The sequence below is a fragment of the Balaenoptera acutorostrata genome, chromosome 4 (assembly GCF_949987535.1).
Source record: "Balaenoptera acutorostrata chromosome 4, mBalAcu1.1, whole genome shotgun sequence".
Taxonomy (NCBI): Eukaryota; Metazoa; Chordata; class Mammalia; order Artiodactyla; family Balaenopteridae; genus Balaenoptera; species Balaenoptera acutorostrata.
The window spans coordinates 362199-650556 of NC_080067.1; positions in this window are offsets into that span (position 1 = coordinate 362199).

The window sequence follows — 288358 nt, forward strand, 5'->3', positions numbered from 1 at the left end:
GCACTGCAATTCACAAACCTGCAGAGTTATAAATCATAACTCTCGTCCACAAATATATTGAGGGAAGGCAACGAAGAGGATTTGAAAGCAAGGCAGAATTGCAGGAAACAGATTTCAGGAGGTAGATTCGAATCGCCTTGAAAGCAGATGAAAAGCGGCAAAACGTGGACAATGATGCCCTTGGCCAAAAAGGGCGTATGCGTTTTTTCCTGAATATATTCAGGAAAAAACGCATACGCCCTTTTTGGCCAACCAAGCAACCTGGAAAGGCAAATCAGCGCTACAAAGAAGTCTCGCTTCCCAACGGGCAAAAGGGCCATTCAGAAAAAAGTGTCAAAACCAGAAATGCAGGACCGGCCATGGAGAAATGGGAGCCTTGCTACACTGATGGGCGGGATGTAAATTGCCAACAGCCACTCTGGAGAAGTGTACGGTGTGTCCTGAAACATCTAAAAAACACAGCTTAGAGAGCATACGGCACTTCCACGCATGGGCGTATAAATTCGGAAAACAAAAAATCAGCAAGACACAGGCACCCCAAAGTATAGGGCTGCTCTGTTGACAAGAACCCCCACTTCATTACACCTTAAATATCCTAGGAAAGAGAAAAATGGATAAAGAAGTTGTGGTTCTCATGTACAATGGAATATCACTCAGCCATGAAATCAACGTCATAAGGCTAGTAGCAGCACGATGAGTGGATTTAGGTAAGACGATTCTAAGTGAAATAAGTCACACAGAAAAAGACACTTATCATAAGATATCACTTATAGAGGGAATGTAAAAACCGCTACACTTGACCTGAATGACAAAACAGAAGAGAGTCACACGTTTAGAAAACACACTATGGCTGCTGAACGGGAAAGCTGAGGTGGGGTGATGCATAAAACAAGGGTTTCAAATTAGCTCAGATACCGTTCCATAAACCCAATATGTAATAGACAAGTTCTATTCCTTGCTTAGTGAACTGGACTCAACACCCCCTATTCAAAGCACAAGAATATATCTGACTAGTAAGAATCTTCAAACCTATGTATTGATATCTCTCTGTAAGTGAGTCAAGGGGGTGTAAAGCGGCATAAACACAGCCGTGAAAAGCAGCTAAACCCCATTATAAAAATAAATGACTTTTCAAAACCCGTGAAACAAAGACAGTGAAAGAGAGAGAAATTCTTACACAATTCGTTCAGGGGCTGTGATGCAACCTGGATTGACCATATCTGGACCCACAGCTGATTGAGACATAAGGGTGGACACTCTTGGGGCTGAGAGGTTTGGTGAAGTTGGGTGAGCCAACGCAGACCCTTTAAAGTAATACTGCATGGTACCCATCCCATGGTCCCAAATCTCCAGGTTCAAGGGCATCTTCCTACGTCGAAAACATGCATGAGAAACCCAGAAGATGGTACACCGTGTGATCGGGAAAGGTTTCTAAAACGCACCTCATTTCTCATCTCCTTGTGCTCGGGTTCGCCATTCCAGCCGCTTTACTAGCCATCTCCCTCCTTGGAGAATCAGCACCTTTAACTAAACTCCTGTTCCGTACAGGTTGCAATTAGTCCTGAGGATGAACGGGAAGAGGGGGAACCAATGAGAGACTAGCTCTAGGTGTTGGGACAGGCACAGGTCACTCTATTTTCCCATCAAGAAGAAGAATTAACCACAGGCTTAGCCTGCCCTCTGGAACCAGAATAGGGCCTGAAGCAATCCTGCGCTTTTGCGGCCAGCTCCCAAAAAGGCGACTTGAAAAATGGAGCTCAGGGGCACTGCAATTCACAAACCTGCCGAATTATAAATGATAACTCTCGTCCACAAATATATTGAGGGAAGGCAACGAAGAGGATTTGAAAGCAAGGCAGAATTGCAGGAAACAGATTTCAGGAGGTAGATTCGAATCGCCTTGAAAGCACATGAAAAGCGGCAAAACGTGGACAATGATGCCCTTGGCCAAAAAGGGCGTATGCGTTTTTTCCTGAATATATTCAGGAAAAAACGCATACGCCCTTTTTGGCCAACCAAGCAACCTAGAAATGCAAATCAGCGCTACAAAGAAGTCTCGCTTCCCAACGGGCAAAAGGGCCATGCAGAAAAAAGTGTCCAAACCAGAAATGCAGGACCGGCCATGGAGAAATGGGAGCCTTGCTACACTGATGGGCAGGATGTAAATTGCCAACAGCCACTCTGGAGAAGTGTACGGTGTGTCCTGAAACATATAAAAAACACAGCTTAGAGAGCATACGGCACTTCCACGCATGGGCGTATAAATTGGAAAAACTAAAAATCAGCAAGACACAGGCACCCCAAAGTTTAGGGCTGCTCTGTTGACAAGAACCCCCACTTCATTACACCTTAAATATCCTAGGAAAGAGAAAAATGGATAAAGAAGTTGTGGTCCTCATGTACAATGGAATATCACTCAGCCATGAAATCAACGTCATAAGGCTAGTAGCAGCACGATGAGTGGATTTAGGTACGACGATTCTAAGTGAAATAAGTCACACAGAAAAAGACACTTATCATAAGATATCACTTATAGAGGGAATGTAAAAACCGCTACACTTGACCTGAATGACAAAACAGAAGAGAGTCACACGTTTAGAAAACACACTATGGCTGCTGAACGGGAAAGCTGAGGTGGGGTGATGCATAAAACAAGGGTTTCAAATTAGCTCAGATACCGTTCCATAAACCCAATATGTAATAGACAAGACCTACTCCTTGCTCAGTGAACTGGACTCAACACCCCCTATTCACCGCACAAGAATATATCTGACTAGTAAGAATCTTCAAACCTATGTATTGATATCTTTCTGTAAGTGAGTCAAGGGGGTGTAAAGCGGCATAAACACAGCCGTGAAAAGCAGCTAAACCCCATTATAAAAATAAATGACTTTTCAAAACCCGTGAAACAAAGACAGTGAAAGAGAGAGAAATTCTTACACAATTCGTTCAGGGGCTGTGATGCAACCTGGATTGACCATATCTGGACCCACAGCTGATTGAGACATAAGGGTGGACACTCTTGGGGCTGAGAGGTTTGGTGAGGTTGGGTGAGCCAAAGCACACCCTTTAAAGTAATACTGCATGGTACCCATCCCATGGGTCCCAAATCTCCAGGTTCAAGGGCATCTTCCTACGTCGAAAACATGCATGAGAAACCCAGAAGATGGTACACCGTGTGATCGGGAAAGGTTTCTAAAACGCACCTCATTTCTCATCTCCTTGTGCTCGGGTTCGCCATTCCAGCCGCTTTACTAGCCATCTCCCTCCTTGGAGAATCAGCACCTTTAACTAAACTCCTGTTCTGTACAGGTTGCAAATTGTCCTGAGGATGAACGGGAAGAGGGGGAACCAATGAGAGACTAGCTCTAGGTGTTGGGACAGGCACAGGTCACTCTATTTTCCCATCAGGAAGAAGAATTAACCACGAGCTCAGCCTGCTCCCCTGAACCAGAAGACGGCGTGAAGCAATCCTGCACTTTTGCGGCCAGCTCCCAAAAAGGCGAGTTGAAAAATGGAGCTCAGGGGCACTGCAATTCCCAAACCTGCAGAGTTATAAATGATAACTCTCGTCCACAAATATATTGAGGGAAGGCAACGAAGAGGATTTGAAAGCAAGGCAGAATTGCAGGAAACAGATTTCAGGAGGTAGATTCGAATCGCCTTGAAAGCAGATGAAAAGCGGCAAAACGTGGACAATGATGCCCTTGGCCAAAAAGGGCGTATGCGTTTTTTCCTGAATATATTCAGGAAAAAACGCATACGCCCTTTTTGGCCAACCAAGCAACCTGGAAAGGCAAATCAGCGCTACAAAGAAGTCTCGCTTCCCAACGGGCAAAAGGGCCATTCAGAAAAAAGTGTCAAAACCAGAAATGCAGGACCGGCCATGGAGAAATGGGAGCCTTGCTACACTGATGGGCGGGATGTAAATTGCCAACAGCCACTCTGGAGAAGTGTACGGTGTGTCCTGAAACATCTAAAAAACACAGCTTAGAGAGCATACGGCACTTCCACGCATGGGCGTATAAATTGGGAAAACAAAAAATCAGCAAGACACAGGCACCCCAAAGTATAGGGCTGCTCTGTTGACAAGAACCCCCACTTCATTACACCTTAAATATCCTGGGAAAGAGAAAAATGGATAAAGAAGTGGTGGTCCTCATGTACAATGGAATATCACTCAGCCATGAAATCAAAGTCATAAGGCTTGTAGCAGCACGATGAGTGGATTTAGGTACGACGATTCTAAGTGAAAGAAGTCACACAGAAAAAGACACTTATCATAAGATATCACTTATAGAGGGAATGTAAAAACCACTACACTTGAACTGAAAGACAAAACAGAAGAGAGTCACACGTTTAGAAAACACACTATGGCTGTTGAACGGGAAAGGTGAGGTTGGGTGATGCATAAAAGAAGGGTTTCAAATTAGCTCAGATACCGTTCCATAAACCCAATATGTAATAGACAAGACCTACTCCTTGCTCAGTGAACTGGACTCAACACCCCCTATTCACCACACAAGAATATATCTGACTAGTAAGAATCTTCAAACCTATGTATTGATATCTCTCTGTAAGTGAGTCAAGGGGGTGTAAAGCGGCATAAACACAGCCGTGAAAAGCAGCTAAACCCCATTATAAAAATAAATGACTTTTCAAAACCCGTGAAACAAAGACAGTGAAAGAGAGAGAAATTCTTACACAATTCGTTCAGGGGCTGTGATGCAACCTAGATTGACCATATCTGGACCCACAGCTGATTGAGACATAAGGGTGGACACTCTTGGGGCTGAGAGGTTTGGTGAGGTTGGGTGAGCCAACGCACACCCTTTAAAGTAATACTGCATGGTACTCATCCCATGGGTCCCAAATCTCCAGGTTCAAGGGCATCTTCCTACGTCGAAAACATGCATGAGAAACCCAGAAGATGGTACACCGTGTGATCGGGAAAGGTTTCTAAAACGCACCTCATTTCTCATCTCCTTGTGCTCGGGTTCGCCATTCCAGCCGCTTTACTAGCCATCTCCCTCCTTGGAGAATCAGCACCTTTAACGAAACTCCTGTTCCGTACAGGTTGCAATTAGTCCTGAGGATGAACGGGAAGAGGGGGAACCAATGAGAGACTAGCTCTAGGGGTTGGGACAGGCACAGGTCACTCTATTTTCCCATCAGGAAGAAGAATTAACCACGAGCTCAGCCTGCTCCCCAGAACCAGAAGAGGGCGTGAAGCAATCCTGCACTTTTGCGGCCAGCTCCCAAAAAGGCGACTTGAAAAATGGAGCTCAGGGGCACTGCAATTCCCAAACCTGCAGAGTTATAAATGATAACTCTCGTCCACAAATATATTGAGGGAAGGCAACGAAGAGGATTTGAAAGCAAGGCAGAATTGCAGGAAACAGATTTCAGGAGGTAGATTCGAATCGCCTTGAAAGAACATGAAAAGCGGCAAAACGTGGACAATGATGCCCTTGGCCAAAAAGGGCGTATGCATTTTTTCCTGAATATATTCAGGAATAAACGCATACGCACTTTTGGGCCAACCAAGCAACCTGGAAAGGCAAATCATCGCTCCAAAGAAGTCTCGCTTCCCAGCGGGCAAAAGGGCCATGCGGAAAAAAGTGTCCAAACCAGAAATGCAGGACCGGCCATGGAGAAATGGGAGCCTTGCTACGCTGATGGGCGGGATGTAAATTGCCAACAGCCACTCTGGAGAAGTGTACGGTGTGTCCTGAAACGTCTAAAAAGCACAGCTTAGAGACCATACGGCACTTCCACGCATGGGCGTATAAATTGGGAAAACTAAAAATCAGCAAGACACAGGCACCCCAAAGTTTAGGGCTGCTTTGTTGACAAGAACCCCCACTTCATTACACCTTAAATATCCTGGGAAAGAGAAAAATGGATAAAGAAGTGGTGGTCCTCATGTACAATGGAATATCACTCAGCCATGAAATCAAAGTCATAAGGCTTGTAGCAGCACGATGAGTGGATTTAGGTACGACGATTCTAAGTGAAAGAAGTCACACAGAAAAAGACACTTATCATAAGATATCACTTATAGAGGGAATGTAAAAACCACTACACTTGAACTGAAAGACAAAACAGAAGAGAGTCACACGTTTAGAAAACACACTATGGCTGTTGAACGGGAAAGGTGAGGTTGGGTGATGCATAAAAGAAGGGTTTCAAATTAGCTCAGATACCGTTCCATAAACCCAATATGTAATAGACAAGACCTACTCCTTGCTCAGTGAACTGGACTCAACACCCCCTATTCACCACACAAGAATATATCTGACTAGTAAGAATCTTCAAACCTATGTATTGATATCTCTCTGTAAGTGAGTCAAGGGGGTGTAAAGCGGCATAAACACAGCCGTGAAAAGCAGCTAAACCCCATTATAAAAATAAATGACTTTTCAAAACCCGTGAAACAAAGACAGTGAAAGAGAGAGAAATTCTTACACAATTCGTTCAGGGGCTGTGATGCAACCTGGATTGACCATATCTGGACCCACAGCTGATTGAGACATAAGGGTGGACACTCTTGGGGCTGAGAGGTTTGGTGAGGTTGGGTGAGCCAACGCACACCCTTTAAAGTAATACTGCATGGTACTCATCCCATGGGTCCCAAATCTCCAGGTTCAAGGGCATCTTCCTACGTCGAAAACATGCATGAGAAACCCAGAAGATGGTACACCGTGTGATCGGGAAAGGTTTCTAAAACGCACCTCATTTCTCATCTCCTTGTGCTCGGGTTCGCCATTCCAGCCGCTTTACTAGCCATCTCCCTCCTTGGAGAATCAGCACCTTTAACTAAACTCCTGTTCCGTACAGGTTGCAATTTGTCCTGAGGATGAACGGGAAGAGGGGGAACCAATGAGAGACTAGCTCTAGGTGTTGGGACAGGCACAGGTCACTCTATTTTCCCATCAGGAAGAAGAATTAACCACGAGCTCAGCCTGCTCCCCAGAACCAGAAGAGGGCGTGAAGCAATCCTGCACTTTTGCGGCCAGCTCCCAAAAAGGCGACTTGAAAAATGGAGCTCAGGGGCACTGCAATTCCCAAACCTGCAGAGTTATAAATGATAACTCTCGTCCACAAATATATTGAGGGAAGGCAACGAAGAGGCTTTGAAAGCAAGGCAGAATTGCAGGAAACAGATTTCAGGAGGTAGATTCGAATCGCCTTGAAAGCACATGAAAAGCGGCAAAACGTGGACAATGATGCCCTTGGCCAAAAAGGGCGTATGCGTTTTTTCCTGAATATATTCAGGAATAAACGCATACGCACTTTTGGGCCAACCAAGCAACCTGGAAAGGCAAATCATCGCTCCAAAGAAGTCTCGCTTCCCAGCGGGCAAAAGGGCCATGCGGAAAAAAGTGTCCAAACCAGAAATGCAGGACCGGCCATGGAGAAATGGGAGCCTTGCTACGCTGATGGGCGGGATGTAAATTGCCAACAGCCACTCTGGAGAAGTGTACGGTGTGTCCTGAAACGTCTAAAAAGCACAGCTTAGAGACCATACGGCACTTCCACGCATGGGCGTATAAATTGGGAAAACTAAAAATCAGCAAGACACAGGCACCCCAAAGTTTAGGGCTGCTCTGTTGACAAGAACCCCGACTTCATTACACCTTAAATATCCTGGGAAAGAGAAAAATGGATAAAGAAGTGGTGGTCCTCATGTACAATGGAATATCACTCAGCCATGAAATCAAAGTCATAAGGCTTGTAGCAGCACGATGAGTGGATTTAGGTACGACGATTCTAAGTGAAAGAAGTCACACAGAAAAAGACACTTATCATAAGATATCACTTATAGAGGGAATGTAAAAACCACTACACTTGAACTGAAAGACAAAACAGAAGAGAGTCACACGTTTAGAAAACACACTATGGCTGTTGAACGGGAAAGGTGAGGTTGGGTGATGCATAAAAGAAGGGTTTCAAATTAGCTCAGATACCGTTCCATAAACGCAATATGTAATAGACAAGACCTACTCCTTGCTCAGTGAACTGGACTCAACACCCCCTATTCACCACACAAGAATATATCTGACTAGTAAGAATCTTCAAACCTATGTATTGATATCTCTCTGTAAGTGAGTCAAGGGGGTGTAAAGCGGCATAAACACAGCCGTGAAAAGCAGCTAAACCCCATTATAAAAATAAATGACTTTTCAAAACCCGTGAAACAAAGACAGTGAAAGAGAGAGAAATTCTTACACAATTCGTTCAGGGGCTGTGATGCAACCTAGATTGACCATATCTGGACCCACAGCTGATTGAGACATAAGGGTGGACACTCTTGGGGCTGAGAGGTTTGGTGAGGTTGGGTGAGCCAACGCACACCCTTTAAAGTAATACTGCATGGTACTCATCCCATGGGTCCCAAATCTCCAGGTTCAAGGGCATCTTCCCACGTCGAAAACATGCATGAGAAACCCAGAAGATGGTACACCGTGTGATCGGGAAAGGTTTCTAAAACGCACCTCATTTCTCATCTCCTTGTGCTCGGGTTCGCCATTCCAGCCGCTTTACTAGCCATCTCCCTCCTTGGAGAATCAGCACCTTTAACTAAACTCCTGTTCCGTACAGGTTGCAATTTGTCCTGAGGATGAACGGGAAGAGGGGGAACCAATGAGAGACTAGCTCTAGGTGTTGAGACAGGCACAGGTCACTCTATTTTCCCATCAGGAAGAAGAATTAACCACGAGCTCAGCCTGCTCCCCAGAACCAGAAGAGGGCGTGAAGCAATCCTGCACTTTTGCGGCCAGCTCCCAAAAAGGCGACTTGAAAAATGGAGCTCAGGGGCACTGCAATTCCCAAACCTGCAGAGTTATAAATGATAACTCTCGTCCACAAATATATTGAGGGAAGGCAACGAAGAGGATTTGAAAGCAAGGCAGAATTGCAGGAAACAGATTTCAGGAGGTAGATTCGAATCTCCTTGAAAGAACATGAAAAGCGGCAAAACGTGGACAATGATGCCCTTGGCCAAAAAGGGCGTATGCGTTTTTTCCTGAATATATTCAGGAAAAAACGCATACGCCCTTTTTGGCCAACCAAGCAACCTGGAAAGGCAAATCAGCGCTACAAAGAAGTCTCGCTTCCCAACGGGCAAAAGGGCCATTCAGAAAAAAGTGTCAAAACCAGAAATGCAGGACCGGCCATGGAGAAATGGGAGCCTTGCTACACTGATGGGCGGGATGTAAATTGCCAACAGCCACTCTGGAGAAGTGTACGGTGTGTCCTGAAACATCTAAAAAACACAGCTTAGAGAGCATACGGCACTTCCACGCATGGGCGTATAAATTGGGAAAACAAAAAATCAGCAAGACACAGGCACCCCAAAGTATAGGGCTGCTCTGTTGACAAGAACCCCCACTTCATTACACCTTAAATATCCTGGGAAAGAGAAAAATGGATAAAGAAGTGGTGGTCCTCATGTACAATGGAATATCACTCAGCCATGAAATCAAAGTCATAAGGCTTGTAGCAGCACGATGAGTGGATTTAGGTACGACGATTCTAAGTGAAAGAAGTCACACAGAAAAAGACACTTATCATAAGATATCACTTATAGAGGGAATGTAAAAACCACTACACTTGAACTGAAAGACAAAACAGAAGAGAGTCACACGTTTAGAAAACACACTATGGCTGTTGAACGGGAAAGGTGAGGTTGGGTGATGCATAAAAGAAGGGTTTCAAATTAGCTCAGATACCGTTCCATAAACCCAATATGTAATAGACAAGACCTACTCCTTGCTCAGTGAACTGGACTCAACACCCCCTATTCACCACACAAGAATATATCTGACTAGTAAGAATCTTCAAACCTATGTATTGATATCTCTCTGTAAGTGAGTCAAGGGGGTGTAAAGCGGCATAAACACAGCCGTGAAAAGCAGCTAAACCCCATTATAAAAATAAATGACTTTTCAAAACCCGTGAAACAAAGACAGTGAAAGAGAGAGAAATTCTTACACAATTCGTTCAGGGGCTGTGATGCAACCTAGATTGACCATATCTGGACCCACAGCTGATTGAGACATAAGGGTGGACACTCTTGGGGCTGAGAGGTTTGGTGAGGTTGGGTGAGCCAACGCACACCCTTTAAAGTAATACTGCATGGTACTCATCCCATGGGTCCCAAATCTCCAGGTTCAAGGGCATCTTCCTACGTCGAAAACATGCATGAGAAACCCAGAAGATGGTACACCGTGTGATCGGGAAAGGTTTCTAAAACGCACCTCATTTCTCATCTCCTTGTGCTCGGGTTCGCCATTCCAGCCGCTTTACTAGCCATCTCCCTCCTTGGAGAATCAGCACCTTTAACGAAACTCCTGTTCCGTACAGGTTGCAATTAGTCCTGAGGATGAACGGGAAGAGGGGGAACCAATGAGAGACTAGCTCTAGGGGTTGGGACAGGCACAGGTCACTCTATTTTCCCATCAGGAAGAAGAATTAACCACGAGCTCAGCCTGCTCCCCAGAACCAGAAGAGGGCGTGAAGCAATCCTGCACTTTTGCGGCCAGCTCCCAAAAAGGCGACTTGAAAAATGGAGCTCAGGGGCACTGCAATTCCCAAACCTGCAGAGTTATAAATGATAACTCTCGTCCACAAATATATTGAGGGAAGGCAACGAAGAGGATTTGAAAGCAAGGCAGAATTGCAGGAAACAGATTTCAGGAGGTAGATTCGAATCGCCTTGAAAGAACATGAAAAGCGGCAAAACGTGGACAATGATGCCCTTGGCCAAAAAGGGCGTATGCATTTTTTCCTGAATATATTCAGGAATAAACGCATACGCACTTTTGGGCCAACCAAGCAACCTGGAAAGGCAAATCATCGCTCCAAAGAAGTCTCGCTTCCCAGCGGGCAAAAGGGCCATGCGGAAAAAAGTGTCCAAACCAGAAATGCAGGACCGGCCATGGAGAAATGGGAGCCTTGCTACGCTGATGGGCGGGATGTAAATTGCCAACAGCCACTCTGGAGAAGTGTACGGTGTGTCCTGAAACGTCTAAAAAGCACAGCTTAGAGACCATACGGCACTTCCACGCATGGGCGTATAAATTGGGAAAACTAAAAATCAGCAAGACACAGGCACCCCAAAGTTTAGGGCTGCTTTGTTGACAAGAACCCCCACTTCATTACACCTTAAATATCCTGGGAAAGAGAAAAATGGATAAAGAAGTGGTGGTCCTCATGTACAATGGAATATCACTCAGCCATGAAATCAAAGTCATAAGGCTTGTAGCAGCACGATGAGTGGATTTAGGTACGACGATTCTAAGTGAAAGAAGTCACACAGAAAAAGACACTTATCATAAGATATCACTTATAGAGGGAATGTAAAAACCACTACACTTGAACTGAAAGACAAAACAGAAGAGAGTCACACGTTTAGAAAACACACTATGGCTGTTGAACGGGAAAGGTGAGGTTGGGTGATGCATAAAAGAAGGGTTTCAAATTAGCTCAGATACCGTTCCATAAACCCAATATGTAATAGACAAGACCTACTCCTTGCTCAGTGAACTGGACTCAACACCCCCTATTCACCACACAAGAATATATCTGACTAGTAAGAATCTTCAAACCTATGTATTGATATCTCTCTGTAAGTGAGTCAAGGGGGTGTAAAGCGGCATAAACACAGCCGTGAAAAGCAGCTAAACCCCATTATAAAAATAAATGACTTTTCAAAACCCGTGAAACAAAGACAGTGAAAGAGAGAGAAATTCTTACACAATTCGTTCAGGGGCTGTGATGCAACCTGGATTGACCATATCTGGACCCACAGCTGATTGAGACATAAGGGTGGACACTCTTGGGGCTGAGAGGTTTGGTGAGGTTGGGTGAGCCAACGCACACCCTTTAAAGTAATACTGCATGGTACTCATCCCATGGGTCCCAAATCTCCAGGTTCAAGGGCATCTTCCTACGTCGAAAACATGCATGAGAAACCCAGAAGATGGTACACCGTGTGATCGGGAAAGGTTTCTAAAACGCACCTCATTTCTCATCTCCTTGTGCTCGGGTTCGCCATTCCAGCCGCTTTACTAGCCATCTCCCTCCTTGGAGAATCAGCACCTTTAACTAAACTCCTGTTCCGTACAGGTTGCAATTTGTCCTGAGGATGAACGGGAAGAGGGGGAACCAATGAGAGACTAGCTCTAGGTGTTGGGACAGGCACAGGTCACTCTATTTTCCCATCAGGAAGAAGAATTAACCACGAGCTCAGCCTGCTCCCCAGAACCAGAAGAGGGCGTGAAGCAATCCTGCACTTTTGCGGCCAGCTCCCAAAAAGGCGACTTGAAAAATGGAGCTCAGGGGCACTGCAATTCCCAAACCTGCAGAGTTATAAATGATAACTCTCGTCCACAAATATATTGAGGGAAGGCAACGAAGAGGCTTTGAAAGCAAGGCAGAATTGCAGGAAACAGATTTCAGGAGGTAGATTCGAATCGCCTTGAAAGCACATGAAAAGCGGCAAAACGTGGACAATGATGCCCTTGGCCAAAAAGGGCGTATGCGTTTTTTCCTGAATATATTCAGGAATAAACGCATACGCACTTTTGGGCCAACCAAGCAACCTGGAAAGGCAAATCATCGCTCCAAAGAAGTCTCGCTTCCCAGCGGGCAAAAGGGCCATGCGGAAAAAAGTGTCCAAACCAGAAATGCAGGACCGGCCATGGAGAAATGGGAGCCTTGCTACGCTGATGGGCGGGATGTAAATTGCCAACAGCCACTCTGGAGAAGTGTACGGTGTGTCCTGAAACGTCTAAAAAGCACAGCTTAGAGACCATACGGCACTTCCACGCATGGGCGTATAAATTGGGAAAACTAAAAATCAGCAAGACACAGGCACCCCAAAGTTTAGGGCTGCTCTGTTGACAAGAACCCCGACTTCATTACACCTTAAATATCCTGGGAAAGAGAAAAATGGATAAAGAAGTGGTGGTCCTCATGTACAATGGAATATCACTCAGCCATGAAATCAAAGTCATAAGGCTTGTAGCAGCACGATGAGTGGATTTAGGTACGACGATTCTAAGTGAAAGAAGTCACACAGAAAAAGACACTTATCATAAGATATCACTTATAGAGGGAATGTAAAAACCACTACACTTGAACTGAAAGACAAAACAGAAGAGAGTCACACGTTTAGAAAACACACTATGGCTGTTGAACGGGAAAGGTGAGGTTGGGTGATGCATAAAAGAAGGGTTTCAAATTAGCTCAGATACCGTTCCATAAACCCAATATGTAATAGACAAGACCTACTCCTTGCTCAGTGAACTGGACTCAACACCCCCTATTCACCACACAAGAATATATCTGACTAGTAAGAATCTTCAAACCTATGTATTGATATCTCTCTGTAAGTGAGTCAAGGGGGTGTAAAGCGGCATAAACACAGCCGTGAAAAGCAGCTAAACCCCATTATAAAAATAAATGACTTTTCAAAACCCGTGAAACAAAGACAGTGAAAGAGAGAGAAATTCTTACACAATTCGTTCAGGGGCTGTGATGCAACCTAGATTGACCATATCTGGACCCACAGCTGATTGAGACATAAGGGTGGACACTCTTGGGGCTGAGAGGTTTGGTGAGGTTGGGTGAGCCAACGCACACCCTTTAAAGTAATACTGCATGGTACTCATCCCATGGGTCCCAAATCTCCAGGTTCAAGGGCATCTTCCCACGTCGAAAACATGCATGAGAAACCCAGAAGATGGTACACCGTGTGATCGGGAAAGGTTTCTAAAACGCACCTCATTTCTCATCTCCTTGTGCTCGGGTTCGCCATTCCAGCCGCTTTACTAGCCATCTCCCTCCTTGGAGAATCAGCACCTTTAACTAAACTCCTGTTCCGTACAGGTTGCAATTTGTCCTGAGGATGAACGGGAAGAGGGGGAACCAATGAGAGACTAGCTCTAGGTGTTGAGACAGGCACAGGTCACTCTATTTTCCCATCAGGAAGAAGAATTAACCACGAGCTCAGCCTGCTCCCCAGAACCAGAAGAGGGCGTGAAGCAATCCTGCACTTTTGCGGCCAGCTCCCAAAAAGGCGACTTGAAAAATGGAGCTCAGGGGCACTGCAATTCCCAAACCTGCAGAGTTATAAATGATAACTCTCGTCCACAAATATATTGAGGGAAGGCAACGAAGAGGATTTGAAAGCAAGGCAGAATTGCAGGAAACAGATTTCAGGAGGTAGATTCGAATCTCCTTGAAAGAACATGAAAAGCGGCAAAACGTGGACAATGATGCCCTTGGCCAAAAAGGGCGTATGCATTTTTTCCTGAATATATTCAGGAATAAACGCATACGCACTTTTGGGCCAACCAAGCAACCTGGAAAGGCAAATCATCGCTCCAAAGAAGTCTCGCTTCCCAGCGGGCAAAAGGGCCATGCGGAAAAAAGTGTCCAAACCAGAAATGCAGGACCGGCCATGGAGAAATGGGAGCCTTGCTACGCTGATGGGCGGGATGTAAATTGCCAACAGCCACTCTGGAGAAGTGTACGGTGTGTCCTGAAACGTCTAAAAAGCACAGCTTAGAGACCATACGGCACTTCCACGCATGGGCGTATAAATTGGGAAAACAAAAAATCAGCAAGACACAGGCACCCCAAAGTTTAGGGCTGCTCTGTTGAGAAGAACCCCCACTTCATTACACCTTAAATATCCTGGGAAAGAGAAAAATGGATAAAGAAGTTGTGCTCCTCATGTACAATGGAATATCACTCAGCCATGAAATCAACGTCATAAGGCTAGTAGCAGCACGATGAGTGGATTTAGGTACGACGATTCTAAGTGAAATAAGTCACACAGAAAAAGACACTTATCATAAGATATCACTTATAGAGGGAATGTAAAAACCGCTACACATGACCTGAATGACAAAACAGAAGAGAGTCACACGTTTAGAAAACACACTATGGCTGCTGAACGGGAAAGGTGAGGTGGGGTGATGCATTAAACAAGGGTTTCAAATTAGCTCAGATACCGTTCCATAAACCCAATATGTAATAGACAAGACCTACTCCTTGCTCAGTGAACTGGACTCAACATCCCCTATTCACCGCACAAGCATATATCTGACTAGAAAGAAGCTGCAAACCTATGTATTGATATCTCTCTGTAAGTGAGTCAAGGGGGTATAAAGTGACATAAACACAGCCGTGAAAAGCAGCTAAACCCCATTATAAAAATAAATTCCTTTTCAAAACCCGTGAAGCAAAGACAGTGAAAGAGAGAGAAATTCTTACAAAATTCGTTCATGGGCTGTGATGCAACCTCGATTGACCATATCTAGACCCACAGCTGATTGAGACATAAGGGTGGACACTCTTGGGGCTGAGAGGTTTGGTGAGGTTGGGTGAGCCAACGCAGACCCTTTAAAGTAATACTGAATGGTACCCATCCCATGGGTCCCAAATCTCCAGGTTCAAGGGCATCTTCCTACATCGAAAACATGCATGAGAAACCCAGAAGATGGTACACCGTGTGATCGGAAAAGGTTTCTAAAACGCACCTCATTTCTCACATCCTTGAGCTCGGGTTTACCATTCCATCCACTTTACTAGCCATCTCACTCCTTGGAGAATCAGCACCTTTAACCTCCTCTTCCGTACAGGTTGCAATTTGTCCTGAGGATGAACGGGAAGAGGGGGAACCAATGAGAGACTAGCTCTAGGTGTTGGGACAGGCACAGACCACTGTATTTTCCCATCAGGAAGAAGAATTAACCACAAGCTCAGCCTGCCCCCCAGAACCAGAAGAGTCCCTGAAGCAATCCTGCGCTTTTGCGGCCCGCTCCAAAAAAGCGAGTTGAAAAATGAAGCTCAGGGGCACTGCAATTCACAAACCTGCAGAGTTATAAATGATAACTCTCGTCCACAAATATATTGAGGGAAGGCAACGAAGAGGATTTGAAAGCAAGGCAGAATTGCAGGAAACAGATTTCAGGAGGTAGATTCGAATCTCCTTGAAAGCACATGAAAAGCGGCAAAACGTGGAAAATTATGCCCTTGGCCAAAAAGGGCGTATGCGTTGTTTCCTGAATATATTCAGGAAACAATGCATACGCCCTTTTTTGCCAACCAAGCAACCTGGGAAGGCAAATCAGCGCTCCAAAGAAGTCTCGCTTCCCAGCGGGCAAAAGGGCCATGCGGAAAAAAGTGTACAAACCAGAAATGCAGGACCGGCCATGGGGAAATGGGAGCCTTGCTACGCTGATGGGCGTGATGTAAATTGCCAACAGCCACTCTGGAGAAGTGTACGTTGTGTCCTGAAACATCTAAAAAAACACAGCTTATAGAGCATAGGGCACTTCCACTCATGGGCGTATAAATTGGGAAAACTAAAAATCAGCAAGACACAGGCACCCCAAAATTTAGGGCTGCTCTGTTGACAAGAACCCCCACTTCATTACACCTTAAATATCCTAGGAAAGAGATAAATGGATAAAGAAGTTGTGGTCCTCATGTACAATGGAATATCACTCAGCCATGTAATCAACGTCATAAGGCTAGTAGCAGCACGATGAGTGGATTTACGTACGACGATTCTAAGTGAAATAAGTCACACAGAAAAAGACACTTATCATAAGATATCACTTATAGAGGGAATGTAAAAACCGCTACACTTGAACTGAATTACAAAACAGAACAGAGTGACACATTTAGAAAACACACTATGGCTGCTGAACGGGAAAGGTGAGGTGGGGTGATGCATAAAACAAGGGTTTCAAATTAGCTCAGATACCGTTCCATAAACCCAATATGTAATAGACAAGACCTACTCCTTGCTGAATGAACTGGACTCAACATCCCCTATTCACCGCACAAGCATATATCTGACTAGAAAGAAGCTGCAAACCTATGTATTGATATCTCTCTGTAAGTGAGTCAAGGGTGTGTAAAACGGCATAAACACAGCCGTGAAAAGCAGCTAAACCCCATTATAAAAATAAATTACTTTTCAAAACCCGTGAAACAAAGACAGTGAAAGAGAGAGAAATTCTTACAAAATTCGTTCAGGGGCTGTGATGCAACCTGGATTGACCATATCTAGACCCACAGCTGATTGAGACATAAGGGTGGACACTCTTGGGGCTGAGAGGTTTGGTGAGGTTGGGTGAGCCAACGCAGACCCTTTAAAGTAGTACTGCATGGTACCCATCCCATGCGTCCCAAATCTCCAGGTTCAAGGGCATCTTCCTACATCGAAAACATGCATGAGAAACCCAGAAGATGGTACACCGTGTGATCGGGAAAGGTTTCTAAAACGCACCTCATTTCTCATCTCCTTGAGCTCGGGTTCACCATTCCAGCCGCTTTACTAGCCATCTCCCTCCTTGGAGAATCAGCACCTTTAACTAAACTCCTGTTCCGTACAGGTTGCAATTAGTCCTGAGGATGAACGGGAAGAGGGGGAACCAATGAGAGACTAGCTCTAGGTGTTGGGACAGGCACAGGTCACTCTATTTTCCCATCAAGAAGAAGAATTAACCACAGGCTTAGCCTGCCCTCTGGAACCAGAATAGGGCCTGAAGCAATCCTGCGCTTTTGCGGCCAGCTCCCAAAAAAGCGACTTAAAAATGGAGCTCAGGGGCACTGCAATTCCCAACGCTGCAGAGTTATAAATGATAACTCTCGTCCACAAATATATTGAGGGAAGGCAACGAAGAGGATTTGAAAGCAAGGCAGAATTGCAGGAAACAGATTTCAGGAGGTAGATTCGAATGTCCTTGAAAGCACATGAAAAGCGGCAAAACGTGGACAATGATGCCCTTGGCCAAAAAGGGCGTATGCGTTTTTTCCTGAATATATTGAGGAAAAAACGCATACGCCCTTTTGGCCAACCAAGCAACCTGGAAAGGCAAATCAGCGCTCCAAAGAAGTCTCGCTTCCCAGCGGGCAAAAGTGCCATGCGGAAAAAAGTGTCCAAACCAGAAATGCAGGACTGGCCATGGAGAAATGGGAGCCTTGCTACGCTGATGGGCAGGATGTAAATTGCCAACAGCCACTCTGGAAAAGTGTACAGTGTGTCCTGAAACATCTAAAAAACACAGCTTAGAGAGCATACGGCACTTCCACGCATACGCGTATAAATTGGGAAAACTAAAAATCAGCAAGACACAGGCACCCCAAAGTTTAGGGCTGCTCTGTTGACAAGAACCCCCACTTCATTACACCTTAAATATCCTAGGAAAGAGAAAAATGGATAAAGAAGTTGTGGTCCTCATGTACAATGGAATATCACTCAGCCATGAAATCAACGTCATAAGGCTAGTAGCAGCACGATGAGTGGATTTAGGTACGACGATTCTAAGTGAAATAAGTCACACAGAAAAAGACACTTATCATAAGATATCACTTATAGAGGGAATGTAAAAACCGCTACACTTGACCTGAATGACAAAACAGAAGAGAGTCACACGTTTAGAAAACACACTATGGCTGCTGAACGGGAAAGCTGAGGTGGGGTGATGCATAAAACAAGGGTTTCAAATTAGCTCAGATACCGTTCCATAAACCCAATATGTAATAGACAAGACCTACTCCTTGCTCAGTGAACTGGACTCAACACCCCCTATTCACCGCACAAGAATATATCTGACTAGTAAGAATCTTCAAACCTATGTATTGATATCTCTCTGTAAGTGAGTCAAGGGGGTGTAAAGCGGCATAAACACAGCCGTGAAAAGCAGCTAAACCCCATTATAAAAATAAATGACTTTTCAAAACCCGTGAAACAAAGACAGTGAAAGAGAGAGAAATTCTTACACAATTTGTTCAGGGGCTGTGATGCAACCTGGATTGACCATATCTGGACCCACAGCTGATTGAGACATAAGGGTGGACACTCTTGGGGCTGAGAGGTTTGGTGAAGTTGGGTGAGCCAACGCAGACCCTTTAAAGTAATACTGCATGGTACCCATCCCATGGGTCCGAAATCTCCAGGTTCAAGGGCATCTTCCTACGTCGAAAACATGCATGAGAAACCCAGAAGATGGTACACCGTGTGATCGGGAAAGGTTTCTAAAACGCACCTCATTTCTCATCTCCTTGTGCTCGGGTTCGCCATTCCAGCCGCTTTACTAGCCATCTCCCTCCTTGGAGAATCAGCACCTTTAACTAAACTCCTGTTCCGTACAGGTTGCAATTAGTCCTGAGGATGAACGGGAAGAGGGGGAACCAATGAGAGACTAGCTCTAGGTGTTGGGACAGGCACAGGTCACTCTATTTTCCCATCAAGAAGAAGAATTAACCACAGGCTTAGCCTGCCCTCTGGAACCAGAATAGGGCCTGAAGCAATCCTGCGCTTTTGCGGCCAGCTCCCAAAAAAGCGACTTGAAAATGGAGCTCAGGGGCACTGCAATTCACAAAGCTGCAGAGTTATAAATGATAACTCTCGTCCACAAATATATTGAGGGAAGGCAACGAAGAGGATTTGAAAGAGATGCAGAATTGCAGGAAACAGATTTCAGGAGGTAGATTCGAATCTCCTTGAAAGCACATGAAAAGCGGCAAAACGTGGACAATGATGCCCTTGGCCAAAAAGGGCGTATGCGTTTTTTCCTGAATATATTGAGGAAAAAACGCATACGCCCTTTTGGCCAACCAAGCAACCTGGAAAGGCAAATCAGCGCTCCAAAGAAGTCTCGCTTCCCAGCGGGCAAAAGGGCCATGCGGAAAAAAGTGTCCAAACCAGAAATGCAGGACCGGCCATGGAGAAATGGGAGCCTTGCTACGCTGATGGGCGGGATGTAAATTGCCAACAGCCACTCTGGAAAAGTGTACGGTGTGTCCTGAAACATCTAAAAAACACAGCTTAGAGAGCATACGGCACTTTCACGCATGGGCGTATAAATTGGGAAAAGTAAAAATCAGCAAGACACAGGCACCCCAAAGTTTAGGGCTGCTCTGTTGACAAGAACCCCCACTTCATTACACCTTAAATATCCTGGGAAAGAGAAAAATGGATAAAGAAGTGGTGGTCCTCATGTATAATGGAATATCACTCAGCCATGAAATCAAAGTCATAAGGCTTGTAGCAGCACGATGAGTGGATTTAGGTACGACGATTCTAAGTGAAAGAAGTCACACAGAAAAAGACACTTATCATAAGATATCACTTATAGAGGGAATGTAAAAACCACTACACTTGAACTGAAAGACAAAACAGAAGAGAGTCAAACGTTTAGAAAACACACTATGGCTGTTGAACGGGAAAGGTGAGGTTGGGTGATGCATAAAAGAAGGGTTTCAAATTAGCTCAGATACCGTTCCATAAACCCAATATGTAATAGACAAGACCTACTCCTTGCTCAGTGAACTGGACTCAACACCCCCTATTCACCGCACAAGAATATATCTGACTAGTAAGAATCTTCAAACCTATGTATTGATATCTCTCTGTAAGTGAGTCAAGGGGGTGTAAAGCGACATAAACACAGCCGTGAAAAGCAGCTAAACCCCATTATAAAACTAAATGACTTTTCAAAACCCGTGAAACAAAGACAGTGAAAGAGAGAGAAATTCTTACACAATTCGTTCAGGGGCTGTGATGCAACCTGGATTGACCATATCTGGACCCACAGCTGATTGAGACATAAGGGTGGACACTCTTGGGGCTGAGAGGTTTGGTGAGGTTGGGTGAGCCAAAGCACACCCTTTAAAGTAATACTGCATGGTACCCATCCCATGGGTCCCAAATCTCCAGGTTCAAGGGCATCTTCCTACGTCGAAAACATGCATGAGAAACCCAGAAGATGGTACACCGTGTGATCGGGAAAGGTTTCTAAAACGCACCTCATTTCTCATCTCCTTGTGCTCGGGTTCGCCATTCCAGCTGCTTTACTAGCCATCTCCCTCCTTGGAGAATCAGCACCTTTAACTAAACTCCTGTTCCGTACAGGTTGCAATTTGTCCTGAGGATGAACGGGAAGAGGGGGATCCAATGAGAGACTAGCTCTAGGTGTTGGGACAGGCACAGGTCACTCTATTTTCCCATCAGGAAGAAGAATTAACCACGAGCTCAGCCTGCTCCCCAGAACCAGAAGAGGGCGTGAAGCAATCCTGCACTTTTGCGGCCAGCTCCCAAAAAGGCGACTTGAAAAATGGAGCTCAGGGGCACTGCAATTCCCAAACCTGCAGAGTTATAAATGATAACTCTCGTCCACAAATATATTGAGGGAAGGCAACGAAGAGGATTTGAAAGCAAGGCAGAATTGCAGGAAACAGATTTCAGGAGGTAGATTCGAATCGCCTTGAAAGCACATGAAAAGCGGCAAAACGTGGACAATGGTGCCCTTGGCCAAAAAGGGCGTATGCGTTTTTTCCTGAATATATTCAGGAAAAAACGCATACGCCCTTTTGGGCCAACCAATCAACCTGGAAAGGCAAATCAGCGCTCCAAAGAAGTCTCGCTTCCCAGCGGGCAAAAGGGCCATGCGGAAAAAAGTGTCCAAACCAGAAATGCAGGACCGGCCATGGAGAAATGGGAGCCTTGCTACGCTGATGGGCGGGATGTAAATTGCCAACAGCCACTCTGGAAAAGTGTACGGTGTGTCCTGAAACATCTAAAAAACACAGCTTAGAGAGCATACGGCACTTCCACGCATGGGCGTATAAATTGGGAAAAGTAAAAATCAGCAAGACACAGGCACCCCAAAGTTTAGGGCTGCTCTGTTGACAAGAACCCCCACTTCATTACACCTTAAATATCCTGGGAAAGAGAAAAATGGATAAAGAAGTGGTGGTCCTCATGTATAATGGAATATCACTCAGCCATGAAATCAAAGTCATAAGGCTTGTAGCAGCACGATGAGTGGATTTAGGTACGACGATTCTAAGTGAAAGAAGTCACACAGAAAAAGACACTTATCATAAGATATCACTTATAGAGGGAATGTAAAAACCACTACACTTGAACTGAAAGACAAAACAGAAGAGAGTCACACGTTTAGAAAACACACTATGGCTGTTGAACGGGAAAGGTGAGGTTGGGTGATGCATAAAAGAAGGGTTTCAAATTAGCTCAGATACCGTTCCATAAACCCAATATGTAATAGACAAGACCTACTCCTTGCTCAGTGAACTGGACTCAACACCCCCTATTCACCACACAAGAATATATCTGACTAGTAAGAATCTTCAAACCTATGTATTGATATCTCTCTGTAAGTGAGTCAAGGGGGTGTAAAGCGGCATAAACACAGCCGTGAAAAACAGCTAAACCCCATTATACAAATAAATGACTTTTCAAAACCCGTGAAACAAAGACAGTGAAAGAGAGAGAAATTCTTACACAATTCGTTCAGGGGCTGTGATGCAACCTAGATTGACCATATCTGGACCCACAGCTGATTGAGACATAAGGGTGGACACTCTTGGGGCTGAGAGGTTTGGTGAGGTTGGGTGATCCAACGCACACCCTTTAAAGTAATACTGCATGGTACTCATCCCATGGGTCCCAAATCTCCAGGTTCAAGGGCATCTTCCTACGTCGAAAACATGCATGAGAAACCCAGAAGATGGTACACCGTGTGATCGGGAAAGGTTTCTAAAACGCACCTCATTTCTCATCTCCTTGTGCTCGGGTTCGCCATTCCAGCCGCTTTACTAGCCATCTCCCTCCTTGGAGAATCAGCACCTTTAACTAAACTCCTGTTCCGTACAGGTTGCAATTTGTCCTGAGGATGAACGGGAAGAGGGGGAACCAATGAGAGACTAGCTCTAGGTGTTGGGACAGGCACAGGTCACTCTATTTTCCCATCAGGAAGAAGAATTAACCACAGGCTTAGCCTGCCCTCTGGAACCAGAATAGGGCCTGAAGCAATCCTGCGCTTCGGCAGCCAGCTCCCAAAAAAGCGACTTGAAAAATGGAGCTCAGGCGCACTGCAATTCACAAACCTGCAGAGTTATAAATGATAACTCTCGTCCACAAATATATTGAGGGAAGGCAACGAAGAGGATTTGAAAGCAAGGCAGAATTGCAGGAAACAGATTTCAGGAGGTAGATTCGAATCGCCTTGAAAGCACATGAAAAGCGGCAAAACGTGGACAATGATGCCCTTGGCCAAAAAGGGCGTATGCATTGTTTCCTGAATATATTCAGGAAAAAACGCATACGCCCTTTTTGGCCAACCAAGCAACCTGGGAAGGCAAATCAGCGCTCCAAAGACGTCTGGTTTCCCAGCGGGCAAAAGGGCCATGCGGAAAAAAGTGTCCAAAGCAGAAATGCAGGACCGGCCATGGAGAAATGGGAGACTTGCTACGCTGATGGGCGGGTTGTAAATTGCCAACAGCCACTCTGGAGAAGTGTACGTTGTGTCCTGAAACATCTAAAAAAACACAGCTTATAGAGCATAGGGCACTTCCACTCATGGGCGTATAAATTGGGAAAACTAAAAATCAGCAAGACACAGGCACCCCAAAGTTTAGGGCTGCTCTGTTGACAAGAACCCCCACTGCATTACACCTTAAATATCCTAGGAAAGAGAAAAACGGATAAAGAAGTTGTGGTCCTCATGTACAATGGAATATCACTCAGCCATGTAATCAACGTCATAAGGCTAGTAGCAGCACGATGAGTGGATTTAGGTACGACGATTCTAAGTGAAATAAGTCACACAGAAAAAGACACTTATCATAAGATATCACTTATAGAGGGAATGTAAAAACCGCTACACTTGAACTGAATTACAAAACAGAACAGAGTGACACATTTAGAAAACACACTATGGCTGCTGAACGGGAAAGGTGAGGTGGGGTGATGCATAAAACAAGGGTTTCAAATTAGCTCAGATACCGTTCCATAAACCCAATATGTAATAGACAAGACCTACTCCTTGCTGATGGAACTGGACTCAACATCCCCTATTCACCGCACAAGCATATATCTGACTAGAAAGAAGCTGCAAACCTATGTATTGATATCTCTCTGTAAGTGAGTCAAGGGGGTATAAAGTGACATAAACACAGCCGTGAAAAGCAGCTAAACCCCATTATAAAAATAAATTCCTTTTCAAAACCCGTGAAGCAAAGACAGTGAAAGAGAGAGAAATTCTTACAAAATTCGTTCATGGGCTGTGATGCAACCTGGATTGACCATATCTAGACCCACAGCTGATTGAGACATAAGGGTGGACACTCTTGGGGCTGAGAGGTTTGGTGAGGTTGGGTGAGCCAACGCAGACCCTTTAAAGTAATACTGAATGGTACCCATCCCATGGGTCCCAAATCTCCAGGTTCAAGGGCATCTTCCTACATCGAAAACATGCATGAGAAACCCAGAAGATGGTACACCGTGTGATCGGAAAAGGTTTCTAAAACGCACCTCATTTCTCACATCCTTGAGCTCGGGTTTACCATTCCATCCACTTTACTAGCCATCTCACTCCTTGGAGAATCAGCACCTTTAACCTCCTCTTCCGTACAGGTTGCAATTTGTCCTGAGGATGAACGAGAAGAGGGGGAACCAATGAGAGACTAGCTCTAGGTGTTGGGACAGGCACAGGCCACTGTATTTTCCCATCAGGAAGAAGAATTAACCACAAGCTCAGCCTGCCCCCCAGAACCAGAAGAGGGCCTGAAGCAATCCTGCGCTTTTGCGGCCCGCTCCAAAAAAGCGAGTTGAAAAATGGAGCTCAGGGGCACTGCAATTCACAAACCTGCAGAGTTATAAATGATAACTCTCGTCCACAAATATATTGAGGGAAGGCAACGAAGAGGATTTGAAAGCAAGGCAGAATTGCAGGAAACAGATTTCAGGAGGTAGATTCGAATCGCCTTGAAAGCACATGAAAAGCGGCAAAACGTGGAAAATGATGCCCTTGGCCAAAAAGGGCGTATGCGTTGTTTCCTGAATATATTCAGGAAAAAATGCATACACCCTTTTGGCCAACCAAGCAACCTGGGAAGGCAAATCAGCGCTCCAAAGAAGTCTCGCTTCGCAGCGGGCAAAAGGGCCATGCGGAAAAAAGTGTACAAACCAGAAATGCAGGACCGGCCATGGAGAAATGGGAGCCTTGCTACGCTGATGGGCGTGATGTAAATTGCCAACAGCCACTCTGGAGAAGTGTACGTTGTGTCCTGAAACATCTAAGAAAACACAGCTTGGAGAGCATAGGGCACTTCCACTCATGGGCGTATAAATTGGGAAAACTAAAAATCAGCAAGACACAGGCACCCGAAAGTTTAGGGCTGCTCTGTTGACAAGAACCCCCACTTCATTACACCTTAAATATCCTAGGAAAGAGATAAATGGATAAAGAAGTTGTGGTCCTCATGTACAATGGAATATCACTCAGCCATGTAATCAACGTCATAAGGCTAGTAGCAGCACGATGAGTAGATTTAGGTACGACGATTCTAAGTGAAATAAGTCACACAGAAAAAGACACTTGTTATAAGATATCACTTATAGAGGGAATGTAAAAACCGCTACACTTGAACTGAATTACAAAACAGAACAGAGTGACACATTTAGAAAACACACTATGGCTGCTGAACGGGAAAGGTGAGGTGGGGTGATGCATAAAACAAGGGTTTCAAATTAGCTCCAATACAGTTCCATAAACCCAATATGTAATAGACAAGACGTACTCCTTGCTGAGTGAACTGGACTCAACACCCCCTATTCACCGCACAAGCATATATCTGACTAGTAAGAAGCTGCAAACCTATGTATTGATATCTCTCTGTAAGTGAGTCAAGGGGGTATAAAGTGACATAAACACAGCCGTGAAAAGCAGCTAAACCCCATTATAAAAATAAATTCCTTTTCAAAACCCGTGAAGCAAACACAGTGAAAGAGAGAGAAATTCTTACAAAATTCGTTCATGGGCTGTGATGCAACCTGGATTGACCATATCTAGACCCACAGCTGATTGAGACATAAGGGTGGACACTCTTGGGGCTGAGAGGTTTGGTGAGGTTGGGTGAGCCAACGCAGACCCTTTAAAGTAATACTGAATGGTACCCATCCCATGGGTCCCAAATCTCCAGGTTCAAGGGCATCTTCCTACATCGAAAACATGCATGAGAAACCCAGAAGATGGTACACCGTGTGATCGGAAAAGGTTTCTAAAACGCACCTCATTTCTCACATCCTTGAGCTCGGGTTTACCATTCCATCCACTTTACTAGCCATCTCACTCCTTGGAGAATCAGCACCTTTAACCTCCTGTTCCGTACAGGTTGCAATTTGTCCTGAGGATGAACGAGAAGAGGGGGAACCAATGAGAGACTAGCTCTAGGTGTTGGGACAGGCACAGGCCACTGTATTTTCCCATCAGGAAGAAGAATTAACCACAAGCTCAGCCTGCCCCCCAGAACCAGAAGAGGGCCTGAAGCAATCCTGCGCTTTTGCGGCCCGCTCCAAAAAAGCGAGTTGAAAAATGGAGCTCAGGGGCACTGCAATTCACAAACCTGCAGAGTTATAAATGATAACTCTCGTCCACAAATATATTGAGGGAAGGCAACGAAGAGGATTTGAAAGCAAGGCAGAATTGCAGGAAACAGATTTCAGGAGGTAGATTCGAATCTCCTTGAAAGCACATGAAAAGCGGCAAAACGTGGAAAATGATGCCCTTGGCCAAAAAGGGCGTATGCGTTGTTTCCTGAATATATTCAGGAAACAATGCATACGCCCTTTTTGGCCAACCAAGCAACCTGGGAAGGCAAATCAGCGCTCCAAAGAAGTCTCGCTTCCCAGCGGGCAAAAGGGCCATGCGGAAAAAAGTGTACAAACCAGAAATGCAGGACCGGCCATGGGGAAATGGGAGCCTTGCTACGCTGATGGGTGTGATGTAAATTGCCAACAGCCACTCTGGAGAAGTGTACTTTGTGTCCTGAAACATCTAAAAAAACACAGCTTATAGAGCATAGGGCACTTCCACTCATGGGCGTATAAATTGGGAAAACTAAAAATCAGCAAGACACAGGCACCCCAAAATTTAGGGCTGCTCTGTTGACAAGAACCCCCACTTCATTACACCTTAAATATCCTAGGAAAGAGATAAATGGATAAAGAAGTTGTGGTCCTCATGTACAATGGAATATCACTCAGCCATGTAATCAACGTCATAAGGCTAGTAGCAGCACGATGAGTGTATTTAGGTACGACGATTCTAAGTGAAATAAGTCACACAGAAAAAGACACTTATCATAAGATATCACTTATAGAGGGAATGTAAAAACCGCTACACTTGAACTGAATTACAAAACAGAACAGAGTGACACATTTAGAAAACACACTATGGCTGCTGAACGGGAAAGGTGAGGTGGGGTGATGCATAAAACAAGGGTTTCAAATTAGCTCAGATACCGTTCCATAAACCCAATATGTAATAGACAAGACCTACTCCTTGCTGATTGAACTGGACTCAACATCCCCTATTCACCGCACAAGCATATATCTGACTAGAAAGAAGCTGCAAACCTATGTATTGATATCTCTCTGTAAGTGAGTCAAGGGGGTATAAAGTGACATAAACACAGCCGTGAAAAGCAGCTAAACCCCATTATAAAAATAAATTCCTTTTCAAAACCCGTGAAGCAAAGACAGTGAAAGAGAGAGAAATTCTTACAAAATTCGTTCATGGGCTGTGATGCAACCTGGATTGACCATATCTAGACCCACAGCTGATTGAGACATAAGGGTGGACACTCTTGGGGCTGAGAGGTTTGGTGAGGTTGGGTGAGCCAACGCAGACCCTTTAAAGTAATACTGAATGGTACCCATCCCATGGGTCCCAAATCTCCAGGTTCAAGGGCATCTTCCTACATCGAAAACATGCATGAGAAACCCAGAAGATGGTACACCGTGTGATCGGAAAAGGTTTCTAAAACGCACCTCATTTCTCACATCCTTGAGCTCGGGTTTACCATTCCATCCACTTTACTAGCCATCTCACTCCTTGGAGAATCAGCACCTTTAACCTCCTGTTCCGTACAGGTTGCAATTTGTCCTGAGGATGAACGAGAAGAGGGGGAACCAATGAGAGACTAGCTCTAGGTGTTGGGACAGGCACAGACCACTGTATTTTCCCATCAGGAAGAAGAATTAACCACAAGCTCAGCCTGCCCCCCAGAACCAGAAGAGGGCCTGAAGCAATCCTGCGCTTTTGCGGCCCGCTCCAAAAAAGCGAGTTGAAAAATGGAGCTCAGGGGCACTGCAATTCACAAACCTGCAGAGTTATAAATGATAACTCTCGTCCACAAATATATTGAGGGAAGGCAACGAAGAGGATTTGAAAGCAAGGCAGAATTGCAGGAAACAGATTTCAGGAGGTAGATTCGAATCGCCTTGAAAGCACATGAAAAGCGGCAAAACGTGGAAAATGATGCCCTTGGCCAAAAAGGGCGTATGCGTTGTTTCCTGAATATATTCAGGAAAAAATGCATACACCCTTTTGGCCAACCAAGCAACCTGGGAAGGCAAATCAGCGCTCCAAAGAAGTCTCGCTTCGCAGCGGGCAAAAGGGCCATGCGGAAAAAAGTGTACAAACCAGAAATGCAGGACCGGCCATGGAGAAATGGGAGCCTTGCTACGCTGATGCGCGTGATGTAAATTGCCAACAGCCACTCTGGAGAAGTGTACGTTGTGTCCTGAAACATCTAAGAAAACACAGCTTATAGAGCATAGGGCACTTCCACTCATGGGCGTATAAATTGGGAAAACTAAAAATCAGCAAGACACAGGCACCCGAAAGTTTAGGGCTGCTCTGTTGACAAGAACCCCCACTTCATTACACCTTAAATATCCTAGGAAAGAGATAAATGGATAAAGAAGTTGTGGTCCTCATGTAAAATGGAATATCACTCAGCCATGTAATCAACGTCATAAGGCTAGTAGCAGCACGATGAGTGGATTTAGGTACGACGATTCTAAGTGAAATAAGTCACACAGAAAAAGACACTTGTTATAAGATATCACTTATAGAGGGAATGTAAAAACCGCTACACTTGAACTGAATTACAAAACAGAACAGAGTGACACATTTAGAAAACACACTATGGCTGCTGAACGGGAAAGGTGAGGTGGGGTGATGCATAAAACAAGGGTTTCAAATTAGCTCCGATACAGTTCCATAAACCCAATATGTAATAGACAAGACGTACTCCTTGCTGAGTGAACTGGACTCAACACCCCCTATTCACCGCACAAGCATATATCTGACTAGTAAGAAGCTGCAAACCTATGTATTGATATCTCTCTGTAAGTGAGTCAAGGGGGTGTAAAACGGCATAAACACAGCCGTGAAAAGCAGCTAAACCCCATTATAAAAATAAATTACTTTTCAAAACCCGTGAAACAAAGACAGTGAAAGAGAGAGAAATTCTTACAAAATTCGTTCAGGGGCTGTGATGCAACCTGGATTGACCATATCTAGACCCACAGCTGATTGAGACATAAGGGTGGACACTCTTGGGGCTGAGAGGTTTGGTGAGGTTGGGTGAGCCAACGCAGACCCTTTAAAGTAGTACTGCATGGTACCCATCCCATGGGTCCCAAATCTCCAGGTTCAAGGGCATCTTCCTACATCGAAAACATGCATGAGGAACCCAGAAGATGGTACACCGTGTGATCGGGAAAGGTTTCTAAAACGCACCTCATTTCTCATCTCCTTGAGCTCGGGTTCACCATTCCAGCCGCTTTACTAGCCATCTCCCTCCTTGGAGAATCAGCACCTTTAACTAAACTCCTGTTCCGTACAGGTTGCAATTAGTCCTGAGGATGAACGGGAAGAGGGGGAACCAATGAGAGACTAGCTCTAGGTGTTGGGACAGGCACAGGTCACTCTATTTTCCCATCAAGAAGAAGAATTAACCACAGGCTTAGCCTGCCCTCTGGAACCAGAATAGGGCCTGAAGCAATCCTGCGCTTTTGCGGCCAGCTCCCAAAAAAGCGACTTGAAAATGGAGCTCAGGGGCACTGCAATTCACAAAGCTGCAGAGTTATAAATGATAACTCTCGTCCACAAATATATTGAGGGAAGGCAACGAAGAGGATTTGAAAGAGATGCAGAATTGCAGGAAACAGATTTCAGGAGGTAGATTCGAATCTCCTTGAAAGCACATGAAAAGCGGCAAAACGTGGACAATGATGCCCTTGGCCAAAAAGGGCGTATGCGTTTTTTCCTGAATATATTGAGGAAAAAACGCATACGCCCTTTTGGCCAACCAAGCAACCTGGAAAGGCAAATCAGCGCTCCAAAGAAGTCTCGCTTCCCAGCGGGCAAAAGGGCCATGCGGAAAAAAGTGTCCAAACCAGAAATGCAGGACCGGCCATGGAGAAATGGGAGCCTTGCTACGCTGATGGGCGGGATGTAAATTGCCAACAGCCACTCTGGAAAAGTGTACGGTGTGTCCTGAAACATCTAAAAAACACAGCTTAGAGAGCATACGGCACTTTCACGCATGGGCGTATAAATTGGGAAAAGTAAAAATCAGCAAGACACAGGCACCCCAAAGTTTAGGGCTGCTCTGTTGACAAGAACCCCCACTTCATTACACCTTAAATATCCTGGGAAAGAGAAAAATGGATAAAGAAGTGGTGGTCCTCATGTATAATGGAATATCACTCAGCCATGAAATCAAAGTCATAAGGCTTGTAGCAGCACGATGAGTGGATTTAGGTACGACGATTCTAAGTGAAAGAAGTCACACAGAAAAAGACACTTATCATAAGATATCACTTATAGAGGGAATGTAAAAACCACTACACTTGAACTGAAAGACAAAACAGAAGAGAGTCAAACGTTTAGAAAACACACTATGGCTGTTGAACGGGAAAGGTGAGGTTGGGTGATGCATAAAAGAAGGGTTTCAAATTAGCTCAGATACCGTTCCATAAACCCAATATGTAATAGACAAGACCTACTCCTTGCTCAGTGAACTGGACTCAACACCCCCTATTCACCGCACAAGAATATATCTGACTAGTAAGAATCTTCAAACCTATGTATTGATATCTCTCTGTAAGTGAGTCAAGGGGGTGTAAAGCGACATAAACACAGCCGTGAAAAGCAGCTAAACCCCATTATAAAACTAAATGACTTTTCAAAACCCGTGAAACAAAGACAGTGAAAGAGAGAGAAATTCTTACACAATTCGTTCAGGGGCTGTGATGCAACCTGGATTGACCATATCTGGACCCACAGCTGATTGAGACATAAGGGTGGACACTCTTGGGGCTGAGAGGTTTGGTGAGGTTGGGTGAGCCAAAGCACACCCTTTAAAGTAATACTGCATGGTACCCATCCCATGGGTCCCAAATCTCCAGGTTCAAGGGCATCTTCCTACGTCGAAAACATGCATGAGAAACCCAGAAGATGGTACACCGTGTGATCGGGAAAGGTTTCTAAAACGCACCTCATTTCTCATCTCCTTGTGCTCGGGTTCGCCATTCCAGCTGCTTTACTAGCCATCTCCCTCCTTGGAGAATCAGCACCTTTAACTAAACTCCTGTTCCGTACAGGTTGCAATTTGTCCTGAGGATGAACGGGAAGAGGGGGATCCAATGAGAGACTAGCTCTAGGTGTTGGGACAGGCACAGGTCACTCTATTTTCCCATCAGGAAGAAGAATTAACCACGAGCTCAGCCTGCTCCCCAGAACCAGAAGAGGGCGTGAAGCAATCCTGCACTTTTGCGGCCAGCTCCCAAAAAGGCGACTTGAAAAATGGAGCTCAGGGGCACTGCAATTCCCAAACCTGCAGAGTTATAAATGATAACTCTCGTCCACAAATATATTGAGGGAAGGCAACGAAGAGGATTTGAAAGCAAGGCAGAATTGCAGGAAACAGATTTCAGGAGGTAGATTCGAATCGCCTTGAAAGCACATGAAAAGCGGCAAAACGTGGACAATGGTGCCCTTGGCCAAAAAGGGCGTATGCGTTTTTTCCTGAATATATTCAGGAAAAAACGCATACGCCCTTTTGGGCCAACCAATCAACCTGGAAAGGCAAATCAGCGCTCCAAAGAAGTCTCGCTTCCCAGCGGGCAAAAGGGCCATGCGGAAAAAAGTGTCCAAACCAGAAATGCAGGACCGGCCATGGAGAAATGGGAGCCTTGCTACGCTGATGGGCGGGATGTAAATTGCCAACAGCCACTCTGGAAAAGTGTACGGTGTGTCCTGAAACATCTAAAAAACACAGCTTAGAGAGCATACGGCACTTCCACGCATGGGCGTATAAATTGGGAAAAGTAAAAATCAGCAAGACACAGGCACCCCAAAGTTTAGGGCTGCTCTGTTGACAAGAACCCCCACTTCATTACACCTTAAATATCCTGGGAAAGAGAAAAATGGATAAAGAAGTGGTGGTCCTCATGTATAATGGAATATCACTCAGCCATGAAATCAAAGTCATAAGGCTTGTAGCAGCACGATGAGTGGATTTAGGTACGACGATTCTAAGTGAAAGAAGTCACACAGAAAAAGACACTTATCATAAGATATCACTTATAGAGGGAATGTAAAAACCACTACACTTGAACTGAAAGACAAAACAGAAGAGAGTCACACGTTTAGAAAACACACTATGGCTGTTGAACGGGAAAGGTGAGGTTGGGTGATGCATAAAAGAAGGGTTTCAAATTAGCTCAGATACCGTTCCATAAACCCAATATGTAATAGACAAGACCTACTCCTTGCTCAGTGAACTGGACTCAACACCCCCTATTCACCACACAAGAATATATCTGACTAGTAAGAATCTTCAAACCTATGTATTGATATCTCTCTGTAAGTGAGTCAAGGGGGTGTAAAGCGGCATAAACACAGCCGTGAAAAACAGCTAAACCCCATTATACAAATAAATGACTTTTCAAAACCCGTGAAACAAAGACAGTGAAAGAGAGAGAAATTCTTACACAATTCGTTCAGGGGCTGTGATGCAACCTAGATTGACCATATCTGGACCCACAGCTGATTGAGACATAAGGGTGGACACTCTTGGGGCTGAGAGGTTTGGTGAGGTTGGGTGATCCAACGCACACCCTTTAAAGTAATACTGCATGGTACTCATCCCATGGGTCCCAAATCTCCAGGTTCAAGGGCATCTTCCTACGTCGAAAACATGCATGAGAAACCCAGAAGATGGTACACCGTGTGATCGGGAAAGGTTTCTAAAACGCACCTCATTTCTCATCTCCTTGTGCTCGGGTTCGCCATTCCAGCCGCTTTACTAGCCATCTCCCTCCTTGGAGAATCAGCACCTTTAACTAAACTCCTGTTCCGTACAGGTTGCAATTTGTCCTGAGGATGAACGGGAAGAGGGGGAACCAATGAGAGACTAGCTCTAGGTGTTGGGACAGGCACAGGTCACTCTATTTTCCCATCAGGAAGAAGAATTAACCACAGGCTTAGCCTGCCCTCTGGAACCAGAATAGGGCCTGAAGCAATCCTGCGCTTCGGCAGCCAGCTCCCAAAAAAGCGACTTGAAAAATGGAGCTCAGGCGCACTGCAATTCACAAACCTGCAGAGTTATAAATGATAACTCTCGTCCACAAATATATTGAGGGAAGGCAACGAAGAGGATTTGAAAGCAAGGCAGAATTGCAGGAAACAGATTTCAGGAGGTAGATTCGAATCGCCTTGAAAGCACATGAAAAGCGGCAAAACGAGGAAAATGATGCCCTTGGCCAAAAAGGGCGTATGCATTGTTTCCTGAATATATTCAGGAAAAAACGCATACGCCCTTTTTGGCCAACCAAGCAACCTGGGAAGGCAAATCAGCGCTCCAAAGACGTCTGGTTTCCCAGCGGGCAAAAGGGCCATGCGGAAAAAAGTGTCCAAAGCAGAAATGCAGGACCGGCCATGGAGAAATGGGAGACTTGCTACGCTGATGGGCGGGTTGTAAATTGCCAACAGCCACTCTGGAGAAGTGTACGTTGTGTCCTGAAACATCTAAAAAAACACAGCTTATAGAGCATAGGGCACTTCCACTCATGGGCGTATAAATTGGGAAAACTAAAAATCAGCAAGACACAGGCACCCCAAAGTTTAGGGCTGCTCTGTTGACAAGAACCCCCACTGCATTACACCTTAAATATCCTAGGAAAGAGAAAAACGGATAAAGAAGTTGTGGTCCTCATGTACAATGGAATATCACTCAGCCATGTAATCAACGTCATAAGGCTAGTAGCAGCACGATGAGTGGATTTAGGTACGACGATTCTAAGTGAAATAAGTCACACAGAAAAAGACACTTATCATAAGATATCACTTATAGAGGGAATGTAAAAACCGCTACACTTGAACTGAATTACAAAACAGAACAGAGTGACACATTTAGAAAACACACTATGGCTGCTGAACGGGAAAGGTGAGGTGGGGTGATGCATAAAACAAGGGTTTCAAATTAGCTCAGATACCGTTCCATAAACCCAATATGTAATAGACAAGACCTACTCCTTGCTGATGGAACTGGACTCAACATCCCCTATTCACCGCACAAGCATATATCTGACTAGAAAGAAGCTGCAAACCTATGTATTGATATCTCTCTGTAAGTGAGTCAAGGGGGTATAAAGTGACATAAACACAGCCGTGAAAAGCAGCTAAACCCCATTATAAAAATAAATTCCTTTTCAAAACCCGTGAAGCAAAGACAGTGAAAGAGAGAGAAATTCTTACAAAATTCGTTCATGGGCTGTGATGCAACCTGGATTGACCATATCTAGACCCACAGCTGATTGAGACATAAGGGTGGACACTCTTGGGGCTGAGAGGTTTGGTGAGGTTGGGTGAGCCAACGCAGACCCTTTAAAGTAATACTGAATGGTACCCATCCCATGGGTCCCAAATCTCCAGGTTCAAGGGCATCTTCCTACATCGAAAACATGCATGAGAAACCCAGAAGATGGTACACCGTGTGATCGGAAAAGGTTTCTAAAACGCACCTCATTTCTCACATCCTTGAGCTCGGGTTTACCATTCCATCCACTTTACTAGCCATCTCACTCCTTGGAGAATCAGCACCTTTAACCTCCTCTTCCGTACAGGTTGCAATTTGTCCTGAGGATGAACGAGAAGAGGGGGAACCAATGAGAGACTAGCTCTAGGTGTTGGGACAGGCACAGGCCACTGTATTTTCCCATCAGGAAGAAGAATTAACCACAAGCTCAGCCTGCCCCCCAGAACCAGAAGAGGGCCTGAAGCAATCCTGCGCTTTTGCGGCCCGCTCCAAAAAAGCGAGTTGAAAAATGGAGCTCAGGGGCACTGCAATTCACAAACCTGCAGAGTTATAAATGATAACTCTCGTCCACAAATATATTGAGGGAAGGCAACGAAGAGGATTTGAAAGCAAGGCAGAATTGCAGGAAACAGATTTCAGGAGGTAGATTCGAATCGCCTTGAAAGCACATGAAAAGCGGCAAAACGTGGAAAATGATGCCCTTGGCCAAAAAGGGCGTATGCGTTGTTTCCTGAATATATTCAGGAAAAAATGCATACACCCTTTTGGCCAACCAAGCAACCTGGGAAGGCAAATCAGCGCTCCAAAGAAGTCTCGCTTCCCAGCGGGCAAAAGGGCCATGCGGAAAAAAGTGTACAAACCAGAAATGCAGGACCGGCCATGGAGAAATGGGAGCCTTGCTACGCTGATGGGCGTGATGTAAATTGCCAACAGCCACTCTGGAGAAGTGTACGTTGTGTCCTGAAACATCTAAGAAAACACAGCTTGGAGAGCATAGGGCACTTCCACTCATGGGCGTATAAATTGGGAAAACTAAAAATCAGCAAGACACAGGCACCCGAAAGTTTAGGGCTGCTCTGTTGACAAGAACCCCCACTTCATTACACCTTAAATATCCTAGGAAAGAGATAAATGGATAAAGAAGTTGTGGTCCTCATGTACAATGGAATATCACTCAGCCATGTAATCAACGTCATAAGGCTAGTAGCAGCACGATGAGTAGATTTAGGTACGACGATTCTAAGTGAAATAAGTCACACAGAAAAAGACACTTGTTATAAGATATCACTTATAGAGGGAATGTAAAAACCGCTACACTTGAACTGAATTACAAAACAGAACAGAGTGACACATTTAGAAAACACACTATGGCTGCTGAACGGGAAAGGTGAGGTGGGGTGATGCATAAAACAAGGGTTTCAAATTAGCTCCAATACAGTTCCATAAACCCAATATGTAATAGACAAGACGTACTCCTTGCTGAGTGAACTGGACTCAACACCCCCTATTCACCGCACAAGCATATATCTGACTAGTAAGAAGCTGCAAACCTATGTATTGATATCTCTCTGTAAGTGAGTCAAGGGGGTATAAAGTGACATAAACACAGCCGTGAAAAGCAGCTAAACCCCATTATAAAAATAAATTCCTTTTCAAAACCCGTGAAGCAAACACAGTGAAAGAGAGAGAAATTCTTACAAAATTCGTTCATGGGCTGTGATGCAACCTGGATTGACCATATCTAGACCCACAGCTGATTGAGACATAAGGGTGGACACTCTTGGGGCTGAGAGGTTTGGTGAGGTTGGGTGAGCCAACGCAGACCCTTTAAAGTAATACTGAATGGTACCCATCCCATGGGTCCCAAATCTCCAGGTTCAAGGGCATCTTCCTACATCGAAAACATGCATGAGAAACCCAGAAGATGGTACACCGTGTGATCGGAAAAGGTTTCTAAAACGCACCTCATTTCTCACATCCTTGAGCTCGGGTTTACCATTCCATCCACTTTACTAGCCATCTCACTCCTTGGAGAATCAGCACCTTTAACCTCCTGTTCCGTACAGGTTGCAATTTGTCCTGAGGATGAACGAGAAGAGGGGGAACCAATGAGAGACTAGCTCTAGGTGTTGGGACAGGCACAGGCCACTGTATTTTCCCATCAGGAAGAAGAATTAACCACAAGCTCAGCCTGCCCCCCAGAACCAGAAGAGGGCCTGAAGCAATCCTGCGCTTTTGCGGCCCGCTCCAAAAAAGCGAGTTGAAAAATGGAGCTCAGGGGCACTGCAATTCACAAACCTGCAGAGTTATAAATGATAACTCTCGTCCACAAATATATTGAGGGAAGGCAACGAAGAGGATTTGAAAGCAAGGCAGAATTGCAGGAAACAGATTTCAGGAGGTAGATTCGAATCTCCTTGAAAGCACATGAAAAGCGGCAAAACGTGGAAAATGATGCCCTTGGCCAAAAAGGGCGTATGCGTTGTTTCCTGAATATATTCAGGAAACAATGCATACGCCCTTTTTGGCCAACCAAGCAACCTGGGAAGGCAAATCAGCGCTCCAAAGAAGTCTCGCTTCCCAGCGGGCAAAAGGGCCATGCGGAAAAAAGTGTACAAACCAGAAATGCAGGACCGGCCATGGGGAAATGGGAGCCTTGCTACGCTGATGGGTGTGATGTAAATTGCCAACAGCCACTCTGGAGAAGTGTACTTTGTGTCCTGAAACATCTAAAAAAACACAGCTTATAGAGCATAGGGCACTTCCACTCATGGGCGTATAAATTGGGAAAACTAAAAATCAGCAAGACACAGGCACCCCAAAATTTAGGGCTGCTCTGTTGACAAGAACCCCCACTTCATTACACCTTAAATATCCTAGGAAAGAGATAAATGGATAAAGAAGTTGTGGTCCTCATGTACAATGGAATATCACTCAGCCATGTAATCAACGTCATAAGGCTAGTAGCAGCACGATGAGTGTATTTAGGTACGACGATTCTAAGTGAAATAAGTCACACAGAAAAAGACACTTATCATAAGATATCACTTATAGAGGGAATGTAAAAACCGCTACACTTGAACTGAATTACAAAACAGAACAGAGTGACACATTTAGAAAACACACTATGGCTGCTGAACGGGAAAGGTGAGGTGGGGTGATGCATAAAACAAGGGTTTCAAATTAGCTCAGATACCGTTCCATAAACCCAATATGTAATAGACAAGACCTACTCCTTGCTGATTGAACTGGACTCAACATCCCCTATTCACCGCACAAGCATATATCTGACTAGAAAGAAGCTGCAAACCTATGTATTGATATCTCTCTGTAAGTGAGTCAAGGGGGTATAAAGTGACATAAACACAGCCGTGAAAAGCAGCTAAACCCCATTATAAAAATAAATTCCTTTTCAAAACCCGTGAAGCAAAGACAGTGAAAGAGAGAGAAATTCTTACAAAATTCGTTCATGGGCTGTGATGCAACCTGGATTGACCATATCTAGACCCACAGCTGATTGAGACATAAGGGTGGACACTCTTGGGGCTGAGAGGTTTGGTGAGGTTGGGTGAGCCAACGCAGACCCTTTAAAGTAATACTGAATGGTACCCATCCCATGGGTCCCAAATCTCCAGGTTCAAGGGCATCTTCCTACATCGAAAACATGCATGAGAAACCCAGAAGATGGTACACCGTGTGATCGGAAAAGGTTTCTAAAACGCACCTCATTTCTCACATCCTTGAGCTCGGGTTTACCATTCCATCCACTTTACTAGCCATCTCACTCCTTGGAGAATCAGCACCTTTAACCTCCTGTTCCGTACAGGTTGCAATTTGTCCTGAGGATGAACGAGAAGAGGGGGAACCAATGAGAGACTAGCTCTAGGTGTTGGGACAGGCACAGACCACTGTATTTTCCCATCAGGAAGAAGAATTAACCACAAGCTCAGCCTGCCCCCCAGAACCAGAAGAGGGCCTGAAGCAATCCTGCGCTTTTGCGGCCCGCTCCAAAAAAGCGAGTTGAAAAATGGAGCTCAGGGGCACTGCAATTCACAAACCTGCAGAGTTATAAATGATAACTCTCGTCCACAAATATATTGAGGGAAGGCAACGAAGAGGATTTGAAAGCAAGGCAGAATTGCAGGAAACAGATTTCAGGAGGTAGATTCGAATCGCCTTGAAAGCACATGAAAAGCGGCAAAACGTGGAAAATGATGCCCTTGGCCAAAAAGGGCGTATGCGTTGTTTCCTGAATATATTCAGGAAAAAATGCATACACCCTTTTGGCCAACCAAGCAACCTGGGAAGGCAAATCAGCGCTCCAAAGAAGTCTCGCTTCGCAGCGGGCAAAAGGGCCATGCGGAAAAAAGTGTACAAACCAGAAATGCAGGACCGGCCATGGAGAAATGGGAGCCTTGCTACGCTGATGCGCGTGATGTAAATTGCCAACAGCCACTCTGGAGAAGTGTACGTTGTGTCCTGAAACATCTAAGAAAACACAGCTTATAGAGCATAGGGCACTTCCACTCATGGGCGTATAAATTGGGAAAACTAAAAATCAGCAAGACACAGGCACCCGAAAGTTTAGGGCTGCTCTGTTGACAAGAACCCCCACTTCATTACACCTTAAATATCCTAGGAAAGAGATAAATGGATAAAGAAGTTGTGGTCCTCATGTAAAATGGAATATCACTCAGCCATGTAATCAACGTCATAAGGCTAGTAGCAGCACGATGAGTGGATTTAGGTACGACGATTCTAAGTGAAATAAGTCACACAGAAAAAGACACTTGTTATAAGATATCACTTATAGAGGGAATGTAAAAACCGCTACACTTGAACTGAATTACAAAACAGAACAGAGTGACACATTTAGAAAACACACTATGGCTGCTGAACGGGAAAGGTGAGGTGGGGTGATGCATAAAACAAGGGTTTCAAATTAGCTCCGATACAGTTCCATAAACCCAATATGTAATAGACAAGACGTACTCCTTGCTGAGTGAACTGGACTCAACACCCCCTATTCACCGCACAAGCATATATCTGACTAGTAAGAAGCTGCAAACCTATGTATTGATATCTCTCTGTAAGTGAGTCAAGGGGGTGTAAAACGGCATAAACACAGCCGTGAAAAGCAGCTAAACCCCATTATAAAAATAAATTACTTTTCAAAACCCGTGAAACAAAGACAGTGAAAGAGAGAGAAATTCTTACAAAATTCGTTCAGGGGCTGTGATGCAACCTGGATTGACCATATCTAGACCCACAGCTGATTGAGACATAAGGGTGGACACTCTTGGGGCTGAGAGGTTTGGTGAGGTTGGGTGAGCCAACGCAGACCCTTTAAAGTAGTACTGCATGGTACCCATCCCATGGGTCCCAAATCTCCAGGTTCAAGGGCATCTTCCTACATCGAAAACATGCATGAGGAACCCAGAAGATGGTACACCGTGTGATCGGGAAAGGTTTCTAAAACGCACCTCATTTCTCATCTCCTTGAGCTCGGGTTCACCATTCCAGCCGCTTTACTAGCCATCTCCCTCCTTGGAGAATCAGCACCTTTAACTAAACTCCTGTTCCGTACAGGTTGCAATTAGTCCTGAGGATGAACGGGAAGAGGGGGAACCAATGAGAGACTAGCTCTAGGTGTTGGGACAGGCACAGGTCACTCTATTTTCCCATCAAGAAGAAGAATTAACCACAGGCTTAGCCTGCCCTCTGGAACCAGAATAGGGCCTGAAGCAATCCTGCGCTTTTGCGGCCAGCTCCCAAAAAAGCGACTTGAAAATGGAGCTCAGGGGCACTGCAATTCCCAAAGCTGCAGAGTTATAAATGATAACTCTCGTCCACAAATATATTGAGGGAAGGCAACGAAGAGGATTTGAAAGCAAGGCAGAATTGCAGGAAACAGATTTCAGGAGGTAGATTCGAATGTCCTTGAAAGCACATGAAAAGCGGCAAAACGTGGACAATGATGCCCTTGGCCAAAAAGGGCGTATGCGTTTTTTCCTAAATATATTCAGGAAAAAACGCATACGCCCTTTTGGCCAACCAAGCAACCTGGAAAGGCAAATCAGCGCTCCAAAGAAGTCTCGCTTCCCAGCGGGCAAAAGTGCCATGCGGAAAAAAGTGTCCAAACCAGAAATGCAGGACCGGCCATGGAGAAATGGGAGCCTTGCTACGCTGATGGGTGTGATGTAAATTGCCAACAGCCACTCTGGAGAAGTGTACTTTGTGTCCTGAAACATCTAAAAAAACACAGCTTATAGAGCATAGGGCACTTCCACTCATGGGCGTATAAATTGGGAAAACTAAAAATCAGCAAGACACAGGCACCCCAAAATTTAGGGCTGCTCTGTTGACAAGAACCCCCACTTCATTACACCTTAAATATCCTAGGAAAGAGATAAATGGATAAAGAAGTTGTGGTCCTCATGTACAATGGAATATCACTCAGCCATGTAATCAACGTCATAAGGCTAGTAGCAGCACGATGAGTGTATTTAGGTACGACGATTCTAAGTGAAATAAGTCACACAGAAAAAGACACTTATCATAAGATATCACTTATAGAGGGAATGTAAAAACCGCTACACTTGAACTGAATTACAAAACAGAACAGAGTGACACATTTAGAAAACACACTATGGCTGCTGAACGGGAAAGGTGAGGTGGGGTGATGCATAAAACAAGGGTTTCAAATTAGCTCAGATACCGTTCCATAAACCCAATATGTAATAGACAAGACCTACTCCTTGCTGATTGAACTGGACTCAACATCCCCTATTCACCGCACAAGCATATATCTGACTAGAAAGAAGCTGCAAACCTATGTATTGATATCTCTCTGTAAGTGAGTCAAGGGGGTATAAAGTGACATAAACACAGCCGTGAAAAGCAGCTAAACCCCATTATAAAAATAAATTCCTTTTCAAAACCCGTGAAGCAAAGACAGTGAAAGAGAGAGAAATTCTTACAAAATTCGTTCATGGGCTGTGATGCAACCTGGATTGACCATATCTAGACCCACAGCTGATTGAGACATAAGGGTGGACACTCTTGGGGCTGAGAGGTTTGGTGAGGTTGGGTGAGCCAACGCAGACCCTTTAAAGTAATACTGAATGGTACCCATCCCATGGGTCCCAAATCTCCAGGTTCAAGGGCATCTTCCTACATCGAAAACATGCATGAGAAACCCAGAAGATGGTACACCGTGTGATCGGAAAAGGTTTCTAAAACGCACCTCATTTCTCACATCCTTGAGCTCGGGTTTACCATTCCATCCACTTTACTAGCCATCTCACTCCTTGGAGAATCAGCACCTTTAACCTCCTGTTCCGTACAGGTTGCAATTTGTCCTGAGGATGAACGAGAAGAGGGGGAACCAATGAGAGACTAGCTCTAGGTGTTGGGACAGGCACAGACCACTGTATTTTCCCATCAGGAAGAAGAATTAACCACAAGCTCAGCCTGCCCCCCAGAACCAGAAGAGGGCCTGAAGCAATCCTGCGCTTTTGCGGCCCGCTCCAAAAAAGCGAGTTGAAAAATGGAGCTCAGGGGCACTGCAATTCACAAACCTGCAGAGTTATAAATGATAACTCTCGTCCACAAATATATTGAGGGAAGGCAACGAAGAGGATTTGAAAGCAAGGCAGAATTGCAGGAAACAGATTTCAGGAGGTAGATTCGAATCGCCTTGAAAGCACATGAAAAGCGGCAAAACGTGGAAAATGATGCCCTTGGCCAAAAAGGGCGTATGCGTTGTTTCCTGAATATATTCAGGAAAAAATGCATACACCCTTTTGGCCAACCAAGCAACCTGGGAAGGCAAATCAGCGCTCCAAAGAAGTCTCGCTTCGCAGCGGGCAAAAGGGCCATGCGGAAAAAAGTGTACAAACCAGAAATGCAGGACCGGCCATGGAGAAATGGGAGCCTTGCTACGCTGATGCGCGTGATGTAAATTGCCAACAGCCACTCTGGAGAAGTGTACGTTGTGTCCTGAAACATCTAAGAAAACACAGCTTATAGAGCATAGGGCACTTCCACTCATGGGCGTATAAATTGGGAAAACTAAAAATCAGCAAGACACAGGCACCCGAAAGTTTAGGGCTGCTCTGTTGACAAGAACCCCCACTTCATTACACCTTAAATATCCTAGGAAAGAGATAAATGGATAAAGAAGTTGTGGTCCTCATGTAAAATGGAATATCACTCAGCCATGTAATCAACGTCATAAGGCTAGTAGCAGCACGATGAGTGGATTTAGGTACGACGATTCTAAGTGAAATAAGTCACACAGAAAAAGACACTTGTTATAAGATATCACTTATAGAGGGAATGTAAAAACCGCTACACTTGAACTGAATTACAAAACAGAACAGAGTGACACATTTAGAAAACACACTATGGCTGCTGAACGGGAAAGGTGAGGTGGGGTGATGCATAAAACAAGGGTTTCAAATTAGCTCCGATACAGTTCCATAAACCCAATATGTAATAGACAAGACGTACTCCTTGCTGAGTGAACTGGACTCAACACCCCCTATTCACCGCACAAGCATATATCTGACTAGTAAGAAGCTGCAAACCTATGTATTGATATCTCTCTGTAAGTGAGTCAAGGGGGTGTAAAACGGCATAAACACAGCCGTGAAAAGCAGCTAAACCCCATTATAAAAATAAATTACTTTTCAAAACCCGTGAAACAAAGACAGTGAAAGAGAGAGAAATTCTTACAAAATTCGTTCAGGGGCTGTGATGCAACCTGGATTGACCATATCTAGACCCACAGCTGATTGAGACATAAGGGTGGACACTCTTGGGGCTGAGAGGTTTGGTGAGGTTGGGTGAGCCAACGCAGACCCTTTAAAGTAGTACTGCATGGTACCCATCCCATGGGTCCCAAATCTCCAGGTTCAAGGGCATCTTCCTACATCGAAAACATGCATGAGGAACCCAGAAGATGGTACACCGTGTGATCGGGAAAGGTTTCTAAAACGCACCTCATTTCTCATCTCCTTGAGCTCGGGTTCACCATTCCAGCCGCTTTACTAGCCATCTCCCTCCTTGGAGAATCAGCACCTTTAACTAAACTCCTGTTCCGTACAGGTTGCAATTAGTCCTGAGGATGAACGGGAAGAGGGGGAACCAATGAGAGACTAGCTCTAGGTGTTGGGACAGGCACAGGTCACTCTATTTTCCCATCAAGAAGAAGAATTAACCACAGGCTTAGCCTGCCCTCTGGAACCAGAATAGGGCCTGAAGCAATCCTGCGCTTTTGCGGCCAGCTCCCAAAAAAGCGACTTGAAAATGGAGCTCAGGGGCACTGCAATTCCCAAAGCTGCAGAGTTATAAATGATAACTCTCGTCCACAAATATATTGAGGGAAGGCAACGAAGAGGATTTGAAAGCAAGGCAGAATTGCAGGAAACAGATTTCAGGAGGTAGATTCGAATGTCCTTGAAAGCACATGAAAAGCGGCAAAACGTGGACAATGATGCCCTTGGCCAAAAAGGGCGTATGCGTTTTTTCCTAAATATATTCAGGAAAAAACGCATACGCCCTTTTGGCCAACCAAGCAACCTGGAAAGGCAAATCAGCGCTCCAAAGAAGTCTCGCTTCCCAGCGGGCAAAAGTGCCATGCGGAAAAAAGTGTCCAAACCAGAAATGCAGGACTGGCCATGGAGAAATGGGAGCCTTGCTACGCTGATGGGCGTGATGTAAATTGCCAACAGCCACTCTGGAAAAGTGTACAGTGTGTCCTGAAACATCTAAAAAACACAGCTTAGAGAGCATACGGCACTTCCACGCATACGCGTATAAATTGGGAAAACTAAAAATCAGCAAGACACAGGCACCCCAAAGTTTAGGGCTGCTCTGTTGACAAGAACCCCCACTTCATTACACCTTAAATATCCTAGGAAAGAGAAAAATGGATAAAGAAGTTGTGGTCCTCATGTACAATGGAATATCACTCAGCCATGAAATCAACGTCATAAGGCTAGTAGCAGCACGATGAGTGGATTTAGGTACGACGATTCTAAGTGAAATAAGTCACACAGAAAAAGACAATTATGATAACATATCACTTATAGAGGGAATGTAAAAACCGCTACACTTGACCTGAATGACAAAACAGAAGAGAGTCACACGTTTAGAAAACACACTATGGCTGCTGAACGGGAAAGCTGAGGTGGGGTGATGCATAAAACAAGGGTTTCAAATTAGCTCAGATACCGTTCCATAAACCCAATATGTAATAGACAAGACCTACTCCTTGCTCAGGGAACTGGACTCAACACCCCCTATTCACCGCACAAGAATATATCTGACTAGTAAGAATCTTCAAACCTATGTATTGATATCTCTCTGTAAGTGAGCCAAGGGGGAGTAAAGCGGCATAAACACAGCCGTGAATAGCAGCTAAACCCCATTATAAAAATAAATGACTTTTCAAAACCCGTGAAACAAAGACAGTGAAAGAGAGAGAAATTCTTACACAATTCGTTCAGGGGCTGTGATGCAACCTGGATTGACCATATCTGGACCCACAGCTGATTGAGACATAAGGGTGGACACTCTTGGGGCTGAGAGGTTTGGTGAGGTTGGGTGAGCCAAAGCACACCCTTTAAAGTAATACTGCATGGTACCCATCCCATGGGTCCCAAATCTCCAGATTCAAGGGCATCTTCCTACGTCGAAAACATGCATGAGAAACCCAGAAGATGGTACACCGTGTGATCGGGAAAGGTTTCTAAAACGCACCTCATTTCTCATCTCCTTGTGCTCGGGTTCGCCATTCCAGCCGCTTTACTAGCCATCTCCCTCCTTGGAGAATCAGCACCTTTAACTAAACTCCTGTTCTGTACAGGTTGCAATTTGTCCTGAGGATGAACGGGAAGAGGGGGAACCAATGAGAGACTAGCTCTAGGTGTTGGGACAGGCACAGGTCACTCTATTTTCCCATCTGGAAGAAGAATTAACCACGAGCTCAGCCTGCTCCCCAGAACCAGAAGACGGCGTGAAGCAATCCTGCACTTTTGCGGCCAGCTCCCAAAAAGGCGACTTGAAAAATGGAGCTCAGGGGCACTGCAATTCCCAAACCTGCAGAGTTATAAATGATAACTCTCGTCCACAAATATATTGAGGGAAGGCAACGAAGAGGATTTGAAAGCAAGGCAGAATTGCAGGAAACAAATTTCAGGAGGTAGATTCGAATCGCCTTGAAAGCACATGAAAAGCGGCAAAACGTGGACAATGATGCCCTTGGCCAAAAAGGGCGTATGCGTTTTTTCCTGAATATATTCAGGAAAAAACGCATACGCCCTTTTTGGCCAACCAAGCAACCTGGAAAGGCAAATCAGCGCTACAAAGAAGTCTCGCTTCCCAACGGGCAAAAGGGCCATTCAGAAAAAAGTGTCAAAACCAGAAATGCAGGACCGGCCATGGAGAAATGGGAGCCTTGCTACACTGATGGGCGGGATGTAAATTGCCAACAGCCACTCTGGAGAAGTGTACGGTGTGTCCTGAAACATCTAAAAAACACAGCTTAGAGAGCATACGGCACTTCCACGCATGGGCGTATAAACTGGGAAAACTAAAAATCAGCAAGACACAGGCACCCCAAAGTTTAGGGCTGCTCTGTTGACAAGAACCCCCACTTCATTACACCTTAAATATCCTAGGAAAGAGAAAAATGGATAAAGAAGTTGTGGTCCTCATGTACAATGGAATATCACTCAGCCATGAAATCAACGTCATAAGGCTAGTAGCAGCACGATGAGTGGATTTAGGTACGACGATTCTAAGTGAAATAAGTCACACAGAAAAAGACACTTATCATAAGATATCACTTATAGAGGGAATGTAAAAACCGCTACACTTGACCTGAATGACAAAACAGAAGAGAGTCACACGTTTAGAAAACACACTATGGCTGCTGAACGGGAAAGCTGAGGTGGGGTGATGCATAAAACAAGGGTTTCAAATTAGCTCAGATACCGTTCCATAAACCCAATATGTAATAGACAAGACCTACTCCTTGCTCAGTGAACTGGACTCAACACCCCCTATTCACCGCACAAGAATATATCTGACTAGTAAGAATCTTCAAACCTATGTATTGATATCTCTCTGTAAGTGAGTCAAGGGGGTGTAAAGCGGCATAAACACAGCCGTGAAAAGCAGCTAAACCCCATTATAAAAATAAATGACTTTTCAAAACCCGTGAAACAAAGACAGTGAAAGAGAGAGAAATTCTTACACAATTCGTTCAGGGGCTGTGATGCAACCTGGATTGACCATATCTGGACCCACAGCTGATTGAGACATAAGGGTGGACACTCTTGGGGGCTGAGAGGTTTGGTGAGGTTGGGTGAGCCAAAGCACACCCTTTAAAGTAATACTGCATGGTACCCATCCCATGGGTCCCAAATCTCCAGGTTCAAGGGCATCTTCCTACGTCGAAAACATGCATGAGAAACCCAGAAGATGGTACACCGTGTGATCGGGAAAGGTTTCTAAAACGCACCTCATTTCTCATCTCCTTGTGCTCGGGTTCGCCATTCCAGCTGCTTTACTAGCCATCTCCCTCCTTGGAGAATCAGCACCTTTAACTAAACTCCTGTTCCGTACAGGTTGCAATTTGTCCTGAGGATGAACGGGAAGAGGGGGATCCAATGAGAGACTAGCTCTAGGTGTTGGGACAGGCACAGGTCACTCTATTTTCCCATCAGGAAGAAGAATTAACCACGAGCTCAGCCTGCTCCCCAGAACCAGAAGAGGGCGTGAAGCAATCCTGCACTTTTGCGGCCAGCTCCCAAAAAGGCGACTTGAAAAATGGAGCTCAGGGGCACTGCAATTCCCAAACCTGCAGAGTTATAAATGATAACTCTCGTCCACAAATATATTGAGGGAAGGCAACGAAGAGGATTTGAAAGCAAGGCAGAATTGCAGGAAACAGATTTCAGGAGGTAGATTCGAATCGCCTTGAAAGCACATGAAAAGCGGCAAAACGTGGACAATGCTGCCCTTGGCCAAAAAGGGCGTATGCGTTTTTTCCTGAATATATTCAGGAAAAAACGCATACGCCCTTTTGGGCCAACCAATCAACCTGGAAAGGCAAATCAGCGCTCCAAAGAAGTCTCGCGTCCCAGCGGGCAAAAGGGCCATGCGGAAAAAAGTGTCCAAACCAGAAATGCAGGACCGGCCATGGAGAAATGGGAGCCTTGCTACGCTGATGGGCGGGATGTAAATTGCCAACAGCCACTCTGGAAAAGTGTACGGTGTGTCCTGAAACCTCTAAAAAACACAGCTTAGAGAGGATACGGCACTTCCACGCATGGGCGTATAAATTGGGAAAACTAAAAATCAGCAAGACACAGGCACCCCAAAGTTTAGGGCTGCTCTGTTGAGAAGAACCCCCACTTCATTACACCTTAAATATCCTGGGAAAGAGAAAAATGGATAAAGAAGTTGTGCTCCTCATGTACAATGGAATATCACTCAGCCATGAAATCAACGTCATAAGGCTAGTAGCAGCACGATGAGTGGATTTAGGTACGACGATTCTAAGTGAAATAAGTCACACAGAAAAAGACACTTATCATAAGATATCACTTATAGAGGGAATGTAAAAACCGCTACACTTGACCTGAATGACAAAACAGAAGAGAGTCACACGTTTAGAAAACACACTATGGCTGCTGAACGGGAAAGGTGAGGTGGGGTGATGCATAAAACAAGGGTTTCAAATTAGCTCAGATACCGTTCCATAAACCCAATATGTAATAGACAAGACCTACTCCTTGCTCAGTGAACTGGACTCAACACCCCCTATTCAACGCACAAGAATATATCTGACTAGTAAGAATCTTCAAACCTATGTATTGATATCTCTCTGTAAGTGAGTCAAGGGGGTGTAAAGCGGCATAAACACAGCCGTGAAAAGCAGCTAAACCCCATTATAAAAATAAATGACTTTTCAAAACCCGTGAAACAAAGACAGTGAAAGAGAGAGAAATTCTTACACAATTCGTTCAGGGGCTGTGATGCAACCTGGATTGACCATATCTAGACCCACAGCTGATTGAGACATAAGGGTGGACACTCTTGGGGCTGAGAGGTTTGGTGAGGTTGGGTGAGCCAACGCAGACCCTTTAAAGTAATACTGCATGGTACTCATCCCATGAGTCCCAAATCTCCAGGCTCAAGGGCATCTTCCTACGTCGAAAACATGCATGAGAAACCCAGAAGATGGTACACCGTGTGATCGGGAAAGGTTTCTAAAACGCACCTCATTTCTCATCTCCTGGTGCTCGGGTTCGCCATTCCAGCCGCTTTACTAGCCATCTCCCTCCTTGGAGAATCAGCACCTTTAACCTCCTGTTCCGTACAGGTTGCAATTTGTCATGAGGATGAACGGGAAGAGGGGGAACCAATGAGAGACTAGCTCTAGGTGTTGGGACAGGCACAGGTCACTCTAATTTCCCATCAGGAAGAAGAATTAACCACAGGCTTAGCCTGCCCTCTGGAACCAGAATAGGGCCTGAAGCAATCCTGCGCTTTTGCGGCCAGCTCCCAAAAAAGCGACTTGAAAAATGGAGCTCAGGGGCACTGCAATTCACAAATCTGCAGAGTTATAAATGATAACTCTCGTCCACAAATATATTGAGGGAAGGCAACGAAGAGGATTTAAAAGCAAGGCTGAATTGCAGGAAACAGATTTCAGGAGGTAGATTCGAATCGCCTTGAAAGCACATGAAAAGCGGCAAAACGTGGACAATGATGCCCTTGGCCAAAAAGGGCGTATGCGTTTTTTCCTGAATATATTCAGGAAAAAACGCATACGCCCTTTTTGGCCAACCAAGCAACCTGGAAAGGCAAATCAGCGCTCCAAAGAAGTCTCGCTTCCCAGCAGGCAAAAGGGCCATGCGGAAAAAAGTGTCCAAACCAGAAATGCAGGACCGGCCATGGAGCAATGGGAGCCTTGCTACGCTGATGGGCGGGATGTAAATTGCCAACAGCCACTCTGGAGAAGTGTACGGTGTATCCTGAAACCTCTAAAAAACACAGCTTAGAGAGCATACGGCACTTCCACGCATGGGCGTATAAATTGGGAAAACTAAAAATCAGCAAGACACAGGCACCCCAAAGTTTAGGGCTGCTCTGTTGACAACAACCCCCACTTCATTACACCTTAAATATCCTAGGAAAGAGATAAATGGATAAAGAAGTTGTGGTCCTCATGTACAATGGAATATCACTCAGCCATGTAATCAACGTCATAAGGCTAGTAGCAGCACGATGAGTGGATTTAGGTACGACGATTCTAAGTGAAATAAGTCACACAGAAAAAGACACTTGTTATAAGATATCACTTATAGAGTGAATGTAAAAACCGCTACACTTGAACTGAATTACAAAACAGAACAGAGTGACACATTTAGAAAACACACTATGGCTGCTGAACGGGAAAGGTGAGGTGGGGTGATGCATAAAACAAGGGTTTCAAATTAGCTCCGATACAGTTCCATAAACCCAATATGTAATAGACAAGACGTACTCCTTGCTGAGTGAACTGGACTCAACACCCCCTATTCACCGCACAAGCATATATCTGACTAGTAAGAAGCTGCAAACCTATGTATTGATATCTCTCTGTAAGTGAGTCAAGGGGGTATAAACTGACATAAACACAGCCGTGAAAAGCAGCTAAACCCCATTATAAAAATAAATTCCTTTTCAAAACCCGTGAAGCAAAGACAGTGAAAGAGAGAGAAATTCTTACAAAATTCGTTCATGGGCTGTGATGCAACCTGGATTGACCATATCTAGACCCACAGCTGATTGAGACATAAGGGTGGACACTCTTGGGGCTGAGAGGTTTGGTGAGGTTGGGTGAGCCAACGCAGACCCTTTAAAGTAATACTGAATGGTACCCATCCCATGGGTCCCAAATCTCCAGGTTCAAGGGCATCTTCCTACATCGAAAACATGCATGAGAAACCCAGAAGATGGTACACCGTGTGATCGGAAAAGGTTTCTAAAACGCACCTCATTTCTCACATCCTTGAGCTCGGGTTTACCATTCCATCCACTTTACTAGCAATCTCACTCCTTGGAGAATCAGCACCTTTAACCTCCTGTTCCGTACAGGTTGCAATTTGTCCTGAGGATGAACGAGAAGAGGGGGAACCAATGAGAGACTAGCTCTAGGTGTTGGGACAGGCACAGACCACTGTATTTTCCCATCAGGAAGAAGAATTAACCACAAGCTCAGCCTGCCCCCCAGAACCAGAAGAGGGCCTGAAGCAATCCTGCGCTTTTGCGGCCCGCTCCAAAAAAGCGAGTTGAAAAATGGAGCTCAGGGGCACTGCAATTCACAAACCTGCAGAGTTATAAATGATAACTCTCGTCCAAAAATATATTGAGGGAAGGCAACGAAGAGGATTTGAAAGCAAGGCAGAATTGCAGGAAACAGATTTCAGGAGGTAGATTCGAATCGCCTTGAAAGCACATGAAAAGCGGCAAAACGTGGAAAATGATGCCCTTGGCCAAAAAGGGCGTATGCGTTGTTTCCTGAATATATTCAGGAAAAAATGCATACACCCTTTTGGCCAACCAAGCAACCTGGGAAGGCAAATCAGCGCTCCAAAGAAGTCTCGCTTCGCAGCGGGCAAAAGGGCCATGCGGAAAAAAGTGTACAAACCAGAAATGCAGGACCGGCCATGGAGAAATGGGAGCCTTGCTACGCTGATGGGCGTGATGTAAATTGCCAACAGCCACTCTGGAGAAGTGTACGTTGTGTCCTGAAACATCTAAGAAAACACAGCTTTTAGAGCATAGGGCACTTCCACTCATGGGCGTATAAATTGGGAAAACTAAAAATCAGCAGCAAGACACAGGCACCCCAAAATTTAGGGCTGCTCTGTTGACAAGAACCCCCACTTCATTACACCTTAAATATCCTAGGAAAGAGATAAATGGATAAAGAAGTTGTGGTCCTCATGTACAATGGAATATCACTCAGCCATGTAATCAACGTCATAAGGCTAGTAGCAGCACGATGAGTGGATTTAGGTACGACGATTCTAAGTGAAATAAGTCACACAGAAAAAGACACTTATCATAAGATATCACTTATAGAGGGAATGTAAAAACCGCTACACTTGAACTGAATTACAAAACAGAACAGAGTGACACATTTAGAAAACACACTATGGCTGCTGAACGGGAAAGGTGAGGTGGGGTGATGCATAAAACAAGGGTTTCAAATTAGCTCAGATACCGTTCCATAAACCCAATATGTAATAGACAAGACCTACTCCTTGCTGATTGAACTGGACTCAACATCCCCTATTCACCGCACAAGCATATATCTGACTAGAAAGAAGCTGCAAACCTATGTATTGATATCTCTCTGTAAGTGAGTCAAGGGGGTATAAAGTGACATAAACACAGCCGTGAAAAGCATCTAAACCCCATTATAAAAATAAATTCCTTTTCAAAACCCGTGAAGCAAAGACAGTGAAAGAGAGAGAAATTCTTACAAAATTCGTTCATGGGCTGTGATGCAACCTCGATTGACCATATCTAGACCCACAGCTGATTGAGACATAAGGGTGGACACTCTTGGGGCTGAGAGGTTTGGTGAGGTTGGGTGAGCCAACGCAGACCCTTTAAAGTAATACTGAATGGTACCCATCCCATGTGTCCCAAATCTCCAGGTTCAAGGGCATCTTCCTACATCGAAAACATGCATGAGAAACCCAGAAGATGGTACACCGTGTGATCGGAAAAGGTTTCTAAAACGCACCTCATTTCTCACATCCTTGAGCTCGGGTTTACCATTCCATCCACTTTACTAGCCATCTCACTCCTTGGAGAATCAGCACCTTTAACCTCCTGTTCCGTACAGTTTGCAATTTGTCCTGAGGATGAACGAGAAGAGGGGGAACCAATGAGAGACTAGCTCTAGGTGTTGGGACAGGCACAGACCACTGTATTTTCCCATCAGGAAGAAGAATTAACCACAAGCTCAGCCTGCCCCCCAGAACCAGAAGAGGGCCTGAAGCAATCCTGCGCTTTTGCGGCCCGCTCCAAAAAAGCGAGTTGAAAAATGGAGCTCAGGGGCACTGCAATTCACAAACCTGCAGAGTTATAAATGATAACTCTCGTCCACAAATATATTGAGGGAAGGCAACGAAGAGGATTTGAAAGCAAGGCAGAATTGCAGGAAACAGATTTCAGGAGGTAGATTCGAATCGCCTTGAAAGCACATGAAAAGCGGCAAAACGTGGAAAATGATGCCCTTGGCCAAAAAGGGCGTATGCGTTGTTTCCTGAATATATTCAGGAAAAAATGCATACACCCTTTTGGCCAACCAAGCAACCTGGGAAGGCAAATCAGCGCTCCAAAGAAGTCTCGCTTCGCAGCGGGCAAAAGGGCCATGCGGAAAAAAGTGTACAAACCAGAAATGCAGGACCGGCCATGGAGAAATGGGAGCCTTGCTACGCTGATGGGCGTGATGTAAATTGCCAACAGCCACTCTGGAGAAGTGTACTTTGTGTCCTGAAACATCTAAGAAAACACAGCTTATAGAGCATAGGGCACTTCCACTCATGGGCGTATAAATTGGGAAAACTAAAAATCAGCAAGACACAGGCACCCGAAAGTTTAGGGCTGCTCTGTTGACAAGAACCCCCACTTCATTACACCTTAAATATCCTAGGAAAGAGATAAATGGATAAAGAAGTTGTGGTCCTCATGTACAATGGAATATCACTCAGCCATGTAATCAACGTCATAAGGCTAGTAGCAGCACGATGAGTGGATTTAGGTACGACGATTCTAAGTGAAATAAGTCACACAGAAAAAGACACTTGTTATAAGATATCACTTATAGAGGGAATGTAAAAACCGCTACACTTGAACTGAATTACAAAACAGAACAGAGTGACACATTTAGAAAACACACTATGGCTGCTGAACGGGAAAGGTGAGGTGGGGTGATGCATAAAACAAGGGTTTCAAATTAGCTCCGATACGTTCCATAAACCCAATATGTAATAGACAAGACGTACTCCTTGCTGAGTGAACTGGACTCAACACCCCCTATTCACCGCACAAGCATATATCTGACTAGTAAGAAGCTGCAAACCTATGTACTGATATCTCTCTGTAAGTGAGTCAAGGGGGTATAAAGTGACATAAACACAGCCGTGAAAAGCAGCTAAACCCCATTATAAAAATAAATTCCTTTTCAAAACCCGTGAAGCAAAGACAGTGAAAGAGAGAGAAATTCTTACAAAATTCGTTCATGGGCTGTGATGCAACCTCGATTGACCATATCTAGACCCACAGCTGATTGAGACATAAGGGTGGACACTCTTGGGGCTGAGAGGTTTGGTGAGGTTGGGTGAGCCAACGCAGACCCTTTAAAGTAATACTGAATGGTACCCATCCCATGGGTCCCAAATCTCCAGGTTCAAGGGCATCTTCCTACATCGAAAACATGCATGAGAAACCCAGAAGATGGTACACCGTGTGATCGGAAAAGGTTTCTAAAACGCACCTCATTTCTCACATCCTTGAGCTCGGGTTTACCATTCCATCCACTTTACTAGCCATCTCACTCCTTGGAGAATCAGCACCTTTAACCTCCTCTTCCGTACAGGTTGCAATTTGTCCTGAGGATGAACGGGAAGAGGGGGAACCAATGAGAGACTAGCTCTAGGTGTTGGGACAGGCACAGACCACTGTATTTTCCCATCAGGAAGAAGAATTAACCACAAGCTCAGCCTGCCCCCCAGAACCAGAAGAGTCCCTGAAGCAATCCTGCGCTTTTGCGGCCCGCTCCAAAAAAGCGAGTTGAAAAATGAAGCTCAGGGGCACTGCAATTCACAAACCTGCAGAGTTATAAATGATAACTCTCGTCCACAAATATATTGAGGGAAGGCAACGAAGAGGATTTGAAAGCAAGGCAGAATTGCAGGAAACAGATTTCAGGAGGTAGATTCGAATCGCCTTGAAAGCACATGAAAAGCGGCAAAACGTGGAAAATGATGCCCTTGGCCAAAAAGGGCGTATGCGTTGTTTCCTGAATATATTCAGGAAAAAATGCATACACCCTTTTGGCCAACCAAGCAACCTGGGAAGGCAAATCAGCGCTCCAAAGAAGTCTCGCTTCGCAGCGGGCAAAAGGGCCATGCGGAAAAAAGTGTACAAACCAGAAATGCAGGACCGGCCATGGAGAAATGGGAGCCTTGCTACGCTGATGGGCGTGATGTAAATTGCCAACAGCCACTCTGGAGAAGTGTACTTTGTGTCCTGAAACATCTAAGAAAACACAGCTTATAGAGCATAGGGCACTTCCACTCATGGGCGTATAAATTGGGAAAACTAAAAATCAGCAAGACACAGGCACCCGAAAGTTTAGGGCTGCTCTGTTGACAAGAACCCCCACTTCATTACACCTTAAATATCCTAGGAAAGAGATAAATGGATAAAGAAGTTGTGGTCCTCATGTACAATGGAATATCACTCAGCCATGTAATCAACGTCATAAGGCAAGTAGCAGCACGATGAGTGGATTTAGGTACGACAATTCTAAGTGAAATAAGTCACACAGAAAAAGACACTTGTTATAAGATATCACTTATAGAGGGAATGTAAAAACCGCTACACTTGAACTGAATTACAAAACAGAACAGAGTGACACATTTAGAAAACACACTATGGCTGCTGAACGGGAAAGGTGAGGTGGGGTGATGCATAAAACAAGGGTTTCAAATTAGCTCAGATACCGTTCCATAAACCCAATATGTAATAGACAAGACCTACTCCTTGCTGATTGAACTGGACTCAACATCCCCTATTCACCGCACAAGCATATATCTGACTAGAAAGAAGCTGCAAACCTATGTATTGATATCTCTCTGTAAGTGAGTCAAGGGGGTGTAAAGTGACATAAACACAGCCGTGAAAAGCAGCTAAACCCCATTATAAAAATAAATAACTTTTCAAAACCCGTGAAACAAAGACAGTGAAAGAGAGAGAAATTCTTACAAAATACGTTCAGGGGCTGTGATGCAACATGGATTGACCATATCTAGACCCACAGCTGATTGAGACATAAGGGTGGACACTCTTGGGGCTGAGAGGTTTGGTGAGGTTGGGTGAGCCAACGCAGACCCTTTAAAGTAATACTGCATGGTACCCATCCCATGCGTCCCAAATCTCCAGGTTCAAGGGCATCTTCCTACATCGAAAACATGCATGAGAAACCCAGAACATGGTACACCGTGTGATCGGGAAAGGTTTCTAAAACGCACCTCATTTCTCACATCCTTGAGCTCCCGTTTACCATTCCATCCACTTTACTAGCCATCTCACTCCTCAGAGAATCAGCACCTTTAACCACCTTTCCCGTACAGGTTGCAATTTGTCCTGAGGATGAACGGGAAGAGGGGGAACCAATGAGAGACTAGCTCTAGGTGTTGGGACAGGCACAGACTACTGTATTTTCCCATCAGGAAGAAGAATTAACCACAAGTTCAGCCTGTCCCCCAGAACCAGAAGAGGGCCTGAATCAATCCTGCGCTTTTGCGGCCCGCTCCAAAAAAGCGAGTTGAAAAATGGAGCTCAGGTGCACTGCAATTCACAAACCTGCAGAGTTATAAATGATAACTCTCGTCCACAAATATATTGAGGGAAGGCAACGAAGAGGATTTGAAAGCAAGGCAGAATTGCAGGAAACAGATTTCAGGAGGTAGATTCGAATCGCCTTGGAAGCAGATGAAAAGCGGCAAAACGTGGAAAATGATGCCCTTTTTGGCCAACCAAGCAACCTGGAAAGGCAAATCAGCGCTCCAAAGAAGTCTCGCTTCCCAGCGGGCAAAACGGCCATGCGGAAAAAAGTGTACAAACCAGAAATGCAGGACCGGCCATGGAGAAATGGGAGCCTTGCTACGCTGATGGGCGGGATGTAAATTGCCAACAGCCACTCTGGAGAAGTGTACGGTGTGTCCTAAAACATCTAAAAAACACAGCTTAGAGAACATAGGGCACTTCCACTCATGGGCGTATAAATTGGGAAAACTAAAAATCAGCAAGACACAGGCACCCCAAAGTTTAGGGCTGCTCTGTTGACAAGAACCCCCACTTCATTACACCTTAAATATCCTAGGAAAGAGAAAAATGGATAAAGAAGTTGTGGTCCTCATGTACAATGGAATATCACTCAGCCATGTAATCAACGTCATAAGGCTAGTAGAAGCACGATGAGTGGATTTAGGTACGACGATTCTAAGTGAAATAAGTCACACAGAAAAAGACACTTATCATAAGATATCACTTATAGAGTGAATGTAAAAACCGCTACACTTGAACTGAATTACAAAACAGAACAGAGTCACACGTTTAGAAAACACACTATGGCTGCTGAACGGGAAAGGTGAGGTGGGGTGATGCATAAACAAGTGTTTCAAATTAGCTCAGATACCGTTCCATAAACCCAATATGTAATAGACAAGACCTACTCCTTGCTCAGTGAACTGGACTCAACACCCCCTATTCACCCACAAGAATATATCTGACTAGTAAGATTCTGCAAACCTATGTATCGATATCTCTCTGTAAGTGAGTCAAGGGGGTGTAAAGCAGCATAAACACATCCGTGAAAAGCAGCTAAACCCTATTATAAAAATAAATTACTTTTCAAAACCCGTGAAACAAAGACAGTGAAAGAGAGAGAAATTCTTCCAAAATTCCTTCAGGGGCTGTGATGCAACCTGGATCGACCATATCTAGACCCACAGGTGATTGAGACATAAGGGTGGACACGCTTGGGGCTGAGAGGTTTGGTGAGGTTGGGTGAGCCAACACAGACCCTTTAAAGTAATACTGCATGGTACCCATCCCATGGGTCCCAAATCTCCAGGTTCAAGGGCATCTTTCTACATCGAAAACATGCATGAGAAACCCAGAAGATGGTACATCGTGTGATTGGGAAAAGTTTCTAAAACGCACATCATTTCTCATCTCCTTGCGCTCGGGTTCGCCATTCCAGCCGCTTTACTAGCCATCTCCCTCCTTGGAGAATCAGCACCTTTAACCTCCTGTTCCGTACAGGTTGCAATTTGTCCTGAGGATGAACGGGAAGAGGGGGAACCAATGAGAGACTAGCTCTAGGTGTTGGGACAGGCACAGGTCACTCTATTTTCCCATCAGGAAGAAGAATTAACAACAAGCTCAGCCTGCCCCCAGAACCAGAAGAGGGCCTGCAGCAATCCTGCACTTTTGCGGCCCGTTCCCAAAAAAGCGAGTTGAAAAATGGAACTCAAGGGCACTGCAATTCACAAACCTGCAGAGTTATAAATGATAACTCTCGTCCATAAATATATTGAGGGAAGGCAACGAAAAGGCATTGAAAGCAAGGCAGAACTACAGGAAACAGACTTCAGGGGGTAGATTCGAATCGCCTTGAAAGCACATGAAAAGCGGCAAAACATGGACAATGATGCCCTTGGCCAAAAAGGGCGTATGCGTTTTTTCCTGAATATATTCAGGAAAAAACGCATACGCCCTTTTTGGCCAACCAAGACACCTGGAAAGGCAAATCAGCGCTCCAAAGAAGTCTCGCTTCCCAGCGGGCAAAAGGGCCATGCGGAAAAAAGTGTCCAAACCAGAAATGCAGGACCGGCCATGGAGAAATGGGAACCTTGCTACGCTGATGGGCGGGATGTAAATTGCCAACAGCCACTGTGGAGAAGTCTACGGTGTGTCTTGAAACATCTAAAAAACACAGCTTAGAGAGCATAGGGCACTTCCACTCATGGGCGTATAAATTGGGAAAACTAAAAATCAGCAAGACACAGGCACCCCAAAGTTCAGGGCTGCTCTCTTGACAAGAACCCCCACTTCATTACACGTTAAATATCCTAGGAAAGAGAAAAATGGATAAAGAATTTGTGGTTCTCATGTACAATGGAATATCACTCAGCCATGAAATCAACATCATAAGGCTAGTAGCAGCACGATAAGTGAATTTAGGTCCGACGATTCTAAGTGAAATAAGTCACACAGAAAAAGACACTTATCATAAGATATCACTTATAGAGGGAATGTAAAAACCGCTACACTTGAACTGAATTACAAAACAAAACAGAGTCACACGTTTAGAAAACACACTATGGCTGCTGAACGGGAAAGGTGAGGTGGGGTGATGCATAAAACAAGGGTTTCAAATTAGCTCAGATACCGTTCCATAAACCCAATATGTAATAGACAAGACCTACTCCTTGCTCAGTGAACTGGACTCAACACCCCCTATTCACCGCACAAGAATATATCTGACTAGTAAGAATCTTCAAACCTATGTATTGATATCTCTCTGTAAGTGAGTCAAGGGGCTGTAAAGCGGCCTAAACACAGCCGTGAAAAGCAGCTAAACCCCATTATAAAAATAAATTACTTTTCAAAACCCGTGAAACAAAGACAGTGAAAGAGAGAGAAATTTTTACAAAATTCGTTCAGGGGCTGTGATGCAACCTGGATTGACCATATCTAGACCCACAGCTGATTGAGACATAAGGGTGGACACTCTTGGGGCTGAGAGGTTTGGGCAGGTTGGGTGAGCCAACGCAGACCCTTTAAAGTAATACTGCATGGTGCCCATTCCATGGGTCCCAAATCTCCAGGTTCAAGGGCATCTTCCTACATTGAAAACATGCATGAGAAACCCAGAAGATGGTACACCGTGTGATCGGGAAAGGTTTCTAAAACGCACCTCATTTCTCATCTCCTTGTGCTCGGGTTCGCCATTCCAGCCGCTTTACTAGCCATCTCCCTCCTTGGAGAATCAGCACCTTTAACCTCCTGTTCCGTACAGGTTGCAATTTGTACTGAGGATGAACGGGAAGAGGGGGAACCAATGAGAGACTAGCTCTAGGTTTTGGGACAGGCACAGGTCACTCTATTTTCCCATCAGGAAGAAGAATTAACCACAAGCTCAGCCTGCCCCCCAAGAAACAGAAGAGGGCATGCAGCAATCCTGCACTTTTGCGGCCCGCTCCCAAAAAAGCGAGTTGAAAAATGGAGCTAAGGGGCACTGCAATTCAAAAACCTGCAGAGTTATAAATGATAACTCTCGTCCATAAATATATTCAGGGAAGGCAACGAAGAGGCTTTGAAAGCAAGGCAGAATTGCTGGAAACAGATTTCAGGAGGTAGATTCGAATCGCCTTGAAAGCACATGAAAAGCGGCAAAACGTGGACAATGATGCCATTGGCCAAAAAGGGCGTATGCGTTTTTTCCTGAATATATTCAGGAAAAAACGCATACGCCCTTTTTGGCCAAACAAGCAAGCTGGAAAGGCAAATCAGCGCTCCAAAGAAGTCTCGCTTCCCAGCGGGCAAAAGGGCCATGCGGAAAAAAGTGTCCAAACCAGAAATGCAGGACCGGCCATGGAGAAATGGGAGCCTTGCTACGCTGATGGGCGGGATGTAAATTGCCAACAGCCACTCTGGAGAAGTGTACGGTGTGTCCTGAAACATCTAAAAAACACAGCTAAGAGAGCATAGGGCACTTCCACTCATGGGCGTATAAATTGGAAAACTAAAAATCAGCAAGACACAGGCACCACAAAGTTTAGGGCTGCTCTGTCGACAAGAACCCCCAATTCATTACACCTTAAATATCCTAGGAAAGAGAAAAATGGATAAAGAAGTTGTGGTCCTCCTGTACAATGGAATATCACTCAGCCATGAAATCAACTTCATAAGGTAGTAGCAGCACAATGAGTGGATTTAGGTACGACGATTCTAAGGGAAATAAGTCACACAGAAAAAGACAATTATCATAAGATATCACTTATAGAGGGAATGTAAAAACCGCTACACTTGAACTGAATTACAAAACAGAACAGAGTCACACGTTTAGAAAACACACTATGGCTGCTGAACGGGATAGGTGAGGTGGGGTGATGCATAAAACAAGGGTTTCAAATTAGCTCAGATACCGTTCCATAAACCCAATATGTAATAGACAAGCCCTACTCCTTGCTCAGTGAACTGGACTCAACACCCCCTATTCACCGCACAAGAATATATCTGACTAGTAAGAATCTTCAAACCTGTGTATTGATATATCTCTGTAAGTGAGTCAAGGGGGTGTAAAGCGGCCTAAACACAGCCGTGAAAAGCAGCTAAACCCCATTATAAAAATAAATTACTTTTCAAAACCCGTGAAACAGACAGTGAAAGAGAGAGAAATTCTTACAAAATTCGTTCATGGGCTGTGATGCAAACTGAATTGACCATATCTAGACCCACGGCTGATTGAGACATAAAGGTGGACACTCTTGGGGCTGAGAGGTTTGGTGAGGTTGGGTGAGCCAACGCAGACCCTTTAAAGTAATACTGCATGGTACCCATCCCATGGGTCCCAAATCTCCAGGTTCAAGGGCATCTTCCTACATCGAAAACATGCATGAGAAACCCAGAAGATGGTACACCGTGTGATTGGGAAAAGTTTCTAAAACGAACCTCAATTCTCATCTCCTTGTTCTCGGGTTCCCCATTCCAGCCGCTTTACTAGCCATCTCACTCCTTGTAGAATCAGCACCTTTAACCTCCTGTTCTGTACAGGCTGCAATTTGTCCTGAAGATGAACGGAAAGAGGGGGAACCAATGAGACACTAGCTCTGGGTGTTGGGACAGGCACAGGTCACTCAATTTTCCCATCAGGAAGAAGAATTAACCACAAGCTCAGCCTGCCCCCCAGAACCAGAAGAGGGCCTGAAGCAATCCTGCACTTTTGCGGCCAGCTCCCAAAAAAGCGACTTGAAAAATGGAGCTCAGGGGCACTGCAATTCACAAACCTGCAGAGTTATAAATGATAACTCTCGTCCACAAATATATTGAGGGAAGGCAACGAAAAGGCATTGAAAGCAAGGCAGAACTACAGGAAACAGACTTCAGGAGGTAGATTCGAATCGCCTTGAAAGCACATGAAAAGCGGCAAAACATGTACCATTATGCCCTTGGCCAAAAAGGGCGTATGCGTTTTTTTCCTGAATATATTCAGGAAGAAACGCATACGCCCTTTTTGGCCAACCAAGCCACCTGGAAAGGCAAATCAGCGCTCCAAAGAAGTCTCGCTTCCCAGCGGGCAAAAGGGCCATGCGGAAAAAAGTGTCCAAACCAGAAATGCAGGACCGGCCATGGAGAAATGGGAGCCTTGCTACGCTGATGGGCGGGATGTAAATTGCCAACAGCCACTGTGGAGAAGTCTACGGTGTGTCTTGAAACATCTAAAAAACACAGCTTAGAGAGCATAGGGCACTTCCACTCATGGGCGTATAAATTGGGAAAACTAAAAATCAGCAAGACACAGGCACCCCAAAGTTCAGGGCTGCTCTCTTGACAAGAACCCCCACTTCATTACACGTTAAATATCCTAGGAAAGAGAAAAATGGATAAAGAATTTGTGGTTCTCATGTACAATGGAATATCACTCAGCCATGAAATCAACATCATAAGGCTAGTAGCAGCACGATAAGTGAATTTAGGTCCGACGATTCTAAGTGAAATAAGTCACACAGAAAAAGACACTTATCATAAGATATCACTTATAGAGGGAATGTAAAAACCGCTACACTTGAACTGAATTACAAAACAAAACAGAGTCACACGTTTAGAAAACACACTATGGCTGCTGAACGGGAAAGGTGAGGTGGGGTGATGCATAAAACAAGGGTTTCAAATTAGCTCAGATACCGTTCCATAAACCCAATATGTAATAGACAAGACCTACTCCTTGCTCAGTGAACTGGACTCAACACCCCCTATTCACCGCACAAGAATATATCTGACTAGTAAGAATCTTCAAACCTATGTATTGATATCTCTCTGTAAGTGAGTCAAGGGGCTGTAAAGCGGCCTAAACACAGCCGTGAAAAGCAGCTAAACCCCATTATAAAAATAAATTACTTTTCAAAACCCGTGAAACAAAGACAGTGAAAGAGAGAGAAATTTTTACAAAATTCGTTCAGGGGCTGTGATGCAACCTGGATTGACCATATCTAGACCCACAGCTGATTGAGACATAAGGGTGGACACTCTTGGGGCTGAGAGGTTTGGGCAGCTTGGGTGAGCCAACGCAGACCCTTTAAAGTAATACTGCATGGTGCCCATTCCATGGGTCCCAAATCTCCAGGTTCAAGGGCATCTTCCTACATTGAAAACATGCATGAGAAACCCAGAAGATGGTACACCGTGTGATCGGGAAAGGTTTCTAAAACGCACCTCATTTCTCATCTCCTTGTGCTCGGGTTCGCCATTCCAGCCGCTTTACTAGCCATCTCCCTCCTTGGAGAATCAGCACCTTTAACCTCCTGTTCCGTACAGGTTGCAATTTGTACTGAGGATGAACGGGAAGAGGGGGAACCAATGAGAGACTAGCTCTAGGTTTTGGGACAGGCACAGGTCACTCTATTTTCCCATCAGGAAGAAGAATTAACCACAAGCTCAGCCTGCCCCCCAAGAAACAGAAGAGGGCATGCAGCAATCCTGCACTTTTGCGGCCCGCTCCCAAAAAAGCGAGTTGAAAAATGGAGCTAAGGGGCACTGCAATTCAAAAACCTGCAGAGTTATAAATGATAACTCTCGTCCATAAATATATTCAGGGAAGGCAACGAAGAGGCTTTGAAAGCAAGGCAGAATTGCTGGAAACAGATTTCAGGAGGTAGATTCGAATCGCCTTGAAAGCACATGAAAAGCGGCAAAACGTGGACAATGATGCCATTGGCCAAAAAGGGCGTATGCGTTTTTTCCTGAATATATTCAGGAAAAAACGCATACGCCCTTTTTGGCCAAACAAGCAAGCTGGAAAGGCAAATCAGCGCTCCAAAGAAGTCTCGCTTCCCAGCGGGCAAAAGGGCCATGCGGAAAAAAGTGTCCAAACCAGAAATGCAGGACCGGCCATGGAGAAATGGGAGCCTTGCTACGCTGATGGGCGGGATGTAAATTGCCAACAGCCACTCTGGAGAAGTGTACGGTGTGTCCTGAAACATCTAAAAAACACAGCTAAGAGAGCATAGGGCACTTCCACTCATGGGCGTATAAATTGGAAAACTAAAAATCAGCAAGACACAGGCACCACAAAGTTTAGGGCTGCTCTGTCGACAAGAACCCCCAATTCATTACACCTTAAATATCCTAGGAAAGAGAAAAATGGATAAAGAAGTTGTGGTCCTCCTGTACAATGGAATATCACTCAGCCATGAAATCAACTTCATAAGGTAGTAGCAGCACAATGAGTGGATTTAGGTACGACGATTCTAAGGGAAATAAGTCACACAGAAAAAGACAATTATCATAAGATATCACTTATAGAGGGAATGTAAAAACCGCTACACTTGAACTGAATTACAAAACAGAACAGAGTCACACGTTTAGAAAACACACTATGGCTGCTGAACGGGATAGGTGAGGTGGGGTGATGCATAAAACAAGGGTTTCAAATTAGCTCAGATACCGTTCCATAAACCCAATATGTAATAGACAAGCCCTACTCCTTGCTCAGTGAACTGGACTCAACACCCCCTATTCACCGCACAAGAATATATCTGACTAGTAAGAATCTTCAAACCTGTGTATTGATATATCTCTGTAAGTGAGTCAAGGGGGTGTAAAGCGGCCTAAACACAGCCGTGAAAAGCAGCTAAACCCCATTATAAAAATAAATTACTTTTCAAAACCCGTGAAACAGACAGTGAAAGAGAGAGAAATTCTTACAAAATTCGTTCATGGGCTGTGATGCAAACTGAATTGACCATATCTAGACCCACGGCTGATTGAGACATAAAGGTGGACACTCTTGGGGCTGAGAGGTTTGGTGAGGTTGGGTGAGCCAACGCAGACCCTTTAAAGTAATACTGCATGGTACCCATCCCATGGGTCCCAAATCTCCAGGTTCAAGGGCATCTTCCTACATCGAAAACATGCATGAGAAACCCAGAAGATGGTACACCGTGTGATTGGGAAAAGTTTCTAAAACGAACCTCAATTCTCATCTCCTTGTTCTCGGGTTCCCCATTCCAGCCGCTTTACTAGCCATCTCACTCCTTGTAGAATCAGCACCTTTAACCTCCTGTTCTGTACAGGCTGCAATTTGTCCTGAAGATGAACGGAAAGAGGGGGAACCAATGAGACACTAGCTCTGGGTGTTGGGACAGGCACAGGTCACTCAATTTTCCCATCAGGAAGAAGAATTAACCACAAGCTCAGCCTGCCCCCCAGAACCAGAAGAGGGCCTGAAGCAATCCTGCACTTTTGCGGCCAGCTCCCAAAAAAGCGACTTGAAAAATGGAGCTCAGGGGCACTGCAATTCACAAACCTGCAGAGTTATAAATGATAACTCTCGTCCACAAATATATTGAGGGAAGGCAACGAAAAGGCATTGAAAGCAAGGCAGAACTACAGGAAACAGACTTCAGGAGGTAGATTCGAATCGCCTTGAAAGCACATGAAAAGCGGCAAAACATGTACCATTATGCCCTTGGCCAAAAAGGGCGTATGCGTTTTTTTCCTGAATATATTCAGGAAGAAACGCATACGCCCTTTTTGGCCAACCAAGCCACCTGGAAAGGCAAATCAGCGCTCCAAAGAAGTCTCGCTTCCCAGCGGGCAAAAGGGCCATGCGGAAAAAAGTGTCCAAACCAGAAATGCAGGACCGGCCATGGAGAAATGGGAACCTTGCTACGCTGATGGGCGGGATGTAAATTGCCAACAGCCACTGTGGAGAAGTCTACGGTGTGTCTTGAAACATCTAAAAAACACAGCTTAGAGAGCATAGGGCACTTCCACTCATGGGCGTATAAATTGGGAAAACTAAAAATCAGCAAGACACAGGCACCCCAAAGTTCAGGGCTGCTCTCTTGACAAGAACCCCCACTTCATTACACGTTAAATATCCTAGGAAAGAGAAAAATGGATAAAGAATTTGTGGTTCTCATGTACAATGGAATATCACTCAGCCATGAAATCAACATCATAAGGCTAGTAGCAGCACGATAAGTGAATTTAGGTCCGACGATTCTAAGTGAAATAAGTCACACAGAAAAAGACACTTATCATAAGATATCACTTATAGAGGGAATGTAAAAACCGCTACACTTGAACTGAATTACAAAACAAAACAGAGTCACACGTTTAGAAAACACACTATGGCTGCTGAACGGGAAAGGTGAGGTGGGGTGATGCATAAAACAAGGGTTTCAAATTAGCTCAGATACCGTTCCATAAACCCAATATGTAATAGACAAGACCTACTCCTTGCTCAGTGAACTGGACTCAACACCCCCTATTCACCGCACAAGAATATATCTGACTAGTAAGAATCTTCAAACCTATGTATTGATATCTCTCTGTAAGTGAGTCAAGGGGCTGTAAAGCGGCCTAAACACAGCCGTGAAAAGCAGCTAAACCCCATTATAAAAATAAATTACTTTTCAAAACCCGTGAAACAAAGACAGTGAAAGAGAGAGAAATTTTTACAAAATTCGTTCAGGGGCTGTGATGCAACCTGGATTGACCATATCTAGACCCACAGCTGATTGAGACATAAGGGTGGACACTCTTGGGGCTGAGAGGTTTGGGCAGGTTGGGTGAGCCAACGCAGACCCTTTAAAGTAATACTGCATGGTGCCCATTCCATGGGTCCCAAATCTCCAGGTTCAAGGGCATCTTCCTACATTGAAAACATGCATGAGAAACCCAGAAGATGGTACACCGTGTGATCGGGAAAGGTTTCTAAAACGCACCTCATTTCTCATCTCCTTGTGCTCGGGTTCGCCATTCCAGCCGCTTTACTAGCCATCTCCCTCCTTGGAGAATCAGCACCTTTAACCTCCTGTTCCGTACAGGTTGCAATTTGTACTGAGGATGAACGGGAAGAGGGGGAACCAATGAGAGACTAGCTCTAGGTTTTGGGACAGGCACAGGTCACTCTATTTTCCCATCAGGAAGAAGAATTAACCACAAGCTCAGCCTGCCCCCCAAGAAACAGAAGAGGGCATGCAGCAATCCTGCACTTTTGCGGCCCGCTCCCAAAAAAGCGAGTTGAAAAATGGAGCTAAGGGGCACTGCAATTCAAAAACCTGCAGAGTTATAAATGATAACTCTCGTCCATAAATATATTCAGGGAAGGCAACGAAGAGGCTTTGAAAGCAAGGCAGAATTGCTGGAAACAGATTTCAGGAGGTAGATTCGAATCGCCTTGAAAGCACATGAAAAGCGGCAAAACGTGGACAATGATGCCATTGGCCAAAAAGGGCGTATGCGTTTTTTCCTGAATATATTCAGGAAAAAACGCATACGCCCTTTTTGGCCAAACAAGCAAGCTGGAAAGGCAAATCAGCGCTCCAAAGAAGTCTCGCTTCCCAGCGGGCAAAAGGGCCATGCGGAAAAAAGTGTCCAAACCAGAAATGCAGGACCGGCCATGGAGAAATGGGAGCCTTGCTACGCTGATGGGCGGGATGTAAATTGCCAACAGCCACTCTGGAGAAGTGTACGGTGTGTCCTGAAACATCTAAAAAACACAGCTAAGAGAGCATAGGGCACTTCCACTCATGGGCGTATAAATTGGAAAACTAAAAATCAGCAAGACACAGGCACCACAAAGTTTAGGGCTGCTCTGTCGACAAGAACCCCCAATTCATTACACTTTAAATATCCTAGGAAAGAGAAAAATGGATAAAGAAGTTGTGGTCCTCCTGTACAATGGAATATCACTCAGCCATGAAATCAACTTCATAAGGTAGTAGCAGCACAATGAGTGGATTTAGGTACGACGATTCTAAGGGAAATAAGTCACACAGAAAAAGACAATTATCATAAGATATCACTTATAGAGGGAATGTAAAAACCGCTACACTTGAACTGAATTACAAAACAGAACAGAGTCACACGTTTAGAAAACACACTATGGCTGCTGAACGGGATAGGTGAGGTGGGGTGATGCATAAAACAAGGGTTTCAAATTAGCTCAGATACCGTTCCATAAACCCAATATGTAATAGACAAGCCCTACTCCTTGCTCAGTGAACTGGACTCAACACCCCCTATTCACCGCACAAGAATATATCTGACTAGTAAGAATCTTCAAACCTGTGTATTGATATATCTCTGTAAGTGAGTCAAGGGGGTGTAAAGCGGCCTAAACACAGCCGTGAAAAGCAGCTAAACCCCATTATAAAAATAAATTACTTTTCAAAACCCGTGAAACAGACAGTGAAAGAGAGAGAAATTCTTACAAAATTCGTTCATGGGCTGTGATGCAAACTGAATTGACCATATCTAGACCCACGGCTGATTGAGACATAAAGGTGGACACTCTTGGGGCTGAGAGGTTTGGTGAGGTTGGGTGAGCCAACGCAGACCCTTTAAAGTAATACTGCATGGTACCCATCCCATGGGTCCCAAATCTCCAGGTTCAAGGGCATCTTCCTACATCGAAAACATGCATGAGAAACCCAGAAGATGGTACACCGTGTGATTGGGAAAAGTTTCTAAAACGAACCTCAATTCTCATCTCCTTGTTCTCGGGTTCCCCATTCCAGCCGCTTTACTAGCCATCTCACTCCTTGTAGAATCAGCACCTTTAACCTCCTGTTCTGTACAGGCTGCAATTTGTCCTGAAGATGAACGGAAAGAGGGGGAACCAATGAGACACTAGCTCTGGGTGTTGGGACAGGCACAGGTCACTCAATTTTCCCATCAGGAAGAAGAATTAACCACAAGCTCAGCCTGCCCCCCAGAACCAGAAGAGGGCCTGAGCAATCCTGCACTTTTGCGGCCAGCTCCCAAAAAAGCGACTTGAAAAATGGAGCTCAGGGGCACTGCAATTCACAAACCTGCAGAGTTATAAATGATAACTCTCGTCCACAAATATATTGAGGGAAGGCAACGAAAAGGCATTGAAAGCAAGGCAGAACTACAGGAAACAGACTTCAGGAGGTAGATTCGAATCGCCTTGAAAGCACATGAAAAGCGGCAAAACATGTACCATTATGCCCTTGGCCAAAAAGGGCGTATGCGTTTTTTTCCTGAATATATTCAGGAAGAAACGCATACGCCCTTTTTGGCCAACCAAGCCACCTGGAAAGGCAAATCAGCGCTCCAAAGAAGTCTCGCTTCCCAGCGGGCAAAAGGGCCATGCGGAAAAAAGTGTCCAAACCAGAAATGCAGGACCGGCCATGGAGAAATGGGAACCTTGCTACGCTGATGGGCGGGATGTAAATTGCCAACAGCCACTGTGGAGAAGTCTACGGTGTGTCTTGAAACATCTAAAAAACACAGCTTAGAGAGCATAGGGCACTTCCACTCATGGGCGTATAAATTGGGAAAACTAAAAATCAGCAAGACACAGGCACCCCAAAGTTCAGGGCTGCTCTCTTGACAAGAACCCCCACTTCATTACACGTTAAATATCCTAGGAAAGAGAAAAATGGATAAAGAATTTGTGGTTCTCATGTACAATGGAATATCACTCAGCCATGAAATCAACATCATAAGGCTAGTAGCAGCACGATAAGTGAATTTAGGTCCGACGATTCTAAGTGAAATAAGTCACACAGAAAAAGACACTTATCATAAGATATCACTTATAGAGGGAATGTAAAAACCGCTACACTTGAACTGAATTACAAAACAAAACAGAGTCACACGTTTAGAAAACACACTATGGCTGCTGAACGGGAAAGGTGAGGTGGGGTGATGCATAAAACAAGGGTTTCAAATTAGCTCAGATACCGTTCCATAAACCCAATATGTAATAGACAAGACCTACTCCTTGCTCAGTGAACTGGACTCAACACCCCCTATTCACCGCACAAGAATATATCTGACTAGTAAGAATCTTCAAACCTATGTATTGATATCTCTCTGTAAGTGAGTCAAGGGGCTGTAAAGCGGCCTAAACACAGCCGTGAAAAGCAGCTAAACCCCATTATAAAAATAAATTACTTTTCAAAACCCGTGAAACAAAGACAGTGAAAGAGAGAGAAATTTTTACAAAATTCGTTCAGGGGCTGTGATGCAACCTGGATTGACCATATCTAGACCCACAGCTGATTGAGACATAAGGGTGGACACTCTTGGGGCTGAGAGGTTTGGGCAGGTTGGGTGAGCCAACGCAGACCCTTTAAAGTAATACTGCATGGTGCCCATTCCATGGGTCCCAAATCTCCAGGTTCAAGGGCATCTTCCTACATTGAAAACATGCATGAGAAACCCAGAAGATGGTACACCGTGTGATCGGGAAAGGTTTCTAAAACGCACCTCATTTCTCATCTCCTTGTGCTCGGGTTCGCCATTCCAGCCGCTTTACTAGCCATCTCCCTCCTTGGAGAATCAGCACCTTTAACCTCCTGTTCCGTACAGGTTGCAATTTGTACTGAGGATGAACGGGAAGAGGGGGAACCAATGAGAGACTAGCTCTAGGTTTTGGGACAGGCACAGGTCACTCTATTTTCCCATCAGGAAGAAGAATTAACCACAAGCTCAGCCTGCCCCCCAAGAAACAGAAGAGGGCATGCAGCAATCCTGCACTTTTGCGGCCCGCTCCCAAAAAAGCGAGTTGAAAAATGGAGCTAAGGGGCACTGCAATTCAAAAACCTGCAGAGTTATAAATGATAACTCCCGTCCATAAATATATTCAGGGAAGGCAACGAAGAGGCTTTGAAAGCAAGGCAGAATTGCTGGAAACAGATTTCAGGAGGTAGATTCGAATCGCCTTGAAAGCACATGAAAAGCGGCAAAACGTGGACAATGATGCCATTGGCCAAAAAGGGCGTATGCGTTTTTTCCTGAATATATTCAGGAAAAAACGCATACGCCCTTTTTGGCCAAACAAGCAAGCTGGAAAGGCAAATCAGCGCTCCAAAGAAGTCTCGCTTCCCAGCGGGCAAAAGGGCCATGCGGAAAAAAGTGTCCAAACCAGAAATGCAGGACCGGCCATGGAGAAATGGGAGCCTTGCTACGCTGATGGGCGGGATGTAAATTGCCAACAGCCACTCTGGAGAAGTGTACGGTGTGTCCTGAAACATCTAAAAAACACAGCTAAGAGAGCATAGGGCACTTCCACTCATGGGCGTATAAATTGGAAAACTAAAAATCAGCAAGACACAGGCACCACAAAGTTTAGGGCTGCTCTGTCGACAAGAACCCCCAATTCATTACACCTTAAATATCCTAGGAAAGAGAAAAATGGATAAAGAAGTTGTGGTCCTCCTGTACAATGGAATATCACTCAGCCATGAAATCAACTTCATAAGGTAGTAGCAGCACAATGAGTGGATTTAGGTACGACGATTCTAAGGGAAATAAGTCACACAGAAAAAGACAATTATCATAAGATATCACTTATAGAGGGAATGTAAAAACCGCTACACTTGAACTGAATTACAAAACAGAACAGAGTCACACGTTTAGAAAACACACTATGGCTGCTGAACGGGATAGGTGAGGTGGGGTGATGCATAAAACAAGGGTTTCAAATTAGCTCAGATACCGTTCCATAAACCCAATATGTAATAGACAAGCCCTACTCCTTGCTCAGTGAACTGGACTCAACACCCCCTATTCACCGCACAAGAATATATCTGACTAGTAAGAATCTTCAAACCTGTGTATTGATATATCTCTGTAAGTGAGTCAAGGGGGTGTAAAGCGGCCTAAACACAGCCGTGAAAAGCAGCTAAACCCCATTATAAAAATAAATTACTTTTCAAAACCCGTGAAACAGACAGTGAAAGAGAGAGAAATTCTTACAAAATTCGTTCATGGGCTGTGATGCAAACTGAATTGACCATATCTAGACCCACGGCTGATTGAGACATAAAGGTGGACACTCTTGGGGCTGAGAGGTTTGGTGAGGTTGGGTGAGCCAACGCAGACCCTTTAAAGTAATACTGCATGGTACCCATCCCATGGGTCCCAAATCTCCAGGTTCAAGGGCATCTTCCTACATCGAAAACATGCATGAGAAACCCAGAAGATGGTACACCGTGTGATTGGGAAAAGTTTCTAAAACGAACCTCAATTCTCATCTCCTTGTTCTCGGGTTCCCCATTCCAGCCGCTTTACTAGCCATCTCACTCCTTGTAGAATCAGCACCTTTAACCTCCTGTTCTGTACAGGCTGCAATTTGTCCTGAAGATGAACGGAAAGAGGGGGAACCAATGAGACACTAGCTCTGGGTGTTGGGACAGGCACAGGTCACTCAATTTTCCCATCAGGAAGAAGAATTAACCACAAGCTCAGCCTGCCCCCCAGAACCAGAAGAGGGCCTGAAGCAATCCTGCACTTTTGCGGCCAGCTCCCAAAAAAGCGACTTGAAAAATGGAGCTCAGGGGCACTGCAATTCACAAACCTGCAGAGTTATAAATGATAACTCTCGTCCACAAATATATTGAGGGAAGGCAACGAAAAGGCATTGAAAGCAAGGCAGAACTACAGGAAACAGACTTCAGGAGGTAGATTCGAATCGCCTTGAAAGCACATGAAAAGCGGCAAAACATGTACCATTATGCCCTTGGCCAAAAAGGGCGTATGCGTTTTTTTCCTGAATATATTCAGGAAGAAACGCATACGCCCTTTTTGGCCAACCAAGCCACCTGGAAAGGCAAATCAGCGCTCCAAAGAAGTCTCGCTTCCCAGCGGGCAAAAGGGCCATGCGGAAAAAAGTGTCCAAACCAGAAATGCAGGACCGGCCATGGAGAAATGGGAGCCTTGCTACGCTGATGGGCGGGATGTAAATTGCCAACAGCCACTCTGGAGAAGTGTACGGTGTGTCCTGAAACATCTAAAAAACACAGCTTAGAGAGCATAGGGCACTTCCACTCATGGGCGTATAAATTGGGAAAACTAAAAATCAGCAAGACACAGGCACCCCAAAGTATAGGGCTGCTAGGTTGACAAGAACCCCCACTTCATTACACCTTATATATCCTAGGAAAGAAAAAAATGGATAAAGAAGTTGTGGTTCTCATGTACAATGGAATATCACTCAGCCAAGAAATCAACGTCATAAGGCTAGTAGCAGCACGATGAGTGGATTTAGGTATGACGACTCTAAGGGAAATAAGTCACACAGAAAAAGACACTTATCATAACATATCACTTATAGAGGGAATGTAAAAACCGCTACACTTGAACTGAATTACAAAACAGAACAGAGTCACACGTTTAGAAAACACACTATGGCTGCTGTACGGGAATGGTGAGGTGGGGTGATGCATAAAACAAGGGTTTCAAATTAGCTCCGATACCGTTCCATAAACCCAATATGTAATAGACAAGACCTACTCCTTGCTCAGTGAACTGGACTCAACACCCCCTATTTACCCCACAAGAATATATCTGACTAGTAAGAATCTTCAAACCTATGTATTGATATATCTCTGTAAGTGAGTCAAGGGGGTGTAAAGTGGCCTAAACACAGCCGTGAAAAGCACCTAAACCCCATTATAAAAATAAATTACTTTTAAAACCCCGTGAAACAAAGACAGTGAAAGAGAGAGAAATTTTACACAATTCGTTCAGGGGCTGTGATGCAACCTGGATTGACCATATCTAGACCCACAGCTGATTGAGACATAAGGGTGGACACTCTTGGGGCTGAGAGGTTTGGTGAGGTTGGGTGAGCCAACGCAGACCCTTTAAAGTAATACTGCATGGTACCCATCCCATGGGTCCCAAATCTCCAGGTTCAAGGGCATCTTTCTACATCGAAAACATGCATGAGAAACCCAGAATATGGTACACCGTGTGATTGGGAAAAGTTTCTAAAACGCACATCATTTCTCATCTCCTTGCGCTCGGGTTCGCCATTCCAGCCACTTTACTAGCCATCTCTCTCCTTGGAGAATCAGCACCTTTAACCTCCTGTTCCGTACAGGTTGCAATTTGTCCTGAGGATGAACGGGAAGAGGGGGAACCAATGAGAGACTAGCTCTAGGTGTTGGGACAGGCACAGGTCACTCTATTTTCCCATCAGGAAGAAGAATTAACCACAAGCTCAGCCTGCCCCCAGAACGAGAAGAGGGCCTGCAGCAATCCTGCACTTTTGCGGCCCGTTCCCAAAAAGCGAGTTGAAAAATGGAGCTCAGGGGCACTGCAATTCACAAACCTGCAGAGTTATAAATGATAACTCTCGTCCACAAATATATTGAGGGAAGGCAACGAAGAGGCTTTGAAAGCAAGGCAGAATTGCAGGAAACAGATTTCAGGAGGTAGATTCGAATCGCCTTGAAAGCACATGAAAAGCGGCAAAACATGGACAATGATGCCCTTGGCCAAAAAGGGCGTATGCGTTTTTTCCTGAATATATTCAGGAAAAAACGCATACGCCCTTTTTGGCCAGCCAAGCCACCTGGAAAGGCAAATCAGCGCTCCAAAGAAGTCTCGCTTCCCAGCGGACAAAAGGGCCATGCGGAAAAAAGTGTCAAAACCAGAAATGCAGCACCGGCCATGGAGAAATGGGAGCCTTACGATGCTGTTGGGCGGGATGTAAATTGACAAGAGCCACTCTGGAGAAGTGTACGTTGTGTCCTGAAACATCTAAAAAACACAGCTTGGAGAGCATCGGGCACTTCCACTCATGGGCGTATAAATTGGGAAAACTAAAAATCAGCAAGACACAGGCACCCCAAAGTTTAGGGCTGCTGTGTTGACAAGAACCCCACTTCATTACACCTTAAATATCCTAGGAAATAGAAAAATGGATAAAGTAGTTGTGGTCCTCATGTACAGTGGAATATCACTGAGCCATGAAATCAACGTCATAAGGCTAGTAGCAGCACGAAGAGTGGATTTAGGTACGACGATTCTAAGGGAAATAAGTCACACAGAAAAAGACAATTATCATAAGATATCACTTATAGAGGGAAAGTAAAAACCGCTACACTTGAACTGAATTACAAAACAGAACAGAGTCACACGTTTAGAAAACACACTATGGCTTCTGAACGGAAAAGGTGAGGTGGGGTGATGCATGAAACAAGGGTTTCAAATTAGCTCAGATACCGTTCCATAAACCCAATATGTAATAGACAAGCCCTACTCCTTGCTCAGTGAACTGGACTCAACACCCCCTTTTCACCCCACAAGAATATATCTGACTAGTAAGAATCTTCAAACCTATGTATTGATATCTCTCTGTAAGTGAGTCAAGGGGGTGTAAAGCGGCATAAACACAGCCGTGAAAAGCAGGTAACCCCATTATAAAAATAAATTGCTTTTCAAAACCCGTGAAACAAAGACAGTGAAAGAGAGAGAAATTCTTACACAATTCGTTCAGGGGCTGTGATGCAACCTGGATTGACCATATCTAGACCCACAGCTGATTGAGACATAAGGGTGGACACTCTTGGGGCTGAGAGGTTTGGTGAGGTTGGGTGAGCCAACGCAGACCCTTTAAAGTAATACTGCATGGTACCCATCCCATGGATCCCAAATCTCCAGGTTCAAGGGCATCTTCCTACATCGAAAACATACATGAGAAACCCAGAAGATGTTACACCGTGTGATCGGGAAAGGTTTCTAAAACGCACCTCATTTCTCATCTCCTTGTGCTCGGGTTGGCCATTCCAGCCGCTTTACTAGCCATCTCCCTCCTTGGAGAATCAGCACCTTTAACCTCCTGATCCATACAGGTTGCAATTTGTCCTGAGGATGAACGGGAAGAGGGGGAACCAATGAGAGACTAGCTCTAGGGGTTGGGACAGGCACAGGTCACTCTATTTTCCCAGTAGGAAGAAGAATTAACCACAAGCTCAGCCTGCCCCCCAGAACCAGAAGAGGGCCTGAAGCAATCCTGCACTTTTGCGGCCAGCTCCCAAAAAAGCGACTTGAAAAATGGAGCTCAGGGGCACTGCAATTCACAAACCTGCAGAGTTATAAATGATAACTCTCGTCCACAAATATATTGAGGGAAGGCAACGAAGAGGATTTGAAAGCAAGGCAGAATTGCAGGATACAGATTTCAGGAGGTAGATTCGAATCGCCTTGAAAGTACATGAAAAGCGGCCAAACGTGGACAATGATGCCCTTGGCCAAAAAGGGCGTATGCGTTTTTTCCTGAATATATTCAGGAAAAAACCTTACGCCCTTTTTGGCCAACCAAGCAACCTGGAAAGGCAAATCAGCGCTCCAAAGTAGTCTCGCTTCACAGAGGGCAAAAGGGCCATGTGGAAAAATGTGTCAAAACTAGAAATGCAGGACCGGCCATGGAGAAATGGGAGCCTTGCTACGCTGATGGGCGGGATGTAAATTGCCAACAGCCACTCTGGAGAAGTGTACGGTGTGTCTTGAAACATCTAAAAAACACAGCTTAGAGAGCATAGGGCACTTCCACTCATGGGCGTATAAATTGGGAAAACTAAAATTCAGCAAGACTCAGGCACCTCAAAGTTTACGGCTGCTCTGTTGACAAAAACCGCCACTTCATTACACCTTAAATATCCTAGGAAAGGGAAAATTGGATAAAGAAGTTGTGGTCCTCATGTACAGTGGAATATCACTCAGCCAGGAAATCAACGTCATAAGGCTAGTAGCAGCACAATGAGTGGATTTAGGTACGACGATTCTAAGTAAAATAAGTCACACAGAAAAAGACAATTATCATAAGATATCACTTATAGAGGGAATGTAAAAACCGCTACACTTGAACTGAATTACAAAACAGAACAGAGTCACACGTTCAGAAAACACACTATGCCTGCTGAACGGGAAAGGTGAGGTGGGGTGATGCATAAAACAAGGGTTTCAAATTAGCTCAGATACCGTTCCATAAACCCAATATGTAGTAGACAAGACCTACTCCTTGCTCAGTGAACTGGACTCAACACCCCCTATTCACCGCACAAGAATATATCTGACTAGTAAGAATCTTCAAACCTATGTATTGATATCTCTCTGTAAGTGAGTCAAGGGGGTGTAAAGCGGCATAAACACAGCCGTGAAAAGCAGCTAAACCCCATTATAAAAATAAATTACTTTTCAAAACCCGTGAAACAAAGACAGTGAAAGAGAGAGAAATTCTTACAAAATTCGTTCAAGGGCTGTAATGCAACCTGGATTGACCATATCTAGACCCACAGCTGATTGAGACATAAGGGTGGACACTCCTGGGGCTGAGAGTTTGGGTGAGGTTGCGTGAGCCAACGCAGACCCTTTAAAGTAATACTGCATGGTACCCATCCCATGGGTCCCAAATCTCCAGGTTCAAGGGCATCTTCCTACATCGAAAAAATGCATGAGAAACCCAGAAGATGGTACACCGTGTGATCGGGAAAGGTTTCTAAAACGCACCTCATTTCTCATCTCCTTCTGCTCGGGTTCGCCATTCCAGCCGCTTTACTAGAAATCTCCCTCCTTGGAGAATCAGCACCTTTAACCTCCTGTTCCGTACAGGTTGCAATTTGTCCTGAGGATGAACGGGAAGAGGGGGAACCAATGAGAGACTAGCTCTAGGTGTTGGGACAGGCACAGGTCACTCTATTTTCCCATCAGGAAGAAGAATTAACAACAAGCTCAGCCTGCCCCCAGAACCAGAAGAGGGCCTGCAGCAATCCTGCACTTTTGCGGCCCGTTCCCAAAAAAGCGAGTTGAAAAATGGAACTCAAGGGCACTGCAATTCACAAACCTGCAGAGTTATAAATGATAACTCTCGTCCATAAATATATTGAGGGAAGGCAACGAAAAGGCATTGAAAGCAAGGCAGAACTACAGGAAACAGACTTCAGGGGGTAGATTCGAATCGCCTTGAAAGCACATGAAAAGCGGCAAAACATGGACAATGATGCCCTTGGCCAAAAAGGGCGTATGCGTTTTTTCCTGAATATATTCAGGAAAAAACGCATACGCCCTTTTTGGCCAACCAAGACACCTGGAAAGGCAAATCAGCGCTCCAAAGAAGTCTCGCTTCCCAGCGGGCAAAAGGGCCATGCGGAAAAAAGTGTCCAAACCAGAAATGCAGGACCGGCCATGGAGAAATGGGAACCTTGCTACGCTGATGGGCGGGATGTAAATTGCCAACAGCCACTGTGGAGAAGTCTACGGTGTGTCTTGAAACATCTAAAAAACACAGCTTAGAGAGCATAGGGCACTTCCACTCATGGGCGTATAAATTGGGAAAACTAAAAATCAGCAAGACACAGGCACCCCAAAGTTCAGGGCTGCTCTCTTGACAAGAACCCCCACTTCATTACACGTTAAATATCCTAGGAAAGAGAAAAATGGATAAAGAATTTGTGGTTCTCATGTACAATGGAATATCACTCAGCCATGAAATCAACATCATAAGGCTAGTAGCAGCACGATAAGTGAATTTAGGTCCGACGATTCTAAGTGAAATAAGTCACACAGAAAAAGACACTTATCATAAGATATCACTTATAGAGGGAATGTAAAAACCGCTACACTTGAACTGAATTACAAAACAAAACAGAGTCACACGTTTAGAAAACACACTATGGCTGCTGAACGGGAAAGGTGAGGTGGGGTGATGCATAAAACAAGGGTTTCAAATTAGCTCAGATACCGTTCCATAAACCCAATATGTAATAGACAAGACCTACTCCTTGCTCAGTGAACTGGACTCAACACCCCCTATTCACCGCACAAGAATATATCTGACTAGTAAGAATCTTCAAACCTATGTATTGATATCTCTCTGTAAGTGAGTCAAGGGGCTGTAAAGCGGCCTAAACACAGCCGTGAAAAGCAGCTAAACCCCATTATAAAAATAAATTACTTTTCAAAACCCGTGAAACAAAGACAGTGAAAGAGAGAGAAATTTTTACAAAATTCGTTCAGGGGCTGTGATGCAACCTGGATTGACCATATCTAGACCCACAGCTGATTGAGACATAAGGGTGGACACTCTTGGGGCTGAGAGGTTTGGGCAGGTTGGGTGAGCCAACGCAGACCCTTTAAAGTAATACTGCATGGTGCCCATTCCATGGGTCCCAAATCTCCAGGTTCAAGGGCATCTTCCTACATTGAAAACATGCATGAGAAACCCAGAAGATGGTACACCGTGTGATCGGGAAAGGTTTCTAAAACGCACCTCATTTCTCATCTCCTTGTGCTCGGGTTCGCCATTCCAGCCGCTTTACTAGCCATCTCCCTCCTTGGAGAATCAGCACCTTTAACCTCCTGTTCCGTACAGGTTGCAATTTGTACTGAGGATGAACGGGAAGAGGGGGAACCAATGAGAGACTAGCTCTAGGTTTTGGGACAGGCACAGGTCACTCTATTTTCCCATCAGGAAGAAGAATTAACCACAAGCTCAGCCTGCCCCCCAAGAAACAGAAGAGGGCATGCAGCAATCCTGCACTTTTGCGGCCCGCTCCCAAAAAAGCGAGTTGAAAAATGGAGCTAAGGGGCACTGCAATTCAAAAACCTGCAGAGTTATAAATGATAACTCTCGTCCATAAATATATTCAGGGAAGGCAACGAAGAGGCTTTGAAAGCAAGGCAGAATTGCTGGAAACAGATTTCAGGAGGTAGATTCGAATCGCCTTGAAAGCACATGAAAAGCGGCAAAACGTGGACAATGATGCCATTGGCCAAAAAGGGCGTATGCGTTTTTTCCTGAATATATTCAGGAAAAAACGCATACGCCCTTTTTGGCCAAACAAGCAAGCTGGAAAGGCAAATCAGCGCTCCAAAGAAGTCTCGCTTCCCAGCGGGCAAAAGGGCCATGCGGAAAAAAGTGTCCAAACCAGAAATGCAGGACCGGCCATGGAGAAATGGGAGCCTTGCTACGCTGATGGGCGGGATGTAAATTGCCAACAGCCACTCTGGAGAAGTGTACGGTGTGTCCTGAAACATCTAAAAAACACAGCTAAGAGAGCATAGGGCACTTCCACTCATGGGCGTATAAATTGGAAAACTAAAAATCAGCAAGACACAGGCACCACAAAGTTTAGGGCTGCTCTGTCGACAAGAACCCCCAATTCATTACACCTTAAATATCCTAGGAAAGAGAAAAATGGATAAAGAAGTTGTGGTCCTCCTGTACAATGGAATATCACTCAGCCATGAAATCAACTTCATAAGGTAGTAGCAGCACAATGAGTGGATTTAGGTACGACGATTCTAAGGGAAATAAGTCACACAGAAAAAGACAATTATCATAAGATATCACTTATAGAGGGAATGTAAAAACCGCTACACTTGAACTGAATTACAAAACAGAACAGAGTCACACGTTTAGAAAACACACTATGGCTGCTGTACGGGAATGGTGAGGTGGGGTGATGCATAAAACAAGGGTTTCAAATTAGCTCCGATACCGTTCCATAAACCCAATATGTAATAGACAAGACCTACTCCTTGCTCAGTGAACTGGACTCAACACCCCCTATTTACCCCACAAGAATATATCTGACAAGTAAGAATCTTCAAACCTATGTATTGATATATCTCTGTAAGTGAGTCAAGGGGGTGTAAAGCGGCCTAAACACAGCCGTGAAAAGCACCTAAACCCCATTATAAAAATAAATTACTTTTAAAACCCCGTGAAACAAAGACAGTGAAAGAGAGAGAAATTTTACACAATTCGTTCAGGGGCTGTGATGCAACCTGGATTGACCATATCTAGACCCACAGCTGATTGAGACATAAGGGTGGACACTCTTGGGGCTGAGAGGTTTGGTGAGGTTGGGTGAGCCAACGCAGACCCTTTAAAGTAATACTGCATGGTACCCATCCCATGGGTCCCAAATCTCCAGGTTCAAGGGCATCTTTCTACATCGAAAACATGCATGAGAAACCCAGAATATGGTACACCGTGTGATTGGGAAAAGTTTCTAAAACGCACATCATTTCTCATCTCCTTGCGCTCGGGTTCGCCATTCCAGCCACTTTACTAGCCATCTCTCTCCTTGGAGAATCAGCACCTTTAACCTCCTGTTCCGTACAGGTTGCAATTTGTCCTGAGGATGAACGGGAAGAGGGGGAACCAATGAGAGACTAGCTCTAGGTGTTGGGACAGGCACAGGTCACTCTATTTTCCCATCAGGAAGAAGAATTAACCACAAGCTCAGCCTGCCCCCAGAACGAGAAGAGGGCCTGCAGCAATCCTGCACTTTTGCGACCCGTTCCCAAAAAGCGAGTTGAAAAATGGAGCTCAGGGGCACTGCAATTCACAAACCTGCAGAGTTATAAATGATAACTCTCGTCCACAAATATATTGAGGGAAGGCAACGAAGAGGCTTTGAAAGCAAGGCAGAATTGCAGGAAACAGATTTCAGGAGGTAGATTCGAATCGCCTTGAAAGCACATGAAAAGCGGCAAAACATGGACAATGATGCCCTTGGCCAAAAAGGGCGTATGCGTTTTTTCCTGAATATATTCAGGAAAAAACGCATACGCCCTTTTTGGCCAGCCAAGCCACCTGGAAAGGCAAATCAGCGCTCCAAAGAAGTCTCGCTTCCCAGCGGACAAAAGGGCCATGCGGAAAAAAGTGTCAAAACCAGAAATGCAGCACCGGCCATGGAGAAATGGGAGCCTTACGATGCTGTTGGGCGGGATGTAAATTGACAAGAGCCACTCTGGAGAAGTGTACGTTGTGTCCTGAAACATCTAAAAAACACAGCTTGGAGAGCATCGGGCACTTCCACTCATGGGCGTATAAATTGGGAAAACTAAAAATCAGCAAGACACAGGCACCCCAAAGTTTAGGGCTGCTGTGTTGACAAGAACCCCACATCATTACACCTTAAATATCCTAGGAAATAGAAAAATGGATAAAGTAGTTGTGGTCCTCATGTACAGTGGAATATCACTGAGCCATGAAATCAACGTCATAAGGCTAGTAGCAGCACGAAGAGTGGATTTAGGTACGACGATTCTAAGGGAAATAAGTCACACAGAAAAAGACAATTATCATAAGATATCACTTATAGAGGGAAAGTAAAAACCGCTACACTTGAACTGAATTACAAAACAGAACAGAGTCACACGTTTAGAAAACACACTATGGCTTCTGAACGGAAAAGGTGAGGTGGGGTGATGCATGAAACAAGGGTTTCAAATTAGCTCAGATACCGTTCCATAAACCCAATATGTAATAGACAAGCCCTACTCCTTGCTCAGTGAACTGGACTCAACACCCCCTTTTCATCCCACAAGAATATATCTGACTAGTAAGAATCTTCAAACCTATGTATTGATATCTCTCTGTAAGTGAGTCAAGGGGGTGTAAAGCGGCATAAACACAGCCGTGAAAAGCAGGTAACCCCATTATAAAAATAAATTACTTTTCAAAACCCGTGAAACAAAGACAGTGAAAGAGAGAGAAATTCTTACACAATTCGTTCAGGGGCTGTGATGCAACCTGGATTGACCATATCTAGACCCACAGCTGATTGAGACATAAGGGTGGACACTCTTGGGGCTGAGAGGTTTGGTGAGGTTGGGTGAGCCAACGCAGACCCTTTAAAGTAATACTGCATGGTACCCATCCCATGGGTCCCAAATCTCCAGGTTCAAGGGCATCTTCCTACATCGAAAACATGCATGAGAAACCCAGAAGATGGTACACCGTGTGATCGGGAAAGGTTTCTAAAACGCACCTCATTTCTCATCTCCTTGTGCTCGGGTTCGCCATTCCAGCCGCTTTACTAGAAATCTCCCTCCTTGGAGAATCAGCACCTTTAACCTCCTGTTCCGTACAGGTTGCAATTTGTCCTGAGGATGAACGGGAATAGGGGGAACCAATGAGAGACTAGCTCTAGGTGTTCGGACTGGCAAAGGTCACTCTATTTTCCCATCAGGAAGAAGAATTAAGCACAGGCTCAGCCTGCCCCTCGGAACCAGAATAGGGCCTGAAGCAATCCTGCGCTTTTGTGGCCAGCTCCCAAAAAAAGCGAGTTGAAAAATGGAGCTCAGGGGCACTGCAATTCATAAACCTGCAGAGTTATAAATGATAACTCTCGCCCACAAATATATTGAGTGAAGGCAACAAAGAAGATTTGAAAGCAAGGCAGAATTGCAGGAAACTGATTTTAGGAGGTAGATTCGAATCGTCTTTAAAGCACATGAAAACGGAAAAGCGTCGACAATGATGCACTTGGCCAAAAAGGGCGTATGCGTTTTTTTCTGAATATATTCAGGAAAAAACGCATACGCCCTTTTTGGACAACCAAGCAATCTGGAAAGGCAAATCAGCGCTACAAAGAAGTCTCGCTTCCCATCTGTCACAAGGGCCATGCTGAAAAAAGTGTCAACACCAGAAATGCAGGACAGTCCATGGAGAAATGGGAGCCTTGCTACGCTGATGGGCGGGATGTAAATTGCCAACAGCCTCTCTGGAGAAGTGTACGGTGTGTCCTGAAATATCGACAAAACACAGATTGGAGAGCATAGGGCACTTCCACTCATGGGCGTATAAATTGGGAAAACTAAAAATCAGCAAGACACAGGCACCCCAAAGTTTAGGGCTGCTCTGTTGACAAGAACCTCCACTTCATTACACCTTAAATATCCCAGGAAAGAGAAAAATGAAAAAAGAAGTTGTGGTCCTCATGTACAATGGAATATCACTCAGCCATGAAATCAATGTCATAAGGCTAGTACCAGCATGATGACTGGATTTAGGTACGACGATTCTAAGTGAAATAAGTCACACAGAAAAAGACACTTATCATGAGATATCACTTATAGAGGGAATGTAAAAACCGTTACACTTGAACTGAATTACGAAACAGAACAGAGTCACACATTTACAAAACACACTATGGCTGCTTAACGGGAAAGGTGAGGTGGGGAGATGCATTAAACAAGGGTTTCAAATTAGCTCAGATACCATTCCATAAACCCAATAAGTAATAGACAAGACCTACTCCTTGCTCAGTGAACTGGACTCAACACCCTCTATTCACCGCACAAGAATATATCTGACTAGTAAGAATCTTCAAACCTATGTATTGATATCTCTCTGTAAGTGAGTCAAATGGGTGTAAAGCGGCATAAACACAGCAGTGAAAAGCAGCTAAACCCCATTATAAAAATAAATTACTTTTAAAAACCCTTGAAAGAAAGACAGTGAAAGAGAGAGAAATTATTACACAATTCGTTCAGGGGCTGTAATGCAACCTGGATTGACCATATCTAGACCCACAGCTCGATGAGACATAAGGGTGGACACTCTTGGGGCTGAGAGGTTTGGTGAGGTTGGGTGAGCCAACGCAGACCCTTTAAAGTAATACTGCACGGTACCCATCCCATGGGTCCCAAATCTCCAGGTTCAAGGGCATCTTGCTACATCGAAAACATGCATGGGAAACCCAGAAGATGGTACACCGTGTGATCGGGAAAGGTTTCTAAAATGCACCTCCTTTCTCATCTCCTGGTGGTCGGGTTCGCCATTCCAGCCGCTTTACTAACAGTTTCCCCACTTGGAGAATCAGCACCTTTCCCCCCCCTGTTTCGTACAGGTTGCAATTTGTCCTGAAGATGAACGGGAAGAAGGGGAACCAATGAGAGACTAGCTCTAGGTGTTGGGACAGGCTCAGGTCACTCTATTTTCCCATCAGGAAGAAGAATTAACCACAGGCTCAACCTGCCCCCCGGAACTAGAATAGGGCCTGAAGAAAGCCTGCACTTTTGCGGCCAGCTCCCAAAAAACGAGTTGAAAAATGGAGCTCAGGGGCACTGCAATTCACAAAACTGCAGAGTTATAAATGATAACTCTCGTCCACAAATATATTGAGGGAAGGCAACGAAGAGGATCTGAAAGTAAGGCAGTACTGCAGGAAACAGATTTCAGTAGGTAGATTCGAATCACCTTTAAAGCACATGAAAAGCGGCGAAACGTCGACAATGGTGCACTTGGCCAAAAAGTGGGTTTGCGTTTTTCCTGAATATATTCAGGGAAAAACGTATACGCCCTTTTTGTCCAAGGAAGCAAGCAGGAAATGCAAATCAGCACTACAAAGAATTCTCACTTCCTATATGTCAAAGGGCCATTCTAAAAAAGTGTAAGACCCAGAAATGCAGGACAGCCCAGGGAGAAAAGGGAGCCTTGTTACACTGATTGCCAGGATGTAAATTGCCTAACGACCACTCTGGAGATGTGTACGGTGTGTCCTGAAACATCTAAAAAACACAGCTAGAGAGCATAGGGCAATTCTACTCATGGGCATATAAATTGGGAAAACTAAAAATCAGCAAGACACAGGGATCCCAAAGTTTAGGGCTGCTCTGTTTACAAGAACCTCCACTTCGGTACACCTTATATATCCCATGAAAGAGAAGAATGGATAAAGAAGTTGTGGTCCTTATGTTCAATGGAATATCACTCAGCCATGAAATCAATGTCATAAGGCTAGTACCAGCATGATGAGTGGATTTAGTTTGGAGTATTCTAAGTGAAATAAGTCACACAGTAAAAGGCACTTATCATAAGATATGAGTTTAAGAGGGAATGTAAAAATCGCTACACATGAAGTGAATTGCAAAACAGAACATTGTCACACATTTGTAAAGCACACTTATGGTTGCTTAAGTGGAAAGCTGAGGTGGGGTGATGAATAAAAATCTGTTTGAAATTAGCACAGATACCGTTCCGTACGCCAAATATGTAATAGTCCAGAGCTACTCATTGCTCAATGAACTGCACTCAACACATCCTATTCACCAGAAAAGAATATATCTGAGTAGTAATAATCCTAAAAATATTTATTGATATCTCTTTGTAAGTGAATCAAGTGGCTGGAAAGCGGCATAAACGCAGCAGTGAAAATCAACTAAACCCCATTATAAAAATAAATATATTCAGAAAAAACGCATATGTCCTTTTTGGCTAACCAAACAAGCGGACAATGCAAATCAGCACTACAAAGAAGTCTCACTTCGCTTTAGTCAAAAGGCCATCCTGGAAAAGTGTAAAAACCAGAAATGCAGAACTGGCAATGGAGAAATGAGTGCCTTGTTACGCTGATGGGGGGGTGTAAATAGCCAAAGGCCACTCTGGAGAAGTGTATGGTGTTTCCTAAAACATCTAAACAACAGAGCTACAGAGCATACATCACTTCCACTCTTGGGCGTATATCTTGGGAAAACCAAAAATCGATAGGACACTGGTACCCCTACGTTTAGTGCTGCTCTGTTTAGAAATGCCTCGATTTGGGTACAACTTACATGTTCTTGGAAGGAAAAAAATGGATAAAGAAGATGTGGTACTTACGTACAATGGAATATTACTCAGCAATTAAGTCAATTGTATAAGGCCAGTTGCAGCATCTCGTGGAGACTGAGGTACGATCATTCTAAGTGACCTAAGTGAGACATAAAAAGCGACTTATCATAAGGTATCACTTATAGATAGTATCTAAAAATGGCTACACATGAACTCAATTACAAAACAGAAACAGAGTCACACATTTAGAAAACATACTTATGGCTGCTAAAGGAGAAAGGTTGGGTGGGGTGATGCATAAACCAGGAGGTTGAAATTACCATAGATACTGTTCCATAAACAAAATAGGTATTCGACAGGACTTGCTGTATAGCTCAAAGAGCTGGGCTCCCCACACTGTTGTCACCAGAAAAGGATATATAAGACTGGTAAGAATCTGTAAAAGAATTTATTGATGTCTCTCTTTAAGTGAATCAAGTGGATAGATGTAGAGCAGGAAGAAACACAGTATTGAAAATCAGCTATACCCCATTATAAAATTAAATAACAAGAACAAAAAAAAAGACAGTGAGAGAGAGAGAAATTCTTACAAAATTTGTTGAAGGGCTGTGATGCAACCTGGACTGACCACATCTAGACACAGAGCTGGATGGGACCTAAGGCTCTACACTCGTTGGTCTGAGAGGCTTCGTGAGGATGGGACAGAAAATGCAGCACTTTTACAGTAATACTGCCTGGCCCCCATTCCATGGGTCCCATATCTCCAGGTGCAGGGGACCCTTCCTACAGCTAAAACATGCATGGGACATTCAGAGGATGGTACACCGTCTGATCGGGAAGAGTTTGGAAAAGTCATCTCATCTCCACTTCTCCTGCTATTTGGGTTCCCCAGTTCTTTTCCTTAGAGTCTCCCCACTTTGGGAAGGCAGCACACTCAACAGTCGGTTTTGCACGGCTTGGAATTTTCCGGTGAAGAAGGGGAATGGGGGGATGGAATGAGACACAAGCCTTAGATGTTTGGACAGGCATATGCCACTGTAGTTTCCTAATCTGGAAGAAGAATTTCCCTATCCTTCAGGTGCCCCAGTAACCGGAATGGGTCTGTAGAAATCCTGCCCCTTTGTGTCTGCTTCCCTAAACTAGTTGAAAACCGGTGCTCAGGGGCACTGCAATTCACAAACATGCAGGGTTGTAATTGACACCTCTAATGGAGTCATCTCTTGAGCCAAGTATTCGTAAAGGCCTTGTAAGCAAGGCAGAATTGCAGGAAAGGGATTTCAAGAGGTAGTTTGCACTCGCCATTAAAGCACATGCAAAGCTGCTGAACATCGCCAATGATGCAGTTTGCCAAAAAGGCCGTATGCGTTATTCCTTAATATATTCAGGAAAAACCCTTACTCCATTTTTGGCCAACAAAACAGGCGGGCAACGTAAATTAATACTACAAAGAGATATCACTTCGCACCAGTCAGAATGGCCAACCTCACAAAGTGTAAAACCTGAAATGCAGGACAGGGCGTGGAGAAAAGGGAACCTTGACAAGCTGATGGTGGGAATGTAAATTGCTAACAGCCACTCTGGAGAAGTGGGTGGTGATTCCTTAAAAATCTAAAAACCAGAGCTTCAGAGCATATGGTGTTTCCACTCCTGGGCCTGTATCTTGGAAAAAACGTAAATTGACAGGACCCAGGCACTCTAAAATTTATGCAGCCCTCTTTACAAGAGCCTCTACTTGGAAGCTACCTAAAAGTCCTTGGAAGGAAGAATGGATAAAGAAATTATGGTAGATATGTACAATGGAATATTACCCAGCCATGAAATGAACGAAATAAGGCCATTTGCAGCCACTCAGAAGGACCTAGATACATTTATACTAAGTGTCATAAATCAGACAATGAAAAATATCATATGATATTACTTATTGGTGGAATCTAAAAATTGATAGAAAGGTACTATCTTACAACACAGAAACAGAGTCCCAGACTTAGAACACAAACTTATGGTTACCAAACTGGTAAGGTGTGTTGGAGGCGTAAATCATGAGGTTGGAGTTAGTATATACATATTTACAGAGAGAAAACTTGTAATCAACATGGACCTGCTGTAGAGCACTTGGAACTCTTCTCAACACACTTTGGTAACCTCAATGGGAAAATAATTCTAAAAAGAATATATAGTCATCTCTGTATAAATGAAACATGTTGGTGTATGTCAAAAATGAACACAACATGGTAAATCAACTATACTCCATTATAAATTTAAAATTAAATTAAAGAAAAGAAAAATGATCACTAAATTTGTTTAGTCGCGATGAACGTGCTAGTGTCACATCCCTGGACACAGACCCAATTTGGTCCCAAGGCTGGACTGTTGTGGGCCTGAGGACCTCGGGAGGATATGCCAGCTAATTAGCCCCCCTTGAACATGTAGTACCTGGTCCGCTCTGCATGGGATCACAATCTCCAGATCTAAGTGTGCTCTCATACTACTAAACCAACCCTCTGACACCCAAAGGATGGTGGACTCTCTGGACTGGATGACACTTGGAAAATCACCTGGTCTCAACTTATCCTGGTGTTTGGGTTCCGACCTCCCGACTCCTTCGTTAGGGTCATCCCACTCTACAAGACAGCACCCTCAACAGGTGATTTTGCAGGGGTTTATACTTGTTCGGGGGATGAGGGTAAGGGGGAAGAAGGAATGGGACAGAAGCCCTTACATGTTTGGTCAGGCACATTCCACTCCAATTTAAAACCCAAGAACAGGACTTGCCCTACATCTAAGGTTGTGTCAGTGACCAGAGAGGGACAGTAGAAATCCTGCCGCCTTCTGTTTCCCATAACAACAATTCTAAAACTGGACCTTATACGCACTTAATATTCACAATGCCTGGGGAGCTGTAAATGACAACAGCCCTCAAAGAATGTCTTGGGGTAGGTAATCGAAATAGACTTCAAAACAAGGCAACCTTTCAATAACCCTTTTTCAAGGGGTAAATTTTACTCACACTGTTCAAAAAAAAAAGCACATATGAAGATGCTCACCATTGCTTTATGTTAGACAAATGCAAATCAGATGTACAAAGAACTATCACCTGGAACCACTCAGAATAGCCATCATCACAATGTCTACAAACACGAAATGCTTCAGAGGGTGTGGAAAAAAGAGAAACCTACTACTTTTTTTTTTTAATCTGCGTTGGGTCTTCGTTGCTGCGTGCGGCTTTTCTATAGTTGCAGCAAGCGGGGTCTACTCATCGTTGTGGTACGCAGCCTTCTCTTTGTGGTGGCTTCTCTTGTTGTGGAGCACAGGCTCTAGGCACACAGGCTTCAGTAGTTGTGGCTTGTGGGCTCTAGAGCGCAGACTCAGTAGTTGTGGCACACGGGCTTAGTTGCTCTGTGGCGTGTGGGATCTTCCCGGGCCAGGGCTCGAACCTGTGTCCCCTGCACTGGCAGGCGGATTCTTAACCACTGTGCCACCAATACTACGCTATTGGTGGCAATGCCAATTGGTAACAGCCACTATGGAGCATAGAATGGAGGTTACCAGAGTAAGGGGAGGTGGGAGGTATAAATTGGAAATTGGGATTGACATATACACACCACTATATATAAAAGAGATAACAAATAAGGGCCTACTGTATAGCACAGGGAACTCTACTCAATACTCTGTAATGACCTGTATGGGAAAGGAATCCAAAAAGGATTGGATATATGTATAACTGATTCACTCTGCTGTGCAGCAGAAAGTAACACAACATTGTAAATCAACTATACTCCAAAAATATTGAAATTGAAATGAAATGAAATGAAATAAAATAAAATAAAGCTACCAGATGATCCAGCAAGTTCACTCCTGTGCACATATCTGGAGGAAAGCATAAATTGAAAAGACACATCTTCCCCAATGTTCACTGCAACACTCTTTACAATAGCGAAGACATGAAACAACCAAAATGTCCATCAACATATGAATATAGGTAAAGAATATGTGATACATACATATATAATGGAATATGACTCAGCCATAAAATAGAAGAAAATAATGCTAATTGCAGTAACATGGATGGACCTAGAGATGATTGTACTGAGTGAAGTAAGTCAGACAGAGTAAGACAAATATTGTATGATATCACTTCTAGGTGGAACCTAAAAATTGATACAAATGAACTAACTTACAAAACAGAGGCAGACTCACAGACTTGGAAAACAAACTTATGGTTACCAAAGGGGAAAGGTGGGGGGTAGGGATAAATCAGGAACTTGGGGTAAACATACAGACACTACTGTATATAACATAGATAAGCAACAAGGACCTACTGTATAGCACAGGGAACTCTACTCAATATTCTGGGAATACCTTTATCAGAAAAGAATCTGAGAAAGAATGAATATATGCATATGTGTAACTGAATCACTTGCTGTGCAGCTGAAATGAACACAACATTGTAAATCAACTATACTCCAATAAAATTTAAATTACAAAATAAAGAAAATCACCTATATTTCAAAAGAAAAAAAAAGAAAAAAGAATTCCCATCTATTTTTATGGCTTGATAGCTTACTTTTTTAGTACTCAATATTATCCCATTCCCAGAATATATTAATACTATATCATTTCATTCACCTATTGGAGGACACCTTAGTTTCATTCACATTTTGGCAATATTGAATTAGGTGCTATAAATATCCATATGCAGGTTTTCATCTGGAAGTATGTTTTAAACTACTTTCAGTAAGTATCTATGAGAACACTTGCCGGATTGTACAGTAAGGGAATGTTCAATATTATAGCAAGTATCAATCAGACTACCAAAGTAGCTGTATTATTTTTCATTTCCACCAATAACAAATGACATTTCCTATCGTTCCACATCCCCTACAGAATTTGTTCTTGTCATTGTTCACATTTTAGCCATTCTGAGTGTTACATAGTGGTATGTAATTGTATTTTTAATTTGCTTTTTCATGGCAGCATGTAATCTGGATTATTCTTCTGTATACTTATATGCATAGTGTCTATTTTCTTTGGTGAGGTGTCCATAAAGTATATTGGTCCACATTTTATTTAGGCTGCTTTCATTTTTTTCTACCTAATCTGTATTTATTTTATTTATTTTTGTGCCTTATTGCATTAACCAGGACTTGGAGTAAAATATGGAAAAGGAGTCATGAAAGGGGACATCCTTGCTTTTACCTGAACTTATTGGAAAAGCTTCATGTTTTTGACCATTAATCATGATGTAAAATAAAAGTTTCCTGTAGATCTATGTTATCAACTTGAGAAAACTCCAGTCTATTTCTTTAACTGAAAGTTTTTATGAAGAATGGGTGTTAGATTTTTTCAAAGGTCTTCTGAATCTATTGATATGCTAATGATTGTCTTTCGGGTGTTGATATGATGGATATAATTATTTGATTTTAGAATGTTGAACCAGCCTTGCATACCTGGGATTATTCCCTCTCATTCATGATATAAAATTCTCTCAAAATATTGTTGGATTCGATTTGGTAATATTTTGTTGAGGATTTTTACACTGATGTTCCTGAGAGATATTGGTCAGTTTTCTTTACTATTCATATGTTCCTCTAAGTTTGGATATTGTGGATTTAGTGTCAGACATTCATTTGGGGAGATTCTCAGTCATTTTAAAAAAATATTTTCTGTTCTTTATTATCTTTATTCTCCTCCTGCTATACCCATTATGTATAGGTCACAGCATTTTTCATTGTTCCACAATTATTGATTAATCTGTTCTGTTGATTTCTTTCCTGCCCATTTTCTCTTTTCTTTTGAGATTTAAAGGTTTCTCTTGATATGTCTTCAAGCTCACAGATATTTCTCCTCAGCCAGCTCTTTGACTGCTAAAACAAAATACGAAAGACTTGGTATTTTATAAACAACAGAATATTTTTGTTTTCTCATAATTGCTGAGGCTGGAAAGTTCAAGAACAAGTTACCAGGAGCTTCCCTGGTGGCGCAGTGGTTAAGAATCTGCCTACCCGTAAAGGGGACAAGGGTTCGAGCCCTGGTCTGGGAAGATCCCACATGCCATGGAACAACTAAGCCTGTGCACCACAAATACTGAGCCTGTGCTCTAGAGCCCACAGGCCACAACTACTGAGCCTGTGTGCCACAACTACTGAAACCCGCACACATAGAGCCTGTGCTCCGCAACAAGAGAAGCCACCCAATGAGAAGCCCGCACACTGCAACAAAGACCCAACACAGCCAAAAAATTAATTAATTAATTAATTAATTAACTAATTAATTTTTTTTTAAAAAGAACAAGTTGCCAGCTGACTTAGTGTCTGGTGAGGGACCAATTTCTGGTTCATAATGTGGGTCTTCTCGCTCAGCAATGAAATCATGTAATGGGCATAAGATCTTCTGTGTGCTATATTTATTAGGTCACTAATCCCGTGTTTGAGGTCTCTGGCCTCATGACCTAATCACCTCCCAAAAGCCCCACCTCCTAATACCATCAACATGGGAGCTGGGTTTCAAAATTTTAAAATTAGAGGTACAAAATATTTACACCATAAAAGGGACAACAGAGTTAACTGATTTTTTCTTTCATGTTAAAGGTTTGCACATTTATATTTATTACATAACCCCAAAACCCTTGTTTTTTTTTTAAGATTCTTTTTCCATATACGCCAGTACAGACCACTGAGTAGAGTAATCCCTGTGCTATAAAGCAGGTCCTTATTAATACTTATCTATTTTATATATAGTAGTGTGTATATGTCAGTCCCAATCTCCCAATTTATCCCTTCCCCACTTATCCCCTGGTAACCATAAGTTTGTTTTCTATATCCATGACTCCATTTCTGTTGTGTAAATAAGTACATTTGTACCTTTTTTTCTTTTTTAGATTCCTCATATAAGCAATATCACATGATATCTGTCTTTCTGTGTCTCACTTGCTTCACTCAGTATAACAATCTCTAGGTCCATCCATGTTGCTACAAAACCCTTAATTGTTAAGGATAACTCTCAATTTTTTCCAGTATCATCAGCAATTCTTTCTGGCAGACACGTGATAACACTTTTTAAACAGGAATATTGAGACCAAGCCTCCTGACCTGCAAACAAACAAAACATCATTCATATAGTGAAAACTTTGCACATCAAAGGATGAAAGCACTTGGTCTAAATGCCTTTGCACCCACTGCTGAAAGAGGGCAGAGGAGTTTGACTCACTAATCTTCCTTACGTGCACTTCTTCCTAATGGGGTACTCCATCTAAAACTTATAAGAAGCGGGAATACATCATGGAACACACCAATCGCTACTACAGATTGTGAAGCAGCAAAAACAAACAAACAAACAAAAAACATGATGAATCCATCCAAAGGGTTCTGTCCACATTATTGCAATAGTTTCCCTCGCACTGTGAACACTTTTCAAACCCTATCACTTGAACCTATTTTTATTTTTTTCAACAAAAATAATGTTAATCTGCAGTCACACACTCCAGTAATATTACACTATCCCTTGTGCAAGTATGTAGGGATTTGAGGAGCTATGGGAGGCCATCATGAGAGGTTGCCTAGAGTAATTAGGACATTTCATTTAATGTTGGCTCTTCTCCCTAAGATGTCTGCTGTCCTCTTCTTTTTGTAGCTACTAGCATTGAGAAAGTGACCAAGATAAGGCTCTTCTCTTTTACTGCCCATGAATGCAGCTGTGATTAACCCCACAGAACTTGGTGCTTCCAGAATCCCCTGAACCTACTGACCCTCCATGCGTGGCATGACATAGATAAGGATGGTGACATGTATCCTTGTATAGAGTATGTTATAAAATTTTTGACTCTTCCCTTCCTCATAATTCCAAAGAATAGATTTCTTTGGATTTCTGCTTAATGCTGCTGGAGTTGGTACATAAGTTGAGGGAGGTATCAGGGCACACCAAAAGAGAGGGTAACTGCACAGAAAATACAAGCAGGTACATTTCTGTGTAGTTTCAAGCAGCTTATTTGCTATATCAATCATGGTGACATGTTGACCCTTCCTCTTTCTACTAGTAGTACAACAAACATAAAGGATATTTAGGCTGCTTGCTTTATCCCCACCTCTCACAATTGATCTGCATTCACACATAGGACAATGAAGGGCCCTTTCTACCATCTTAACCAATATTTGAGAACTAGAAAATGTCCAGATTTTTCTGGGGATTATTTTCATATTCCCCAATCAGGCCTATGAAGGAATCTTACTTATTGTGTTTAATGAAGTCATATCTCTGACGGCATCCCATCATCAACAAAACTGGAAAGAAATTTGAAGGGTCTTCGATTTTACCATATTTGAAACAACAATATTTTAGCCTGACACTTTTTGGATTTTAGAAAAAAAATGTTTTAAATGAGACAAAAAAATCATTTTTATGACACAAAAAGACAGCAATAGTTTTCTATTTTTATCTGTTCCACTTGCACACAAGTGTCTCATGGGGTTATGTAAAGCTCTCCTGTTGGGTGCTGTGCATGGTGCAAGTATGGATTAAAGCTTAGGAATCTTAAGCTTCAGTCACCTGAAACATTTAAATCAGGATGCAAGCAATCCTGTCCAACATTTGAAAAGAGCAAGACACTCTCTTTATTTTATTTGTTAGGTAATTAATCTGTCTTTTCCCCAAGGAGAGAAACAACTGGCATCTTCCATCAATGTGTTGCACAAAAATCTTTGAACAGAGAGTGCAAGCAGAGGCTGATACAGGATGTGAAAAAAAAAATGAGAGACCCTTGTGGCATTTTCTCCTAACTTATTGCAATCTCCCATTTAAAATGTGGGAATAATCAATCTTCTGAGGAAAAAGGCCCAAGGAAGGTTTTTGCTTCTGTGGAATAATGGGATTGCTAAAGATTTCAGGAGGCAAGATGAATTAGTGAGAATGACCATGAGAAATCAGAGAAAAGTCAGATCCATGGATAAAGTGATGTTTACCACTGTGAATCAATGAGAAGTAGGAGCAAATGAAAAGAAAGCTGATACAACATTTTCTGAATAAATGTAACCTTTCAGCTGTCATAGAAAAATTAATACTCACTATGATACAACATATTTAGTTTAGAAAGTTAACTTAAATTTAAAGCTTAATAATTACATTTATTGAAGAAACGAAAACATATTTGTGGTTTAGAATAAATAATGTGTTCTGCTACAGATAAGAAGACTACATAAATAAATAGAAATAAGACTAAATAAATAAAGAGGAAAATAACAAATTAGATGTTATTAACATTAAAAACTGACACTCATCTAAAGAAAGAGAAGAAGGGACAGAAAGAGAGAAGAACTCATATCAAGCATATATTAAAAACTCCTAAATAAGAAGTCTTCAGATGTTAAAAAAAAAAGGAAGTCTTCAATAAGAAGATAATGGAATAGCAAAATGGGGAAAACATACCAAAAGATATTTCAAAAAAGAGAGTACAGAATGTTAAGTAAACATATCAAAGGATGCTTGGCTTCTTAGTAGTCAATTAAATGCAAAAACGTGATACCTGGAATTATCACTCACCAACCAGAAAGTTCAAATGAAAATGACAGGTATTATCAAGTTTCACAAGAATGTGTATAATCCTTGAATCTCATTCACTGCTGCTGAGGATGAAAAATCATACAAATGTTTTGAAAATATTTAGAAATATCTAAAAAGATAAATACATGAAAGCTATGACTCGAAAATTTTACTACTACATGTATACTGAACAATAATTTATACACACACCACCAAAGCTCAAGTTCTAGAATTTATATACCAGTGCTGTTCTCAATAGACACAAACTGAAAATCACTCATATTGTAATACACATTGGAATAAACTAATTAATAGTTAAATATTTACACTATGAAATCCTATGCAACAGTGGCAATGCATGATCACAACAACAGGCAACCATATAGGTTTATTCACAAACAACATAAAATAAAAAAGCCCAATCCAAAAGTGATTTTACTGTGCCATAACATTTATATAAAATACAAAATACAGGTAAAGTGATCATTTTGTTAAGTACCAGAACAATATTAAACCTTAAGGGGAGTCACTAGCATGGGACCAGGGGGCCTCTGAGTATCTGGCAATTTTCTGTGCCTTTATCTAGAAGCTATGTATAGAGTGTATTCAGATGCTGAATTTTCTGAAATTTGTCATTTCCTTACAAACCATGCATGTTTTTAGTTGTTTATTATACATAAAAAAAGTTAAAAAGATAGACTAGTGAAGGTAATTATATTAGCACTTTAATATCCATGCTTTTCAATGTGGAAGTGAAAGGTATTAAATACTTGACATTGTGATTACTTCTTAAAAGTAAGGTGGGGCTTCCCTGGTAGTGCAGTGGTTGAGAATCTGCCTGCCAATGCAGGGGACATGAGTTCGAGCCCTGGTCTGGGAAGATCCCACATGCCACGGAGCAACTAGGCCCGTGAGCCACAACTACTGAGCCTGCGCGTCTGGAGTTTGTGCTCCACAATAAGAGAGGCTGCAATAGTTAGTGGCCCGCGCACCGCGATGAAGAGTGGCCTCCGCTTGCCGCAACTAGAGAAAGCCCTTGCACAGAAACAAAGACCCAACACAGCCAAAAATAAATAAATAAATAAATAAATAAATAAAAATAAAGGAATTCCTTTAAAAAAAAGTAAGGTGAAAATTTGAGATTAATAAATAAGACATGCTTCTTCATATATAATCCTCAAAGAGGAGGGGTAGAAAGGAGTATTATATTTTTTATTTAATACAGAATCGTTAAGATAGAAAATAATGAAAACAGACTAGGTTTAAAAAAGAGCACACTGGACTTCCCTGGTGGCACAGTGGGTAAGAATTTGCCTGCCAATGCAAGGAACCAGGGTTCAATCCCTGGTCTGGGAAGATCCCACATGCAGCAGAGCAACTAAGCCCGTGTGCCACAACTACTGAGCCTGTGCGCTAGAGCCTGCAAGCAACAACTATTGAGCCTGCATGACACAACTACGGAAGCCCATGCACCTAGAGCCCATACTCCACAACAAGAGAAACCACTGCAAGGAGAAGCCCGTGCACCACAACGATGAGTAACCCCTGCTTGACACAACTAGAGAAACCCTGTGCAGCAATGAAGACCCAACGCAACCAAAAATAAATAAAATTAAATATTTTGACTTCTGAGATGACTCACTCACGTGGCTGTAGGTAAGAGGCCTCAGTTCCTTGCCACATGAATCTCTCCTTAGGGCTGCTTGAGTGTCCTCATGATATGGCAGCTGGCTTACCCCAGGATGAGTGATCTAGCAGAAACCAAAGCAGAAGCTGCAATGTCTTTTATAACTTTGGAAGCTGCACTTTGTCATTTCTGCCATTTCTTATTAGTTAAACAGTTAACACTTTTCAAGTGTGAGGAGCCACACAGGTACATGAAGACTGGAAGATAATTAGGGGATAATTAGGGTCGTCTTGGAGGCTGGCTACCAAAGTGGCTGACTAGCTGAAGACTGAATTTTGTTTTCTTCACTTCTGGAGAGAAAATGGTCAGTGAATTTCATTGGTGGTCTTTGAGATGTACCAAAGCTACCTCTTGCTCTCATCCCCAGCCGTGTGGCTGACATAGTCTTGGTGCTCTGGCCGGGTGTCAAGCCTGTGTCTCTGAGGTGGGAGAGCCGAGTTCAGGACATTGGTCTACCAGAGAGCTCTGGCACCTTGTAATATCAAATGGTGAAAGCTCTCCCAGAGATATCCGTCTCAACGCTAAGACACAGCTCCACTCAGAGACCAGCAAGATCCAGTGCTGGCCATCCCATGCCAAACAACTAGCAAGACAGGAATGCAGGCCCACCCATTAGCAGACAGGCTGCCTAAAATCATAATAAGGTCACAGACACCCCAAAACACACCACCGGATGTGCACCTGTCCACCAGAAAGACAAGATCCAGACACACCCACCAGAACACAGGCACCAGTCCCCTCCACCAGAAAGCCTATACAACCCACCGAACCAACCTTAGACACTGGGGGCAGACACCAAAAACAATGGGAACTACGAATCTGCAGCCTGAGGAAAGGAGACCCCAAACACAGTCCCCAAAGCCAAATGAGAAGACACAGAAACACACAGCAGATGAAGGAGCAAGGTAAAAACCCACCAGACCAAACAAATGTAGAGGAAATAGGCAGTCTATCTGAAAAAGAATTCAGAGTAATGATAGTAAAGATGATCCCTAATCTTGGAACTGGAATGGAGAATAGACAAGAAACGTTTAACAAGGACCTAGAAGAACTAAAGAGCAAACAAACAATGATGAACAACACAATAAATGGAATTAAAAATTCTCTAGAAGGAAACAATAGCAGAATAACTGAGGCAGAAGAATGGATAAATGACCTGGAAGATAAAATAGTGGAAATAACTACTGCAGAGCAGAATAAAGAAAAAAGAATAAAAAGAATTGAGGACAATCTGAGACACCTCTGGGACAACATTAAACACACCAATATTCGAATATAGGGGTCCCAGAAGTAGAAGAGAAAAAGAAAGAGACTGAGAAAATATTTGAAGAGGTTATAGTTGAAAACTTCCCTAATATGGGAAAGGAGATCGTTAATCAAGTCCAGAAAGCACAGAGTCCCATACAAGATAAACCCAAGGAGAAACATGCCAAAACATATATTAATCAAACTATCAAAAATTAAATACAAAGAAAAAATATTAAAAGCAGCAAGGGAAAAACAACAAATAACATACAAGGGAATCCCCATAACGTTAACAGCTGATCTTTCAGCAGAAACTCTGCAAGCCAGAAGGGACTGGCAGGACATATTTAAAGTGATGAAAGGGGAAAAGCTACAGTAAAGATTACTCGACCCACCAAGAATCTCATTTAGATTTGACAGAGAAATTAAAACCTTTACAGACAAGCAAAAGCTAAGAGAATACAGCACCACAAAACCCGCTTTACAACAAATGCTAAAGGAACTTCTCTAGGCAGGAAGCACAAGAGAAGGAAAAGACTTACAATAAGAAACCCAAAACAATTAAGAAAATGGTAATAAGAACATACATATCAATAATTACCTTAAATGTAAATGGATTAAATGCTCCAACCAAAAGACACAGACTGGCTGAATGATTCTGAAAACTCGACCAGTATATACGTGCTCTACAAGAGAACCACTTCAGACCTAGGGACACATACAGACGGAAAGTGAGGGGATGGAATAAGATATTCCATGCAAATGGAAATCAAAAGAAAGCTAGAGTAGCAATTCTCATATCAGACAAAAAAGACTTTAAAATAAAGACTATTGTAGGAGACAAAGAAGGACACTACATAATGATCAAGGGATCAATCCAAGAATAAGATATGACAATTGTACATATTTATGCACCCAACATAGGAGCACCTCAATACATAAGGCAAATGCTAACAGCCATAAAAGGGGAAACTGGCAGTAACACAATCATAGTAGGGGACTTTAGCACCCCTCTTTCACCAATGAACAGATCATCCAAAATGAAAATAAATAAGGAAACACAAGCTTTAAATGATACATTAAACAAGATGGACTTAATTGATATTTATAGGAAATTCCATCCAAAAACAACAGAATACACTTTTTCTCAAGTGCTCGTGGAATATTCTCGAGGATAGATCATATCTTGGGTCACAAATCAAGCCTTGGTAAATTTAATAAAATTGAAATCGTATCAAGTATCTTTTCTGACCACAACGTTATCAGACTAGATATCAATTACAGGAAAAAATCTGTAAAAAAAATACAAACACATGGACGCTAAAGAATACACTACTTAATAACCAAGACATCACTGAAGAAATCAAAGAGGAAATTTAAAAATACCTAGAAACAAATGACAATGAAAACATGAAGACCCAAAACCTATGGGATGCAGCAAAAGCAGTTCTAAGAGGGAAGTTTATAGCGATACAATCCTACCTCAAGAAACAATAAACATCTCAAATAAACAAGTTAACCTTACACCTAAAGCAATTAGAGAAAGAAAGAAAAAAAAAAAACCCAAAGTCAGCAGAGGAAAGAAATCATAAAGATCAGATCAGAAATAAATGAAAAAGAAATGAAGGAAACAACAGCAAAGATCAAAAAAACTAAAAGCTGGTTCTTTGAGAAGATAAACAAAATTGATAAACCATTAGCCAGACTCATCAAGAAAAAAAGGGAGAAGACTCAAATCAATAGAATTACAAATGAAAAAGGAGAAGTAACAACTGACACTGCAGAAATACAAAGGATCATGAGAGATTACTGCAAGCAACTATATGCCAATAAAATGGACAACCTGGAAGAAATGGACAAATTCTTAGAAAAGCACAACCTTCCAAGACTGAACCAGGAAGAAATAGAAACTATAAACAAACCAATCCCAAGCACTGAAATTGAGACTGTGATTAAAAATCTTCCAACAAACAAAAGCCCAGGACCAGATGGCTTCACAGGCAAATTCTATCAAACATTTAGAGAAGAGTTAACACCTATCCTTCTCAAACTCTTCCAAAATATAGCAGAGGGAGGAACTCTCCCAAACTTATTCTATGAGACCACCATCTCCCTGACACCAAAACCAGAGAAAGATGTCACAAAGAAAGAAAACTGCAGGCCAATATCACTGATGAACATAGCTGCAAAAATCCACGGCACAATACTAGCAAACAGAATCCAACAGCGCCTTCAAAGGATCATACACCATGATCAAGTGGGGTTTATCCCAGGGATGTAAGGATTCTTCAATACATGCAAATCAATGTGATACACCATATTAAAAAACTGAAGGATAAAAACCATATGGTCATCTCAATAGATGCAGAAAATGCTTTCCACAATATTAAACACCCATTTATGATAAAAAAAACCCTCCAGAAAGTAGGCATAGAGGGAACTTTCCTCAACATAATAAAGGCCATATATGACAAACCCACAGCCAGCATCCTTCTCAATGGTGAAAAAGTGAAACCATTTCCACCGAGATCAGGAACAAGACAAGATTGCCCACTCTCACCACTATTATTCCACACACTTTTGGAATTTTTAGCTACAGCAATCAGAGAAGAAAAAGAAATAAAAGGAATCCAAATCGGAAAAGAAGTTAAGCTCTCACTGTTTGCAGATGACATGATACTATACATAGAGAATCCTAAAGATGCTACCAGAAACCTACTAGAGTTAATCAATGAATCTGGTAAGGTTGCAGGATACAAAATTAATGTACAGATATCTCTTTTATTCCTATACACTAAAGATGAAAAATCTGAAAGAGAAATTAAGGAAACACTCCCATTTACCACTGCAACAAAAAGAATAAAATACCTAGGAATAAACCTACCTAAGGAGACAAAAGACGTTTACGCAACAAACTATAAGACACTGATGAAAGAAATCAAAGATGACACAAACAGATACAGAGATATACCATGTTCTTGGATTGGAAGAATCAACATTGTGAAAATGACTCTACTACCCAAAGCAATCTACAGATTCAATGCAATCCCTATCAAACTACCAATGGAATTTTTCAGAGAACTAGAACAAAAAAAATTAACAATTTGTATGGAAACACAAAAGACCCTGAGCAGCCAAAGCAATCTTGAGAAGAAAAACAGAGCTGGAGGAATCAGGCTCCCTGACTTCAGACAATACTACAAAGCTACAGTAGCCAAGACAGTATGGTACTGGCACAAAAACAGAAATATAGATCAATGGAACAGGAGAGAAAGCCCAGACATAAACCCATACACATATGGTCACCTTATTTTTGATAAAGGAGGCAAGAATATACAATGGAGAAATCACAGCCTCTTCCATAAGTGGTGCTAGGAAAACTGGAGAGCTACAGGTAAAAGAATGAAATTAGAAGACTCCCTAACACCATACACAAAAATAAACTCAAAATGGATTAAAGACCTAAATGTAAGGCCAGACACTATAAAACTCTTAGAGGAAAACATAGGCAGAACACTCTATGACATCAATCACAGCAAGATCCTTTCTGACCCACCTCCTAGAGAAACGGAAATTTAAAAAAAACATAAACAAATGAGACCTAAGGAGACTTAAAAGCTTTTGCACAGCAAAGGAAATCGTAAACAAGACGAAAAGACAACCCTCAGATTGGGAGAAAGTATTTGCCAATGAAGCAACTGACAAAGGATTAATCTCCACACTTTACAAGCAGCCCATGCAGATCAGTATCAAAAAAAAAACAAACAACCCAATCCATAAATGGGCAGAAGACCTAAATAGACATTTCTCCAAAGAAGATATACAGATTGCCAACAAACACATGAAAGAATGCTCAATATCACTGATCATTAGAGAAATGCAAATCAAAATTACTATGAGGTATCACCACACACAGGTAAGAATGGCCATCATCGGGCTTCCCTGGTGGCGCAGTGGTTGAGAATCTGCCTGCCAATGCAGGGGACACGGGTTCGAGCCCTGGTCTGGGAAGATCCCACATGCCACGGAGCAGCTGGGCCCGTGAGCCACAGCTGCTGAGCCTGCGCGTCTGGAGCCTGTGCCCCGCGACGGGAGGGGCTGCGATAGTGAAAGGCCCGCGCACCGCGATGAAGAGCGGTCCCCGCACCGCGATGAAGAGTGGCCCCCGCTTGCCGCAACTAGAGAAAGCCCTCGCACGAACCGAAGACCCAGCACAGCCAAAAATAAATAAATAAATAAATAATAAATAAAAATTAAAAAAAAAAAAAAAAAAAGAATGGCCATCATCAAAAAAATCTACAAAGAATAAATGCTGCAGAGGTGTGGAGAAAAGGGAACCCTCTTGCACCATTGGTGGGAGTGTAAATTGATACAGCCACTATCGAGAACAGTATGGAGGTTCCTTTAAAAACTAAAAATAGAACTACCATATTCAGCTGTGCTGAGCCTGAGCACAGCAACGAACGCCCAATGCATCCAAAAATAAATAAAGAAAGAAATTTACTTTAAAAAAAAAACAAAATAAAACAGATGGGGACTTTTTTGGTGGTCCAGCAGTTAAGATTTCGCCTTCCAGTGCAGGGGGTGCGGGTTCGATCCCTGGTGGTGGAGCTATTTGGAATAGCCAGGACATGGCTGGAGAAGCAATATTGGAACAAATTCAATAAAGACTTTAAAAAAAAACACAGAGAAAGACACTACCAAAAATGAAAACTGCAGGCCAATATCTTTCATAAATATAGATGCAAAAATTCTCAACTGAATATTAGAAAACCAAATCCGACAACACATAAGAGGATCATATACCATGACCAAATTTGATTCACCCCAGTGTCACAAAGTTGTTTCAACATATGCAAATCAATCAACATGATACACCCCATCAACAAAGGAAAAACACAAAACAAATGATCATCTCAATAGATGCTGAAAAAGCATTTGAAAAACTTCAACATCCATTCATGATAAAAACACTTACCAAAGTGGGTATAGAGGAAACATATCTCAACATAATGAAAGCTATTTATGACAAACCCACAGCCAATATAATACTCAATGTTCATAAGCTGAAAGCCTTCCTGCTAAAATCTGGAACAAGACAAGGATGCCCACTCTCACCTCTTCTCTTCAACATAGTATTGGAAGTCCTAGCCACAACAATCAGACAAGAAAAAGAAATAAAATCTAACCAAATTGGAAGGGAAGAGGTAAAGTTGTCATTATATGCAGATGACATGATAATATATATAAAGGAAACCCTAAAAATTCCACACAAACACTACTAGAACTGATAAACAAGTTCAGCAAAGTAGCAGGATACAAGATTAACATACATAAATTGGTTGTATTTCTTGGGTTTTCTTTTTTTTTATTTATTTTGGCTGCATTGGGTCTTCACTGCTGTGCACAGGCTTTCTCTAGTTGTGGCCAGGGGGAGCTAGTCTTCGTTGTGGTGCACAGGCTTCTCATTGCAGTGGCTTCTCTTGTTGCATAGCATGGGCTCTAGGTACGCGGGCTTAAGTAGTTGTGGCACACAGGCTCAGTAGTTGTGGCTTACGGGCTCTAGAGTGCAGGCTAAGTAGTTGTGGCACACAGGTTTAGTTGCTCCACGGCATGTGAGATCTCCCTGCACCAGGGATCAAACCCATGTCCCCTGTATTGGCAGGCGGATTCTCAACCACGAAGCCACCAGGTAAGTCCCTGGTTGCATTTCTTTACACTAACAATGAAATATCAGAAAGGAAATGTAAACAAGCAATCCTTTTTTAAATGGCATCAAAAAAATAAAATGCTTAGGAATAAACCTCACCAAGGAGGTGAAAGACTTATATGCTGAGAACTACAAAACATTAGTAAAGGAAGCTGAAGATGATTCAAAGAAATGGAAAGACATCCCACGCTCTTAGATGGGAAGAATTAATACTGTTAAAATGGCTATACTACCCAAAGCAATCTACAGATTTAATGTGATCCCTATCAAATTACCCATGACATTTTCCCCAGAACTAGAACAAATAATCCTAAAATGTATCTGGAACCATAAAAAGTCAGAACTGTCAACACAATCCCAAGGAAAAAGAACAAAGCAAGAGGCAAAACCCTACTAAACTTCAGGTAATACTACAAAGTTACAGTAATCAAAACTGCATGGTATTGGCACAGAAAGAGATACATGGATCAATGGAATGGAATAGAGAGCCAAGAAATAAACCCACACACCTATGGTCAATTAACCCTTGACAAAGGAGGCAAGAATATACAATGGGGAAAAGACAGTCTCTTCAGCAAGTGGTGTTTTGAAAGTTGGACAGCCGTATGCAAATCAGTGAAGTCAGAACATACCCTCACACCATACACAGAAACAAACTCAAAACGGCTTATAAGCTTAAATATAAGATAGGACACCTTAAAACTCCTAGAAGAGAACATAAGCAAAACATTTTCTGACATAAATCATAACAAAGTTTTCCTAGGTAGTTCTCCCTAGGCAGTACAAATACAGTAAGTCACCTACATACGAACCTTCAAGTTGCAAACTTTCAAAGACGCAAACGTCCATTCGCATGTCCAATCATGTAAGTTAGTTCACATGGCTGGCATACATTGTCACGTGCGTGCTTCCTCTATAAGTGGTTGTGCTTTTGTGTACTTTACAGTACTGTATAGAGTACAGTAGTACAGTACCTTTATTTCAAGCCCAAGATGTCTGGAAACAAGCGTAAAAGCAGCGGTGATGGAGCTGGTACTGTTAAGAAGCATCAAGCGATAGTGATGGAAACAGAAGTGAAAGTAATTGAGAGAGTGGAGAGAGGCAAAAAGATGTTAGACATCGCTCATTCTTATAACATGAATCATTCAATCATTGGCACGAATCTAAAGAACAAGGACAAGATCATGGAATATGTGAAGTCTGCTGTGCCGACGATGTTAACAAAATATCCAAGAAGCATGGAAAAGTGATGGAGGAGATGGAGAAACTTCTCAGTGTGCGGATGCAGGATCAACATCAGCGCTGAGTCCTGCTCAACTTAACGCTGATTCAAGAGAAAGCTAAAAGCCTTTATGAAGGCTTGAAGAAGAAACATGGCAAAGAATCAGAGGGCGCATCTTTTAATGCCAACCATGGCTGGTTTCATCGGTTCAAGGCTAGAGCCAGCCTTCACAATGCAAAAGTAAGTGGAGAGGCAGCAAGTGCAGATAGGGTAGCTGTCCAGGAACTTCCAGAAACACTTTGAGAAATTATTGATGATGGTGTGTATTTACCCAACCAGGTTTTTAATGTGGATGAGATGCAACTGTACTGGAAGAGAATGCCAGACCGAGGTTACATCAGTAAGGAGGAAAAGTTGATGCCGGGCTGTAAAGCAGCAAAGGATAGGCTAACTGTTGTTTGGTGGCAATGCTTCCGGTGAATTGAAGCTGAAACCTCTCTTAGTTTATCATTCAGAGAACCCAAGAACCCTTAAAAACATAGCCAAGGGCTCTCTTCCTGTTGTGTGGAAGCGTAACCCCAAATCCTGGATTACACAGGCACATTCCAGGACTGGTTTTGCCACCACTTTATCCCAGATGTAGAGAAATATTGCTTGGAGAAGGACGTTCCAGCAAAACATTCTTTTGCTGCTCGACTATGCTCTGGGCCACCCCCCATTCATGGATGACTTTCATCCCAACGTCAAAGTACTGCATCTGTCACTGAATACTACATTGCTCATCCAACCTATGGACCAGGGAGTTATAGCGACTTTCAAGAAATATTATTTATGTCACACTTTTTGTCAGGCAGTAAAGGTAAGTGACAAATCAGGAACAACCTAGGGACAACTTTGGAAGGACTATAACATCTACAAGACCATAAAAAACATTGACTTTGCATGGTGTGAGGGTATGGTAGTCACCATGAATGGGGTTTGGAAGAAACTTTGCCCACAGTTTGTTCATGATTTTTGTGGATTTGAGAAGGTAGATCAGAAGTCCGAAGAGGTCTTCAGCAACATAGTGACCCTCAGCGAGAACCTGGAGCTAGATTTGCAAGAAGACGATTTCATTGAACTCCTTGCTGTGCAACATGAGGAGCTTAGTGACGGAATTGTAGGCCCAGAGAAAGGATGAAGAGGGACAGGAGGAAGAAGAAGTAAGTGAAGAACTGAAGAGATTCACGACACAGAAAATGACAAGGGAATCTTCGTTATTTGAGGAAGCACTGTTAGTTTTTAAGGCACAGGACCCGAACCTAGAATGGGACCCAAAGGTGGCAGCAGCCATTCAGAATGCAATCCAGTGCTACCTTGTCATCTATGATGAGAAAAAAAGAGCTACTACCCAGACATCAATGGATCATTCTTTCAAGAGAGTAGATAGAATTAAATCCAGCAAGGAACCAGAACCTTTGCCATCAACGTCAGGTAAGAGTGAAATTGCAGCTTGCCCTCTGTCTCCTACTGCTGATAATCCTTCAACTCTACCATCTCCCACCTCCTCTCCCTCCTCCAATCAGTAACTCTTCTCGCCTATTCCCTCGATGCCAGCCCGAGTATCCCAGGTGTTGTACTGTATTACTGTACTTTTCAAGTTACTGTACTGTAAGATTAAAAATGTTTTCTTTGTTTTTGTGCTTGTTTTTTATGTATTGTTTGCATGAAAAGTATTATAGACCTATTACGGTACAATACCATATAGCCGACTGTGTAAGTTGGGTACCTAGGCGAACTTTATTGGACTTACAAACAAATTGGACTTACAAACGCACTCTTGGAACAGAACTTGTTCATATGTAGGGAACTTACTGTAAAAGCAAAAAAGAAACAGGAACTAATCAAACTTATAAGCTTTTGCACAGCAAAGGAAACCATAATCAAAATGAAAATACCACCTATGGACTGGGAGAAAATATTAGCAAATGATGAGACTGACAAAGGCCTAATTTCCAAACTATACAAACAGCTCATACAGCTCAATAACAAAATAACAAATAACTCAATGGAAAAATGGGTAGAAGACCTAAATAAACATTTCTCCAAAGAGGACATACAGATAGCCAATAGGCACATGAAAATATGCTCATCATCACTAATTATTAGAGAAATGCAAATCCAAATTACAATGAGGTATCACTTCACACTGATCAGAATGGCCATCATTAAAAAAAATCTACAATTAACAAATGCTGGAGGGGGTATGGAGAAAAGGGAACCCTTCTACACTGTCGGTGGCCATGTAAGTTGGTGCAGCCACTATGGAAAACAGTATGGAGGTTCCTCAAAAAAACTGTAAAGAGAGTTGCCATATGATCTAGCAATCCCACCTGTGGACATATATCTAGACAAAACTATAATTCAAAAAGATACATGAAACCCTATGTTCATAGCAGCACTATTTATAATAGCCAAGACATGGAAACAACCTAAATGTTCATTGAAAAATGAATGTATAAAGAAGGTGTGGTATACGTATACAATAGATATTACTCAGACATAAAAAAGAATGAAATAATGCCATTTGCAGCAACATGGATGGACCTAGAGATAATGATACTAAGTGAAGTAAGTCAGAGAGAGAAAGACAAATACCATATAATATCACTTATATGTGGAATCGAAAACAGGACACAAATGAACATGTCAGCGAAACAGAAACAAACACACAGATATAGAAAACAGAGTTGTGGTTGCCAAGGAGAGAGTGAAGGGAAGATTGGGAGTTTTGGAATAGCAGAAGCAAACTATTCTACATAGGATGGACAACCCACAAAGACCTACTGTATAGCACAGGAAACTATATTCAATATCCTGTGATAAACCATAATGGAAAAGAATATATATAGATACATAGATATACATATATATATATAGATATATAGAGATAGATAGATATAGATATATATCTATATATCTATATACATATAAAACTGAATCACTTTGCTGCACAGCAGAAATTAATACAACAATGTATAAAGGTTGCAGAGGGTGTGGAGAAAAGGGAACCCTCCTGAACTGTTGGTGTGAATGTAAACTGATACAGCCACTATGGAGAACAGTATGGAGATTCCTTAAAAGCTAAAAATAGAGCTACCATATGACCTAGCAATCCCACTACTGGGCATATACCCAGAGAAAACCATAATTCAAAAAGATACATGTACCACAATGTTCACTGTAGCACTATTTACAATAGCCAGGACATGGAAGCAACCTAAATGTCCATCGACAGATGAACGGATAGAGAAGATGTGGCACATATATACAATGGAATATTACTTAGCCATAAAAAGAAACGAAGTTGAGTTATTTGTAGTGAGGTGGTTGGACCTAGAGTCTGTCATACAGAGTGAAGTAAGTCAGAAAGAGAAAAACAAATACTGTACGCTAACACATATATATGGAATCTAGAAAAATGGTACTGACGAACCTAGTGACAGGGCAGGAATGAAGACACAGATGTAGAGAACGGACTTAAGGACACAGGGGGGAAGGAGAGACAGGGACGTAGTGAGAGAGTAGCACTGACATATATACACTACCAAATGTAAAATAGCTAGTGGTAAGCTGCCGCATAGCACAGGGAGATCAGCTCGGTGCTTTATGTCCCCCAGAGGGGCGGGATAGGGAGGGTGGGAGGGAGGCTCAAGAGGGGGGGATATGAGGAATATATGTATACATATAGCTGATTCACTTTGTTGTAAAGCAGAAACTAATACAGTGTTATAAAGCAATTATACTCCAATAAACATGTATTTAAAAACCCCACAACATTGTAAATCAACTACACTTGAAAATATTTCTTAAGTGCTAAAAACTTTCTGAATGTAAGTTTTATTGTGTGTGTGTACCACAGGTTCAATATATATGAATTATGTCAAATTGATTACATTGCTTTTCAAAATAAAGAATTTTTGATATTTTATATCAGCTTCATATTATAAATGCAATAAAACTATATTATTTTTTTCTAAAGTTCAGAAATAGCCATTTTGCTCATTCGGTATACTATAAACCACTAACTATTAAAAAGGGATTTGTGACCTCTTCCTTCCAAAGAAATATTTCTCCACTCACACAAGTTTAATAGAATGTTCCGCCATGAACTGACTTCCCACCTTAGAGACACGAGATTTGCATCCTGAAATCTCTTTCTTGCAAAAATGTCCAATTAGCATACTAGCATTACAGAAAAGAAATCCTTTTTTCCAGATCTCAAATTCCATACAACTTTAGTCGAGACACCATGTATGTTTTTTTTAACACACAGACTGTATTTTATTTTTACAAGAGATAAATCAACTGACACCAAGCATTGTAAATGGATGACCACAACAAAAGCAACAATGATTGCAATTACAAACACGAAACACACTCATACTATGTCATAATATTGGCATTCAGTCCAGTAATCCTCCACTGTAACAGCTCCTTTACTTTGCAGTGAAAGACATCATGTATTTTTAAATAATCAGCACTCACCTGAGGTCTTTAAAAATCAACATAAACATAATTTTGTGTTCTCTTTCATTTATTCTGGTTCTAAGTGGTCATTTCTAAACGAAAGTATTTAAGTATGTTAACGTCATCTTATAACATCGTATTTCAAATGACTACCTTGTCTCCAAAGATGAAATATGAGGAACTCACAATTAGGCTCTCCAAAGTTTTACTCTCTGAATCTGTATGACCCTTCTGCTGAACTCCACACTGTTCATTATTCTCTGAGAATATTCTTTTTCTTGTATGGCCATCTCACATGCTCTTTCATTTCTTGAAGTTTTTTCCTACAATATTATGCTTAGTTTATTTCTTAGAATATGCATTATTTCAGAATGATATTTATAGACACAAAGACTTCTCTATAATTCCCTGAGAGTTTCAAGAACTCCTTTTTTTTTTAATACCTAGATTCTGAAGCTCTCCACAAAGCAATACTAAACTTGCATTTACATAAGTATCTACATATTAATCACACATTAATGCATTTACAATTGTATTATGATTTATTGCTAACTTTGGAGCATAAACATAGCTGTCTTATTTACCACCCTCTTGGAAATCACTTTAATATTTGCACTTAGGACTTGAAAGAGAATGGATAAATAAAAACCTGAAGAATATGCAAATACAAGTTATATATTTCTCATAAAATTAGGGGATTATCTAACCTTTATCCAGAAAAAAAGAAGAGCCCAGATACTCTGCAGGCATGATACTCGAGAATGTGTGGTCTTCCAGCAGGAAAACATGCAGTAATCCATGTGGCAGAGTTTACCTGTGACGAGCTGGGGTTAGTGACCTATGCATTCCTTACATGCAACATATCAGGAGAGGAAAAAGGGAATTTGTCAGTTGTGGCAATAAGTATAATGAAGATTTGTAGCAGGTCATGCTCATATATTCAACACAGGTACAATCAAAAGTTTGCTCAATTCTTGTAGATCTAAGTCTGTATCTGTTACCTTGTCTTTAATGAGGAAATGTCAGAACTGACTTACAAAAAAAAAGTGTTTTGTTTGTTTGTTTGTTTTAATTGGAGTCACGGTGAGTAAGACAGAGCTCAGAACAGCTAATGTGACTTAGTGATTCTCTCATCAGGAAATACAGTTTCTACTTCCTTGTTTATTCTCCACATCCTGTAGTAAGTAAAGTTTCAATGAAAGATAAATCTACAGGGTGAAAAGAAAAGAAAACTTACATGTGTTGATAAGATCATTTTGACAGGTTTTACCACGTATGTCAGTGGTTCTGGGGATGGACACAAGCCAGAGCTCCCTACTCTGACATTTTCACTGATGTCATTCCCCTTGATCCTCAATTTGAAAGTGGATAAAAATGTTTTCTATGTTTTCTTCTTTAAGAAATTAAATAAAGAATGCTTTCTAGACATGATCCTCTAATGATTTTCAGTCAGTGGTCATCAACAGAGGAAAAGCACAGAATCTCATCCCCACAGAAGGGTGACATTCAGTCAGGTAAGAAAATTCTCCCCGAAATCAGAGCTTCATCTTTAACATGCAATCAAAGGCTTTCACAGGTTCTTCATCACTCTGCACTCAGCCCTACCATATGGGATTGGCTCTGAGAATCTCGCATCAGATGACTAACAAACATGTCATAGTACACTGATCTGGTACCAGATCCTGCCTCTCTTAATGATCTCCCGCAGGGACATTGGAATATTCTAGGATATTTCCTGGAGCCCTCTAATCTATACAGGTACACTTCCAAGTAGAAACAGAAGCTTGGATTCTCACTAGGACCCCTGCTCTGTCCAACCAACCTCTCTAGAAATATGATGTTCTAATCTCTCCTGATTAGAACATTTCAAGGTCTCTCCCTGTGCTAATTTAGTAAAGGTAAAAGAGAAATAAGAAAGAGCAAACTATGCAGGGAGCAATATATAAGATTCCTTTATTTAATGTATTTATCTGATATACCCAGATATTGAGAAATATAGATTCATTTCATAATGGTCAAAAAAGAGGAGGAGGAACCTCCATGCCAACAGTATATATAAAATGGAATCAATATTGCATAAGCTCCAGCTTAAGCTTAACTACGAGGTACTAACTCTTCTCATAAAGAAACAATAGTTCTCCATCATTTGAAGCACACTGAGGACTCAGACAGCTGGACACTGAGGGTGTAGTCTCCTCACTCGAATTCTATACCTGCATCACAGAGCCATGAAATATTCCCAAAGAATTATTAAGGATGGGGGGGAGCCGAAATAAAAAAGATGAATCCATAATCTGCCCCACCATCTGTTCTGCTGGATATTACCACCATCTTGGCCCAATATGACCTTCCCACTTTTCTCTGGGCCTCCCTACTTTCCACCTCCATCCTCTCATTATATCTTACCTACACTTGGAAACGACTCTAGTTTTTCCACTTATCTTTATCAACAAGTAATCCAAATAGCAACTGTGTATATAACTCCTTAGAAACCTCAGGTCTCACCCAGTAATATATGAACTTCAAAGTCCAAAGTTTTCCTAATTCCCTTTATTATTTTTTTTTCTAATTTCCGTGTACTTACACTCTTAAGACCTCCACTGTTCTCAGGTTCGTCTTCCCTGCAAAATCTGTCAACCTAGACATAGACTTAAGTACCACCCTCTATCTCCTAGGGAATCCAGTTTTTTAAAAAGCCTCAGCAAGCCTTATGGACTTTATTAAAGACTCTTTAAGATAACCCATGGGAGATAGCAGTACACCCACAGATATCTATCTAATACACCCTCAGAGTAATGTTTTTTTCTTTTTTATAAAGTCTCTTCTGGCCAATGAAGACTCTCAGCTCTTCTTCTTCAACATATGCAGTGTCTCACCCTTCTGATTACTCTCTGCTCTATCCCAGGTCCACTCCCTTTCCTGATATTACATTCTTTCCCAATTTTGTATGTTGGCAAAATCAAATAACATAAAATATAACATGTTAATTATCATAAAGTGCACCGTTCAGTGATATTAAATACATTCATATTATTGGGCGATCAACATCACCATTTATCTTTCTAATTCTTTTCTACGTTTTAAAACTGTAACTCTATATCCTTTAAACATAACTTTCCTTTTTGTTCCATAACCACCTGAAAAGCATCATTACCCTCCCAATTTCTATGGTTTTGACTACACTAAGTACCCCATATAATTTAAATAATTAGTTGTATTGTTACGACTCACTAAAAGTCACAAAAAATGGCATTTTTGGTAGCTAAATTTCCTCAAGATTCATCCATGTTGTAGCATATTTCTAGATCTTTTCCTTCTTAACACTGAATAATATTGTATTATATGGGTATACCACACTTTGCTTATCCAGGAACTAGTGGATGAACACTTAGGTTGCTTTCATATTTTAGCTACTGTGATTATTACTGCTCTAAACACTGGAGTACAAATATTTCTTTAGGACCCTGATTTCAATTCCTTTGCGTATACCTCATAGTAAAATTCCTGGATCATGTAACAATTCTATTTTTCAATATCTGAAAAATTGCCATACTCTTTTGCAAAACAGCTGTATCATTCTACATTCCCTCTGACATAGCACAATGGTTCCAACTCCCTCACATCCTCACCAATACTTGTTTTCTGCTTGTGTATGTGTGTGTGTGCTTGTGTGTGTATGCATGCACACAAATATGTAAACATGAATTTAGTGATATGGAGCATCTATTCAAGTGCTTAGTCATTTGTACATCTTTCTGAAGAACCATCTATTCAAGTCTTTTATCCATTTTGGAATCAGGATGTTTGCTTTTTGTTCAGTTGTAGGAGTTCTCTGTATATTCTGAATAGAAATCTCTTGTCAGATACATGGCTTTCAAATATTTTCTCCCATCTTGTGGGTTGCCATTTTATTCTCTTTACATTTCTTTGATACACATTTTTTTAAATTATGTACTTCAAATTGTTTATTTTTTTTGTTAGCTGTACCTTTGTTGTTCCTTCGTTTCATATTGAGGAAAACACTGCCAAATCCAACATCATGAAGCTCTTGTCCTGTGTCTTCTTCTAAGACTTTTTATTTTATTAGGTCTTATATTTAGTTTCTTGATACATTTTCATTAATTTTTGCATATGATGTTAGGTAAGGGTTCATCTTCCTTCTTTTGCATGTTGACCACAAGACTTCTCAGCACCATTTGTTGAAAATACTATCCTTTCTACTTTGAAAAGTCTTGGCAACTTGTCAAAAATCATTTGACCATATATCAGGGTTTATTTCTTAGTGTTCTATTCTATTCTATTGGTCTTGAATAAGGGACGAAACAGTATAACCTATTCAGGTTGATGAAGAACATAAAGAAAGACCAGGACTGAGAATTAGGAGGGCAATATAAAACAGCAGGGAGTAAAAGACAGTGTGAGATAAGATCTTGTATTTGCAAATTCATGGAAATAGTATCATGCTAAAACCACTAAACGCCTGACTTTTAATAATACGGTAAATGTGCTAGCAAGAAACATAACACTTACCCATCTCTGGGAAATATAGTATGGGCATAAAGATAAACTACACACAAATATGTTAAAAAGGGAAGGGTTTTCATGGTGTGAGAATATTGTGGGATTTGAAATACAATTTACTTCTGTTCTACCATTGTCTCTAAAATTTATCAAAGTGTATATACAAGCAATTCCAATTCTGGTAATGTGCTTGACAGGTTTATATATGAACTTCAGCAGACCAGTAAAAGTACATTCATAGTAGGACTGTTCCATAAACCAAAAAACAAAACACAAAAACAGGAAAGACTAGAGTTCACTTTGTCAACACACATACAGATGCAGTGATGGTTAACGGTCCAAAAACAGAAGGTGAGCATGGGTGCAAGAGGTTAATCCCCAGCCTGGGGTGGGGTGCAGAGTTTGAGGGTAACACAGGTAGAAAAGGCTTTTGTCCTATCCTTGATTTTTGAATTATGGTAATTCACAGGTCAGTACCTTCATTTCAAAATGAATGAATGCACTATTCAATTTTTTTAAACAGACTAAGTAAACATGAGGGATAATAAATTTCAAACTGTAGCTAATCAAATAAGATACTAAGAAAACTTAAATAATATGATTTAAGAATGAAGTGGAGAGATTGTCCAACATGGTAGCATTCAAAGACCCAGAGCTTGATGCCTCTCATGGGCACACCAAAGTCACAACAGTTTACAGAACAGCAATTGATGAAAAAGGCCGGGACCTACCATAAAAGATGTTTTACAGCTAAAGATATAAGGAAGGCACCTCGACAAGAGAGGAAGGAAGGGCAAAATCTCAATAGAGTCAAGCCACATACCACCAGGTGGGTGGCCCACAAATGGGAGAATAATTACAATTTCAGAGGTGCTCCCAGGTAGCAAGGGGTATGAAGCCAACATCAGGCTCCCAAGCCCAGGGATCCTGTTCTGGAAAGAAGAGTTCCTAGAAAGTTGAGCTTTGAAGACCAGTAGTGCTTATTTTCCAGAGAGCCAGAGGGTTGTGGGGAATAGAGATTCCACTCTTAAAGGATGCTCACAAGATCCCACATGATCCGAGAGTCAGAACAGAAGCAGTCATTTGAAAGGATCCTGGGTCACACCTACCTCCTGATCTTGGAGAGTCTCCCAGAGAGGCAAGAGGCAACTACAGCACAGCCTCAGGGACAGAGACACTGGCAGCAGCCAATCAGGGGAGCTCCTTCTACCTCGTGGACACTGGTACCAGCAAGCATAATTTCAGAATCCTCCCTCTAGCTTATCGGCCTCAGGACCGAGCCCCACCCATTTCCACCAGACTATAGACACAAGTACTAGGATGCTGCAGGCCAAGCAACTAACTGAGCAGGGGCACAGCCCCACCCACCAACAAACAGGCTGCCTTCAGACCCTCTCAATGCACAGCTGCCCCTGGACATGGGCCCAGCCACCAAAAGCCCCAGGACCAGCCTCCACACCTCAGTGGACAGGCACCAGCCCCGGAGTCCCCGGCCCCTCTGACAAGTGAGCCTGCTCTGGCCTTGGAGTCAGCCTCACCATCGGCAGGTGATAACTGCACAGGGACTGGATGGAGCTTGGACCTACCGAACAGCAAACCTGTTCTAACATTGGGATCAACCTCATACACCAACAGGCACACACCAGCTCCAGGAATACCACAGCCCAGCAGCCTGTGTAACCAGGCCACTTAATTGCAGGCCAGAAGCAGCCATGGACTCAGCTGGGTCCTGACCCTGTCCATCAGAATGCCAACACAAGATTAGGGATACCCCAGACCCTGCAGATAGCTGTGTCAGGAACAGTGTTCCAACACCAACTCTGCGACTCCTGGGCCCTGCAGCCAGAATGCAGAACCTGTCTCTTCCTCCCAGTAGCCAGCATAGCCCCAGAACCAGTGACTGGGCAATAGCCCTGATATCACCTGGACTGCAATTCTACCCATAAGTGAACCAGCACTAGATTTGGTGTCCCCCAGAGTTGTGCAGCCAGCTGCCTTATGATTTAGTCTCACCAAGCAGCACAGACAGCCTCCATACAAGGCAGAGCCTGGCCAACAAGCAGTCTGGGGGCAGCCAAGCCTACCAGACTACCCACAGTAGTCAGCCCGCCACAGCAGAAGAGCCCAAGCAGCCCACATAGGGGGTACACCTAGAATATACACTTCTAGTTACCAGGGGACAGTGGGCTGTTGGGACACATAGGACAGCTCCTACAAAAGGCCACTTCTCCAAGGTCAGGAAATGTAACGCACCTACTACACACATAGCAATAAAAACAGGAAGTTAAGAAAAATGAGGTGACACAGAAACACGATCCAAATGAAGGAACAAGATAAGAACTCAGAAGAAAATCTAAGTAAAGTGGAGATAGCCAATCTCCTCAACAAAGGGTTCAAGGTAATGACTGTAAAGATGATCAAAGAACTCAGGAGAAGAACGGACGACCAGAGCAAAAAGTTAGAATTTTTTTAAAGAGTTAGACCATTAAAGAACAACAAAACAGAGATGAGGAATACAATAACTGAAATGAAAAATACATTAAAGGAAACTACTGTCTACTAAACGATACAGAGGAATGAATCAGAAAACTGAAGGACAGAGTACTGCAATCACTGAAGATGAATGGTAAAACAATAAATTAAAATGAAATGAGGAAAGTTGAATAGACTTGTGAAACAACATCAAGTGTACTAATATTTGCATTATACTGGTCCCAGAAGCAAAAAGGAAAGAGAAAGCAGTGTAGAGCATACCTGAAGACATAAGAGCTGAAAACTTCCTTAACCTGGGAAAGAAAACAGACATCCAAGTCCAGTAAACACAGTAAGGCCAAAACAGGATCAACCCAAAGAGGACTACACCAAGACTCATTGTAATTAAAAGGTCAAAAAAAAAATAAAGACAAAAAGACACTATTAAAAGGAGCACAGGGAAAACAACAAGTTACAAACATGGGAACTTGCATACAGTTATCAGCTGACTTTTCAGGATAACCTCTGCATGCCAGAAGGGAGTGGCATGGTATATTTAGAGTCATGAAAGGGAAAAGCCTATAACCAAAAATACTCTACCCAGCAAGGCTCTCCTTCAGACTTGATGGTGAGATCTAATGTTTTACAGAGAAGCAAAACTAAAAGGGCTCAGCATCACCAAACCAACTTTATGAGAAATCTTAAAGGGGTTTTTCTAAGTGAAAAAGAAAAGGCCACAACTGAAACATAAAAATTAGGAAAGGAAATTTACTAAAGGAAAAACCTCATTGGTTAAGGCAAATATTCAACAAAGGTAGAAAATCAACCATGTACACAGCTAATAGGAAGGATGAAAGAAAACAGTAATAAAATCATCATCTATATTCACAATAAGAAGTTAAGGGACACACAAAACAAGTAGATGTAAAATATAAGGTCAAATTCAGTAACTGTGGGGGAGCAGAGTAACAATGCAGGGTTGTTAGTGTCCATGTGAAATTAAGAGCTCAGCAACTTAAATAATCACACACACACACACACACACACACACACACACACACAAAACTGAAAGAAATCCAAACATAATATTAAAGACAGTCCTCACATCACAGATGAAGGGAATAAAAGGGGAAGAAAGGAACACTGAAGAAATTAAAGAGGGATTCTAAAAATACCCAAGACAAATGAAAATGAACACACAATGATACAAAATCTATGGGACACAGCCAACGCAGTTCACAGGGGGAAGTTATAGTGATACAAGCTTATTCTTAGGAAACAAGAAAAATATCAAATAAACAACCTAACATTACACCTGAAGGAATTAGAAAAAGAAGAAAAAACAAAACTCAAAGCTGTCAGAAAGAAAAATTAAGAAAACTATACCATATGCAATCACATCAAAAAGAATAAGATACTTAGGAATAAACACACCTAAGCAGGTAAAAGACATGTGCTCAGAAATCTATCAGCCATTGGTGAAAGAAGTTGAAGGCAACACAAAAAGATGGAAAAACATAGCATGTGCATGGACTGGAAGAATTAATACTGTTACAATAACCATACTACCAAAGACAATCTACAGATTTAATGCAATCCCTATCAGAATACCAAAGCATTTTCACAGAACTTGAAAAAGTAATTTTAAAATTTGTATAGAAACACAAAGACCAGATGAAACATGGATTTGAAAAACACACCCTGCTCTTGAAATTGGGGTGGGGGGCACCCCAGATTTGAGTCTTCTTACTTCCCAGTACCTAGTGCTTTGGCATTTGCCCAATTACTTATAAAATGTGACTGATAATATCTAACCCATGGAATACAGCATTTGGAGTGGTTTGCGTGTTTATGTTTCTATAGGGGAATAAACTTTTCTACAAGAAAAATGTATACTTTCTGAAATAAATTAAAACCCCTTTTAAAAGTACTATATCGGACTTCCCTGGTGGCGCAGTGGTTAAGAATCTGCCTGCCAAGGCAGGGGACATCGGTTCGAGCCCTGGTCAGGGAAGATCCCACATGTCGCGGAGCAGCTAAGCCCATGCGCCACAACTACTGAGCCTGCAGGCCACAACTACTGAAGCCCGCGCGCCTAGAGCCGGTGCTCCACAACAAGTGCAGCAAGAGAAGCCACCGCAATGAGAAGCCTGCACACCGCAACAAAGAGTAGCCCCCGCTTGCCGCAACTAGAGAAAGCCTGCGCATAGCAACGAAGACCCAACGCAGCCAAAAACTAATTAATTAATTAACTATTTTTAAAAAGTACTATATCCTTCTGTACAACTTCTCTGGGAAGAACAGAGAGATGGTGTAGGAGAGTGAGGAAGACCAATATTTAGTACACATCTCTCATGCAGGTGCTCTGCTGGCTTAGATAGATTTATCCCCACTTTACAAAGGAGAAAATAATCTCAGAGAGGTTTAGTAATTTTCCCAAAGCCAGACAGCTATTGAATGGCAGAACCAAGATCTGAACCAAGTCTGTTACCTTCAAAGCCTAAGTCCTCATCACAACAAAACTCAATTAATATTTATATTTATCGAATTACATTGCAACCTGGGGAGTTCTTGGCACAATCCTGAATAAGAGTGAGAAAGAAAGAAATAGCATTGTTCCTACAGTCAACCAAAATTTTTGGAGCAGCTGCTAGATGCCTGGCCCTTTTTGGGGTTCAGCAGTGATCAAGACAGGAAGAGTCCTGCTTTCATGAACCATTTAGTGGGGAGGAGAGACGGGTGCAACTTGGGTGAGGGACTTCACCTTGCTGGGCCTCTGTTTTCTCATCTGGAAAATGGGATGGGTGTTCCTCATTTTCTGGGATTGTCCAGCCCTCACATTCTCTGATTCCATAAGAAGCATTTGTTTTCCTGTTTCTTTAAAATTCATTCAGGCCGTGAGCTGTGATGAATGTTGTTAGCTGCTCCCCAAATCACTCTATTCCCACCCTTTTCCTGTGATCAGGTCTTTCCCGAAACATGACTCACAATCAATCAAGTCACAGAACCTAAGGGCACCCAGCAGAAAAATTCCAACCCTTGCTTCCCAGGAGCTCTGCGGTCTACTTGCCAGGTAAACTTAACTCACCTGGCACAAGGTGGCCATCCCTGGTTTCACATCAACATGATCTCAGGCACAAACCTCCTTGTTTTTCCATTTTGTCTTTAAGTTACTTGTTGAAACAACTGCACAAATATGACAAAGATATAAAATCAGGCATCTTCTGCCCCCAGTGCCTACTAATAAATGATTTTCTCACACTTTAATGATAAAGATAGAACATTTCAACATTCTGCTGCCCTTATTATTTGTCATTTTTGTTGATATTTCTATTGAATACATCTTTCAATATTTTAACAATGGAACATTTATTTAGGTTGTTCCAGACCCAGCCTTTAGTGGTAAAGGTTTTGTTGTTATATTTCTATTTTGTTTCCTTTAAAAATCATTATCCTATTTAAATGGATTAAGTCAATTCTATAGGCATTTATCTTATGGTATTGATGAAATTGATACATAGAGGGCAGTAGTACAAGTTGATTGGACTTGAGAACCTCTATTAACACAGTTAAGTATAAATACTATCTATATGTAAACCAAAGTACATGCCAAGTGAGATTCTCCGACTCTTTTTCACTGTCTGCCCCTCAAGCCTGTGAGAAATGGAATATTTCTTGCCATATCAGTAAACAAAGGATGTCACAGTCTTCAGCACTTGCAGCCCTCCAATGTGAGCCGGCGGGCCCTGAGGCACTCAGGATATGCAAATACAGAATGCAGGCCCCAGAGAGCTGAGGTGCATATCAAAGGAAGGATTTCAGTGAGCCTAGACTCTTGCATCTTCCCATACAAAGAAAAGCATTCCATTCCTCACCTTCGGAGAGCTGGTTTTCCTTAGTTAACAATCACCTTTTGATGTTCCCCATTACCTGCGCCAGTCCCCTGCCCTGTCCCCTTCCCCCGGTACTTTAGCTCAGGGAGGAAGGAGCGCAGAGGGACTCGGCTGAATAAGGGGCCTGCGCGCCTCGGGAGGAGTTTTCAGCCGCTTGCCCCTCAGTCGGGAGGAGGGGCGCTGACGCTGCAGCCGGACCCTGCGCCTCCCTTGCCCCGTTTCCCCTCAGGACGCTCAGGCCGACCCACTCCCCACGCCCACCAGGCCTCGCGAGCCAGGCCGAGGGCAGGGGCGAGAGGAGGGACCGAAGTTCCCGGGGACCAGACGCTGGAGGCCGCTCTTCCTGCACAGCAGCGGCGGGTGGCAGCGAACCCCTGCCCCTCAGAAGCTGGTCTTGTGCTGCCGCCCGGGCACCGGACCAGGCGGAGGGTCGGCGCCCACTTACCCGGCCCGCCGTCCCCGCGACTGTCACGGCTTCGGCCGCCGGGGCACTTCCAGAGCCGGCAGCCTCAGTGAGGTCGCCCTCCCCTCGGGCTCCGGGGCAGTTCCGTGAAGGCGGAGGGAAGAGACCCCGCCCGAGCCGGGAGTTCCAGTTCTGCGGAAACGCAGGCTCTGTTCAGCGCGCAGGAGGTGGGACCGGTCTGCCCCGAGGCCTTCCGGGAGGGAGGCGGGCGGCGCAGCCAGGAGCGCAGGGCCCCGTCAGGGGTCCAGGAGGGGCGGCCCGGCCTGGGGGCCACGCCCACTGTGGCCGCAGCCCAGGCCTTTTTCCTGGACTCCTACACAAAAAAGTTAGAAAAATACATAGTCCATAGTAAATATTCACAAATGATTGTTGCTGCTGTGCTTACTATTCTATTAAAGGTGTAAAATCCATAAAACACTTTAAGTTCAAAATTAAATATGAATGTTTACCTTTCTAATTATGTCTCTTCTATTCACAATTGTGGTTAATGAATCAGAGACTGTGGCATCACTAGTTAAAAATGAGCTTGTTAAAAAAGTAGAACTCAGGCCCACCCCACCTACTGAATCACAATCTGCACTTTTACAATCTCCCCAGTGTACCTGTGTACCCATGAATAGTTGAAAGGTACATTTCTACCTCGACATGTCTTTTCTGTCTGAGAAATATACACATTTTATCCAGTTTGATATAAATAAAACACTCAAAAATGCATATGCCTGTGTTGAAACCATCATTTTACCATTTATTTTCCAAACAAGTATAGTCTCTATACTGGTTTTGATGATCACATGCCATACTCTTTTCTTGTAGTTAGAAATAAGGTAGAGAAAGTTACTTTGTAAATATATATATATATATATGTATATATTAGTGGATAATTGAAGACACTCTTCTAAATTAAAACCAGTTCTCTTAACTTGCTGTTTTCTTCTTGGGTCACATTATAAACTCTTCCAGTGGCCACATGGCATGTGCACTTTTAATTTCAGGGACTGCTGACATTCCAGGATGTGGCCATAGATTCCTCTCAAGAGGAGTGAGAATGCCTGGACCAAGATCAATGGGAATTGTACAGGGATGTGATGTTAGAGAAGTATAGGAACCTGTTCTCCTTGGGTGAGGATACCTTCCTTCCAGAATTCCTTATCCAACCACAGGGTTTAGAGTCCTTCATTTGTAGAATGTCTCCTGGAATCTTCTGCTTCCTACAATAGGGTTTCAGATTGCAACGTTTCAGGAAAGATTGGGAGTTTGTGGGTATAATTTATCTTATTCTTGTAAAATTGCATCCTCCCTTTTAATATACTTTGTAACTGCTTGGGATGTGTCTATATGAACTGTGCACTATATGCTTCTGTTATAGTCCTTACAATATTTTATTGTCTTATTTTCTGTAACAATTTTCCATGGATTCTTTGGGCTTAAGGTATATTAAAAGGGAGACTGCAATTCTGGGACTTCCCTGGTGATGCAGTGGTTAAGAATTCGCCTGCCAATGCAGGGGACCCGGTTCGATCCCCAGTCCGGGAAGATCCCACGTGCCACGGAGCAACTAAGCCAGTGGGCCACAACTACTGAGCCTGCGGGCCACAACTACTGAAGCTGGTGTGCCTTGAGCCCGTGCACCATTTATTTTTTGGAGAATAAAACCGCCTCTGAGTGATTAAAATTTAGACCAGCCAGTCAAAATGCTTTATCACCTGTTCTTCTAAAACACTGATCAACGGAACAAGTTTTACTAGGGATAACAGTGTAATTGTATTCTGGAGTTCATATGAGCAATATGGTTTATGACCTTGATGCTGGATCACGACATTTCAATGGTATAACTGCTATTAATTGTCTGTTTGTTCAACGATTAAAGTCTCACGTGATCTGAGTTCAGACTGGAGTCATCCTGGTTGGTTTCTATCTATTGCAGATTTCTTCCAGTATGAAAGGCTAAGAGCAACACGGCTTACTTTACAAAATGTCTTCAAACTAAATGATGATATAATCTACATTCAATTAATTTATGCATACCCTACTGTAGAACAGGGTTTGTTACGGCGGCAGAGCCCGGTAATTATGTAAAACTGAAACCTTTTTCTGCAGTGGTTCAAGTCCTCTTCCTAAGAATATGTTTATAATCAACATTCTTTCACAAATTACCCAATTTAATTCACCATAGCATTCCTCATATTAACAAAATGGAAAATCCTAGGCTATATACAAATCCAGAAAGGGCCAAAAATCATCAGCCCCCATGGATTATTACAACCCATTGCTGAGGCATTCAAATTACTTATTAAAGAACCACTATGTCCATCAACATCATCAATTTATATATTATTGCTCCAATGCTAGCCTTAACCCTGGCTCTCACAACATGAATTCCTCTTCCCATATCTTATCCACTAATTAATATAAATGTAGGCATATTATTTATATTAGCCATATCACACCTAGCCATTTATTCCATCCTCAGATCTGGATGAGCTTCACGTTCAAAATACTCACTCACTGGAGCTCTAGGGACAGTAGCACAGACAATCTCATATGAAGTAATGTAACAGTTATTCTATTCTCAGTCTTACTGATAAATGGATCATTTACACTTTCAACAGTAATTATTACACAAGAACAGCTATGACTAATTTTCTCCTGACCCCTACCCAGAATTTGATTATCTCTTCAGTAGCAGAAATCCAATGAAGCTCCACTTGATTTAACAGAAGTAGAATCAAAACCTGTATATGTCTTCAATGTAGAAAATGTAGCAGGCCCATTCACCCCGTCCCTCCTAGAGAATATGTCAATTTCCCTATAATAAACATTTCCACCACAATCTATTTTTAGGAGCATTCAACAATCCCTAGGTGCCAGAATTATATACAGCCCAAGTCATCATTAAAACACATCTAACAATCTCCTTTCTATGAATTTGAGCATCCTACCCACAATTTTGATATGATCAACATATACATCTCTTATAAAAAGTTTTTTTTACTACTAACATTAGCCCTATGTATATGAGAGTTTTCACTACCTGTCATCATACCAGGCAACCCACCACAAACTTAAGGAATATGTCTGACAAAAGAATTACTTTGATAGAGTAAATCATAGAGGTTTCAATGCTCTTATTCCTGGAATTGAATTTTTCCTAAGAATTTTACATTCTCCATGCTACCACATTACACCACATGCTATATAGTAAGGCTCTCTAAGTAAGCTTCAGGCCCATACCCCCAAAATGTTTTTGTATATCCTCCTTGTGCTAATAAACTCTCATTGTTTTTACTATCATTCTACTGACCATTATCTCAGGAAATATAATTGTATAACAAGCTCACACTGGTTAATGGTATCCCCATTCTAATAAAAAACATGAACCCATAAGCTACAGAAGCATCCAACAAATATTTCCTAAAGTTATCCACCACATCAATACTACTTATAATGGCTATTATCATTAATCTAATATACTCTGGTCAAACAACACAGTGAATAACAAAAATCTTTAATCCAGCAGCATCCACCCTCATGACAATCATCCTTGTCACAAAAGTAGGACTTTCCCCATTTCACTTCTGAGTGCCTGAAGTCACACAAGGCATCCCATGAACAACAGACCTGATGCTATCAACATCACAAAATTGCACCCCTATCAGTTTTATACCACATGTCACCATCCATCAACCTAAATATACTATTAATCATAGTGATATTGTAAATCATAGCTGGAGGCTGAGGCAGACTTCGCCATACTCACCTGGAAAAAATTCCACCCTCCTCATCAATTGCCCATATAGGATGAATAACAGCTATTATAATATATATTCAGATTATAACAATCCTAAACATACTAACTTATATCATAACAACACTATCTTCTTCTTATTTATGCCCAGATCATGTACTACAAGAGTATCATTATCACACACATGAGATAAAACACCTCCCATCACAATCCTTTTCCTCACCATTATAGTATCATTAGGACATCGCCCATCACTATCAAGGTTTTTACCCAAATGAATAATTATCCAAGAGATAACAAAAATGACATCATTCTACCAACACTAATAGCCATCATAGCAGTCCTCAGCATATATTTCTACTTGCAGCTAACATACTCCACATCACTAACTATATTCCCTTCATTAAACAACACAAACACAAAACAATTTGAACATACAAAGAAATAACCTTCCTATCATTACCAATCTTAATACCCACACGATTACTACACACAACACCCACTCTATTGGTGCTGGACTAGGAATTTAGGTTAGTTCAGACCAAGAGCTTTCAAAACCCTAAACAAGTAAAATTTACTTAATTCCTAAAAATAAGGATTGCAAGACTTTATTCTACATCAATTGAATGTAAAGCAAACATTGTATTTAAGCCAAATCTTTACGAGATTGATGAGTTTTAACCCCAGGAAACTTTAGTTAACAGGCAAATCCTCTAGTCAACTGGCTTCAGTCTACTTCTCCTTCATCTGAGAAAGAAAAAAAAGGCAGGAAAATCACCGGCAGAATTGAAGCTGCTTCTCTGAAGTTACAATTCAATTTGTTGATTCACCACAGGGTTTGTCAGAAAGAGGGCTCAATCTCTGTCTTTAGATTTACAGTCTAATGCTAACTCAGTCATTTTACCTCTGTTCATACACTGCTGATTATTTTCAACAAATCACAAAGATATCGGCATTTTATATTTACTATTTGGTGCTTGAGCTGGAGTAGCAGGCAGCACCTTAAGTATATTAATCCAGGCTGAGCTATGCTGACCTGGAGCGCTACTTGGAGATGCCCAAATCTGTAAGGTAGTCATAACAGTCCCTGCACTTGTAATAATTTTCTTTATAGTTGTACCCATTATGATTGCAGGCTTTGAAAACTGACTTGGGCCACTAATAACTCGGACACCTGAAGTAGCATTTCCCCAAGTAAATCATATAAACTTTTAACTACTTCCCCCATCATTCTTACTCCTACTCATATCAACAGTAGTAGAAGCTGGTTCTGGTACCAATGGAACCGTCTATTCAGCTCTAGCCTGTAATCCGGCCCATGCAGGAGACTCTGTCGACCTAACTGTTTTCTCCTTACATTTAGCAGGTGTCTCTTCAATTCTTGGTATTATTACTTTTATTACTATAGTCTTTAATACAAAACCAGCAGTCATATCCCAATACCAAACACTATTATTTGTTTAATCTTCCCCAACTATAGCCATATTACTATAATTACCAATCTCAGTCCGAGCAGCCAGAATTGCCATACTGTTAAGAGATAGAAATCTAAACACTACTTTCTTTGACCCTGTAGGAGGAGACCGAATCCTATACCAACACCTATTTTGATTCTTTGCTCACCCTGAAGTCTGTATTCATGGCCTACCAGGGTTTGTTATAAACTCACATATCATTACATACTATTTAGGACAAAAAGTGCCTTTCAGCTATCTGGGAATAGTATGAGTCATGTCCACTGGTTTTTTAGGAGTTCTCTTGTGGGCCCATCATATGTTTACCATAGGGATAGCTGTCGACTCAGGAGCATACTTTGCTTCAGCTACCGTAATTACTTCTATCCCTACAGGAGTAAAAGTATCTAGCTGATTAGCAACTCTTTATTTAATTTTTCTTTTTCTTTTCTTTTTTTTTTTTTTTGGCTGCGTTGGGTCTTGTTTGCTGCACGTGGGCTTTCTCTGGTTGTGGTGAGCGGCAGCTACTCTTCGTTGCGGTGCGCGGCCTTTTCATTGCAGTGGCTTCTCTTGTTGCAGAGCACGGCCTCTAGGCGTGTGGGCTTCAGTAGTTGTGGCTTGCGGGCTCTAGAGTGCAGGCTCAGTAGTTGTGGCACACGGGCTTTTTGCTCCGCGGCATGTGGGATCTTCCCAGACGAGGGCTCGAACCCGTGTCCCCTGCATTGGCAGGCGAATTCTTAACCACTGCGTCACCAGGGAAGTCCCTGGTTAGCAACTGTTCATGGAGGTAATATTATATGACCTCCCACTATATTATGAGTTTTAGGCTTTAGTTTTTCTTTTTACAGTAGGTGGTTTGACAGGAATCATCTTAGCCAACTCATCCCCAGACATTGTCCTCCAGGATACATACTGTGTAGCAGCACACTTCCATGACCTAATGTCCATGGGAGCAGTCTTCACTATTATAGGAGGCTTCCTACACTGATTCCCACTATTCTCAGGTTATACAGTTAACTCAGCATGAGCAAAAATTCACTTCACAAGTATATTTGTAGTAGTAAATATGACTTCCTGCAGCACTTTCGTGGCCTCGCAGGGATGTCACTACGTTAGTCTGAGTACCCTGAGGCACACACAACATGAAATATTTTGTCTTCAGGCTCATTCACCTCAGTAGCAGCAGTAATGCTAATAATCTTCATACTTTGAAAAGCATTTGTGTCTAAACAAGAAGTCTTAGCAGTGGAAATTGCTACTCCTAACCTAGAATGGTTACACGAATGCCCTCCATCATATCCTATGTTTCAAGATCCTACCTATGTAAATGTAAAATAAGGAAGGACTCAAGTCCTTTTGAACCAGTTTCAAGCCAACACCATAACAATTATGTCTTTCTCAATAAATGAGATAAAAGTAAAAAGTGATGTAGCTTTGTCAAAGTTAAATCATAGGCTAAAATCCTGTATATCACTAAGGCATGTCAATTTCATCTAGGCTCTCAAGATACAACATCACCGATTATGGAAGAACTTTTACATTTTCATCATCACACATTAATAGTGATTTTTAAAATAAGTTCTCTAGTCCTCTATATCATTTCACTAATATTGACATCTAAACTAACTCACATGCATACAATAGATGCACAGGTAGAGAAAATGTGAACAATTTACTAGCCACTATTGTAATCTTAATTGCCCTATCATCATTGTGAATCCTTTACATGATACATGAAATCAATAACTCTTCCCAAACCATAAAAAACTATGGGTCAGTAATGATACTGAAGCTACAAATACACAGATTATGAAGATTTAAATGTTGACTCCTCTGTAATCCCCACATCAGATCTAAAACCAGGAGAATAATGACTAATAGAAGTCAACAACCGAGTAGTTAGAGATAGTCATTGAATATTTGTTTCATCTGAAATTGTTGTACACTCCTGAGTTGTTCCTTCTCAGGCCTAAAAAGAGCTGCTATCCCAGGACGCCTAACTTAAAGAATCCTAATACCAACAGGACCAGGCCTATGTTGTGGACAAGAGAGCTCGTTTTCCTGAGTTCAAAGACAGGACAGAGGGATATGGCTGAGATATGGGGTGAATCTGGAGCCCATGGGGATGCACTCTCCAAGCTCCAGGATAGGAATGGGGCCTCTAGGGTCCCAGGCCACCCACCACGCCCTCCCGAGCAGGATCTGGGCAACATTCCCTGTCATTGATGAGGCAGCCCTAGCACTTGTCATGCCCCGATGTTGTGTCCTATGTGGGCCCCATGCTCTTGGGACCACACCCCATACTCTGCAGGTCCATGCTGCAGGGTCCTTCATGCCTCAGGAGTAGAGACCACACAGCAAGCAGTTCCCTCCCCAACCAGCAGGAGGAGGGGAGGACAGCAGGGGCACCAGGGGAATCTCACTCAGACAACAACACCCCAGCAGTGCCAGCGGGGACAGTGATGATGTAGATGAGGCATAGACCAAGAGATGGGACCAGAGGACCCAAAAGGCAGCTGGTCAGGTCCTGGCTCACCTGCACCCCGGACACCTTTGTCCCGCATACACCCCCTTCCTCATACACCCTCTCCTTAAATGCAGATTCTTCAGATGCAAACAGGCAGAGCTTCAGACTGAAAGTCAGCTCTTCCAAAATGAACCGTCAGCAAACACTGCAGGATTCCACTCCAGTGGGTGCCCTGGAGTCGACAACTCAGGGACTGAAGTGGATATCGGTGCCAGGGGCAGTGGGAGGGAATGGGGAGTTAGACTTACATGGTTGTGGAATTTTGGTTTTGCAAGATGAAAAGTTCTAGGGATGGTGGTGATGGCTCCACTAGAAAGTGAATATATCTGATGCCTCAGAAACGTGCACTTAAAATGGTGATGATGATAAAGGGTATGTGACATGTGTTTTATTTCACTTAAAATAAATTCTTAAAATAATGTCTTGTTAATTGAGATTCCATTTCGATTCCCCTTCATCACAAATGTCAGAGGCCCAGACACAGTCCCCTACCTTAGGGGCCATCACGGTACCCTCACAGAGCACTTGGGAGACCATTCTTAGGGGGGGCTAGTCTGTGCTCACCTGACCTCTGTCCAGGGGGATCCAGGCAGTGGTGACCCCCATAGATTAGACATATGATATGCTATAGTATTAATATGATACCACCAAGTGTTGTCACTCACTAGAACACAGAGCAGCAACCCACTCAAACATGCCTGACCTCATATGATTGTGACGAGATTAAGAGAAGAGAAGGAACCACAGGTTAATCAGGGCAACACCTTAATGCAGATGTTGGAAATCTCAAAGAGGATTTCCCCTTTGAGGAAAAGAGGCAAAGGGTGCATATGCGGTCTCCCCGTACATGTGATCCTGACCCATGCAGGTGTGGTGAGACCCACACAGTCCCCACACCCTATACCTGGGGTCACACATCCACACTGACCAGGGTGACCCACCTCCCCAGACCCTGCACCTAAAGTCACACGTTCTCTCTCACCAGGTGACCCCTCCTCCCCAGACCCCTCCACCTGGGTCACATGTCCACAGTCCCAGGGTGACCTCACCTCTCCAGACCCTGCACCTGGGGTCACATGTCCCCTTGGTCAGGACACCATGGCTCTGCAGGAGTCTCCCCCAATGTGGAAACAAGCTGGGTCCCTGGGACCTCCTGGGATGGGAAAAAGTGTCAGGTGGGTCTCCTTTCCCCACACTTGTCCCAGAGGAGACTTCCTCTTCTCACTTTGGTTCTGTGTGATTTTAACTGTTTTTAAAGCTTTCATACTAGAGTTGAACACACGACCCTGGTGCTGGCATGCTCAGTCCTTTCTCGTCTCACTTACATGTTGAGAAAACTCACAGGACAGCAGGGCTGAAAGCCGAGGGGCAGCTCTGGACTCTGCTGAGTAGGGACGGTAGACTGGAGGGAGAGCTCAGCAGCAGCCTCAGCTGTCACCCATCGGCCTTTTGCCCGATCTGCGTGCCCTGCAATCAATTCACCAGCTAAACCTGCCTCGCCATGCACCATGCACGTGCTGGTAAATTGGAATTATTGCCAGGTAGCCCTCCTGAGGATTCTCCACGAGCCCCAGGGAAGGTGAACCTTGCAGGGATTAAGACTAAGGCCCCGACCATAGCACTGACCCTTGGGAGGACCAGGTCACCACACTCAGAAGAGAGGCTGTTACGTAGACAAGCCCACCTCAGCTCCAGACCCCAGACATCTAAGCACTGACATTCAGATGCAGGCACGGAGCTTCTCAGTACTGAGGCCAGGCCGGGCCTCTACCCAGGTCTCCATAGTACTAGCGTACACAGAACATGGTCAGGTCTAAATCTTCTTATTATAGACAACACATGGTCAGCTCTAAATATAATCAGTAGACAGGACATGCAGAGGTCTAAATCTACCGTGTAGACAGAACTTGATCATGTTTAAACTAGCTTAGGGCTGATCTCATAGGAGATACAGATCACACACATGGGTCTCTCATCTTTGGACACCCACATCAGGAAACTGAACAAAATCATTGTCATTAAACATTTCAACAAGCAAAACAGAAATGTTCCCAATTTCTCTGGCCACCTGATGGTCAGGATCCACGGGCGAGCCACGAACTTCTTAGAGTGCAGCCCAGTCTGCTGCCAGGACAGACAAGAAGTGGCCTGATTCCAGCCTCGCAGGCTTCCAGAAGGAGGCGGCCACACTGGAAACCCAGGCAGGAGAGTCCTGCACGGTCCGGGCCGGGAGATCCGGTCTGTCCATTCGGCTGGCCGATTCCGGGCGGGGCACTCGGGGCCGCTGAGAGCCCTTCACTCAGGCCCTGCTTCCCTGCAGCGTGTGCGTGTGCGTGTGCGTGTGTGTGTAGAGGGGGCGGTGGCTGACGGCTCCCATGGCTCACGTCCCGGGCACCGCGCTGTCTTCGACGGGAGGCACGGGGAGAGGTAGGGGCACAGAAGCCGTTGGAGAGGAGAACCCACCGCAGAACTCCTTGCACACTGGCTCGCCCCACCCGGAGACCCGCCTGCCCATCGTGGGCCGCATGTCACCCCCCAGCCCCCCACCCCCGAGGGCAGGGTGCCTGCTCTTTCAACAGCACGGGGTCTCACATGAAGGAGACCCAGTGGGGACTGTCAGCCCCACCCCCCAGCCCTGATGCTGTGTTTGGGGAGAATGAACCCCCTTGACTTGGCGATGGGACCCTGTGTGGAAAGAGGTGGCGGCCCCATCCAAGTCGGGGCCTGGATGAGAGATGGGAACACAGGAGCCAAGGGCAGGGCCTGGAGGCCAGGTCAACAGGAGGGGCACCCCCAGCCTTGGCCGGGCTCTCCAACTGTGACACTGTAGCTTTAGGGGACCTGGGGCAGGTGACTGAATGTAATGGGGGCCTAAACTGGACCCTGAATGGGGCTTAAAGAAGGTGTGAAGGATGTTACTGAGACAGTGACAGTCATTGGAAGACAGACTCTGTGTCAGGACATCCTGCTCCATCCGTTTAAATCCCTGAGATCTGTGACCTTTACGTGGCTACGCAGGATTGTTAGAGCAGCTGCGTGCAGATATATCTGGGGCACAATTCAGTCTGCAACGAACGTGCAAGTGATTCCAGCAAACACACAGGTGTGCGCACGGGCAGGCACAGCACACACACAGACATATGCACGTGCACAGCACAAATATATTCACACATTAGCATGTGAACACACATGCACGCATATGCCCATGCACACACTAACGTGTGCAAGTGCACATACCTATGCACATGCACAGCATATGTATGCAAACAGGCACATGCACACACATAGCACACACACAGGGAATAAAGTGAATCCGTCAAGCATTAATTCCTGAACACAAGTGAAGCTGACATGTATTTTTCCCTTTTCTTAGCTTTGAAGTTTTTCACAATAAAAAGTTTAAGAAAAAAGTTAATGGCAAATGACTTTTGATTCATAGGACTTTCTGACGTTATTCCACAAATATTATGACAGGAGGAATGAATGTAGATATTACATGTGTCCACTAATGGATGAATGGAGAAGAAAATCACGGTCCATCAATACAAGGGAATGTTATTCAGCCTAAAAAGGAAGGCAATTCTGACACAGGCTGCAGCAGGGATGAACCTTGAGGGCATTATGCTCAGTGATGTAAGCTAGACACAAAAAAACAAACAGTGCTTGATCCACTCATACAAGACCCCTAGAGCAGTCGGAAACATAGAGACATAAAGTAGGATGTTGAGTGCCAGAGGCTGAGGGAGGGACAATGGGGAGTGAGTGTTTAATGGAGACTGTTTCAATTTTGCAAGATGAAAAATTTCTGGAGGACGATGGCGGTCAGGTTTGCACAACAGTGCGAATTACTTCTTGACCCTGAAATGTGCACTTAAAAATGGTTAAGATAGTAAATTTTATGTTATGTGTATTTGACCACAATTTTTAAAACTTTTTTTAAAACAACAGGAAATAGTCCATGAATACCACAAGATGCACAACTTCACTAACAACAGAGGGATTAAAGCCATAAGAAAAATACTGTGCATACACCTACCAGAGTGGCAGACATGAAAGACATAGTATCAAATATCAGCAGGATGTGGAGCAATGGAAAGCCTGGTACGCAGCGGGGGGTGCAACCACTTCTGAAACAATCGGGCCTCAGATAGCGAAGTCCGTGCACACAGACCCACAGTGCTCCTCCCAGCTGAACACAAACCCACCAGCCCTGCACCAGGACACACGGACATGGACTCCACAGCCACAGGATCCAAACCTGAAAGAACCTGAAGGCCACCACAAGCGGATGCAGAAATGAACCATGCACGCTCCTATGAAGGAATATTCCACAGCAATGGAGTACATTTTGTTTAAAGGTAGTAAAACTATAAAAATTATTTTTAAAAAAAACATATTCACAAGATGAAAGAATCTCATGGACACAATGCTGAGCCGTCAAGAACAATAAAGCAGCATGCACGGTACACGCACTTACCGACTCTGGAACTAGGCAAAGCTGGGCTGCATTATTGAGGGATGCATGCCTGGGCGTAAACTATGAGAACAAGTCACGGGCACAAAATCAGAAGAACAGCTACCTCACGGTGGGGAGGACGCTGTGACGAGGGAAGGGCACTCCTGGGTGTCCACTCATCATGTTCTGTTTCTTGATGTTTATGATTATTCTTTACATGTATATAACCTAATCCTTAATATGTACTTACAGCTTATCATTTTTCTTTATTAAAAAGAGGGTCTCCCCAACAAAGTGGAAAGAGACCTGCTTCTCCCAGGGAAGAAAAGGAATAGTTTCTACCAGTGAAATCTCGATACCATGGCTGCTTCAACTATCAAGCCTGACAACAACTCCCGTGAGCGGGGCAGCGGGGCCGCGACACTCAGAAGGAGGCTCTGGGACCTCAGTCCGGGGTCACTGCCTCTGAGGAGCCCACGGCACCTGGTCAAAGTTCTCAGTCATTCTGTGCATGACCCTTTTGCCTTGGTTGCTCTGGCACAGCTCGGCTGACATCATCGCTGGGAGAGAAAGAAGAAACGTGCAGAAGAGGGAACCGGGCTTCAAGCTGACCCACATCCTTCTATGGAGACGATGCCACAGACCCTAAGAGAGGACAGCAAGGCCACGGAATCCAGCCTGTCTGCCTGAGGTCTGGCCACACTAGCGCCCCACGCTTCTGATGCCACAGGGAGAATTTCGCAAGGTGCCCTCAGACCACCTGGTCGGACACATGGGGCTTTCAAAGGCGCAGCTCCTGTCCGACCCCATACCTCTGCTGTCATATTCTGGGGGTGGGCCTGGAAGCCTCCAGGTTTCACTTTTGACAACATCTTTATTGACGTTGCATTTCTCTACTACACACCCGGGGCCCCACTGTTGCCTGACACACCTCCCCGATCTCTTCCAGGGGTCTCCCATGGGCTCGCCCTCGGCCCTGAGCTACTTGCCCATCAGCATCTCTTCCGCGGGCTCTCCCCTGGGTTCACCCGTGGGCCCCGGTTGCTCGCCCAACACACCTCCGAGACCCCGGCGGAAGACCGAAGCCAGCCTCCGGGGCCCCACTGCTGCCTGGCACACATCCCCGATCTCTTCCGCGGGGTCTCCCCTGGGCTCGGCCTCGGACCTGAGCTACTTGCCCATCAGCATCTCTTCCGCGTGGACTCCCCTGGGCTCACCCTTGGCCATGGGCTACTCACCCATCAGCATCTCTTCCACGGGGTCTCCAGTGGCCTCCCCCATGGCCCCCGGCTCCTCGCCCCAGTGGGGGACTGAATCGAGCCCCCGGGGCACCACTAATCCCTGGCAGACCTCCCCCATCTCTTCCACTGGGTCTCCCCTGGGTTCACCCACAGCCCCCTGGGACTCTCTCGTGGCCCCCAGCTCCTCTCCCACCACTCCCAAATTTCTGCCCGAGTCGGCTCGTCCCAGACTGGAAAGCCCTGTCAGCTCACAGACCTCAGAGCTTTACTCCCCTTCGTTTCCCCTTTATCCAGCAGTGGCTCCCGGATATTTTCGAGGGTTCCCATACTCACCTGGTTTCACACTGGGATACACCCATGGCCTCATTGACACTCTCCCTTGTGGTTTCTTGACCCCAGCCGTGGGCCAAAGGCCGAGCCCACAGGAGCCTGGGTCTTACCTGTTTCTCCACGGTGCCAATCACTGTCACACACCTCCCCGTGGAAGAAACCTCCGTGCATCCCGAGGGCACACACACCCTTGCCCTTCACCTTGCTATTGTCACCCACTGGCTCTCAAGAGAGAACGGTCTCGAGGCCGTCCTCAGCACCCCTGCGCTTATCGGCGGGACCCTCTCACACTCCCACTCCTAAGCCCATCCGGCCAGCACCCCCAGGCTGCTGCTGTCCTTGTGGGCGACACTGCAGACGGCGGTGACCACATCCCCCACCCCGCCACCCCACATGGCCACCGGCATGGGCTCGTTTCCTAGCTGGAATCATCTCCTGGCTTCTAGGGGACCTCGTGGGGGTGGTGGGCGTGGTGTGAGCAGTGGAGACAGGACGATTCTTTTTTTTCTATCACCCTCTCCCCTTCCTCCCCACTCCCTAGCCCGCCCTTCCTTCCCATCGTCTCTCATCACCCTTTCCAACCAGCATGAAGCTGCTCGGAGGAACACTGTCTCTTTTCAGAAGGAGAGGGACACGGGTTCCGGCTGGAAGGGGCACCAGCTCACCCACACTTGGGTCGTTGGAGAATTCTAAAGGATGCTTTTGGTTGGTGATGGCGAATAACCCAGGGAGTTCCACGACGGAGGGCCTTCTGGGAGTTCATCACGACCTAGATGTGAAAACATCTAGTGGTGAAAACATCCGTGAGATGAAGAGTGTTCCACTGCCCTCCCCCAGTACCGTGGAGTGGGACCTAATCCCATGAGAAGGAAAGACAGAATTCGAGCCATTCCCCTAGTGAGAATGCATCCCGCCAATCAACATCCCCAGAAGGGACACTCTCACGAGGTCTGTATTTCCCTGCTGACCTCCTGTCCAGCTTTCACCCCGCCGAGTACTTTGTGAACGACCAAGAGCAGAAGAGCCACTTGACAGAGGAGAAACCTGGTGGGAAGGCACCCCAAATGTCAATTCCATTCGCGGTAATGGAGGCCACATGAAACACACTTCGATGGACGTCCGCAGTAAATATCACGTTACGGATATATTAACCATGATGAAGTTCGGGAATTCAGGAAAAAAAAAACGCGTATGGAAAACTGATTAAATGGCTCTTTCCAGAAATAAACCTACGGATAAAAAGAGATACAGCTGTCCGCCAAACCCTAAAGGTTGTGAAAAACACTGCCACACAAAATGCAGTCTCATTCTTTGATGTTAAGGTGTGCAAAAAGGTGAGAGATAAGGTTCCTTGGATGAGAAATTCTCCAGGAGATCAGAGATCACGTGACCTTAAAGCCCTATAAAAGTCAGCGGGACGAGGAACTCCTTCTCCAGTCCCGTGGGTTCTGCACCGTGTCCAGTGGAGTTTGTCCAGCACTCACGTTTCTTCCCATTGTTCCTGAGGGAAGTAGAACAATACTCAATGTACGGAGTGAGGTGTGAGGTGTGAGGTTGTCCTCAGGCAATGGAGTAAATGCCCTTTGATTTACAGAGGAATCGCTGGAATAGTAGTCTGGAAGTTTCATTTCTATAACAGCACTGTATTTGAATTTCTCTTTTTCGCACAAAGTCAAAACAAAAGCAAACAAAGAATCAAACGAACAAACTCACACCCAACAACTTTGCTTCGGGTATCATCCTGTCATCCTCCATTTCTCATGGGGCACTTCCTTTGAGAACACTCCCAGTAGGAATGCAGAATTCAGCCCTGTGACTCTTTAAAATTGTTTTTTGGTAATTTGAGTTCTTTCAATCTACTTTTATTTTTTTCAATTTTTCTTGTTTTATGGGGCCCCTACCCTCTAAATAATAGAGATCTCTCTCCCTGCTTCCTGGCTTATCTTGTGAGCCAGAAACAAAGATACTGAAGAATGGGAAATTTCAGTATACTTAGAAACTATGGAAAAGTAGGGGATGGCATTTGGACTAATGTCAAATTTCTTTGACCTTATCGAAAGGGGAGTGAGCTAGAGCCCATGAAGTGTAGGGGATGAAGAAAAAAGAAATTAGGGAGTTCGATAGATACATGTATATATACAAAGATAGATAGAGAGGTAAGACATCCATAACCACATACCTATTATATACACATACAAAGATGATGGCTATTATTAGATGGATATTTTAAAATCTGTTATTTTACAGCAATTCTCCCCTGCCTGCCCCTCCCCACCCCATTTTATGGCCAAGGTCGTGCTCCTACGGGGTGCAAAAGCACTGAGCCCAAAGAGGAGTCTCTGCCTCCCGAAGCATGGGGAATAGAAATGAAAATTTACATGTGAGGACTTCGGCGGGGGAAACTGCCCCTTCTGCCTAGGCATTATACTCCATTCTTCATGACGCCCAGATCCACGGGTTGGGAAGGATAGGAAGCATTGTGTATATAGCCTGTCTTTTCCTCTAGAAATAATACCACATCTGACGCTGTGTTCCACTCCCGGAGTTTCTTGAGTTGAATTTGGGTGAGAATGCAAGATTGTGATGGGAGAGATCCTTTATATTTCAAGGGAATTCTGAAACAGAGAGGGATTAAGGTACATCTTTCTGCAGGTGAGGTAGTTCACGAAGATGGCCGTGCAACTGGACAATGTGACATTGACATCACCACTGGGATTCATGATCAATCGCACACCCACATAAAAGATGAAATACATGAAAGAGTTCGAATACCCAGCCACGAAGCTTCTACCAGTCTAGTGGAGGAGGAATAGAACTCATCTCTTCTCACAGGGGAAAGCCTGTTTTTCAGAAGTGGCCATACGCTCTTTGAGGTTCCAATGCCTGTACGAAAAATATTACATGAAGGAATCCCGTCATCGTATTATGACCCCACCCCCACCCCTCCTTTTCCTTCCCAATTCTATTGCATTCTCTGCTCTCTGGAGAGTAGGTGTGGCGCGGACCTCGGTGATGTTGCTGTTTGCAGCAATATATGGAAAGAAGGGAGGCCCTAGGAAATACACCCCAAGGAATGTTTATTAAATAGTAAATATTACTACGTTCTGTATACTTTTCCATATTACGTTCTGTATGCTTTTCCAAGATAAACCTTGTGGACTTCAGAGGAAAAAAAAAAATAAGTTGCTCTTTCCAAAAATAAATATAGTGCTAAAAATATGTCTGCAGAAGGCCGAAATGCTTGAAAACACTACATCACAAGTTGCAGTCGCATCCTTTGATGTAAGGATGTAGGGGGGTGTGGCCAAAAAGGTGAGAGATAAAATTCCCAGGGTGAGAAAGACTCAGGGAGATCACTTGACCTTAAAGCCCTTTAGAAGTCAGGGGAGTTTTCCAGCACCTGCCTTTTTTAGAACCCAATAAGTGGTGGGAGAATCAGAGCTGAATTTCAGGTTGGATTCCTATACATTTGCTGTTCACCTTATCCCCTCAATTTATTTCCTGACCTGTGTAGGGTAGGGGGAACGGCCTACTGGATGTCTATACATGTTTGTATAGTCTCACGTAGGCATACTATTAAAATAGAAGAATGGCTTCACACACACAACAGTCTACCTTTACCTCTCTCTTCCATACACACGCTCCACCCATAATTCAGACATACCAGCTTGTCGGTGTCCAGGCCTCTTTCCCGGGACACTAGACGTGGTTGCCAAATCTTGACTCTTGGCGATCAGTTGTGCGGTGTACATGGCAGAGCTGCGATCACTTCGAGGTGCTACCTCTTTTCAAGTCTTTGGGAGGAAATCCCTGACCTGTGCCCGAGCTGGGTGATCATGCAGTGCTTCCACTCTTCATTTGGTTGCAAAAATCGACCGATTGTTTTGCATTTTCGGTACCTTCCTCCCCTGTTCCAGAGCAACATCCGCTCCACACCCACCCACCCATGCACACGCCCACACGCCCACACACACACACACACACACACACACACACAGCACTCTTCTCACCCCGTGAGCACACTTCCCCCCCCCCCAATGAAACTTTCTCTCTAGGTTTTTTTCAGGTTTTTTCTTAAAACAAACACTAAAATGTCTGTGGAGCCCTTTAACCTTACTAGTTAGCACAGTGGGCTGGGGTGGGCTGGGGGTAGGTTGCGGTGGGGTGAGGGGATGGTGGTACTGAGATTGTTTTTCTAGATCCCCGCTCCACACAAGCCTGCCCTGCCCCATTATCAACATCTCCCATTCCCATCCCCACCGGCTGAACCCACATGGCCACATCCGTAGCCAAAACCATTCTGCACCCTTTGCCTTCAAGTTGTGGACCATTTTAACCCACTCTCTAATCAAGAGAGTCCTTTTCTCTGCGGCAGAGAGAGGCCCACACACCTGGGGCGGCCGGTGGAAGGAGCGGTGAAGCTCCGCCTCTTCCCCTCTCAATCCCCGCCCACACCTCCAGCGAAGCTATTTAAAGCCTCACCCAGCGGGTCTCTGTGCACAGCGCCTCAGAGGAGGACAGATCCATTGGTCTGAACTTCTGCGCGTGCCCGGTGCTGACAGCGTCCTTCGACCTGGAAGCCCATTCCCAAGACAGAAGGACCGAATGCTTTGGTACCTGAAATCTCTGTCTGTCTCCTTTTTTCATATCTGCGTCTCTGTGGAGGACGCATTCTCTCCCCACAAGACACCCTTCACCCCCACCCCCGCACACACACACCCCACCACCCCGTCCCCCATTCCTGTTTTCAGAGGAGGGGGCAGGGTGTCCTAAAAGCAGCAGGTTTCTTCACCATGTCTGCATCTGAGGAGACAGGGCCCATGTCCTTCTCGACCCCTGAGGGATCCCCCAGGCTTGACAGCCCAAACGATGGTCTGGACTCCTCCAGCCTCTCAGGCTCAGGAAGGGACTCCTCACTTGGGACTCTCCAGGTGGAATTTCCATCCTTCCCCAGGGCGACCACCCCGGCTTCACCTCTACCTCTACAGCACGACTTCGACTTCCCGTTCCCCCCTAAAGAGCACAGGGGACAGTCACGAGATTCCATGGACTCGACACCAACTTCTTCCCTCGTGGTTTCCTCACTGTCACCCGGCTTCACAATAATGTACCACATGTTCGTACCGTCATCGCCTAGTCCTTCATGCCCAGCCCTCAGGGATTCCCCCCTGGCCCGAAGCTACTCGCCTCCCACCAACCCTCGGAGACCCCGGCGGGAAAAAGAGGCCAGCCCCCAGGGCAACACTGGTGCCTGCCACACCTCCCAGATCTCTTCGGCGGGGTCTCCCCTGGGCTCGCCCTCGGCCTTGAGCTACTCGCCCATCAGCATCTCTTCCGCGGGGTCTCCCCTGGGCTCTCAAGTGGCCCACGGCTGCTCGCTCAACACTCCTCCGAGACCCCGGCGGGAGACCGAAGCCAGCCCCAGGAGCCCCATTGGTGCCTGGCACACCTCCCCGATCTCTTCCGCGGGGTCTCCCGTAGGCTCGCCCTCGGCCCTGAGCTACTCGCCCATAAGCATCTCGTACGCGGGGTGGTCCCTGGGCTCGCCCTCGGACCTAAGTTACTCGCCCATCAGCATCTCTTCTGCGGGGTCTCCCCTGGGCTCGCCCTCGGCCCTGAGCTACTCGCCCATCAGTGTCTCTTCCACGGGGTCTACCCTGGGTTCACGCGTGGGCCCCAGTTGCTCGCCCAACACCCCTCCGAGACCACAGCGGGAGACCGAAGCCAGCCCCTGGGGCCCCATTGCTGCCTGGCACACATCCCCGATCTCTTCCGCGGGGTCTGCCCTGGGCGCGCCCTCGGACCTGAGCTACTCGCCCATCAGCATCTCTTCCATGGGGTCTCCCCTGGGCTCACCCTCGGCCCTAAGCTACTCGCCCATCAGTGTCTCTTCCACGGGGTCTACCCTGGGTTCACACGTGGGCCCCGGTTGCTCGCCCAACACCGCTCCGAGACCACGGCGGGAGACAGAAGCCAGCCCCCGGGACCCCACTGCTGCCTGGCACACATCCCCGATCTCTTCCACGGCGACTCCCCTGGGCTCGGCCTCGGCCCTGAGCTACTCACCCATCAGCATCTCTTGCGCAGAGTCTCCACTGGCTTCCCCCGTGGACCCCGGCTCCTCGCCCCAGTGGGGGACTGAATCGAGCCCCCGGGGCACCACTAATCCCTGGCAGACCTCCCCCATCTCTTCCACTGGGTCTCCCCTGGGTTCACCCACAGCCCCCTGGGACTCTCTCGTGGCCCCCAGCTCCTCTCCCACCACTCCCAAATTTCTGCCCGAGTCGGCTCGTCCCAGACTGGAAAGCCCTGTCAGCTCACAGACCTCAGAGCTTTACTCCCCTTCATTTCCCCTTTATCCAGCAGTGGCTCCCGGATATTTTCAAGGGTTCCCATACTCACCTGGTTTCACACTGGGATACACCCATGGACTCATTGACACTCTCCCTTGTGGTTTCTTGACCCCAGCCGTGGGCCAAAGGCCGAGCCCACAGGAGCCTGGGTCTTACCTGTTTCTCCACGGCGCCAATCACTGTCACACACCTCCCCGTGGAAGAGACCTCCGTGCATCCCGAGGGCACACACACCCTTGCCCTTCACCTTGCTATTGTCACCCACTGGCTCTCAAGAGAGAACGGTCTCAAGGCCGTCCTGAGCACCCCTGGGCTTATCGGCGGGACCCTCTCACACTCCCACTCCCAGGCCCATCCGGCCGGCAACCCCAGGCTGCTGGTGTCCTTGTGGGCGACACTGCAGACGGTGGTGACCACATCCCCCACCCCGCCACCCCACATGGCCACCGGCATGGGCTCGTTTCCTGGCTGGAATCATCTCCTGGCTTCTAGGGGACCTCATAGGGGTGGGGGGTGTGGTGTGAGCAGAGTAGACAGGACGATACTTTTTTTTTCCATCACCCTCTCCCCTGCCTCCCCACTCCATAGCCCGCACTTCCTTCTCATGGTCTCTCATTACCCTTTCCAAACAGCATGAAGCTGTTCGGAGGAGCCCTGTCTGTCCGAGGGGGCAGCCTGCCCAGTGGGCCATCTTGCCGCCTGCACCGCCAGAGACACACTTCTGGCCGCAGCAGCCAACCTCAAGTGAAGAGACATCTCTCCAGCTGGAGCAACAGACCCAGCACTCAGCCCTTCCAGGCTCCTCAAGCCTCCTGGACGAACTCTTGTCAGACTCGGACATTCTGGACACGGCAGGCCCTTTTCCGAATGCTGACGCAGAGGAAGAGGAACTTGCGGCAACCCTGGAAGCCCCCCTCAGCGAGGAAGAATTCCAGGCCTTGCTCGACATGCTGCCAGGCTCCCCAGTGCCACAGGCTTAGGGGGAGGTAGGAAGACCTTCCCCCGAGCCCCGTTCAAGCCTCCTTTCCTGGGAGGCAGAGCCACGGGCGAGAGAAAGGAGAAGGAACAAGCACCGCTCATGATAGTGTCTGGCAGGGCGACCAAGGCAAGAAGACTGTCGACGGCAACTGCGTTGTGTCTACGAGCAATGCCATGCTCCACACGGACTGTCAGGAAGCATGGGCACCAGGAGGGACACCACCTTTGAAGCCTCAAGGAATTCTAGCCTTCCAAAGACAACGAGGAGGACCCAAGGCTGAACTGGATTTCCCCATTGTATGTGACATTCCATTGATCCAATCAATAAATCTTGGCACTCAGTTCAAGTTCTTCATTGTGCTTTGGTCGCTTTGTATTCTCCCGCGTTTCCTCGGGGAGGTGAAATCCCTCCCTTAGTCTGGGACAGCACGGGAAGGTGGTCCAGAGGCCCCTGTCTAGTCCCGTAGCTTGTAGCCACAAACACACCGTAGTGGAATCATGAAAACAGTCTCTCAGTGACAACCTTCACTTGGTTTCTGGGTGCATGGTGTGGAAGGGTTCCTCAGGGCATCGCCCTTTGCGCACAAGGACAGAACTATGCAAGCACTTTCATTGCCAGAGTTCAGAGTAACAACTGTGCCCGGTTTATTATGCAGGCAAATAATCTCTCTCCGTCCCTCTCTCTCTCTCATTGTCTGTCTACGGTCACACACTACACACGCACACCTCTCAAAAGATAAGCCGTGTTACAACTAAAGCGATGCACAAAGGAACTGAAAAACCAAATGCCTGTGGCATCATAACGTCGTGGCAGGTGATCCCTTCCACTGCTTCTTTCAAAAATATTTTCCAATACATGTGCCTCGTACACTCTGTGTTGAGTGATTCTCGATTGGCTCAATCCGTGCTCCCCATGGCCAGCATGGGTGTGTCAGCGGCACGAAATAGGAAAATAATCTGAGAGTTGCCACTTGCATGTGTATACACCGATGTATCTGAGTCTCTAGCTACAACTGCATCCGGGTCTCTAGCTCTATAGTTTGTATATCTCTGCAGACCCATCTAGTCCTCAGCTCCCTCCCAGTCACTCCTCTGTCTTAGGCTCCCCTTTCTCCAGAGCTCTAGAGCAATATACAGCCCTCTCTCTCTGTCTCTCTGTCTCTCTGTCTCTCTCTCTCTCTCTCTGTCTCTCTCTTCCTCTCTCTCTCTCTCTCTCCTTCTTTTCCTTGGGCACAAAGGAAACGTCAGTTTCAAGGGCCACACAGGTGGCATAGGGCTTCTGGGAAAAGAATCTGGCCGCAGTAGCCTCAGGACAAGTATGACTGGAGATGCGGTAAGAGACAGCTTATGGAAAAGATGGTGCTTTCAAGAGGGCGGGAGGAACACTGGGTCACAGTGTGCCGGGAAACACTGAGATCCTTGTGGGTGGCAGGACTTGCACAGACGCTAGCTAGAGCTAGGAGCTGTGGCTTTACCATCTTGAGGGTTCAATGTTGGCTGCTCCAGCGAAATCTCGGAGCCCAGGGACGGGCAGCGGAACGTCCACAGGGAGGCCACTGGTGGACTGTGCATAAACACACCTGTGGGCTCTCAGGATGTCCTGGCTGCCATGCTGATCAAAGCTTCTACTCTCCCAAGCAAGCTTACCCCACCTGGATTGTCCAGGAGGAAGCCGGTCCAAGTCTGGAAGCCAGTGCCTTCTGGGAGGAGCCAGCAAATCCCATGTTTCCGTGATTAGCTCAGCCAAAACTTCCACCTTCTCGGGAAAAACCACCCTGATCCAACAAGATGGTCACGCCCCCCTCTGATCTCTGGCACTTGAGGACAAGGGACCAGGACCTGCACCTCCTCAGGACATCCTCCTGGGCCTCCTGGGACTTGCAGACTCCTACTAGCCCCGGGGGCATCCATCCACGGCTATCACCTGACAACCGCCCTTAGTGGGTGGGTGCAGAAAATCAAACACACAGATCACACAAACACACACGCCCCAGCCATATTTTCACGAATTGGTGGTGTAATTACTCCAATTCCCAACTGTTTCTAAATAAACTCACTGTCCTCATGTTCATCCACGTGGTGGCAAAAGAACACATTAGAGATGGTTCTGTGTTTCTGTGTGGTTTTTTTGTTTGTTTGCTTCTAAGTTTTCAATTCTCTGCAGCCCAAACGCCCCGAAAATGTTGGGATGGTTGTATTTGGAATCCAAAGCATTCCTTTCAAACCAAGCTGTGTCATCATCCATCATATAACTTGCTTCATATCCCTCTCCTTCTTCCTCCTCTTCTTCTTCTTCCTGCTCCTCCTCCTCCTCTTCTTCTTCCTCTCTTCTCCTTCTTCCAGATGCCAGTTGACCAGTGAAAGTGAAACCGACTTTGTCTTGTGGACGCCAAGGACAAGCACTGAAATTAAGTTCCTTGGCTTGTGAAACCTACACGTGTGGCCTGCCCCTTTCTCTGGTCTCTCCATGGCATGTGAGCAAGGGGGTGGGTTTCAGGGTACCTCTGAAAAAGTCCCGAACTGTTGAGGACCATGGGTAGACCCTAGATAAGCAGTCAAGCTTAGTGTGTGAATTATCGGGAACTCAAACCCCAGCCAAGGAAATGCTTTAAGAGTGGGAGGCAATGACGTCCTGGTGGTGATGAACGAGGTGGGAAACGTACTCGAGGAATGCTAGGCTCCAGGTTTTCTCTCCATTTTGGAAAGTACAGTGACACAGCTAAGCGTGAGGGACTCAGAGTTGGGGAATTCCACGGAGAGCAAAAGTATGTGTGGAATGTGAAAAGGTGTGCAAACGAGAGAGCACTGGACCCCAAGCATTCTGGGAAAGGATGACGAGGGCGGCAGCTTCAAAGGGACCTGGGAGCCTCCGAACAGGCCTTCCATTCCAACGCCCACTTGCCTCACGGGATTCCTTCCAGTTCCTCAATTTGCAAGGAAGGGTTCCCCACCATCTGCGGCTATTTACATAAATAGGGGCGGGGCATCCTCATCCATTATAAATCCTGAGCTTCTGAGCACTGAGCAGTTGGCCAGCAGCTTCCGTGCCATCCGTGTGGGTCTCCCACCATGGATTCGTCCAGCTCGTCCGGCACATACAGCACCTCCACAGGTACGTTGCCCTCAGCATCTGGGCTCTGGGGTTGGGTCCTCCAAATACACTCATGCACCTCCCCACCCCAAGGGTTGATCACCACGAAGGTTGAAGCTTCCCAATGACCACTAATTGGCACGGACAGATATGCTGGGACATGTTTCTGGAATCAGTTGGGCAAAAGGATGCACCTTGGTTTGGGCAATTCACGTACATATTTCTGGTTTGATGGTTCGTTTGTTTTCCTTCTTGAAATCGACATGGAAGTAGGTAGGCCTGTTGCCTGACAATGGCTTCTCTACCAGAAATCCCAGCCTGTGGTTGCAGTGAATGGAACACGAGTGTTTGAAAACGTTCCCAGCTAAACTGACACTCTTTTCCAGTTGACCGTGTTTGGGATTTTGAGTTGGTTTCCCATGTTCTATTCTTGCTGTTGTTACGGATTTGCTCTCTTTGGTTTCGTGTTCCATTTGAACTGGTTACCTTCCATGGTGTCCATGGAAAGAATCCACATCCAGTATGTATTAAGACTAGAAGAAAAAGAGAGTTTTTCTTTGAGCCCAACTGAAAGCTAGAGCCTGGGAAACAGAGATTCCAGGAGCACTCGAACTGTCTCTCATTGGACTCCAAGGTAGCCAGTGCAGGAGCCTCTGGAAAGGCAAAATCCGCAGTGTGACACGTTCGTTCCTTGAGTGCTTTCCAAAGATTTTCCTTGGAGCTGGCAGGAAGGAAGGGCGCTTTTAAAGGAAGTCCCCGTTGGGGATCCGAAACCCTTGCCTTGCCTTGCCTCCTTCCAGCGCGAGACCTGGAGACGACCCTACGTCACCAGCTGCCAGCTGCTAGAGCGGGTGGCCCTTGCAGAAGGGTTGGTGTTGTCCTAGAGTTGGAGAGAGTTCAGGAAACTCAAATCTCAAGGATGTGCAGGACGTGCCTGAAACCACATCCACCCTGGCCATCACGCCCGGCTCCTGCCTTAGAAGGCAGGAAACAAACACCCATCTATTCCCTTGCCACCAGAAAGACGCAACCTCAAATAGGACAGGGATGGGGGGGCAGCCCTTCAAGGCTGCCCAACTGAAAGAATAGCACACACACACGGCGAGTCAGCAAGACCTTGGTGCCTGGAAAGGGAAACTCATCTTCCGAAGAATACTGGGCTGTTGTGGGTGTGTGGGTGGGCGGGCGCCATCACACGGGGCCCCACGTTGGTCCTTATCTCACAAAAGTGGGTCTTCTAAACAATCTCCTAGTGCGTTCTGTGTTGGGGGTTGGCTTGTGTGTTTGTCTGGCTTCGTTTGGCTTTCGTCTCGTTTCCTTTCAAATAGTGAAAGCGGATGTGCCCTGTGCGTATGACAGGCCAGAAGCCGGGCTCCTTCCGTTAGCATAGAGTTCAAGGTAAATCTGGTAGAAGCCATCAAGACTTTCTGAGGCCTCCACAGGTGGACAATCCTTCCACCCATTTTGGTCACGTTAGCCTGTTTTTCTAGGGCTTTCCCCTTCTGCTTGCAGAGCGCCCTGTGGATCCTTGGCGAGTGGTGGGGGGATCCCCATAGCCTTGACCCTCAGCTTAGCTTGAGCCCACACGGTCCCACTCAGCGTGGCTTTCAGGGTGTGCCCACGGTTGTTCCAAATGCAGAGTCTTCCCCTGGCTTAGAGATTTTTCACGTGGCACAAGGACCAGCGCTGTGCCGGTACCATTGGTTTGCACCTCCATGGATTCGCCCCTGACACATTCCCCCTTTTCTCTCCCACAGGCCGACTCTCAAGACCATCGCGAAGGAGGAGGCTGGTTCTGAGGCTGAGTCAGAAGGACACCCTGCAAGCACTCTTTCAACAGAACCCCTACCCCGGGATAACGACCAGAGAACGGCTGGCACGAGAACTGGGCATTCCAGAAAGCAGAGTTCAGGTACGTCCGAGTCTCTCGATCCATTCTCCCTCTCGGGGTCCATGTCCAGGCGCAAGTCGCCCTACGCCAGCTGAAGTCCTTGCTCTTGGGGCTTCCTCTTCTGGGTGCTCCAGACAGCAGGGACTCGAATCTTGGCAAGGAAGGTGGCTCCCTTTGGAAAACGTGGCCAGACTGAGCTGTGTGGCGAGAGGTCCATTCAAATGGGTGGTCAAGAATAAAGGGCGAGGGGCCAAGGAAGCAGGAGGGCCTGGTGGTGCCAGGGAGGTGTTCCCTTGATGGCTGGCCTCCGAGGAGCTAGCCTTGCTGAAGACTTCCCTCTCTGGGCAGGTTGGAGAGGAGTCACCAAAGGTAGGAACACCTCGCCTGCGACCTTACAGAGCATCGCCAAAGACTGATTGGCTTTCCCTACGAACACGTTTTCTCAGGGTGTCACATTTTCCACACACCACCGTCAGAAACGTCTAAAAACATGCACACACACACGCACACAAGCACAGGTCCACACTGCAGTTCGGCCTCGGGGAATGAGGTAGCATGCACACGGCTTCACTGTTGAAGACAAGGACACATATTCTGAAGACGGGGAGCGGGTACATAAGAGTCTCCTGACCTAAGAGTGATGGAGGCATGTAGTCCCTGAGAAGTGACTGTCAATGAGTAGTTCCCAGGCAGCATGGGAAGTGTGGTTTTCATGGGGGCACTTGCTCATGGATATGATTGCGTGTTATGAGACAGTACTGCCTGTGGGGACACAAGAGAGGCAAGGAACCATGAATCGGGCATGGACCGTGCCAAAGGGGAGGCAAAGAGAGCAAATGAGGGAAAGGAGATTGAGCCTGAGAGCCTGGGACAGAGACAGAGAGAGGGGAAGGCAGGCAGGCAGTCAGGTGGGCAGGCGGGCGGGTGGCAACAGAGACAGACGTCAACAGGTAGATGCGGAGAATCGTAGACGGAGACCAAAAGACCCACAGAGAAACTGGTAGTTTTGATGAGAAGGGGTGGGGCGGGGGAGAGAGAGAGAGAGAGAGGTAGCTATCCATCCCATTCTGACTGTGGGAAAGCAAGCATTGTCTCCTCCTGTGTCACAAGTCATTACTCTGGACACCAGTAAGGTGACTCGAAGAGGAAGGATTATTTTCACGGACACAGATTGTGTATTCTGGAATCTGGTGCACTTCCTCAGAGGTGACAGCGGGAGTCTACATTCTACCTGCCAGTGAGAGTTCAGTCCCTTTGACTCGTAAATATTTCCAGTGGGGGCAGATGGGCCATACTGGGTCTCCACTAGTCGGCTTGTGGCTGGCTGGCTGGCTGGCTGGCGCGTTTGTGTGTTTGTTCTATGGTGCAGCCCTGCAGTCGATCTTGGAAGTACGTGCATAAGCATTGAATGACGAGGCTTTCTTTCTTTGTACCCAGGTTTGGTTTCAAAACCAACGAAGAAGACGCCTAAAGCAGAGCCGATTGCTGTCGGAGAATGCCTTCAAAGGAGGGCAGTCGCAGCCGCTGCGGCCGCCACCACCTCAGGCTTTGACTCGAGGTAAGTACCCAGCAATCCAAAGGCATTTCCCCAGAGCATCCCCTTGAGACACAATCATCTCTGAACGTGGATGACCGTGGGAGGCCAGGAACGCTTCAGAGAGGAAACCATGATATCTTGGCTTCTTGCCCCATTCCTGTTCCACACAGGAGCATCATGCCCCTGTTGGAGGGTGGGGAGATGCATGGCCGGGAAGGCTTGGAATCTTCCGGTCTGGAACCTGCCCGGATGTGTAGAAATCCCTTCTTCCATCACATGGGGCATTTTCACATAGCACTCAATAAGACGTATCGATGTATCGATCTTGATCTATGACATACCACTTCCTATATACCACACACTGCATCTGCTGTGAATGTGCTGCCATTGGCCTGAATGTCCTCTCTTCTCTGTGTGTTCTTCTTCAGAAAGCTTGGGAAGAGAGGCCAGGCGAAAGAGGACTTTCATCTCTCCTTCTCAAACAAGGGTCCTTGTGCAAGCCTTTGAGAGGGATCGATTTCCATCTATTGCTGCCAGGGAAGAATTGGCTCACCAGACAGGAATTCCCGAACCTCGAATCCAGGTAAGTTCTCCACCTGTGGGTGGGACTTGGCTTCTCCCACGAGGAAGGAGTGTTAAACCTTGTGACGGGTTGCTGCTGGATATAGGTAGGCTTGGCGAGGGGGGATTGGGAGGAGGTTCCCTTCATCCTACGAATACGCTAAGGGGGCTGATCTGAAGGCATCCCTTTCCAGAAAAGGAAAGGGGAATGGAAGTCCTGGGCAGCCAGGGAGGGGCCTGAGGTTGTAGCCGGTCAATGACGGCTCTCCTCAAAGCCAGGGGTGGGGAGGGGTGGGGTGGGTCCTGTGTTGCCCTGACGTCCTCCCGCATTTTCAAGAGCCAAGGCGAAAGCTCTAGGTAAAATGGCCCTTAGATGAGGCCCACCAGTACTTGCCATGGACCTGACAGATTGCAGGGCAGGGCAGGGCAGGGCAGGGCAGGGCAGGGCAGGGCAGGGCGGGCCGGGGCGGGGCCGGCCGGGGATGGGGCGGCGGCAAGTAGATCTGGACTGTCACGCTGCTAATGTTCCTGTCTCCCCATATGGTTCCCTAGATATGGTTCCAGAACCGAAGAGCTCGGCACCCAAAGCAGAGCGCTAGTGGGCCTGTGAATGCCCTGGCCGAAGGACCAGATGCCACATCAGCCGTGACTGCCCTGTCGGACCAAGGCCCCCCGCCCACTCTCCATAGCAGCTCTCATCGTTATCCTCCCTCTCATGCACCTGAGAGCACGCAATCCTTTGCTGCGGCCACTCCTGTTTTCTCCCCCACCTTTCTTGTGCCAGGGGCTGCCTCTGGGTGCTGTGTGGGCCACCCGTTGATGTTCATCGTGGTCCAGCCCAGCCTGGCAGCACTTCAGGGATACCAGAACCCGCAGCCTCTTCCGGCCACAGTTCCGTGGGGTGAAGGGACACATGCTGTCATCGCCAGTGGGCAGCCTGCCCAGGGGGCCATCGTGCCGCATGCACCGCCAGAGACACACTTCTGGCCGCAGCAGCCAACCTCAAGTGAAGAGACATCTCTCCAGCTGGAGCAACAGCCCCAGCACTCAGCCCTTCCAGGCTCCTCAAGCCTCCTGGACGAACTCTTGTCAGACGCGGACATTCTGGCCTCGGCAGGCCCTTTACCGAATGCGGACGCAGAGGAAGAGGAACTTGCGGCAACCCTGGAAGCCCCCCTCAGCGAGGAAGAATTCCAGGCCTTGCTCGACATGCTGCCAGGCTCCCCAGTGCCACAGGCTTAGGGGGAGGTAGGAAGACCTTCCCCCGAGCCCCGTTCAAGCCTCCTTTCCTGGGAGGCAGAGCCACGGGCGAGAGAAAGGAGAAGGAACAAGCACCGCTCATGATAGTGTCTGGCAGGGCGACCAAGGCAAGAAGACTGTCGACGGCAACTGCGTTGTGTCTACGAGCAATGCCATGCTCCACACGGACTGTCAGGAAGCATGGGCACCAGGAGGGACACCACCTCTGAAGCCTCAAGGAATTCTAGCTTTCCATTGACAACGAGGAGGACCCAAGGCTGAACTGGATTTCCCCGTTGTATGTGACATTCCATTGATCCAATCAATAAATCTTGGCACTCAGTTCAAGTTCTTCATTGTGCTTTGGTCGCTTTGTATTCTCCCGCGTTTCCTCGGGGAGGTGAAATCCCTCCCTTGGCCTGGGACAGCACGGGAAGGTGGTCCAGACGCCCCTGTCTAGTCCCGTAGCTTGTAGCCACAAGCACACCCTAGTGGAATCACGAAAACAGTCTCTCAGTGACAACCTTCACTTGGTTTCTGGGTGCATGGTGTGGAAGGGTTCGTCAGGGCATCGCCCTTTGCGCACAAGGACAGAACTATGCAAACAGTTTCATTGCCAGAGTTCAGAGTAACAACTGTGCCCGGTTTATTATGCAGGCAAATAATCTCTCTCCGTCCCTCTCTCTCTCTCATTGTCTGTCTATGGTCACACACTACACACGCACACCTCTCAAAAGATAAGCCGTGTTACAACTAAAGCGATGCACAAAGGAACTGAAAAACCAAATGCCTGTGGCATCTTAACGTCGTGGCAGGTGATCCCTTCCACTGCTTCTTTCAAAAATATTTTCCAATACATGTGCCTCGTACACTCTGTGTTGAGTGATTCTCGATTGGCTCAATCCGTGCTCCCCATGGCCAGCATGGGTGTGTCAGCGGCACGAAATAGGAAAATAATCTGAGAGTTGCCACTTGAATGTGTATACACCGATGTATCTGAGTCTCTAGCTACAACTGCATCCGGGTCTCTAGCTCTATAGTGTGTATATCTCTGCAGACCCATCTAGTCCTCAGCTCCCTCCCAGTCACTCCTCTGTCTTAGGCTCCCCTTTCTCCAGAGCTCTAGAGCAATATACAGCCCTCTCTCTCTGTCTCTCTGTCTCTCTGTCTCTGTCTCTCTCTCTGTCTCTCTCTTCCTCTCTCTCTCTCTCTCTCTCCTTCTTTTCCTTGGGCACAAAGGAAACGTCAGTTTCAAGGGCCACACAGGTGGCATAGGGCTTCTGGGAAAAGAATCTGGCCGCAGTAGCCTCAGGACAAGTATGACTGGAGATGCGGTAAGAGACAGCTTATGGAAAAGATGGTGCTTTCAAGAGGGCGGGAGGAACACTGGGTCACAGTGTGCCGGGAAACACTGAGATCCTTGTGGGTGGCAGGACTTGCACAGACGCTAGCTAGAGCTAGGAGCTGTGGCTTTACCATCTTGAGGGTTCAATGTTGGCTGCTCCAGCGAAATCTCGGAGCCCAGGGACGGGCAGCGGAACGTCCACAGGGAGGCCACTGGTGGACTGTGCATAAACACACCTGTGGGCTCTCAGGATGTCCTGGCTGCCATGCTGATCAAAGCTTCTACTCTCCCAAGCAAGCTTACCCCACCTGGATTGTCCAGGAGGAAGCCGGTCCAAGTCTGGAAGCCAGTGCCTTCTGGGAGGAGCCAGCAAATCCCATGTTTCCGTGATTAGCTCAGCCAAAACTTCCACCTTCTCGGGAAAAACCACCCTGATCCAACAAGATGGTCACGCCCCCCTCTGATCTCTGGCACTTGAGGACAAGGGACCAGGACCTGCACCTCCTCAGGACATCCTCCTGGGCCTCCTGGGACTTGCAGACTCCTACTAGCCCCGGGGGCATCCATCCACGGCTATCACCTGACAACCGCCCTTAGTGGGTGGGTGCAGAAAATCAAACACACAGATCACACAAACACACACGCCCCAGCCATATTTTCACGAATTGGTGGTGTAATTACTCCAATTCCCAACTGTTTCTAAATAAACTCACTGTCCTCATGTTCATCCACGTGGTGGCAAAAGAACACATTAGAGATGGTTCTGTGTTTCTGTGTGGTTTTTTTGTTTGTTTGCTTCTAAGTTTTCAATTCTCTGCAGCCCAAACGCCCCGAAAATGTTGGGATGGTTGTATTTGGAATCCAAAGCATTCCTTTCAAACCAAGCTGTGTCATCATCCATCATATAACTTGCTTCATATCCCTCTCCTTCTTCCTCCTCTTCTTCTTCTTCCTGCTCCTCCTCCTCCTCTTCTTCTTCCTCTCTTCTCCTTCTTCCAGATGCCAGTTGACCAGTGAAAGTGAAACCGACTTTGTCTTGTGGACGCCAAGGACAAGCACTGAAATTAAGTTCCTTGGCTTGTGAAACCTACACGTGTGGCCTGCCCCTTTCTCTGGTCTCTCCATGGCATGTGAGCAAGGGGGTGGGTTTCAGGGTACCTCTGAAAAAGTCCCGAACTGTTGAGGACCATGGGTAGACCCTAGATAAGCAGTCAAGCTTAGTGTGTGAATTATCGGGAACTCAAACCCCAGCCAAGGAAATGCTTTAAGAGTGGGAGGCAATGACGTCCTGGTGGTGATGAACGAGGTGGGAAACGTACTCGAGGAATGCTAGGCTCCAGGTTTTCTCTCCATTTTGGAAAGTACAGTGACACAGCTAAGCGTGAGGGACTCAGAGTTGGGGAATTCCACGGAGAGCAAAAGTATGTGTGGAATGTGAAAAGGTGTGCAAACGAGAGAGCACTGGACCCCAAGCATTCTGGGAAAGGATGACGAGGGCGGCAGCTTCAAAGGGACCTGGGAGCCTCCGAACAGGCCTTCCATTCCAACGCCCACTTGCCTCACGGGATTCCTTCCAGTTCCTCAATTTGCAAGGAAGGGTTCCCCACCATCTGCGGCTATTTACATAAATAGGGGCGGGGCATCCTCATCCATTATAAATCCTGAGCTTCTGAGCACTGAGCAGTTGGCCAGCAGCTTCCGTGCCATCCGTGTGGGTCTCCCACCATGGATTCGTCCAGCTCGTCCGGCACATACAGCACCTCCACAGGTACGTTGCCCTCAGCATCTGGGCTCTGGGGTTGGGTCCTCCAAATACACTCATGCACCTCCCCACCCCAAGGGTTGATCACCACGAAGGTTGAAGCTTCCCAATGACCACTAATTGGCACGGACAGATATGCTGGGACATGTTTCTGGAATCAGTTGGGCAAAAGGATGCACCTTGGTTTGGGCAATTCACGTACATATTTCTGGTTTGATGGTTCGTTTGTTTTCCTTCTTGAAATCGACATGGAAGTAGGTAGGCCTGTTGCCTGACAATGGCTTCTCTACCAGAAATCCCAGCCTGTGGTTGCAGTGAATGGAACACGAGTGTTTGAAAACGTTCCCAGCTAAATTGACACTCTTTTCCAGTTGACCGTGTTTGGGATTTTGAGTTGGTTTCCCATGTTCTATTCTTGCTGTTGTTACGGATTTGCTCTCTTTGGTTTCGTGTTCCATTTGAACTGGTTACCTTCCATGGTGTCCATGGAAAGAATCCACATCCAGTATGTATTAAGACTAGAAGAAAAAGAGAGTTTTTCTTTGAGCCCAACTGAAAGCTAGAGCCTGGGAAACAGAGATTCCAGGAGCACTCGAACTGTCTCTCATTGGACTCCAAGGTAGCCAGTGCAGGAGCCTCTGGAAAGGCAAAATCCGCAGTGTGACACGTTCGTTCCTTGAGTGCTTTCCAAAGATTTTCCTTGGAGCTGGCAGGAAGGAAGGGCGCTTTTAAAGGAAGTCCCCGTTGGGGGTCCGAAACCCTTGCCTTGCCTTGCCTCCTTCCAGCGCGAGACCTGGAGACGACCCTACGTCACCAGCTGCCAGCTGCTAGAGCGGGTGGCCCTTGCAGAAGGGTTGGTGTTGTCCTAGAGTTGGAGAGAGTTCAGGAAACTCAAATCTCAAGGATGTGCAGGACGTGCCTGAAACCACATCCACCCTGGCCATCACGCCCGGCTCCTGCCTTAGAAGGCAGGAAACAAACACCCATCTATTCCCTTGCCACCAGAAAGACGCAACCTCAAATAGGACAGGGATGGGGGGGGGCAGCCCTTCAAGGCTGCCCAACTGAAAGAATAGCACACACACACGGCGAGTCAGCAAGACCTTGGTGCCTGGAAAGGGAAACTCATCTTCCGAAGAATACTGGGCTGTTGTGGGTGTGTGGGTGGGCGGGCGCCATCACACGGGGCCCCACGTTGGTCCTTATCTCACAAAAGTGGGTCTTCTAAACAATCTCCTAGTGCGTTCTGTGTTGGGGGTTGGCTTGTGTGTTTGTCTGGCTTCGTTTGGCTTTCGTCTCGTTTCCTTTCAAATAGTGAAAGCGGATGTGCCCTGTGCGTATGACAGGCCAGAAGCCGGGCTCCTTCCGTTAGCATAGAGTTCAAGGTAAATCTGGTAGAAGCCATCAAGACTTTCTGAGGCCTCCACAGGTGGACAATCCTTCCACCCATTTTGGTCACGTTAGCCTGTTTTTCTAGGGCTTTCCCCTTCTGCTTGCATAGCGCCCTGTGGATCCTTGGCGAGTGGTGGGGGGATCCCCATAGCCTTGACCCTCAGCTTAGCTTGAGCCCACACGGTCCCACTCAGCGTGGCTTTCAGGGTGTGCCCACGGTTGTTCCAAATGCAGAGTCTTCCCCTGGCTTAGAGATTTTTCACGTGGCACAAGGACCAGCGCTGTGCCGGTACCATTGGTTTGCACCTCCATGGATTCGCCCCTGACACATTCCCCCTTTTCTCTCCCACAGGCCGACTCTCAAGACCATCGCGAAGGAGGAGGCTGGTTCTGAGGCTGAGTCAGAAGGACACCCTGCAAGCACTCTTTCAACAGAACCCCTACCCCGGGATAACGACCAGAGAACGGCTGGCACGAGAACTGGGCATTCCAGAAAGCAGAGTTCAGGTACGTCCGAGTCTCTCGATCCATTCTCCCTCTCGGGGTCCATGTCCAGGCGCAAGTCGCCCTACGCCAGCTGAAGTCCTTGCTCTTGGGGCTTCCTCTTCTGGGTGCTCCAGACAGCAGGGACTCGAATCTTGGCAAGGAAGGTGGCTCCCTTTGGAAAACGTGGCCAGACTGAGCTGTGTGGCGAGAGGTCCATTCAAATGGGTGGTCAAGAATAAAGGGCGAGGGGCCAAGGAAGCAGGAGGGCCTGGTGGTGCCAGGGAGGTGTTCCCTTGATGGCTGGCCTCCGAGGAGCTAGCCTTGCTGAAGACTTCCCTCTCTGGGCAGGTTGGAGAGGAGTCACCAAAGGTAGGAACACCTCGCCTGCGACCTTACAGAGCATCGCCAAAGACTGATTGGCTTTCCCTACGAACACGTTTTCTCAGGGTGTCACATTTTCCACACACCACCGTCAGAAACGTCTAAAAACATGCACACACACACGCACACAAGCACAGGTCCACACTGCAGTTCGGCCTCGGGGAATGAGGTAGCATGCACACGGCTTCACTGTTGAAGACAAGGACACATATTCTGAAGACGGGGAGCGGGTACATAAGAGTCTCCTGACCTAAGAGTGATGGAGGCATGTAGTCCCTGAGAAGTGACTGTCAATGAGTAGTTCCCAGGCAGCATGGGAAGTGTGGTTTTCATGGGGGCACTTGCTCATGGATATGATTGCGTGTTATGAGACAGTACTGCCTGTGGGGACACAAGAGAGGCAAGGAACCATGAATCGGGCATGGACCGTGCCAAAGGGGAGGCAAAGAGAGCAAATGAGGGAAAGGAGATTGAGCCTGAGAGCCTGGGACAGAGACAGAGAGAGGGGAAGGCAGGCAGGCAGTCAGGTGGGCAGGCGGGCGGGTGGCAACAGAGACAGACGTCAACAGGTAGATGCGGAGAATCGTAGACGGAGACCAAAAGACCCACAGAGAAACTGGTAGTTTTGATGAGAAGGGGTGGGGCGGGGGAGAGAGAGAGAGAGAGAGGTAGCTATCCATCCCATTCTGACTGTGGGAAAGCAAGCATTGTCTCCTCCTGTGTCACAAGTCATTACTCTGGACACCAGTAAGGTGACTCGAAGAGGAAGGATTATTTTCACGGACACAGATTGTGTATTCTGGAATCTGGTGCACTTCCTCAGAGGTGACAGCGGGAGTCTACATTCTACCTGCCAGTGAGAGTTCAGTCCCTTTGACTCGTAAATATTTCCAGTGGGGGCAGATGGGCCATACTGGGTCTCCACTAGTCGGCTTGTGGCTGGCTGGCTGGCTGGCTGGCGCGTTTGTGTGTTTGTTCTGTGGTGCAGCCCTGCAGTCGATCTTGGAAGTACGTGCATAAGCATTGAATGACGAGGCTTTCTTTCTTTGTACCCAGGTTTGGTTTCAAAACCAACGAAGAAGACGCCTAAAGCAGAGCCGATTGCTGTCGGAGAATGCCTTCAAAGGAGGGCAGTCGCAGCCGCTGCGGCCGCCACCACCTCAGGCTTTGACTCGAGGTAAGTACCCAGCAATCCAAAGGCATTTCCCCAGAGCATCCCCTTGAGACACAATCATCTCTGAACGTGGATGACCGTGGGAGGCCAGGAACGCTTCAGAGAGGAAACCATGATATCTTGGCTTCTTGCCCCATTCCTGTTCCACACAGGAGCATCATGCCCCTGTTGGAGGGTGGGGAGATGCATGGCCGGGAAGGCTTGGAATCTTCCGGTCTGGAACCTGCCCGGATGTGTAGAAATCCCTTCTTCCATCACATGGGGCATTTTCACATAGCACTCAATAAGACGTATCGATGTATCGATCTTGATCTATGACATACCACTTCCTATATACCACACACTGCATCTGCTGTGAATGTGCTGCCATTGGCCTGAATGTCCTCTCTTCTCTGTGTGTTCTTCTTCAGAAAGCTTGGGAAGAGAGGCCAGGCGAAAGAGGACTTTCATCTCTCCTTCTCAAACAAGGGTCCTTGTGCAAGCCTTTGAGAGGGATCGATTTCCATCTATTGCTGCCAGGGAAGAATTGGCTCACCAGACAGGAATTCCCGAACCTCGAATCCAGGTAAGTTCTCCACCTGTGGGTGGGACTTGGCTTCTCCCACGAGGAAGGAGTGTTAAACCTTGTGACGGGTTGCTGCTGGATATAGGTAGGCTTGGCGAGGGGGGATTGGGAGGAGGTTCCCTTCATCCTACGAATACGCTAAGGGGGCTGATCTGAAGGCATCCCTTTCCAGAAAAGGAAAGGGGAATGGAAGTCCTGGGCAGCCAGGGAGGGGCCTGAGGTTGTAGCCGGTCAATGACGGCTCTCCTCAAAGCCAGGGGTGGGGAGGGGTGGGGTGGGTCCTGTGTTGCCCTGACGTCCTCCCGCATTTTCAAGAGCCAAGGCGAAAGCTCTAGGTAAAATGGCCCTTAGATGAGGCCCACCAGTACTTGCCATGGACCTGACAGATTGCAGGGCAGGGCAGGGCAGGGCAGGGCAGGGCAGGGCGGGCCGGGGCGGGGCCGGCCGGGGATGGGGCGGCGGCAAGTAGATCTGGACTGTCACGCTGCTAATGTTCCTGTCTCCCCATATGGTTCCCTAGATATGGTTCCAGAACCGAAGAGCTCGGCACCCAAAGCAGAGCGCTAGTGGGCCTGTGAATGCCCTGGCCGAAGGACCAGATGCCACATCAGCCGTGACTGCCCTGTCGGACCAAGGCCCCCCGCCCACTCTCCATAGCAGCTCTCATCGTTATCCTCCCTCTCATGCACCTGAGAGCACGCAATCCTTTGCTGCGGCCACTCCTGTTTTCTCCCCCACCTTTCTTGTGCCAGGGGCTGCCTCTGGGTGCTGTGTGGGCCACCCGTTGATGTTCATCGTGGTCCAGCCCAGCCTGGCAGCACTTCAGGGATACCAGAACCCGCAGCCTCTTCCGGCCACAGTTCCGTGGGGTGAAGGGACACATGCTGTCATCGCCAGTGGGCAGCCTGCCCAGGGGGCCATCGTGCCGCATGCACCGCCAGAGACACACTTCTGGCCGCAGCAGCCAACCTCAAGTGAAGAGACATCTCTCCAGCTGGAGCAACAGCCCCAGCACTCAGCCCTTCCAGGCTCCTCAAGCCTCCTGGACGAACTCTTGTCAGACGCGGACATTCTGGCCTCGGCAGGCCCTTTACCGAATGCGGACGCAGAGGAAGAGGAACTTGCGGCAACCCTGGAAGCCCCCCTCAGCGAGGAAGAATTCCAGGCCTTGCTCGACATGCTGCCAGGCTCCCCAGTGCCACAGGCTTAGGGGGAGGTAGGAAGACCTTCCCCCGAGCCCCGTTCAAGCCTCCTTTCCTGGGAGGCAGAGCCACGGGCGAGAGAAAGGAGAAGGAACAAGCACCGCTCATGATAGTGTCTGGCAGGGCGACCAAGGCAAGAAGACTGTCGACGGCAACTGCGTTGTGTCTACGAGCAATGCCATGCTCCACACGGACTGTCAGGAAGCATGGGCACCAGGAGGGACACCACCTCTGAAGCCTCAAGGAATTCTAGCTTTCCATTGACAACGAGGAGGACCCAAGGCTGAACTGGATTTCCCCGTTGTATGTGACATTCCATTCATCCAATCAATAAATCTTGGCACTCAGTTCAAGTTCTTCATTGTGCTTTGGTCGCTTTGTATTCTCCCGCGTTTCCTCGGGGAGGTGAAATCCCTCCCTTGGCCTGGGACAGCACGGGAAGGTGGTCCAGACGCCCCTGTCTAGTCCCGTAGCTTGTAGCCACAAGCACACCCTAGTGGAATCACGAAAACAGTCTCTCAGTGACAACCTTCACTTGGTTTCTGGGTGCATGGTGTGGAAGGGTTCGTCAGGGCATCGCCCTTTGCGCACAAGGACAGAACTATGCAAACAGTTTCATTGCCAGAGTTCAGAGTAACAACTGTGCCCGGTTTATTATGCAGGCAAATAATCTCTCTCCGTCCCTCTCTCTCTCTCATTGTCTGTCTACGGTCACACACTACACACGCACACCTCTCAAAAGATAAGCCGTGTTACAACTAAAGCGATGCACAAAGGAACTGAAAAACCAAATGCCTGTGGCATCTTAACGTCGTGGCAGGTGATCCCTTCCACTGCTTCTTTCAAAAATATTTTCCAATACATGTGCCTCGTACACTCTGTGTTGAGTGATTCTCGATTGGCTCAATCCGTGCTCCCCATGGCCAGCATGGGTGTGTCAGCGGCACGAAGTAGGAAAATAATCTGAGAGTTGCCACTTGCATGTGTATACACCGATGTATCTGAGTCTCTAGCTACAACTGCATCCGGGTCTCTAGCTCTATAGTGTGTATATCTCTGCAGACCCATCGAGTCCTCAGCTCCCTGCCAGTCACTCCTCTGTCTTAGGCTCCCCTTTCTCCAGAGCTCTAGAGCAATATACAGCCCTCTCTCTCTGTCTCTCTGTTTCTCTGTCTCTGTCTCTCTCTCTGTCTCTCTCTTCCTCTCTCTCTCTCTCTCTCCTTCTTTTCCTTGGGCACAAAGGAAACGTCAGTTTCAAGGGCCACACAGGTGGCATAGGGCTTCTGGGAAAAGAATCTGGCCGCAGTAGCCTCAGGACAAGTATGACTGGAGATGCGGTAAGAGACAGCTTATGGAAAAGATGGTGCTTTCAAGAGGGCGGGAGGAACACTGGGTCACAGTGTGCCGGGAAACACTGAGATCCTTGTGGGTGGCAGGACTTGCACAGACGCTAGCTAGAGCTAGGAGCTGTGGCTTTACCATCTTGAGGGTTCAATGTTGGCTGCTCCAGCGAAATCTCGGAGCCCAGGGACGGGCAGCGGAACGTCCACAGGGAGGCCACTGGTGGACTGTGCATAAACACACCTGTGGGCTCTCAGGATGTCCTGGCTGCCATGCTGATCAAAGCTTCTACTCTCCCAAGCAAGCTTACCCCACCTGGATTGTCCAGGAGGAAGCCGGTCCAAGTCTGGAAGCCAGTGCCTTCTGGGAGGAGCCAGCAAATCCCATGTTTCCGTGATTAGCTCAGCCAAAACTTCCACCTTCTCGGGAAAAACCACCCTGATCCAACAAGATGGTCACGCCCCCCTCTGATCTCTGGCACTTGAGGACAAGGGACCAGGACCTGCACCTCCTCAGGACATCCTCCTGGGCCTCCTGGGACTTGCAGACTCCTACTAGCCCCGGGGGCATCCATCCACGGCTATCACCTGACAACCGCCCTTAGTGGGTGGGTGCAGAAAATCAAACACACAGATCACACAAACACACACGCCCCAGCCATATTTTCACGAATTGGTGGTGTAATTACTCCAATTCCCAACTGTTTCTAAATAAACTCACTGTCCTCATGTTCATCCACGTGGTGGCAAAAGAACACATTAGAGATGGTTCTGTGTTTCTGTGTGGTTTTTTTGTTTGTTTGCTTCTAAGTTTTCAATTCTCTGCAGCCCAAACGCCCCGAAAATGTTGGGATGGTTGTATTTGGAATCCAAAGCATTCCTTTCAAACCAAGCTGTGTCATCATCCATCATATAACTTGCTTCATATCCCTCTCCTTCTTCCTCCTCTTCTTCTTCTTCCTGCTCCTCCTCCTCCTCTTCTTCTTCCTCTCTTCTCCTTCTTCCAGATGCCAGTTGACCAGTGAATGTGAAACCGACTTCGTCTTGTGGACGCCAAGGACAAGCACTGAAATTAAGTTCCTTGGCTTGTGAAACCTACACGTGTGGCCTGCCCCTTTCTCTGGTCTCTCCATGGCATGTGAGCAAGGGGGTGGGTTTCAGGGTACCTCTGAAAAAGTCCCGAACTGTTGAGGACCATGGGTAGACCCTAGATAAGCAGTCAAGCTTAGTGTGTGAATTATCGGGAGCTCAAACCCCAGCCAAGGAAATGCTTTAAGAGTGGGAGGCAATGACGTCCTGGTGGTGATGAACGAGGTGGGAAACGTACTCGAGGAATGCTAGGCTCCAGGTTTTCTCTCCATTTTGGAAAGTACAGTGACACAGCTAAGCGTGAGGGACTCAGAGTTGGGGAATTCCACGGAGAGCAAAAGTATGTGTGGAATGTGAAAAGGTGTGCAAACGAGAGAGCACTGGACCCCAAGCATTCTGGGAAAGGATGACGAGGGCGGCAGCTTCAAAGGGACCTGGGAGCCTCCGAACAGGCCTTCCATTCCAACGCCCACTTGCCTCACGGGATTCCTTCCAGTTCCTCAATTTGCAAGGAAGGGTTCCCCACCATCTGCGGCTATTTACATAAATAGGGGCGGGGCATCCTCATCCATTATAAATCCTGAGCTTCTGAGCACTGAGCAGTTGGCCAGCAGCTTCCGTGCCATCCGTGTGGGTCTCCCACCATGGATTCGTCCAGCTCGTCCGGCACATACAGCACCTCCACAGGTACGTTGCCCTCAGCATCTGGGCTCTGGGGTTGGGTCCTCCAAATACACTCATGCACCTCCCCACCCCAAGGGTTGATCACCACGAAGGTTGAAGCTTCCCAATGACCACTAATTGGCACGGACAGATATGCTGGGACATGTTTCTGGAATCAGTTGGGCAAAAGGATGCACCTTGGTTTGGGCAATTCACGTACATATTTCTGGTTTGATGGTTCGTTTGTTTTCCTTCTTGAAATCGACATGGAAGTAGGTAGGCCTGTTGCCTGACAATGGCTTCTCTACCAGAAATCCCAGCCTGTGGTTGCAGTGAATGGAACACGAGTGTTTGAAAACGTTCCCAGCTAAACTGACACTCTTTTCCAGTTGACCGTGTTTGGGATTTTGAGTTGGTTTCCCATGTTCTATTCTTGCTGTTGTTACGGATTTGCTCTCTTTGGTTTCGTGTTCCATTTGAACTGGTTACCTTCCATGGTGTCCATGGAAAGAATCCACATCCAGTATGTATTAAGACTAGAAGAAAAAGAGAGTTTTTCTTTGAGCCCAACTGAAAGCTAGAGCCTGGGAAACAGAGATTCCAGGAGCACTCGAACTGTCTCTCATTGGACTCCAAGGTAGCCAGTGCAGGAGCCTCTGGAAAGGCAAAATCCGCAGTGTGACACGTTCGTTCCTTGAGTGCTTTCCAAAGATTTTCCTTGGAGCTGGCAGGAAGGAAGGGCGCTTTTAAAGGAAGTCCCCGTTGGGGGTCCGAAACCCTTGCCTTGCCTTGCCTCCTTCCAGCGCGAGACCTGGAGACGACCCTACGTCACCAGCTGCCAGCTGCTAGAGCGGGTGGCCCTTGCAGAAGGGTTGGTGTTGTCCTAGAGTTGGAGAGAGTTCAGGAAACTCAAATCTCAAGGATGTGCAGGACGTGCCTGAAACCACATCCACCCTGGCCATCACGCCCGGCTCCTGCCTTAGAAGGCAGGAAACAAACACCCATCTATTCCCTTGCCACCAGAAAGACGCAACCTCAAATAGGACAGGGATGGTGGGGGGGCAGCCCTTCAAGGCTGCCCAACTGAAAGAATAGCACACACACACGGCGAGTCAGCAAGACCTTGGTGCCTGGAAAGGGAAACTCATCTTCCGAAGAATACTGGGCTGTTGTGGGTGTGTGGGTGGGCGGGCGCCATCACACGGGGCCCCACGTTGGTCCTTATCTCACAAAAGTGGGTCTTCTAAACAATCTCCTAGTGCGTTCTGTGTTGGGGGTTGGCTTGTGTGTTTGTCTGGCTTCGTTTGGCTTTCGTCTCGTTTCCTTTCAAATAGTGAAAGCGGATGTGCCCTGTGCGTATGACAGGCCAGAAGCCGGGCTCCTTCCGTTAGCATAGAGTTCAAGGTAAATCTGGTAGAAGCCATCAAGACTTTCTGAGGCCTCCACAGGTGGACAATCCTTCCACCCATTTTGGTCACGTTAGCCTGTTTTTCTAGGGCTTTCCCCTTCTGCTTGCATAGCGCCCTGTGGATCCTTGGCGAGTGGTGGGGGGATCCCCATAGCCTTGACCCTCAGCTTAGCTTGAGCCCACACGGTCCCACTCAGCGTGGCTTTCAGGGTGTGCCCACGGTTGTTCCAAATGCAGAGTCTTCCCCTGGCTTAGAGATTTTTCACGTGGCACAAGGACCAGCGCTGTGCCGGTACCATTGGTTTGCACCTCCATGGATTCGCCCCTGACACATTCCCCCTTTTCTCTCCCACAGGCCGACTCTCAAGACCATCGCGAAGGAGGAGGCTGGTTCTGAGGCTGAGTCAGAAGGACACCCTGCAAGCACTCTTTCAACAGAACCCCTACCCCGGGATAACGACCAGAGAACGGCTGGCACGAGAACTGGGCATTCCAGAAAGCAGAGTTCAGGTACGTCCGAGTCTCTCGATCCATTCTCCCTCTCGGGGTCCATGTCCAGGCGCAAGTCGCCCTACGCCAGCTGAAGTCCTTGCTCTTGGGGCTTCCTCTTCTGGGTGCTCCAGACAGCAGGGACTCGAATCTTGGCAAGGAAGGTGGCTCCCTTTGGAAAACGTGGCCAGACTGAGCTGTGTGGCGAGAGGTCCATTCAAATGGGTGGTCAAGAATAAAGGGCGAGGGGCCAAGGAAGCAGGAGGGCCTGGTGGTGCCAGGGAGGTGTTCCCTTGATGGCTGGCCTCCGAGGAGCTAGCCTTGCTGAAGACTTCCCTCTCTGGGCAGGTTGGAGAGGAGTCACCAAAGGTAGGAACACCTCGCCTGCGACCTTACAGAGCATCGCCAAAGACTGATTGGCTTTCCCTACGAACACGTTTTCTCAGGGTGTCACATTTTCCACACACCACCGTCAGAAACGTCTAAAAACATGCACACACACACGCACACAAGCACAGGTCCACACTGCAGTTCGGCCTCGGGGAATGAGGTAGCATGCACACGGCTTCACTGTTGAAGACAAGGACACATATTCTGAAGACGGGGAGCGGGTACATAAGAGTCTCCTGACCTAAGAGTGATGGAGGCATGTAGTCCCTGAGAAGTGACTGTCAATGAGTAGTTCCCAGGCAGCATGGGAAGTGTGGTTTTCATGGGGGCACTTGCTCATGGATATGATTGCGTGTTATGAGACAGTACTGCCTGTGGGGACACAAGAGAGGCAAGGAACCATGAATCGGGCATGGACCGTGCCAAAGGGGAGGCAAAGAGAGCAAATGAGGGAAAGGAGATTGAGCCTGAGAGCCTGGGACAGAGACAGAGAGAGGGGAAGGCAGGCAGGCAGTCAGGTGGGCAGGCGGGCGGGTGGCAACAGAGACAGACGTCAACAGGTAGATGCGGAGAATCGTAGACGGAGACCAAAAGACCCACAGAGAAACTGGTAGTTTTGATGAGAAGGGGTGGGGCGGGGGAGAGAGAGAGAGAGAGAGGTAGCTATCCATCCCATTCTGACTGTGGGAAAGCAAGCATTGTCTCCTCCTGTGTCACAAGTCATTACTCTGGACACCAGTAAGGTGACTCGAAGAGGAAGGATTATTTTCACGGACACAGATTGTGTATTCTGGAATCTGGTGCACTTCCTCAGAGGTGACAGCGGGAGTCTACATTCTACCTGCCAGTGAGAGTTCAGTCCCTTTGACTCGTAAATATTTCCAGTGGGGGCAGATGGGCCATACTGGGTCTCCACTAGTCGGCTTGTGGCTGGCTGGCTGGCTGGCTGGCGCGTTTGTGTGTTTGTTCTATGGTGCAGCCCTGCAGTCGATCTTGGAAGTACGTGCATAAGCATTGAATGACGAGGCTTTCTTTCTTTGTACCCAGGTTTGGTTTCAAAACCAACGAAGAAGACGCCTAAAGCAGAGCCGATTGCTGTCGGAGAATGCCTTCAAAGGAGGGCAGTCGCAGCCGCTGCGGCCGCCACCACCTCAGGCTTTGACTCGAGGTAAGTACCCAGCAATCCAAAGGCATTTCCCCAGAGCATCCCCTTGAGACACAATCATCTCTGAACGTGGATGACCGTGGGAGGCCAGGAACGCTTCAGAGAGGAAACCATGATATCTTGGCTTCTTGCCCCATTCCTGTTCCACACAGGAGCATCATGCCCCTGTTGGAGGGTGGGGAGATGCATGGCCGGGAAGGCTTGGAATCTTCCGGTCTGGAACCTGCCCGGATGTGTAGAAATCCCTTCTTCCATCACATGGGGCATTTTCACATAGCACTCAATAAGACGTATCGATGTATCGATCTTGATCTATGACATACCACTTCCTATATACCACACACTGCATCTGCTGTGAATGTGCTGCCATTGGCCTGAATGTCCTCTCTTCTCTGTGTGTTCTTCTTCAGAAAGCTTGGGAAGAGAGGCCAGGCGAAAGAGGACTTTCATCTCTCCTTCTCAAACAAGGGTCCTTGTGCAAGCCTTTGAGAGGGATCGATTTCCATCTATTGCTGCCAGGGAAGAATTGGCTCACCAGACAGGAATTCCCGAACCTCGAATCCAGGTAAGTTCTCCACCTGTGGGTGGGACTTGGCTTCTCCCACGAGGAAGGAGTGTTAAACCTTGTGACGGGTTGCTGCTGGATATAGGTAGGCTTGGCGAGGGGGGATTGGGAGGAGGTTCCCTTCATCCTACGAATACGCTAAGGGGGCTGATCTGAAGGCATCCCTTTCCGGAAGAGGAGAGGGCAATGGAAGTCCTGGGCAGCCAGGGAGGGGCCTGAGGTTGTAGCCGGTCAATGACGGCTCTCCTCAAAGCCAGGGGTGGGGAGGGGTGGGGTGGGTCCTGTGTTGCCCTGACGTCCTCCCGCATTTTCAAGAGCCAAGGCGAAAGCTCTAGGTAAAATGGCCCTTAGATGAGGCCCACCAGTACTTGCCATGGACCTGACAGATTGCAGGGCAGGGCAGGGCAGGGCAGGGCAGGGCAGGGCAGGGCAGGGCGGGCCGGGGCGGGGCCGGCCGGGGATGGGGCGGCGGCAAGTAGATCTGGACTGTCACGCTGCTAATGTTCCTGTCTCCCCATATGGTTCCCTAGATATGGTTCCAGAACCGAAGAGCTCGGCACCCAAAGCAGAGCGCTAGTGGGCCTGTGAATGCCCTGGCCGAAGGACCAGATGCCACATCAGCCGTGACTGCCCTGTCGGACCAAGGCCCCCCGCCCACTCTCCATAGCAGCTCTCATCGTTATCCTCCCTCTCATGCACCTGAGAGCACGCAATCCTTTGCTGCGGCCACTCCTGTTTTCTCCCCCACCTTTCTTGTGCCAGGGGCTGCCTCTGGGTGCTGTGTGGGCCACCCGTTGATGTTCATCGTGGTCCAGCCCAGCCTGGCAGCACTTCAGGGATACCAGAACCCGCAGCCTCTTCCGGCCACAGTTCCGTGGGGTGAAGGGACACATGCTGTCATCGCCAGTGGGCAGCCTGCCCAGGGGGCCATCGTGCCGCATGCACCGCCAGAGACACACTTCTGGCCGCAGCAGCCAACCTCAAGTGAAGAGACATCTCTCCAGCTGGAGCAACAGCCCCAGCACTCAGCCCTTCCAGGCTCCTCAAGCCTCCTGGACGAACTCTTGTCAGACGCGGACATTCTGGCCTCGGCAGGCCCTTTACCGAATGCGGACGCAGAGGAAGAGGAACTTGCGGCAACCCTGGAAGCCCCCCTCAGCGAGGAAGAATTCCAGGCCTTGCTCGACATGCTGCCAGGCTCCCCAGTGCCACAGGCTTAGGGGGAGGTAGGAAGACCTTCCCCCGAGCCCCGTTCAAGCCTCCTTTCCTGGGAGGCAGAGCCACGGGCGAGAGAAAGGAGAAGGAACAAGCACCGCTCATGATAGTGTCTGGCAGGGCGACCAAGGCAAGAAGACTGTCGACGGCAACTGCGTTGTGTCTACGAGCAATGCCATGCTCCACACGGACTGTCAGGAAGCATGGGCACCAGGAGGGACACCACCTCTGAAGCCTCAAGGAATTCTAGCTTTCCAATGACAACGAGGAGGACCCAAGGCTGAACTGGATTTCCCCGTTGTATGTGACATTCCATTGATCCAATCAATAAATCTTGGCACTCAGTTCAAGTTCTTCATTGTGCTTTGGTCGCTTTGTATTCTCCCGCGTTTCCTCGGGGAGGTGAAATCCCTCCCTTGGCCTGGGACAGCACGGGAAGGTGGTCCAGACGCCCCTGTCTAGTCCCGTAGCTTGTAGCCACAAGCACACCCTAGTGGAATCACGAAAACAGTCTCTCAGTGACAACCTTCACTTGGTTTCTGGGTGCATGGTGTGGAAGGGTTCGTCAGGGCATCGCCCTTTGCGCACAAGGACAGAACTATGCAAACAGTTTCATTGCCAGAGTTCAGAGTAACAACTGTGCCCGGTTTATTATGCAGGCAAATAATCTCTCTCCGTCCCTCTCTCTCTCTCATTGTCTGTCTACGGTCACACACTACACACGCACACCTCTCAAAAGATAAGCCGTGTTACAACTAAAGCGATGCACAAAGGAACTGAAAAACCAAATGCCTGTGGCATCTTAACGTCGTGGCAGGTGATCCCTTCCACTGCTTCTTTCAAAAATATTTTCCAATACATGTGCCTCGTACACTCTGTGTTGAGTGATTCTCGATTGGCTCAATCCGTGCTCCCCATGGCCAGCATGGGTGTGTCAGCGGCACGAAGTAGGAAAATAATCTGAGAGTTGCCACTTGAATGTGTATACACCGATGTATCTGAGTCTCTAGCTACAACTGCATCCGGGTCTCTAGCTCTGTAGTGTGTATATCTCTGCAGACCCATCTAGTCCTCAGCTCCCTCCCAGTCACTCCTCTGTCTTAGGCTCCCCTTTCTCCAGAGCTCTAGAGCAATATACAGCCCTCTCTCTCTGTCTCTCTGTCTCTCTGTCTCTCTGTCTCTCTCTCTCTCCCTGTCTCTCTCTTCCTCTCTCTCTCTCTCTCTCCTTCTTTTCCTGGGGCAGAAAGGAAACGTCAGTTTCAAGGGCCACACAGGTGGCATAGGGCTTCTGGGAAAAGAATCTGGCCACAGTAGCCTCAGGACAAGTATGACTGGAGATGCGGTAAGAGACAGCTTATGGAAAAGATGGTGCTTTCAAGAGGGCGGGAGGAACACTGGGTCACAGTGTGCCGGGAAACACTGAGATCCTTGTGGGTGGCAGGACTTGCACAGACGCTAGCTAGAGCTAGGAGCTGTGGCTTTACCATCTTGGGGGTTCAATGTTGGCTGCTCCAGCGAAATCTCGGAGCCCAGGGACGGGCAGCGGAACGTCCACAGGGAGGCCACTGGTGGACTGTGCATAAACACACCTGTGGGCTCTCAGGATGTCCTGGCTGCCATGCTGATCAAAGCTTCTACTCTCCCAAGCAAGCTTACCCCACCTGGATTGTCCAGGAGGAAGCCGGTCCAAGTCTGGAAGCCAGTGCCTTCTGGGAGGAGCCAGCAAATCCCATGTTTCCGTGATTAGCTCAGCCAAAACTTCCACCTTCTCGGGAAAAACCACCCTGATCCAACAAGATGGTCACGCCCCCCTCTGATCTCTGGCACTTGAGGACAAGGGACCAGGACCTGCACCTCCTCAGGACATCCTCCTGGGCCTCCTGGGACTTGCAGACTCCTACTAGCCCCGGGGGCATCCATCCACGGCTATCACCTGACAACCGCCCTTAGTGGGTGGGTGCAGAAAATCAAACACACAGATCACACAAACACACACGCCCCAGCCATATTTTCACGAATTGGTGGTGTAATTACTCCAATTCCCAACTGTTTCTAAATAAACTCACTGTCCTCATGTTCATCCACGTGGTGGCAAAAGAACACATTAGAGATGGTTCTGTGTTTCTGTGTGGTTTTTTTGTTTGTTTGCTTCTAAGTTTTCAATTCTCTGCAGCCCAAACGCCCCGAAAATGTTGGGATGGTTGTATTTGGAATCCAAAGCATTCCTTTCAAACCAAGCTGTGTCATCATCCATCATATAACTTGCTTCATATCCCTCTCCTTCTTCCTCCTCTTCTTCTTCTTCCTGCTCCTCCTCCTCCTCTTCTTCTTCCTCTCTTCTCCTTCTTCCAGATGCCAGTTGACCAGTGAATGTGAAACCGACTTCGTCTTGTGGACGCCAAGGACAAGCACTGAAATTAAGTTCCTTGGCTTGTGAAACCTACACGTGTGGCCTGCCCCTTTCTCTGGTCTCTCCATGGCATGTGAGCAAGGGGGTGGGTTTCAGGGTACCTCTGAAAAAGTCCCGAACTGTTGAGGACCATGGGTAGACCCTAGATAAGCAGTCAAGCTTAGTGTGTGAATTATCGGGAGCTCAAACCCCAGCCAAGGAAATGCTTTAAGAGTGGGAGGCAATGACGTCCTGGTGGTGATGAACGAGGTGGGAAACGTACTCGAGGAATGCTAGGCTCCAGGTTTTCTCTCCATTTTGGAAAGTACAGTGACACAGCTAAGCGTGAGGGACTCAGAGTTGGGGAATTCGACGGAGAGCAAAAGTATGTGTGGAATGTGAAAAGGTGTGCAAACGAGAGAGCACTGGACCCCAAGCATTCTGGGAAAGGATGACGAGGGCGGCAGCTTCAAAGGGACCTGGGAGCCTCCGAACAGGCCTTCCATTCCAACGCCCACTTGCCTCACGGGATTCCTTCCAGTTCCTCAATTTGCAAGGAAGGGTTCCCCACCATCTGCGGCTATTTACATAAATAGGGGCGGGGCATCCTCATCCATTATAAATCCTGAGCTTCTGAGCACTGAGCAGTTGGCCAGCAGCTTCCGTGCCATCCGTGTGGGTCTCCCACCATGGATTCGTCCAGCTCGTCCGGCACATACAGCACCTCCACAGGTACGTTGCCCTCAGCATCTGGGCTCTGGGGTTGGGTCCTCCAAATACACTCATGCACCTCCCCACCCCAAGGGTTGATCACCACGAAGGTTGAAGCTTCCCAATGACCACTAATTGGCACGGACAGATATGCTGGGACATGTTTCTGGAATCAGTTGGGCAAAAGGATGCACCTTGGTTTGGGCAATTCACGTACATATTTCTGGTTTGATGGTTCGTTTGTTTTCCTTCTTGAAATCGACATGGAAGTAGGTAGGCCTGTTGCCTGACAATGGCTTCTCTACCAGAAATCCCAGCCTGTGGTTGCAGTGAATGGAACACGAGTGTTTGAAAACGTTCCCAGCTAAACTGACACTCTTTTCCAGTTGACCGTGTTTGGGATTTTGAGTTGGTTTCCCATGTTCTATTCTTGCTGTTGTTACGGATTTGCTCTCTTTGGTTTCGTGTTCCATTTGAACTGGTTACCTTCCATGGTGTCCATGGAAAGAATCCACATCCAGTATGTATTAAGACTAGAAGAAAAAGAGAGTTTTTCTTTGAGCCCAACTGAAAGCTAGAGCCTGGGAAACAGAGATTCCAGGAGCACTCGAACTGTCTCTCATTGGACTCCAAGGTAGCCAGTGCAGGAGCCTCTGGAAAGGCAAAATCCGCAGTATGACACGTTCGTTCCTTGAGTGCTTTCCAAAGATTTTCCTTGGAGCTGGCAGGAAGGAAGGGCGCTTTTAAAGGAAGTCCCCGTTGGGGGTCCGAAACCCTTGCCTTGCCTTGCCTCCTTCCAGCGCGAGACCTGGAGACGACCCTACGTCACCAGCTGCCAGCTGCTAGAGCGGGTGGCCCTTGCAGAAGGGTTGGTGTTGTCCTAGAGTTGGAGAGAGTTCAGGAAACTCAAATCTCAAGGATGTGCAGGACGTGCCTGAAACCACATCCACCCTGGCCATCACGCCCGGCTCCTGCCTTAGAAGGCAGGAAACAAACACCCATCTATTCCCTTGCCACCAGAAAGACGCAACCTCAAATAGGACAGGGATGGTGGGGGGGCAGCCCTTCAAGGCTGCCCAACTGAAAGAATAGCACACACACACGGCGAGTCAGCAAGACCTTGGTGCCTGGAAAGGGAAACTCATCTTCCGAAGAATACTGGGCTGTTGTGGGTGTGTGGGTGGGCGGGCGCCATCACACGGGGCCCCACGTTGGTCCTTATCTCACAAAAGTGGGTCTTCTAAACAATCTCCTAGTGCGTTCTGTGTTGGGGGTTGGCTTGTGTGTTTGTCTGGCTTCGTTTGGCTTTCGTCTCGTTTCCTTTCAAATAGTGAAAGCGGATGTGCCCTGTGCGTATGACAGGCCAGAAGCCGGGCTCCTTCCGTTAGCATAGAGTTCAAGGTAAATCTGGTAGAAGCCATCAAGACTTTCTGAGGCCTCCACAGGTGGACAATCCTTCCACCCATTTTGGTCACGTTAGCCTGTTTTTCTAGGGCTTTCCCCTTCTGCTTGCATAGCGCCCTGTGGATCCTTGGCGAGTGGTGGGGGGATCCCCATAGCCTTGACCCTCAGCTTAGCTTGAGCCCACACGGTCCCACTCAGCGTGGCTTTCAGGGTGTGCCCACGGTTGTTCCAAATGCAGAGTCTTCCCCTGGCTTAGAGATTTTTCACGTGGCACAAGGACCAGCGCTGTGCCGGTACCATTGGTTTGCACCTCCATGGATTCGCCCCTGACACATTCCCCCTTTTCTCTCCCACAGGCCGACTCTCAAGACCATCGCGAAGGAGGAGGCTGGTTCTGAGGCTGAGTCAGAAGGACACCCTGCAAGCACTCTTTCAACAGAACCCCTACCCCGGGATAACGACCAGAGAACGGCTGGCACGAGAACTGGGCATTCCAGAAAGCAGAGTTCAGGTACGTCCGAGTCTCTCGATCCATTCTCCCTCTCGGGGTCCATGTCCAGGCGCAAGTCGCCCTACGCCAGCTGAAGTCCTTGCTCTTGGGGCTTCCTCTTCTGGGTGCTCCAGACAGCAGGGACTCGAATCTTGGCAAGGAAGGTGGCTCCCTTTGGAAAACGTGGCCAGACTGAGCTGTGTGGCGAGAGGTCCATTCAAATGGGTGGTCAAGAATAAAGGGCGAGGGGCCAAGGAAGCAGGAGGGCCTGGTGGTGCCAGGGAGGTGTTCCCTTGATGGCTGGCCTCCGAGGAGCTAGCCTTGCTGAAGACTTCCCTCTCTGGGCAGGTTGGAGAGGAGTCACCAAAGGTAGGAACACCTCGCCTGCGACCTTACAGAGCATCGCCAAAGACTGATTGGCTTTCCCTACGAACACGTTTTCTCAGGGTGTCACATTTTCCACACACCACCGTCAGAAACGTCTAAAAACATGCACACACACACGCACACAAGCACAGGTCCACACTGCAGTTCGGCCTCGGGGAATGAGGTAGCATGCACACGGCTTCACTGTTGAAGACAAGGACACATATTCTGAAGACGGGGAGCGGGTACATAAGAGTCTCCTGACCTAAGAGTGATGGAGGCATGTAGTCCCTGAGAAGTGACTGTCAATGAGTAGTTCCCAGGCAGCATGGGAAGTGTGGTTTTCATGGGGGCACTTGCTCATGGATATGATTGCGTGTTATGAGACAGTACTGCCTGTGGGGACACAAGAGAGGCAAGGAACCATGAATCGGGCATGGACCGTGCCAAAGGGGAGGCAAAGAGAGCAAATGAGGGAAAGGAGATTGAGCCTGAGAGCCTGGGACAGAGACAGAGAGAGGGGAAGGCAGGCAGGCAGTCAGGTGGGCAGGCGGGCGGGTGGCAACAGAGACAGACGTCAACAGGTAGATGCGGAGAATCGTAGACGGAGACCAAAAGACCCACAGAGAAACTGGTAGTTTTGATGAGAAGGGGTGGGGCGGGGGAGAGAGAGAGAGAGAGGTAGCTATCCATCCCATTCTGACTGTGGGAAAGCAAGCATTGTCTCCTCCTGTGTCACAAGTCATTACTCTGGACACCAGTAAGGTGACTCGAAGAGGAAGGATTATTTTCACGGACACAGATTGTGTATTCTGGAATCTGGTGCACTTCCTCAGAGGTGACAGCGGGAGTCTACATTCTACCTGCCAGTGAGAGTTCAGTCCCTTTGACTCGTAAATATTTCCAGTGGGGGCAGATGGGCCATACTGGGTCTCCACTAGTCGGCTTGTGGCTGGCTGGCTGGCTGGCTGGCGCGTTTGTGTGTTTGTTCTGTGGTGCAGCCCTGCAATCGATCTTGGAAGTACGTGCATAAGCATTGAATGACGAGGCTTTCTTTCTTTGTACCCAGGTTTGGTTTCAAAACCAACGAAGAAGACGCCTAAAGCAGAGCCGATTGCTGTCGGAGAATGCCTTCAAAGGAGGGCAGTCGCAGCCGCTGCGGCCGCCACCACCTCAGGCTTTGACTCGAGGTAAGTACCCAGCAATCCAAAGGCATTTCCCCAGAGCATCCCCTTGAGACACAATCATCTCTGAACGTGGATGACCGTGGGAGGCCAGGAACGCTTCAGAGAGGAAACCATGATATCTTGGCTTCTTGCCCCATTCCTGTTCCACACAGGAGCATCATGCCCCTGTTGGAGGGTGGGGAGATGCATGGCCGGGAAGGCTTGGAATCTTCCGGTCTGGAACCTGCCCGGATGTGTAGAAATCCCTTCTTCCATCACATGGGGCATTTTCACATAGCACTCAATAAGACGTATCGATGTATCGATCTTGATCTATGACATACCACTTCCTATATACCACACACTGCATCTGCTGTGAATGTGCTGCCATTGGCCTGAATGTCCTCTCTTCTCTGTGTGTTCTTCTTCAGAAAGCTTGGGAAGAGAGGCCAGGCGAAAGAGGACTTTCATCTCTCCTTCTCAAACAAGGGTCCTTGTGCAAGCCTTTGAGAGGGATCGATTTCCATCTATTGCTGCCAGGGAAGAATTGGCTCACCAGACAGGAATTCCCGAACCTCGAATCCAGGTAAGTTCTCCACCTGTGGGTGGGACTTGGCTTCTCCCACGAGGAAGGAGTGTTAAACCTTGTGACGGGTTGCTGCTGGATATAGGTAGGCTTGGCGAGGGGGGATTGGGAGGAGGTTCCCTTCATCCTACGAATACGCTAAGGGGGCTGATCTGAAGGCATCCCTTTCCAGAAAAGGAAAGGGGAATGGAAGTCCTGGGCAGCCAGGGAGGGGCCTGAGGTTGTAGCCGGTCAATGACGGCTCTCCTCAAAGCCAGGGGTGGGGAGGGGTGGGGTGGGTCCTGTGTTGCCCTGACGTCCTCCCGCATTTTCAAGAGCCAAGGCGAAAGCTCTAGGTAAAATGGCCCTTAGATGAGGCCCACCAGTACTTGCCATGGACCTGACAGATTGCAGGGCAGGGCAGGGCAGGGCAGGGCAGGGCAGGGCAGGGCGGGCCGGGGCGGGGCCGGCCGGGGATGGGGCGGCGGCAAGTAGATCTGGACTGTCACGCTGCTAATGTTCCTGTCTCCCCATATGGTTCCCTAGATATGGTTCCAGAACCGAAGAGCTCGGCACCCAAAGCAGAGCGCTAGTGGGCCTGTGAATGCCCTGGCCGAAGGACCAGATGCCACATCAGCCGTGACTGCCCTGTCGGACCAAGGCCCCCCGCCCACTCTCCATAGCAGCTCTCATCGTTATCCTCCCTCTCATGCACCTGAGAGCACGCAATCCTTTGCTGCGGCCACTCCTGTTTTCTCCCCCACCTTTCTTGTGCCAGGGGCTGCCTCTGGGTACTGTGTGGGCCACCCGTTGATGTTCATCGTGGTCCAGCCCAGCCTGGCAGCACTTCAGGGATACCAGAACCCGCAGCCTCTTCCGGCCACAGTTCCGTGGGGTGAAGGGACACATGCTGTCATCGCCAGTGGGCAGCCTGCCCAGGGGGCCATCGTGCCGCATGCACCGCCAGAGACACACTTCTGGCCGCAGCAGCCAACCTCAAGTGAAGAGACATCTCTCCAGCTGGAGCAACAGCCCCAGCACTCAGCCCTTCCAGGCTCCTCAAGCCTCCTGGACGAACTCTTGTCAGACGCGGACATTCTGGCCTCGGCAGGCCCTTTACCGAATGCGGACGCAGAGGAAGAGGAACTTGCGGCAACCCTGGAAGCCCCCCTCAGCGAGGAAGAATTCCAGGCCTTGCTCGACATGCTGCCAGGCTCCCCAGTGCCACAGGCTTAGGGGGAGGTAGGAAGACCTTCCCCCGAGCCCCGTTCAAGCCTCCTTTCCTGGGAGGCAGAGCCACGGGCGAGAGAAAGGAGAAGGAACAAGCACCGCTCATGATAGTGTCTGGCAGGGCGACCAAGGCAAGAAGACTGTCGACGGCAACTGCGTTGTGTCTACGAGCAATGCCATGCTCCACACGGACTGTCAGGAAGCATGGGCACCAGGAGGGACACCACCTCTGAAGCCTCAAGGAATTCTAGCTTTCCATTGACAACGAGGAGGACCCAAGGCTGAACTGGATTTCCCCGTTGTATGTGACATTCCATTCATCCAATCAATAAATCTTGGCACTCAGTTCAAGTTCTTCATTGTGCTTTGGTCGCTTTGTATTCTCCCGCGTTTCCTCGGGGAGGTGAAATCCCTCCCTTGGCCTGGGACAGCACGGGAAGGTGGTCCAGACGCCCCTGTCTGGTCCCGTAGCTTGTAGCCACAAGCACACCCTAGTGGAATCACGAAAACAGTCTCTCAGTGACAACCTTCACTTGGTTTCTGGGTGCATGGTGTGGAAGGGTTCGACAGGGCATCGCCCTTTGCGCACAAGGACAGAACTATGCAAACAGTTTCATTGCCAGAGTTCAGAGTAACAACTGTGCCCGGTTTATTATGCAGGCAAATAATCTCTCTCCGTCCCTCTCTCTCTCTCATTGTCTGTCTACGGTCACACACTACACACGCACACCTCTCAAAAGATAAGCCGTGTTACAACTAAAGCGATGCACAAAGGAACTGAAAAACCAAATGCCTGTGGCATCTTAACGTCGTGGCAGGTGATCCCTTCCACTGCTTCTTTCAAAAATATTTTCCAATACATGTGCCTCGTACACTCTGTGTTGAGTGATTCTCGATTGGCTCAATCCGTGCTCCCCATGGCCAGCATGGGTGTGTCAGCGGCACGAAGTAGGAAAATAATCTGAGAGTTGCCACTTGAATGTGTATACACCGATGTATCTGAGTCTCTAGCTACAACTGCATCCGGGTCTCTAGCTCTATAGTGTGTATATCTCTGCAGACCCATCGAGTCCTCAGCTCCCTGCCAGTCACTCCTCTGTCTTAGGCTCCCCTTTCTCCAGAGCTCTAGAGCAATATACAGCCCTCTCTCTCTGTCTCTCTGTCTCTCTGTCTCTGTCTCTCTCTCTGTCTCTCTCTTCCTCTCTCTCTCTCTCTCTCCTTCTTTTCCTTGGGCACAAAGGAAACGTCAGTTTCAAGGGCCACACAGGTGGCATAGGGCTTCTGGGAAAAGAATCTGGCCGCAGTAGCCTCAGGACAAGTATGACTGGAGATGCGGTAAGAGACAGCTTATGGAAAAGATGGTGCTTTCAAGAGGGCGGGAGGAACACTGGGTCACAGTGTGCCGGGAAACACTGAGATCCTTGTGGGTGGCAGGACTTGCACAGACGCTAGCTAGAGCTAGGAGCTGTGGCTTTACCATCTTGAGGGTTCAATGTTGGCTGCTCCAGCGAAATCTCGGAGCCCAGGGACGGGCAGCGGAACGTCCACAGGGAGGCCACTGGTGGACTGTGCATAAACACACCTGTGGGCTCTCAGGATGTCCTGGCTGCCATGCTGATCAAAGCTTCTACTCTCCCAAGCAAGCTTACCCCACCTGGATTGTCCAGGAGGAAGCCGGTCCAAGTCTGGAAGCCAGTGCCTTCTGGGAGGAGCCAGCAAATCCCATGTTTCCGTGATTAGCTCAGCCAAAACTTCCACCTTCTCGGGAAAAACCACCCTGATCCAACAAGATGGTCACGCCCCCCTCTGATCTCTGGCACTTGAGGACAAGGGACCAGGACCTGCACCTCCTCAGGACATCCTCCTGGGCCTCCTGGGACTTGCAGACTCCTACTAGCCCCGGGGGCATCCATCCACGGCTATCACCTGACAACCGCCCTTAGTGGGTGGGTGCAGAAAATCAAACACACAGATCACACAAACACACACGCCCCAGCCATATTTTCACGAATTGGTGGTGTAATTACTCCAATTCCCAACTGTTTCTAAATAAACTCACTGTCCTCATGTTCATCCACGTGGTGGCAAAAGAACACATTAGAGATGGTTCTGTGTTTCTGTGTGGTTTTTTTGTTTGTTTGCTTCTAAGTTTTCAATTCTCTGCAGCCCAAACGCCCCGAAAATGTTGGGATGGTTGTATTTGGAATCCAAAGCATTCCTTTCAAACCAAGCTGTGTCATCATCCATCATATAACTTGCTTCATATCCCTCTCCTTCTTCCTCCTCTTCTTCTTCTTCCTGCTCCTCCTCCTCCTCTTCTTCTTCCTCTCTTCTCCTTCTTCCAGATGCCAGTTGACCAGTGAATGTGAAACCGACTTCGTCTTGTGGACGCCAAGGACAAGCACTGAAATTAAGTTCCTTGGCTTGTGAAACCTACACGTGTGGCCTGCCCCTTTCTCTGGTCTCTCCATGGCATGTGAGCAAGGGGGTGGGTTTCAGGGTACCTCTGAAAAAGTCCCGAACTGTTGAGGACCATGGGTAGACCCTAGATAAGCAGTCAAGCTTAGTGTGTGAATTATCGGGAGCTCAAACCCCAGCCAAGGAAATGCTTTAAGAGTGGGAGGCAATGACGTCCTGGTGGTGATGAACGAGGTGGGAAACGTACTCGAGGAATGCTAGGCTCCAGGTTTTCTCTCCATTTTGGAAAGTACAGTGACACAGCTAAGCGTGAGGGACTCAGAGTTGGGGAATTCGACGGAGAGCAAAAGTATGTGTGGAATGTGAAAAGGTGTGCAAACGAGAGAGCACTGGACCCCAAGCATTCTGGGAAAGGATGACGAGGGCGGCAGCTTCAAAGGGACCTGGGAGCCTCCGAACAGGCCTTCCATTCCAACGCCCACTTGCCTCACGGGATTCCTTCCAGTTCCTCAATTTGCAAGGAAGGGTTCCCCACCATCTGCGGCTATTTACATAAATAGGGGCGGGGCATCCTCATCCATTATAAATCCTGAGCTTCTGAGCACTGAGCAGTTGGCCAGCAGCTTCCGTGCCATCCGTGTGGGTCTCCCACCATGGATTCGTCCAGCTCGTCCGGCACATACAGCACCTCCACAGGTACGTTGCCCTCAGCATCTGGGCTCTGGGGTTGGGTCCTCCAAATACACTCATGCACCTCCCCACCCCAAGGGTTGATCACCACGAAGGTTGAAGCTTCCCAATGACCACTAATTGGCACGGACAGATATGCTGGGACATGTTTCTGGAATCAGTTGGGCAAAAGGATGCACCTTGGTTTGGGCAATTCACGTACATATTTCTGGTTTGATGGTTCGTTTGTTTTCCTTCTTGAAATCGACATGGAAGTAGGTAGGCCTGTTGCCTGACAATGGCTTCTCTACCAGAAATCCCAGCCTGTGGTTGCAGTGAATGGAACACGAGTGTTTGAAAACGTTCCCAGCTAAACTGACACTCTTTTCCAGTTGACCGTGTTTGGGATTTTGAGTTGGTTTCCCATGTTCTATTCTTGCTGTTGTTACGGATTTGCTCTCTTTGGTTTCGTGTTCCATTTGAACTGGTTACCTTCCATGGTGTCCATGGAAAGAATCCACATCCAGTATGTATTAAGACTAGAAGAAAAAGAGAGTTTTTCTTTGAGCCCAACTGAAAGCTAGAGCCTGGGAAACAGAGATTCCAGGAGCACTCGAACTGTCTCTCATTGGACTCCAAGGTAGCCAGTGCAGGAGCCTCTGGAAAGGCAAAATCCGCAGTGTGACACGTTCGTTCCTTGAGTGCTTTCCAAAGATTTTCCTTGGAGCTGGCAGGAAGGAAGGGCGCTTTTAAAGGAAGTCCCCGTTGGGGGTCCGAAACCCTTGCCTTGCCTTGCCTCCTTCCAGCGCGAGACCTGGAGACGACCCTACGTCACCAGCTGCCAGCTGCTAGAGCGGGTGGCCCTTGCAGAAGGGTTGGTGTTGTCCTAGAGTTGGAGAGAGTTCAGGAAACTCAAATCTCAAGGATGTGCAGGACGTGCCTGAAACCACATCCACCCTGGCCATCACGCCCGGCTCCTGCCTTAGAAGGCAGGAAACAAACACCCATCTATTCCCTTGCCACCAGAAAGACGCAACCTCAAATAGGACAGGGATGGTGGGGGGGCAGCCCTTCAAGGCTGCCCAACTGAAAGAATAGCACACACACACGGCGAGTCAGCAAGACCTTGGTGCCTGGAAAGGGAAACTCATCTTCCGAAGAATACTGGGCTGTTGTGGGTGTGTGGGTGGGCGGGCGCCATCACACGGGGCCCCACGTTGGTCCTTATCTCACAAAAGTGGGTCTTCTAAACAATCTCCTAGTGCGTTCTGTGTTGGGGGTTGGCTTGTGTGTTTGTCTGGCTTCGTTTGGCTTTCGTCTCGTTTCCTTTCAAATAGTGAAAGCGGATGTGCCCTGTGCGTATGACAGGCCAGAAGCCGGGCTCCTTCCGTTAGCATAGAGTTCAAGGTAAATCTGGTAGAAGCCATCAAGACTTTCTGAGGCCTCCACAGGTGGACAATCCTTCCACCCATTTTGGTCACGTTAGCCTGTTTTTCTAGGGCTTTCCCCTTCTGCTTGCATAGCGCCCTGTGGATCCTTGGCGAGTGGTGGGGGGATCCCCATAGCCTTGACCCTCAGCTTAGCTTGAGCCCACACGGTCCCACTCAGCGTGGCTTTCAGGGTGTGCCCACGGTTGTTCCAAATGCAGAGTCTTCCCCTGGCTTAGAGATTTTTCACGTGGCACAAGGACCAGCGCTGTGCCGGTACCATTGGTTTGCACCTCCATGGATTCGCCCCTGACACATTCCCCCTTTTCTCTCCCACAGGCCGACTCTCAAGACCATCGCGAAGGAGGAGGCTGGTTCTGAGGCTGAGTCAGAAGGACACCCTGCAAGCACTCTTTCAACAGAACCCCTACCCCGGGATAACGACCAGAGAACGGCTGGCACGAGAACTGGGCATTCCAGAAAGCAGAGTTCAGGTACGTCCGAGTCTCTCGATCCATTCTCCCTCTCGGGGTCCATGTCCAGGCGCAAGTCGCCCTACGCCAGCTGAAGTCCTTGCTCTTGGGGCTTCCTCTTCTGGGTGCTCCAGACAGCAGGGACTCGAATCTTGGCAAGGAAGGTGGCTCCCTTTGGAAAACGTGGCCAGACTGAGCTGTGTGGCGAGAGGTCCATTCAAATGGGTGGTCAAGAATAAAGGGCGAGGGGCCAAGGAAGCAGGAGGGCCTGGTGGTGCCAGGGAGGTGTTCCCTTGATGGCTGGCCTCCGAGGAGCTAGCCTTGCTGAAGACTTCCCTCTCTGGGCAGGTTGGAGAGGAGTCACCAAAGGTAGGAACACCTCGCCTGCGACCTTACAGAGCATCGCCAAAGACTGATTGGCTTTCCCTACGAACACGTTTTCTCAGGGTGTCACATTTTCCACACACCACCGTCAGAAACGTCTAAAAACATGCACACACACACACACACAAGCACAGGTCCACACTGCAGTTCGGCCTCGGGGAATGAGGTAGCATGCACACGGCTTCACTGTTGAAGACAAGGACACATATTCTGAAGACGGGGAGCGGGTACATAAGAGTCTCCTGACCTAAGAGTGATGGAGGCATGTAGTCCCTGAGAAGTGACTGTCAATGAGTAGTTCCCAGGCAGCATGGGAAGTGTGGTTTTCATGGGGGCACTTGCTCATGGATATGATTGCGTGTTATGAGACAGTACTGCCTGTGGGGACACAAGAGAGGCAAGGAACCATGAATCGGGCATGGACCGTGCCAAAGGGGAGGCAAAGAGAGCAAATGAGGGAAAGGAGATTGAGCCTGAGAGCCTGGGACAGAGACAGAGAGAGGGGAAGGCAGGCAGGCAGTCAGGTGGGCAGGCGGGCGGGTGGCAACAGAGACAGACGTCAACAGGTAGATGCGGAGAATCGTAGACGGAGACCAAAAGACCCACAGAGAAACTGGTAGTTTTGATGAGAAGGGGTGGGGCGGGGGAGAGAGAAAGAGAGAGGTAGCTATCCATCCCATTCTGACTGTGGGAAAGCAAGCATTGTCTCCTCCTGTGTCACAAGTCATTACTCTGGACACCAGTAAGGTGACTCGAAGAGGAAGGATTATTTTCACGGACACAGATTGTGTATTCTGGAATCTGGTGCACTTCCTCAGAGGTGACAGCGGGAGTCTACATTCTACCTGCCAGTGAGAGTTCAGTCCCTTTGACTCGTAAATATTTCCAGTGGGGGCAGATGGGCCATACTGGGTCTCCACTAGTCGGCTTGTGGCTGGCTGGCTGGCTGGCTGGCGCGTTAGTGTGTTTGTTCTATGGTGCAGCCCTGCAATCGATCTTGGAAGTACGTGCATAAGCATTGAATGACGAGGCTTTCTTTCTTTGTACCCAGGTTTGGTTTCAAAACCAACGAAGAAGACGCCTAAAGCAGAGCCGATTGCTGTCGGAGAATGCCTTCAAAGGAGGGCAGTCGCAGCCGCTGCGGCCGCCACCACCTCAGGCTTTGACTCGAGGTAAGTACCCAGCAATCCAAAGGCATTTCCCCAGAGCATCCCCTTGAGACACAATCATCTCTGAACGTGGATGACCGTGGGAGGCCAGGAACGCTTCAGAGAGGAAACCATGATATCTTGGCTTCTTGCCCCATTCCTGTTCCACACAGGAGCATCATGCCCCTGTTGGAGGGTGGGGAGATGCATGGCCGGGAAGGCTTGGAATCTTCCGGTCTGGAACCTGCCCGGATGTGTAGAAATCCCTTCTTCCATCACATGGGGCATTTTCACATAGCACTCAATAAGACGTATCGATGTATCGATCTTGATCTATGACATACCACTTCCTATATACCACACACTGCATCTGCTGTGAATGTGCTGCCATTGGCCTGAATGTCCTCTCTTCTCTGTGTGTTCTTCTTCAGAAAGCTTGGGAAGAGAGGCCAGGCGAAAGAGGACTTTCATCTCTCCTTCTCAAACAAGGGTCCTTGTGCAAGCCTTTGAGAGGGATCGATTTCCATCTATTGCTGCCAGGGAAGAATTGGCTCACCAGACAGGAATTCCCGAACCTCGAATCCAGGTAAGTTCTCCACCTGTGGGTGGGACTTGGCTTCTCCCACGAGGAAGGAGTGTTAAACCTTGTGACGGGTTGCTGCTGGATATAGGTAGGCTTGGCGAGGGGGGATTGGGAGGAGGTTCCCTTCATCCTACGAATACGCTAAGGGGGCTGATCTGAAGGCATCCCTTTCCGGAAGAGGAGAGGGCAATGGAAGTCCTGGGCAGCCAGGGAGGGGCCTGAGGTTGTAGCCGGTCAATGACGGCTCTCCTCAAAGCCAGGGGTGGGGAGGGGTGGGGTGGGTCCTGTGTTGCCCTGACGTCCTCCCGCATTTTCAAGAGCCAAGGCGAAAGCTCTAGGTAAAATGGCCCTTAGATGAGGCCCACCAGTACTTGCCATGGACCTGACAGATTGCAGGGCAGGGCAGGGCAGGGCAGGGCAGGGCAGGGCGGGCCGGGGCGGGGCCGGCCGGGGATGGGGCGGCGGCAAGTAGATCTGGACTGTCACGCTGCTAATGTTCCTGTCTCCCCATATGGTTCCCTAGATATGGTTCCAGAACCGAAGAGCTCGGCACCCAAAGCAGAGCGCTAGTGGGCCTGTGAATGCCCTGGCCGAAGGACCAGATGCCACATCAGCCGTGACTGCCCTGTCGGACCAAGGCCCCCCGCCCACTCTCCATAGCAGCTCTCATCGTTATCCTCCCTCTCATGCACCTGAGAGCACGCAATCCTTTGCTGCGGCCACTCCTGTTTTCTCCCCCACCTTTCTTGTGCCAGGGGCTGCCTCTGGGTGCTGTGTGGGCCACCCGTTGATGTTCATCGTGGTCCAGCCCAGCCTGGCAGCACTTCAGGGATACCAGAACCCGCAGCCTCTTCCGGCCACAGTTCCGTGGGGTGAAGGGACACATGCTGTCATCGCCAGTGGGCAGCCTGCCCAGGGGGCCATCGTGCCGCATGCACCGCCAGAGACACACTTCTGGCCGCAGCAGCCAACCTCAAGTGAAGAGACATCTCTCCAGCTGGAGCAACAGCCCCAGCACTCAGCCCTTCCAGGCTCCTCAAGCCTCCTGGACGAACTCTTGTCAGACGCGGACATTCTGGCCTCGGCAGGCCCTTTACCGAATGCGGACGCAGAGGAAGAGGAACTTGCGGCAACCCTGGAAGCCCCCCTCAGCGAGGAAGAATTCCAGGCCTTGCTCGACATGCTGCCAGGCTCCCCAGTGCCACAGGCTTAGGGGGAGGTAGGAAGACCTTCCCCCGAGCCCCGTTCAAGCCTCCTTTCCTGGGAGGCAGAGCCACGGGCGAGAGAAAGGAGAAGGAACAAGCACCGCTCATGATAGTGTCTGGCAGGGCGACCAAGGCAAGAAGACTGTCGACGGCAACTGCGTTGTGTCTACGAGCAATGCCATGCTCCACACGGACTGTCAGGAAGCATGGGCACCAGGAGGGACACCACCTCTGAAGCCTCAAGGAATTCTAGCTTTCCAATGACAACGAGGAGGACCCAAGGCTGAACTGGATTTCCCCGTTGTATGTGACATTCCATTCATCCAATCAATAAATCTTGGCACTCAGTTCAAGTTCTTCATTGTGCTTTGGTCGCTTTGTATTCTCCCGCGTTTCCTCGGGGAGGTGAAATCCCTCCCTTGGCTTGGGACAGCACGGGAAGGTGGTCCAGACGCCCCTGTCTAGTCCCGTAGCTTGTAGCCACAAGCACACCCTAGTGGAATCACGAAAACAGTCTCTCAGTGACAACCTTCACTTGGTTTCTGGGTGCATGGTGTGGAAGGGTTCGTCAGGGCATCGCCCTTTGCGCACAAGGACAGAACTATGCAAACAGTTTCATTGCCAGAGTTCAGAGTAACAACTGTGCCCGGTTTATTATGCAGGCAAATAATCTCTCTCCGTCCCTCTCTCTCTCTCATTGTCTGTCTACGGTCACACACTACACACGCACACCTCTCAAAAGATAAGCCGTGTTACAACTAAAGCGATGCACAAAGGAACTGAAAAACCAAATGCCTGTGGCATCTTAACGTCGTGGCAGGTGATCCCTTCCACTGCTTCTTTCAAAAATATTTTCCAATACATGTGCCTCGTACACTCTGTGTTGAGTGATTCTCGATTGGCTCAATCCGTGCTCCCCATGGCCAGCATGGGTGTGTCAGCGGCACGAAGTAGGAAAATAATCTGAGAGTTGCCACTTGAATGTGTATACACCGATGTATCTGAGTCTCTAGCTACAACTGCATCCGGGTCTCTAGCTCTGTAGTGTGTATATCTCTGCAGACCCATCTAGTCCTCAGCTCCCTCCCAGTCACTCCTCTGTCTTAGGCTCCCCTTTCTCCAGAGCTCTAGAGCAATATACAGCCCTCTCTCTCTGTCTCTCTGTCTCTCTGTCTCTCTGTCTCTCTCTCTCTCCCTGTCTCTCTCTTCCTCTCTCTCTCTCTCTCTCCTTCTTTTCCTGGGGCAGAAAGGAAACGTCAGTTTCAAGGGCCACACAGGTGGCATAGGGCTTCTGGGAAAAGAATCTGGCCACAGTAGCCTCAGGACAAGTATGACTGGAGATGCGGTAAGAGACAGCTTATGGAAAAGATGGTGCTTTCAAGAGGGCGGGAGGAACACTGGGTCACAGTGTGCCGGGAAACACTGAGATCCTTGTGGGTGGCAGGACTTGCACAGACGCTAGCTAGAGCTAGGAGCTGTGGCTTTACCATCTTGGGGGTTCAATGTTGGCTGCTCCAGCGAAATCTCGGAGCCCAGGGACGGGCAGCGGAACGTCCACAGGGAGGCCACTGGTGGACTGTGCATAAACACACCTGTGGGCTCTCAGGATGTCCTGGCTGCCATGCTGATCAAAGCTTCTACTCTCCCAAGCAAGCTTACCCCACCTGGATTGTCCAGGAGGAAGCCGGTCCAAGTCTGGAAGCCAGTGCCTTCTGGGAGGAGCCAGCAAATCCCATGTTTCCGTGATTAGCTCAGCCAAAACTTCCACCTTCTCGGGAAAAACCACCCTGATCCAACAAGATGGTCACGCCCCCCTCTGATCTCTGGCACTTGAGGACAAGGGACCAGGACCTGCACCTCCTCAGGACATCCTCCTGGGCCTCCTGGGACTTGCAGACTCCTACTAGCCCCGGGGGCATCCATCCACGGCTATCACCTGACAACCGCCCTTAGTGGGTGGGTGCAGAAAATCAAACACACAGATCACACAAACACACACGCCCCAGCCATATTTTCACGAATTGGTGGTGTAATTACTCCAATTCCCAACTGTTTCTAAATAAACTCACTGTCCTCATGTTCATCCACGTGGTGGCAAAAGAACACATTAGAGATGGTTCTGTGTTTCTGTGTGGTTTTTTTGTTTGTTTGCTTCTAAGTTTTCAATTCTCTGCAGCCCAAACGCCCCGAAAATGTTGGGATGGTTGTATTTGGAATCCAAAGCATTCCTTTCAAACCAAGCTGTGTCATCATCCATCATATAACTTGCTTCATATCCCTCTCCTTCTTCCTCCTCTTCTTCTTCTTCCTGCTCCTCCTCCTCCTCTTCTTCTTCCTCTCTTCTCCTTCTTCCAGATGCCAGTTGACCAGTGAATGTGAAACCGACTTCGTCTTGTGGACGCCAAGGACAAGCACTGAAATTAAGTTCCTTGGCTTGTGAAACCTACACGTGTGGCCTGCCCCTTTCTCTGGTCTCTCCATGGCATGTGAGCAAGGGGGTGGGTTTCAGGGTACCTCTGAAAAAGTCCCGAACTGTTGAGGACCATGGGTAGACCCTAGATAAGCAGTCAAGCTTAGTGTGTGAATTATCGGGAACTCAAACCCCAGCCAAGGAAATGCTTTAAGAGTGGGAGGCAATGACGTCCTGGTGGTGATGAACGAGGTGGGAAACGTACTCGAGGAATGCTAGGCTCCAGGTTTTCTCTCCATTTTGGAAAGTACAGTGACACAGCTAAGCGTGAGGGACTCAGAGTTGGGGAATTCGACGGAGAGCAAAAGTATGTGTGGAATGTGAAAAGGTGTGCAAACGAGAGAGCACTGGACCCCAAGCATTCTGGGAAAGGATGACGAGGGCGGCAGCTTCAAAGGGACCTGGGAGCCTCCGAACAGGCCTTCCATTCCAACGCCCACTTGCCTCACGGGATTCCTTCCAGTTCCTCAATTTGCAAGGAAGGGTTCCCCACCATCTGCGGCTATTTACATAAATAGGGGCGGGGCATCCTCATCCATTATAAATCCTGAGCTTCTGAGCACTGAGCAGTTGGCCAGCAGCTTCCGTGCCATCCGTGTGGGTCTCCCACCATGGATTCGTCCAGCTCGTCCGGCACATACAGCACCTCCACAGGTACGTTGCCCTCAGCATCTGGGCTCTGGGGTTGGGTCCTCCAAATACACTCATGCACCTCCCCACCCCAAGGGTTGATCACCACGAAGGTTGAAGCTTCCCAATGACCACTAATTGGCACGGACAGATATGCTGGGACATGTTTCTGGAATCAGTTGGGCAAAAGGATGCACCTTGGTTTGGGCAATTCACGTACATATTTCTGGTTTGATGGTTCGTTTGTTTTCCTTCTTGAAATCGACATGGAAGTAGGTAGGCCTGTTGCCTGACAATGGCTTCTCTACCAGAAATCCCAGCCTGTGGTTGCAGTGAATGGAACACGAGTGTTTGAAAACGTTCCCAGCTAAACTGACACTCTTTTCCAGTTGACCGTGTTTGGGATTTTGAGTTGGTTTCCCATGTTCTATTCTTGCTGTTGTTACGGATTTGCTCTCTTTGGTTTCGTGTTCCATTTGAACTGGTTACCTTCCATGGTGTCCATGGAAAGAATCCACATCCAGTATGTATTAAGACTAGAAGAAAAAGAGAGTTTTTCTTTGAGCCCAACTGAAAGCTAGAGCCTGGGAAACAGAGATTCCAGGAGCACTCGAACTGTCTCTCATTGGACTCCAAGGTAGCCAGTGCAGGAGCCTCTGGAAAGGCAAAATCCGCAGTGTGACACGTTCGTTCCTTGAGTGCTTTCCAAAGATTTTCCTTGGAGCTGGCAGGAAGGAAGGGCGCTTTTAAAGGAAGTCCCCGTTGGGGGTCCGAAACCCTTGCCTTGCCTTGCCTCCTTCCAGCGCGAGACCTGGAGACGACCCTACGTCACCAGCTGCCAGCTGCTAGAGCGGGTGGCCCTTGCAGAAGGGTTGGTGTTGTCCTAGAGTTGGAGAGAGTTCAGGAAACTCAAATCTCAAGGATGTGCAGGACGTGCCTGAAACCACATCCACCCTGGCCATCACGCCCGGCTCCTGCCTTAGAAGGCAGGAAACAAACACCCATCTATTCCCTTGCCACCAGAAAGACGCAACCTCAAATAGGACAGGGATGGTGGGGGGGCAGCCCTTCAAGGCTGCCCAACTGAAAGAATAGCACACACACACGGCGAGTCAGCAAGACCTTGGTGCCTGGAAAGGGAAACTCATCTTCCGAAGAATACTGGGCTGTTGTGGGTGTGTGGGTGGGCGGGCGCCATCACACGGGGCCCCACGTTGGTCCTTATCTCACAAAAGTGGGTCTTCTAAACAATCTCCTAGTGCGTTCTGTGTTGGGGGTTGGCTTGTGTGTTTGTCTGGCTTCGTTTGGCTTTCGTCTCGTTTCCTTTCAAATAGTGAAAGCGGATGTGCCCTGTGCGTATGACAGGCCAGAAGCCGGGCTCCTTCCGTTAGCATAGAGTTCAAGGTAAATCTGGTAGAAGCCATCAAGACTTTCTGAGGCCTCCACAGGTGGACAATCCTTCCACCCATTTTGGTCACGTTAGCCTGTTTTTCTAGGGCTTTCCCCTTCTGCTTGCATAGCGCCCTGTGGATCCTTGGCGAGTGGTGGGGGGATCCCCATAGCCTTGACCCTCAGCTTAGCTTGAGCCCACACGGTCCCACTCAGCGTGGCTTTCAGGGTGTGCCCACGGTTGTTCCAAATGCAGAGTCTTCCCCTGGCTTAGAGATTTTTCACGTGGCACAAGGACCAGCGCTGTGCCGGTACCATTGGTTTGCACCTCCATGGATTCGCCCCTGACACATTCCCCCTTTTCTCTCCCACAGGCCGACTCTCAAGACCATCGCGAAGGAGGAGGCTGGTTCTGAGGCTGAGTCAGAAGGACACCCTGCAAGCACTCTTTCAACAGAACCCCTACCCCGGGATAACGACCAGAGAACGGCTGGCACGAGAACTGGGCATTCCAGAAAGCAGAGTTCAGGTACGTCCGAGTCTCTCGATCCATTCTCCCTCTCGGGGTCCATGTCCAGGCGCAAGTCGCCCTACGCCAGCTGAAGTCCTTGCTCTTGGGGCTTCCTCTTCTGGGTGCTCCAGACAGCAGGGACTCGAATCTTGGCAAGGAAGGTGGCTCCCTTTGGAAAACGTGGCCAGACTGAGCTGTGTGGCGAGAGGTCCATTCAAATGGGTGGTCAAGAATAAAGGGCGAGGGGCCAAGGAAGCAGGAGGGCCTGGTGGTGCCAGGGAGGTGTTCCCTTGATGGCTGGCCTCCGAGGAGCTAGCCTTGCTGAAGACTTCCCTCTCTGGGCAGGTTGGAGAGGAGTCACCAAAGGTAGGAACACCTCGCCTGCGACCTTACAGAGCATCGCCAAAGACTGATTGGCTTTCCCTACGAACACGTTTTCTCAGGGTGTCACATTTTCCACACACCACCGTCAGAAACGTCTAAAAACATGCACACACACACGCACACAAGCACAGGTCCACACTGCAGTTCGGCCTCGGGGAATGAGGTAGCATGCACACGGCTTCACTGTTGAAGACAAGGACACATATTCTGAAGACGGGGAGCGGGTACATAAGAGTCTCCTGACCTAAGAGTGATGGAGGCATGTAGTCCCTGAGAAGTGACTGTCAATGAGTAGTTCCCAGGCAGCATGGGAAGTGTGGTTTTCATGGGGGCACTTGCTCATGGATATGATTGCGTGTTATGAGACAGTACTGCCTGTGGGGACACAAGAGAGGCAAGGAACCATGAATCGGGCATGGACCGTGCCAAAGGGGAGGCAAAGAGAGCAAATGAGGGAAAGGAGATTGAGCCTGAGAGCCTGGGACAGAGACAGAGAGAGGGGAAGGCAGGCAGGCAGTCAGGTGGGCAGGCGGGCGGGTGGCAACAGAGACAGACGTCAACAGGTAGATGCGGAGAATCGTAGACGGAGACCAAAAGACCCACAGAGAAACTGGTAGTTTTGATGAGAAGGGGTGGGGCGGGGGAGAGAGAGAGAGAGAGGTAGCTATCCATCCCATTCTGACTGTGGGAAAGCAAGCATTGTCTCCTCCTGTGTCACAAGTCATTACTCTGGACACCAGTAAGGTGACTCGAAGAGGAAGGATTATTTTCACGGACACAGATTGTGTATTCTGGAATCTGGTGCACTTCCTCAGAGGTGACAGCGGGAGTCTACATTCTACCTGCCAGTGAGAGTTCAGTCCCTTTGACTCGTAAATATTTCCAGTGGGGGCAGATGGGCCATACTGGGTCTCCACTAGTCGGCTTGTGGCTGGCTGGCTGGCTGGCTGGCGCGTTTGTGTGTTTGTTCTGTGGTGCAGCCCTGCAATCGATCTTGGAAGTACGTGCATAAGCATTGAATGACGAGGCTTTCTTTCTTTGTACCCAGGTTTGGTTTCAAAACCAACGAAGAAGACGCCTAAAGCAGAGCCGATTGCTGTCGGAGAATGCCTTCAAAGGAGGGCAGTCGCAGCCGCTGCGGCCGCCACCACCTCAGGCTTTGACTCGAGGTAAGTACCCAGCAATCCAAAGGCATTTCCCCAGAGCATCCCCTTGAGACACAATCATCTCTGAACGTGGATGACCGTGGGAGGCCAGGAACGCTTCAGAGAGGAAACCATGATATCTTGGCTTCTTGCCCCATTCCTGTTCCACACAGGAGCATCATGCCCCTGTTGGAGGGTGGGGAGATGCATGGCCGGGAAGGCTTGGAATCTTCCGGTCTGGAACCTGCCCGGATGTGTAGAAATCCCTTCTTCCATCACATGGGGCATTTTCACATAGCACTCAATAAGACGTATCGATGTATCGATCTTGATCTATGACATACCACTTCCTATATACCACACACTGCATCTGCTGTGAATGTGCTGCCATTGGCCTGAATGTCCTCTCTTCTCTGTGTGTTCTTCTTCAGAAAGCTTGGGAAGAGAGGCCAGGCGAAAGAGGACTTTCATCTCTCCTTCTCAAACAAGGGTCCTTGTGCAAGCCTTTGAGAGGAATCGATTTCCATCTATTGCTGCCAGGGAAGAATTGGCTCACCAGACAGGAATTCCCGAACCTCGAATCCAGGTAAGTTCTCCACCTGTGGGTGGGACTTGGCTTCTCCCACGAGGAAGGAGTGTTAAACCTTGTGACGGGTTGCTGCTGGATATAGGTAGGCTTGGCGAGGGGGGATTGGGAGGAGGTTCCCTTCATCCTACGAATACGCTAAGGGGGCTGATCTGAAGGCATCCCTTTCCGGAAGAGGAGAGGGCAATGGAAGTCCTGGGCAGCCAGGGAGGGGCCTGAGGTTGTAGCCGGTCAATGACGGCTCTCCTCAAAGCCAGGGGTGGGGAGGGGTGGGGTGGGTCCTGTGTTGCCCTGACGTCCTCCCGCATTTTCAAGAGCCAAGGCGAAAGCTCTAGGTAAAATGGCCCTTAGATGAGGCCCACCAGTACTTGCCATGGACCTGACAGATTGCAGGGCAGGGCAGGGCAGGGCAGGGCAGGGCAGGGCGGGCCGGGGCGGGGCCGGCCGGGGATGGGGCGGCGGCAAGTAGATCTGGACTGTCACGCTGCTAATGTTCCTGTCTCCCCATATGGTTCCCTAGATATGGTTCCAGAACCGAAGAGCTCGGCACCCAAAGCAGAGCGCTAGTGGGCCTGTGAATGCCCTGGCCGAAGGACCAGATGCCACATCAGCCGTGACTGCCCTGTCGGACCAAGGCCCCCCGCCCACTCTCCATAGCAGCTCTCATCGTTATCCTCCCTCTCATGCACCTGAGAGCACGCAATCCTTTGCTGCGGCCACTCCTGTTTTCTCCCCCACCTTTCTTGTGCCAGGGGCTGCCTCTGGGTACTGTGTGGGCCACCCGTTGATGTTCATCGTGGTCCAGCCCAGCCTGGCAGCACTTCAGGGATACCAGAACCCGCAGCCTCTTCCGGCCACAGTTCCGTGGGGTGAAGGGACACATGCTGTCATCGCCAGTGGGCAGCCTGCCCAGGGGGCCATCGTGCCGCATGCACCGCCAGAGACACACTTCTGGCCGCAGCAGCCAACCTCAAGTGAAGAGACATCTCTCCAGCTGGAGCAACAGCCCCAGCACTCAGCCCTTCCAGGCTCCTCAAGCCTCCTGGACGAACTCTTGTCAGACGCGGACATTCTGGCCTCGGCAGGCCCTTTACCGAATGCGGACGCAGAGGAAGAGGAACTTGCGGCAACCCTGGAAGCCCCCCTCAGCGAGGAAGAATTCCAGGCCTTGCTCGACATGCTGCCAGGCTCCCCAGTGCCACAGGCTTAGGGGGAGGTAGGAAGACCTTCCCCCGAGCCCCGTTCAAGCCTCCTTTCCTGGGAGGCAGAGCCACGGGCGAGAGAAAGGAGAAGGAACAAGCACCGCTCATGATAGTGTCTGGCAGGGCGACCAAGGCAAGAAGACTGTCGACGGCAACTGCGTTGTGTCTACGAGCAATGCCATGCTCCACACGGACTGTCAGGAAGCATGGGCACCAGGAGGGACACCACCTCTGAAGCCTCAAGGAATTCTAGCTTTCCAATGACAACGAGGAGGACCCAAGGCTGAACTGGATTTCCCCGTTGTATGTGACATTCCATTCATCCAATCAATAAATCTTGGCACTCAGTTCAAGTTCTTCATTGTGCTTTGGTCGCTTTGTATTCTCCCGCGTTTCCTCGGGGAGGTGAAATCCCTCCCTTGGCCTGGGACAGCACGGGAAGGTGGTCCAGACGCCCCTGTCTGGTCCCGTAGCTTGTAGCCACAAGCACACCCTAGTGGAATCACGAAAACAGTCTCTCAGTGACAACCTTCACTTGGTTTCTGGGTGCATGGTGTGGAAGGGTTCGTCAGGGCATCGCCCTTTGCGCACAAGGACAGAACTATGCAAACAGTTTCATTGCCAGAGTTCAGAGTAACAACTGTGCCCGGTTTATTATGCAGGCAAATAATCTCTCTCCGTCCCTCTCTCTCTCTCATTGTCTGTCTACGGTCACACACTACACACGCACACCTCTCAAAAGATAAGCCGTGTTACAACTAAAGCGATGCACAAAGGAACTGAAAAACCAAATGCCTGTGGCATCTTAACGTCGTGGCAGGTGATCCCTTCCACTGCTTCTTTCAAAAATGTTTTCCAATACATGTGTCTCGTACACTCTGTGTTGAGTGATTCTCGATTGGCTCAATCCGTGCTCCCCATGTCCAGCATGGGTGTGTCAGCGGCACGAAATAGGAAAATAATCTGAGAGTTGCCACTTGAATGTGTATACACCGATGTATCTGAGTCTCTAGCTACAACTGCATCCGGGTCTCTAGCTCTGTAGTGTGTATATCTCTGCAGACCCATCTAGTCCTCAGCTCCCTCCCAGTCACTCCTCTGTCTTAGGCTCCCCTTTCTCCAGAGCTCTAGAGCAATATACAGCCCTCTCTCTCTGTCTCTCTGTCTCTCTGTCTCTCTGTCTCTCTCTGTCTCTCTCTTCCTCTCTCTCTCTCTCTCTCTCTCCTTCTTTTCCTTGGGCAGAAAGGAAACGTCAGTTTCAAGGGCCACACAGGTGGCATAGGGCTTCTGGGAAAAGAATCTGGCCACAGTAGCCTCAGGACAAGTATGACTGGAGATGCGGTAAGAGACAGCTTATGGAAAAGATGGTGCTTTCAAGAGGGCGGGAGGAACACTGGGTCACAGTGTGCCGGGAAACACTGAGATCCTTGTGGGTGGCAGGACTTGCACAGACGCTAGCTAGAGCTAGGAGCTGTGGCTTTACCATCTTGGGGGTTCAATGTTGGCTGCTCCAGCGAAATCTCGGAGCCCAGGGACGGGCAGCGGAACGTCCACAGGGAGGCCACTGGTGGACTGTGCATAAACACACCTGTGGGCTCTCAGGATGTCCTGGCTGCCATGCTGATCAAAGCTTCTACTCTCCCAAGCAAGCTTACCCCACCTGGATTGTCCAGGAGGAAGCCGGTCCAAGTCTGGAAGCCAGTGCCTTCTGGGAGGAGCCAGCAAATCCCATGTTTCCGTGATTAGCTCAGCCAAAACTTCCACCTTCTCGGGAAAAACCACCCTGATCCAACAAGATGGTCACGCCCCCCTCTGATCTCTGGCACTTGAGGACAAGGGACCAGGACCTGCACCTCCTCAGGACATCCTCCTGGGCCTCCTGGGACTTGCAGACTCCTACTAGCCCCGGGGGCATCCATCCACGGCTATCACCTGACAACCGCCCTTAGTGGGTGGGTGCAGAAAATCAAACACACAGATCACACAAACACACACGCCCCAGCCATATTTTCACGAATTGGTGGTGTAATTACTCCAATTCCCAACTGTTTCTAAATAAACTCACTGTCCTCATGTTCATCCACGTGGTGGCAAAAGAACACATTAGAGATGGTTCTGTGTTTCTGTGTGGTTTTTTTGTTTGTTTGCTTCTAAGTTTTCAATTCTCTGCAGCCCAAACGCCCCGAAAATGTTGGGATGGTTGTATTTGGAATCCAAAGCATTCCTTTCAAACCAAGCTGTGTCATCATCCATCATATAACTTGCTTCATATCCCTCTCCTTCTTCCTCCTCTTCTTCTTCTTCCTGCTCCTCCTCCTCCTCTTCTTCTTCCTCTCTTCTCCTTCTTCCAGATGCCAGTTGACCAGTGAAAGTGAAACCGACTTTGTCTTGTGGACGCCCAGGACAAGCACTGAAATTAAGTTCCTTGGCTTGTGAAACCTACACGTGTGGCCTGCCCCTTTCTCTGGTCTCTCCATGGCATGTGAGCAAGGGGGTGGGTTTCAGGGTACCTCTGAAAAAGTCCCGAACTGTTGAGGACCATGGGTAGACCCTAGATAAGCAGTCAAGCTTAGTGTGTGAATTATCGGGAGCTCAAACCCCAGCCAAGGAAATGCTTTAAGAGTGGGAGGCAATGACGTCCTGGTGGTGATGAACGAGGTGGGAAACGTACTCGAGGAATGCTAGGCTCCAGGTTTTCTCTCCATTTTGGAAAGTACAGTGACACAGCTAAGCGTGAGGGACTCAGAGTTGGGGAATTCGACGGAGAGCAAAAGTATGTGTGGAATGTGAAAAGGTGTGCAAACGAGAGAGCACTGGACCCCAAGCATTCTGGGAAAGGATGACGAGGGCGGCAGCTTCAAAGGGACCTGGGAGCCTCCGAACAGGCCTTCCATTCCAACGCCCACTTGCCTCACGGGATTCCTTCCAGTTCCTCAATTTGCAAGGAAGGGTTCCCCACCATCTGCGGCTATTTACATAAATAGGGGCGGGGCATCCTCATCCATTATAAATCCTGAGCTTCTGAGCACTGAGCAGTTGGCCAGCAGCTTCCGTGCCATCCGTGTGGGTCTCCCACCATGGATTCGTCCAGCTCGTCCGGCACATACAGCACCTCCACAGGTACGTTGCCCTCAGCATCTGGGCTCTGGGGTTGGGTCCTCCAAATACACTCATGCACCTCCCCACCCCAAGGGTTGATCACCACGAAGGTTGAAGCTTCCCAATGACCACTAATTGGCACGGACAGATATGCTGGGACATGTTTCTGGAATCAGTTGGGCAAAAGGATGCACCTTGGTTTGGGCAATTCACGTACATATTTCTGGTTTGATGGTTCGTTTGTTTTCCTTCTTGAAATCGACATGGAAGTAGGTAGGCCTGTTGCCTGACAATGGCTTCTCTACCAGAAATCCCAGCCTGTGGTTGCAGTGAATGGAACACGAGTGTTTGAAAACGTTCCCAGCTAAACTGACACTCTTTTCCAGTTGACCGTGTTTGGGATTTTGAGTTGGTTTCCCATGTTCTATTCTTGCTGTTGTTACGGATTTGCTCTCTTTGGTTTCGTGTTCCATTTGAACTGGTTACCTTCCATGGTGTCCATGGAAAGAATCCACATCCAGTATGTATTAAGACTAGAAGAAAAAGAGAGTTTTTCTTTGAGCCCAACTGAAAGCTAGAGCCTGGGAAACAGAGATTCCAGGAGCACTCGAACTGTCTCTCATTGGACTCCAAGGTAGCCAGTGCAGGAGCCTCTGGAAAGGCAAAATCCGCAGTGTGACACGTTCGTTCCTTGAGTGCTTTCCAAAGATTTTCCTTGGAGCTGGCAGGAAGGAAGGGCGCTTTTAAAGGAAGTCCCCGTTGGGGGTCCGAAACCCTTGCCTTGCCTTGCCTCCTTCCAGCGCGAGACCTGGAGACGACCCTACGTCACCAGCTGCCAGCTGCTAGAGCGGGTGGCCCTTGCAGAAGGGTTGGTGTTGTCCTAGAGTTGGAGAGAGTTCAGGAAACTCAAATCTCAAGGATGTGCAGGACGTGCCTGAAACCACATCCACCCTGGCCATCACGCCCGGCTCCTGCCTTAGAAGGCAGGAAACAAACACCCATCTATTCCCTTGCCACCAGAAAGACGCAACCTCAAATAGGACAGGGATGGTGGGGGGGCAGCCCTTCAAGGCTGCCCAACTGAAAGAATAGCACACACACACGGCGAGTCAGCAAGACCTTGGTGCCTGGAAAGGGAAACTCATCTTCCGAAGAATACTGGGCTGTTGTGGGTGTGTGGGTGGGCGGGCGCCATCACACGGGGCCCCACGTTGGTCCTTATCTCACAAAAGTGGGTCTTCTAAACAATCTCCTAGTGCGTTCTGTGTTGGGGGTTGGCTTGTGTGTTTGTCTGGCTTCGTTTGGCTTTCGTCTCGTTTCCTTTCAAATAGTGAAAGCGGATGTGCCCTGTGCGTATGACAGGCCAGAAGCCGGGCTCCTTCCGTTAGCATAGAATTCAAGGTAAATCTGGTAGAAGCCATCAAGACTTTCTGAGGCCTCCACAGGTGGACAATCCTTCCACCCATTTTGGTCACGTTAGCCTGTTTTTCTAGGGCTTTCCCCTTCTGCTTGCATAGCGCCCTGTGGATCCTTGGCGAGTGGTGGGGGGATCCCCATAGCCTTGACCCTCAGCTTAGCTTGAGCCCACACGGTCCCACTCAGCGTGGCTTTCAGGGTGTGCCCACGGTTGTTCCAAATGCAGAGTCTTCCCCTGGCTTAGAGATTTTTCACGTGGCACAAGGACCAGCGCTGTGCCGGTACCATTGGTTTGCACCTCCATGGATTCGCCCCTGACACATTCCCCCTTTTCTCTCCCACAGGCCGACTCTCAAGACCATCGCGAAGGAGGAGGCTGGTTCTGAGGCTGAGTCAGAAGGACACCCTGCAAGCACTCTTTCAACAGAACCCCTACCCCGGGATAACGACCAGAGAACGGCTGGCACGAGAACTGGGCATTCCAGAAAGCAGAGTTCAGGTACGTCCGAGTCTCTCGATCCATTCTCCCTCTCGGGGTCCATGTCCAGGCGCAAGTCGCCCTACGCCAGCTGAAGTCCTTGCTCTTGGGGCTTCCTCTTCTGGGTGCTCCAGACAGCAGGGACTCGAATCTTGGCAAGGAAGGTGGCTCCCTTTGGAAAACGTGGCCAGACTGAGCTGTGTGGCGAGAGGTCCATTCAAATGGGTGGTCAAGAATAAAGGGCGAGGGGCCAAGGAAGCAGGAGGGCCTGGTGGTGCCAGGGAGGTGTTCCCTTGATGGCTGGCCTCCGAGGAGCTAGCCTTGCTGAAGACTTCCCTCTCTGGGCAGGTTGGAGAGGAGTCACCAAAGGTAGGAACACCTCGCCTGCGACCTTACAGAGCATCGCCAAAGACTGATTGGCTTTCCCTACGAACACGTTTTCTCAGGGTGTCACATTTTCCACACACCACCGTCAGAAACGTCTAAAAACATGCACACACACACGCACACAAGCACAGGTCCACACTGCAGTTCGGCCTCGGGGAATGAGGTAGCATGCACACGGCTTCACTGTTGAAGACAAGGACACATATTCTGAAGACGGGGAGCGGGTACATAAGAGTCTCCTGACCTAAGAGTGATGGAGGCATGTAGTCCCTGAGAAGTGACTGTCAATGAGTAGTTCCCAGGCAGCATGGGAAGTGTGGTTTTCATGGGGGCACTTGCTCATGGATATGATTGCGTGTTATGAGACAGTACTGCCTGTGGGGACACAAGAGAGGCAAGGAACCATGAATCGGGCATGGACCGTGCCAAAGGGGAGGCAAAGAGAGCAAATGAGGGAAAGGAGATTGAGCCTGAGAGCCTGGGACAGAGACAGAGAGAGGGGAAGGCAGGCAGGCAGTCAGGTGGGCAGGCGGGCGGGTGGCAACAGAGACAGACGTCAACAGGTAGATGCGGAGAATCGTAGACGGAGACCAAAAGACCCACAGAGAAACTGGTAGTTTTGATGAGAAGGGGTGGGGCGGGGGAGAGAGAGAGAGAGAGGTAGCTATCCATCCCATTCTGACTGTGGGAAAGCAAGCATTGTCTCCTCCTGTGTCACAAGTCATTACTCTGGACACCAGTAAGGTGACTCGAAGAGGAAGGATTATTTTCACGGACACAGATTGTGTATTCTGGAATCTGGTGCACTTCCTCAGAGGTGACAGCGGGAGTCTACATTCTACCTGCCAGTGAGAGTTCAGTCCCTTTGACTCGTAAATATTTCCAGTGGGGGCAGATGGGCCATACTGGGTCTCCACTAGTCGGCTTGTGGCTGGCTGGCTGGCTGGCTGGCGCGTTTGTGTGTTTGTTCTGTGGTGCAGCCCTGCAATCGATCTTGGAAGTACGTGCATAAGCATTGAATGACGAGGCTTTCTTTCTTTGTACCCAGGTTTGGTTTCAAAACCAACGAAGAAGACGCCTAAAGCAGAGCCGATTGCTGTCGGAGAATGCCTTCAAAGGAGGGCAGTCGCAGCCGCTGCGGCCGCCACCACCTCAGGCTTTGACTCGAGGTAAGTACCCAGCAATCCAAAGGCATTTCCCCAGAGCATCCCCTTGAGACACAATCATCTCTGAACGTGGATGACCGTGGGAGGCCAGGAACGCTTCAGAGAGGAAACCATGATATCTTGGCTTCTTGCCCCATTCCTGTTCCACACAGGAGCATCATGCCCCTGTTGGAGGGTGGGGAGATGCATGGCCGGGAAGGCTTGGAATCTTCCGGTCTGGAACCTGCCCGGATGTGTAGAAATCCCTTCTTCCATCACATGGGGCATTTTCACATAGCACTCAATAAGACGTATCGATGTATCGATCTTGATCTATGACATACCACTTCCTATATACCACACACTGCATCTGCTGTGAATGTGCTGCCATTGGCCTGAATGTCCTCTCTTCTCTGTGTGTTCTTCTTCAGAAAGCTTGGGAAGAGAGGCCAGGCGAAAGAGGACTTTCATCTCTCCTTCTCAAACAAGGGTCCTTGTGCAAGCCTTTGAGAGGGATCGATTTCCATCTATTGCTGCCAGGGAAGAATTGGCTCACCAGACAGGAATTCCCGAACCTCGAATCCAGGTAAGTTCTCCACCTGTGGGTGGGACTTGGCTTCTCCCACGAGGAAGGAGTGTTAAACCTTGTGACGGGTTGCTGCTGGATATAGGTAGGCTTGGCGAGGGGGGATTGGGAGGAGGTTCCCTTCATCCTACGAATACGCTAAGGGGGCTGATCTGAAGGCATCCCTTTCCGGAAGAGGAGAGGGCAATGGAAGTCCTGGGCAGCCAGGGAGGGGCCTGAGGTTGTAGCCGGTCAATGACGGCTCTCCTCAAAGCCAGGGGTGGGGAGGGGTGGGGTGGGTCCTGTGTTGCCCTGACGTCCTCCCGCATTTTCAAGAGCCAAGGCGAAAGCTCTAGGTAAAATGGCCCTTAGATGAGGCCCACCAGTACTTGCCATGGACCTGACAGATTGCAGGGCAGGGCAGGGCAGGGCAGGGCGGGCCGGGGCGGGGCCGGCCGGGGATGGGGCGGCGGCAAGTAGATCTGGACTGTCACGCTGCTAATGTTCCTGTCTCCCCATATGGTTCCCTAGATATGGTTCCAGAACCGAAGAGCTCGGCACCCAAAGCAGAGCGCTAGTGGGCCTGTGAATGCCCTGGCCGAAGGACCAGATGCCACATCAGCCGTGACTGCCCTGTCGGACCAAGGCCCCCCGCCCACTCTCCATAGCAGCTCTCATCGTTATCCTCCCTCTCATGCACCTGAGAGCACGCAATCCTTTGCTGCGGCCACTCCTGTTTTCTCCCCCACCTTTCTTGTGCCAGGGGCTGCCTCTGGGTACTGTGTGGGCCACCCGTTGATGTTCATCGTGGTCCAGCCCAGCCTGGCAGCACTTCAGGGATACCAGAACCCGCAGCCTCTTCCGGCCACAGTTCCGTGGGGTGAAGGGACACATGCTGTCATCGCCAGTGGGCAGCCTGCCCAGGGGGCCATCGTGCCGCATGCACCGCCAGAGACACACTTCTGGCCGCAGCAGCCAACCTCAAGTGAAGAGACATCTCTCCAGCTGGAGCAACAGCCCCAGCACTCAGCCCTTCCAGGCTCCTCAAGCCTCCTGGACGAACTCTTGTCAGACGCGGACATTCTGGCCTCGGCAGGCCCTTTACCGAATGCGGACGCAGAGGAAGAGGAACTTGCGGCAACCCTGGAAGCCCCCCTCAGCGAGGAAGAATTCCAGGCCTTGCTCGACATGCTGCCAGGCTCCCCAGTGCCACAGGCTTAGGGGGAGGTAGGAAGACCTTCCCCCGAGCCCCGTTCAAGCCTCCTTTCCTGGGAGGCAGAGCCACGGGCGAGAGAAAGGAGAAGGAACAAGCACCGCTCATGATAGTGTCTGGCAGGGCGACCAAGGCAAGAAGACTGTCGACGGCAACTGCGTTGTGTCTACGAGCAATGCCATGCTCCACACGGACTGTCAGGAAGCATGGGCACCAGGAGGGACACCACCTCTGAAGCCTCAAGGAATTCTAGCTTTCCAATGACAACGAGGAGGACCCAAGGCTGAACTGGATTTCCCCGTTGTATGTGACATTCCATTCATCCAATCAATAAATCTTGGCACTCAGTTCAAGTTCTTCATTGTGCTTTGGTCGCTTTGTATTCTCCCGCGTTTCCTCGGGGAGGTGAAATCCCTCCCTTGGCCTGGGACAGCACGGGAAGGTGGTCCAGACGCCCCTGTCTGGTCCCGTAGCTTGTAGCCACAAGCACACCCTAGTGGAATCACGAAAACAGTCTCTCAGTGACAACCTTCACTTGGTTTCTGGGTGCATGGTGTGGAAGGGTTCGTCAGGGCATCGCCCTTTGCGCACAAGGACAGAACTATGCAAACAGTTTCATTGCCAGAGTTCAGAGTAACAACTGTGCCCGGTTTATTATGCAGGCAAATAATCTCTCTCCGTCCCTCTCTCTCTCTCATTGTCTGTCTACGGTCACACACTACACACGCACACCTCTCAAAAGATAAGCCGTGTTACAACTAAAGCGATGCACAAAGGAACTGAAAAACCAAATGCCTGTGGCATCTTAACGTCGTGGCAGGTGATCCCTTCCACTGCTTCTTTCAAAAATGTTTTCCAATACATGTGTCTCGTACACTCTGTGTTGAGTGATTCTCGATTGGCTCAATCCGTGCTCCCCATGTCCAGCATGGGTGTGTCAGCGGCACGAAATAGGAAAATAATCTGAGAGTTGCCACTTGAATGTGTATACACCGATGTATCTGAGTCTCTAGCTACAACTGCATCCGGGTCTCTAGCTCTGTAGTGTGTATATCTCTGCAGACCCATCTAGTCCTCAGCTCCCTCCCAGTCACTCCTCTGTCTTAGGCTCCCCTTTCTCCAGAGCTCTAGAGCAATATACAGCCCTCTCTCTCTGTCTCTCTGTCTCTCTGTCTCTCTGTCTCTCTCTGTCTCTCTCTTCCTCTCTCTCTCTCTCTCTCTCTCCTTCTTTTCCTTGGGCAGAAAGGAAACGTCAGTTTCAAGGGCCACACAGGTGGCATAGGGCTTCTGGGAAAAGAATCTGGCCACAGTAGCCTCAGGACAAGTATGACTGGAGATGCGGTAAGAGACAGCTTATGGAAAAGATGGTGCTTTCAAGAGGGCGGGAGGAACACTGGGTCACAGTGTGCCGGGAAACACTGAGATCCTTGTGGGTGGCAGGACTTGCACAGACGCTAGCTAGAGCTAGGAGCTGTGGCTTTACCATCTTGGGGGTTCAATGTTGGCTGCTCCAGCGAAATCTCGGAGCCCAGGGACGGGCAGCGGAACGTCCACAGGGAGGCCACTGGTGGACTGTGCATAAACACACCTGTGGGCTCTCAGGATGTCCTGGCTGCCATGCTGATCAAAGCTTCTACTCTCCCAAGCAAGCTTACCCCACCTGGATTGTCCAGGAGGAAGCCGGTCCAAGTCTGGAAGCCAGTGCCTTCTGGGAGGAGCCAGCAAATCCCATGTTTCCGTGATTAGCTCAGCCAAAACTTCCACCTTCTCGGGAAAAACCACCCTGATCCAACAAGATGGTCACGCCCCCCTCTGATCTCTGGCACTTGAGGACAAGGGACCAGGACCTGCACCTCCTCAGGACATCCTCCTGGGCCTCCTGGGACTTGCAGACTCCTACTAGCCCCGGGGGCATCCATCCACGGCTATCACCTGACAACCGCCCTTAGTGGGTGGGTGCAGAAAATCAAACACACAGATCACACAAACACACACGCCCCAGCCATATTTTCACGAATTGGTGGTGTAATTACTCCAATTCCCAACTGTTTCTAAATAAACTCACTGTCCTCATGTTCATCCACGTGGTGGCAAAAGAACACATTAGAGATGGTTCTGTGTTTCTGTGTGGTTTTTTTGTTTGTTTGCTTCTAAGTTTTCAATTCTCTGCAGCCCAAACGCCCCGAAAATGTTGGGATGGTTGTATTTGGAATCCAAAGCATTCCTTTCAAACCAAGCTGTGTCATCATCCATCATATAACTTGCTTCATATCCCTCTCCTTCTTCCTCCTCTTCTTCTTCTTCCTGCTCCTCCTCCTCCTCTTCTTCTTCCTCTCTTCTCCTTCTTCCAGATGCCAGTTGACCAGTGAAAGTGAAACCGACTTTGTCTTGTGGACGCCCAGGACAAGCACTGAAATTAAGTTCCTTGGCTTGTGAAACCTACACGTGTGGCCTGCCCCTTTCTCTGGTCTCTCCATGGCATGTGAGCAAGGGGGTGGGTTTCAGGGTACCTCTGAAAAAGTCCCGAACTGTTGAGGACCATGGGTAGACCCTAGATAAGCAGTCAAGCTTAGTGTGTGAATTATCGGGAGCTCAAACCCCAGCCAAGGAAATGCTTTAAGAGTGGGAGGCAATGACGTCCTGGTGGTGATGAACGAGGTGGGAAACGTACTCGAGGAATGCTAGGCTCCAGGTTTTCTCTCCATTTTGGAAAGTACAGTGACACAGCTAAGCGTGAGGGACTCAGAGTTGGGGAATTCGACGGAGAGCAAAAGTATGTGTGGAATGTGAAAAGGTGTGCAAACGAGAGAGCACTGGACCCCAAGCATTCTGGGAAAGGATGACGAGGGCGGCAGCTTCAAAGGGACCTGGGAGCCTCCGAACAGGCCTTCCATTCCAACGCCCACTTGCCTCACGGGATTCCTTCCAGTTCCTCAATTTGCAAGGAAGGGTTCCCCACCATCTGCGGCTATTTACATAAATAGGGGCGGGGCATCCTCATCCATTATAAATCCTGAGCTTCTGAGCACTGAGCAGTTGGCCAGCAGCTTCCGTGCCATCCGTGTGGGTCTCCCACCATGGATTCGTCCAGCTCGTCCGGCACATACAGCACCTCCACAGGTACGTTGCCCTCAGCATCTGGGCTCTGGGGTTGGGTCCTCCAAATACACTCATGCACCTCCCCACCCCAAGGGTTGATCACCACGAAGGTTGAAGCTTCCCAATGACCACTAATTGGCACGGACAGATATGCTGGGACATGTTTCTGGAATCAGTTGGGCAAAAGGATGCACCTTGGTTTGGGCAATTCACGTACATATTTCTGGTTTGATGGTTCGTTTGTTTTCCTTCTTGAAATCGACATGGAAGTAGGTAGGCCTGTTGCCTGACAATGGCTTCTCTACCAGAAATCCCAGCCTGTGGTTGCAGTGAATGGAACACGAGTGTTTGAAAACGTTCCCAGCTAAACTGACACTCTTTTCCAGTTGACCGTGTTTGGGATTTTGAGTTGGTTTCCCATGTTCTATTCTTGCTGTTGTTACGGATTTGCTCTCTTTGGTTTCGTGTTCCATTTGAACTGGTTACCTTCCATGGTGTCCATGGAAAGAATCCACATCCAGTATGTATTAAGACTAGAAGAAAAAGAGAGTTTTTCTTTGAGCCCAACTGAAAGCTAGAGCCTGGGAAACAGAGATTCCAGGAGCACTCGAACTGTCTCTCATTGGACTCCAAGGTAGCCAGTGCAGGAGCCTCTGGAAAGGCAAAATCCGCAGTGTGACACGTTCGTTCCTTGAGTGCTTTCCAAAGATTTTCCTTGGAGCTGGCAGGAAGGAAGGGCGCTTTTAAAGGAAGTCCCCGTTGGGGGTCCGAAACCCTTGCCTTGCCTTGCCTCCTTCCAGCGCGAGACCTGGAGACGACCCTACGTCACCAGCTGCCAGCTGCTAGAGCGGGTGGCCCTTGCAGAAGGGTTGGTGTTGTCCTAGAGTTGGAGAGAGTTCAGGAAACTCAAATCTCAAGGATGTGCAGGACGTGCCTGAAACCACATCCACCCTGGCCATCACGCCCGGCTCCTGCCTTAGAAGGCAGGAAACAAACACCCATCTATTCCCTTGCCACCAGAAAGACGCAACCTCAAATAGGACAGGGATGGTGGGGGGGCAGCCCTTCAAGGCTGCCCAACTGAAAGAATAGCACACACACACGGCGAGTCAGCAAGACCTTGGTGCCTGGAAAGGGAAACTCATCTTCCGAAGAATACTGGGCTGTTGTGGGTGTGTGGGTGGGCGGGCGCCATCACACGGGGCCCCACGTTGGTCCTTATCTCACAAAAGTGGGTCTTCTAAACAATCTCCTAGTGCGTTCTGTGTTGGGGGTTGGCTTGTGTGTTTGTCTGGCTTCGTTTGGCTTTCGTCTCGTTTCCTTTCAAATAGTGAAAGCGGATGTGCCCTGTGCGTATGACAGGCCAGAAGCCGGGCTCCTTCCGTTAGCATAGAGTTCAAGGTAAATCTGGTAGAAGCCATCAAGACTTTCTGAGGCCTCCACAGGTGGACAATCCTTCCACCCATTTTGGTCACGTTAGCCTGTTTTTCTAGGGCTTTCCCCTTCTGCTTGCATAGCGCCCTGTGGATCCTTGGCGAGTGGTGGGGGGATCCCCATAGCCTTGACCCTCAGCTTAGCTTGAGCCCACACGGTCCCACTCAGCGTGGCTTTCAGGGTGTGCCCACGGTTGTTCCAAATGCAGAGTCTTCCCCTGGCTTAGAGATTTTTCACGTGGCACAAGGACCAGCGCTGTGCCGGTACCATTGGTTTGCACCTCCATGGATTCGCCCCTGACACATTCCCCCTTTTCTCTCCCACAGGCCGACTCTCAAGACCATCGCGAAGGAGGAGGCTGGTTCTGAGGCTGAGTCAGAAGGACACCCTGCAAGCACTCTTTCAACAGAACCCCTACCCCGGGATAACGACCAGAGAACGGCTGGCACGAGAACTGGGCATTCCAGAAAGCAGAGTTCAGGTACGTCCGAGTCTCTCGATCCATTCTCCCTCTCGGGGTCCATGTCCAGGCGCAAGTCGCCCTACGCCAGCTGAAGTCCTTGCTCTTGGGGCTTCCTCTTCTGGGTGCTCCAGACAGCAGGGACTCGAATCTTGGCAAGGAAGGTGGCTCCCTTTGGAAAACGTGGCCAGACTGAGCTGTGTGGCGAGAGGTCCATTCAAATGGGTGGTCAAGAATAAAGGGCGAGGGGCCAAGGAAGCAGGAGGGCCTGGTGGTGCCAGGGAGGTGTTCCCTTGATGGCTGGCCTCCGAGGAGCTAGCCTTGCTGAAGACTTCCCTCTCTGGGCAGGTTGGAGAGGAGTCACCAAAGGTAGGAACACCTCGCCTGCGACCTTACAGAGCATCGCCAAAGACTGATTGGCTTTCCCTACGAACACGTTTTCTCAGGGTGTCACATTTTCCACACACCACCGTCAGAAACGTCTAAAAACATGCACACACACACGCACACAAGCACAGGTCCACACTGCAGTTCGGCCTCGGGGAATGAGGTAGCATGCACACAGCTTCACTGTTGAAGACAAGGACACATATTCTGAAGACGGGGAGCGGGTACATAAGAGTCTCCTGACCTAAGAGTGATGGAGGCATGTAGTCCCTGAGAAGTGACTGTCAATGAGTAGTTCCCAGGCAGCATGGGAAGTGTGGTTTTCATGGGGGCACTTGCTCATGGATATGATTGCGTGTTATGAGACAGTACTGCCTGTGGGGACACAAGAGAGGCAAGGAACCATGAATCGGGCATGGACCGTGCCAAAGGGGAGGCAAAGAGAGCAAATGAGGGAAAGGAGATTGAGCCTGAGAGCCTGGGACAGAGACAGAGAGAGGGGAAGGCAGGCAGGCAGTCAGGTGGGCAGGCGGGCGGGTGGCAACAGAGACAGACGTCAACAGGTAGATGCGGAGAATCGTAGACGGAGACCAAAAGACCCACAGAGAAACTGGTAGTTTTGATGAGAAGGGGTGGGGCGGGGGAGAGAGAGAGAGAGAGAGGTAGCTATCCATCCCATTCTGACTGTGGGAAAGCAAGCATTGTCTCCTCCTGTGTCACAAGTCATTACTCTGGACACCAGTAAGGTGACTCGAAGAGGAAGGATTATTTTCACGGACACAGATTGTGTATTCTGGAATCTGGTGCACTTCCTCAGAGGTGACAGCGGGAGTCTACATTCTACCTGCCAGTGAGAGTTCAGTCCCTTTGACTCGTAAATATTTCCAGTGGGGGCAGATGGGCCATACTGGGTCTCCACTAGTCGGCTTGTGGCTGGCTGGCTGGCTGGCTGGCGCGTTTGTGTGTTTGTTCTGTGGTGCAGCCCTGCAGTCGATCTTGGAAGTACGTGCATAAGCATTGAATGACGAGGCTTTCTTTCTTTGTACCCAGGTTTGGTTTCAAAACCAACGAAGAAGACGCCTAAAGCAGAGCCGATTGCTGTCGGAGAATGCCTTCAAAGGAGGGCAGTCGCAGCCGCTGCGGCCGCCACCACCTCAGGCTTTGACTCGAGGTAAGTACCCAGCAATCCAAAGGCATTTCCCCAGAGCATCCCCTTGAGACACAATCATCTCTGAACGTGGATGACCGTGGGAGGCCAGGAACGCTTCAGAGAGGAAACCATGATATCTTGGCTTCTTGCCCCATTCCTGTTCCACACAGGAGCATCATGCCCCTGTTGGAGGGTGGGGAGATGCATGGCCGGGAAGGCTTGGAATCTTCCGGTCTGGAACCTGCCCGGATGTGTAGAAATCCCTTCTTCCATCACATGGGGCATTTTCACATAGCACTCAATAAGACGTATCGATGTATCGATCTTGATCTATGACATACCACTTCCTATATACCACACACTGCATCTGCTGTGAATGTGCTGCCATTGGCCTGAATGTCCTCTCTTCTCTGTGTGTTCTTCTTCAGAAAGCTTGGGAAGAGAGGCCAGGCGAAAGAGGACTTTCATCTCTCCTTCTCAAACAAGGGTCCTTGTGCAAGCCTTTGAGAGGGATCGATTTCCATCTATTGCTGCCAGGGAAGAATTGGCTCACCAGACAGGAATTCCCGAACCTCGAATCCAGGTAAGTTCTCCACCTGTGGGTGGGACTTGGCTTCTCCCACGAGGAAGGAGTGTTAAACCTTGTGACGGGTTGCTGCTGGATATAGGTAGGCTTGGCGAGGGGGGATTGGGAGGAGGTTCCCTTCATCCTACGAATACGCTAAGGGGGCTGATCTGAAGGCATCCCTTTCCGGAAGAGGAGAGGGCAATGGAAGTCCTGGGCAGCCAGGGAGGGGCCTGAGGTTGTAGCCGGTCAATGACGGCTCTCCTCAAAGCCAGGGGTGGGGAGGGGTGGGGTGGGTCCTGTGTTGCCCTGACGTCCTCCCGCATTTTCAAGAGCCAAGGCGAAAGCTCTAGGTAAAATGGCCCTTAGATGAGGCCCACCAGTACTTGCCATGGACCTGACAGATTGCAGGGCAGGGCAGGGCAGGGCAGGGCAGGGCAGGGCAGGGCAGGGCGGGCCGGGGCGGGGCCGGCCGGGGATGGGGCGGCGGCAAGTAGATCTGGACTGTCACGCTGCTAATGTTCCTGTCTCCCCATATGGTTCCCTAGATATGGTTCCAGAACCGAAGAGCTCGGCACCCAAAGCAGAGCGCTAGTGGGCCTGTGAATGCCCTGGCCGAAGGACCAGATGCCACATCAGCCGTGACTGCCCTGTCGGACCAAGGCCCCCCGCCCACTCTCCATAGCAGCTCTCATCGTTATCCTCCCTCTCATGCACCTGAGAGCACGCAATCCTTTGCTGCGGCCACTCCTGTTTTCTCCCCCACCTTTCTTGTGCCAGGGGCTGCCTCTGGGTGCTGTGTGGGCCACCCGTTGATGTTCATCGTGGTCCAGCCCAGCCTGGCAGCACTTCAGGGATACCAGAACCCGCAGCCTCTTCCGGCCACAGTTCCGTGGGGTGAAGGGACACATGCTGTCATCGCCAGTGGGCAGCCTGCCCAGGGGGCCATCGTGCCGCATGCACCGCCAGAGACACACTTCTGGCCGCAGCAGCCAACCTCAAGTGAAGAGACATCTCTCCAGCTGGAGCAACAGCCCCAGCACTCAGCCCTTCCAGGCTCCTCAAGCCTCCTGGACGAACTCTTGTCAGACGCGGACATTCTGGCCTCGGCAGGCCCTTTACCGAATGCGGACGCAGAGGAAGAGGAACTTGCGGCAACCCTGGAAGCCCCCCTCAGCGAGGAAGAATTCCAGGCCTTGCTCGACATGCTGCCAGGCTCCCCAGTGCCACAGGCTTAGGGGGAGGTAGGAAGACCTTCCCCCGAGCCCCGTTCAAGCCTCCTTTCCTGGGAGGCAGAGCCACGGGCGAGAGAAAGGAGAAGGAACAAGCACCGCTCATGATAGTGTCTGGCAGGGCGACCAAGGCAAGAAGACTGTCGACGGCAACTGCGTTGTGTCTACGAGCAATGCCATGCTCCACACGGACTGTCAGGAAGCATGGGCACCAGGAGGGACACCACCTCTGAAGCCTCAAGGAATTCTAGCTTTCCAATGACAACGAGGAGGACCCAAGGCTGAACTGGATTTCCCCGTTGTATGTGACATTCCATTGATCCAATCAATAAATCTTGGCACTCAGTTCAAGTTCTTCATTGTGCTTTGGTCGCTTTGTATTCTCCCGCGTTTCCTCGGGGAGGTGAAATCCCTCCCTTGGCCTGGGACAGCACGGGAAGGTGGTCCAGACGCCCCTGTCTAGTCCCGTAGCTTGTAGCCACAAGCACACCCTAGTGGAATCACGAAAACAGTCTCTCAGTGACAACCTTCACTTGGTTTCTGGGTGCATGGTGTGGAAGGGTTCGTCAGGGCATCGCCCTTTGCGCACAAGGACAGAACTATGCAAACAGTTTCATTGCCAGAGTTCAGAGTAACAACTGTGCCCGGTTTATTATGCAGGCAAATAATCTCTCTCCGTCCCTCTCTCTCTCTCATTGTCTGTCTACGGTCACACACTACACACGCACACCTCTCAAAAGATAAGCCGTGTTACAACTAAAGCGATGCACAAAGGAACTGAAAAACCAAATGCCTGTGGCATCTTAACGTCGTGGCAGGTGATCCCTTCCACTGCTTCTTTCAAAAATATTTTCCAATACATGTGCCTCGTACACTCTGTGTTGAGTGATTCTCGATTGGCTCAATCCGTGCTCCCCATGGCCAGCATGGGTGTGTCAGCGGCACGAAGTAGGAAAATAATCTGAGAGTTGCCACTTGAATGTGTATACACCGATGTATCTGAGTCTCTAGCTACAACTGCATCCGGGTCTCTAGCTCTGTAGTGTGTATATCTCTGCAGACCCATCTAGTCCTCAGCTCCCTCCCAGTCACTCCTCTGTCTTAGGCTCCCCTTTCTCCAGAGCTCTAGAGCAATATACAGCCCTCTCTCTCTGTCTCTCTGTCTCTCTGTCTCTCTGTCTCTCTCTCTCTCCCTGTCCCTCTCTTCCTCTCTCTCTCTCTCTCTCTCCTTCTTTTCCTGGGGCAGAAAGGAAACGTCAGTTTCAAGGGCCACACAGGTGGCATAGGGCTTCTGGGAAAAGAATCTGGCCACAGTAGCCTCAGGACAAGTATGACTGGAGATGCGGTAAGAGACAGCTTATGGAAAACATGGTGCTTTCAAGAGGGCGGGAGGAACACTGGGTCACAGTGTGCCGGGAAACACTGAGATCCTTGTGGGTGGCAGGACTTGCACAGACGCTAGCTAGAGCTAGGAGCTGTGGCTTTACCATCTTGGGGGTTCAATGTTGACTGCTCCAGCGAAATCTCGGAGCCCAGGGACGGGCAGCGGAACGTCCACAGGGAGGCCACTGGTGGACTGTGCATAAACACACCTGTGGGCTCTCAGGATGTCCTGGCTGCCATGCTGATCAAAGCTTCTACTCTCCCAAGCAAGCTTACCCCACCTGGATTGTCCAAGAGGAAGCCGGTCCAAGTCTGGAAGCCAGTGCCTTCTGGGAGGAGCCAGCAAATCCCATGTTTCCGTGATTAGCTCAGCCAAAACTTCCACCTTCTCGGGAAAAACCACCCTGATCCAACAAGATGGTCACGCCCCCCTCTGATCTCTGGCACTTGAGGACAAGGGACCAGGACCTGCACCTCCTCAGGACATCCTCCTGGGCCTCCTGGGACTTGCAGACTCCTACTAGCCCCGGGGGCATCCATCCACGGCTATCACCTGACAACCGCCCTTAGTGGGTGGGTGCAGAAAATCAAACACACAGATCACACAAACACACACGCCCCAGCCATATTTTCACGAATTGGTGGTGTAATTACTCCAATTCCCAACTGTTTCTAAATAAACTCACTGTCCTCATGTTCATCCACGTGGTGGCAAAAGAACACATTAAAGATGGTTCTGTGTTTCTGTGTGGTTTTTTTGTTTGTTTGCTTCTAAGTTTTCAATTCTCTGCAGCCCAAACGCCCCGAAAATGTTGGGATGGTTGTATTTGGAATCCAAAGCATTCCTTTCAAACCAAGCTGTGTCATCATCCATCATATAACTTGCTTCATATCCCTCTCCTTCTTCCTCCTCTTCTTCTTCTTCCTGCTCCTCCTCCTCCTCTTCTTCTTCCTCTCTTCTCCTTCTTCCAGATGCCAGTTGACCAGTGAATGTGAAACCGACTTCGTCTTGTGGACGCCAAGGACAAGCACTGAAATTAAGTTCCTTGGCTTGTGAAACCTACACGTGTGGCCTGCCCCTTTCTCTGGTCTCTCCATGGCATGTGAGCAAGGGGGTGGGTTTCAGGGTACCTCTGAAAAAGTCCCGAACTGTTGAGGACCATGGGTAGACCCTAGATAAGCAGTCAAGCTTAGTGTGTGAATTATCGGGAACTCAAACCCCAGCCAAGGAAATGCTTTAAGAGTGGGAGGCAATGACGTCCTGGTGGTGATGAACGAGGTGGGAAACGTACTCGAGGAATGCTAGGCTCCAGGTTTTCTCTCCATTTTGGAAAGTACAGTGACACAGCTAAGCGTGAGGGACTCAGAGTTGGGGAATTCCACGGAGAGCAAAAGTATGTGTGGAATGTGAAAAGGTGTGCAAACGAGAGAGCACTGGACCCCAAGCATTCTGGGAAAGGATGACGAGGGCGGCAGCTTCAAAGGGACCTGGGAGCCTCCGAACAGGCCTTCCATTCCAACGCCCACTTGCCTCACGGGATTCCTTCCAGTTCCTCAATTTGCAAGGAAGGGTTCCCCACCATCTGCGGCTATTTACATAAATAGGGGCGGGGCATCCTCATCCATTATAAATCCTGAGCTTCTGAGCACTGAGCAGTTGGCCAGCAGCTTCCGTGCCATCCGTGTGGGTCTCCCACCATGGATTCGTCCAGCTCGTCCGGCACATACAGCACCTCCACAGGTACGTTGCCCTCAGCATCTGGGCTCTGGGGTTGGGTCCTCCAAATACACTCATGCACCTCCCCACCCCAAGGGTTGATCACCACGAAGGTTGAAGCTTCCCAATGACCACTAATTGGCACGGACAGATATGCTGGGACATGTTTCTGGAATCAGTTGGGCAAAAGGATGCACCTTGGTTTGGGCAATTCACGTACATATTTCTGGTTTGATGGTTCGTTTGTTTTCCTTCTTGAAATCGACATGGAAGTAGGTAGGCCTGTTGCCTGACAATGGCTTCTCTACCAGAAATCCCAGCCTGTGGTTGCAGTGAATGGAACACGAGTGTTTGAAAACGTTCCCAGCTAAACTGACACTCTTTTCCAGTTGACCGTGTTTGGGATTTTGAGTTGGTTTCCCATGTTCTATTCTTGCTGTTGTTACGGATTTGCTCTCTTTGGTTTCGTGTTCCATTTGAACTGGTTACCTTCCATGGTGTCCATGGAAAGAATCCACATCCAGTATGTATTAAGACTAGAAGAAAAAGAGAGTTTTTCTTTGAGCCCAACTGAAAGCTAGAGCCTGGGAAACAGAGATTCCAGGAGCACTCGAACTGTCTCTCATTGGACTCCAAGGTAGCCAGTGCAGGAGCCTCTGGAAAGGCAAAATCCGCAGTGTGACACGTTCGTTCCTTGAGTGCTTTCCAAAGATTTTCCTTGGAGCTGGCAGGAAGGAAGGGCGCTTTTAAAGGAAGTCCCCGTTGGGGGTCCGAAACCCTTGCCTTGCCTTGCCTCCTTCCAGCGCGAGACCTGGAGACGACCCTACGTCACCAGCTGCCAGCTGCTAGAGCGGGTGGCCCTTGCAGAAGGGTTGGTGTTGTCCTAGAGTTGGAGAGAGTTCAGGAAACTCAAATCTCAAGGATGTGCAGGACGTGCCTGAAACCACATCCACCCTGGCCATCACGCCCGGCTCCTGCCTTAGAAGGCAGGAAACAAACACCCATCTATTCCCTTGCCACCAGAAAGACGCAACCTCAAATAGGACAGGGATGAGGGGGGGCAGCCCTTCAAGGCTGCCCAACTGAAAGAATAGCACACACACACGGCGAGTCAGCAAGACCTTGGTGCCTGGAAAGGGAAACTCATCTTCCGAAGAATACTGGGCTGTTGTGGGTGTGTGGGTGGGCGGGCGCCATCACACGGGGCCCCACGTTGGTCCTTATCTCACAAAAGTGGGTCTTCTAAACAATCTCCTAGTGCGTTCTGTGTTGGGGGTTGGCTTGTGTGTTTGTCTGGCTTCGTTTGGCTTTCGTCTCGTTTCCTTTCAAATAGTGAAAGCGGATGTGCCCTGTGCGTATGACAGGCCAGAAGCCGGGCTCCTTCCGTTAGCATAGAGTTCAAGGTAAATCTGGTAGAAGCCATCAAGACTTTCTGAGGCCTCCACAGGTGGACAATCCTTCCACCCATTTTGGTCACGTTAGCCTGTTTTTCTAGGGCTTTCCCCTTCTGCTTGCATAGCGCCCTGTGGATCCTTGGCGAGTGGTGGGGGGATCCCCATAGCCTTGACCCTCAGCTTAGCTTGAGCCCACACGGTCCCACTCAGCGTGGCTTTCAGGGTGTGCCCACGGTTGTTCCAAATGCAGAGTCTTCCCCTGGCTTAGAGATTTTTCACGTGGCACAAGGACCAGCGCTGTGCCGGTACCATTGGTTTGCACCTCCATGGATTCGCCCCTGACACATTCCCCCTTTTCTCTCCCACAGGCCGACTCTCAAGACCATCGCGAAGGAGGAGGCTGGTTCTGAGGCTGAGTCAGAAGGACACCCTGCAAGCACTCTTTCAACAGAACCCCTACCCCGGGATAACGACCAGAGAACGGCTGGCACGAGAACTGGGCATTCCAGAAAGCAGAGTTCAGGTACGTCCGAGTCTCTCGATCCATTCTCCCTCTCGGGGTCCATGTCCAGGCGCAAGTCGCCCTACGCCAGCTGAAGTCCTTGCTCTTGGGGCTTCCTCTTCTGGGTGCTCCAGACAGCAGGGACTCGAATCTTGGCAAGGAAGGTGGCTCCCTTTGGAAAACGTGGCCAGACTGAGCTGTGTGGCGAGAGGTCCATTCAAATGGGTGGTCAAGAATAAAGGGCGAGGGGCCAAGGAAGCAGGAGGGCCTGGTGGTGCCAGGGAGGTGTTCCCTTGATGGCTGGCCTCCGAGGAGCTAGCCTTGCTGAAGACTTCCCTCTCTGGGCAGGTTGGAGAGGAGTCACCAAAGGTAGGAACACCTCGCCTGCGACCTTACAGAGCATCGCCAAAGACTGATTGGCTTTCCCTACGAACACGTTTTCTCAGGGTGTCACATTTTCCACACACCACCGTCAGAAACGTCTAAAAACATGCACACACACACGCACACAAGCACAGGTCCACACTGCAGTTCGGCCTCGGGGAATGAGGTAGCATGCACACAGCTTCACTGTTGAAGACAAGGACACATATTCTGAAGACGGGGAGCGGGTACATAAGAGTCTCCTGACCTAAGAGTGATGGAGGCATGTAGTCCCTGAGAAGTGACTGTCAATGAGTAGTTCCCAGGCAGCATGGGAAGTGTGGTTTTCATGGGGGCACTTGCTCATGGATATGATTGCGTGTTATGAGACAGTACTGCCTGTGGGGACACAAGAGAGGCAAGGAACCATGAATCGGGCATGGACCGTGCCAAAGGGGAGGCAAAGAGAGCAAATGAGGGAAAGGAGATTGAGCCTGAGAGCCTGGGACAGAGACAGAGAGAGGGGAAGGCAGGCAGGCAGTCAGGTGGGCAGGCGGGCGGGTGGCAACAGAGACAGACGTCAACAGGTAGATGCGGAGAATCGTAGACGGAGACCAAAAGACCCACAGAGAAACTGGTAGTTTTGATGAGAAGGGGTGGGGCGGGGGAGAGAGAGAGAGAGAGAGGTAGCTATCCATCCCATTCTGACTGTGGGAAAGCAAGCATTGTCTCCTCCTGTGTCACAAGTCATTACTCTGGACACCAGTAAGGTGACTCGAAGAGGAAGGATTATTTTCACGGACACAGATTGTGTATTCTGGAATCTGGTGCACTTCCTCAGAGGTGACAGCGGGAGTCTACATTCTACCTGCCAGTGAGAGTTCAGTCCCTTTGACTCGTAAATATTTCCAGTGGGGGCAGATGGGCCATACTGGGTCTCCACTAGTCGGCTTGTGGCTGGCTGGCTGGCTGGCTGGCGCGTTTGTGTGTTTGTTCTGTGGTGCAGCCCTGCAATCGATCTTGGAAGTACGTGCATAAGCATTGAATGACGAGGCTTTCTTTCTTTGTACCCAGGTTTGGTTTCAAAACCAACGAAGAAGACGCCTAAAGCAGAGCCGATTGCTGTCGGAGAATGCCTTCAAAGGAGGGCAGTCGCAGCCGCTGCGGCCGCCACCACCTCAGGCTTTGACTCGAGGTAAGTACCCAGCAATCCAAAGGCATTTCCCCAGAGCATCCCCTTGAGACACAATCATCTCTGAACGTGGATGACCGTGGGAGGCCAGGAACGCTTCAGAGAGGAAACCATGATATCTTGGCTTCTTGCCCCATTCCTGTTCCACACAGGAGCATCATGCCCCTGTTGGAGGGTGGGGAGATGCATGGCCGGGAAGGCTTGGAATCTTCCGGTCTGGAACCTGCCCGGATGTGTAGAAATCCCTTCTTCCATCACATGGGGCATTTTCACATAGCACTCAATAAGACGTATCGATGTATCGATCTTGATCTATGACATACCACTTCCTATATACCACACACTGCATCTGCTGTGAATGTGCTGCCATTGGCCTGAATGTCCTCTCTTCTCTGTGTGTTCTTCTTCAGAAAGCTTGGGAAGAGAGGCCAGGCGAAAGAGGACTTTCATCTCTCCTTCTCAAACAAGGGTCCTTGTGCAAGCCTTTGAGAGGGATCGATTTCCATCTATTGCTGCCAGGGAAGAATTGGCTCACCAGACAGGAATTCCCGAACCTCGAATCCAGGTAAGTTCTCCACCTGTGGGTGGGACTTGGCTTCTCCCACGAGGAAGGAGTGTTAAACCTTGTGACGGGTTGCTGCTGGATATAGGTAGGCTTGGCGAGGGGGGATTGGGAGGAGGTTCCCTTCATCCTACGAATACGCTAAGGGGGCTGATCTGAAGGCATCCCTTTCCGGAAGAGGAGAGGGCAATGGAAGTCCTGGGCAGCCAGGGAGGGGCCTGAGGTTGTAGCCGGTCAATGACGGCTCTCCTCAAAGCCAGGGGTGGGGAGGGGTGGGGTGGGTCCTGTGTTGCCCTGACGTCCTCCCGCATTTTCAAGAGCCAAGGCGAAAGCTCTAGGTAAAATGGCCCTTAGATGAGGCCCACCAGTACTTGCCATGGACCTGACAGATTGCAGGGCAGGGCAGGGCAGGGCAGGGCAGGGCAGGGCAGGGCGGGCCGGGGCGGGGCCGGCCGGGGATGGGGCGGCGGCAAGTAGATCTGGACTGTCACGCTGCTAATGTTCCTGTCTCCCCATATGGTTCCCTAGATATGGTTCCAGAACCGAAGAGCTCGGCACCCAAAGCAGAGCGCTAGTGGGCCTGTGAATGCCCTGGCCGAAGGACCAGATGCCACATCAGCCGTGACTGCCCTGTCGGACCAAGGCCCCCCGCCCACTCTCCATAGCAGCTCTCATCGTTATCCTCCCTCTCATGCACCTGAGAGCACGCAATCCTTTGCTGCGGCCACTCCTGTTTTCTCCCCCACCTTTCTTGTGCCAGGGGCTGCCTCTGGGTGCTGTGTGGGCCACCCGTTGATGTTCATCGTGGTCCAGCCCAGCCTGGCAGCACTTCAGGGATACCAGAACCCGCAGCCTCTTCCGGCCACAGTTCCGTGGGGTGAAGGGACACATGCTGTCATCGCCAGTGGGCAGCCTGCCCAGGGGGCCATCGTGCCGCATGCACCGCCAGAGACACACTTCTGGCCGCAGCAGCCAACCTCAAGTGAAGAGACATCTCTCCAGCTGGAGCAACAGCCCCAGCACTCAGCCCTTCCAGGCTCCTCAAGCCTCCTGGACGAACTCTTGTCAGACGCGGACATTCTGGCCTCGGCAGGCCCTTTACCGAATGCAGACGCAGAGGAAGAGGAACTTGCGGCAACCCTGGAAGCCCCCCTCAGCGAGGAAGAATTCCAGGCCTTGCTCGACATGCTGCCAGGCTCCCCAGTGCCACAGGCTTAGGGGGAGGTAGGAAGACCTTCCCCCGAGCCCCGTTCAAGCCTCCTTTCCTGGGAGGCAGAGCCACGGGCGAGAGAAAGGAGAAGGAACAAGCACCGCTCATGATAGTGTCTGGCAGGGCGACCAAGGCAAGAAGACTGTCGACGGCAACTGCGTTGTGTCTACGAGCAATGCCATGCTCCACACGGACTGTCAGGAAGCATGGGCACCAGGAGGGACACCACCTCTGAAGCCTCAAGGAATTCTAGCTTTCCAATGACAACGAGGAGGACCCAAGGCTGAACTGGATTTCCCCGTTGTATGTGACATTCCATTGATCCAATCAATAAATCTTGGCACTCAGTTCAAGTTCTTCATTGTGCTTTGGTCGCTTTGTATTCTCCCGCGTTTCCTCGGGGAGGTGAAATCCCTCCCTTGGCCTGGGACAGCACGGGAAGGTGGTCCAGACGCCCCTGTCTAGTCCCGTAGCTTGTAGCCACAAGCACACCCTAGTGGAATCACGAAAACAGTCTCTCAGTGACAACCTTCACTTGGTTTCTGGGTGCATGGTGTGGAAGGGTTCGTCAGGGCATCGCCCTTTGCGCACAAGGACAGAACTATGCAAACAGTTTCATTGCCAGAGTTCAGAGTAACAACTGTGCCCGGTTTATTATGCAGGCAAATAATCTCTCTCCGTCCCTCTCTCTCTCTCATTGTCTGTCTACGGTCACACACTACACACGCACACCTCTCAAAAGATAAGCCGTGTTACAACTAAAGCGATGCACAAAGGAACTGAAAAACCAAATGCCTGTGGCATCTTAACGTCGTGGCAGGTGATCCCTTCCACTGCTTCTTTCAAAAATATTTTCCAATACATGTGCCTCGTACACTCTGTGTTGAGTGATTCTCGATTGGCTCAATCCGTGCTCCCCATGGCCAGCATGGGTGTGTCAGCGGCACGAAGTAGGAAAATAATCTGAGAGTTGCCACTTGAATGTGTATACACCGATGTATCTGAGTCTCTAGCTACAACTGCATCCGGGTCTCTAGCTCTGTAGTGTGTATATCTCTGCAGACCCATCTAGTCCTCAGCTCCCTCCCAGTCACTCCTCTGTCTTAGGCTCCCCTTTCTCCAGAGCTCTAGAGCAATATACAGCCCTCTCTCTCTGTCTCTCTGTCTCTCTGTCTCTCTGTCTCTCTCTCTCTCCCTGTCCCTCTCTTCCTCTCTCTCTCTCTCTCTCTCCTTCTTTTCCTGGGGCAGAAAGGAAACGTCAGTTTCAAGGGCCACACAGGTGGCATAGGGCTTCTGGGAAAAGAATCTGGCCACAGTAGCCTCAGGACAAGTATGACTGGAGATGCGGTAAGAGACAGCTTATGGAAAACATGGTGCTTTCAAGAGGGCGGGAGGAACACTGGGTCACAGTGTGCCGGGAAACACTGAGATCCTTGTGGGTGGCAGGACTTGCACAGACGCTAGCTAGAGCTAGGAGCTGTGGCTTTACCATCTTGGGGGTTCAATGTTGACTGCTCCAGCGAAATCTCGGAGCCCAGGGACGGGCAGCGGAACGTCCACAGGGAGGCCACTGGTGGACTGTGCATAAACACACCTGTGGGCTCTCAGGATGTCCTGGCTGCCATGCTGATCAAAGCTTCTACTCTCCCAAGCAAGCTTACCCCACCTGGATTGTCCAAGAGGAAGCCGGTCCAAGTCTGGAAGCCAGTGCCTTCTGGGAGGAGCCAGCAAATCCCATGTTTCCGTGATTAGCTCAGCCAAAACTTCCACCTTCTCGGGAAAAACCACCCTGATCCAACAAGATGGTCACGCCCCCCTCTGATCTCTGGCACTTGAGGACAAGGGACCAGGACCTGCACCTCCTCAGGACATCCTCCTGGGCCTCCTGGGACTTGCAGACTCCTACTAGCCCCGGGGGCATCCATCCACGGCTATCACCTGACAACCGCCCTTAGTGGGTGGGTGCAGAAAATCAAACACACAGATCACACAAACACACACGCCCCAGCCATATTTTCACGAATTGGTGGTGTAATTACTCCAATTCCCAACTGTTTCTAAATAAACTCACTGTCCTCATGTTCATCCACGTGGTGGCAAAAGAACACATTAAAGATGGTTCTGTGTTTCTGTGTGGTTTTTTTGTTTGTTTGCTTCTAAGTTTTCAATTCTCTGCAGCCCAAACGCCCCGAAAATGTTGGGATGGTTGTATTTGGAATCCAAAGCATTCCTTTCAAACCAAGCTGTGTCATCATCCATCATATAACTTGCTTCATATCCCTCTCCTTCTTCCTCCTCTTCTTCTTCTTCCTGCTCCTCCTCCTCCTCTTCTTCTTCCTCTCTTCTCCTTCTTCCAGATGCCAGTTGACCAGTGAATGTGAAACCGACTTCGTCTTGTGGACGCCAAGGACAAGCACTGAAATTAAGTTCCTTGGCTTGTGAAACCTACACGTGTGGCCTGCCCCTTTCTCTGGTCTCTCCATGGCATGTGAGCAAGGGGGTGGGTTTCAGGGTACCTCTGAAAAAGTCCCGAACTGTTGAGGACCATGGGTAGACCCTAGATAAGCAGTCAAGCTTAGTGTGTGAATTATCGGGAACTCAAACCCCAGCCAAGGAAATGCTTTAAGAGTGGGAGGCAATGACGTCCTGGTGGTGATGAACGAGGTGGGAAACGTACTCGAGGAATGCTAGGCTCCAGGTTTTCTCTCCATTTTGGAAAGTACAGTGACACAGCTAAGCGTGAGGGACTCAGAGTTGGGGAATTCCACGGAGAGCAAAAGTATGTGTGGAATGTGAAAAGGTGTGCAAACGAGAGAGCACTGGACCCCAAGCATTCTGGGAAAGGATGACGAGGGCGGCAGCTTCAAAGGGACCTGGGAGCCTCCGAACAGGCCTTCCATTCCAACGCCCACTTGCCTCACGGGATTCCTTCCAGTTCCTCAATTTGCAAGGAAGGGTTCCCCACCATCTGCGGCTATTTACATAAATAGGGGCGGGGCATCCTCATCCATTATAAATCCTGAGCTTCTGAGCACTGAGCAGTTGGCCAGCAGCTTCCGTGCCATCCGTGTGGGTCTCCCACCATGGATTCGTCCAGCTCGTCCGGCACATACAGCACCTCCACAGGTACGTTGCCCTCAGCATCTGGGCTCTGGGGTTGGGTCCTCCAAATACACTCATGCACCTCCCCACCCCAAGGGTTGATCACCACGAAGGTTGAAGCTTCCCAATGACCACTAATTGGCACGGACAGATATGCTGGGACATGTTTCTGGAATCAGTTGGGCAAAAGGATGCACCTTGGTTTGGGCAATTCACGTACATATTTCTGGTTTGATGGTTCGTTTGTTTTCCTTCTTGAAATCGACATGGAAGTAGGTAGGCCTGTTGCCTGACAATGGCTTCTCTACCAGAAATCCCAGCCTGTGGTTGCAGTGAATGGAACACGAGTGTTTGAAAACGTTCCCAGCTAAACTGACACTCTTTTCCAGTTGACCGTGTTTGGGATTTTGAGTTGGTTTCCCATGTTCTATTCTTGCTGTTGTTACGGATTTGCTCTCTTTGGTTTCGTGTTCCATTTGAACTGGTTACCTTCCATGGTGTCCATGGAAAGAATCCACATCCAGTATGTATTAAGACTAGAAGAAAAAGAGAGTTTTTCTTTGAGCCCAACTGAAAGCTAGAGCCTGGGAAACAGAGATTCCAGGAGCACTCGAACTGTCTCTCATTGGACTCCAAGGTAGCCAGTGCAGGAGCCTCTGGAAAGGCAAAATCCGCAGTGTGACACGTTCGTTCCTTGAGTGCTTTCCAAAGATTTTCCTTGGAGCTGGCAGGAAGGAAGGGCGCTTTTAAAGGAAGTCCCCGTTGGGGGTCCGAAACCCTTGCCTTGCCTTGCCTCCTTCCAGCGCGAGACCTGGAGACGACCCTACGTCACCAGCTGCCAGCTGCTAGAGCGGGTGGCCCTTGCAGAAGGGTTGGTGTTGTCCTAGAGTTGGAGAGAGTTCAGGAAACTCAAATCTCAAGGATGTGCAGGACGTGCCTGAAACCACATCCACCCTGGCCATCACGCCCGGCTCCTGCCTTAGAAGGCAGGAAACAAACACCCATCTATTCCCTTGCCACCAGAAAGACGCAACCTCAAATAGGACAGGGATGAGGGGGGGCAGCCCTTCAAGGCTGCCCAACTGAAAGAATAGCACACACACACGGCGAGTCAGCAAGACCTTGGTGCCTGGAAAGGGAAACTCATCTTCCGAAGAATACTGGGCTGTTGTGGGTGTGTGGGTGGGCGGGCGCCATCACACGGGGCCCCACGTTGGTCCTTATCTCACAAAAGTGGGTCTTCTAAACAATCTCCTAGTGCGTTCTGTGTTGGGGGTTGGCTTGTGTGTTTGTCTGGCTTCGTTTGGCTTTCGTCTCGTTTCCTTTCAAATAGTGAAAGCGGATGTGCCCTGTGCGTATGACAGGCCAGAAGCCGGGCTCCTTCCGTTAGCATAGAGTTCAAGGTAAATCTGGTAGAAGCCATCAAGACTTTCTGAGGCCTCCACAGGTGGACAATCCTTCCACCCATTTTGGTCACGTTAGCCTGTTTTTCTAGGGCTTTCCCCTTCTGCTTGCATAGCGCCCTGTGGATCCTTGGCGAGTGGTGGGGGGATCCCCATAGCCTTGACCCTCAGCTTAGCTTGAGCCCACACGGTCCCACTCAGCGTGGCTTTCAGGGTGTGCCCACGGTTGTTCCAAATGCAGAGTCTTCCCCTGGCTTAGAGATTTTTCACGTGGCACAAGGACCAGCGCTGTGCCGGTACCATTGGTTTGCACCTCCATGGATTCGCCCCTGACACATTCCCCCTTTTCTCTCCCACAGGCCGACTCTCAAGACCATCGCGAAGGAGGAGGCTGGTTCTGAGGCTGAGTCAGAAGGACACCCTGCAAGCACTCTTTCAACAGAACCCCTACCCCGGGATAACGACCAGAGAACGGCTGGCACGAGAACTGGGCATTCCAGAAAGCAGAGTTCAGGTACGTCCGAGTCTCTCGATCCATTCTCCCTCTCGGGGTCCATGTCCAGGCGCAAGTCGCCCTACGCCAGCTGAAGTCCTTGCTCTTGGGGCTTCCTCTTCTGGGTGCTCCAGACAGCAGGGACTCGAATCTTGGCAAGGAAGGTGGCTCCCTTTGGAAAACGTGGCCAGACTGAGCTGTGTGGCGAGAGGTCCATTCAAATGGGTGGTCAAGAATAAAGGGCGAGGGGCCAAGGAAGCAGGAGGGCCTGGTGGTGCCAGGGAGGTGTTCCCTTGATGGCTGGCCTCCGAGGAGCTAGCCTTGCTGAAGACTTCCCTCTCTGGGCAGGTTGGAGAGGAGTCACCAAAGGTAGGAACACCTCGCCTGCGACCTTACAGAGCATCGCCAAAGACTGATTGGCTTTCCCTACGAACACGTTTTCTCAGGGTGTCACATTTTCCACACACCACCGTCAGAAACGTCTAAAAACATGCACACACACACGCACACAAGCACAGGTCCACACTGCAGTTCGGCCTCGGGGAATGAGGTAGCATGCACACGGCTTCACTGTTGAAGACAAGGACACATATTCTGAAGACGGGGAGCGGGTACATAAGAGTCTCCTGACCTAAGAGTGATGGAGGCATGTAGTCCCTGAGAAGTGACTGTCAATGAGTAGTTCCCAGGCAGCATGGGAAGTGTGGTTTTCATGGGGGCACTTGCTCATGGATATGATTGCGTGTTATGAGACAGTACTGCCTGTGGGGACACAAGAGAGGCAAGGAACCATGAATCGGGCATGGACCGTGCCAAAGGGGAGGCAAAGAGAGCAAATGAGGGAAAGGAGATTGAGCCTGAGAGCCTGGGACAGAGACAGAGAGAGGGGAAGGCAGGCAGGCAGTCAGGTGGGCAGGCGGGCGGGTGGCAACAGAGACAGACGTCAACAGGTAGATGCGGAGAATCGTAGACGGAGACCAAAAGACCCACAGAGAAACTGGTAGTTTTGATGAGAAGGGGTGGGGCGGGGGAGAGAGAGAGAGAGAGAGGTAGCTATCCATCCCATTCTGACTGTGGGAAAGCAAGCATTGTCTCCTCCTGTGTCACAAGTCATTACTCTGGACACCAGTAAGGTGACTCGAAGAGGAAGGATTATTTTCACGGACACAGATTGTGTATTCTGGAATCTGGTGCACTTCCTCAGAGGTGACAGCGGGAGTCTACATTCTACCTGCCAGTGAGAGTTCAGTCCCTTTGACTCGTAAATATTTCCAGTGGGGGCAGATGGGCCATACTGGGTCTCCACTAGTCGGCTTGTGGCTGGCTGGCTGGCTGGCTGGCGCGTTTGTGTGTTTGTTCTATGGTGCAGCCCTGCAGTCGATCTTGGAAGTACGTGCATAAGCATTGAATGACGAGGCTTTCTTTCTTTGTACCCAGGTTTGGTTTCAAAACCAACGAAGAAGACGCCTAAAGCAGAGCCGATTGCTGTCGGAGAATGCCTTCAAAGGAGGGCAGTCGCAGCCGCTGCGGCCGCCACCACCTCAGGCTTTGACTCGAGGTAAGTACCCAGCAATCCAAAGGCATTTCCCCAGAGCATCCCCTTGAGACACAATCATCTCTGAACGTGGATGACCGTGGGAGGCCAGGAACGCTTCAGAGAGGAAACCATGATATCTTGGCTTCTTGCCCCATTCCTGTTCCACACAGGAGCATCATGCCCCTGTTGGAGGGTGGGGAGATGCATGGCCGGGAAGGCTTGGAATCTTCCGGTCTGGAACCTGCCCGGATGTGTAGAAATCCCTTCTTCCATCACATGGGGCATTTTCACATAGCACTCAATAAGACGTATCGATGTATCGATCTTGATCTATGACATACCACTTCCTATATACCACACACTGCATCTGCTGTGAATGTGCTGCCATTGGCCTGAATGTCCTCTCTTCTCTGTGTGTTCTTCTTCAGAAAGCTTGGGAAGAGAGGCCAGGCGAAAGAGGACTTTCATCTCTCCTTCTCAAACAAGGGTCCTTGTGCAAGCCTTTGAGAGGGATCGATTTCCATCTATTGCTGCCAGGGAAGAATTGGCTCACCAGACAGGAATTCCCGAACCTCGAATCCAGGTAAGTTCTCCACCTGTGGGTGGGACTTGGCTTCTCCCACGAGGAAGGAGTGTTAAACCTTGTGACGGGTTGCTGCTGGATATAGGTAGGCTTGGCGAGGGGGGATTGGGAGGAGGTTCCCTTCATCCTACGAATACGCTAAGGGGGCTGATCTGAAGGCATCCCTTTCCGGAAGAGGAGAGGGCAATGGAAGTCCTGGGCAGCCAGGGAGGGGCCTGAGGTTGTAGCCGGTCAATGACGGCTCTCCTCAAAGCCAGGGGTGGGGAGGGGTGGGGTGGGTCCTGTGTTGCCCTGACGTCCTCCCGCATTTTCAAGAGCCAAGGCGAAAGCTCTAGGTAAAATGGCCCTTAGATGAGGCCCACCAGTACTTGCCATGGACCTGACAGATTGCAGGGCAGGGCAGGGCAGGGCAGGGCAGGGCAGGGCAGGGCGGGCCGGGGCGGGGCCGGCCGGGGATGGGGCGGCGGCAAGTAGATCTGGACTGTCACGCTGCTAATGTTCCTGTCTCCCCATATGGTTCCCTAGATATGGTTCCAGAACCGAAGAGCTCGGCACCCAAAGCAGAGCGCTAGTGGGCCTGTGAATGCCCTGGCCGAAGGACCAGATGCCACATCAGCCGTGACTGCCCTGTCGGACCAAGGCCCCCCGCCCACTCTCCATAGCAGCTCTCATCGTTATCCTCCCTCTCATGCACCTGAGAGCACGCAATCCTTTGCTGCGGCCACTCCTGTTTTCTCCCCCACCTTTCTTGTGCCAGGGGCTGCCTCTGGGTGCTGTGTGGGCCACCCGTTGATGTTCATCGTGGTCCAGCCCAGCCTGGCAGCACTTCAGGGATACCAGAACCCGCAGCCTCTTCCGGCCACAGTTCCGTGGGGTGAAGGGACACATGCTGTCATCGCCAGTGGGCAGCCTGCCCAGGGGGCCATCGTGCCGCATGCACCGCCAGAGACACACTTCTGGCCGCAGCAGCCAACCTCAAGTGAAGAGACATCTCTCCAGCTGGAGCAACAGCCCCAGCACTCAGCCCTTCCAGGCTCCTCAAGCCTCCTGGACGAACTCTTGTCAGACGCGGACATTCTGGCCTCGGCAGGCCCTTTACCGAATGCGGACGCAGAGGAAGAGGAACTTGCGGCAACCCTGGAAGCCCCCCTCAGCGAGGAAGAATTCCAGGCCTTGCTCGACATGCTGCCAGGCTCCCCAGTGCCACAGGCTTAGGGGGAGGTAGGAAGACCTTCCCCCGAGCCCCGTTCAAGCCTCCTTTCCTGGGAGGCAGAGCCACGGGCGAGAGAAAGGAGAAGGAACAAGCACCGCTCATGATAGTGTCTGGCAGGGCGACCAAGGCAAGAAGACTGTCGACGGCAACTGCGTTGTGTCTACGAGCAATGCCATGCTCCACACGGACTGTCAGGAAGCATGGGCACCAGGAGGGACACCACCTCTGAAGCCTCAAGGAATTCTAGCTTTCCATTGACAACGAGGAGGACCCAAGGCTGAACTGGATTTCCCCGTTGTATGTGACATTCCATTGATCCAATCAATAAATCTTGGCACTCAGTTCAAGTTCTTCATTGTGCTTTGGTCGCTTTGTATTCTCCCGCGTTTCCTCGGGGAGGTGAAATCCCTCCCTTGGCCTGGGACAGCACGGGAAGGTGGTCCAGACGCCCCTGTCTAGTCCCGTAGCTTGTAGCCACAAGCACACCCTAGTGGAATCACGAAAACAGTCTCTCAGTGACAACCTTCACTTGGTTTCTGGGTGCATGGTGTGGAAGGGTTCGTCAGGGCATCGCCCTTTGCGCACAAGGACAGAACTATGCAAACAGTTTCATTGCCAGAGTTCAGAGTAACAACTGTGCCCGGTTTATTATGCAGGCAAATAATCTCTCTCCGTCCCTCTCTCTCTCTCATTGTCTGTCTACGGTCACACACTACACACGCACACCTCTCAAAAGATAAGCCGTGTTACAACTAAAGCGATGCACAAAGGAACTGAAAAACCAAATGCCTGTGGCATCTTAACGTCGTGGCAGGTGATCCCTTCCACTGCTTCTTTCAAAAATATTTTCCAATACATGTGCCTCGTACACTCTGTGTTGAGTGATTCTCGATTGGCTCAATCCGTGCTCCCCATGGCCAGCATGGGTGTGTCAGCGGCACGAAGTAGGAAAATAATCTGAGAGTTGCCACTTGAATGTGTATACACCGATGTATCTGAGTCTCTAGCTACAACTGCATCCGGGTCTCTAGCTCTGTAGTGTGTATATCTCTGCAGACCCATCTAGTCCTCAGCTCCCTCCCAGTCACTCCTCTGTCTTAGGCTCCCCTTTCTCCAGAGCTCTAGAGCAATATACAGCCCTCTCTCTCTGTCTCTCTGTCTCTCTGTCTCTCTGTCTCTCTCTGTCTCTCTCTTCCTCTCTCTCTCTCTCTCTCTCTCCTTCTTTTCCTTGGGCAGAAAGGAAACGTCAGTTTCAAGGGCCACACAGGTGGCATAGGGCTTCTGGGAAAAGAATCTGGCCACAGTAGCCTCAGGACAAGTATGACTGGAGATGCGGTAAGAGACAGCTTATGGAAAAGATGGTGCTTTCAAGAGGGCGGGAGGAACACTGGGTCACAGTGTGCCGGGAAACACTGAGATCCTTGTGGGTGGCAGGACTTGCACAGACGCTAGCTAGAGCTAGGAGCTGTGGCTTTACCATCTTGGGGGTTCAATGTTGGCTGCTCCAGCGAAATCTCGGAGCCCAGGGACGGGCAGCGGAACGTCCACAGGGAGGCCACTGGTGGACTGTGCATAAACACACCTGTGGGCTCTCAGGATGTCCTGGCTGCCATGCTGATCAAAGCTTCTACTCTCCCAAGCAAGCTTACCCCACCTGGATTGTCCAGGAGGAAGCCGGTCCAAGTCTGGAAGCCAGTGCCTTCTGGGAGGAGCCAGCAAATCCCATGTTTCCGTGATTAGCTCAGCCAAAACTTCCACCTTCTCGGGAAAAACCACCCTGATCCAACAAGATGGTCACGCCCCCCTCTGATCTCTGGCACTTGAGGACAAGGGACCAGGACCTGCACCTCCTCAGGACATCCTCCTGGGCCTCCTGGGACTTGCAGACTCCTACTAGCCCCGGGGGCATCCATCCACGGCTATCACCTGACAACCGCCCTTAGTGGGTGGGTGCAGAAAATCAAACACACAGATCACACAAACACACACGCCCCAGCCATATTTTCACGAATTGGTGGTGTAATTACTCCAATTCCCAACTGTTTCTAAATAAACTCACTGTCCTCATGTTCATCCACGTGGTGGCAAAAGAACACATTAGAGATGGTTCTGTGTTTCTGTGTGGTTTTTTTGTTTGTTTGCTTCTAAGTTTTCAATTCTCTGCAGCCCAAACGCCCCGAAAATGTTGGGATGGTTGTATTTGGAATCCAAAGCATTCCTTTCAAACCAAGCTGTGTCATCATCCATCATATAACTTGCTTCATATCCCTCTCCTTCTTCCTCCTCTTCTTCTTCTTCCTGCTCCTCCTCCTCCTCTTCTTCTTCCTCTCTTCTCCTTCTTCCAGATGCCAGTTGACCAGTGAATGTGAAACCGACTTCGTCTTGTGGACGCCAAGGACAAGCACTGAAATTAAGTTCCTTGGCTTGTGAAACCTACACGTGTGGCCTGCCCCTTTCTCTGGTCTCTCCATGGCATGTGAGCAAGGGGGTGGGTTTCAGGGTACCTCTGAAAAAGTCCCGAACTGTTGAGGACCATGGGTAGACCCTAGATAAGCAGTCAAGCTTAGTGTGTGAATTATCGGGAACTCAAACCCCAGCCAAGGAAATGCTTTAAGAGTGGGAGGCAATGACGTCCTGGTGGTGATGAACGAGGTGGGAAACGTACTCGAGGAATGCTAGGCTCCAGGTTTTCTCTCCATTTTGGAAAGTACAGTGACACAGCTAAGCGTGAGGGACTCAGAGTTGGGGAATTCCACGGAGAGCAAAAGTATGTGTGGAATGTGAAAAGGTGTGCAAACGAGAGAGCACTGGACCCCAAGCATTCTGGGAAAGGATGACGAGGGCGGCAGCTTCAAAGGGACCTGGGAGCCTCCGAACAGGCCTTCCATTCCAACGCCCACTTGCCTCACGGGATTCCTTCCAGTTCCTCAATTTGCAAGGAAGGGTTCCCCACCATCTGCGGCTATTTACATAAATAGGGGCGGGGCATCCTCATCCATTATAAATCCTGAGCTTCTGAGCACTGAGCAGTTGGCCAGCAGCTTCCGTGCCATCCGTGTGGGTCTCCCACCATGGATTCGTCCAGCTCGTCCGGCACATACAGCACCTCCACAGGTACGTTGCCCTCAGCATCTGGGCTCTGGGGTTGGGTCCTCCAAATACACTCATGCACCTCCCCACCCCAAGGGTTGATCACCACGAAGGTTGAAGCTTCCCAATGACCACTAATTGGCACGGACAGATATGCTGGGACATGTTTCTGGAATCAGTTGGGCAAAAGGATGCACCTTGGTTTGGGCAATTCACGTACATATTTCTGGTTTGATGGTTCGTTTGTTTTCCTTCTTGAAATCGACATGGAAGTAGGTAGGCCTGTTGCCTGACAATGGCTTCTCTACCAGAAATCCCAGCCTGTGGTTGCAGTGAATGGAACACGAGTGTTTGAAAACGTTCCCAGCTAAACTGACACTCTTTTCCAGTTGACCGTGTTTGGGATTTTGAGTTGGTTTCCCATGTTCTATTCTTGCTGTTGTTACGGATTTGCTCTCTTTGGTTTCGTGTTCCATTTGAACTGGTTACCTTCCATGGTGTCCATGGAAAGAATCCACATCCAGTATGTATTAAGACTAGAAGAAAAAGAGAGTTTTTCTTTGAGCCCAACTGAAAGCTAGAGCCTGGGAAACAGAGATTCCAGGAGCACTCGAACTGTCTCTCATTGGACTCCAAGGTAGCCAGTGCAGGAGCCTCTGGAAAGGCAAAATCCGCAGTGTGACACGTTCGTTCCTTGAGTGCTTTCCAAAGATTTTCCTTGGAGCTGGCAGGAAGGAAGGGCGCTTTTAAAGGAAGTCCCCGTTGGGGGTCCGAAACCCTTGCCTTGCCTTGCCTCCTTCCAGCGCGAGACCTGGAGACGACCCTACGTCACCAGCTGCCAGCTGCTAGAGCGGGTGGCCCTTGCAGAAGGGTTGGTGTTGTCCTAGAGTTGGAGAGAGTTCAGGAAACTCAAATCTCAAGGATGTGCAGGACGTGCCTGAAACCACATCCACCCTGGCCATCACGCCCGGCTCCAGCCTTAGAAGGCAGGAAACAAACACCCATCTATTCCCTTGCCACCAGAAAGACGCAACCTCAAATAGGACAGGGATGGGGGGGGCAGCCCTTCAAGGCTGCCCAACTGAAAGAATAGCACACACACACGGCGAGTCAGCAAGACCTTGGTGCCTGGAAAGGGAAACTCATCTTCCGAAGAATACTGGGCTGTTGTGGGTGTGTGGGTGGGCGGGCGCCATCACACGGGGCCCCACGTTGGTCCTTATCTCACAAAAGTGGGTCTTCTAAACAATCTCCTAGTGCGTTCTGTGTTGGGGGTTGGCTTGTGTGTTTGTCTGGCTTCGTTTGGCTTTCGTCTCGTTTCCTTTCAAATAGTGAAAGCGGATGTGCCCTGTGCGTATGACAGGCCAGAAGCCGGGCTCCTTCCGTTAGCATAGAGTTCAAGGTAAATCTGGTAGAAGCCATCAAGACTTTCTGAGGCCTCCACAGGTGGACAATCCTTCCACCCATTTTGGTCACGTTAGCCTGTTTTTCTAGGGCTTTCCCCTTCTGCTTGCATAGCGCCCTGTGGATCCTTGGCGAGTGGTGGGGGGATCCCCATAGCCTTGACCCTCAGCTTAGCTTGAGCCCACACGGTCCCACTCAGCGTGGCTTTCAGGGTGTGCCCACGGTTGTTCCAAATGCAGAGTCTTCCCCTGGCTTAGAGATTTTTCACGTGGCACAAGGACCAGCGCTGTGCCGGTACCATTGGTTTGCACCTCCATGGATTCGCCCCTGACACATTCCCCCTTTTCTCTCCCACAGGCCGACTCTCAAGACCATCGCGAAGGAGGAGGCTGGTTCTGAGGCTGAGTCAGAAGGACACCCTGCAAGCACTCTTTCAACAGAACCCCTACCCCGGGATAACGACCAGAGAACGGCTGGCACGAGAACTGGGCATTCCAGAAAGCAGAGTTCAGGTACGTCCGAGTCTCTCGATCCATTCTCCCTCTCGGGGTCCATGTCCAGGCGCAAGTCGCCCTACGCCAGCTGAAGTCCTTGCTCTTGGGGCTTCCTCTTCTGGGTGCTCCAGACAGCAGGGACTCGAATCTTGGCAAGGAAGGTGGCTCCCTTTGGAAAACGTGGCCAGACTGAGCTGTGTGGCGAGAGGTCCATTCAAATGGGTGGTCAAGAATAAAGGGCGAGGGGCCAAGGAAGCAGGAGGGCCTGGTGGTGCCAGGGAGGTGTTCCCTTGATGGCTGGCCTCCGAGGAGCTAGCCTTGCTGAAGACTTCCCTCTCTGGGCAGGTTGGAGAGGAGTCACCAAAGGTAGGAACACCTCGCCTGCGACCTTACAGAGCATCGCCAAAGACTGATTGGCTTTCCCTACGAACACGTTTTCTCAGGGTGTCACATTTTCCACACACCACCGTCAGAAACGTCTAAAAACATGCACACACACACACACACAAGCACAGGTCCACACTGCAGTTCGGCCTCGGGGAATGAGGTAGCATGCACACGGCTTCACTGTTGAAGACAAGGACACATATTCTGAAGACGGGGAGCGGGTACATAAGAGTCTCCTGACCTAAGAGTGATGGAGGCATGTAGTCCCTGAGAAGTGACTGTCAATGAGTAGTTCCCAGGCAGCATGGGAAGTGTGGTTTTCATGGGGGCACTTGCTCATGGATATGATTGCGTGTTATGAGACAGTACTGCCTGTGGGGACACAAGAGAGGCAAGGAACCATGAATCGGGCATGGACCGTGCCAAAGGGGAGGCAAAGAGAGCAAATGAGGGAAAGGAGATTGAGCCTGAGAGCCTGGGACAGAGACAGAGAGAGGGGAAGGCAGGCAGGCAGTCAGGTGGGCAGGCGGGCGGGTGGCAACAGAGACAGACGTCAACAGGTAGATGCGGAGAATCGTAGACGGAGACCAAAAGACCCACAGAGAAACTGGTAGTTTTGATGAGAAGGGGTGGGGCGGGGGAGAGAGAAAGAGAGAGGTAGCTATCCATCCCATTCTGACTGTGGGAAAGCAAGCATTGTCTCCTCCTGTGTCACAAGTCATTACTCTGGACACCAGTAAGGTGACTCGAAGAGGAAGGATTATTTTCACGGACACAGATTGTGTATTCTGGAATCTGGTGCACTTCCTCAGAGGTGACAGCGGGAGTCTACATTCTACCTGCCAGTGAGAGTTCAGTCCCTTTGACTCGTAAATATTTCCAGTGGGGGCAGATGGGCCATACTGGGTCTCCACTAGTCGGCTTGTGGCTGGCTGGCTGGCTGGCTGGCGCGTTAGTGTGTTTGTTCTATGGTGCAGCCCTGCAATCGATCTTGGAAGTACGTGCATAAGCATTGAATGACGAGGCTTTCTTTCTTTGTACCCAGGTTTGGTTTCAAAACCAACGAAGAAGACGCCTAAAGCAGAGCCGATTGCTGTCGGAGAATGCCTTCAAAGGAGGGCAGTCGCAGCCGCTGCGGCCGCCACCACCTCAGGCTTTGACTCGAGGTAAGTACCCAGCAATCCAAAGGCATTTCCCCAGAGCATCCCCTTGAGACACAATCATCTCTGAACGTGGATGACCGTGGGAGGCCAGGAACGCTTCAGAGAGGAAACCATGATATCTTGGCTTCTTGCCCCATTCCTGTTCCACACAGGAGCATCATGCCCCTGTTGGAGGGTGGGGAGATGCATGGCCGGGAAGGCTTGGAATCTTCCGGTCTGGAACCTGCCCGGATGTGTAGAAATCCCTTCTTCCATCACATGGGGCATTTTCACATAGCACTCAATAAGACGTATCGATGTATCGATCTTGATCTATGACATACCACTTCCTATATACCACACACTGCATCTGCTGTGAATGTGCTGCCATTGGCCTGAATGTCCTCTCTTCTCTGTGTGTTCTTCTTCAGAAAGCTTGGGAAGAGAGGCCAGGCGAAAGAGGACTTTCATCTCTCCTTCTCAAACAAGGGTCCTTGTGCAAGCCTTTGAGAGGGATCGATTTCCATCTATTGCTGCCAGGGAAGAATTGGCTCACCAGACAGGAATTCCCGAACCTCGAATCCAGGTAAGTTCTCCACCTGTGGGTGGGACTTGGCTTCTCCCACGAGGAAGGAGTGTTAAACCTTGTGACGGGTTGCTGCTGGATATAGGTAGGCTTGGCGAGGGGGGATTGGGAGGAGGTTCCCTTCATCCTACGAATACGCTAAGGGGGCTGATCTGAAGGCATCCCTTTCCGGAAGAGGAGAGGGCAATGGAAGTCCTGGGCAGCCAGGGAGGGGCCTGAGGTTGTAGCCGGTCAATGACGGCTCTCCTCAAAGCCAGGGGTGGGGAGGGGTGGGGTGGGTCCTGTGTTGCCCTGACGTCCTCCCGCATTTTCAAGAGCCAAGGCGAAAGCTCTAGGTAAAATGGCCCTTAGATGAGGCCCACCAGTACTTGCCATGGACCTGACAGATTGCAGGGCAGGGCAGGGCAGGGCAGGGCAGGGCGGGCCGGAGCGGGGCCGGCCGGGGATGGGGCGGCGGCAAGTAGATCTGGACTGTCACGCTGCTAATGTTCCTGTCTCCCCATATGGTTCCCTAGATATGGTTCCAGAACCGAAGAGCTCGGCACCCAAAGCAGAGCGCTAGTGGGCCTGTGAATGCCCTGGCCGAAGGACCAGATGCCACATCAGCCGTGACTGCCCTGTCGAACCAAGGCCCCCCGCCCACTCTCCATAGCAGCTCTCATCGTTATCCTCCCTCTCATGCACCTGAGAGCACGCAATCCTTTGCTGCGGCCACTCCTGTTTTCTCCCCCACCTTTCTTGTGCCAGGGGCTGCCTCTGGGTGCTGTGTGGGCCACCCGTTGATGTTCATCGTGGTCCAGCCCAGCCTGGCAGCACTTCAGGGATACCAGAACCCGCAGCCTCTTCCGGCCACAGTTCCGTGGGGTGAAGGGACACATGCTGTCATCGCCAGTGGGCAGCCTGCCCAGGGGGCCATCGTGCCGCATGCACCGCCAGAGACACACTTCTGGCCGCAGCAGCCAACCTCAAGTGAAGAGACATCTCTCCAGCTGGAGCAACAGCCCCAGCACTCAGCCCTTCCAGGCTCCTCAAGCCTCCTGGACGAACTCTTGTCAGACGCGGACATTCTGGCCTCGGCAGGCCCTTTACCGAATGCGGACGCAGAGGAAGAGGAACTTGCGGCAACCCTGGAAGCCCCCCTCAGCGAGGAAGAATTCCAGGCCTTGCTCGACATGCTGCCAGGCTCCCCAGTGCCACAGGCTTAGGGGGAGGTAGGAAGACCTTCCCCCGAGCCCCGTTCAAGCCTCCTTTCCTGGGAGGCAGAGCCACGGGCGAGAGAAAGGAGAAGGAACAAGCACCGCTCATGATAGTGTCTGGCAGGGCGACCAAGGCAAGAAGACTGTCGACGGCAACTGCGTTGTGTCTACGAGCAATGCCATGCTCCACACGGACTGTCAGGAAGCATGGGCACCAGGAGGGACACCACCTCTGAAGCCTCAAGGAATTCTAGCTTTCCAATGACAACGAGGAGGACCCAAGGCTGAACTGGATTTCCCCGTTGTATGTGACATTCCATTCATCCAATCAATAAATCTTGGCACTCAGTACAAGTTCTTCATTGTGCTTTGGTCGCTTTGTATTCTCCCGCGTTTCCTCGGGGAGGTGAAAGCCCTCCCTTGGCCTGGGACAGCACGGGAAGGTGGTCCAGACGCCCCTGTCTAGTCCCGTAGCTTGTAGCCACAAGCACACCCTAGTGGAATCACGAAAACAGTCTCTCAGTGACAACCTTCACTTGGTTTCTGGGTGCATGGTGTGGAAGGGTTCGTCAGGGCATCGCCCTTTGCGCACAAGGACAGAACTATGCAAACAGTTTCATTGCCAGAGTTCAGAGTAACAACTGTGCCCGGTTTATTATGCAGGCAAATAATCTCTCTCCGTCCCTCTCTCTCTCTCATTGTCTGTCTACGGTCACACACTACACACGCACACCTCTCAAAAGATAAGCCGTGTTACAACTAAAGCGATGCACAAAGGAACTGAAAAACCAAATGCCTGTGGCATCTTAACGTCGTGGCAGGTGATCCCTTCCACTGCTTCTTTCAAAAATATTTTCCAATACATGTGCCTCGTACACTCTGTGTTGAGTGATTCTCGATTGGCTCAATCCGTGCTCCCCATGGCCAGCATGGGTGTGTCAGCGGCACGAAGTAGGAAAATAATCTGAGAGTTGCCACTTGAATGTGTATACACCGATGTATCTGAGTCTCTAGCTACAACTGCATCCGGGTCTCTAGCTCTGTAGTGTGTATATCTCTGCAGACCCATCTAGTCCTCAGCTCCCTCCCAGTCACTCCTCTGTCTTAGGCTCCCCTTTCTCCAGAGCTCTAGAGCAATATACAGCCCTCTCTCTCTGTCTCTCTGTCTCTCTGTCTCTCTCTCTCTCTCTGTCTCTCTCTTCCTCTCTCTCTCTCTCTCTCCTTCTTTTCCTTGGGCAGAAAGGAAACGTCAGTTTCAAGGGCCACACAGGTGGCATAGGGCTTCTGGGAAAAGAATCTGGCCACAGTAGCCTCAGGACAAGTATGACTGGAGATGCGGTAAGAGATAGCTTATGGAAAACATGGTGCTTTCAAGAGGGCAGGAGGAACACTGGGTCACAGTGTGCAGGGAAACAGAGATCCTTGTGGGTGGCAGGACTTGCACAGACGCTAGCTAGAGCTAGGAGCTGTGGCTTTACCATCTTGGGGGTTCAATGTTGACTGCTCCAGCGAAATCTCGGAGCCCAGGGACGGGCAGCGGAACGTTCACAGGGAGGCCACTGGTGGACTGTGCATAAACACACCTGTGGGCTCTCAGGATGTCCTGGCTGCCATGCTGATCAAAGCTTCTACTCTCCCAAGCAAGCTTACCCCACCTGGATTGTCCAGGAGGAAGCCGGTCCAAGTCTGGAAGCCAGTGCCTTCTGGGAGGAGCCAGCAAATCCCATGTTTCCGTGATTAGCTCAGCCAAAACTTCCACCTTCTCGGGAAAAACCACCCTGATCCAACAAGATGGTCACGCCCCCCTCTGATCTCTGGCACTTGAGGACAAGGGACCAGGACCTGCACCTCCTCAGGACATCCTCCTGGGCCTCCTGGGACTTGCAGACTCCTACTAGCCCCGGGGGCATCACGGCTATCACCTGACAACCGCCCTTAGTGGGTGGGTGCAGAAAATCAAACACACAGATCACACAAACACACACGCCCCAGCCATATTTTCACGAATTGGTGGTGTAATTACTCCAATTCCCAACTGTTTCTAAATAAACTCACTGTCCTCATGTTCATCCACGTGGTGGCAAAAGAACACATTAGAGATGGTTCTGTGTTTCTGTGTGGTTTTTTTGTTTGTTTGCTTCTAAGTTTTCAATTCTCTGCAGCCCAAACGCCCCGAAAATGTTGGGATGGTTGTATTTGGAATCCAAAGCATTCCTTTCAAACCAAGCTGTGTCATCATCCATCATATAACTTGCTTCATATCCCTCTCCTTCTTCCTCCTCTTCTTCTTCTTCCTGCTCCTCCTCCTCCTCTTCTTCTTCCTCTCTTCTCCTTCTTCCAGATGCCAGTTGACCAGTGAAAGTGAAACCGACTTTGTCTTGTGGACGCCAAGGACAAGCACTGAAATTAAGTTCCTTGGCTTGTGAAACCTACACGTGTGGCCTGCCCCTTTCTCTGGTCTCTCCATGGCATGTGAGCAAGGGGGTGGGTTTCAGGGTACCTCTGAAAAAGTCCCGAACTGTTGAGGACCATGGGTAGACCCTAGATAAGCAGTCAAGCTTAGTGTGTGAATTATCGGGAACTCAAACCCCAGCCAAGGAAATGCTTTAAGAGTGGGAGGCAATGACGTCCTGGTGGTGATGAACGAGGTGGGAAACGTACTCGAGGAATGCTAGGCTCCAGGTTTTCTCTCCATTTTGGAAAGTACAGTGACACAGCTAAGCGTGAGGGACTCAGAGTTGGGGAATTCCACGGAGAGCAAAAGTACGTGTGGAATGTGAAAAGGTGTGCAAACGAGAGAGCACTGGACCCCAAGCATTCTGGGAAAGGATGACGAGGGCGGCAGCTTCAAAGGGACCTGGGAGCCTCCGAACAGGCCTTCCATTCCAACGCCCACTTGCCTCACGGGATTCCTTCCAGTTCCTCAATTTGCAAGGAAGGGTTCCCCACCATCTGCGGCTATTTACATAAATAGGGGCGGGGCATCCTCATCCATTATAAATCCTGAGCTTCTGAGCACTGAGCAGTTGGCCAGCAGCTTCCGTGCCATCCGTGTGGGTCTCCCACCATGGATTCGTCCAGCTCGTCCGGCACATACAGCACCTCCACAGGTACGTTGCCCTCAGCATCTGGGCTCTGGGGTTGGGTCCTCCAAATACACTCATGCACCTCCCCACCCCAAGGGTTGATCACCACGAAGGTTGAAGTTTCCCAATGACCACTAATTGGCACGGACAGATATGCTGGGACATGTTTCTGGAATCAGTTGGGCAAAAGGATGCACCTTGGTTTGGGCAATTCACGTACATATTTCTGGTTTGATGGTTCGTTTGTTTTCCTTCTTGAAATCGACATGGAAGTAGGTAGGCCTGTTGCCTGACAATGGCTTCTCTACCAGAAATCCCAGCCTGTGGTTGCAGTGAATGGAACACGAGTGTTTGAAAACGTTCCCAGCTAAACTGACACTCTTTTCCAGTTGACCGTGTTTGGGATTTTGAGTTGGTTTCCCATGTTCTATTCTTGCTGTTGTTACGGATTTGCTCTCTTTGGTTTCGTGTTCCATTTGAACTGGTTACCTTCCATGGTGTCCATGGAAAGAATCCACATCCAGTATGTATTAAGACTAGAAGAAAAAGAGAGTTTTTCTTTGAGCCCAACTGAAAGCTAGAGCCTGGGAAACAGAGATTCCAGGAGCACTCGAACTGTCTCTCATTGGACTCCAAGGTAGCCAGTGCAGGAGCCTCTGGAAAGGCAAAATCCGCAGTGTGACACGTTCGTTCCTTGAGTGCTTTCCAAAGATTTTCCTTGGAGCTGGCAGGAAGGAAGGGCGCTTTTAAAGGAAGTCCCCGTTGGGGGTCCGAAACCCTTGCCTTGCCTTGCCTCCTTCCAGCGCGAGACCTGGAGACGACCCTACGTCACCAGCTGCCAGCTGCTAGAGCGGGTGGCCCTTGCAGAAGGGTTGGTGTTGTCCTAGAGTTGGAGAGAGTTCAGGAAACTCAAATCTCAAGGATGTGCAGGACGTGCCTGAAACCACATCCACCCTGGCCATCACGCCCGGCTCCTGCCTTAGAAGGCAGGAAACAAACACCCATCTATTCCCTTGCCACCAGAAAGACGCAACCTCAAATAGGACAGGGATGGGGGGGGGCAGCCCTTCAAGGCTGCCCAACTGAAAGAATAGCACACACACACGGCGAGTCAGCAAGACCTTGGTGCCTGGAAAGGGAAACTCATCTTCCGAAGAATACTGGGCTGTTGTGGGTGTGTGGGTGGGCGGGCGCCATCACACGGGGCCCCACGTTGGTCCTTATCTCACAAAAGTGGGTCTTCTAAACAATCTCCTAGTGCGTTCTGTGTTGGGGGTTGGCTTGTGTGTTTGTCTGGCTTCGTTTGGCTTTCGTCTCGTTTCCTTTCAAATAGTGAAAGCGGATGTGCCCTGTGCGTATGACAGGCCAGAAGCCGGGCTCCTTCCGTTAGCATAGAGTTCAAGGTAAATCTGGTAGAAGCCATCAAGACTTTCTGAGGCCTCCACAGGTGGACAATCCTTCCACCCATTTTGGTCACGTTAGCCTGTTTTTCTAGGGCTTTCCCCTTCTGCTTGCATAGCGCCCTGTGGATCCTTGGCGAGTGGTGGGGGGATCCCCATAGCCTTGACCCTCAGCTTAGCTTGAGCCCACACGGTCCCACTCAGCGTGGCTTTCAGGGTGTGCCCACGGTTGTTCCAAATGCAGAGTCTTCCCCTGGCTTAGAGATTTTTCACGTGGCACAAGGACCAGCGCTGTGCCGGTACCATTGGTTTGCACCTCCATGGATTCGCCCCTGACACATTCCCCCTTTTCTCTCCCACAGGCCGACTCTCAAGACCATCGCGAAGGAGGAGGCTGGTTCTGAGGCTGAGTCAGAAGGACACCCTGCAAGCACTCTTTCAACAGAACCCCTACCCCGGGATAACGACCAGAGAACGGCTGGCACGAGAACTGGGCATTCCAGAAAGCAGAGTTCAGGTACGTCCGAGTCTCTCGATCCATTCTCCCTCTCGGGGTCCATGTCCAGGCGCAAGTCGCCCTACGCCAGCTGAAGTCCTTGCTCTTGGGGCTTCCTCTTCTGGGTGCTCCAGACAGCAGGGACTCGAATCTTGGCAAGGAAGGTGGCTCCCTTTGGAAAACGTGGCCAGACTGAGCTGTGTGGCGAGAGGTCCATTCAAATGGGTGGTCAAGAATAAAGGGCGAGGGGCCAAGGAAGCAGGAGGGCCTGGTGGTGCCAGGGAGGTGTTCCCTTGATGGCTGGCCTCCGAGGAGCTAGCCTTGCTGAAGACTTCCCTCTCTGGGCAGGTTGGAGAGGAGTCACCAAAGGTAGGAACACCTCGCCTGCGACCTTACAGAGCATCGCCAAAGACTGATTGGCTTTCCCTACGAACACGTTTTCTCAGGGTGTCACATTTTCCACACACCACCGTCAGAAACGTCTAAAAACATGCACACACACACGCACACAAGCACAGGTCCACACTGCAGTTCGGCCTCGGGGAATGAGGTAGCATGCACACGGCTTCACTGTTGAAGACAAGGACACATATTCTGAAGACGGGGAGCGGGTACATAAGAGTCTCCTGACCTAAGAGTGATGGAGGCATGTAGTCCCTGAGAAGTGACTGTCAATGAGTAGTTCCCAGGCAGCATGGGAAGTGTGGTTTTCATGGGGGCACTTGCTCATGGATATGATTGCGTGTTATGAGACAGTACTGCCTGTGGGGACACAAGAGAGGCAAGGAACCATGAATCGGGCATGGACCGTGCCAAAGGGGAGGCAAAGAGAGCAAATGAGGGAAAGGAGATTGAGCCTGAGAGCCTGGGACAGAGACAGAGAGAGGGGAAGGCAGGCAGGCAGTCAGGTGGGCAGGCGGGCGGGTGGCAACAGAGACAGACGTCAACAGGTAGATGCGGAGAATCGTAGACGGAGACCAAAAGACCCACAGAGAAACTGGTAGTTTTGATGAGAAGGGGTGGGGCGGGGGAGAGAGAAAGAGAGAGGTAGCTATCCATCCCATTCTGACTGTGGGAAAGCAAGCATTGTCTCCTCCTGTGTCACAAGTCATTACTCTGGACACCAGTAAGGTGACTCGAAGAGGAAGGATTATTTTCACGGACACAGATTGTGTATTCTGGAATCTGGTGCACTTCCTCAGAGGTGACAGCGGGAGTCTACATTCTACCTGCCAGTGAGAGTTCAGTCCCTTTGACTCGTAAATATTTCCAGTGGGGGCAGATGGGCCATACTGGGTCTCCACTAGTCGGCTTGTGGCTGGCTGGCTGGCTGGCTGGCGCGTTTGTGCGTTTGTTCTATGGTGCAGCCCTGCAATCGATCTTGGAAGTACGTGCATAAGCATTGAATGACGAGGCTTTCTTTCTTTGTACCCAGGTTTGGTTTCAAAACCAACGAAGAAGACGCCTAAAGCAGAGCCGATTGCTGTCGGAGAATGCCTTCAAAGGAGGGCAGTCGCAGCCGCTGCGGCCGCCACCACCTCAGGCTTTGACTCGAGGTAAGTACCCAGCAATCCAAAGGCATTTCCCCAGAGCATCCCCTTGAGACACAATCATCTCTGAACGTGGATGACCGTGGGAGGCCAGGAACGCTTCAGAGAGGAAACCATGATATCTTGGCTTCTTGCCCCATTCCTGTTCCACACAGGAGCATCATGCCCCTGTTGGAGGGTGGGGAGATGCATGGCCGGGAAGGCTTGGAATCTTCCGGTCTGGAACCTGCCCGGATGTGTAGAAATCCCTTCTTCCATCACATGGGGCATTTTCACATAGCACTCAATAAGACGTATCGATGTATCGATCTTGATCTATGACATACCACTTCCTATATACCACACACTGCATCTGCTGTGAATGTGCTGCCATTGGCCTGAGTGTCCTCTCTTCTCTGTGTGTTCTTCTTCAGAAAGCTTGGGAAGAGAGGCCAGGCGAAAGAGGACTTTCATCTCTCCTTCTCAAACAAGGGTCCTTGTGCAAGCCTTTGAGAGGGATCGATTTCCATCTATTGCTGCCAGGGAAGAATTGGCTCACCAGACAGGAATTCCCGAACCTCGAATCCAGGTAAGTTCTCCACCTGTGGGTGTGACTTGGCTTCTCCCACGAGGAAGGAGTGTTAAACCTTGTGACGAGTTGCTGCTGGATATAGGTAGGCTTGGCGAGGGGGGATTGGGAGGAGGTTCCCTTCATCCTACGAATACGCTAAGGGGGCTGATCTGAAGGCATCCCTTTCCGGAAGAGGAGAGGGCAATGGAAGTCCTGGGCAGCCAGGGAGGGGCCTGAGGTTGTAGCCGGTCAATGACGGCTCTCCTCAAAGCCAGGGGTGGGGAGGGGTGGGGTGGGTCCTGTGTTGCCCTGACGTCCTCCCGCATTTTCAAGAGCCAAGGCGAAAGCTCTAGGTAAAATGGCCCTTAGATGAGGCCCACCAGTACTTGCCATGGACCTGACAGATTGCAGGGCAGGGCAGGGCAGGGCAGGGCAGGGCAGGGCAGGGCGGGCCGGGGCGGGGCCGGCCGGGGATGGGGCGGCGGCAAGTAGATCTGGACTGTCACGCTGCTAATGTTCCTGTCTCCCCATATGGTTCCCTAGATATGGTTCCAGAACCGAAGAGCTCGGCACCCAAAGCAGAGCGCTAGTGGGCCTGTGAATGCCCTGGCCGAAGGACCAGATGCCACATCAGCCGTGACTGCCCTGTCGGACCAAGGCCCCCCGCCCACTCTCCATAGCAGCTCTCATCGTTATCCTCCCTCTCATGCACCTGAGAGCACGCAATCCTTTGCTGCGGCCACTCCTGTTTTCTCCCCCACCTTTCTTGTGCCAGGGGCTGCCTCTGGGTGCTGTGTGGGCCACCCGTTGATGTTCATCGTGGTCCAGCCCAGCCTGGCAGCACTTCAGGGATACCAGAACCCGCAGCCTCTTCCGGCCACAGTTCCGTGGGGTGAAGGGACACATGCTGTCATCGCCAGTGGGCAGCCTGCCCAGGGGGCCATCGTGCCGCATGCACCGCCAGAGACACACTTCTGGCCGCAGCAGCCAACCTCAAGTGAAGAGACATCTCTCCAGCTGGAGCAACAGCCCCAGCACTCAGCCCTTCCAGGCTCCTCAAGCCTCCTGGACGAACTCTTGTCAGACGCGGACATTCTGGCCTCGGCAGGCCCTTTACCGAATGCGGACGCAGAGGAAGAGGAACTTGCGGCAACCCTGGAAGCCCCCCTCAGCGAGGAAGAATTCCAGGCCTTGCTCGACATGCTGCCAGGCTCCCCAGTGCCACAGGCTTAGGGGGAGGTAGGAAGACCTTCCCCCGAGCCCCGTTCAAGCCTCCTTTCCTGGGAGGCAGAGCCACGGGCGAGAGAAAGGAGAAGGAACAAGCACCGCTCATGATAGTGTCTGGCAGGGCGACCAAGGCAAGAAGACTGTCGACGGCAACTGCGTTGTGTCTACGAGCAATGCCATGCTCCACACGGACTGTCAGGAAGCATGGGCACCAGGAGGGACACCACCTCTGAAGCCTCAAGGAATTCTAGCTTTCCAATGACAACGAGGAGGACCCAAGGCTGAACTGGATTTCCCCATTGTATGTGACATTCCTTTGATCCAATCAATAAATCTTGGCACTCAGTTCAAGTTCTTCATTGTGCTTTGGTCGCTTTGTATTCTCCCGCGTTTCCTCGGGGAGGTGAAATCCCTCCCTTGGCCTGGGACAGCACGGGAAGGTGGTCCAGACGCCCCTGTCTGGTCCCGTAGCTTGTAGCCACAAGCACACCCTAGTGGAATCACGAAAACAGTCTCTCAGTGACAACCTTCACTTGGTTTCTGGGTGCATGGTGTGGAAGGGTTCGTCAGGGCATCGCCCTTTGCGCACAAGGACAGAACTATGCAAACAGTTTCATTGCCAGAGTTCAGAGTAACAACTGTGCCCGGTTTATTATGCAGGCAAATAATCTCTCTCCGTCCCTCTCTCTCTCTCATTGTCTGTCTACGGTCACACACTACACACGCACACCTCTCAAAAGATAAGCGGTGTTACAACTAAAGCGATGCACAAAGGAACTGAAAAACCAAATGCCTGTGGCATCTTAACGTCGTGGCAGGTGATCCCTTCCACTGCTTCTTTCAAAAATGTTTTCCAATACATGTGCCTCGTACACTCTGTGTTGAGTGATTCTCGATTGGCTCAATCCGTGTTCCCCATGTCCAGCATGGGTGTGTCAGCGGCACGAAATAGGAAAATAATCTGAGAGTTGCCACTTGAATGTGTATACACCGATGTATCTGAGTCTCTAGCTACAACTGCATCCGGGTCTCTAGCTCTGTAGTGTGTATATCTCTGCAGACCCATCTAGTCCTCAGCTCCCTCCCAGTCACTCCTCTGTCTTAGGCTCCCCTTTCTCCAGAGCTCTAGAGCAATATACAGCCCTCTCTCTCTGTCTCTCTGTCTCTCTGTCTCTCTCTGTCTCTCTCTTCCTCTCTCTCTCTCTCTCTCCTTCTTTTCCTTGGGCAGAAAGGAAACGTCAGTTTCAAGGGCCACACAGGTGGCATAGGGCTTCTGGGAAAAGAATCTGGCCACAGTAGCCTCAGGACAAGTATGACTGGAGATGCGGTAAGAGACAGCTTATGGAAAAGATGGTGCTTTCAAGAGGGCGGGAGGAACACTGGGTCACAGTGTGCCGGGAAACACTGAGATCCTTGTGGGTGGCAGGACTTGCACAGACGCTAGCTAGAGCTAGGAGCTGTGGCTTTACCATCTTGGGGGTTCAATGTTGGCTGCTCCAGCGAAATCTCGGAGCCCAGGGACGGGCAGCGGAACGTCCACAGGGAGGCCACTGGTGGACTGTGCATAAACACACCTGTGGGCTCTCAGGATGTCCTGGCTGCCATGCTGATCAAAGCTTCTACTCTCCCAAGCAAGCTTACCCCACCTGGATTGTCCAGGAGGAAGCCGGTCCAAGTCTGGAAGCCAGTGCCTTCTGGGAGGAGCCAGCAAATCCCATGTTTCCGTGATTAGCTCAGCCAAAACTTCCACCTTCTCGGGAAAAACCACCCTGATCCAACAAGATGGTCACGCCCCCCTCTGATCTCTGGCACTTGAGGACAAGGGACCAGGACCTGCACCTCCTCAGGACATCCTCCTGGGCCTCCTGGGACTTGCAGACTCCTACTAGCCCCGGGGGCATCCATCCACGGCTATCACCTGACAACCGCCCTTAGTGGGTGGGTGCAGAAAATCAAACACACAGATCACACAAACACACACGCCCCAGCCATATTTTCACGAATTGGTGGTGTAATTACTCCAATTCCCAACTGTTTCTAAATAAACTCACTGTCCTCATGTTCATCCACGTGGTGGCAAAAGAACACATTAGAGATGGTTCTGTGTTTCTGTGTGGTTTTTTTGTTTGTTTGCTTCTAAGTTTTCAATTCTCTGCAGCCCAAACGCCCCGAAAATGTTGGGATGGTTGTATTTGGAATCCAAAGCATTCCTTTCAAACCAAGCTGTGTCATCATCCATCATATAACTTGCTTCATATCCCTCTCCTTCTTCCTCCTCTTCTTCTTCTTCCTGCTCCTCCTCCTCCTCTTCTTCTTCCTCTCTTCTCCTTCTTCCAGATGCCAGTTGACCAGTGAATGTGAAACCGACTTCGTCTTGTGGACGCCAAGGACAAGCACTGAAATTAAGTTCCTTGGCTTGTGAAACCTACACGTGTGGCCTGCCCCTTTCTCTGGTCTCTCCATGGCATGTGAGCAAGGGGGTGGGTTTCAGGGTACCTCTGAAAAAGTCCCGAACTGTTGAGGACCATGGGTAGACCCTAGATAAGCAGTCAAGCTTAGTGTGTGAATTATCGGGAGCTCAAACCCCAGCCAAGGAAATGCTTTAAGAGTGGGAGGCAATGACGTCCTGGTGGTGATGAACGAGGTGGGAAACGTACTCGAGGAATGCTAGGCTCCAGGTTTTCTCTCCATTTTGGAAAGTACAGTGACACAGCTAAGCGTGAGGGACTCAGAGTTGGGGAATTCGACGGAGAGCAAAAGTATGTGTGGAATGTGAAAAGGTGTGCAAACGAGAGAGCACTGGACCCCAAGCATTCTGGGAAAGGATGACGAGGGCGGCAGCTTCAAAGGGACCTGGGAGCCTCCGAACAGGCCTTCCATTCCAACGCCCACTTGCCTCACGGGATTCCTTCCAGTTCCTCAATTTGCAAGGAAGGGTTCCCCACCATCTGCGGCTATTTACATAAATAGGGGCGGGGCATCCTCATCCATTATAAATCCTGAGCTTCTGAGCACTGAGCAGTTGGCCAGCAGCTTCCGTGCCATCCGTGTGGGTCTCCCACCATGGATTCGTCCAGCTCGTCCGGCACATACAGCACCTCCACAGGTACGTTGCCCTCAGCATCTGGGCTCTGGGGTTGGGTCCTCCAAATACACTCATGCACCTCCCCACCCCAAGGGTTGATCACCACGAAGGTTGAAGCTTCCCAATGACCACTAATTGGCACGGACAGATATGCTGGGACATGTTTCTGGAATCAGTTGGGCAAAAGGATGCACCTTGGTTTGGGCAATTCACGTACATATTTCTGGTTTGATGGTTCGTTTGTTTTCCTTCTTGAAATCGACATGGAAGTAGGTAGGCCTGTTGCCTGACAATGGCTTCTCTACCAGAAATCCCAGCCTGTGGTTGCAGTGAATGGAACACGAGTGTTTGAAAACGTTCCCAGCTAAACTGACACTCTTTTCCAGTTGACCGTGTTTGGGATTTTGAGTTGGTTTCCCATGTTCTATTCTTGCTGTTGTTACGGATTTGCTCTCTTTGGTTTCGTGTTCCATTTGAACTGGTTACCTTCCATGGTGTCCATGGAAAGAATCCACATCCAGTATGTATTAAGACTAGAAGAAAAAGAGAGTTTTTCTTTGAGCCCAACTGAAAGCTAGAGCCTGGGAAACAGAGATTCCAGGAGCACTCGAACTGTCTCTCATTGGACTCCAAGGTAGCCAGTGCAGGAGCCTCTGGAAAGGCAAAATCCGCAGTGTGACACGTTCGTTCCTTGAGTGCTTTCCAAAGATTTTCCTTGGAGCTGGCAGGAAGGAAGGGCGCTTTTAAAGGAAGTCCCCGTTGGGGGTCCGAAACCCTTGCCTTGCCTTGCCTCCTTCCAGCGCGAGACCTGGAGACGACCCTACGTCACCAGCTGCCAGCTGCTAGAGCGGGTGGCCCTTGCAGAAGGGTTGGTGTTGTCCTAGAGTTGGAGAGAGTTCAGGAAACTCAAATCTCAAGGATGTGCAGGACGTGCCTGAAACCACATCCACCCTGGCCATCACGCCCGGCTCCTGCCTTAGAAGGCAGGAAACAAACACCCATCTATTCCCTTGCCACCAGAAAGACGCAACCTCAAATAGGACAGGGATGGTGGGGGGGCAGCCCTTCAAGGCTGCCCAACTGAAAGAATAGCACACACACACGGCGAGTCAGCAAGACCTTGGTGCCTGGAAAGGGAAACTCATCTTCCGAAGAATACTGGGCTGTTGTGGGTGTGTGGGTGGGCGGGCGCCATCACACGGGGCCCCACGTTGGTCCTTATCTCACAAAAGTGGGTCTTCTAAACAATCTCCTAGTGCGTTCTGTGTTGGGGGTTGGCTTGTGTGTTTGTCTGGCTTCGTTTGGCTTTCGTCTCGTTTCCTTTCAAATAGTGAAAGCGGATGTGCCCTGTGCGTATGACAGGCCAGAAGCCGGGCTCCTTCCGTTAGCATAGAGTTCAAGGTAAATCTGGTAGAAGCCATCAAGACTTTCTGAGGCCTCCACAGGTGGACAATCCTTCCACCCATTTTGGTCACGTTAGCCTGTTTTTCTAGGGCTTTCCCCTTCTGCTTGCATAGCGCCCTGTGGATCCTTGGCGAGTGGTGGGGGGATCCCCATAGCCTTGACCCTCAGCTTAGCTTGAGCCCACAGGGTCCCACTGAGCGTGGCTTTCAGGGTGTGCCCACGGTTGTTCCAAATGCAGAGTCTTCCCCTGGCTTAGAGATTTTTCACGTGGCACAAGGACCAGCGCTGTGCCGGTACCATTGGTTTGCACCTCCATGGATTCGCCCCTGACACATTCCCCCTTTTCTCTCCCACAGGCCGACTCTCAAGACCATCGCGAAGGAGGAGGCTGGTTCTGAGGCTGAGTCAGAAGGACACCCTGCAAGCACTCTTTCAACAGAACCCCTACCCCGGGATAACGACCAGAGAACGGCTGGCACGAGAACTGGGCATTCCAGAAAGCAGAGTTCAGGTACGTCCGAGTCTCTCGATCCATTCTCCCTCTCGGGGTCCATGTCCAGGCGCAAGTCGCCCTACGCCAGCTGAAGTCCTTGCTCTTGGGGCTTCCTCTTCTGGGTGCTCCAGACAGCAGGGACTCGAATCTTGGCAAGGAAGGTGGCTCCCTTTGGAAAACGTGGCCAGACTGAGCTGTGTGGCGAGAGGTCCATTCAAATGGGTGGTCAAGAATAAAGGGCGAGGGGCCAAGGAAGCAGGAGGGCCTGGTGGTGCCAGGGAGGTGTTCCCTTGATGGCTGGCCTCCGAGGAGCTAGCCTTGCTGAAGACTTCCCTCTCTGGGCAGGTTGGAGAGGAGTCACCAAAGGTAGGAACACCTCGCCTGCGACCTTACAGAGCATCGCCAAAGACTGATTGGCTTTCCCTACGAACACGTTTTCTCAGGGTGTCACATTTTCCACACACCACCGTCAGAAACGTCTAAAAACATGCACACACACACGCACACAAGCACAGGTCCACACTGCAGTTCGGCCTCGGGGAATGAGGTAGCATGCACACGGCTTCACTGTTGAAGACAAGGACACATATTCTGAAGACGGGGAGCGGGTACATAAGAGTCTCCTGACCTAAGAGTGATGGAGGCATGTAGTCCCTGAGAAGTGACTGTCAATGAGTAGTTCCCAGGCAGCATGGGAAGTGTGGTTTTCATGGGGGCACTTGCTCATGGATATGATTGCGTGTTATGAGACAGTACTGCCTGTGGGGACACAAGAGAGGCAAGGAACCATGAATCGGGCATGGACCGTGCCAAAGGGGAGGCAAAGAGAGCAAATGAGGGAAAGGAGATTGAGCCTGAGAGCCTGGGACAGAGACAGAGAGAGGGGAAGGCAGGCAGGCAGTCAGGTGGGCAGGCGGGCGGGTGGCAACAGAGACAGACGTCAACAGGTAGATGCGGAGAATCGTAGACGGAGACCAAAAGACCCACAGAGAAACTGGTAGTTTTGATGAGAAGGGGTGGGGCGGGGGAGAGAGAAAGAGAGAGGTAGCTATCCATCCCATTCTGACTGTGGGAAAGCAAGCATTGTCTCCTCCTGTGTCACAAGTCATTACTCTGGACACCAGTAAGGTGACTCGAAGAGGAAGGATTATTTTCACGGACACAGATTGTGTATTCTGGAATCTGGTGCACTTCCTCAGAGGTGACAGCGGGAGTCTACATTCTACCTGCCAGTGAGAGTTCAGTCCCTTTGACTCGTAAATATTTCCAGTGGGGGCAGATGGGCCATACTGGGTCTCCACTAGTCGGCTTGTGGCTGGCTGGCTGGCTGGCTGGCGCGTTTGTGTGTTTGTTCTGTGGTGCAGCCCTGCAATCGATCTTGGAAGTACGTGCATAAGCATTGAATGACGAGGCTTTCTTTCTTTGTACCCAGGTTTGGTTTCAAAACCAACGAAGAAGACGCCTAAAGCAGAGCCGATTGCTGTCGGAGAATGCCTTCAAAGGAGGGCAGTCGCAGCCGCTGCGGCCGCCACCACCTCAGGCTTTGACTCGAGGTAAGTACCCAGCAATCCAAAGGCATTTCCCCAGAGCATCCCCTTGAGACACAATCATCTCTGAACGTGGATGACCGTGGGAGGCCAGGAACGCTTCAGAGAGGAAACCATGATATCTTGGCTTCTTGCCCCATTCCTGTTCCACACAGGAGCATCATGCCCCTGTTGGAGGGTGGGGAGATGCATGGCCGGGAAGGCTTGGAATCTTCCGGTCTGGAACCTGCCCGGATGTGTAGAAATCCCTTCTTCCATCACATGGGGCATTTTCACATAGCACTCAATAAGACGTATCGATGTATCGATCTTGATCTATGACATACCACTTCCTATATACCACACACTGCATCTGCTGTGAATGTGCTGCCATTGGCCTGAATGTCCTCTCTTCTCTGTGTGTTCTTCTTCAGAAAGCTTGGGAAGAGAGGCCAGGCGAAAGAGGACTTTCATCTCTCCTTCTCAAACAAGGGTCCTTGTGCAAGCCTTTGAGAGGGATCGATTTCCATCTATTGCTGCCAGGGAAGAATTGGCTCACCAGACAGGAATTCCCGAACCTCGAATCCAGGTAAGTTCTCCACCTGTGGGTGGGACTTGGCTTCTCCCACGAGGAAGGAGTGTTAAACCTTGTGACGGGTTGCTGCTGGATATAGGTAGGCTTGGCGAGGGGGGATTGGGAGGAGGTTCCCTTCATCCTACGAATACGCTAAGGGGGCTGATCTGAAGGCATCCCTTTCCAGAAAAGGAAAGGGGAATGGAAGTCCTGGGCAGCCAGGGAGGGGCCTGAGGTTGTAGCCGGTCAATGACGGCTCTCCTCAAAGCCAGGGGTGGGGAGGGGTGGGGTGGGTCCTGTGTTGCCCTGACGTCCTCCCGCATTTTCAAGAGCCAAGGCGAAAGCTCTAGGTAAAATGGCCCTTAGATGAGGCCCACCAGTACTTGCCATGGACCTGACAGATTGCAGGGCAGGGCAGGGCAGGGCAGGGCAGGGCAGGGCGGGCCGGGGCGGGGCCGGCCGGGGATGGGGCGGCGGCAAGTAGATCTGGACTGTCACGCTGCTAATGTTCCTGTCTCCCCATATGGTTCCCTAGATATGGTTCCAGAACCGAAGAGCTCGGCACCCAAAGCAGAGCGCTAGTGGGCCTGTGAATGCCCTGGCCGAAGGACCAGATGCCACATCAGCCGTGACTGCCCTGTCGGACCAAGGCCCCCCGCCCACTCTCCATAGCAGCTCTCATCGTTATCCTCCCTCTCATGCACCTGAGAGCACGCAATCCTTTGCTGCGGCCACTCCTGTTTTCTCCCCCACCTTTCTTGTGCCAGGGGCTGCCTCTGGGTGCTGTGTGGGCCACCCGTTGATGTTCATCGTGGTCCAGCCCAGCCTGGCAGCACTTCAGGGATACCAGAACCCGCAGCCTCTTCCGGCCACAGTTCCGTGGGGTGAAGGGACACATGCTGTCATCGCCAGTGGGCAGCCTGCCCAGGGGGCCATCGTGCCGCATGCACCGCCAGAGACACACTTCTGGCCGCAGCAGCCAACCTCAAGTGAAGAGACATCTCTCCAGCTGGAGCAACAGCCCCAGCACTCAGCCCTTCCAGGCTCCTCAAGCCTCCTGGACGAACTCTTGTCAGACGCGGACATTCTGGCCTCGGCAGGCCCTTTACCGAATGCGGACGCAGAGGAAGAGGAACTTGCGGCAACCCTGGAAGCCCCCCTCAGCGAGGAAGAATTCCAGGCCTTGCTCGACATGCTGCCAGGCTCCCCAGTGCCACAGGCTTAGGGGGAGGTAGGAAGACCTTCCCCCGAGCCCCGTTCAAGCCTCCTTTCCTGGGAGGCAGAGCCACGGGCGAGAGAAAGGAGAAGGAACAAGCACCGCTCATGATAGTGTCTGGCAGGGCGACCAAGGCAAGAAGACTGTCGACGGCAACTGCGTTGTGTCTACGAGCAATGCCATGCTCCACACGGACTGTCAGGAAGCATGGGCACCAGGAGGGACACCACCTCTGAAGCCTCAAGGAATTCTAGCTTTCCATTGACAACGAGGAGGACCCAAGGCTGAACTGGATTTCCCCGTTGTATGTGACATTCCATTGATCCAATCAATAAATCTTGGCACTCAGTTCAAGTTCTTCATTGTGCTTTGGTCGCTTTGTATTCTCTCGCGTTTCCTCGGGGAGGTGAAATCCCTCCCTTGGCCTGGGACAGCACGGGAAGGTGGTCCAGACGCCCCTGTCTAGTCCCGTAGCTTGTAGCCACAAGCACACCCTAGTGGAATCACGAAAACAGTCTCTCAGTGACAACCTTCACTTGGTTTCTGGGTGCATGGTGTGGAAGGGTTCGTCAGGGCATCGCCCTTTGCGCACAAGGACAGAACTATGCAAACAGTTTCATTGCCAGAGTTCAGAGTAACAACTGTGCCCGGTTTATTATGCAGGCAAATAATCTCTCTCCGTCCCTCTCTCTCTCTCATTGTCTGTCTACGGTCACACACTACACACGCACACCTCTCAAAAGATAAGCCGTGTTACAACTAAAGCGATGCACAAAGGAACTGAAAAACCAAATGCCTGTGGCATCTTAACGTCGTGGCAGGTGATCCCTTCCACTGCTTCTTTCAAAAATATTTTCCAATACATGTGCCTCGTACACTCTGTGTTGAGTGATTCTCGATTGGCTCAATCCGTGCTCCCCATGGCCAGCATGGGTGTGTCAGCGGCACGAAGTAGGAAAATAATCTGAGAGTTGCCACTTGAATGTGTATACACCGATGTATCTGAGTCTCTAGCTACAACTGCATCCGGGTCTCTAGCTCTGTAGTGTGTATATCTCTGCAGACCCATCTAGTCCTCAGCTCCCTCCCAGTCACTCCTCTGTCTTAGGCTCCCCTTTCTCCAGAGCTCTAGAGCAATATACAGCCCTCTCTCTCTGTCTCTCTGTCTCTCTGTCTCTCTGTCTCTCTCTCTCTCCCTGTCTCTCTCTTCCTCTCTCTCTCTCTCTCTCCTTCTTTTCCTTGGGAAGAAAGGAAACGTCAGTTTCAAGGGCCACACAGGTGGCATAGGGCTTCTGGGAAAAGAATCTGGCCACAGTAGCCTCAGGACAAGTATGACTGGAGATGCGGTAAGAGACAGCTTATGGAAAAGATGGTGCTTTCAAGAGGGCGGGAGGAACACTGGGTCACAGTGTGCCGGGAAACACTGAGATCCTTGTGGGTGGCAGGACTTGCACAGACGCTAGCTAGAGCTAGGAGCTGTGGCTTTACCATCTTGGGGGTTCAATGTTGGCTGCTCCAGCGAAATCTCGGAGCCCAGGGACGGGCAGCGGAACGTCCACAGGGAGGCCACTGGTGGACTGTGCATAAACACACCTGTGGGCTCTCAGGATGTCCTGGCTGCCATGCTGATCAAAGCTTCTACTCTCCCAAGCAAGCTTACCCCACCTGGATTGTCCAGGAGGAAGCCGGTCCAAGTCTGGAAGCCAGTGCCTTCTGGGAGGAGCCAGCAAATCCCATGTTTCCGTGATTAGCTCAGCCAAAACTTCCACCTTCTCGGGAAAAACCACCCTGATCCAACAAGATGGTCACGCCCCCCTCTGATCTCTGGCACTTGAGGACAAGGGACCAGGACCTGCACCTCCTCAGGACATCCTCCTGGGCCTCCTGGGACTTGCAGACTCCTACTAGCCCCGGGGGCATCCATCCACGGCTATCACCTGACAACCGCCCTTAGTGGGTGGGTGCAGAAAATCAAACACACAGATCACACAAACACACACGCCCCAGCCATATTTTCACGAATTGGTGGTGTAATTACTCCAATTCCCAACTGTTTCTAAATAAACTCACTGTCCTCATGTTCATCCACGTGGTGGCAAAAGAACACATTAGAGATGGTTCTGTGTTTCTGTGTGGTTTTTTTGTTTGTTTGCTTCTAAGTTTTCAATTCTCTGCAGCCCAAACGCCCCGAAAATGTTGGGATGGTTGTATTTGGAATCCAAAGCATTCCTTTCAAACCAAGCTGTGTCATCATCCATCATATAACTTGCTTCATATCCCTCTCCTTCTTCCTCCTCTTCTTCTTCTTCCTGCTCCTCCTCCTCCTCTTCTTCTTCCTCTCTTCTCCTTCTTCCAGATGCCAGTTGACCAGTGAATGTGAAACCGACTTCGTCTTGTGGACGCCAAGGACAAGCACTGAAATTAAGTTCCTTGGCTTGTGAAACCTACACGTGTGGCCTGCCCCTTTCTCTGGTCTCTCCATGGCATGTGAGCAAGGGGGTGGGTTTCAGGGTACCTCTGAAAAAGTCCCGAACTGTTGAGGACCATGGGTAGACCCTAGATAAGCAGTCAAGCTTAGTGTGTGAATTATCGGGAACTCAAACCCCAGCCAAGGAAATGCTTTAAGAGTGGGAGGCAATGACGTCCTGGTGGTGATGAACGAGGTGGGAAACGTACTCGAGGAATGCTAGGCTCCAGGTTTTCTCTCCATTTTGGAAAGTACAGTGACACAGCTAAGCGTGAGGGACTCAGAGTTGGGGAATTCCACGGAGAGCAAAAGTATGTGTGGAATGTGAAAAGGTGTGCAAACGAGAGAGCACTGGACCCCAAGCATTCTGGGAAAGGATGACGAGGGCGGCAGCTTCAAAGGGACCTGGGAGCCTCCGAACAGGCCTTCCATTCCAACGCCCACTTGCCTCACGGGATTCCTTCCAGTTCCTCAATTTGCAAGGAAGGGTTCCCCACCATCTGCGGCTATTTACATAAATAGGGGCGGGGCATCCTCATCCATTATAAATCCTGAGCTTCTGAGCACTGAGCAGTTGGCCAGCAGCTTCCGTGCCATCCGTGTGGGTCTCCCACCATGGATTCGTCCAGCTCGTCCGGCACATACAGCACCTCCACAGGTACGTTGCCCTCAGCATCTGGGCTCTGGGGTTGGGTCCTCCAAATACACTCATGCACCTCCCCACCCCAAGGGTTGATCACCACGAAGGTTGAAGCTTCCCAATGACCACTAATTGGCACGGACAGATATGCTGGGACATGTTTCTGGAATCAGTTGGGCAAAAGGATGCACCTTGGTTTGGGCAATTCACGTACATATTTCTGGTTTGATGGTTCGTTTGTTTTCCTTCTTGAAATCAACATGGAAGTAGGTAGGCCTGTTGCCTGACAATGGCTTCTCTACCAGAAATCCCAGCCTGTGGTTGCAGTGAATGGAACACGAGTGTTTGAAAACGTTCCCAGCTAAACTGACACTCTTTTCCAGTTGACCGTGTTTGGGATTTTGAGTTGGTTTCCCATGTTCTATTCTTGCTGTTGTTACGGATTTGCTCTCTTTGGTTTCGTGTTCCATTTGAACTGGTTACCTTCCATGGTGTCCATGGAAAGAATCCACATCCAGTATGTATTAAGACTAGAAGAAAAAGAGAGTTTTTCTTTGAGCCCAACTGAAAGCTAGAGCCTGGGAAACAGAGATTCCAGGAGCACTCGAACTGTCTCTCATTGGACTCCAAGGTAGCCAGTGCAGGAGCCTCTGGAAAGGCAAAATCCGCAGTGTGACACGTTCGTTCCTTGAGTGCTTTCCAAAGATTTTCCTTGGAGCTGGCAGGAAGGAAGGGCGCTTTTAAAGGAAGTCCCCGTTGGGGGTCCGAAACCCTTGCCTTGCCTTGCCTCCTTCCAGCGCGAGACCTGGAGACGACCCTACGTCACCAGCTGCCAGCTGCTAGAGCGGGTGGCCCTTGCAGAAGGGTTGGTGTTGTCCTAGAGTTGGAGAGAGTTCAGGAAACTCAAATCTCAAGGATGTGCAGGACGTGCCTGAAACCACATCCACCCTGGCCATCACGCCCGGCTCCTGCCTTAGAAGGCAGGAAACAAACACCCATCTATTCCCTTGCCACCAGAAAGACGCAACCTCAAATAGGACAGGGATGGGGGGGGGCAGCCCTTCAAGGCTGCCCAACTGAAAGAATAGCACACACACACGGCGAGTCAGCAAGACCTTGGTGCCTGGAAAGGGAAACTCATCTTCCGAAGAATACTGGGCTGTTGTGGGTGTGTGGGTGGGCGGGCGCCATCACACGGGGCCCCACGTTGGTCCTTATCTCACAAAAGTGGGTCTTCTAAACAATCTCCTAGTGCGTTCTGTGTTGGGGGTTGGCTTGTGTGTTTGTCTGGCTTCGTTTGGCTTTCGTCTCGTTTCCTTTCAAATAGTGAAAGCGGATGTGCCCTGTGCGTATGACAGGCCAGAAGCCGGGCTCCTTCCGTTAGCATAGAGTTCAAGGTAAATCTGGTAGAAGCCATCAAGACTTTCTGAGGCCTCCACAGGTGGACAATCCTTCCACCCATTTTGGTCACGTTAGCCTGTTTTTCTAGGGCTTTCCCCTTCTGCTTGCATAGCGCCCTGTGGATCCTTGGCGAGTGGTGGGGGGATCCCCATAGCCTTGACCCTCAGCTTAGCTTGAGCCCACACGGTCCCACTCAGCGTGGCTTTCAGGGTGTGCCCACGGTTGTTCCAAATGCAGAGTCTTCCCCTGGCTTAGAGATTTTTCACGTGGCACAAGGACCAGCGCTGTGCCGGTACCATTGGTTTGCACCTCCATGGATTCGCCCCTGACACATTCCCCCTTTTCTCTCCCACAGGCCGACTCTCAAGACCATCGCGAAGGAGGAGGCTGGTTCTGAGGCTGAGTCAGAAGGACACCCTGCAAGCACTCTTTCAACAGAACCCCTACCCCGGGATAACGACCAGAGAACGGCTGGCACGAGAACTGGGCATTCCAGAAAGCAGAGTTCAGGTACGTCCGAGTCTCTCGATCCATTCTCCCTCTCGGGGTCCATGTCCAGGCGCAAGTCGCCCTACGCCAGCTGAAGTCCTTGCTCTTGGGGCTTCCTCTTCTGGGTGCTCCAGACAGCAGGGACTCGAATCTTGGCAAGGAAGGTGGCTCCCTTTGGAAAACGTGGCCAGACTGAGCTGTGTGGCGAGAGGTCCATTCAAATGGGTGGTCAAGAATAAAGGGCGAGGGGCCAAGGAAGCAGGAGGGCCTGGTGGTGCCAGGGAGGTGTTCCCTTGATGGCTGGCCTCCGAGGAGCTAGCCTTGCTGAAGACTTCCCTCTCTGGGCAGGTTGGAGAGGAGTCACCAAAGGTAGGAACACCTCGCCTGCGACCTTACAGAGCATCGCCAAAGACTGATTGGCTTTCCCTACGAACACGTTTTCTCAGGGTGTCACATTTTCCACACACCACCGTCAGAAACGTCTAAAAACATGCACACACACACGCACACAAGCACAGGTCCACACTGCAGTTCGGCCTCGGGGAATGAGGTAGCATGCACACGGCTTCACTGTTGAAGACAAGGACACATATTCTGAAGACGGGGAGCGGGTACATAAGAGTCTCCTGACCTAAGAGTGATGGAGGCATGTAGTCCCTGAGAAGTGACTGTCAATGAGTAGTTCCCAGGCAGCATGGGAAGTGTGGTTTTCATGGGGGCACTTGCTCATGGATATGATTGCGTGTTATGAGACAGTACTGCCTGTGGGGACACAAGAGAGGCAAGGAACCATGAATCGGGCATGGACCGTGCCAAAGGGGAGGCAAAGAGAGCAAATGAGGGAAAGGAGATTGAGCCTGAGAGCCTGGGACAGAGACAGAGAGAGGGGAAGGCAGGCAGGCAGTCAGGTGGGCAGGCGGGCGGGTGGCAACAGAGACAGACGTCAACAGGTAGATGCGGAGAATCGTAGACGGAGACCAAAAGACCCACAGAGAAACTGGTAGTTTTGATGAGAAGGGGTGGGGCGGGGGAGAGAGAGAGAGAGAGGTAGCTATCCATCCCATTCTGACTGTGGGAAAGCAAGCATTGTCTCCTCCTGTGTCACAAGTCATTACTCTGGACACCAGTAAGGTGACTCGAAGAGGAAGGATTATTTTCACGGACACAGATTGTGTATTCTGGAATCTGGTGCACTTCCTCAGAGGTGACAGCGGGAGTCTACATTCTACCTGCCAGTGAGAGTTCAGTCCCTTTGACTCGTAAATATTTCCAGTGGGGGCAGATGGGCCATACTGGGTCTCCACTAGTCGGCTTGTGGCTGGCTGGCTGGCTGGCTGGCGCGTTTGTGTGTTTGTTCTATGGTGCAGCCCTGCAGTCGATCTTGGAAGTACGTGCATAAGCATTGAATGACGAGGCTTTCTTTCTTTGTACCCAGGTTTGGTTTCAAAACCAACGAAGAAGACGCCTAAAGCAGAGCCGATTGCTGTCGGAGAATGCCTTCAAAGGAGGGCAGTCGCAGCCGCTGCGGCCGCCACCACCTCAGGCTTTGACTCGAGGTAAGTACCCAGCAATCCAAAGGCATTTCCCCAGAGCATCCCCTTGAGACACAATCATCTCTGAACGTGGATGACCGTGGGAGGCCAGGAACGCTTCAGAGAGGAAACCATGATATCTTGGCTTCTTGCCCCATTCCTGTTCCACACAGGAGCATCATGCCCCTGTTGGAGGGTGGGGAGATGCATGGCCGGGAAGGCTTGGAATCTTCCGGTCTGGAACCTGCCCGGATGTGTAGAAATCCCTTCTTCCATCACATGGGGCATTTTCACATAGCACTCAATAAGACGTATCGATGTATCGATCTTGATCTATGACATACCACTTCCTATATACCACACACTGCATCTGCTGTGAATGTGCTGCCATTGGCCTGAATGTCCTCTCTTCTCTGTGTGTTCTTCTTCAGAAAGCTTGGGAAGAGAGGCCAGGCGAAAGAGGACTTTCATCTCTCCTTCTCAAACAAGGGTCCTTGTGCAAGCCTTTGAGAGGGATCGATTTCCATCTATTGCTGCCAGGGAAGAATTGGCTCACCAGACAGGAATTCCCGAACCTCGAATCCAGGTAAGTTCTCCACCTGTGGGTGGGACTTGGCTTCTCCCACGAGGAAGGAGTGTTAAACCTTGTGACGGGTTGCAGCTGGATATAGGTAGGCTTGGCGAGGGGGGATTGGGAGGAGGTTCCCTTCATCCTACGAATACGCTAAGGGGGCTGATCTGAAGGCATCCCTTTCCGGAAGAGGAGAGGGCAATGGAAGTCCTGGGCAGCCAGGGAGGGGCCTGAGGTTGTAGCCGGTCAATGACGGCTCTCCTCAAAGCCAGGGGTGGGGAGGGGTGGGGTGGGTCCTGTGTTGCCCTGACGTCCTCCCGCATTTTCAAGAGCCAAGGCGAAAGCTCTAGGTAAAATGGCCCTTAGATGAGGCCCACCAGTACTTGCCATGGACCTGACAGATTGCAGGGCAGGGCAGGGCAGCGCAGGGCAGGGCAGGGCAGGGCGGGCCGGGGCGGGGCCGGCCGGGGATGGGGCGGCGGCAAGTAGATCTGGACTGTCACGCTGCTAATGTTCCTGTCTCCCCATATGGTTCCCTAGATATGGTTCCAGAACCGAAGAGCTCGGCACCCAAAGCAGAGCGCTAGTGGGCCTGTGAATGCCCTGGCCGAAGGACCAGATGCCACATCAGCCGTGACTGCCCTGTCGGACCAAGGCCCCCCGCCCACTCTCCATAGCAGCTCTCATCGTTATCCTCCCTCTCATGCACCTGAGAGCACGCAATCCTTTGCTGCGGCCACTCCTGTTTTCTCCCCCACCTTTCTTGTGCCAGGGGCTGCCTCTGGGTGCTGTGTGGGCCACCCGTTGATGTTCATCGTGGTCCAGCCCAGCCTGGCAGCACTTCAGGGATACCAGAACCCGCAGCCTCTTCCGGCCACAGTTCCGTGGGGTGAAGGGACACATGCTGTCATCGCCAGTGGGCAGCCTGCCCAGGGGGCCATCGTGCCGCATGCACCGCCAGAGACACACTTCTGGCCGCAGCAGCCAACCTCAAGTGAAGAGACATCTCTCCAGCTGGAGCAACAGCCCCAGCACTCAGCCCTTCCAGGCTCCTCAAGCCTCCTGGACGAACTCTTGTCAGACGCGGACATTCTGGCCTCGGCAGGCCCTTTACCGAATGCGGACGCAGAGGAAGAGGAACTTGCGGCAACCCTGGAAGCCCCCCTCAGCGAGGAAGAATTCCAGGCCTTGCTCGACATGCTGCCAGGCTCCCCAGTGCCACAGGCTTAGGGGGAGGTAGGAAGACCTTCCCCCGAGCCCCGTTCAAGCCTCCTTTCCTGGGAGGCAGAGCCACGGGCGAGAGAAAGGAGAAGGAACAAGCACCGCTCATGATAGTGTCTGGCAGGGCGACCAAGGCAAGAAGACTGTCGACGGCAACTGCGTTGTGTCTACGAGCAATGCCATGCTCCACACGGACTGTCAGGAAGCATGGGCACCAGGAGGGACACCACCTCTGAAGCCTCAAGGAATTCTAGCTTTCCATTGACAACGAGGAGGACCCAAGGCTGAACTGGATTTCCCCGTTGTATGTGACATTCCATTCATCCAATCAATAAATCTTGGCACTCAGTTCAAGTTCTTCATTGTGCTTTGGTCGCTTTGTATTCTCCCGCGTTTCCTCGGGGAGGTGAAATCCCTCCCTTGGCCTGGGACAGCACGGGAAGGTGGTCCAGACGCCCCTGTCTAGTCCCGTAGCTTGTAGCCACAAGCACACCCTAGTGGAATCACGAAAACAGTCTCTCAGTGACAACCTTCACTTGGTTTCTGGGTGCATGGTGTGGAAGGGTTCGTCAGGGCATCGCCCTTTGCGCACAAGGACAGAACTATGCAAACAGTTTCATTGCCAGAGTTCAGAGTAACAACTGTGCCCGGTTTATTATGCAGGCAAATAATCTCTCTCCGTCCCTCTCTCTCTCTCATTGTCTGTCTACGGTCACACACTACACACGCACACCTCTCAAAAGATAAGCCGTGTTACAACTAAAGCGATGCACAAAGGAACTGAAAAACCAAATGCCTGTGGCATCTTAACGTCGTGGCAGGTGATCCCTTCCACTGCTTCTTTCAAAAATATTTTCCAATACATGTGCCTCGTACACTCTGTGTTGAGTGATTCTCGATTGGCTCAATCCGTGCTCCCCATGGCCAGCATGGGTGTGTCAGCGGCACGAAGTAGGAAAATAATCTGAGAGTTGCCACTTGAATGTGTATACACCGATGTATCTGAGTCTCTAGCTACAACTGCATCCGGGTCTCTAGCTCTGTAGTGTGTATATCTCTGCAGACCCATCTAGTCCTCAGCTCCCTCCCAGTCACTCCTCTGTCTTAGGCTCCCCTTTCTCCAGAGCTCTAGAGCAATATACAGCCCTCTCTCTCTGTCTCTCTGTCTCTCTGTCTCTCTGTCTCTCTCTCTCTCCCTGTCCCTCTCTTCCTCTCTCTCTCTCTCTCTCTCCTTCTTTTCCTGGGGCAGAAAGGAAACGTCAGTTTCAAGGGCCACACAGGTGGCATAGGGCTTCTGGGAAAAGAATCTGGCCACAGTAGCCTCAGGACAAGTATGACTGGAGATGCGGTAAGAGACAGCTTATGGAAAACATGGTGCTTTCAAGAGGGCGGGAGGAACACTGGGTCACAGTGTGCCGGGAAACACTGAGATCCTTGTGGGTGGCAGGACTTGCACAGACGCTAGCTAGAGCTAGGAGCTGTGGCTTTACCATCTTGGGGGTTCAATGTTGACTGCTCCAGCGAAATCTCGGAGCCCAGGGACGGGCAGCGGAACGTCCACAGGGAGGCCACTGGTGGACTGTGCATAAACACACCTGTGGGCTCTCAGGATGTCCTGGCTGCCATGCTGATCAAAGCTTCTACTCTCCCAAGCAAGCTTACCCCACCTGGATTGTCCAAGAGGAAGCCGGTCCAAGTCTGGAAGCCAGTGCCTTCTGGGAGGAGCCAGCAAATCCCATGTTTCCGTGATTAGCTCAGCCAAAACTTCCACCTTCTCGGGAAAAACCACCCTGATCCAACAAGATGGTCACGCCCCCCTCTGATCTCTGGCACTTGAGGACAAGGGACCAGGACCTGCACCTCCTCAGGACATCCTCCTGGGCCTCCTGGGACTTGCAGACTCCTACTAGCCCCGGGGGCATCCATCCACGGCTATCACCTGACAACCGCCCTTAGTGGGTGGGTGCAGAAAATCAAACACACAGATCACACAAACACACACGCCCCAGCCATATTTTCACGAATTGGTGGTGTAATTACTCCAATTCCCAACTGTTTCTAAATAAACTCACTGTCCTCATGTTCATCCACGTGGTGGCAAAAGAACACATTAGAGATGGTTCTGTGTTTCTGTGTGGTTTTTTTGTTTGTTTGCTTCTAAGTTTTCAATTCTCTGCAGCCCAAACGCCCCGAAAATGTTGGGATGGTTGTATTTGGAATCCAAAGCATTCCTTTCAAACCAAGCTGTGTCATCATCCATCATATAACTTGCTTCATATCCCTCTCCTTCTTCCTCCTCTTCTTCTTCTTCCTGCTCCTCCTCCTCCTCTTCTTCTTCCTCTCTTCTCCTTCTTCCAGATGCCAGTTGACCAGTGAATGTGAAACCGACTTCGTCTTGTGGACGCCAAGGACAAGCACTGAAATTAAGTTCCTTGGCTTGTGAAACCTACACGTGTGGCCTGCCCCTTTCTCTGGTCTCTCCATGGCATGTGAGCAAGGGGGTGGGTTTCAGGGTACCTCTGAAAAAGTCCCGAACTGTTGAGGACCATGGGTAGACCCTAGATAAGCAGTCAAGCTTAGTGTGTGAATTATCGGGAACTCAAACCCCAGCCAAGGAAATGCTTTAAGAGTGGGAGGCAATGACGTCCTGGTGGTGATGAACGAGGTGGGAAACGTACTCGAGGAATGCTAGGCTCCAGGTTTTCTCTCCATTTTGGAAAGTACAGTGACACAGCTAAGCGTGAGGGACTCAGAGTTGGGGAATTCCACGGAGAGCAAAAGTATGTGTGGAATGTGAAAAGGTGTGCAAACGAGAGAGCACTGGACCCCAAGCATTCTGGGAAAGGATGACGAGGGCGGCAGCTTCAAAGGGACCTGGGAGCCTCCGAACAGGCCTTCCATTCCAACGCCCACTTGCCTCACGGGATTCCTTCCAGTTCCTCAATTTGCAAGGAAGGGTTCCCCACCATCTGCGGCTATTTACATAAATAGGGGCGGGGCATCCTCATCCATTATAAATCCTGAGCTTCTGAGCACTGAGCAGTTGGCCAGCAGCTTCCGTGCCATCCGTGTGGGTCTCCCACCATGGATTCGTCCAGCTCGTCCGGCACATACAGCACCTCCACAGGTACGTTGCCCTCAGCATCTGGGCTCTGGGGTTGGGTCCTCCAAATACACTCATGCACCTCCCCACCCCAAGGGTTGATCACCACGAAGGTTGAAGCTTCCCAATGACCACTAATTGGCACGGACAGATATGCTGGGACATGTTTCTGGAATCAGTTGGGCAAAAGGATGCACCTTGGTTTGGGCAATTCACGTACATATTTCTGGTTTGATGGTTCGTTTGTTTTCCTTCTTGAAATCGACATGGAAGTAGGTAGGCCTGTTGCCTGACAATGGCTTCTCTACCAGAAATCCCAGCCTGTGGTTGCAGTGAATGGAACACGAGTGTTTGAAAACGTTCCCAGCTAAACTGACACTCTTTTCCAGTTGACCGTGTTTGGGATTTTGAGTTGGTTTCCCATGTTCTATTCTTGCTGTTGTTACGGATTTGCTCTCTTTGGTTTCGTGTTCCATTTGAACTGGTTACCTTCCATGGTGTCCATGGAAAGAATCCACATCCAGTATGTATTAAGACTAGAAGAAAAAGAGAGTTTTTCTTTGAGCCCAACTGAAAGCTAGAGCCTGGGAAACAGAGATTCCAGGAGCACTCGAACTGTCTCTCATTGGACTCCAAGGTAGCCAGTGCAGGAGCCTCTGGAAAGGCAAAATCCGCAGTGTGACACGTTCGTTCCTTGAGTGCTTTCCAAAGATTTTCCTTGGAGCTGGCAGGAAGGAAGGGCGCTTTTAAAGGAAGTCCCCGTTGGGGGTCCGAAACCCTTGCCTTGCCTTGCCTCCTTCCAGCGCGAGACCTGGAGACGACCCTACGTCACCAGCTGCCAGCTGCTAGAGCGGGTGGCCCTTGCAGAAGGGTTGGTGTTGTCCTAGAGTTGGAGAGAGTTCAGGAAACTCAAATCTCAAGGATGTGCAGGACGTGCCTGAAACCACATCCACCCTGGCCATCACGCCCGGCTCCTGCCTTAGAAGGCAGGAAACAAACACCCATCTATTCCCTTGCCACCAGAAAGACGCAACCTCAAATAGGACAGGGATGGTGGGGGGGCAGCCCTTCAAGGCTGCCCAACTGAAAGAATAGCACACACACACGGCGAGTCAGCAAGACCTTGGTGCCTGGAAAGGGAAACTCATCTTCCGAAGAATACTGGGCTGTTGTGGGTGTGTGGGTGGGCGGGCGCCATCACACGGGGCCCCACGTTGGTCCTTATCTCACAAAAGTGGGTCTTCTAAACAATCTCCTAGTGCGTTCTGTGTTGGGGGTTGGCTTGTGTGTTTGTCTGGCTTCGTTTGGCTTTCGTCTCGTTTCCTTTCAAATAGTGAAAGCGGATGTGCCCTGTGCGTATGACAGGCCAGAAGCCGGGCTCCTTCCGTTAGCATAGAGTTCAAGGTAAATCTGGTAGAAGCCATCAAGACTTTCTGAGGCCTCCACAGGTGGACAATCCTTCCACCCATTTTGGTCACGTTAGCCTGTTTTTCTAGGGCTTTCCCCTTCTGCTTGCATAGCGCCCTGTGGATCCTTGGCGAGTGGTGGGGGGATCCCCATAGCCTTGACCCTCAGCTTAGCTTGAGCCCACAGGGTCCCACTGAGCGTGGCTTTCAGGGTGTGCCCACGGTTGTTCCAAATGCAGAGTCTTCCCCTGGCTTAGAGATTTTTCACGTGGCACAAGGACCAGCGCTGTGCCGGTACCATTGGTTTGCACCTCCATGGATTCGCCCCTGACACATTCCCCCTTTTCTCTCCCACAGGCCGACTCTCAAGACCATCGCGAAGGAGGAGGCTGGTTCTGAGGCTGAGTCAGAAGGACACCCTGCAAGCACTCTTTCAACAGAACCCCTACCCCGGGATAACGACCAGAGAACGGCTGGCACGAGAACTGGGCATTCCAGAAAGCAGAGTTCAGGTACGTCCGAGTCTCTCGATCCATTCTCCCTCTCGGGGTCCATGTCCAGGCGCAAGTCGCCCTACGCCAGCTGAAGTCCTTGCTCTTGGGGCTTCCTCTTCTGGGTGCTCCAGACAGCAGGGACTCGAATCTTGGCAAGGAAGGTGGCTCCCTTTGGAAAACGTGGCCAGACTGAGCTGTGTGGCGAGAGGTCCATTCAAATGGGTGGTCAAGAATAAAGGGCGAGGGGCCAAGGAAGCAGGAGGGCCTGGTGGTGCCAGGGAGGTGTTCCCTTGATGGCTGGCCTCCGAGGAGCTAGCCTTGCTGAAGACTTCCCTCTCTGGGCAGGTTGGAGAGGAGTCACCAAAGGTAGGAACACCTCGCCTGCGACCTTACAGAGCATCGCCAAAGACTGATTGGCTTTCCCTACGAACACGTTTTCTCAGGGTGTCACATTTTCCACACACCACCGTCAGAAACGTCTAAAAACATGCACACACACACGCACACAAGCACAGGTCCACACTGCAGTTCGGCCTCGGGGAATGAGGTAGCATGCACACGGCTTCACTGTTGAAGACAAGGACACATATTCTGAAGACGGGGAGCGGGTACATAAGAGTCTCCTGACCTAAGAGTGATGGAGGCATGTAGTCCCTGAGAAGTGACTGTCAATGAGTAGTTCCCAGGCAGCATGGGAAGTGTGGTTTTCATGGGGGCACTTGCTCATGGATATGATTGCGTGTTATGAGACAGTACTGCCTGTGGGGACACAAGAGAGGCAAGGAACCATGAATCGGGCATGGACCGTGCCAAAGGGGAGGCAAAGAGAGCAAATGAGGGAAAGGAGATTGAGCCTGAGAGCCTGGGACAGAGACAGAGAGAGGGGAAGGCAGGCAGGCAGTCAGGTGGGCAGGCGGGCGGGTGGCAACAGAGACAGACGTCAACAGGTAGATGCGGAGAATCGTAGACGGAGACCAAAAGACCCACAGAGAAACTGGTAGTTTTGATGAGAAGGGGTGGGGCGGGGGAGAGAGAGAGAGAGAGGTAGCTATCCATCCCATTCTGACTGTGGGAAAGCAAGCATTGTCTCCTCCTGTGTCACAAGTCATTACTCTGGACACCAGTAAGGTGACTCGAAGAGGAAGGATTATTTTCACGGACACAGATTGTGTATTCTGGAATCTGGTGCACTTCCTCAGAGGTGACAGCGGGAGTCTACATTCTACCTGCCAGTGAGAGTTCAGTCCCTTTGACTCGTAAATATTTCCAGTGGGGGCAGATGGGCCATACTGGGTCTCCACTAGTCGGCTTGTGGCTGGCTGGCTGGCTGGCTGGCGCGTTTGTGTGTTTGTTCTGTGGTGCAGCCCTGCAATCGATCTTGGAAGTACGTGCATAAGCATTGAATGACGAGGCTTTCTTTCTTTGTACCCAGGTTTGGTTTCAAAACCAACGAAGAAGACGCCTAAAGCAGAGCCGATTGCTGTCGGAGAATGCCTTCAAAGGAGGGCAGTCGCAGCCGCTGCGGCCGCCACCACCTCAGGCTTTGACTCGAGGTAAGTACCCAGCAATCCAAAGGCATTTCCCCAGAGCATCCCCTTGAGACACAATCATCTCTGAACGTGGATGACCGTGGGAGGCCAGGAACGCTTCAGAGAGGAAACCATGATATCTTGGCTTCTTGCCCCATTCCTGTTCCACACAGGAGCATCATGCCCCTGTTGGAGGGTGGGGAGATGCATGGCCGGGAAGGCTTGGAATCTTCCGGTCTGGAACCTGCCCGGATGTGTAGAAATCCCTTCTTCCATCACATGGGGCATTTTCACATAGCACTCAATAAGACGTATCGATGTATCGATCTTGATCTATGACATACCACTTCCTATATACCACACACTGCATCTGCTGTGAATGTGCTGCCATTGGCCTGAGTGTCCTCTCTTCTCTGTGTGTTCTTCTTCAGAAAGCTTGGGAAGAGAGGCCAGGCGAAAGAGGACTTTCATCTCTCCTTCTCAAACAAGGGTCCTTGTGCAAGCCTTTGAGAGGGATCGATTTCCATCTATTGCTGCCAGGGAAGAATTGGCTCACCAGACAGGAATTCCCGAACCTCGAATCCAGGTAAGTTCTCCACCTGTGGGTGGGACTTGGCTTCTCCCACGAGGAAGGAGTGTTAAACCTTGTGACGGGTTGCTGCTGGATATAGGTAGGCTTGGCGAGGGGGGATTGGGAGGAGGTTCCCTTCATCCTACGAATACGCTAAGGGGGCTGATCTGAAGGCATCCCTTTCCGGAAGAGGAGAGGGCAATGGAAGTCCTGGGCAGCCAGGGAGGGGCCTGAGGTTGTAGCCGGTCAATGACGGCTCTCCTCAAAGCCAGGGGTGGGGAGGGGTGGGGTGGGTCCTGTGTTGCCCTGACGTCCTCCCGCATTTTCAAGAGCCAAGGCGAAAGCTCTAGGTAAAATGGCCCTTAGATGAGGCCCACCAGTACTTGCCATGGACCTGACAGATTGCAGGGCAGGGCAGGGCAGGGCAGGGCAGGGCAGGGCAGGGCGGGCCGGGGCGGGGCCGGCCGGGGATGGGGCGGCGGCAAGTAGATCTGGACTGTCACGCTGCTAATGTTCCTGTCTCCCCATATGGTTCCCTAGATATGGTTCCAGAACCGAAGAGCTCGGCACCCAAAGCAGAGCGCTAGTGGGCCTGTGAATGCCCTGGCCGAAGGACCAGATGCCACATCAGCCGTGACTGCCCTGTCGGACCAAGGCCCCCCGCCCACTCTCCATAGCAGCTCTCATCGTTATCCTCCCTCTCATGCACCTGAGAGCACGCAATCCTTTGCTGCGGCCACTCCTGTTTTCTCCCCCACCTTTCTTGTGCCAGGGGCTGCCTCTGGGTGCTGTGTGGGCCACCCGTTGATGTTCATCGTGGTCCAGCCCAGCCTGGCAGCACTTCAGGGATACCAGAACCCGCAGCCTCTTCCGGCCACAGTTCCGTGGGGTGAAGGGACACATGCTGTCATCGCCAGTGGGCAGCCTGCCCAGGGGGCCATCGTGCCGCATGCACCGCCAGAGACACACTTCTGGCCGCAGCAGCCAACCTCAAGTGAAGAGACATCTCTCCAGCTGGAGCAACAGCCCCAGCACTCAGCCCTTCCAGGCTCCTCAAGCCTCCTGGACGAACTCTTGTCAGACGCGGACATTCTGGCCTCGGCAGGCCCTTTACCGAATGCGGACGCAGAGGAAGAGGAACTTGCGGCAACCCTGGAAGCCCCCCTCAGCGAGGAAGAATTCCAGGCCTTGCTCGACATGCTGCCAGGCTCCCCAGTGCCACAGGCTTAGGGGGAGGTAGGAAGACCTTCCCCCGAGCCCCGTTCAAGCCTCCTTTCCTGGGAGGCAGAGCCACGGGCGAGAGAAAGGAGAAGGAACAAGCACCGCTCATGATAGTGTCTGGCAGGGCGACCAAGGCAAGAAGACTGTCGACGGCAACTGCGTTGTGTCTACGAGCAATGCCATGCTCCACACGGACTGTCAGGAAGCATGGGCACCAGGAGGGACACCACCTCTGAAGCCTCAAGGAATTCTAGCTTTCCAATGACAACGAGGAGGACCCAAGGCTGAACTGGATTTCCCCGTTGTATGTGACATTCCATTCATCCAATCAATAAATCTTGGCACTCAGTTCAAGTTCTTCATTGTGCTTTGGTCGCTTTGTATTCTCCCGCGTTTCCTCGGGGAGGTGAAATCCCTCCCTTGGCCTGGGACAGCACGGGAAGGTGGTCCAGACGCCCCTGTCTGGTCCCGTAGCTTGTAGCCACAAGCACACCCTAGTGGAATCACGAAAACAGTCTCTCAGTGACAACCTTCACTTGGTTTCTGGGTGCATGGTGTGGAAGGGTTCGTCAGGGCATCGCCCTTTGCGCACAAGGACAGAACTATGCAAACAGTTTCATTGCCAGAGTTCAGAGTAACAACTGTGCCCGGTTTATTATGCAGGCAAATAATCTCTCTCCGTCCCTCTCTCTCTCTCATTGTCTGTCTACGGTCACACACTACACACGCACACCTCTCAAAAGATAAGCCGTGTTACAACTAAAGCGATGCACAAAGGAACTGAAAAACCAAATGCCTGTGGCATCTTAACGTCGTGGCAGGTGATCCCTTCCACTGCTTCTTTCAAAAATGTTTTCCAATACATGTGTCTCGTACACTCTGTGTTGAGTGATTCTCGATTGGCTCAATCCGTGCTCCCCATGTCCAGCATGGGTGTGTCAGCGGCACGAAATAGGAAAATAATCTGAGAGTTGCCACTTGAATGTGTATACACCGATGTATCTGAGTCTCTAGCTACAACTGCATCCGGGTCTCTAGCTCTGTAGTGTGTATATCTCTGCAGACCCATCTAGTCCTCAGCTCCCTCCCAGTCACTCCTCTGTCTTAGGCTCCCCTTTCTCCAGAGCTCTAGAGCAATATACAGCCCTCTCTCTCTGTCTCTCTGTCTCTCTGTCTCTCTGTCTCTCTCTGTCTCTCTCTTCCTCTCTCTCTCTCTCTCTCTCTCTCCTTCTTTTCCTTGGGCAGAAAGGAAACGTCAGTTTCAAGGGCCACACAGGTGGCATAGGGCTTCTGGGAAAAGAATCTGGCCACAGTAGCCTCAGGACAAGTATGACTGGAGATGCGGTAAGAGACAGCTTATGGAAAAGATGGTGCTTTCAAGAGGGCGGGAGGAACACTGGGTCACAGTGTGCCGGGAAACACTGAGATCCTTGTGGGTGGCAGGACTTGCACAGACGCTAGCTAGAGCTAGGAGCTGTGGCTTTACCATCTTGGGGGTTCAATGTTGGCTGCTCCAGCGAAATCTCGGAGCCCAGGGACGGGCAGCGGAACGTCCACAGGGAGGCCACTGGTGGACTGTGCATAAACACACCTGTGGGCTCTCAGGATGTCCTGGCTGCCATGCTGATCAAAGCTTCTACTCTCCCAAGCAAGCTTACCCCACCTGGATTGTCCAGGAGGAAGCCGGTCCAAGTCTGGAAGCCAGTGCCTTCTGGGAGGAGCCAGCAAATCCCATGTTTCCGTGATTAGCTCAGCCAAAACTTCCACCTTCTCGGGAAAAACCACCCTGATCCAACAAGATGGTCACGCCCCCCTCTGATCTCTGGCACTTGAGGACAAGGGACCAGGACCTGCACCTCCTCAGGACATCCTCCTGGGCCTCCTGGGACTTGCAGACTCCTACTAGCCCCGGGGGCATCCATCCACGGCTATCACCTGACAACCGCCCTTAGTGGGTGGGTGCAGAAAATCAAACACACAGATCACACAAACACACACGCCCCAGCCATATTTTCACGAATTGGTGGTGTAATTACTCCAATTCCCAACTGTTTCTAAATAAACTCACTGTCCTCATGTTCATCCACGTGGTGGCAAAAGAACACATTAGAGATGGTTCTGTGTTTCTGTGTGGTTTTTTTGTTTGTTTGCTTCTAAGTTTTCAATTCTCTGCAGCCCAAACGCCCCGAAAATGTTGGGATGGTTGTATTTGGAATCCAAAGCATTCCTTTCAAACCAAGCTGTGTCATCATCCATCATATAACTTGCTTCATATCCCTCTCCTTCTTCCTCCTCTTCTTCTTCTTCCTGCTCCTCCTCCTCCTCTTCTTCTTCCTCTCTTCTCCTTCTTCCAGATGCCAGTTGACCAGTGAAAGTGAAACCGACTTTGTCTTGTGGACGCCCAGGACAAGCACTGAAATTAAGTTCCTTGGCTTGTGAAACCTACACGTGTGGCCTGCCCCTTTCTCTGGTCTCTCCATGGCATGTGAGCAAGGGGGTGGGTTTCAGGGTACCTCTGAAAAAGTCCCGAACTGTTGAGGACCATGGGTAGACCCTAGATAAGCAGTCAAGCTTAGTGTGTGAATTATCGGGAGCTCAAACCCCAGCCAAGGAAATGCTTTAAGAGTGGGAGGCAATGACGTCCTGGTGGTGATGAACGAGGTGGGAAACGTACTCGAGGAATGCTAGGCTCCAGGTTTTCTCTCCATTTTGGAAAGTACAGTGACACAGCTAAGCGTGAGGGACTCAGAGTTGGGGAATTCCACGGAGAGCAAAAGTATGTGTGGAATGTGAAAAGGTGTGCAAACGAGAGAGCACTGGACCCCAAGCATTCTGGGAAAGGATGACGAGGGCGGCAGCTTCAAAGGGACCTGGGAGCCTCCGAACAGGCCTTCCATTCCAACGCCCACTTGCCTCACGGGATTCCTTCCAGTTCCTCAATTTGCAAGGAAGGGTTCCCCACCATCTGTGGCTATTTACATAAATAGGGGCGGGGCATCCTCATCCATTATAAATCCTGAGCTTCTGAGCACTGAGCAGTTGGCCAGCAGCTTCCGTGCCATCCGTGTGGGTCTCCCACCATGGATTCGTCCAGCTCGTCCGGCACATACAGCACCTCCACAGGTACGTTGCCCTCAGCATCTGGGCTCTGGGGTTGGGTCCTCCAAATACACTCATGCACCTCCCCACCCCAAGGGTTGATCACCACGAAGGTTGAAGCTTCCCAATGACCACTAATTGGCACGGACAGATATGCTGGGACATGTTTCTGGAATCAGTTGGGCAAAAGGATGCACCTTGGTTTGGGCAATTCACGTACATATTTCTGGTTTGATGGTTCGTTTGTTTTCCTTCTTGAAATCGACATGGAAGTAGGTAGGCCTGTTGCCTGACAATGGCTTCTCTACCAGAAATCCCAGCCTGTGGTTGCAGTGAATGGAACACGAGTGTTTGAAAACGTTCCCAGCTAAACTGACACTCTTTTCCAGTTGACCGTGTTTGGGATTTTGAGTTGGTTTCCCATGTTCTATTCTTGCTGTTGTTACGGATTTGCTCTCTTTGGTTTCGTGTTCCATTTGAACTGGTTACCTTCCATGGTGTCCATGGAAAGAATCCACATCCAGTATGTATTAAGACTAGAAGAAAAAGAGAGTTTTTCTTTGAGCCCAACTGAAAGCTAGAGCCTGGGAAACAGAGATTCCAGGAGCACTCGAACTGTCTCTCATTGGACTCCAAGGTAGCCAGTGCAGGAGCCTCTGGAAAGGCAAAATCCGCAGTGTGACACGTTCGTTCCTTGAGTGCTTTCCAAAGATTTTCCTTGGAGCTGGCAGGAAGGAAGGGCGCTTTTAAAGGAAGTCCCCGTTGGGGGTCCGAAACCCTTGCCTTGCCTTGCCTCCTTCCAGCGCGAGACCTGGAGACGACCCTACGTCACCAGCTGCCAGCTGCTAGAGCGGGTGGCCCTTGCAGAAGGGTTGGTGTTGTCCTAGAGTTGGAGAGAGTTCAGGAAACTCAAATCTCAAGGATGTGCAGGACGTGCCTGAAACCACATCCACCCTGGCCATCACGCCCGGCTCCTGCCTTAGAAGGCAGGAAACAAACACCCATCTATTCCCTTGCCACCAGAAAGACGCAACCTCAAATAGGACAGGGATGGTGGGGGGGCAGCCCTTCAAGGCTGCCCAACTGAAAGAATAGCACACACACACGGCGAGTCAGCAAGACCTTGGTGCCTGGAAAGGGAAACTCATCTTCCGAAGAATACTGGGCTGTTGTGGGTGTGTGGGTGGGCGGGCGCCATCACACGGGGCCCCACGTTGGTCCTTATCTCACAAAAGTGGGTCTTCTAAACAATCTCCTAGTGCGTTCTGTGTTGGGGGTTGGCTTGTGTGTTTGTCTGGCTTCGTTTGGCTTTCGTCTCGTTTCCTTTCAAATAGTGAAAGCGGATGTGCCCTGTGCGTATGACAGGCCAGAAGCCGGGCTCCTTCCGTTAGCATAGAGTTCAAGGTAAATCTGGTAGAAGCCATCAAGACTTTCTGAGGCCTCCACAGGTGGACAATCCTTCCACCCATTTTGGTCACGTTAGCCTGTTTTTCTAGGGCTTTCCCCTTCTGCTTGCATAGCGCCCTGTGGATCCTTGGCGAGTGGTGGGGGGATCCCCATAGCCTTGACCCTCAGCTTAGCTTGAGCCCACACGGTCCCACTCAGCGTGGCTTTCAGGGTGTGCCCACGGTTGTTCCAAATGCAGAGTCTTCCCCTGGCTTAGAGATTTTTCACGTGGCACAAGGACCAGCGCTGTGCCGGTACCATTGGTTTGCACCTCCATGGATTCGCCCCTGACACATTCCCCCTTTTCTCTCCCACAGGCCGACTCTCAAGACCATCGCGAAGGAGGAGGCTGGTTCTGAGGCTGAGTCAGAAGGACACCCTGCAAGCACTCTTTCAACAGAACCCCTACCCCGGGATAACGACCAGAGAACGGCTGGCACGAGAACTGGGCATTCCAGAAAGCAGAGTTCAGGTACGTCCGAGTCTCTCGATCCATTCTCCCTCTCGGGGTCCATGTCCAGGCGCAAGTCGCCCTACGCCAGCTGAAGTCCTTGCTCTTGGGGCTTCCTCTTCTGGGTGCTCCAGACAGCAGGGACTCGAATCTTGGCAAGGAAGGTGGCTCCCTTTGGAAAACGTGGCCAGACTGAGCTGTGTGGCGAGAGGTCCATTCAAATGGGTGGTCAAGAATAAAGGGCGAGGGGCCAAGGAAGCAGGAGGGCCTGGTGGTGCCAGGGAGGTGTTCCCTTGATGGCTGGCCTCCGAGGAGCTAGCCTTGCTGAAGACTTCCCTCTCTGGGCAGGTTGGAGAGGAGTCACCAAAGGTAGGAACACCTCGCCTGCGACCTTACAGAGCATCGCCAAAGACTGATTGGCTTTCCCTACGAACACGTTTTCTCAGGGTGTCACATTTTCCACACACCACCGTCAGAAACGTCTAAAAACATGCACACACACACGCACACAAGCACAGGTCCACACTGCAGTTCGGCCTCGGGGAATGAGGTAGCATGCACACGGCTTCACTGTTGAAGACAAGGACACATATTCTGAAGACGGGGAGCGGGTACATAAGAGTCTCCTGACCTAAGAGTGATGGAGGCATGTAGTCCCTGAGAAGTGACTGTCAATGAGTAGTTCCCAGGCAGCATGGGAAGTGTGGTTTTCATGGGGGCACTTGCTCATGGATATGATTGCGTGTTATGAGACAGTACTGCCTGTGGGGACACAAGAGAGGCAAGGAACCATGAATCGGGCATGGACCGTGCCAAAGGGGAGGCAAAGAGAGCAAATGAGGGAAAGGAGATTGAGCCTGAGAGCCTGGGACAGAGACAGAGAGAGGGGAAGGCAGGCAGGCAGTCAGGTGGGCAGGCGGGCGGGTGGCAACAGAGACAGACGTCAACAGGTAGATGCGGAGAATCGTAGACGGAGACCAAAAGACCCACAGAGAAACTGGTAGTTTTGATGAGAAGGGGTGGGGCGGGGGAGAGAGAGAGAGAGAGGTAGCTATCCATCCCATTCTGACTGTGGGAAAGCAAGCATTGTCTCCTCCTGTGTCACAAGTCATTACTCTGGACACCAGTAAGGTGACTCGAAGAGGAAGGATTATTTTCACGGACACAGATTGTGTATTCTGGAATCTGGTGCACTTCCTCAGAGGTGACAGCGGGAGTCTACATTCTACCTGCCAGTGAGAGTTCAGTCCCTTTGACTCGTAAATATTTCCAGTGGGGGCAGATGGGCCATACTGGGTCTCCACTAGTCGGCTTGTGGCTGGCTGGCTGGCTGGCTGGCGCGTTTGTGTGTTTGTTCTGTGGTGCAGCCCTGCAATCGATCTTGGAAGTACGTGCATAAGCATTGAATGACGAGGCTTTCTTTCTTTGTACCCAGGTTTGGTTTCAAAACCAACGAAGAAGACGCCTAAAGCAGAGCCGATTGCTGTCGGAGAATGCCTTCAAAGGAGGGCAGTCGCAGCCGCTGCGGCCGCCACCACCTCAGGCTTTGACTCGAGGTAAGTACCCAGCAATCCAAAGGCATTTCCCCAGAGCATCCCCTTGAGACACAATCATCTCTGAACGTGGATGACCGTGGGAGGCCAGGAACGCTTCAGAGAGGAAACCATGATATCTTGGCTTCTTGCCCCATTCCTGTTCCACACAGGAGCATCATGCCCCTGTTGGAGGGTGGGGAGATGCATGGCCGGGAAGGCTTGGAATCTTCCGGTCTGGAACCTGCCCGGATGTGTAGAAATCCCTTCTTCCATCACATGGGGCATTTTCACATAGCACTCAATAAGACGTATCGATGTATCGATCTTGATCTATGACATACCACTTCCTATATACCACACACTGCATCTGCTGTGAATGTGCTGCCATTGGCCTGAGTGTCCTCTCTTCTCTGTGTGTTCTTCTTCAGAAAGCTTGGGAAGAGAGGCCAGGCGAAAGAGGACTTTCATCTCTCCTTCTCAAACAAGGGTCCTTGTGCAAGCCTTTGAGAGGGATCGATTTCCATCTATTGCTGCCAGGGAAGAATTGGCTCACCAGACAGGAATTCCCGAACCTCGAATCCAGGTAAGTTCTCCACCTGTGGGTGGGACTTGGCTTCTCCCACGAGGAAGGAGTGTTAAACCTTGTGACGGGTTGCTGCTGGATATAGGTAGGCTTGGCGAGGGGGGATTGGGAGGAGGTTCCCTTCATCCTACGAATACGCTAAGGGGGCTGATCTGAAGGCATCCCTTTCCGGAAGAGGAGAGGGCAATGGAAGTCCTGGGCAGCCAGGGAGGGGCCTGAGGTTGTAGCCGGTCAATGACGGCTCTCCTCAAAGCCAGGGGTGGGGAGGGGTGGGGTGGGTCCTGTGTTGCCCTGACGTCCTCCCGCATTTTCAAGAGCCAAGGCGAAAGCTCTAGGTAAAATGGCCCTTAGATGAGGCCCACCAGTACTTGCCATGGACCTGACAGATTGCAGGGCAGGGCAGGGCAGGGCAGGGCAGGGCAGGGCAGGGCGGGCCGGGGCGGGGCCGGCCGGGGATGGGGCGGCGGCAAGTAGATCTGGACTGTCACGCTGCTAATGTTCCTGTCTCCCCATATGGTTCCCTAGATATGGTTCCAGAACCGAAGAGCTCGGCACCCAAAGCAGAGCGCTAGTGGGCCTGTGAATGCCCTGGCCGAAGGACCAGATGCCACATCAGCCGTGACTGCCCTGTCGGACCAAGGCCCCCCGCCCACTCTCCATAGCAGCTCTCATCGTTATCCTCCCTCTCATGCACCTGAGAGCACGCAATCCTTTGCTGCGGCCACTCCTGTTTTCTCCCCCACCTTTCTTGTGCCAGGGGCTGCCTCTGGGTGCTGTGTGGGCCACCCGTTGATGTTCATCGTGGTCCAGCCCAGCCTGGCAGCACTTCAGGGATACCAGAACCCGCAGCCTCTTCCGGCCACAGTTCCGTGGGGTGAAGGGACACATGCTGTCATCGCCAGTGGGCAGCCTGCCCAGGGGGCCATCGTGCCGCATGCACCGCCAGAGACACACTTCTGGCCGCAGCAGCCAACCTCAAGTGAAGAGACATCTCTCCAGCTGGAGCAACAGCCCCAGCACTCAGCCCTTCCAGGCTCCTCAAGCCTCCTGGACGAACTCTTGTCAGACGCGGACATTCTGGCCTCGGCAGGCCCTTTACCGAATGCGGACGCAGAGGAAGAGGAACTTGCGGCAACCCTGGAAGCCCCCCTCAGCGAGGAAGAATTCCAGGCCTTGCTCGACATGCTGCCAGGCTCCCCAGTGCCACAGGCTTAGGGGGAGGTAGGAAGACCTTCCCCCGAGCCCCGTTCAAGCCTCCTTTCCTGGGAGGCAGAGCCACGGGCGAGAGAAAGGAGAAGGAACAAGCACCGCTCATGATAGTGTCTGGCAGGGCGACCAAGGCAAGAAGACTGTCGACGGCAACTGCGTTGTGTCTACGAGCAATGCCATGCTCCACACGGACTGTCAGGAAGCATGGGCACCAGGAGGGACACCACCTCTGAAGCCTCAAGGAATTCTAGCTTTCCAATGACAACGAGGAGGACCCAAGGCTGAACTGGATTTCCCCGTTGTATGTGACATTCCATTGATCCAATCAATAAATCTTGGCACTCAGTTCAAGTTCTTCATTGTGCTTTGGTCGCTTTGTATTCTCCCGCGTTTCCTCGGGGAGGTGAAATCCCTCCCTTGGCCTGGGACAGCACGGGAAGGTGGTCCAGACGCCCCTGTCTGGTCCCATAGCTTGTAGCCACAAGCACACCCTAGTGGAATCACGAAAACAGTCTCTCAGTGACAACCTTCACTTGGTTTCTGGGTGCATGGTGTGGAAGGGTTCGTCAGGGCATCGCCCTTTGCGCACAAGGACAGAACTATGCAAACAGTTTCATTGCCAGAGTTCAGAGTAACAACTGTGCCCGGTTTATTATGCAGGCAAATAATCTCTCTCCGTCCCTCTCTCTCTCTCATTGTCTGTCTACGGTCACACACTACACACGCACACCTCTCAAAAGATAAGCCGTGTTACAACTAAAGCGATGCACAAAGGAACTGAAAAACCAAATGCCTGTGGCATCTTAACGTCGTGGCAGGTGATCCCTTCCACTGCTTCTTTCAAAAATGTTTTCCAATACATGTGTCTCGTACACTCTGTGTTGAGTGATTCTCGATTGGCTCAATCCGTGCTCCCCATGTCCAGCATGGGTGTGTCAGCGGCACGAAATAGGAAAATAATCTGAGAGTTGCCACTTGAATGTGTATACACCGATGTATCTGAGTCTCTAGCTACAACTGCATCCGGGTCTCTAGCTCTGTAGTGTGTATATCTCTGCAGACCCATCTAGTCCTCAGCTCCCTCCCAGTCACTCCTCTGTCTTAGGCTCCCCTTTCTCCAGAGCTCTAGAGCAATATACAGCCCTCTCTCTCTGTCTCTCTGTCTCTCTGTCTCTCTGTCTCTCTCTGTCTCTCTCTTCCTCTCTCTCTCTCTCTCTCTCTCCTTCTTTTCCTTGGGCAGAAAGGAAACGTCAGTTTCAAGGGCCACACAGGTGGCATAGGGCTTCTGGGAAAAGAATCTGGCCACAGTAGCCTCAGGACAAGTATGACTGGAGATGCGGTAAGAGACAGCTTATGGAAAAGATGGTGCTTTCAAGAGGGCGGGAGGAACACTGGGTCACAGTGTGCCGGGAAACACTGAGATCCTTGTGGGTGGCAGGACTTGCACAGACGCTAGCTAGAGCTAGGAGCTGTGGCTTTACCATCTTGGGGGTTCAATGTTGGCTGCTCCAGCGAAATCTCGGAGCCCAGGGACGGGCAGCGGAACGTCCACAGGGAGGCCACTGGTGGACTGTGCATAAACACACCTGTGGGCTCTCAGGATGTCCTGGCTGCCATGCTGATCAAAGCTTCTACTCTCCCAAGCAAGCTTACCCCACCTGGATTGTCCAGGAGGAAGCCGGTCCAAGTCTGGAAGCCAGTGCCTTCTGGGAGGAGCCAGCAAATCCCATGTTTCCGTGATTAGCTCAGCCAAAACTTCCACCTTCTCGGGAAAAACCACCCTGATCCAACAAGATGGTCACGCCCCCCTCTGATCTCTGGCACTTGAGGACAAGGGACCAGGACCTGCACCTCCTCAGGACATCCTCCTGGGCCTCCTGGGACTTGCAGACTCCTACTAGCCCCGGGGGCATCCATCCACGGCTATCACCTGACAACCGCCCTTAGTGGGTGGGTGCAGAAAATCAAACACACAGATCACACAAACACACACGCCCCAGCCATATTTTCACGAATTGGTGGTGTAATTACTCCAATTCCCAACTGTTTCTAAATAAACTCACTGTCCTCATGTTCATCCACGTGGTGGCAAAAGAACACATTAGAGATGGTTCTGTGTTTCTGTGTGGTTTTTTTGTTTGTTTGCTTCTAAGTTTTCAATTCTCTGCAGCCCAAACGCCCCGAAAATGTTGGGATGGTTGTATTTGGAATCCAAAGCATTCCTTTCAAACCAAGCTGTGTCATCATCCATCATATAACTTGCTTCATATCCCTCTCCTTCTTCCTCCTCTTCTTCTTCTTCCTGCTCCTCCTCCTCCTCTTCTTCTTCCTCTCTTCTCCTTCTTCCAGATGCCAGTTGACCAGTGAAAGTGAAACCGACTTTGTCTTGTGGACGCCCAGGACAAGCACTGAAATTAAGTTCCTTGGCTTGTGAAACCTACACGTGTGGCCTGCCCCTTTCTCTGGTCTCTCCATGGCATGTGAGCAAGGGGGTGGGTTTCAGGGTACCTCTGAAAAAGTCCCGAACTGTTGAGGACCATGGGTAGACCCTAGATAAGCAGTCAAGCTTAGTGTGTGAATTATCGGGAGCTCAAACCCCAGCCAAGGAAATGCTTTAAGAGTGGGAGGCAATGACGTCCTGGTGGTGATGAACGAGGTGGGAAACGTACTCGAGGAATGCTAGGCTCCAGGTTTTCTCTCCATTTTGGAAAGTACAGTGACACAGCTAAGCGTGAGGGACTCAGAGTTGGGGAATTCGACGGAGAGCAAAAGTATGTGTGGAATGTGAAAAGGTGTGCAAACGAGAGAGCACTGGACCCCAAGCATTCTGGGAAAGGATGACGAGGGCGGCAGCTTCAAAGGGACCTGGGAGCCTCCGAACAGGCCTTCCATTCCAACGCCCACTTGCCTCACGGGATTCCTTCCAGTTCCTCAATTTGCAAGGAAGGGTTCCCCACCATCTGCGGCTATTTACATAAATAGGGGCGGGGCATCCTCATCCATTATAAATCCTGAGCTTCTGAGCACTGAGCAGTTGGCCAGCAGCTTCCGTGCCATCCGTGTGGGTCTCCCACCATGGATTCGTCCAGCTCGTCCGGCACATACAGCACCTCCACAGGTACGTTGCCCTCAGCATCTGGGCTCTGGGGTTGGGTCCTCCAAATACACTCATGCACCTCCCCACCCCAAGGGTTGATCACCACGAAGGTTGAAGCTTCCCAATGACCACTAATTGGCACGGACAGATATGCTGGGACATGTTTCTGGAATCAGTTGGGCAAAAGGATGCACCTTGGTTTGGGCAATTCACGTACATATTTCTGGTTTGATGGTTCGTTTGTTTTCCTTCTTGAAATCGACATGGAAGTAGGTAGGCCTGTTGCCTGACAATGGCTTCTCTACCAGAAATCCCAGCCTGTGGTTGCAGTGAATGGAACACGAGTGTTTGAAAACGTTCCCAGCTAAACTGACACTCTTTTCCAGTTGACCGTGTTTGGGATTTTGAGTTGGTTTCCCATGTTCTATTCTTGCTGTTGTTACGGATTTGCTCTCTTTGGTTTCGTGTTCCATTTGAACTGGTTACCTTCCATGGTGTCCATGGAAAGAATCCACATCCAGTATGTATTAAGACTAGAAGAAAAAGAGAGTTTTTCTTTGAGCCCAACTGAAAGCTAGAGCCTGGGAAACAGAGATTCCAGGAGCACTCGAACTGTCTCTCATTGGACTCCAAGGTAGCCAGTGCAGGAGCCTCTGGAAAGGCAAAATCCGCAGTGTGACACGTTCGTTCCTTGAGTGCTTTCCAAAGATTTTCCTTGGAGCTGGCAGGAAGGAAGGGCGCTTTTAAAGGAAGTCCCCGTTGGGGGTCCGAAACCCTTGCCTTGCCTTGCCTCCTTCCAGCGCGAGACCTGGAGACGACCCTACGTCACCAGCTGCCAGCTGCTAGAGCGGGTGGCCCTTGCAGAAGGGTTGGTGTTGTCCTAGAGTTGGAGAGAGTTCAGGAAACTCAAATCTCAAGGATGTGCAGGACGTGCCTGAAACCACATCCACCCTGGCCATCACGCCCGGCTCCAGCCTTAGAAGGCAGGAAACAAACACCCATCTATTCCCTTGCCACCAGAAAGACGCAACCTCAAATAGGATAGGGATGGGGGGGGCAGCCCTTCAAGGCTGCCCAACTGAAAGAATAGCACACACACACGGCGAGTCAGCAAGACCTTGGTGCCTGGAAAGGGAAACTCATCTTCCGAAGAATACTGGGCTGTTGTGGGTGTGTGGGTGGGCGGGCGCCATCACACGGGGCCCCACGTTGGTCCTTATCTCACAAAAGTGGGTCTTCTAAACAATCTCCTAGTGCGTTCTGTGTTGGGGGTTGGCTTGTGTGTTTGTCTGGCTTCGTTTGGCTTTCGTCTCGTTTCCTTTCAAATAGTGAAAGCGGATGTGCCCTGTGCGTATGACAGGCCAGAAGCCGGGCTCCTTCCGTTAGCATAGAGTTCAAGGTAAATCTGGTAGAAGCCATCAAGACTTTCTGAGGCCTCCACAGGTGGACAATCCTTCCACCCATTTTGGTCACGTTAGCCTGTTTTTCTAGGGCTTTCCCCTTCTGCTTGCATAGCGCCCTGTGGATCCTTGGCGAGTGGTGGGGGGATCCCCATAGCCTTGACCCTCAGCTTAGCTTGAGCCCACACGGTCCCACTCAGCGTGGCTTTCAGGGTGTGCCCACGGTTGTTCCAAATGCAGAGTCTTCCCCTGGCTTAGAGATTTTTCACGTGGCACAAGGACCAGCGCTGTGCCGGTACCATTGGTTTGCACCTCCATGGATTCGCCCCTGACACATTCCCCCTTTTCTCTCCCACAGGCCGACTCTCAAGACCATCGCGAAGGAGGAGGCTGGTTCTGAGGCTGAGTCAGAAGGACACCCTGCAAGCACTCTTTCAACAGAACCCCTACCCCGGGATAACGACCAGAGAACGGCTGGCACGAGAACTGGGCATTCCAGAAAGCAGAGTTCAGGTACGTCCGAGTCTCTCGATCCATTCTCCCTCTCGGGGTCCATGTCCAGGCGCAAGTCGCCCTACGCCAGCTGAAGTCCTTGCTCTTGGGGCTTCCTCTTCTGGGTGCTCCAGACAGCAGGGACTCGAATCTTGGCAAGGAAGGTGGCTCCCTTTGGAAAACGTGGCCAGACTGAGCTGTGTGGCGAGAGGTCCATTCAAATGGGTGGTCAAGAATAAAGGGCGAGGGGCCAAGGAAGCAGGAGGGCCTGGTGGTGCCAGGGAGGTGTTCCCTTGATGGCTGGCCTCCGAGGAGCTAGCCTTGCTGAAGACTTCCCTCTCTGGGCAGGTTGGAGAGGAGTCACCAAAGGTAGGAACACCTCGCCTGCGACCTTACAGAGCATCGCCAAAGACTGATTGGCTTTCCCTACGAACACGTTTTCTCAGGGTGTCACATTTTCCACACACCACCGTCAGAAACGTCTAAAAACATGCACACACACACGCACACAAGCACAGGTCCACACTGCAGTTCGGCCTCGGGGAATGAGGTAGCATGCACACGGCTTCACTGTTGAAGACAAGGACACATATTCTGAAGACGGGGAGCGGGTACATAAGAGTCTCCTGACCTAAGAGTGATGGAGGCATGTAGTCCCTGAGAAGTGACTGTCAATGAGTAGTTCCCAGGCAGCATGGGAAGTGTGGTTTTCATGGGGGCACTTGCTCATGGATATGATTGCGTGTTATGAGACAGTACTGCCTGTGGGGACACAAGAGAGGCAAGGAACCATGAATCGGGCATGGACCGTGCCAAAGGGGAGGCAAAGAGAGCAAATGAGGGAAAGGAGATTGAGCCTGAGAGCCTGGGACAGAGACAGAGAGAGGGGAAGGCAGGCAGGCAGTCAGGTGGGCAGGCGGGCGGGTGGCAACAGAGACAGACGTCAACAGGTAGATGCGGAGAATCGTAGACGGAGACCAAAAGACCCACAGAGAAACTGGTAGTTTTGATGAGAAGGGGTGGGGCGGGGGAGAGGGAAAGAGAGAGGTAGCTATCCATCCCATTCTGACTGTGGGAAAGCAAGCATTGTCTCCTCCTGTGTCACAAGTCATTACTCTGGACACCAGTAAGGTGACTCGAAGAGGAAGGATTATTTTCACGGACACAGATTGTGTATTCTGGAATCTGGTGCACTTCCTCAGAGGTGACAGCGGGAGTCTACATTCTACCTGCCAGTGAGAGTTCAGTCCCTTTGACTCGTAAATATTTCCAGTGGGGGCAGATGGGCCATACTGGGTCTCCACTAGTCGGCTTGTGGCTGGCTGGCTGGCTGGCTGGCGCGTTTGTGTGTTTGTTCTGTGGTGCAGCCCTGCAATCGATCTTGGAAGTACGTGCATAAGCATTGAATGACGAGGCTTTCTTTCTTTGTACCCAGGTTTGGTTTCAAAACCAACGAAGAAGACGCCTAAAGCAGAGCCGATTGCTGTCGGAGAATGCCTTCAAAGGAGGGCAGTCGCAGCCGCTGCGGCCGCCACCACCTCAGGCTTTGACTCGAGGTAAGTACCCAGCAATCCAAAGGCATTTCCCCAGAGCATCCCCTTGAGACACAATCATCTCTGAACGTGGATGACCGTGGGAGGCCAGGAACGCTTCAGAGAGGAAACCATGATATCTTGGCTTCTTGCCCCATTCCTGTTCCACACAGGAGCATCATGCCCCTGTTGGAGGGTGGGGAGATGCATGGCCGGGAAGGCTTGGAATCTTCCGGTCTGGAACCTGCCCGGATGTGTAGAAATCCCTTCTTCCATCACATGGGGCATTTTCACATAGCACTCAATAAGACGTATCGATGTATCGATCTTGATCTATGACATACCACTTCCTATATACCACACACTGCATCTGCTGTGAATGTGCTGCCATTGGCCTGAATGTCCTCTCTTCTCTGTGTGTTCTTCTTCAGAAAGCTTGGGAAGAGAGGCCAGGCGAAAGAGGACTTTCATCTCTCCTTCTCAAACAAGGGTCCTTGTGCAAGCCTTTGAGAGGGATCGATTTCCATCTATTGCTGCCAGGGAAGAATTGGCTCACCAGACAGGAATTCCCGAACCTCGAATCCAGGTAAGTTCTCCACCTGTGGGTGGGACTTGGCTTCTCCCACGAGGAAGGAGTGTTAAACCTTGTGACGGGTTGCTGCTGGATATAGGTAGGCTTGGCGAGGGGGGATTGGGAGGAGGTTCCCTTCATCCTACGAATACGCTAAGGGGGCTGATCTGAAGGCATCCCTTTCCGGAAGAGGAGAGGGCAATGGAAGTCCTGGGCAGCCAGGGAGGGGCCTGAGGTTGTAGCCGGTCAATGACGGCTCTCCTCAAAGCCAGGGGTGGGGAGGGGTGGGGTGGGTCCTGTGTTGCCCTGACGTCCTCCCGCATTTTCAAGAGCCAAGGCGAAAGCTCTAGGTAAAATGGCCCTTAGATGAGGCCCACCAGTACTTGCCATGGACCTGACAGATTGCAGGGCAGGGCAGGGCAGGGCAGGGCAGGGCAGGGCGGGCCGGGGCGGGGCCGGCCGGGGATGGGGCGGCGGCAAGTAGATCTGGACTGTCACGCTGCTAATGTTCCTGTCTCCCCATATGGTTCCCTAGATATGGTTCCAGAACCGAAGAGCTCGGCACCCAAAGCAGAGCGCTAGTGGGCCTGTGAATGCCCTGGCCGAAGGACCAGATGCCACATCAGCCGTGACTGCCCTGTCGGACCAAGGCCCCCCGCCCACTCTCCATAGCAGCTCTCATCGTTATCCTCCCTCTCATGCACCTGAGAGCACGCAATCCTTTGCTGCGGCCACTCCTGTTTTCTCCCCCACCTTTCTTGTGCCAGGGGCTGCCTCTGGGTGCTGTGTGGGCCACCCGTTGATGTTCATCGTGGTCCAGCCCAGCCTGGCAGCACTTCAGGGATACCAGAACCCGCAGCCTCTTCCGGCCACAGTTCCGTGGGGTGAAGGGACACATGCTGTCATCGCCAGTGGGCAGCCTGCCCAGGGGGCCATCGTGCCGCATGCACCGCCAGAGACACACTTCTGGCCGCAGCAGCCAACCTCAAGTGAAGAGACATCTCTCCAGCTGGAGCAACAGCCCCAGCACTCAGCCCTTCCAGGCTCCTCAAGCCTCCTGGACGAACTCTTGTCAGACGCGGACATTCTGGCCTCGGCAGGCCCTTTACCGAATGCGGACGCAGAGGAAGAGGAACTTGCGGCAACCCTGGAAGCCCCCCTCAGCGAGGAAGAATTCCAGGCCTTGCTCGACATGCTGCCAGGCTCCCCAGTGCCACAGGCTTAGGGGGAGGTAGGAAGACCTTCCCCCGAGCCCCGTTCAAGCCTCCTTTCCTGGGAGGCAGAGCCACGGGCGAGAGAAAGGAGAAGGAACAAGCACCGCTCATGATAGTGTCTGGCAGGGCGACCAAGGCAAGAAGACTGTCGACGGCAACTGCGTTGTGTCTACGAGCAATGCCATGCTCCACACGGACTGTCAGGAAGCATGGGCACCAGGAGGGACACCACCTCTGAAGCCTCAAGGAATTCTAGCTTTCCATTGACAACGAGGAGGACCCAAGGCTGAACTGGATTTCCCCGTTGTATGTGACATTCCATTCATCCAATCAATAAATCTTGGCACTCAGTTCAAGTTCTTCATTGTGCTTTGGTCGCTTTGTATTCTCCCGCGTTTCCTCGGGGAGGTGAAATCCCTCCCTTGGCCTGGGACAGCACGGGAAGGTGGTCCAGACGCCCCTGTCTAGTCCCGTAGCTTGTAGCCACAAGCACACCCTAGTGGAATCACGAAAACAGTCTCTCAGTGACAACCTTCACTTGGTTTCTGGGTGCATGGTGTGGAAGGGTTCGACAGGGCATCGCCCTTTGCGCACAAGGACAGAACTATGCAAACAGTTTCATTGCCAGAGTTCAGAGTAACAACTGTGCCCGGTTTATTATGCAGGCAAATAATCTCTCTCCGTCCCTCTCTCTCTCTCATTGTCTGTCTACGGTCACACACTACACACGCACACCTCTCAAAAGATAAGCCGTGTTACAACTAAAGCGATGCACAAAGGAACTGAAAAACCAAATGCCTGTGGCATCTTAACGTCGTGGCAGGTGATCCCTTCCACTGCTTCTTTCAAAAATATTTTCCAATACATGTGCCTCGTACACTCTGTGTTGAGTGATTCTCGATTGGCTCAATCCGTGCTCCCCATGGCCAGCATGGGTGTGTCAGCGGCACGAAGTAGGAAAATAATCTGAGAGTTGCCACTTGAATGTGTATACACCGATGTATCTGAGTCTCTAGCTACAACTGCATCCGGGTCTCTAGCTCTATAGTGTGTATATCTCTGCAGACCCATCGAGTCCTCAGCTCCCTGCCAGTCACTCCTCTGTCTTAGGCTCCCCTTTCTCCAGAGCTCTAGAGCAATATACAGCCCTCTCTCTCTGTCTCTCTGTCTCTCTGTCTCTGTCTCTCTCTCTGTCTCTCTCTTCCTCTCTCTCTCTCTCTCTCCTTCTTTTCCTTGGGCACAAAGGAAACGTCAGTTTCAAGGGCCACACAGGTGGCATAGGGCTTCTGGGAAAAGAATCTGGCCGCAGTAGCCTCAGGACAAGTATGACTGGAGATGCGGTAAGAGACAGCTTATGGAAAAGATGGTGCTTTCAAGAGGGCGGGAGGAACACTGGGTCACAGTGTGCCGGGAAACACTGAGATCCTTGTGGGTGGCAGGACTTGCACAGACGCTAGCTAGAGCTAGGAGCTGTGGCTTTACCATCTTGAGGGTTCAATGTTGGCTGCTCCAGCGAAATCTCGGAGCCCAGGGACGGGCAGCGGAACGTCCACAGGGAGGCCACTGGTGGACTGTGCATAAACACACCTGTGGGCTCTCAGGATGTCCTGGCTGCCATGCTGATCAAAGCTTCTACTCTCCCAAGCAAGCTTACCCCACCTGGATTGTCCAGGAGGAAGCCGGTCCAAGTCTGGAAGCCAGTGCCTTCTGGGAGGAGCCAGCAAATCCCATGTTTCCGTGATTAGCTCAGCCAAAACTTCCACCTTCTCGGGAAAAACCACCCTGATCCAACAAGATGGTCACGCCCCCCTCTGATCTCTGGCACTTGAGGACAAGGGACCAGGACCTGCACCTCCTCAGGACATCCTCCTGGGCCTCCTGGGACTTGCAGACTCCTACTAGCCCCGGGGGCATCCATCCACGGCTATCACCTGACAACCGCCCTTAGTGGGTGGGTGCAGAAAATCAAACACACAGATCACACAAACACACACGCCCCAGCCATATTTTCACGAATTGGTGGTGTAATTACTCCAATTCCCAACTGTTTCTAAATAAACTCACTGTCCTCATGTTCATCCACGTGGTGGCAAAAGAACACATTAGAGATGGTTCTGTGTTTCTGTGTGGTTTTTTTGTTTGTTTGCTTCTAAGTTTTCAATTCTCTGCAGCCCAAACGCCCCGAAAATGTTGGGATGGTTGTATTTGGAATCCAAAGCATTCCTTTCAAACCAAGCTGTGTCATCATCCATCATATAACTTGCTTCATATCCCTCTCCTTCTTCCTCCTCTTCTTCTTCTTCCTGCTCCTCCTCCTCCTCTTCTTCTTCCTCTCTTCTCCTTCTTCCAGATGCCAGTTGACCAGTGAAAGTGAAACCGACTTTGTCTTGTGGACGCCAAGGACAAGCACTGAAATTAAGTTCCTTGGCTTGTGAAACCTACACGTGTGGCCTGCCCCTTTCTTTGGTCTCTCCATGGCATGTGAGCAAGGGGGTGGGTTTCAGGGTACCTCTGAAAAAGTCCCGAACTGTTGAGGACCATGGGTAGACCCTAGATAAGCAGTCAAGCTTAGTGTGTGAATTATCGGGAACTCAAACCCCAGCCAAGGAAATGCTTTAAGAGTGGGAGGCAATGACGTCCTGGTGGTGATGAACGAGGTGGGAAACGTACTCGAGGAATGCTAGGCTCCAGGTTTTCTCTCCATTTTGGAAAGTACAGTGACACAGCTAAGCGTGAGGGACTCAGAGTTGGGGAATTCCACGGAGAGCAAAAGTATGTGTGGAATGTGAAAAGGTGTGCAAACGAGAGAGCACTGGACCCCAAGCATTCTGGGAAAGGATGACGAGGGCTGCAGCTTCAAAGGGACCTGGGAGCCTCCGAACAGGCCTTCCATTCCAACGCCCACTTGCCTCACGGGATTCCTTCCAGTTCCTCAATTTGCAAGGAAGGGTTCCCCACCATCTGTGGCTATTTACATAAATAGGGGCGGGGCATCCTCATCCATTATAAATCCTGAGCTTCTGAGCACTGAGCAGTTGGCCAGCAGCTTCCGTGCCATCCGTGTGGGTCTCCCACCATGGATTCGTCCAGCTCGTCCGGCACATACAGCACCTCCACAGGTACGTTGCCCTCAGCATCTGGGCTCTGGGGTTGGGTCCTCCAAATACACTCATGCACCTCCCCACCCCAAGGGTTGATCACCACGAAGGTTGAAGCTTCCCAATGACCACTAATTGGCACGGACAGATATGCTGGGACATGTTTCTGGAATCAGTTGGGCAAAAGGATGCACCTTGGTTTGGGCAATTCACGTACATATTTCTGGTTTGATGGTTCGTTTGTTTTCCTTCTTGAAATCGACATGGAAGTAGGTAGGCCTGTTGCCTGACAATGGCTTCTCTACCAGAAATCCCAGCCTGTGGTTGCAGTGAATGGAACACGAGTGTTTGAAAACGTTCCCAGCTAAACTGACACTCTTTTCCAGTTGACCGTGTTTGGGATTTTGAGTTGGTTTCCCATGTTCTATTCTTGCTGTTGTTACGGATTTGCTCTCTTTGGTTTCCTGTTCCATTTGAACTGGTTACCTTCCATGGTGTCCATGGAAAGAATCCACATCCAGTATGTATTAAGACTAGAAGAAAAAGAGAGTTTTTCTTTGAGCCCAACTGAAAGCTAGAGCCTGGGAAACAGAGATTCCAGGAGCACTCGAACTGTCTCTCATTGGACTCCAAGGTAGCCAGTGCAGGAGCCTCTGGAAAGGCAAAATCCGCAGTGTGACACGTTCGTTCCTTGAGTGCTTTCCAAAGATTTTCCTTGGAGCTGGCAGGAAGGAAGGGCGCTTTTAAAGGAAGTCCCCGTTGGGGGTCCGAAACCCTTGCCTTGCCTTGCCTCCTTCCAGCGCGAGACCTGGAGACGACCCTACGTCACCAGCTGCCAGCTGCTAGAGCGGGTGGCCCTTGCAGAAGGGTTGGTGTTGTCCTAGAGTTGGAGAGAGTTCAGGAAACTCAAATCTCAAGGATGTGCAGGACGTGCCTGAAACCACATCCACCCTGGCCATCACGCCCGGCTCCTGCCTTAGAAGGCAGGAAACAAACACCCATCTATTCCCTTGCCACCAGAAAGACGCAACCTCAAATAGGACAGGGATGGTGGGGGGGCAGCCCTTCAAGGCTGCCCAACTGAAAGAATAGCACACACACACGGCGAGTCAGCAAGACCTTGGTGCCTGGAAAGGGAAACTCATCTTCCGAAGAATACTGGGCTGTTGTGGGTGTGTGGGTGGGCGGGCGCCATCACACGGGGCCCCACGTTGGTCCTTATCTCACAAAAGTGGGTCTTCTAAACAATCTCCTAGTGCGTTCTGTGTTGGGGGTTGGCTTGTGTGTTTGTCTGGCTTCGTTTGGCTTTCGTCTCGTTTCCTTTCAAATAGTGAAAGCGGATGTGCCCTGTGCGTATGACAGGCCAGAAGCCGGGCTCCTTCCGTTAGCATAGAGTTCAAGGTAAATCTGGTAGAAGCCATCAAGACTTTCTGAGGCCTCCACAGGTGGACAATCCTTCCACCCATTTTGGTCACGTTAGCCTGTTTTTCTAGGGCTTTCCCCTTCTGCTTGCATAGCGCCCTGTGGATCCTTGGCGAGTGGTGGGGGGATCCCCATAGCCTTGACCCTCAGCTTAGCTTGAGCCCACACGGTCCCACTCAGCGTGGCTTTCAGGGTGT